The 249,024-nt window shown below is 41.2% G+C and overlaps 6 protein-coding genes and 4 non-coding genes across 13 annotated transcripts; 6 read left to right on the forward strand and 4 right to left on the reverse strand.

Moving 5' to 3' along the window:
* Positions 1–10,367: 10,367 nt before the first annotated feature.
* On the reverse strand, positions 10,368–18,052 carry LOC138589037 (clathrin heavy chain linker domain-containing protein 1-like). The gene is made up of 11 exons (XM_069659312.1): positions 17,849–18,052; positions 16,935–17,122; positions 15,093–15,181; positions 14,517–14,715; positions 14,268–14,383; positions 14,064–14,163; positions 13,874–13,980; positions 11,461–11,632; positions 11,182–11,384; positions 10,777–10,959; positions 10,368–10,564 (listed from the first exon to the last, which is right to left on the reverse strand). Exons 1-11 carry the CDS (start codon positions 18,050–18,052, stop codon positions 10,368–10,370), a joined length of 1,758 nt encoding a protein of 585 aa, XP_069515413.1.
* Positions 18,053–18,354: 302 nt separating this feature from the next.
* rps27a (ribosomal protein S27a) lies at positions 18,355–21,203 on the forward strand. Its single transcript, XM_069659227.1, has 6 exons — positions 18,355–18,401; positions 18,503–18,567; positions 19,002–19,056; positions 19,730–19,815; positions 20,650–20,781; positions 21,002–21,203. The coding sequence occupies exons 2-6, from the start codon at positions 18,520–18,522 to the stop codon at positions 21,149–21,151; spliced, it is 471 nt and encodes a 156-aa protein (XP_069515328.1). The 5' UTR covers positions 18,355–18,401; positions 18,503–18,519; the 3' UTR covers positions 21,152–21,203.
* Positions 21,204–22,836: 1,633 nt separating this feature from the next.
* bmpr1aa (bone morphogenetic protein receptor, type IAa) lies at positions 22,837–75,847 on the reverse strand. Its single transcript, XM_069659226.1, has 13 exons — positions 75,683–75,847; positions 55,100–55,206; positions 40,697–41,092; positions 30,734–30,896; positions 30,353–30,455; positions 30,161–30,260; positions 29,987–30,074; positions 28,824–28,959; positions 28,302–28,494; positions 26,769–27,066; positions 26,347–26,522; positions 25,822–25,952; positions 22,837–24,730 (listed from the first exon to the last, which is right to left on the reverse strand). Exons 3-13 carry the CDS (start codon positions 40,761–40,763, stop codon positions 24,605–24,607), a joined length of 1,581 nt encoding a protein of 526 aa, XP_069515327.1. The 5' UTR covers positions 40,764–41,092; positions 55,100–55,206; positions 75,683–75,847; the 3' UTR covers positions 22,837–24,604.
* Positions 75,848–79,736: 3,889 nt separating this feature from the next.
* On the reverse strand, positions 79,737–128,595 carry LOC138588335 (LIM domain-binding protein 3-like). 4 transcript variants are annotated; one of them, XM_069658396.1, is made up of 12 exons: positions 128,436–128,595; positions 107,580–107,731; positions 103,688–103,757; positions 98,727–98,749; positions 94,595–94,780; positions 86,488–86,544; positions 84,591–84,808; positions 84,122–84,494; positions 83,730–83,910; positions 82,932–83,052; positions 82,704–82,819; positions 79,737–81,551 (listed from the first exon to the last, which is right to left on the reverse strand). In XM_069658396.1, the coding sequence occupies exons 1-12, from the start codon at positions 128,529–128,531 to the stop codon at positions 81,462–81,464; spliced, it is 1,683 nt and encodes a 560-aa protein (XP_069514497.1). In that variant the 5' UTR covers positions 128,532–128,595; the 3' UTR covers positions 79,737–81,461. The 4 variants fall into 4 exon arrangements, with proteins under 4 accessions (XP_069514497.1, XP_069514496.1, XP_069514499.1 ...); XM_069658395.1 differs by lacking the exon at positions 86,488–86,544 and adding an exon at positions 87,380–87,487; XM_069658398.1 differs by lacking the exon at positions 94,595–94,780.
* On the forward strand, positions 113,664–113,737 carry trnat-ugu (transfer RNA threonine (anticodon UGU)). Its single transcript has one exon. It is a non-coding gene; the product is annotated as a tRNA-Thr (tRNA).
* On the forward strand, positions 114,916–114,989 carry trnat-ugu (transfer RNA threonine (anticodon UGU)). Its single transcript has one exon. It is a non-coding gene; the product is annotated as a tRNA-Thr (tRNA).
* On the forward strand, positions 115,287–115,360 carry trnat-cgu (transfer RNA threonine (anticodon CGU)). Its single transcript has one exon. It is a non-coding gene; the product is annotated as a tRNA-Thr (tRNA).
* On the forward strand, positions 116,025–116,098 carry trnat-cgu (transfer RNA threonine (anticodon CGU)). Its single transcript has one exon. It is a non-coding gene; the product is annotated as a tRNA-Thr (tRNA).
* Positions 128,596–143,089: 14,494 nt separating the features above from the next.
* opn4a (opsin 4a (melanopsin)) lies at positions 143,090–195,920 on the reverse strand. Its single transcript, XM_069658390.1, has 11 exons — positions 195,729–195,920; positions 154,789–154,931; positions 152,002–152,135; positions 150,387–150,590; positions 148,562–148,733; positions 148,191–148,367; positions 147,988–148,095; positions 146,078–146,273; positions 145,815–145,979; positions 143,959–144,018; positions 143,090–143,239 (listed from the first exon to the last, which is right to left on the reverse strand). The coding sequence occupies exons 1-11, from the start codon at positions 195,918–195,920 to the stop codon at positions 143,090–143,092; spliced, it is 1,701 nt and encodes a 566-aa protein (XP_069514491.1).
* Positions 195,921–228,652: 32,732 nt separating this feature from the next.
* prorsd1 (prolyl-tRNA synthetase domain containing 1) lies at positions 228,653–231,536 on the forward strand. The gene is made up of 4 exons (XM_069659011.1): positions 228,653–228,799; positions 229,922–230,047; positions 230,161–230,250; positions 230,450–231,536. The coding sequence occupies exons 1-4, from the start codon at positions 228,719–228,721 to the stop codon at positions 230,660–230,662; spliced, it is 510 nt and encodes a 169-aa protein (XP_069515112.1). The 5' UTR covers positions 228,653–228,718; the 3' UTR covers positions 230,663–231,536.
* The last annotated feature ends 17,488 nt before the right edge of the window (positions 231,537–249,024 follow it).

Genomic DNA, 249,024 nt, shown 5'->3' on the forward strand with positions numbered 1-249,024 from the left:
CGACTTGGATAGTTTTTGTTTGTTTTTTTGCCATTCCTCTTAATTTCCTCCTTCATTATCTTGTTTTTTTGTTGATGTTTTTAGCAGTGAGGTGGGTCTTATTCTCCACATTAGGTTTGATATATCTTATTTATGTTTGATAAAAGGATTTTATGTGTTGTGTTAATAAATTGTTGTTATTAATGACACAGGTGGCTTTAAAGGGGGCTAATTTCAAGCTTCATATTTCACTCTGTGATACCTGTGGAGAAGCTAGCTTAATTTTTTTTCTCCCACTGGTGCTCTGTGCAGGCCCTCATACAGCCTCTGCCTGAAACGACTCAGTCAGCTCTGTCCCTTTAAGAAACCTTGCCCTACAAGCCCACTTTCTCCGAAGCCGTGACATCACAAAGTGCAGCATGTAGAAAAAACTGTGTGAAACCAAGCGCCAACCTCCAGTGTTAAAAATGGAGCCAATGCGGAAGTGCAAAAAACTGCATTTCCTCGAGTGGCCACTTGAGGCCCCAGAAAATAAGAAATAACATTACAGCAGGTGGGAAAATAACAGCTGAAATAAACTGAAATGTTTACAACCTGGTACAGAAAGCAGTTTTGTTATCAATAGCTAATTTTATTGTTCAAGATAACTGTACGGGGGGTGAATTGTTTTGTAACACACCCGTTTCATTATATTAAGCCTTAAATCATAGGGGCCGGCTCATTTGACTGACAGGTGGATTCTGCTGGCGGTCTGTTAGACATCAACACAGACATACAGTCACTGAACTTAACTTCACCTGTTTGTGTTGTTGGAGACTTTTGGGGATTTTTTCATTCAAAGTTTGGACAAATTATCTCTCTCTGTGGGATTTATGGAACTTTTTGGCCATACAAGAAGTCTGAGCTCCAGCTTTTCGGTGAGTTAAATGCTAGTATTAGTTTCCCGTTACGTGTCGGCTCGCCGCTCTCTCACGCTACTTCTTTAGTCTGATAAATAAACACCTGCAGTCAGTCACCGTCACAAACAGAATCTCCTCCTGGGAAAGTTAAACTAGCTCATTCATTGTTTATACAGTCTATGGCTAATAACTGCTAGCTACGCTGAGGAGCATATAGCCTAGCTTCGTAGCCGTAGCTTGCTGATTCATGCGGCCCGCCCATAGTCCTCAGCCATAGGCTTCAGCTTGTTCGTGCTCCACCTCTTTGCCTGCCTCTGGATTAGCCAGCTCTTGCATTTCCAATATGGCGACCCCCAGCGCCAGCACAATTCGGGCTTCAAAACACTTCTTCAGAAACCAATGGGTGACGTCATTGGGACTACGTCCATTATTTATACAGTCTATGTGCGAAACCTACCGTTCACAGCAGCCTGCAGACTGAAGTAAGAAGCCTGGGGATTACTCCAACATACTTTTATGTACAGATTTGAAACTACACCCACGTTAAGTATGAACATCCAACATTTTAACATTATGCCTTAAAATGTAAAACAGCATAACACCCCCTCTTTAGGTGAATTGCTGGCAGACACGTGATTAAGCCTGTTGGTCATCTGCCAAAACAGTGACACTACATAGCCTACACAAAGCTGAACTTGATTGACCGGTATCATGTCAACTGAATAGCTTTGCTTTGTATCAGCTACATTTATCATTTGCTAAAATCACATTTGATATTTAAGCAATTTGGTAAACTAGACAACAAACATATATTCAAATAGTATTTTGCTAGTTATTGTAAGCAAGTAAGGACGCAAAACTATGCATGGGTCAAGCATTGGTTGCTTATGTTAAAGCTTATAAAGCAAATGCTTGCTGATTTACTAGCCAGTTCAGCCCTGTCAATCTGGATGTCAGCTGATATGAGCCAGTCAAGACAGTATTTTGCAGTATGTTAGCTAGCTATCAATTTGATCATGTTAGTGAGCAAGCTAACGTTAGCTAACAAAAAAACAAAAACAAAGGGGTTCCTTGTATTGAATGCCCTGTAGGTTTTGTCCTAGTTTTTCTCCTAACATTGGTCACATTCTCGCTATGCAAGACTGGCTTCACTAGTTAAACCATTTGTGATTTCTCTTGGACTGTGTTGTGTTGGGTGCCGGCCATTTGTTGATAGCGATCGTTAGCTAACAAAACCTTCAACAAATCACATTTCCTGCTGATGTTGACCCTGGGTTTCCTCTGATATCATATTTTGTTTGGACAGACGTTTTTTGTTGCCATTTGCATCCTCTGTTTTAAGCTAACATTAGCTAATGTGGCTGTAAGGGAGCTGAAGAGAGAAAGAGCCCAGGAGCACACGTAAACATTACAACCTTCTGAGTTCCCTTCACAACCTCCTTGAAATAGAAAGCACTCCACAGCCATCAAACAGCGATTAATACATGTAAACTACTCCACATAACTTTGAAAAATTAAATAAAAAATGTAAATGTAGTGAAACTGCCTAAATCATCCTCAATAATATTACATTTTAAATGTATGTTGTTGTTTGTTTGTGTGTTTAAAAACCAAGAATTTCCCAGAAACAAAAAATCAGTGTTTGGCCGACACGGTGGATCTGAATCCAACCTTCACATTAACCTGAGTTTAAACCTGGATCCTGAATTTTTCAGCCCTCAAACAGGCCTGTGTAGACATGAGGGCAGACAAAATGTTCCCACTTCAGAGGTCTGACAGGCAAGCTGGTCCTCACTAAGATAGAAGAGCAAGAACACACACACACACACACACACACACACACCTCAGCTTCACTCAGAGGGATTACACAGCATTTTTCACTTTCTCTACTGTCACACACACACACACACACACACACACACACACACCTTGTCAGACTCTATCTCTGTCTGTCTCCTCCCCACTAACCCATGACTGAGCGAATTGCATCAGGAATAGGCATCTGTTGTGTGTCTGTCTCTCTCTCTCTGTCTCTGTGTGTGTGTGTGTGTGTGTGTGTGTGTGTGTTGATACCAGTTGATATTGCATGGATTAAAGGTGTTGTTGCTGTTGGTTTGGTGGAAAATATTCTGCATAGTTGCCACAAGGCTGATGGGGAATATTTTTGAAATGAGGTGATGCTTGGTGATTTGTGTGTGTGTGTGTGTGTGTTATGATTATTACTGGTCCATTTATATGTACTCCAAATTATAGCATACATTTTGTGGGGCTGCTCTGTGGTTATTATCAATTCAATTTTTGAAATTACTTAATAATTCTTTGTATCTTTATTTGTATGTCTGTTGTTGTTTATGTTTTATTGTTTGTTCGTTTTTGTGTTCCGACAGGAGTAAACCGGCAATCGGCATCCATAAGCAGGTCTTAACGCGTCTGAAACACCTGGGGTGGAAAATGGGTAATATTGTCATACCCTCTACCTCTTCTTGGCAAGTAAGCTCTGTGTGTGTGTGTGTGTGTGTGTGTGTGTGTGTGTGTGTGTGTGTGTGTGTGAGTGGGATCAGGTGTGCAGGGGTTTGCCAGCTGAAAACCTATCTATATATCTACAATCAACTCTGCTTCAAATACTGGGCGTCAACTCGACCATGCTGCCAGGTCGTAGACTCTGTTCTCAGTCAGTCCTGTTCAAGCCATTCTTGGAAATCTGATTCCTGTGTTTTTTGAGAGATTAACTCATACCTTTTCTCCTTTGCCTGTAGCTGTGCTCGGCCCATCTCCTGCCTCCACTCCACTCCTGAACCCACTGGATTTCACTTGGATCACGACTCACCTGGACCTCTGGGTTCAAGTTACCTGGCGTTTCCCCCTGCCCTTTCCTCTTGCCCTTGCTCTGCTCCCCTCCCCAGCTCAGGACTCATCCCCTGCATGCCTCTGACCAAAAGACTCGCCCACTCAATCGAAGTATAGTAAATAAATTCTGATTTGCACTATTACCTGCCTCTGTGTCTGTGTTCTGCAACTGGGCTCTCAAAACTGGTCACGTCCAACACTTAGGAGATTGGATATTACCTGTCACCTGTCACCTTCTCTTGGTATCATATCTGCTGAGGTTCCAAGCCAGCTGAGGTGATAATTAAATGTGAGCTGAAACACTGAATGCAACCACCATAGCTGTGACTTTGCAAAGAGTGAGAGATCTGAAAATCCCTTTGAGAATATATATGTTTATTTTACAAAATATACATCAACAAAATTCACTGAGGATGATATAGCAGAATCTCTGCTTCTGTTTAGAAGCAAGAACCAGAAATCTGTTTGTTGTCAAGAAGGTTCTCACGTTTAAGGAACAAGGAAAGAAAAACTGTCCTTTAATGTCCTGGGAGAAAAGGAGAGCTATGGAAATATGTGATAGAAAGTCAAAGAAGCTGTGTCATGCTGGGCCAGCACACACACACACACACACACACACACACACACACACACTGCAGGAGATCAATATGCTGTGACGCAGCAAAGCTGTTGTGAGTCAGCACTGAATCTTCAGCATCTTCATTCTGATCTTAGTAAACTCATTCTCTCCATCTCATCCTCTCCCATCCTCCTCTCTCTCACTCCTCTTCTTTTCCACCTCTCTCAGTCACAACCAGAACTATACTCTGTGTGATTATGAATATATATGTGCCTCCCTGCTATGATAAAGAAAGCTGATACTATTACCTACAGCAGTTTCTATCTGTAGGATGGTAATTTTAGGTTTTGGAAGCGCTCTTGTTTCCGTTAGTAGTCCGAGTATTATCGTCCACTCGTGTTTGATGGGGGCTTTGGCTATGAGAAAAAGTCTGTGTGGTAGAATGAATCGACCTCTGGATTCATCAAAGCTTTAGCTTTTTGTTGATCTTTATGAACAGACGTCTACATGTAAGTGCAGCTAACAGTCCATTCCTAAACGTGAGTAAGTTGTTGGTTGAGATATGTTGTTAGTATCTCAAAATAATGACTTAGCAACCCAATATTACGACTTTGTATAATTCAACTTAGTATCTCAATATTCCACTTAGTATCTCAAAATAAGGACTTAGTATTTCAATATTTCGACTTAGTATTTCAAAATAAGGACTTAGTATCTCAAAATAATGACTTAGTATTTCAATATTTCGACTTAGTATCTCAAAATAAGGACTTAGTATCTCAAAATAAGGACTTAGTATCTCAATATTTCACTTAGTATAATTCGACTTAGTATTTAAATATTTCACTTAGTATCTCAAAATAAGGACTTAATATCTCAAAATAATGACTTAGTATTTCAATATTTCGACTTAATATCTCAAAATAATGACTTAGTATTTCAATATTTCGACTTAGTATCTCAAAATAAGGACTTAGTATCTCAATATTTCACTTAGTATAATTCGACTTAGTATTTAAATATTTCACTTAGTATCTCAAAATAATGACTTAGTATCTCAATATTCCACTTAGAATCTCAAAATAATGACTTAGTATTTAAATATTTCACTTAGAATCTCAAAATAATGACTTAGTATTTCAATATTTCGACTTAGTATCTCAAAATAAGGACTTAGTATTTCAATATTTCGACTTAGTATCTCAAAATAAGGACTTAGTATTTAAATATTTCGACTTAGTATCTCAAAATAAGGACTTAGTATTTAAATATTTCGACTTAGTATCTCAAAATAAGGACTTAGTATTTCAATATTTCGACTTAGTATCTCAAAATAAGGACTTAGTATCTCAAAATAAGGACTTAGTATCTCAATATTTCACTTAGTATAATTCGACTTAGTATTTAAATATTTCACTTAGTATCTCAAAATAAGGACTTAATATCTCAAAATAATGACTTAGTATTTCAATATTTCGACTTAGTATCTCAAAATAAGGACTTAGTATCTCAAAATAATGACTTAGTATTTCAATATTTCGACTTAGTATCTCAAAATAAGGACTTAGTATCTCAAAATAAGGACTTAGTATCTCAATATTTCACTTAGTATAATTCGACTTAGTATTTAAATATTTCACTTAGTATCTCAAAATAAGGACTTAATATCTCAAAATAATGACTTAGTATTTCAATATTTCGACTTAATATCTCAAAATAATGACTTAGTATTTCAATATTTCGACTTAGTATCTCAAAATAAGGACTTAGTATCTCAATATTTCACTTAGTATAATTCGACTTAGTATTTAAATATTTCACTTAGTATCTCAAAATAATGACTTAGTATCTCAATATTCCACTTAGAATCTCAAAATAATGACTTAGTATTTAAATATTTCACTTAGAATCTCAAAATAATGACTTAGTATTTCAATATTTCGACTTAGTATCTCAAAATAAGGACTTAGTATTTCAATATTTCGACTTAGTATCTCAAAATAAGGACTTAGTATTTAAATATTTCGACTTAGTATCTCAAAATAAGGACTTAGTATTTCAATATTTCGACTTAGTATCTCAAAATAAGGACTTAGTATTTCAATATTTCGACTTAGTATCTCAAAATAAGGACTTAGTATCTCAATATTTCACTTAGTATAATTCGACTTAGTATTTAAATATTTCACTTAGTATCTCAAAATAATGACTTAGCATCCCAATATTTCGACTTAGTATAATTCGACTTAGTGTCTCAATATAAGTATAAAATATGTCACCTGCATACTATTACTGTAATGTTAATCTGGACAGTATCATGTGTAACAACACAATAAAAATTTCTCACTACATTTTGTCATTTGTACAAGTAGATTTATGAGTCCTATATGAAACACACCAGAATTTAGCTTTTGTTGAGAGCACAACTAAATACAGGGGAAGCTCGCTCTGCATCCGCCACTACAGGCGCAACTCTTTTCTGATAACAGTGACAGAAAGCAAGCTAGTGCACAACTTCCTCATGGTCGGTTTACGTTGAAATATTGAGAAAGTATCTCATTATTTTTAGATTTGTATACCAGGTGCAGAACTAGAATTTTCCTCTGGGGATCAATAAAGAATTATCTTAAAATATTAATATACTAAGTCGAAATGTTGAGAAAGTTATAATGACATACAGGATAGTTTTTTTTTCCCTGTCCAAGTTACAGAAACACAATGACACGCTTTTCATTGTTGCCTTTTTCCCCTCTTTTTAATTGACTGTGAAAGACTCTGTGACTTATGTCTGTGAAAGGTGCTGTATAAATACAATTTGCTTGCTAGCTTGCTAAACAGTGAACCTCCAGTGTCTGCAGGCTGTTTATGGACGAGTGGGAGTCAGTTTGTTCACTGTGATGTGGATCAGATTAAGGCGTCCAGCGACACAAAGACCCCTCTGTTGAGCTGCTGAGAGTGTGTGTTCTCAGGTTAGAGGGACTTGTGAGGACTCCTGACAGCTACCAGCTTTGTGAGGACATTTTGGAGATCCTTGTACTGCCTGTACGGTGCAGATTAAGTTTCAACTGGGGTTAGATTAGTGCTAGACTAAGGGTTTAAAGTTAGGTTTAACATGATAATCCTCGTGGGAGTCAGTGTTAATTTCATCAATGAAAACTATGTCAAAAACGTCTGTTTTATGGCCTTTTTACATCAGAAACAAGACCTCAAATAAATAAGTTTCTTAAACGGTTTAATATCAACAACTGTTCAAATGATGCAGTATTTATCTTAAAATTACATATTAGGTATACATACTTAAACTTAATGAAACTGAGAATACTTTGATACTTTTACTTTTACTAAATGATTGAAGCTCTGGATACTTGAGCATTTTTAATGTGGTTCTTTATGTACATGAGGCTAATAATACTTCTGTACTTTTACTAACTTAAACTACATAACCTGAGAGTAGTTGTGTGCTTTAACTGTGATTCTGAGAATACTTGTCTAAATAGGATTTTTAATGTTAACTTGTAAAGGAGTTCTTTACAATGTTCTCATGCTCTTCTGAACTTCTTCTACTCTGGTCACAGATTTCAGACTACGTACGCACCCTCAGCAGCAGCGCAGTTTGCTGTTTTACAGGACTGATTCATCATATTTAAACTCTCTGCTGTCAGCCTATGTGGCGCCGAGCTGAGGGAAACCCTCCATTTGACTTGTTAAACAAACTGCAGTGACGGACAGCGACTTCAAGTCGTAAAAGGTGTAAACAACTTTAACTGAAATAAAGAGGATGATGTCAACAGTCAGCAGCGTTACAGGTCTGTCTTTAAACTCAATCAAATGACCGAAACTAATCTGACAACTTCTGTATTCTAACCCTGCTGACAATCATTTTAGTTTCTTTATAACTATGTGACTTTGTTATAAATAATGCTGCATTACCCTTTTTTGACTGATCAATTATTTCATCTATAAATAGCTAATAATAGCTTTGAATACAAATATAGACTAAATTTTTTTTTACCCCTCCAAAAATGTACTTTTTAGTCCTGAGTAGTGTCTGCAGGTATCCGAGGCACTTAGACTGAGGAGGTTAACAGTGATAGTTTGAACCAGGACAAGAGTTAAACTTGTGTTTCAGTCATCTGACACCAACACTCAGATCTTTGGGAAGTCTTCAGGTTTCTTTACTTCTCTCTGCCACATTTGACCTTTCACCTCTCACTCTCTTCCAGCATGGACACAGTTATCTCCTCTCTCTACAAGATCAATATCAAGCAGATCAATAAAGTATTTTAACGTTATTTTTTTGGCCTTTATTAGATAGGACAGCTGAAGAGAAACAGGAAACGTGGGGAGACGAGAGTGGGGAATGACATGCAGCAAAGGGCTAAGGGAGGGAGTCGCTGCTTCCAGGACTGCAGCCTCTGTATATGGGGCACCTTCTCTACCGAGTACCGACTGAGCATGTTATGTAGTCATTTCTCTTTTAACTTTTTGAACAACCCTGCCTGCCCCCCTTCAGTGGTAAGCTAATGTAAGTTAATAGCTAAGCTAACTTTTTGATTATAAAGATGTTCCTCAAAGCACACATTTAGGAATATGTACAAGACAGACAGCTTGCTAACACTGCTAACACTGGCGCTTCACTTTGATGCAGACTAGTACTTTAGGTTACCTGGGAAGGCTGGCCTATTAGCCGCTTAGCTAGGTTGCATGAGCAGCCTGGTTAAATTGAGGTTTGTATTCTGAGTCTCTTTGCAACAGCAGCATTTAGTTTGTACATTCAGAATTACTTTGATATTGTTGTTGCGCTCCTGCTAACAGGTGCTAACTCTTTTAATCTGGTGGCAGTGGTTGAGATGGCTAGTTAAAGAGAGATAGGGCGCAGCTGATTGGTCTAAAGGAGGAGAAGCTGTGGCTCAGACGTAGAGCGGGCCGTCTTCTAATCAGTAAGGCATAACCATTGCTGTGTGTGTGTGTGTGCGTGAATGATTACATTAGTTCCTGACGGGCAGCTTGGCACTTTGCGTAGCAGCTTCTGCCACCAGTGTATTAATGTGTTTATGAAAGGGTGAATGTGACATGTTATGTAAAAGCACTTTGAATGATCGGAGGACTATAATTGCATGTAAGTGCAGTCCATTTAGCAAAGGTTTCATTTGACTTTACCTTCATATCATTACAGTACTTTCAGATTTATATCTGTTCTCCTGCAGCACAGTTGGCATCATAATGTGCTTTAAGTACCAAAAGAAAAGGTGATCATTATAAAGATGGTCTGTCCAGAACAACGTGTATCCTTTCACTTGTTTATAATTATTGATGCATTAATGTACGAGCATCAGCATCTGCTGGGGAGATGTATCTGTAATAATACATCATGTATTAGTCGCTTATATTCAGTTTTATTACTGTGAAGCTGCAAATAAAGTAATTACATAAAAGTAGTACTGTAAAAAGTATGTATTAATATGTTATTTTAAGATAAATGAGGATCTAATAAAAGAGACACCATTTAATTTTAATCACTTATAACCTTATCTAACCTTTGTGTTTACCTTTAAGATGAATAATAATAATAATAATAATATTAATACATTAAGAACTGTTCAACCTCTGTATGAGAGTCACTTTATATTCTCAGCTTCAGTTGATGAATCTCTTTGCCACCTGCTGGCCGTCAGCTGTCACTGTTTCTAATTTTTTTCCTGAGTCATTTCACTGACATCAGCCAAAGCTCAAAGGTCAAAGGTTGTCCTGACAACAAAGGGATCACATCATCGGGCGTGTCTGAAAATGATGATGAAAACGTAGAGAGATTAAAGAAGTTTTAATGTAAAAAAAAGGAAAATAAACAAATTAACAGCTAAAAAAGTGCAAATATTTGTGCTTTTTTTCATTTTGTGTTATACTTCAATGACCAGGCTGAACGAGCCTCATGACACATGTTAATCTTTGAATTAATTTCGTCTTAATCTCAGAAACATAAGACACAGAGATTTGTGTGAGTTTTTTTTCATACATTAGAGGAAGAATCAGAAGTCTTTCTGCAGTGATTATTCTTCCTGCGAGAGGACTGTCAGCATCAGTTATCAAAGGAACACGTGCTCCATGAGCCCCGCTCCCTCCAGGTCCGGGGACAGGACTCTGGTCCCGCTCTGGTCCAGCAGGACGGACAGGATGACCTGGCTCAGATCAGCCCGGTTCAGCTCAGAGCACAGAGACGCCACATCGGTCCAATCATCCACTGAGGACGTGCTGTCCTCCAGGATCACATCCTCCAGAACCCCTGAGAGGACCAGACACAGCAAGGTCAGAGGGGTCAGAGGTCACCTCAGGTCAGGTGTAATTTAAATCTTATTGGCTCCTTCCTATTGATTTATTATAAATCTTTTTTTTTTCCTGCTCTATGGTGTCAAAAGCTACAAAACAAACATCTCAATCACTACATGTTTACTCTGACTGCAGCTGGCCTCGTGCCTGCTGACAGTTTGTGTTTACCTCGTCCTCTGCTGACAAAGCTGTGCAGCAGCTGCAGAGCTAGCTTCTGCTGCTGGGGATCCGCCAGCAGAGAGGAGAGGGCCACGCCCGCTGACAAGATGGCTGCCTGGCCCTGCTGAGGCTCCATTAACAGTTGGAGGAGGGGGAGGCTGGGGGAGCGATGCAGAAGCCACATACAGTCCTCTGGGAGAGAGAGAGAGAGAGAGAGAGAGAGAGAGAGAGAGAGAGATTGTTTCTGTATTATTAAACCTGGGCCCTATTTTTACTCAGCTGTAAACGTTTCAAGGTAATATTTGGGGTAAAATGTGCTGAACAAAGCATGTTCACTAAAGTGCTTAACATATACTGTATGTCCCCACAACATAAGCAATACATGTCCACACACACACACACACACACACACACCAGCTGTATGGTCCTTGCAGTTCTTCATGAACTCAGCAGCGCTGTGGATCAGGCCTCTCTTGCACATGCTCAGTGCAGTCTTCCTGTCCAACCTGCACGTCTCGTAGGCGACGGTGGCCAAAGCCAGACACAAGTCAGCCACACGGGCGTTCTTCTGAGCATGCTCAGTCAGGATGTCGCCCACATCTTCAGAGCAGGTCAGTCTGAGAGGACAGAGTGTGAAGGCCTGAGCAGCAGCAGCAGAGATGATAAAAACAGTTTGATTGTTTGTTTGTTTACTTGTTGTGCGTGACGGTGTGGTTGACGAGCTGTGTGTCCCCGTGCTGCAGAGCACAGCGGACCATCTCCGTGGAGAGAGCAGCCGACAGCTTTTCACCAGCAGGGAGGGTCATCAGGAGGGCGTGGAAGAAGAGCAGGAGAGGGGGGACAGACCCCGGGGAGCTGCTTACACCTGAGAGAGAGACAGGTGATAAATAAATAAAAGATAAACAAACAGTTTTGGCCTGATTTTCATCAGACATCTGAGACACAGTAGAGATCTGACAACATGTGACAGTAAACAAATATGTATATTAATGTTAAGGATGTCTTGTATAACATGAGGGGGCAATTACATGTTCACAATATCATTTTTCAATTTCATTTCTGGATGGAGAGACTGTACCTTCAGTGATTGTATAGAAGTCTACGAGAATGCGAGCCTACTTCTCACTTGATTTATAACCTCAGTCTACATTTTCCTTATCCTTAGACTTTAGTTTCTATAGTTTCAAGTGTTCTTCAATACAGCATTATATTCATTTTGTAAATCATGGTCCCATTTAGAGTAAAATAGACAATAAAGCAGGGTAGGCCTTAGCATAGGGCTACCTTTTGTTTGAAACCACTAAGGTGGCCCAATGGGGCCAACAACTAACAAAATGACCCAAAATTAGCTCCATGAAGCACCTTAAAAGAGTCAAAATCCATGGGATTTATTAATAGACTCACCAAGGACCAAGTCATTAATGAAAGACTAACTACGGACAAAATTATCAAAGCACAACAACACAAAAATCACTGTCAGAGAGGCAACAGGACAGCAGCCCCACATCAAAAGCCCCTCTGAGGTCAACACTTTTTAAGCCCTGTTCCAAGACTGTTGCTGTGTTGGAAATGCCATACTATCCTAGCAGTACGTACTGATTTGGCCAAAATGTAGTCTGGAGTATGCAAACAAAAGCAAAATGTGCAGTACGCCAAAATTACCCGGATGTTGTACTGATTCGAAAAAATCTCCAGTATGCATCGGACCAGTCTACCTCGCCTACTGTATCCCATAATGCAAATCACTGGAACGTCACAGCGGCAGTTGAAATGACGGACAGCAGCAGCATGCAGTATATAGTATGTAGTATATAATGTAGTATGTAGTATAAAGTACGGCATTTCGAACACAGCCCAAAGTGACCTGTAGAGCTACAGACAACAGGAGGGGAAAGGGACAAACTGGTCTCTGGTCCAAATACAGTATACAGTCACTTCTGGCTTAAAGAACCCAAGATGACAGCGGCTAGAATGCTGATATAAGGCCTTTGACCAGCAGTCCACAAACCCCAGGATAGCACGTTGGGGGGCGTCCACTTCCTTTCTACAGCCTAAGATCAGGGTCATTCAACTTTAAGCTTTTTCTTTTTCCCGTTTTAACATTCAGCACACACACAGTTGTTGAAGGCTCATGTTTCTCTGGAACAGAATTCTTGTTGAATGAAAACGAGTGCAAAGCGTCAAACTAGGAATCTGTCAGAGTGAATCAGAGACTTCCTACACCAGCCTTCAATTTTCACTCTCTTTGGTGACACAAGCAGTGATTACGAGTGTTTTTCTGGACCTCGCTGTAACAGAGATCCTCGCTCCTGGTTTGTCTTCATCTGAACATTAACACTTAGACATGCACTTGTCTTTAATCAGTCTTTTCTTTCTAGCTCAGCAGAGACTGGAGAGAACAGTACACTGCTTCCACCTAGTCTCTCTAGCGGACCAATCGCTGCTTGACGATGGACTCAGCTTGTGATTTTAATTCCTGGGAATGTCAGATCCCCACTTCATAATGCCATAGGCTCATTAACCATTGTGTTATCTGATTCGCTATAGACTTAACAAACATTTATTTAACTGAAAATCTTCAGCATTATAACTTTGATGTTGAAATTTCACAGGTGAGGACTCTTTTCTCCTTGGATTAATAGTTTCATACCAACAGTACTAGTGTGTGATTTAACAGTGTGATAACTGTGTGTTATATCTTTAAAGTATTTTTCTATCCATGCCAATATGGTTTGTAAACGTGCTGTATTTTAGGTTCCAGAAACTAAGGAACCGGAGGAACTAAATTAAGAAACTGAAAGTCCCCTTTAGAAAGTTCCTGTTTCTGTGAGGGAAATTAGTTTGATGGGATAAAATTTGGCAGCGACTATTGGGACGTGCATAAAATTCTGTATATACTGTGGTTAAATTTGAATTTTTGAATGACTAAAGGGAGGCTGGATGTCTGTCCTAAAAGTGAGTTTTTAAAAACTGTATTGCATTACAGTGAAACTGCGACGAACCTCGAGCAGAGAGAATAACAAACACAAAAACTACTACACGTACCTCAAATTTGCACTCAATTGCATTACTTTCAGTTCAGTGCAGAGTGAACGTACAGACTCACCTTTAAACACGTCCATGGTGTCGACGTTCCTCAGGACCCCTCGAGGAGACCTGGCAGCGTGCAGGGCTGCTTCCTCGTACTCAGCCGCATCAAGGAGCTCGATGAACCTGTGAGACAGCGACAGAGGAGAGATTCAGAGAGGCTGCAGAGTTCACATGAACTCATCAGAACATGTTTGTGAACGCAGCACCTGTCCAGGTAATCTGTCAGGAGTTTGGACTCGTCCACTCCGCTCGGCTCTTCGTCCTCAAACAGTTCGGCGTCGATGCTGCGCGCCTCATCGTCTGTCACTGCAGCACACACATGGAAGATAAAGAGGTTAAATATTTAGCAGTTATAAGAGAGCTGCTCCTTTGTTTTAAAAGTCTTTTAATATACAGTATTAGTGTCTCACCACCGCCACGTCTGAGGTTCTCCAGTGTGGAAGACAGGAGTTCCTCCAGAGATACCTGCTTCTTCTCGTCGTCCCAGCGGGACAGACGGTCAGACACAAACCTCAGACGCTTGAATCTGCAGACAGACAGAAAGAGGAGCGAAAAGAGGAATGAAACCACATCCTGCTTGATTGTACGGCTCCATAAATGGTATAAGTATCACTGAGATTAGTGTAGATAAAGCCACAGCAGGTAAAGAGTCTTCTTACAAGGCTTTCAGTCTGTCGTTCTCGGTGCTCAGCTGGTCTCTGTGCTGCTCTGCGGTCTGCAGCTTGGCGTCCAGCTCAGCTTTGACCTCCACAGAGACGCAGTGACTCTTCCTGTCCAGGAGAGCGGTTCTCTGCACCTGGAGATGCTTCAGATGTTGATCGAGAGCTTCAGGATCCTCTGACTGAGAGACCGTCACACCTGGGAGACGAGACAGATGTGAGCTTGAAGCATGATTTTAAACTGAGAATATACAGAGGGAACAACTGCCTGCAGACGCTGATTCTTACTGAGGTTATGTCTGCGCTGTCTATCTATTAAGATCGTAACATTGTTTTGCTTGTTCAGCCCTTTTTCTCTTACCTTACACATTAGTATATGAGAAGCTATTTCGACCTCTGGTTAAGTGAAATGGGATCTGTTGCTCTCTTTTTAAATACTGATAATAAATGTGGAATAAAAAAATGTGTGAAAAGAGAAAAAAGAAAAAGACATTCTTGTTAGCTTGTTTCATGGCTGCTGCCAAACAGACAGAGTGGCTTCTAATACTGAAGCTTAGGTATAACTAACAGCAGTACCAGGTATCCACATGCTCTGCTCTCTATGTGATTTCTGTCTCTCGATCTCCTTCTGAAGTTCTGCTGTTTCCCTCTGAAGGACAGAGAGTCTGGAAAGACACAATGATTGATTTTCACACATTAAACATATATCTTAAACTACCTTCAATCCTGCATACTAATTTCATTCTCAAAATTTGCCATCAAATCAGGAAGACACACAATCCCAGCTGTCATCGGGTGAGAGGCGGTGTACACACTGAACAGGTAGCCAGTCAATCACAGGACTGACACAGAGCCAAAGTTGAATTCAACGTTTTCTAAGAATGTCTCCTTAAAGTTAAGACTAGATCCTGGTAAAAAATAAAAGTTATTCACAAAGCATCTCAGCCCTGAAGAGAGCTCCTAAGGTGAGAAACTGTAAGGAGTAGTGAGGAGGACTTTTAAGAGGCTTAAGAGTTTCTTAAGCAGAGGAGAAAATGTCGGAAAGACGGAGAGATAGGAGAAAAGTTCTCAAAACACTGAATAACAGTGAGCTAATTAAACAACAGCCTGCAGAGTGGATCGTGCAGGGATCATGTTTGTGGTAGATCTCATTAGAGATGCGACGCAACAAAGCGATATTGCCAGAAATGAAAGTGATCACAACATTAAAATATTTGGCAAGTGGAAAAATGCAAAGAGCAGCAGTGATGACTTGGGTCTGTCGCAGCCGTCAATCAGCAGAGTGATCACAATTACAGGGAATAGGCATGGGTATAGCGGGCTTGGGTATGGGACGCACATCCGTATTATTGCAAGGGCATATTTTAATTCTGCATTTAAGTGAACTTTGACAGCAGTTACAAGTAAGAGGTAAACTATCTCACCTGTGAGTGCAGACTCCCGTTTGGGTGCTGCAGTCTCCCCTCTTGCTTTAGACTTCAACACATAGCAAAACCACTGCTTTTCACGCTCCTCACTAGTGCGCACAACCAGCGGAAGATGCATTTATCTGCTGCGCTACATTTTCCCATGCCTGCCTCTTGGTTTGAGCTGTAAACCTGGGGCCGAATTTATGTTTTAAAAGGGTTTTTCATTCATCAACTATTTGTGATAAACGTAAACACTGTCCCTCCGTCCAGTTGGGTTTTCTGCTTCGTCTTGTTAAATGCCAGCTAACGAGCTTCTAACAAGCATATAGGCTGGTCAGCATTCACAGAAACGGATGAAAGCTGAGCCATTTCCCCTCTTTAATATAGATTAAGTACTAAAATTAGCAGCATGGTAAATAAATGCGATCAAATAAATATAACTAACAGCATGTGAAGATGAGCATGTTTTTCAAACATTCTGTAGGCTGTATACTTTAAAGTGTGGCTTACAGTTTAATGAACAGAGATGTTCAGTACATAAAATGGTGTTCATAATTACAATGTCTGAGTAAATTCTACGATTGGGCCGATAGATTTCACTGTCCTTCTCTGCCCATCATCACTGACAGAGCTTTTTTTTTGGATCAGCCAATCACAGCTTCTGAAAGAAAGTGTCATACCTAGCAACGTGGTCAACCACGCCTCCTCACTAAGATAAAAGTTTCTGTCTCTTCCTTGCACAGAGTTGCTCTGAGAGTGTTCCTAAATCACCCCTAAGCTAGGACTACTTGATATAAGTTTTTGTTAGCAAAGTTAGGAGCTCTCTGAGAGTATTCTGAGAATGTTTGTGAATACAGGCCCAGGTTTTCAGGGCCTTTAAAGGTAAGAAAATGTCCTCAATATCAGGTCTAAGATACTATTTGATCCTCACAAAGATAGCTTTGTGATTGACATAGTCTAATAACAACAATCCACACACACACACACACACACACACACGCACACACACCTGTCCCTCAGCTGGGCGGCTCGTCTCTGGCAGGTTAACAGTGATTTTGGGTGTGATGTTGAGGCAGCCAGGGTTCGCTGAGTCTCCCTGGCCTCATCCTCCCTCCTCTGCAGCATCCTGATGACATCATCATACTCCAACTTTATAGTCAGCAAAAGTCTCTTGTAGGCTGTCGCTCGTCCAATCACCTGTGGGGGAATGGGCGAGGAGGAGAACAACAGATTGTATAATGGGGTCAAATAGCAGTAACAATAGGTTTTTGACTTGTTAATGTAATTCTCTTTATATTGCTTAAGCTTCTACTTACACAGTTGATAGCTCAAAATTGGTATTATACAATTGTACAAAGGTGTTACTTTGGTCAGATATAATGCACATTATGATATAGTTGTACTAGCAGCAATAAGAGCACAAGAACTGCAGCTGCATTATGATGAAATAAATGATTAAATGTTGGCTGTTTCACTGCAGGGGTTAGGCTTAGATGTGTCTAATATTTATTGGTTCTGTGAGGCACATAACCCAGCATAAAACTGCAAAATGTCACTGTTTCATAATTTCCTGTCTTTACGTTACACTAGGCCAATTGGTTTTAGTGTAAATTGCATTTAAATGAGTGAGGTATCAATAATTTCTTCTCAATCTAAGCAATTCAACAAATACCCTTATCTTGCAAAATGTTTTTCCTTTAATAGAAAGTGACACTTTTAACTGATATCTAAATTTTGCACAAGCTGGCAACTCAAAGCTTGTTTTCTTTAATGGTTTGTAATTCATTTAGCTATAAAAACTGTTTAATTATTTCTTTAAAAAGCTATTAATAAATCCACATGTTACTCCTAATAACCCTTTTAAACAGTCTTACTAGAAAGGTGTACAAGTTGTGCTCTATCATGTTCAGTTGTAGTAGATACCTTATTAAACACAGAGCGGTAGATGATGTAGCGGAGTTCGTCCGGGCCCTCTGCTGGACACTGCAGGTACTGTATCTCGTGTTCAATAAACTCATAAAGAGACTGAAAAAAACTTTCATCGCTCCCCGATATCAAAATGTTGGGTGTTGGATGTCTCTCTCCGCTTTCTGAATATGAACTGCTCGACTTCTGTGGCTCACTCATGTTTGTTTACGTTTTCGCAATGAAACTTTTGCTCCTCTGCTCTGCCAGTAAGCAGTTTGCTCCACCGTTGCTATAGTTACCGTGAAATGGTTTCTGGGAAATGACGTTCTGAAATGATTTAAGTTATAACTTTATTTAACATTATTAATCTGCCGTGATAATATTTGCCACAATTGTGGTGCCGATACGTTTGACAAAAAGACGCTAAACGATCACAAACCGAGTTTTTGTTGATAGTTTCGATCGGGCACTGTGACGGTCACCTAACCCGTGCAGACGCGTGCAGAAAACCCCGTCGCTCGCTCCGAAAGCCCTCTTCTCATGATCCGCCATTAGGAGTGAGCCTGTGGTAAGATCGTGCTCTGTGTTTCAACCGATTATTCTTCAAAATAATGACTTTATGAGCCTGTTTCAAGGAGTTAAAAGTTTTAAATATATTTTCACTTGTAGGTGGGTTGAACGCCAGGATGCAGATTTTCGTCAAAACCCTCACGGGGAAGACCATAACCCTCGAGGTGAGTAAGCCGGGGTGTGATGGAGGGATGCGGTGTTTAGCGGCTGCAGCTAACTCCAGTTTGACTTAATTATCTGCTTAGTTGAGCTAAGAAATCAACATATAAAACTAAAAGTGGCCATACATCAACTGCATTGTTCCATAAGTGTCTTTTATCGCCGTCTGAATGGACGTCATTTCCTGTATTAACTTTTACATTCCACTGTGTCGCTAAGCTAGCTGTTAGCAGCTACACACAGCACTGTAAACACGTGTGGAAAATAGCAGCGGACTAAAGGACTTTTTTCACCACCATAAAGCGCCTATTAACGTTTCGTACTGAATAAAACTTCATGTGGATGTAAAATCATTTAAGCGTTTAATCTTTGTTAATGTAGTGGTGATAGTTTCGACCGGAAGAAAGTGTCCTGTCTGACCTGACTTCTCTTCTCGCAGGTTGAGCCTTCAGATACTATTGAAAATGTCAAAGCCAAAATCCAGGACAAAGAGGGTGAGTACATCTACCTAAATTGCTGCTATGCGTTTTTCCTCCGGTGGCAGATCGCTTGAGTACCTAAAATTAGACTTTACTGATTATTTTTGCTTTGTAGCTGCAACAATCATTGGATCAGATATCCTCACAAACTTCAGTAATCATTGATTAATATATTTTTTCAAAGCACCAATGCCTACAAATATCGATTCTAGATTTACAAACAAGGATTTTTGTCTTGTACAGCTGTAAGCTCAATGTTTAAGTATGAAAAAGACATTTTAAATAAGTCCAATCTTAACCCAGGGATTTTTAAAAAAAAGCAAAATCTGATAAGTCTGATCGTTAAAAAAATAAATATTTATGATTCACCTATGGATGGATTTTAGTTATTATATGTAAATGTAAAAGATAATCCTGTAATTTAGTTCTACAGTCAGTTGTTTTATTCAAAGTAATTCGGTAACATTGAGGTTTACAGCAAAGATTCAGTGATGTGGCGTTTAAGTGTGAAGTGTTTAAGATACCCGGCATAACCAAAAATCTAAATTGATGAATGTACTGCCAAGTTACTCCAGACTCACTTAACAAGATGATGTGTGTTCTCAGCTCATGTTTTTAGTATAAATGCATAGTATGCACCTGTTTTGACCTGCCTGGTTCAGTGTTGATGTTTGAGTCTTGTCTGCAGGTATCCCTCCCGATCAGCAGAGGTTGATCTTCGCTGGAAAGCAGCTCGAGGATGGACGTACGCTGTCTGACTACAACATCCAGAAGGTGAGCCACCGCGACCTGCTAAGGAGCAGAACGACGCTCAGACTAGGGCAGTTTTAAAATTCAAACCTATTTCACAATAAGGGGTTGTATCACACACAAAGTGAAACTTAAGTTATTCTTCCATCTCTAACATGAACGCAGTGTAAGATATGAACATAATGGTGCTTCACTTACGTCTTGTTTGCCTGAGACAGCTACGTACCACCTCAAGTGATCTCATTAGATCACACTGGAAAAAGATTTAAACAAAATTGAGACCAACTACAACTTGCTGTAATTGTTTGCAGTGAGAAACACAGTAGAACAAGTCTGGATAAGAAAGTTGAGCCTGGTTGTCTGTTCTTTAGTGACAACTGGAGGTGAAACTACCCACATTTTTAGATCTATAGTAGCAAGCCAACATTCATTTCAGCGTTATGATTACGTTTGCTTTGGAAAATTGTCAGCAGCTCCCTTTTCTCTCATTTGCTGTTGTGGCTGTCAACATGCTGACTTGATCAAGATTTTAAATGTAAAATATCAAATAAGTTTGAAATAATCAAAGAGTTTCAGATGAGTTTGAAAGATATTTTGAGGTAAAAAGATAAGACTTGCAAACCCTTACATTACCAGATAATCTAAGGGAAACATCAGGACAGACAGAGGGCCCAAACCAGATTCCTGCCCTTGTTGGGAGAAATGAATTTGGTATTCATTCACACAAATATTCCTGTTCTATAAACCAGCTGGTTAACACAGTGAAGCATTTAGCAGCTAAAGAGCCAGATTACCCACAAGCGTTTGTGCACACTAAGACTCCATCTTATTTAAGGTTCTGTTTCTTCTCCTCTTCAGGAGTCCACTCTGCACTTGGTGCTGAGGCTGCGTGGTGGTGCTAAGAAGAGGAAGAAGAAGTCCTACACCACCCCCAAGAAGAACAAGCACAAGAGGAAGAAGGTCAAGCTCGCTGTGCTCAAGTACTACAAGGTAAGAGTACTTCAGTCTGGAACTGCTCTGTGAAGAAAGTCAGTTTACTGTCTGAACTAATTGTGTAGCTTTCAGAGTTGCTTCAGCCATAAAATAAAACTCTGAAGTACAGTTTTTAAAACAAAGATAATCTTTGTACTGATGAACATTTTCCTGCCTTATTCTTTGTATAAACTTAGTTGTTGGATTTTAAAATGTACATTTTTTTCTAACTTTCCAGGTGGACGAGAACGGTAAAATCCACCGACTGAGGCGTGAGTGTCCCGCTGATGAGTGTGGCGCCGGCGTCTTCATGGCGAGCCACTTCGACCGCCACTACTGCGGAAAGTGTTGCCTCACCTACTGCTTCAACAAGCCTGAGGACAAGTAGACAGGGACACTCTGATGGGCGTTAATAATAAAGACGAAAATGTTTGACAAAACTTGAAGAGTCTGTGTTTCTGCTTTGAAAGGATGCACACCAGCTGTCTAGATGGTGTTATTTTATATAGCTCACTTTTTAACAAATGTGACTAAGATGAAAACATTTTTAAAGGTGTAACAGCTGCAGTGACTATATGTAAAACAGGTTATAATTCTAAATAAACTGGGTCTTAATGCATTGACATGGATAAAGCCAAAATCTAAATAAGTTCAGTCCAAGTATTATTATATATATGAAATACCTTATTTCCAGAAATCTTTTATGTTAGAGAATTAGTTACTTTCTTGGAAATAACTAGGATTTTGGGTACATAACTACATTGTGTTAGCAGTAGAAGTCAAATTGTACGTTTTGCTGTTGATAATTCCTCCATCACTGGCGAAGTGTCAAATGGTCTTGGATGTATCGCGTCATTGTGAGCACAAATTGTTTACAGTGGCTCTGATTTCCATCACACTTTTCTAGACTTGTTAAATAATCTAGTTCAGTAACCATGAAATTACTGTATGGAAATAGAATTTCCAGGAATGAGACAGCACTGAAAAATTGAAAGACAAATACTTTTTCATACAAAAATTGTGACTTTCTTGTACAAACTTCCCTAATAAGTGCTTTGATTTGATATATTTTTTTTAGAATTTGAATATATTTGTGTGTCAGACTTTTGGTTGATTAGACACATTTTACTCTGGGGAATAGATATTGATAGACAAAACAATTATTTCTTACTTGAAGCTTTACAAAAAAAAAATCCTCATATTTTTATTAAAAGCTCACAGATTATCTATCTTGGTACTGCTTATGGTGAAGGATTAATTAATTAGGGTATTAATACAGTACATTATTAGTTATTAGTATCTTCATACCTGGTTCTTGTGTTTGTAAGATGCAGTACCAGCACTCGTCCAGCAGGTGGAGCTCTGTACTAAGACATCTTGCAGAACCACCAGAAGTTTCACATTTCATCGGCAGCTCTTTCATCAGTCTGATTTGTTTGGGTAAAAGCCAAACTAAATCTAAAGGTCAGGAATAACGAAAAAGCTTTAAATCAAAATTATTCGATTCCTACATAAATTAAAATGAGGTAAGACACCAAATCATTACTTTTCTAGCAGAAAATTGATTTAGTGAAACTGCTTATACCTGCATGCCTAAATTCTATTAAATTGTAAGGTGGGTCCAAATGTTGTTTTATGTTTATAAAGATGGCTGATCAAAATTACATTTTCAAAATTCTGGACAGAGATGGGCTTCCATACAGAAAGTGAGAATCATCAAACAAACAGCAGGTGAACAGGTGAAAGAAGCAGAGTAGACGCTGTGAGTTTGTGTACTAAAATAAGGTTATTTACTTAAAAATCGTTACATTGGACAGACTGTATACAGAGTTTTTCATTTCCTTGGTAAACTCATAAGGCACCGAACCAGATGCTGTACAAAACAACAACAACACCAAAACAAAAAATATTAAAGATTTACATATTAGAGATTATTCCTATACGGGGTTGTTTTCTTGCATATTTAGTACAGAGAAAAACACTAAGTTACTGCTTTTAAATAGCTATTGTATGAACGGTTAGCTTCATTCACACACGCACACTCTCTCTCTCTCTCTCCCTCTCTCTCACACACACACACACACACACACACACACACACATCCCGCTGCTGAGGAGGAGAAACAACACCAAACAGTTAAAGGAACAGTCCAACATTTCATCTGTATGTTCAGCACAGAGAAGGGATCGGGTTGTTTAGCGTAGCTTAGCACAAAGTAGAAAAGGCAGTCTGCTAGCCTAGCTCGACTGTAGCTAAAATCACTGAATCTCATTTTTACACCTCTTCAAAAAAGAAGATAAAACTTATGGTGGATTCTTTCTTCATTTGATGGTGCTAACACTTTGCCCCTGCTTCCAGTCTTTGAGCTAAGCTAAGCTAACTTCACTCTGGACCACTTTCCCAATTATTATTCCCAAACATTGTTTCAGACAATACCTGAAACAACTTGCTGATTTTAATGCTGTAGGAGGAGAAATAAAGGACATAAAAGAGACGCCCAAACAGGACTCTCAGTTCTAAAGAATGTCAGAAACAGATGATTGGACGAGTTCAAACTTCAGTGGGAGGAGCCAAAGTTCATCTTCATACCATTTTTAGAGAAACTGAGCAACAAAGGCAAGACGTAACAGGAGGAAGGTTAGCATTCTGTTGCTAATGTATCCTCCCAGTTTCCAAGTTTTATCATCTTCTGTTAAAACCAAGCTTCTCAACCGTTTCACAATTATTACGTTGTTTGCATGTTTGTCAGTATATCCAAATATAAAGAGACTTTCAAAATAAAAGCATAATCTTCTTATCCCTTGCCAAAATGAGTTAAAATAGGTCAAAAGTTAAACATGTACAGTAATTTCTGGGCATTAAAGGAAGCAACTTTTTGACTTTCCCTTTTTCCCCATTGGCTCTCAGATCTGCACTTCTTGTTCATGATTGCGCTCTCGTCCTTTGGCTCCACCCACTGAGGTTAAACTCAACCAATCACATTTCTTTACTGACACCAGAGCAGCTCCACCTCATTATAACAGGCGACAGACAGACGTGAACAGGATGTGGACAGACAGACAGACAGGACGGGAGACGTCTCCGTGGCAACCCCATCCTCTCCTGGAGTCGGCTGGACGTCAACACCACTGCAGCATAGTGTTCTGGTCTTTAAATCTTCTCATGAGTAGGCACGGCATCCAATGATAACATTTATTTACACATTAAAATTCACATATTATAATAGTACCTTATTTTTCTTTTATAATTAACTCTACTTTCAGAGTGGAGATATATTTCAATATGGCAGGAGAACTCAGTCCTGAAGAGAAAGTAACAACAAAATAAATTGGCATTTATAACGTTTTGAAACAGGCAGAAGTGGAGGAAGGCGGGGCCAGGCAGCTGGTGACCGGGCCAGGTGGGTCCTTAAAAAAAGAAAAAAATGTTTTTTAAATTTTACTCTGTTCATTCACAACCAGCTTCAGGAACCCCCTCCTCCTCTCCCCTCCACAGGAAGTCATCAAATTATCGTCTTGTTTGGCTTTCACAGAAAGCGTCAAACCAGCTGTCTGGCTTCCTACGAGCCACTTGGCAGAGGAGGAAGAGAAAGAGGAGGAAGGACTCCATGTTTTACTTCCAGGCCACAGACGGAGGGAGGAGGAGGAGGGGGAGGAGGAGACGCACAGTTCAGCCCTCAGATGGGTCCTTTTTATCTCCCAACTTCTCCTCCTCTTCCTCCTCCTGATGAAGAGAGATGTACTGAGGCTGGGGAAGCCGATCAGGTCCAGGTCAGGTTGTCTGGTTCTGGGTTCAGGTGAGTCCGGTGATGGTGGGACGAAGAGGAGGAGGAAGAGGGCGGTCAGATCTTGATGTCCTGGGACTCCACCATCTTGGCGAGCGTCTTCTTCACTCTGAGGATGGTGAGGCGGGAGGCGGGGTTATGAGCCCAGCACTCTGACATCAGCTTCAGCATGGCCCGAAGGCACTGTGGAAACAACACAACACACACTGTTAGAGAGAGATCGTTCAGAGGGAAGGAGGCTGTTTGTGACTGATAAAGCATGACTAAATTGTGGTCTTCTTGTGGAGTTATTTGCATTCAGCAACACTGATAAAAAAAATCATCTCAACGAACCACATTTACACAAGACTCCCCATGAACACTATATTTTGGAGGATGGGGTTTTAAGTCCTGCGTCCCAGCTCTCTGTGATGTTTCGTTGCATTTTGGGTAAGATAGCAAAAACTGTGACCTAAAAGTTGATGATAAAATTCATCTTTGCCTTTATCCCAAGATCAATCCTCCAGGAGGCCTCATGCCTAATTGTGACTTAACACGGAGATTCAATTAGACTTTCAAATGTCTTTTACCTGACTGTTACTCGATTATCACACTGACTATTATAACATTGGGAAATATGTAAAATTACATAGTGCTTAAATAAATAGACAGTAAACTATTATAAGATCAATAGCTGCCCAGCCCGAACAGGCTCAAAAAGCAGACTATCCATTTCCATGTACATACAGTATGTGTGTGAGCGCTTATACATATAATATAGTCTACTTCATTCTTGACTTGGAACAGATTAACTGCTTAGCCACTTTATATTTAATCAAAGTTAAATAAATGATGATCAGGGGTTGTTCTTACACAGAGCAGTGCCTTGAGTTAATGCTAACTGCAATAGTACTAACATGCTGATGTTTAACATGTATAATGTTCCTTCAGTTCACATAAGTTATTAGCTGTAAATACAAAGTACAAAAGAGGCTGGTGTGAATGTCATTAGTCCTCCAGATTTTTTGTAATAAACCCAAGTATTTGAAATTAAAAAAATATTGACCTTATGATGGAGCTAGATGAAAAGTCAGAGGATCACCAAAGGTGTTATAATTCATCCTCAGGGGAGCATAAATGTCTGAACCACAAACTCTCTTTTTGCAAATGTAAGCTTGCTAACAAGTTTAAATGAGGCAGTAAACATGGCGGACATTAAACCTGCTTCCCATCATCACTGTTAGCATGTTAGCATTTAGCTCAGTAGAGCCTCCTGAACCGTTGTCGAGTCTCACCTCGTCACTGTTCCAGCGGTTGGACACTGTGGGCCGCAGTCCTTTAACACACACCACCTCCAGCATGTCTTCATAGGAGGGGTCAGAGGGCACCATCTCATAATACGGCAGCTGGTAGTCCTCCACGATACCTGAGCAGAGAGGGGACAACAAAAACTGAAGTTAACTCGCCTGAAAATACAAGATAGCAGTTTATTCACAGACCCGGAGGACATATGTATCTTCTGTCAAGAAAAAGGGAAATGTCAGAAAGTAAAACTAGAAATTGTTGGGCTGCAGTTTTTTTTTTTGCCCATTAACCTGCAGAGTACACATAATACTTAATCAACTGTTTGTTTGGTCTATAAGATGTGTAAAACATTTAATAGACCAAATTTAATTGACAATGAAAATACTCAAGCAGGTTTATTCCCTTTAAATCAATTCATCCTTTAGTTTGTGTAACTGTTAATATTATGGCTCTCATGTTAAGTTATTATTGATGCCATCATCTAGTTAAAATAATATACGTGTATGCGTTCAAACCTCCAGTGACGCAGCGTCGGGCCATCTCCCAGATGACGAGGCCGTAGCTGTACATGTCGGCCATGATGTAAGCCTGGAAGTGGTTCTTGTTGAGGCTCTCGTCCAGGACCTCGGGGGCCATGTAGCGCCTCGTCCCCACCCGAGTGCTCAGAGGGACGTCCACCTCGTTAGTGTCGCTATGACAACACAAGAAACAACATTAATCAGATGCTTAAGTCACTCTGAGGTCACTCTATTTAACACCATGACATCTTTAAAAACTTTTCCTAATGTTCACAGTCCTTCAAAGAAAGGTGTAATTTATCCATATTTGAAGCTAATTACAGACTTAAAGTGGCTGATAAATTTAAAGAAATGTATCATTATGACTTTAAAATTAAAATAAATTAATAAAATTGTATTAAAGCTTAAAGAGAGCCCACCTGTTGAACTTGACGGCGAGGCCGAGGTCGGCGATGCAGCAGGTGCCGTTCTTCTTGATCAGGATGTTTTTGCTCTTCAGGTCTCGGTGTGCGATGGCCGGTTTGCCCTGCGTGCCGTAGATCTCCGTGTGCAGGTGGCAGAGGCCGCAGGCGGCCGAGTACGCCAGCCGCAGCAGAGACTGCGTGTCCAGCGTGGTCAGCTTCAGGTAGTCGTACAGAGAGCCGTTCTCGTGGTAGTCGGTGATGAGGAAGAGCTGCGTGAAGGCGCCCGTGCCCTTAATGTCGGCTGCGATGAAACCTGCAGGAGGGAGGCGTGATTGACAGGTCAGATCTAAACTGATAAGAATGATAATGATAAAAACTGTAGCATGTACTCTCCACAACTTTATCAAGACAGAGAACTTAGAGATAAAATGACCCGTTTAACTAGAGCAACTCCAAAAAATGTGAAAGATTAAAAGGACCTTACAGATGTTTTATGTTTTAATTACATTTGCAACCGATTATTTTGACTTCACGCCTCCACACCGAGCTCACCGCCTCTCCTTCAAGTCCTCAAACACTGCATGATTACTGTTCAGAAAAAAAGAGTCCACAAAACAGAGTGGAAAGACGGCCCATGTGGTGCGATCATGAGCATTTACTAGAGTACAAACGCAACCGACTGTGTTTCGAGGGACAGCGGCAGCACAGCAGACTGATGCCTGATGGTTTTCCAGAGATGGGCTTGTGATAGAGCAATATGATACTCTAACTAGGCAACAACTCAATACCCACTCAAATAGCTGGATTGGGTAACAGAGACTGTTTTCAGCCGATGTATTTAAATCAATTTTATGATAACGTCTGCATCAATTTAAGTCGATATATTCATGTTTCATTTTTAACGTTTGTATCAAATTGTTTCTACACGATTTATTTCTGTCTGAAAATAAAAGGGATAAGGGATGCTCGCTTCTCAAACACACACACACACACACACACACACACACACACACACACACACACACACACACACACACACACACACACACACACACACCTTGTTCTCTCTCTAAGTGAATTATTGTCTTCAGTAAATCACAGCATCTTCCGCCTCCGTTTAACAGCGTGTCGTCATTGTGTCTCATCAGTCTGACAGACGACATGTGACCCTCTCTGTCATTAGTTTAAATCACCAACCAAATTAAAAATCAATCAGGGTATTGATCGATCCTGGAGTCCTGCAGTGTTCAAGCGTCTGTCACTCTGAGCTAATCATTCACACTTTCACTGACCTGTCAGGAGGAACTGTTACAGCAACTAAAACCTGTTGCAGTGTTCATGTGGATACCTGTTATTTATGGACATTAAGACATCCCTTTATAATCCTAATGTGCTTTCATTAAATAAACTCCAAAGTCTATTTTAAGTTTATGCTGGCTTTTCCAATGCGTAAAAAAATCCTGATTAATCTAGTTTCTACTTCATGTGTCAGCTTTTACAGAGTCTGTTAAAGGTGTGAGTGAGGTGAAGGATGGATGTGATCAGTACCGAGGATGTTTTCGTGTCTCATCAGGACGGTCTGGTAAATCTCGGTCTCTCTGAACCAGCTGGCCTCCTCTCGGGTGAAGAAGACTTTGACGGCCACCTTCTCTCCCCTCCAGCGGCCGAGCCACACCTCGCCGTACCGCCCCTTCCCGATCTGACGCACCATCTGGATCTGCTTGGCGATGGTCCGCTGCACCTGATCACGCAAATGAGAGGGGAGGGCTTATTACATTATATTCTTTTTAAAGTTTTATGAAGTTTATTTCTGTTTCTTGTAGCAAAATGTAAAAGAACAAAAGTATGTAACAATTGAGTTTGGAAAAGAAGGAGATGACTGTTAATGGGTTACATCTTATCTAAGTCTTAATGTTAGACAAACAGGAAACACTGAAAATGAACATATTTTCCTCTCATTTTGAATAGCTCAAAGTTTTCTCGCCCACATTTATTCTCACCACAGTGCATGTATGTATTAATATGTGTATAATTCATAGTATTAGGGTGTGTGCAGTGTGCTGCTCCTACCAGCAGGGGGAGCCCAGAGCCGCTGCCCGAGCTCTGTGATTGGTGGATGAGGTCTTTTAGTGACTCTCCAACAGGGATGAAGACTTCCTCCTCCTGATCCTTGTGATACCGCCGACGCTCAGTCTGCCACTTGTACCTGTTCAACACACACACAGACACACACACACACACGGAATTATATTACTTAATACAGAAAAACAACCACTTTAATCTGCTGTATCAGAACATGCAGTCACAACAGGTTAAAGGTGTTCATTTGGTTGCCTTTTAGTTCCTGTCTGTTTCCTGTTTATAATGACTCTTTACTACAAACCTAAAGCATTAAACGGGATTCATTGTAGTAAGTCGTTAATGGCAGCATGTTAATGGATAAATTAGAGGAATATTAATTTTCATCAGCCAAGTAAACAGCCTAACAGGACAATAATTACAGAGAAACACACTGAATTTAGTATGAAAGTACTAGGGCTAGGTGACATTACGCTAACTTTTATTGCGATTTAAAAAAATACAAGACAGGTGTGTCTTATTGTACATATGTAATTACAATCACACTTTGTAATATTTGGGACTTTTAAGTCTATTTTCCTCTAACAAAACAACCCCCCTCCTACGATTATCACTCTTGGTTCAGCGACTCTGACACCACATGAAAAAAACAGGTGAAGTCAGGTGGAGCGACACATGTCGCTACCATTTCTAACGAGGTTCAAATATATGTTTGATTAGCGTGATCATCCCAAACAAAAGCTCACACAATCTTTAGCTTCATCGCTTTAACAATACATCATGCAGCCCTGTTAAACACCACTTTAACACAGAAGACAACTGTGTGATTACGCTTTTCTCACTGCAGTTCAAAATGTTTTGTTTTTTCTTGTTATTATTGCTAAAATACAACTTTTGCTGAACATTAAGCTGTGGACTTCAAGCTGAACCCATTTTTAAAATGTATTAAATGTATTAAAAGTTTGTCAGACTGTGGCCATGCTACATTAACTGTTATCAGGTCCTGTTTGCAGTTTACCCATAAATGCACAACTATCACTGGATGACTTTGATAGTGAAGAAAACAGGATGATTCTCAGAGAAGCTCTGCGGTGAGGAGAAGCTTCAGATTATGAGAGGGGATGTAAGGTGCTGTGGAAAAGGTGATGTCCTACCTGTAGTAACAGACGACGGTGACACAGATCAGAGTGCAGCAGCAGACCATCATGGAGATGAGGAAGGCGAGCCAGTGGGGGCTTCCCTCTGCAACAGAAGAGAGCACAGTGGTTAACTCAGCTCTACATTCACCTGGTGAACACCTGAAGACTGAGCTTAAGGGTGAGTGTTACCAGAGGGAGCCTGCGGGGGGAGGGTGGGCTGCAGGTCTCTGTTGCAGAAGTCGGTGTCGCAGCACTCGATGGTTCTTCTGGTCTGAGCTTTGGGGGAGTCCTGTCAATCAAACCACATCGATCAGTTGAAGCTGTGTGTGAAAGTTTGATATGCGAGTGTGTTTTATGTGTGAGTGTGTGTTTGTTGTGTACCTTGCACTGGAAGTGTGAGCCTTCATACTTCATGCAGCCGGAGGTGAGGATGGCCTCACCGTGCTCATCCTCCTCAATGATGGCAAAACACTGACCGTTGGTCCTGAGGAGACACACAGAACACACAGATCATTAACATGTATCAATGGCAATGATTGGAAGTCTATGTAGCTGTTCAGATCAAATTCAGACTGGTACCTGAAAAGGTATTCAAACTATTTCATCCCTGAATACACGCAGTTCTTTAAGAGTACAATTAAAGCTTCTTTAAAGCATCCCCGAGAAGAGTGGGGAGATTAATTGATTATATAAATTTATTTAAAATCATGGTTCAGGTTTCTATCGGAGATTCACTGTCCTCCTCTGTGTGTCTCGACTCACTGGCAGGTGTTGTTGGTGGCGTCGTCAGGACAGTGTCCGGAGCAGTAGCAGCTGAGGAAACGAGCGGCATCCTCGGGCGCGATGGTCGAGTCCTCACCAGGTCGCCGTGCCTCAGGTTTCACCCCGGTCCCCTGCAGGACGTGGTCTGGGTTCTGACCTGCAGCTGGATGGAGAAACATGAACGGAGTCAGAACCAGATTTAAAGTTTCATCTGTGGCAGTGCGATTCTCTGCAGCTCAGTTTTATTAAAGGTGTTTTAAATGAACAGACTGAAGTCTTCAGACTTCACTGAATTTAAAGTTTGGTTTTTAGTCCAGGATTCGGGGACAGAGTGGAGCCTGAGGAACAGACTTCAGATTTATCAGAGTGACTCCTGCTGGAGGAGAAACATTCCTCCTCTATCAGCAGACACAGAGGTGGAGGAGGACAGAGCTCCATATAAGGAGCACAGGTTATTTATACTGACAGATAAAGTGTGTCGTCATAATCTTCACATTGTTTATAATTGTTTCATTATTTTATCTTTTACCCTAAATGCTTGGTGTTTTTTTTTTACAATAATTTAAACATTAGATTTATATATTGTCATTTTTATTCATGTTGTCGGCCATTGGTACTTTTTTATGTACATGATACTGTATATATATTCACATTCTTTATTTGTTCAGCTTTGTTATGTCTTTTTCTGTGTCAGTACATTTTGAGCACTGAAAACACTCAGGGTCAAATTATTTGTATATTCACAAACTTTAAATGATGTGATTCATTATGGTCAGAACAACAGACCTCACTGCAAACTAATATTTACTTCACTCTTTCAGATAACAGCTTCTCTGTCTTCTTGTATTCCTGGTTCACAGGGTGTTTCTCTTCTTCTTTTAAACACATCACATCATAAAAAAATATATAAATAGCAGTAAAATAATATAATTATACCAACAAACAGATGCTCCAGTAATCCCCATTGTGAGACAATAAATGATTTAAATCTTTCATTAATCTGCTGTTAGCTTTTTATTCTTTGCACTGTTTGTGTTAGAGCTGGTGTGTTTTTAAAAAATATGTTTTTCTCTTCACCAGGAAAGATTTAAGCAAGAGTGTTGGTGCTGTTACCAAAATGTTACTTTTCTTTTTAAAGACACAGCAAACTAAAGCCGGAACTCTCCATGTCAGAGGTCTGAACAGAGGAAGCTGCACAAAAACCTTCAAAATAAAACGTCTAAATCTTTTTGCAGATTCTTTCTTAAGACATATTCTTCAGGTGTCGGTGAAAAGGTTTTCAAAGGCTCTTCAAGAAGCCTTTTGGGGGTCTTTTATTTTCATTTATTAATAAATTTAATATGACAATTATTTATTTAATTTTAATAATCTTTATGAATTAATAAACCTTTAAAATTAAGGGTTCTACAGTCTCAGAGCAAAGTTGTTTCAACTTTGTCCAACTAGTCGTACAACAAAAACAAGATATTAAATAGAGTAAACAGAAAATCTGGCAATCTTGAGATATAAAAAAGCTGGTACGAGCAGAAGCAACTGATATTTGGTCAGTAAACTCATGAATTCAGCTTCATCAGAGGAGCGGAGAGATAAGAGCACAGAGAGGAGGAGACGTCTTAATCCCTCCCTCCTGCTGTCTTCTCCTGCAGCTCTGTTCACCTCTTATCAGTCCTCTCCTGTTCTGATCCCTCTCTCTTCCCTCCGTCCCTCCTGCAGGAGTAAACTCCCATGTTGTTGTTTACTGAACTCTCTCCTCCGCTCTCACTCCTTCCTTCCTTCTCTATCTCTAACATCTCCTTCTATCTCATCTCTTCTTTTCTTCTCTCTCTATCTTTCGGCAGCTCAGAGTTAAAACACTCAGAGGTGTGTAGACATGCATGCCGTCATGTCTGGACATGATCTACCTGCACACCTACACTTTGAGCTGCCTAGTCGCTGTGGTAACAGCCTGTCTGTCTGTCCTCTGTCAGAGTAGGACGTGGTCCTGTGGTTCAGTGGTTGTGTACAAGAGGATCTAACAGAGATCTGCTGTGACTCTGCAGACTGGAACGCAGACTCTGACTCATGTTTGACACGGAGTGAAAAACAGAAACCAGAAAGTCCTCTGAAGTCTCCTCGCTGTGACGTCGGCCTCACACTGAGCTGAGTCTGCACATTAAATCCTCCCCAACACTCAGAGCACAACCACACAGAGCTGCAGCCTCTCCACTCAGGTCCAGCCTTCACTTAGAACTACAATGCAGTTTCTTTAAACAAACAAGTGTGTAAACCTTAAGACAGGAAGTTATTGTTTCTATGTCTGAAAAGGAAAACTGAGCTCTTGTTGAACATTTGCTGCCGAGGACATTAAACTGTTTCTAAGTATATTACACAGTTTTTATCTCAGGAATTTACAACAGGTCTTGTTCCTTGATGTATGAAGAAAGTTACATTCTCATTTAAAAACCACATATGTATGAATGCCAATTTTCCAACCAGCGCTTGCCGATACATTCAGAGTGTGTGCCTGCAGGAAAAGTACTTTATTTTCAGCAAATTAAATATTGAAGAACTTGGATAGAAAAATGGATAAAAAATGAAAACCGAAATAATATTTGGAATTAGTTTGGTTTCAAACCAGACGCAACGTAAGACAACAGCAGAAGATGACAGACACCTCCGAATGCAGCCTCCAAATAAACTCTACGTCGAGATAATAAATTAAATGTGTACAACTGAACCTACAGTTTTGTCATAGTTCTTAAATGTATTAGTTGACGCTGCCTTTTAGCACTGATCAGACAGCAAACACTAAAGATGGTTAAATTGTAATTTAGTCACTACAAGAAATCATTGGAAATCAATGCAACATAACGTGCAGATTAAGGCCCAACTCCAACGACCAAATCTTATACTTGGACACTTTGTAAATATTAATCTGTAAAATGAAATTCAAAGTTGTATTCTCAATGAGGCAGACTGCTACTAAAGGCAAAATAAAAGTACAAATAAGGACCCCTTGGGGGGATGGATTGATCTATTCGTCCAATCGCACACACCGCCACTCTTCGAAATGGCCAAAAATACCCGGATGTCTTCATGTACTGATTCAGGCAAAATCTCCAGTACGCATTGGACCACTCTGCCTCGCATTCTGTATCCCACATTGCAAAGTGCGGGAACGTCACAACGGCATTTGAAATGGCAGACGGTAGCAGCATCCCTGAAGAGCAGAAGGGGGCGCTATAGTTAAAGAAGCAACTGTTGGCGGGCTATTGTTTTATTCCGCTTTCCAAGACTGGAAACTGGCGCCTGGCGTAGCATACTGCTAAATAAATGTGAACAGCTCCGTACAACATACTACTGCCGACTGTAGTATGTAGTATACAGTAGATAGTATGCCATTTCGAACACAGCCCTAGTATCCACAATGCTGATTATCAGGGACACACTGACCTCTGACCAACACAGGTGTTATTTCACAGCTTTAACCTAATGAAAAACTAAATATAGAAAAACTGATCATTGATCTCATAATCGTCTAGACTTAAGAAACCACACAGACAGTTCCTTGCTGTCCTGCCTCCCTCTCAGGCCGGGTCAGCTCTGATTGGCTGAAAAGTTATGAGCGAGGGAGGAAGCAGCTTAAAGTGTATGTGTGTGTGTGCGCGCTGAGGCTGGAAATGGCTGCTCTGCTTCTGTCTCCATCCACATGTGTGCTTAATTGTGCCAGCAGTCAGAGTGGAGACTGAGGTCTGGCAGAGAGGACGCTGGGTAATCAGACTCTCTCCATGTGCTCTTAAAGTAACAGCGCTGTTTTAGACCGACTGTTTATTTACATCCAGCAGCAGCAGAGCGATGAAACGCTCTGATCTCCTCAGTCACGTAAACATCTGAGCGGCTGGAGGAACGGTGAGCGATGATGACGGTGTGTTTGATGATGAGGCAGCCGGTGTGGTCTGCAGGAACGACGTTAGCTGCTCTGCTCTCATGTAGGGAAACTTTACGACTTTGTGTCCACTGCCACAGCTTTTTGGTGTATTAAATCAGGGGTCTCCAACCCTGCTCCTGGAGGGCTACCATCCTGCATGTTTCAGGTTTCTCCGTACTCTAACACTCCTGATTTGAATGATCTGCTCGTTATCAACCAACTGAAGTGTCTCAGGGGATTAACAATGAGCAGAACATTTGAATCAGGTGTAGCTCTCCAGGAGAAGGGTTGGAGACCCCCGTTTTAAATACTCAGATTTATCGGAAACAATCAGCAGATTAATTGATTAATTATTAATTGTTAGATGTGTCCTAAAAATCCAGCAATGAAGAAAACGCACACTGGATATAGAGACAATAAAGAAAGAACAAACTGGATAAGATAAATAAGAAAGTACATTTATGTGTATAGAGTAAGGAATGTGCGTGAGCTGCCTGTTAAAGCAGACCTACCTAACTAGTTAGCTACGCAGCTCTCATGCAGAGAAACTTTACGACTCAGTTTGTCCAAAATGACTCACTGACTGCAAATATTCAGAGTCATAAACTTGGTATGATAAATACATTGTGTATGCAAAGAGAAATCAAATTAAGGAACTAACAAAGAGCTCATTATCATCACAACATAAGTAGAAAGAAGAAGAATGTCCCCTTCTCTGTTCTTTTATATACTTGATTATAAATACTCAGGGTTTTAAAGTGCGAGTTAATGAGGTGGAGCTCATTTTGAACGATTTGTTTCCATTCTGGGTGAATCTGTTGACTAATCTTCCATAATCTCTCATTAATCGACTGTTTGTTTAGTGAAAATACTGATAAATGCTGCCACAATAAACCAGAGCATGTGTTTCATGCTGTGCGCTGACATAACATCGTTTCCCAGAGAGAATTGCTGAGAGGTGAGCCATCTCGCATCTTTACTATCTCTGCTAAGAGTTGCTGATGCATAACAGCGACCGGGAAGCGACAGGTAAACAAAACATAGCAAAATGGCGGCGGCCGATGCAACACCATCACGTCCTAAAACCGCTAAAGTCCGGGAGCATTTCACCATCAGAAAGCAGACCTTGTTTATCACGAGAGTGGGTAATGTGCGCGCGTAGTGGATTTGATTTATTTTTCTTATCAGCACTTTGTCTGTTTTTAGTTTTGAACAGAAAAAAACTTGGATTTTCTTTTTATATTTTGTATCAGTAGTAGTCAAAGTTTATTTATTGTCTTTATTGTTCGGTAGCACATGCTTAAAAGAACATCAAGCTACATTTAAAAGCTGATACCTGAATAAGAGCTGTTAAGTAATTGTACAATTTATTATCAGATTAGTCGATTAATTGTTTCAATAATCGATGACTCGTTGACGATCAAAATAGTCAGTTGCAGCCCTACTTTACAATGCTTGTTTTTGTCCAAGCTCTGAAAATCGTTTATAGGTATTTACAATAACTTACTTTTGAGAAACTGAAACCATGACATGTTTAACTTGGCTTGAAAAATGACATCATCCAAACACTCACTGATTATCTTTATAAATGACTAATGAACATTGAAAATAATCTACTTATGAGGTAAAGTTTGATATTCTGTGGGGAGGTGTAAACTTTACAATGTATCACATACTTTAAAGTTTATCAAATGTTTTGTTTGTAAAAATATTAGTGTAAAGTTACTAAAGCTGTAAATAAAAACAACAATCTACCCCGGAGGTGGAGCTCAGTAAAAGTAGAAAGACTCAGGTTAGCAAAGTAAGTATATTTAGAGAAACTCGTCCCTACAGTCTGAAGTACTGAGACTAAATGAACATCTCTGTGTGGCTAATGCGTGTTCTGGCTCCGCTGTGATGAAGTCTGAATTCTGCAGGGAATCACCAGCACATCCTGAGTGACGCCTGCTGCTGCAGAAACACTGCTGCTGCTCCTCCGAACAGAGACAAACAACAGAGGAGAGGAGGGAGGAGAGGGAGGTCAGATCAGCTGTCAGCCACAGAGACACCCCCAGAGGACGATCAGTGTCGCCTCCCTCCTCCGACCTTGGAAAGGTGGGATGAAAAGAGGAAAAGAGGGAGTAAACAAAGACAATGAGTGGCAAACTGCCTCTCACGGTGAACAGGTGAGGAGAACGACTCGTACCGCTGCTTTGATCGTAAAAACAGAACATGTGGAGATGTTTGAATAGAAAGAGTTAGGGAAACGTCTAAAAATACACTGGAGTTACCAAGAGTCATCATGCTAAATATGAGCAGATATCTGATTTTGTCCACCACACATGATTCTTATGAGCTCTGACAGTGAGAGCAGGACAGAGAGGAGAGGCTGCTTCTCTCTGGTTACGAGGCGTCATCACTTCTGCAGGTCGACAGGAGAGGACGACACATCCTGAACTCAATCTGCCTCCCGATACAACATCCTGCACGAGTTATGTCACCTCTCTAATGTCCCTCAGCACAGCACTTGCATGACCTGAACTCTGTCAGTTGCAGCACAAATCTCAAACTTTTCTATGGCTGTTAAACACTTCACACCGTTTGTGTGAAAGAGGGAAAAATAATTGTATGATCACATCCACAGCTTTAGAGTGATTTTAGGTTATTTAACAAGACTTTTTCTGAGGTATTAAAAAACAAAAAGCAAAGCAATGATACAAGAATTGGCGGCTATACTGAAGCCATCTTCCTGACGTCATGCTTTTATTTTGAAGGCCTCTTATTTCCTGCCATGCTGCTTAATTTTCCTGCCTCTTGAAAGCACTTGTTAAAAGTTAAATGCTTGACTTTTTTTCAAAGCCTCTACCGATACTAGATATCAAGAATACAAGTATAAAATCAGTTTGTAGGAGCAGAAAGACAAAAGTCTACTTACAGCCAGTTAAGTGAAAACCTTGGGTCTTAAGTGTGACACATTGTTTTATTTGTTACACTCACATGTCTTTAAAGGAGTGTGTAAATGATGTATTTGCATCTTTACAACAGCGAGCTTAGTGCTTTACTGTCTCATATTCCAGTCTTTATAAAAGAAAATTATCTCTAAATAAAAATGTAGGTTAACTATGCAAAATTAAGCTGACAACTTTTATCTCTGCCCTGAGTAGAGTCTGCAGGTATTCCTTCCATTGTGACGTCAAGCAGCCTGTTTTTAGCCTGTGAGGCAAAATACAGGGCGTTTTCTCATCTGGATTTTATCAGTATATGTCAACCTTGAAAAGGACAAATGTTTGGGTGCAGAAACACTTCCGTGCACAAATGTAAAATGTGTTTCTGTCTTGATTCCCTCACACACCTCAGCCCAGTTCTTCTCCTGTTTGTGCTCCACTTTTACAACCGAAACAATCTTTTCTTTAATCAAAGCAGGGCCAACAAAAACGCCGGCTCTCCCAGAGATGTTTATTCGACCGAGCCTGCGTTGCTATAGCGAGGGCAGGTTGTTGAAAACTTCCCGGTGAGGTAATTACCAACCGACGCTTGTTAAAATAGAGCAGAGCTGTGAGGTAAAGCTGCCTCAGGTAACACATGTATATGTATGTGTGAACACATTATTTAACATGTCCCATACTTCCTGTTGAACTGGTTGCACATTAAAAACAACAATATTACAATGTTTCAATTAAATTAACTTAAATCTAACGGTAAGAAAAGAGTGGAGCTTCTACTTTGAACAGCAGAAACAATACAAAGTTTTTAAGCTACATTATCCCTTTGAAGATGAATGTTACATAACTACATGTTTCAGTTTTCAGTCACCGTCTCTGGCTGCAGCGCCTTGCTAAAGAACGTGACAGTCACATTAATTTATTTAGATGTAAAAATAACTGTTCATTCACTTTATGAACATTAATGGCTCCAAAATGAAGCTAAATATATGTATAGATTAAACAGGAGAAATATTTTATACATTACTTAAAAAAGAAAGAAAGATTCAATGTTAATTATTTGTTATTTACAGCCCTCGCACTGACCTGGATTAAAACAAACAAACAAAAAAAGGTAAATGAACCAAGCAGTGAGAGTGCGGTGTGTTCAGGGACCGTCAGTCCTCACAGGCTGTGGCAGAAATAAATCCAGTGAGGGGAAACAAACACTGTATCAAAGGGTGAATAAGTCTCCAGAGGGACTGAAGGATATTTCCGGAGAACAATGGCTGTTTGGAGCTTTTAGCGCCGCTGGCAGCTCGTACGGTGCCATACAGGAAGCGGTTAATGTGCAGAGAGGAAGTAAGAGTGGCAACAATCAGTTCAACAGCTTCCTGCAGGGAGGAGTGACGGACGGGACGGAGAGAGTTTCTGAGGGCTGATACAGCAGCTGATAGTGGAGCGGACTTATATTATGTTGAATGGTCAGGAACTTTTGTGTTTCTTTGGAGGCTGCAGCTTTTTCTTCCTGAAACTCACTATAGAGCTCTGAGAAGCTGAGGGGAGCTGCAGATGATAATTAACTACCAGAGACAAATCATAGATGCATTAATACTTATAATAGGAGAGTCAAGCTACTGTGTGCAGAGAGCAGGGAAAGTAAGGTGATCAGATTTGAGTAGCATCTGAAAAAAACACTAAAAAAAGGTGAAGAGTAAAGCACAATTGATAAAATACAATATAAACTACTTAAAAAATGAATTTTATGCAATATTTTAATAGACAAATCCTCTTAATATTTGTTATACTTTACATCATGTTGTGCCAGTGAGGAATTATTTATATATTGAAAGCAGAACGTGTTTTTATAGTTGTAAATATTTGATAAAAATACAGATAAATGAAATACAGAAGAGCTGAAGCTGAAATCAGACAGAAGTCATGATGTGAATAAAAGAGTGGAACAGTAGTTTGATAAGACGGGAGGAATGAGTCTCGCCTTTCCCTTCCCAGATTACTGTGAGTGTGTGTGTATGTGTGTGTGTGTGTTATCAGAGAGTTTGAGTCAATCACAGTGAGGCTCGCCCTGCTCTTATCAGCCTGTTCTGTGTGTGTTTGTAGGTCAGTGATTGTCAGCTCAGACTGCGACCTCTCTCATGTTCAGAGCTGAAGTTTTATCACTCTGAACACATTTCACACTCTGATAACACCATCTAAAAATATGGATATTCACCTGTTCGCACTGTATGTAAAGATCACGAACACCAGCTTAATGTAAACTATCTGAACGAGTAAGTGGAGTAGAGATGAAGTTTTAACTCCCCTCTCTCCGCCACTCTGTTGAGCTCCCTGTGTGCAAGAGCAGGGCTGATCCCTACCTGTAGTGAAACACGAGGCAAAACAAACAATAACCTCACTCATCATGCAACTGCTGGTTTGTCAGTCCAAAAGTCTAAAACCTGAAGATTTTCAGGGTACAGAAAATCCTCACTATTTAATTACATCACGTCACGATCATGTAGGCTCAAACAGATGATGCTAGAACTCTAGGGTAATTTCTAAAGTCTCTGTCATTATCAGCCAATTGGCACTTAATCAGGGCTCGAACAAAAGGCTGCTGATACACATCTGTGTGTGCAGGGAGGAGGAGCTGATTACACAGGACGGGTATACAGACTTTTTATGTTAATGTCAGTCTGAAAGTTCTGCTTATCTCACTCAAAACAAAGTAAAGGGTTAATGAGTAACTCAGCAGCCCAAGAGCATTGACCAAATGAGTTTGACCAAATAAGGCTTTGGTTGTATGCGAACATCCGAATAAGGAGGAAAAGTGGCAGAACACAGTGACGTGTGACAGAACGGCATCGATCATTTAAACACATCATTCATCCAATAATCATCAATAGGGTGTCAATATCCAGCCAACATGATTATGAAAGGCGGTATGACTTTTAAGCACATTCTTTGTTTTACTATTTCTATTGACAAGCTTCTTATGAGCCAAAGTTGCACGTCAGATGACCCTGGTTGGGGCCCCGAGCCCAAGATTGGTGTAGGATGCTTTTTGTACCCTTTTTAACGAGGATCAAAAGAAGAGACATTTTGAACAGAATATCCGTCAGCTTAGGCGTGAAATAATAAAAAAGGCAGTCTTACCATCGGCTCTGAACGTGAGCAGAAGAGCGGCGGCCATGACAGCCAAACAGAGCGGTAGACCTGCCATCCTGCAGCAGGACTGCTCCAACACTGGACCTGAACTGGGCCCAGACGGGGCCGTGCTCTGGGGAGCCTCTGGGTCAGCTGTGTGTGTTGGACTTAGAGGAGAAACTCAAGCCCTGATAGAAAGCCTTTAATCCACAGCAGCAGCCCCGGAGGTGGAGAAGAAGGGTGGAGCAGGGTAGAGGTAAAGGCCTCAGAGAGAGAATGATCTGTTGGCTGGTTGAGGAGCAGCAGGGATGGAGCGGGGAGTCCACAGACTGGGGTTCAGGTGTGGAGGGTGGTATCACAATAGCAGGTCCTCTTCTGTCTCACGGGCTCTTTGGCTCCAAAACCCTGAAGAAGGAAAAGATACAGAAATAGATTATGATCAGCTGATGAGTGAAGGCTCGAGAGGATGTTGACTTATTCATATTCGTCATGTGCTTCTGGTTCCTGCTTTTTCTTTATATAAAGACATTTCTGGTTTTGTATAAATGCTTTATTACAGATTGTTACAAGAAATGTTACATTCATGGCAACTGGCACGTTAAGCTCTCCTGAAAAACATCTGCCCAAAAGTCACCTTCTTTACTAGCCCACGTCTCCTGTTTTACCTCTATCACACATTTTAAATGAAGTCCTGATTATTTAAAAATGGAAAATAAATGGTGAATCAAGTAGTTAAACATTACAAATCTGTTTCTCTGACGCTCTACAGCAAACACAGAAGTCAGGAGGGGCTGTGAGGCGAGCTGCGGCGAACGTCAGCTCAGCTTGCCTCTAGATACTCAGACTGTTTTGGCTTTGGATGGACGTACAAAGTACACTTCCTGCAGTAAGAAGATACACAACCAAGCTCTTAAAGGGACTGTTACGGGACTTGAAACAGGTAAACTCTGCTGGCTCTCCCTGCACAAGATTTTCATTTAAATAAATGTCTGTTAAGTCACTATCTATGGCAGAATGAGGTAACACAATGGTGATTGAGCCTATGGCCCACTGATGAAAGCCTTTGCATTTGCAGTATTATGGACTGGGTGTTTGGTGCGACTTTGGCGGAAAAAAATCACAATGATGGGTTTTCCATCACCCAGCAGTGGTTGGTCTGCCAAAAAGGGTAGGCGGAGCTAAGTGGCTGCCATCAGTGAGGAAAATCAAGAGTTACAACCGTACCAAAGGGAGCCAACTGTGGATGTCGTTTATTACCACAGGTGCGGCAAAAGAGATCGAAACTGAGATCCTCGAAATGACAACTTAAAAATAAGTACGTTACTGGAACCAGAGTCTTTGTACTCTTTTCTTGCTGCCTGTTTCTGCTCTTATTTTGATATTGTGGATACGTCCAAATAATCGTTGTATTGATGTCATTACAAGAACAGTCACAGTAGTGGATGAGTCCTCCTTGAAATAACGTAAATGAGAACACACTCTGGTTTTAAAACTTAATAATACAGAGGGTTTGGTTTGTTTGGCTCCGGCCCTCCCTCCTTACCCTCGTCTTCAGTGAGCTGTGACCCCGTGACCCCTCCCGGCCCGGCGCTGGCCTCCGACGGTCCGACTAACTACCGAATTATTTGTCCAGGGATGTTCTGCAATTACAGGCGCTGGCCCTGTGCAGCGCTAGCAACGGCATGTCGCAATTAGTGGGCGCCGAAAGGGATGGAGTGGGGAGTATGCTCGTGTGTGTTTGAGTGTGTGTGTATGTATGTGTGCGAGTGAATTAGCGGCAATGCCCGGCCGGTGTCTGTCACTTTTCATTTGCCCGGGGGGGACAAAGAGGTCCGACCTGTGACCCACTTTTCACACATCTCTGACTGAGGAGGTAAAGAACAAAGGCACACACGCACACACAGAACACAGAGCGAGTGTGTGCATGTGAGTGTTACTGCCAGTGTATTAGGGGGAGGGTGTATTATGTGCGATGGACAAAGTGTGTGTAAAAGAGTGCCAAGTTAAAGAATGAGAACTACACGGTGGTCCAGTACACACAGATTGCATTACTCGTCCCCGGCCCCGGCATCATTTTGCTTTTTTAAATAGAGAAATTAAACACATTCACCTCATTTTCATCAAGTAAAAAACTGCACGTTGTAAGATAAGCATCTCATCAATTCTGAGTCAATCCATGATTGTGTTAGTTTGGGTTTAAGAAGAATCACATGGTGCTTCTGTGAATCATAGGTGCACCGTACAGGTCAGGAATGTGCATGAGAAACAGACGGAATGAAAAAGAGGATCAGCGTGTGTATGTGTGTGTTTGCAGGGGCAGTAAGTGAATGAGTGAGATTGAGTGTGTGAGCGCCACATAAACACACACTTGTCTGAGTGTCGGCGTCACTGTGTCGATAACAGTAAGTGGAAATATCTTCACCTCGCTGCCACAACAAATCCTGAAGTTTGTTTGCGCCTCTTTGCTCCATTTAGAGACCGACGACAACAACAGCAGCAGCAGGGTGAGATAACACACACAAAGACACATTCAGACATCCAGACTGAGGGAGGGAGGGCAAGACGAGGCAGGTTCAGGAAGGGCCGTCTGTTGTGAGCCCCCAAGACAGGAAGCTGCCCCCCCATCACTCACACACACACACACCCACCCTAAATCACCCAACACATCCACTTCTCTTTGAAAACACAAGGTATGATGAATGCACGCACACACATAAATATCCAACTGCTGACTGATGTGAAGATTCAGTGTTATCACTCGGCAGCTCAAAAACACAACAAAGTCACACTGGAGGTTGAGACAGCGTAGAGTTCACTCCTGTTCATTCAAGAGGTTTAATACAGAAGAGGTTAAAAATCCTCTAACAGAGCAGGATTCTCCAAACACTCAGGGTGTCAGGTAACTTTCACTCCTCCTCTCCTCCTCCTCCTCCTCCTCCTCATGTTCAGACCCGTCTCTGATGCTTCGCTCTGCTTCACATTCAAACAACAAACTCCTTCTTCTTCCTCCAGCAGAAGCTAACGGAGAGCGATACAGAGATTTCTGTAATGCAGATACCAGCGTCTTGTTTCTGCAGACTCATGTTCTGCAGATATCGACTGCTACATTTACAACATTCATGGCTGGTTAGGCTGTCTGGAACACGTAGATCTGCTAATAATCAGGTGCCATGAGAGTTGAGGATACACTCAATACAGAAGAGTAGCTCATGTTAAGTGTTTCTGTTTTATGCTTTAAATGTCTGAAACTGAAAAAGATTTGTGTATCCTAAATTACCTGAAGACCCACTAGATTTATTTGAAGGTCCTTTTGGTTGGGAACCCAGGGTCTAAACAATCTGCAACTGCTTATAAGGTATCGTAATGGTCCCAATATAAGATGAACTTGATTATAAAATAATCATGGTGTTTTTTAGCCCGCTGAGAACGCGGTTAGCTGCGGGGCTATGTGGCGCTACGGTAGGCCCCTGATCTTTTTAGGCTGGCCGTTATCGGACATTAAACTCTGTGACATCAATTGTCTTAAAATTGACATCATTACTCCTCCTCAGTTGTTGATTAACTTGGCCGACTTTTGAGCCACTTGTTCAGACGATCACCGTGTCGCTCCATCTTTCATCCCCCTGGCACTGCAGTTGTGAGTGACGGCTAAACTCATATATTGGCCTTACAGAGTCCAGACCTCGAATATAAGACGACCCCACTTTTTCAGATGTATTTCAAGGGAAAAAATATATTATATATATATTATATTCAGACCAATACAGTAATCCAAACAACAATAATCTGCTACTCGAACATCAATACATCAGTATTAGCAATCTAATAACATCAGACAAATCAGATATAAGTGGCAGCTGTGGCTCAGTAGAGTCGGTCGTCTTTCAATCGGAAGGTCGGAGGTTCGACCCCAGCTCCCTCAAGCTACATGTCGAAGTGTCCTTGGGCAAGACACTGAACCCCAAATTGCTCTGTCAATCGGCTATGCCACCGGGTATGAATGTGATATCTGATTGACAGTTGGGCACTTTACGTAGCAGCCTCTGCCATCAGTGTGTGAATAGGTGAATGTGACATGTAGTGTAAAAGCAGCTTTGAGTGGTCGCAAAGACTAGAAAAGCGCTTTGTAAGTCCATTTACCATATAAGTCATAGGAGGCATTTTACTAGATAAATAATACTTTAACTGTGATGCTGAAATATTGCTGTACTTTTACTTTAGCTTCTTTTATCTGCTTATAACATTGTTGTTCTGCTCCAGTTGAGGACATGAGTGTCTGCAGGGCAGACAGCAGAGAGCTGACAGGAAATGAAGAGCGAGATCTGGGATGAAAAGCAACAAAGCTCCACAGTCAGACTCAAACTTGAAACAGGTATGTTGTGATTACACGGAGAGCCTCTTAGACCCCCCTAGGCCAAGTGACAACCCCCAACTCTGCATTTTTTAAATTATACTGATCTGCAGACAGTGCTTTCTTCATTTACTACCCTGAGGGATCGGCAACTTCTACTGTTTCAATCTACTTTTTAAAAATTGTGTAAAAGGTAATGTCACTCATGTCAGTCTGACATGCGTTCTGATGTGTACGGGCTTCTGTGCAATTCAAACCTGTGTACTTTTACGACACAGATGCACTACTCTGTCCTCTGCCTCCCTCCCTCCGCTCCTCACCTCCTCAGTTAACAGCGGTTAATGTAGCGTAGCTGCTCTAGCTAGCCTGACGTGACATCAGAGTCTTGGAGGAGGAACATTCAGCGTGACAGGAATGAAAGGAAGTATTGTTAGCGGTCCCACCTGTACAGAATAAACCGCCCTTATAGGGAACCACTGAGCCATAGCTGGCCCCCCCTCAGGGGAAGGAATTTGAGGTCACACCGCTCCGGGGATGCTGGGAAATTTGGTGGGATAGAAACCCAAGCAGTAGGTTAAGACTTGTAGAAGAAAGAGAGCTCTTTAGAGGCTTTTATAGAAGCTCGGGGCTTCTGGGTATAATAACTTTTCATTTGGCTGGAGAGGTAGCCGGCTATAAAATCAGTTATGTCTAATGATATTACTCTGCCGTGGCTGCAGCAGTCTGTATGAGCAGTTTCAGAGAGGAAACACACTGAGATTACTCTTATTATTACTACGATTGGTCTCCTTTCTGACCACAGCCTCAGTTGTTTTAGCTAGTTTTACACAGAGCGAGGCACCAACACAGACCGAGTTGGTTTGCACTTTTAGATCAAACCTTTGGGCGAATGGTGCAAAAGTATTTCCGGAGAATATTAACTTTTAAAAGTCAGTGAGTTTGTTGGGAAAAGGTTTGCTGTAAAATGACACTATGCCTAGAGGTAGTGGGGGTTACCTGCATTAATAATCCATCCCTTTCAACCCCCCACTACAGTTCCTGGACGGACTGCAGCACGAGGGGCCAGACATCAATAATCAAGCCTTAATGCGTCTCCACTTCCTGCTCTGGAAGAATGGCGGCAGACTAAATAAACGACTCAGCGGCCTGATTGGAGGAGCGGCGGACTCCGACAGCTCCTGAGCTCTACAAATAAATGCAGTAATGAGGCAGATCGAGATCTGTGCTGGGGGGTGGAGGAGAATATTAACAGGACAGCCGGGACAGAGCACAGAGAGGTTTGTTTTTATGCATTACTGTTTCATCCGTTATTTGTTGACTAATCTTTTAGTCTGTAAAATGTCAATGAATAAAGTTGACTACAGATCCCAAGTGCTCAGAGTAACGCCTTTGATTGCCTTGTTTTGTGTAAAAACCAAAGATGTTCTGTTTAAGATGATTTAGATTAGATAGAAGCAGTAAACCCTCAGGTTTAAGAGGATGAAAACAAAACTTGTGTAGTTAATGACAAAAAATTGAGATTGAGAGCTCATGACTAAAGAAAACTGAGTAACTTTACTTTTACTTTACTTCCCAGTGCTGTGGTGTTTTTATCTCCTCAGTAAACAAGTGACAGTGGCCCTGTTCACAACTGGTATTAACATGCGTGTAAGTGATTGATCAGGAGTGGACAGCTCTAAATACACATGTGAACACACTGTAGACTTATTGAGGAAGCATTGAGATACGATCACTAATTTGGAGTCAGTCTGGGCTGCATTGGACACAGTATTTTAGCTGTGTGTACTCAAAATAACACCCAGTCAGAATCTGATGACTGTCCTTCTAACCTGATTTAATAATTCTCCTCTGTTCATTGTGAAAGTTTTTTTATTATTTCAAGGACAAGGATGAGAGATGTAATGAAGTAGCAATTCATGATAGTTTATGATGTGCAGCACAGTGAATGTTTTTTCTGTTATGTCAGACAATTAATCGATGTTCATTAAGTGTTTCATGGCTGTGTTTTCAGGTGTGACTCAAAAGAATGATCACGATTTGTGATGCAATTGTAGCAAACCTCTGAGGTAGAGTCATGATAATGTAAGGGAAAAATTCCTTTCATACACGTCACTTGATGCTTCAAGCCAGTGCAGGATGTTCTGCAGCAGTCTATATAGATGATATTGCGTGTTTATAATCTTTATAATGCAGTAATGAACAGTTCCTTCAGCAGTCACTTTTTACTCTACCTCATTAATTTCCTCTTCATCCACTTTGACAGCTACAAAACCACAGAGGACCTCACAAGAAAGAAACCCTGGTACAACAGCTTGTTTTTTTAGTGTTTCTTCCTCTCAACATCACCTTTCCTTCTTAACCCTTTTTTCTCTTCTCCCCTATTCATTTCTGTCTCCTAGGTTCTCTCCCTCTTTCCTCGCTCCCTCCCTCTCTCACTTATTTCCTTCTCTTCTTTCTCATCTTACCTTCTCTCCGTTTGTTGCTTTCCCTTTCTCATTTCTGCCCTTCTCTCTGCCCCCTTCAGTTTTCCATCTCCCTCCCCCTCCCCTCTCGGCTGCTTCTCATTTCTCCTCTCCTCCTCTCTCTCTCTCTCTCTCTCCATCTTGGCCCCGTTCCCCGTCCCCTCCAGGGGCCCCTCCTTGCAGGCGGGCCTCTGGGTGCTGCAGCAGCCTCCCGTTGGTGTCGGCGCCCTGCCCGACATGCCTTTCAGGGCCTGGGAGACTGCAGGCCAGACTTTCTGGCTCCACTGCCATTGTTTGCTTGGCTGCTCTGCGCCTCATCCACAGCGATGGATTAGCATAAGAATACCCAGAATACCCCGAGCCACGGTGAGCAGCACTGCAGGCCTCTTCATCCCTGCATCTTCTGCCTCCTCGTCTTCATCATCATCCTTAATCTAATCCCATACATTTCATCATTAAACATTCCTCTTCATGTTCTAACATGAAGCATGTTAATGACAAAACATTTAAAGAAAGATTTTTAAGCTATCTTTGGGAAACAGAAAAGGAACTCCTTGAGTATTTGGCCACAGTGGGCGTTAAACCCTCATCCCTGACTTCAAATATCCTCTTTAAAATAATAAAATAAAATGCTGTTAACTTTTCTAAATGATTTGGAACTTAATTGTCAACATTTTGATAAACTGCATCATTATCTAAGCCAATTATCACGTCAAAAATACTTTGTCATATGCCCATCACAAGTTACCAACTCACAGGCGATATGTACAAGTGGAATAAATGAGGCAAAATGGCGTCCGTGTAAACAGTATGTATATTTGAAGCACGCGCTGTTTGTTTACACCTCGCACACATTTTGCTTCCGCAACGCCATATAAAAACACACATTGGGGCGGCTTTACAACGGCATTGCTAGGTCCAATGTAAAATGGCAAAGGCTGCTTGACGGCGCAGCTTCGTTACGGCGCTCAGGCCGAACCACAGTGGTAAAAACACTTAATGACGCAATAGCCCTTTTTACAGTTTTAATCATGAGTTCCTTTTGACGAGAAGACCCCGTGCATAATTCTGTCCCCAGTAAAAACCTTGTGAAAGATGAACAGTAAACAGTCACTTTGAGTCACGACATGATTTAAGTTTGCGTGTTTGCGCTGCATTATAATGACGCAGCTAATGAACAGAAGTGCAGATTGGAAAGAGTAAAAGTGACTCTGGGTTGTTCTGACAACTTTTAAGGGGTGGCCCTATTATATTACATATACTGTATATTTACTGTGGATTCATATGGTCAGTTTTCAAGTGAAAATATCAAACAATTGTGTAAATTTGCCATTTTTCTTTGTCATTAATGATATTAAATGAAGGTTTGGGACTAAAGAAGCTGTCATTTTTATTTTTAACATTGTATAGATCAAATCCAAAAGATTTCCATCAGACCAGCAGCAGCAAGTTTTCATGAAATACATATTTGTTGGTTTAAATGGCAGCGTGGCCAACAATCACGTGGATTACTTATGAACTGAGAAATGTGATCATTGTGTGGCATCATTTGCCTTTGGGTATGTTTTCGTAGTAGATTTATGCATGTTTTCACGCAAATGCACATTTAACAAGCAGCATTAATCAGTCGGTTATTTCCTATACAATTGATCAGTTGTTTGGTCTATAAACTGGAATACACATCAGTGATTCTAGGTTAATATGCTAAATGTTTGGTTTTGTCCACAACCCACAAATATTCTGTTTACAGTCACAGGAGGAAAGAAAGCAGGAAATATTCACATTAAGAAGCTGAATTAAGAGAATATTATTGTTAAAACATTTACTGTAACTATATTACTGATACCAAAATAGTAGGCTAATACTTTAAAAGTTAATAACTAATCGATTAATTGTTACAGCTCTAAATGCAGCTGCTATTAGAAGAGTTGAACTAAATAAGCAGTAATTACATGTCTGAGTTTTAGATTTATGACTCATAAAAACAGGATGTGGGTAGTTTAAGTTAAATTTGTCATTTCCCCGGCTTGTAGCACCACATACTGAAGGCTTTGGCTTTTAGTCTTTGTGATCTCAGAGGGAGTGGAACTCTGACGGTGTTTGTCTCTCTCACACAAACAAATAGTCCGACTGAAAACAAGACACAGAGTGGGCAGCAGTGAAGGCTGATTTCATTAGAGGCAAACAGGAGATCTGCACCGCAGCTGCAGATACAAACTGAAGGAGGAGCATTCACTCCATCAGCTTCCCCGCGCTGTTATTGAGTTACAACAACATAAAATTACCCAGCATCCACAGGGGCAAAACAGGTTTGAACAATGTAAACTGAACGCTTTGCCTTCATACAGTATCAGTCTGGTCACCCTATAGACGTTTCATACCTCTGTAGACGCTGAGCCTGCTCTCACAGTAATGAAGTCATAAAGTGGTACAATGAGGTGATTTTAATCACTCTATCGCCATAGAAACAGGTCTATCCATCACTGGCACAGGGTTGCCTTTGTCCCATAGCTGAGTCATAAAACAAACACACTCAGACCATAAAAACAACATTAAGATCATAAATCATATAGATTAGCCGACCAGAGGGCTCCCAGCACAACCCTGCCAGGTAAACCAGTTAGCTGAAGGCTTCCCGCGCTGGTCAGTGTTAACGGTTTTACACAGACAAGCCACATTACTTGCCCACCATTGTTTTGTTTTACTCAGTCGGACATCTAAGACAACAGTTACAAACTGAACGTGTCTTTTAGGCGAAGCAGCAGCAAAAGCCCAGAGCAGAAGGGGGCAGATTTTTATTATAACAAAGAGTCAAAGGAAAGTTGACCCACGGCGATGTATACGGACAGTTGACCGGCAACATGATGGTGGAGGATCTAACGTTAAAGATCAAAGTCATGCTGCTTTCACATGGATTAAGACAGAAGGGACACTGCATACAAATAACGCTGTCTGGGCAATAAAAGGTCTAACAGAATGACGGGACGGCAAACTTATTAGCTTCTAGCTGCCCAGATCGCTTAGTTTCTCCTTGTGTTAGAGACATATGTAAAATTCAATTTGAACTTCCATTGGGAGGACGGCAAAGGTTAGAATATTTGTGCTATTAATAGCAATACTGTCCACCATGACATCTTTGCCCCCTCATCTACTTTGCCTTCCTACTCTGGCGAACATCTTCCTGGCTCATTGTGAATGAGGCACATGCCCTCTAGAGATAATGACACCGATTCATCTGGGAAAAATAGTTTAAAGTAATCGGTAACGATGGTGTTTATCAACCTGTGGGACAATTTCCTCAAGGTGGCTTCCCTTCCTCAGCTGCTGCTTAGGCCAACCTTAAACAGAACTAAGCTTACAATCGTTTATGGGAGTTGAAGAGACATGTCATCCAGTGTATAAATGCGGGGGTTAATAGTGCCTTCCATGTCTCGTCTGCATGACCTTGAGAAGTTTAACAGGGAAAACATAGGCAAAGCCTGATCTTTTGCTGCTTATCAATACCATGCCTCCTCCTACTGCTACTCCATTTCCTCGACTCCCTTTCCTTCGTCCTTCCTACTCGACTGTTGCTGAAATGTGGGAACCAGGTAATGGAAAAAACACCCCAACACACACATGCAGAGAGAACACACACCCCTCCTGCTCTACACTGCAGGAAATAGCCACTCTGATAGTGTCCTCGCTTTCCGTGAGAACAGCTACAATCTGACACTTCTCTCCCACAGACAGGAAGTTTAAGGTTAAGCACCGCCCTCATCACACCCTGCCTTAGTCTGTTGTCAATAATTTTTAACCAGCTGTCATCTTCCCATCGTGTGCGTCAGTGCAGCCTCCACAGCGCCCAGAGCCGAACATGCTCTGCTTTTTCGGCTGATTTTTCTGCTTTCTAAAAGTCATTTTCTGCCTCGTCTGCAGTGGAGCCGCAGCGTTCGCCAGCAGGCTGGACTGGTCTGATCCCAGTATGAAGGAGTGGAAACTGGAAGGACTGGAGCTCAGACAACTTTCCTCAGAGGCATAAAGACATAAAAGTAAAATATATCCGTAATTGTAGCAGACAGAAAATTGGCCCTGTGTGTGTCTGTGTGTCTGTGTGTGTGTGTGTGTGTGTGTGTGTGCGTGAGTGGGTGGTCTGGTCAGAGACCGGACTCCGTGCAGGGAGGCCGGATAGTTTCATCTACCGTGTCGTCTTGGAAACTTCAGCCAGGCCACAGAGTCGAGCTCCGTCCACACAACGATATAGGTGGTCCTGTGTGTTCGGGCTGTGTGTGTATGAGTGTGAGTGTGTGTACGTGTGTGTGTGTGTGCACAGGAGAAGAAACTACATAAAGAAACTGAGAAACACAAACAGTACAACAAACAGGGATGGATACGGAGAGAAAGTTATTGACGAACTAAAAATGGCTATAAAACTACATACGAAATGGAGACAAAGTTAAAGACAGGACTGCAGAAAGGCAAAGGGAGACACATGTAACGTTTCATGCTAAAAATGTTGCTAAAAATAATGGAGGAGTTTGAATGCTGGACAGCTGGAGTGATCAGGTCAGACAGGACAGGAGGAATGGCTACTAATGTGAGACCACAACAAGAAGGGTGTATTTTATTGTGTTTATGTGTTTATGTTAGTCTGCCTGCAGGGACACTTCAGTTTAACCTCCCTGATGTGGACAACAGATAGATTAGACAGCAGCAACATAACTCCTGTAACATAACAGGAAACAGAGAAAAAACTCACTTTTAACCTGTTTCATCGGTCAAACTAAAGTAAAGATCTACTACATTTCCCAGAATGCCATGAGACAGCAGCTCATAAGCAATATTGTTCTCTAAAACCATGGTTCTCAACTGTTGGGTCGGGACCCAAAAGTGGGTTGCGGAGCTGTTTTCAGTGTGTCGTGGATGTTTGCTTTAAAAAATAAATTGTAGCAAAAAGGGCTATGCTGCGCCTTTATTTTGAAGGACATGGGTTTCCTATGATGTGCGTGCAGTAGTGCAGTGTACTTACACTCCATGAATTCACTTATTGGGTAATCCCAGCTACAGTTACATTTACATATTTGAAACTCGATGAGCCCGACAGCAGGTGAATTTAAGTTGCTGTTTTTTCTGTAGAAAAAAAGAGGTTAATTGAATGAATTGTAGAGGGGATATTTTCCTTGCAGTACCTGCTGGTCATTTTGCTTGACTATACTGCTGTTTTGTGAAGTTGACATACTGTGATGTTTCCTTCTATCTCTGGTCCAAACTGCACAGATTTTAATGAAATAAATATGGGTAGCGATTTGTCATTAAGGAGGTGGTGGTGGGTCCTGAGGCGAGACCAGAAGAGAACCACAGCTCTAAAACTAGCTCCTCTGCTGGTCCCATTTCCCCAGTAATGACGGCGTTCTTCCTACTCCCATGTGTTCACACGCTTTTGGTGGTATTGTGGAAACAACATTGATGCTCATATGTATTAAATTGATCAAAGCATGTAAACAAACATTCATAGATATTTGCAGTATGCAAACATGTTGCTGCATCAGCAAATCGCTTAAACAGCTAAAATATTGTTTACCATATTAGGCCATATATGCGTTATTATTGCATCAACTCAACAGGTTGTTGTTTTTCAACCCTCCCAGTTGTGGATCCTCCTTGAGGAGGGGCTCAAGTGAATTTTGTACACAGGCTTTAAAATATTCCACTATAAATTTCAGTGACAGGCTATTAGCTGTGATCAGGCTATTCTCATCTTTGGCATTTTAAAGATGTTGACAGAGGAGAAAACCAGGAGAAAACAGCTGAAACGATAAGTGGATCAGTTGATAGTCTAATCACAAGAAAATCTACATTATAGATAGAAAGTTTAGACGTTGAGCGGCTCATTACAGTTCGATAATGAACTTTTCCCATGTAAATTGTTTAATGCAACAAAGCCCCAATCGTAAAAAGATGAAACTTTAGACTCTAAGAAATACTTTTCATTACAATGAACAACAACATTTCAGTTTCTGAAAGCTAAAAACACAGGGAGGCTGTGACTGAAAGCCACAAGAACTCATAAAGCAGTCAGAGGAGTGTCTGAGGAATTTATGACCCTCCTGCAGAGTTTCTGATAAAAAGCAGAATCCAAACACAGCCGACTACGAGGAGCGTTAAGTAAAGATAAGCCCTCCTCACATGCTCAGTTCTACATAGTAATCACTTCACACGTCATGCCACACACCTCTTTTCAAGCAACACATTAACTGATACTCAAAATTTTATCAAAAGCAGCGAGTCAAGCTTTTTATTAGATCAGATTTATATCACGAGAAGAAAACAAAGAACTTCACTGTGGCAGGAGCGCAACCTGGAATAATCTGTACTGCAAAACTCAGTGTAGTTAAATCCCGTCAGTATACCAGGTTGTACTGTAACACGAGCCGGGCCGATCTGAGCCGTGCTGTGATAGTGTGTGAGAGAAGCACGCAGGGCGGTTTTAGGGGGCCGGCTGAGCTGCTGAGCGACATATGGGAGTGATTTTGCGCTGCAGACTGGCCGGCTCTGTTTGAAACTCAGACACTTGAGTCACGTCGTCCTGAAACAAAAGGCAGCAATCTGCTTCGTTCCTACAGACGCTCACGTTCTTCGAGAAAACTCATCAGAGGCTAATCAGGAAAAACTGATCTCATCAGAGATAGACAGCACCAGGAAAATTAACTTAGAGGATTCAGCTTTAAAGAGATTTAAAAGCAATTAAAATATGAAAAAAATCAGTGGGCCATATGTTCAATCACCATGGAGTTACCTCATTTGGCATAAAGTATTGCTTGCTACTTACTTACTTGCTACGCCGACTTTATATCAATGCCTCCAAGGTTAGCATTTTCAGCTTCTCTATATGATTTAGACCAAATTTCAGAGATTTCAGGACTTTCCAGGATGGACAAACATCAAATACAGCCTAATTCTGACTGTTTGAAATCATCCGTGTCGAGGTTTTAAACCAAAAACATTTTGACAGCTGAGTTTCAAAACTTTCAAACAGTGAGCTTAGAGGAACCTTTTTTGGGTGCCGAAACCAGAACAAGTTTTGTAGTTATAGAACAGAAACACATGCAGCTTTCCCTCACATCAAGGTATGACCTCACCTTTCACACACATACAAAAACACACACACACACACACACACACACACTTTTTCTTGGCAAAGCATGACTTCACCTACATCACACACGGAGAACCAGACGCAGCCTTCAGGCTCGGCGTAATCACCCTCTTCCTGCTCTCCTGCTCTGTGGTTATTAATCAAACCAGATGACAGCTCAAATGACCCAATCAGAGCCTGCAATTAAAAGCCAGGAAGCCTTCTGATTGGTCAGCTCTGCCTTCAGCCCCTGGGTTCAAAGGTTAATCTCCTCAAAGAGCCCAAGTTGGGGAGGAGGGAGGGCTTATCAAGTTTTAAGGAGTAATCACCGGTGCCTGTCCACAGAAAAATGTTTGTTTATGTTTAGCGTGCATGTGCATGCGTGTGTGTGTGTTGCAGACACAGGGTTACTCAAGAGGACCACAATAAACATCCTGCAGACGTCACACACTGACCAAGAGGTGTGTGTGTGTGGGTTCCCGTACCTGACTGGTGGCTCCATGGTAGAACAGTGTGCGTGTCGGTACAAGGCTCCATGGGAAATGTAGTCCTGAAGCAAAGGTCAGATCAGACCAAGATCACAACCACCAACCTATCAGAGAGAGAACAAACCACACAAACACATGTTATACTTCAATAGTCATCACACATTCATCCAACACTTAGTCATGGAAATGTTCTGGTTAATTCCTGCACAGTCATGATGGTGTTTTTCATCTGGAGCAAAAACAGCTTTGAGATCAGGTGACCTACTTTAAAAAGAACAAAATGACACCTGGTAAAGAGGTAAGAACATGGCGTCATTAAAGCAAACAACACCAAGATATTTATTACAACAAGCTACATGCATCTGTAGATTTTAATGGAAATAAAAAACACCTAAAAAGATGTTTAAGTGAAGATAAATAACACTACAGTGAAATTTAAGTTCTTATTTTGCCAATTATTTCCCTGAAACCTAAAGAATCACTTGAACCCTCTTTTTAGACCTACTGGAAACACTCAAGGACCATTATAGCTCCCTTAAAAGATGAATAAAAAAAACAAAAGTGCCTCCTTAAAAATGCAACATAACTTCTTGAACATCAGAGGAGTCATGGGAACATCTTTCAAGTCCACTAGATCCCCTCAAGGACCTTGAACACCCCACGGAAACCATACATCCTCTCACTGAATCCTTGCAGCCTCTGACTGACTCCTTGCAGTCAATACTAAATGAATGCTTATTAAAAATCACAACTCCTTCTCAGTGATTTTTAAAACACTTTTTAAAATTAAAGTTTTTATTTAATTAAAAAGACTTGTTGCATCCTCTGAAGCAGTCCACTAAAGCCCCTTAAAGGGCCAAATGAACGGGCCAGCTGGCCTTGAATCCGCTCGACCATCAGCTCTGTGTTGATGTCAGTGTGTTTGTGGCTTGTTACTGTTTGTAAGGAGATAAGTGGAGCAGTGTGGTGGACAGTCGGAGCCTCCTCCCTCCTCGTCCCCTCAGACACAGAAGCCTTTTTATTTGACAGCACAGAGCTCCTTAAAGGAGGCTTTATTTAGTGAAGGAGGCCGACGACCGGAGAGTGAGTTAATATTCACACCATGAGAGCTTAGAGGAGGGTCAAACACCGACCAGCAGTTTATAGAGTCTGAGCAGAGATACTGAACAGGAAGCTGGCAACACAGCTGCCAAACTTACAAAATAAAAGAGTCAAGTTTGACTGCTGAGGTCAGAATTTAAAGCTGCTACGCATGCGGCGTGAGCTTATTGTTTACAGGCTGAAACCTATGCATTCCATTTGAACTTTACATATTTAACACAGTGAAATATTAATGTCATACTTATACAATATGAGAAAAAATATGGGGTTGAATCCAGGAAACTTCCAAGTTTAAGGCTGTGTAAACAAGCCACCATAACTGCATGGGCAGCTTCTAAACCAGCATAAAACACAGTAATGTAGGGATGCACGATATTGGATTTTTTGCCCATATGGCGATATTTTCCAACCCTTTTTGCCGATTTCGGTAGTGGAATCGATATTATGCCTACTCTTATTGCAGTGGCCAAAAACCATCCCGCAATCATCGTGCACCCTTCTTCACGCTTGACGGAAGAGGCGTTGTACAAAAGCTCACGTCACTGATCACTCACGTTTCTGAGCGCGGCAGTGAGGGAGACATGCCCGGACATGTTTACTGCACCTACTATGGAGACATCAGTGATCGCCGTGTGTGCGTCCATGAATATGTAAGTTAGTTTGCCTTAATGTTTATGTTACACTCTGTTAGCGTAGGCCTTGGCCGCAAGTGTATTTTCGGCGTGTTTGATGTTGTTAAGTCCGGTAAAATGACGAGAAAGTGAGCCAACTGCTGGAAGTCAGATGTAGACCAACTGACTGATCTTGACATAGTGAGTTTAAGAGGAAAAAGATAAAATTGCTCCATTGAGGTCAAAGGTCAAGGTCAAGAGTGAGAAGCAGCTCCTCAGCGAGGTGTGGAGGGTCTGAGGCCGCCTCCTCTGAGCTTTACACAACACCACCCTCCTGCCGCCAAAACCAACACACTCAGCTGGAAAATGTACACAAGACAGTGTGGAAAACTGTGTTGATGAGATGACCAGCAGCTTCAGTGTGTTTGTGTGTATGTGTGTGTGTGTTTGTATGTGTGCGTGGGACAGAGAGAGAGTGTGTTTGGCTCCACCCCATGGGAGGAAAAACGACAGCGGTGGGGATTCAGCCGCTGAGTTATTATAGAACAGACGAGGAGAAAATAGATGTCCGAAGACGGGGGCTGAGAGCGGTCACGAGGTTGGCTAAAAAACAGCTGCTGCCTCTCTGTGCGCGTGTGTGTGTTGGACACACACACCCCTCGTTTATGGATGGACAGGCGTTGCCAAGAAAAAGAGACAGACGGAGGGAAAAACAGATCCTGCTCTCCCACACACGAGGATGAACTGAAGTGAAACACAGCTCGGTTTTCCTTTTTTTATGTGACCTATGATTAATTTTAACAGCTGAGTGGAAACAGAAAAAGACAATTTACCCCCAAATGGAAGGAAAAGTTTTGGTTGTAATATAGATTATGCAAATACTACGCAAACATGAAAGAGCAGCACTGAGAACGATTGAGCACATGTTGCTGCAGCTTTTCATTCCCTCACGTTTAAGTCAGGCAAAAACGTATGATAATTTCTTATCTTTTCAATGAATTAATCAATGTCAAAAATAGATTAAGGCTTCGTATATCAGTCGATTAAGGTAAGGTTTTGTCTATGTGACATTTTTTCTGAACCTTCATTCAACCACTGAAAAGGAGCTGCAGAGGAAAAGCTGATGGGAGGACAGAGAGAGAAGAAATAACAAAAGCTTCACTTTGACCTCACAACAATTTTCCGTCAAACCTTTAAAATGTCAACAATATTAAAACAATTAATATGTTTCCATCAGCTTAGTGGAAATAAATACACTGCTGCTGTGTGTAAAAAAATATCTCATCCAAAGGAGTTATTTAAAGAGGATTTCCAAAAGTCAGTTTGGTCAATCTTGTCTGTAAAAATACGTTATTACAAGGCTGTGTTAAATACTTTGTTCTGATTGGTTAATTATGGCATTCCCAAATCTGTTATTCAGGGTTCCATTTGCATATGGAGCTTAAACTTATTTCATGAACAAGTCAAATAACTGAAAACTCCCTGAACTTTTCCCAAAGCTTAAGGTGAAGTCTTCAACAAGCATTTATAGTCCAACTAAACTTAAAAACACTGAATTTATACGGATAACTGACAGAGTAAAAGCACTAAACTCAAACATAAAAGCAGCTGGACGAGCAAATGTTCTGTATTTTTGCGCAAATTCAACTATCACATCAGCCATCAGTCAACTGTTTAATCACTAACTGGAGTCAATGAAGTGAATAAATCAGCTACCTGTGTGAACACAATAAAAAACAGTTTTGTTTTTAAACTTTTAAAACAAGACGAAGCGTTAAAGTGGCTAAGAAGTGCATTTTTTGCATCCTTTTTTAGTCTTTCCACACTTAAACAAGCAACTAAAAAAATACAATTTTCACACCACTATAACAGAAATAACATTTTGTAACACCCTTTGTAAACGAATGACTTATAATATACGTTCATATACTGCACACATAGAACTGCCTCCATTGTAGTGATATTAAAAAAGTAAATGAACAAGCAGTAAACACTAATCACAGCCACAAATAAACATTGCACAACAATATGAGTGGTAAGAACAACATGAAGCTATTACACAACCCATGCAGCCTCATGCAGCAATATTTTAAATTCTGAGTGAGGACGGCACAAATAGTTTGTAAAATGAATGGAGAATGGGTGCACGGTGGTCTAATAGTGTACAATATACTGTATAAGCTGTTCACTTGGGAAGGGGAACCTTTGTTGCATGTCTTCGTTGACGTGGGCGGAGACTTCTGTCCTGTCCAGATAAATAAGAGGGGATGTTTACGGTGTCATTAGATCTTTTATGAAGGGGGAAACATTTAAATTAGTGTTTTATGGCACAGGTTTAGCTCAGTGGTTAATCAGTGGCCCATGTACAGAGGCTATAGTCCTCAATGCAGCGGCCAAGGCCTCCCACCCATGGCCCTTTGCCGCTTGTCATCCTCCATTCTCTCTTCCCTCGTTTCCCACACTATCCACTGTCCTCTCTATCAATTAAGGCATAAAAGGCCCCAAAATTATCTTCAATCTTGATCATTTCCCAGAGCTCGCTGTGTTCCAGCTTTCGGTAAAACCTCCCTACCATCGCTCTGGGCTGTGTACACTCTGAAACACACCAACCGGCTCTTTAAAGGAAGCAGAAGAAGCATCTGACCTCATCTTTACTACACATTTCTCCTGTGATGATCTTTGAAGATTACAATCAGACACTTTAAAAACAAGACAGTCAACTAGATAACAGTCAAATTCAACATCATTTGATTATCCTGAACTTTTAGCACATACACAGCTGAAAACAATTGTGATAGGACCTGCAGTACAAGTGGAACCAGATTTTCAGTGTCAGCATATAAAAACAAACACACATGGTCTTGTAGTTGACACAAAGACATTTTGTAGTCTTTTTAGTTGTATAACATGTTATCTGGCCTTACAACAGGCATAGCCAATGTAATGCTAATCGGTTACCCTTATTCATAAAGTTTTGGTACTTAACATCCATTAGGTACATTTGGTAGATTTCCAGTTGTTGTATTTGTTCCAAAGTCAAAATCACCCACGCATTATGTAAGCTCAGTAACTGCAGTTGGCAGAGTCCCTGTCTGTTTTTGAAGCTGCTCTGAGGCGGCTGATGGTTAAAATGTGCATTCCTACGTCTGAGCGACGTGTCAGATGAAGGCGTGAAACCACAGTGTGAGGGGAAAGCTGTGAAACCAGTCCTCCTCACGTCAGGCAGGCAGAGGTATGCAGGCTGTGATGGAACATAAACACACAGCAGACACACAGACAGGAGCACAAACACTGGCTCATATTCTGCTGCTCGTTCCCTGGGCTCAAACATGCAGAGTAAAACTGCAATGATTAGTGGATAGGAAGATTATCTATAGATAATCGATCTCTTTCTTTTCAAATCTTTTCAATCATTTTCCAAGGAAATATGTTGAACATTTGCTGCTTCCAGTTTCTTAAATGAAAGGAGCTGCTGCTTTTCATTGTCACTTTAGGCTCTTGAAAATCGTGTTTTGTTAAAATTGTTAAAAATTTTCAATACAAAACCGATGCAGTTCAGCGTCCTAAGTGCTAAAACGCCCTCTGCATCAGCTGTTTCTGTCGTTTCCGCCGTGCTCATCAATGTTACTCCTCCCTCACGACCAACCAAAATCCAGGCAGAGGAGAAGCTAATGCTTTTATTTTTTTGAGGGTACAATTTCCAGGTGTAGAGCGGCTGCTAATGCCAGGACACGATTCCATTACATTTGTTTCCGTTTTCTTTATTAAACTTCCTTGAATAAAAGCTAATATTAAGCATACAGGGTGATTTAGAACAGACTTTAATGTCGATGCAGAAGGGCTGCCAGACAACTTTCATAACCTAGCAATAGTAAGCGCTGCTGAGAAGCACTCACAAAAATGCTGTTAGTGGACACAGGCCTGAATGGAAAAAGTTGTAGTCCTACTGTAGAGACAGAGTAATTGTGGTAGGGTGCAGAGGTAGTGCCAAAAAAAAAAAAAAAAAAGTTAATCAAATAAATGAACAAAGAATTATTTTAATGTTTGTTTGGACGGAACAGGATATTTGCAGATGCACTTTATTTTAGACTTCTCATCTTGCGTGACTTTGCCGCCATGACAACAAGCATCAACTTTTTTATTAGTCAATGACCATAACTCTTTACTCTGATTTGTTATCTTAAAGTCTACAATGACAAAGCTCTTTGAAGTTGATCACACCGTTAAACTTAAGAGGAGAAAGTAAAACCTTCTGGCTTGCTATTGTCCTTAAATATGCCTTTAGTAGGTTTGTTTTAGTCATGAACAGTTTTAGGACATTTCATCTGATTAACTTAGAAAATGTCAAATTAAAGGCTAAAACACAGCTGGGGTCCAAAATGAAACAAACAGTAACCTCACCTGTAGTAAGACAGGTTTAACAATGAGTCTTCAGGCCAAAAACACCAGTTTGTTACCTCCAGTGTTGCCTTTTCACTTCAATAGAAGCATTTTTTTATGAGGAAGCATCACAAGATGTTCTGTATTCTGTCAATCACTTCTTTGTCTATTGCCAGCTACAGCAGGCAATGTAAAGCCTGTTTCTTCAGTGTGTGTGTGTGTATGTGTGTGTGTGGCTGCTGGGTTGCACGGCGGGCTGGACGCTGGCAGGAAGTGGAAGCGAAGCGTTCAGATTCTGATCGCAGCAGTTAAAGCCGACGGCTTTCGCAAAACCAACAGACGAAGACGAGAGCGGAGGGACGAGTGTGGAAGCTGGGAGGAGAGCCTAATGCCATCAAAGTCAACCAGCAGCCAGAGCTAATTGAAATTAAAGACCAGGAACGAGGACGCAGGGAGGGAGGGAACGGCGCTGCCTTTACAGCAGCACAGGCAGAGTGGGAAAACTCAGCGACTGGGCTGATATTTCCTCCTGGCTGCAGCCTGCAGGATGCAAACCACCAACTGTAATGTGCAGTTTGGGCTTAAAACCATCCTGCAGTTAAACAGACACAGCGAATATAGTGATATAATAAAGAAAATGAACTTTCCTTATTACATACACCACCTTTGTAGGGTCAAATAGGTCACAGGCAAATACAGCAATTTTAAAATACAAGTAACGTCTCAAACAGCATACTTATAGACTGTGAGACTGTTGGAAAAATTGTGAAATTCTTCTCTCAAACAGCTAAAATGAAGAGGACTTGTCTTATTTTAATGCTGTTATGCCGTTTTTACTGTTTAGATAATTCCCCTTAGCTATGAAAAGTGTCGTGAATTGAACAACAAAAAATAAACTGTAAATAACAAGTTCTGCCGACACACTGAATATCCTCATCAGCCAGAATGTAAATGTGCATAAAGCCGATCATAAAGACTTTCAGATGAGCTCCTATAAGCACCAGATTACTGACTGTACAAAGTGTGGAGCTTTATGATAAACTCATTTGAACTAAACAGGTTTTTGACCTCAAGCTAACTACCAACAGTCAAATACCTGTTTCAGTTAGTCACTCGTATTTTGTACATTTTGTTAGCTCACATTACAGGTTTTAATCGGCCAAAACTTAGCCTTCAGGTTGTTATAATGTGGCCCTTACACTGAATGTGAACACAAAGGCTGTGTTCAAATGCTTTAATATAAAGTACACACTAAATGCTATATACTGCATACTATAAGCTGTATACTGCATTCAGCGGTAGTATGTAGTATGGAGGAGCTTTTCAAATTAATTTTGCAGTATTTTACGAAAGGCAGAAGTAAACAATAACCGCCGCTTCTTTAGCTATAGCGCCCCTTTCGGCTGGAAGACTGCTGCTGTCCATCATTTCAACTGCCGCTGTGACGTTCCAGCGCTTTGCATTGTGGGCAACAGTAGGCGAGGTAGACTGGTCCGATACTGGAGATTTTTTTCGAATCAGTACGACATCCGTGTATTTTTGGCATAATGCATTTTGCTTTTGTTTGCATACTGCATACTACATTTCAAATCAGTACATACTGCTAGTATAGTATGGCATTTCGAACACAGCAACAGTCTCTCAGTCTGTTTTATCCACCGACGAGTCCAATTAGATTTGAACAGGATGTTTTGGAGCTGCAGTAAGCCATAACATGTAAAACAATACTCTAACAGTCATTTAAATTATGGATTCATCAGTGACTGATTAATTGTTTTGTCGATGACGCGTCTAAAACGGAGAAAAAAATACTCATCACAACTTCAAGTGTTGAAATATTTAACTGTTATGAGACTGAAGGTTTAACTGAAAGAAGAGAACTGATTTTTTTTTTTTTACATTTAAGAACCTGGAAACAAGAGAAGGGATGATGTTTATAAATACAACTGCAGATACTACAGATTAAACAGATTCAAAAATTCTTTTAACCCTGTGTCTACTAAGCTTTTAAATAGTGGCAGATAAAAGCCAGAAAAGGCCAGAGGGATGGTGATTTGCGTGTTTGCACTTGATGTTGCTTATTATGTATTTATCATTAAAGTTGCTATTTGGCACTGATATTTCTTATTTACACCAGGGTCATTTTGATGCCTGTTTTATTGTATCATGTGTATGCTGTTGTGTTGTTCTTTATGGCTGCAGCATGGGTGATTAGCCCAAGACAAATTTCCCACCTGTGGGACAATAAAGTTTATCTTGATCTTGATCTATTTCTACTTCTTGATTAAATCACTGTATAAATGTATCATATCAGGTCTAATTAACAGTTTTTTACAGCAGCCAAGTTTGAAATAAGAGACCTGCCAAAATTCCAACAAGTTGCCTGACGGAGAAAATAATGAATCCCCACTTAAACTGGACACCAAAGAGTCACTCTCTTGTATTCTGTCAGATTATAAAATGAGTCAGAGTGACCACTGCCTTAGTCTGTGCAGTGTCTGTTCTCTCTCATGAGAGCGGACCAGTATGGCATATGGCAAGCCGTTTTAACATTTAATCGAACCACGCTCCTATCTGTAATTACATTTTAGATAGCCATAATAGCATTTCTCCTAGTCAAAATTGTATTCTCACTAGTCAGAATGGTAATTAAAGATACCCGCAATAACATTCTTACTAGTAGAAATTGTATTTCAAGATATCTACAACTTTGATTGTACTAGTCAAAACTAAATTTAAGATATCTATAAATCCTTAAAAAGTATAAGTGGCCGTTTTAACATTTAATAGCTAGACTGGATATGTATTGCAGATATCTGTAATTCAATTCCTCCTAGTCAAAAAGAACATTTCAGATATCCACAATGACATTCTTCCTATCCACAATTGTCATTTCAGATATCCACAACGCCATTCTTCCTAGGACAAATGACGTCACTTTTGCCATTCATGTGTATTGGGCTTTCAATTTCAGATATCCACAATTACATTCTGGATATCTAGAATGAACATTCTGGATATCTGCAATAGAATTCTTACTAGGAAAAACTCCCATTTCAGATATCTTCAATCTAATTGTTACTAGTCATAATTTTCATTTCAGATATCCAAAATGAAAAACTATTCCAGATATCCAGAATGTAATTTTGAATATCCAAAATACATTGTGACTAGTAAAAATGTCATTATGGATATCCACAATTCGTATTATGACTAGTAAAAATGTGATTTCAGATATCTACGATTAGGATTATGACTAGAAACAATACAATTGCAGATATCCAGAAAAGTATTGTTGATATCTGTTGACGGGTAGACAGGACGCCATTTTATGAAATGAAAATTATGACTAGTAACAATTGGATTGAAGATATCTGAAATGGGAGTTTTTCCTAGTAAGAATTCTATTGCAGATATCCAGAATGTTCATTCTAGATATCCAGAATGTAATTGTGGATATCTGAAATTGAAAGCCCAATACACATGAATGGCAAAAGTGACGTCATTTGTCCTAGGAAGAATGGCGTTGTGGATATCTGAAATGACAATTGTGGATAGGAAGAATGTCATTGTGGATATCTGAAATGTTCTTTTTGACTAGGAGGAATTGAATTACAGATATCTGCAATACATATCCAGTCTAGCTATTAAATGTTAAAACGGCCACTTATACTTTTTAAGGATTTATAGATATCTTAAATTTAGTTTTGACTAGTACAATCAAAGTTGTAGATATCTTGAAATACAATTTCTACTGGTAAGAATGTTATTTTTAATTACCATTCTGACTAGTGAGAATACAATTTTGACTAGGAGAAATGCTATTATGGCTATCTAAAATGTAATTACAGATAGGAGCGTGGTTCGATTAAATGTTAAAACGGCTTGCCATAGGACCAGACGCTCTAATCCAGGTGAGGAGGAGACAGCTCTGTTAGTGGCAAGCTGACAGGGGTTCATGTCCCTGAGGTCAGGGGTCAGGGGTCAGGATGGAGGTCAGGGGCCACCGTCACTTCAGAGGGATCACTGCACCTATCAGGCAGCGGGGATTACTGAAGGAGGAAAAGTAAATCCCCCTCAAGAATGAAGAAGGAACTCAATACAACCAGCATGTCTGTGGCAATTACAACCTCAACGGTGGGGTGAAATGTAAAGGCAACAATCTATTTTTTTGATCAGTGATCTTATATTGAACTATGTAAAGTGTGTTGCACTAAGTTCACTTCTTTTCGACATTCATTGGACAATATCCTTGCATACTCTATGTTTTAAAAGTAGATTAAAGCCTTTAGTGTCTCCAGAAACAGCTGTTTAAAGTCTTATAAATGTCCTAGCTTCAGGCTACATAAGTTGACCCAGCAGCCGATGGTCGTGGTGCATTGTGGGGGAACACACACTGGACATGACTATTGCTAAAACACAGCAGAGTTATTTACTACAGTCACAATACGTCAGGTCTTTTGTCCTGTAATGTAGTAAAAGGAGGGAAAGCATTGTTGTGAGTCCTGCGGTTTGGCGAAACCTCCAGTTTTTTGAACTCCTGAGGAATGCAGTCCTGTTCGCTGCTGTCACATGACCACTCAATAATCACACGTGGCCACAAATAATCACATTTTCACAGTGGGTGGGAAAAAAGGCAGGTTTGAGTGGAAATAGAGCCTGGCAGAGCGTGCAGCCCAGACAGACCTCATCACCACTGCCTCCATTAAAACAGGGGATTTTTTTTTCTTCTTCTAGCACAGAGCCACTGTGGTGAGATGATCTGAATTATTCACTGGGATGGGCTGGGTGTATTTAAAGCAGAGATCAATACCATTAAAGGACAACTGGAGCCGCTGGAGACAGTGAACAAGGAGGCTGCGTCGACCTTCAACTGGAGTCAGACCAGAGAAGGAAACATCACAGGGACAACTGCTTGTTCAGCTGCAAAAATACCAATCTGATTTCAAAGTATTTCACTAATAAAATATGTAATAAAATTAAATTAAATTAAAAAGTGTATGTGTAAGTGTACGAACGATGCATAGAATTTTAACACCTTTCTGTCTTGCACAAAACTCTTAAAACACATCAATCAGCGATCAAAATAATTGTAAACAAGTTAAATAGTTCACACAATGTCGATAAGTGGTGGGACAAAATATCGATACCGCAATATATCGTCATCCTGACTCGTGCAATACCGTTTTTTATAGGCTGGGGCCAAATATAGATATTTTAATTGACAAATATATTGCGCTCTAAACAGATTTCCCCTGGATTCTGACACCGCATCATTACTTCATGACTCCTTGCAGTGGCGCTTGTGACATGAGGGTAAATGAGGGTAACGTGAACGGAAATTAAAAGGCCTAAGAATAAGTTCATCAGATATTGTGATGTATCATTATATGATTGTCTTGCAATACATAAATTATCACAGAATGGCTGTATCATGATGTTATCGTTATCGTGGGCCACGAGTCGTGTATCGTATCGTGAGTTTCTCTGCGATTCTCCCACCTAACATCGATAAAGAGTTGCAGCTGTATTACCAAGGGAAAAAAATGTGTATAAAGACATAAAACTCCAAAACAAAGTACACACATACCATTAACCCCAGATTACTACTGCTGCTGCTGCTGCTGCTGCTGCTGCTGCAAGTGTCTTACTACTGCAGTCCCAACACCAGAGGAGCCGCCTGCTGCTTTGGCCTCTCTGCATTTACTTTTACAGACACATTTTACTGATTTCTGAGTCCAGGTTTGATCCTCAGATTCAGTCGTCTCAAGGATCAAAATTCTCCCTGAAGCAGTTTCACCTTTGCCAAACATCCAGGAGAATAAAAACACACGGTGCAGGATATAAAATATCTCTGCAGGGATGGAGGGGGAGGTGGAGGAGGCGAAAGAATCGTCCCTCTGTGTGCCTGACTCCCATTTACTGCCTTTATTTATCTGCTGTGCTGCAGCAAAGAGGCTGGACGTACAGAGGAGGAGGAGGAGAGGGGTGGATTGCATGTTTTCCTCCCCAGCTCAGCCACTCTGTCTCCAGGCTGCCGGGGGGAGAGGAGGAGGAGGGAGGCGAGGCAGACAGAGGAGAGCGCTGGAGATGTGAAACCTGATCTCCTTCCCTACCTCCTCCCTCCATCCCTCCTCCGCCTCCGCCACTGCCACCTAGCCAAAGAGCCTCCGAGACTCCCTGAGTAATCTGATCCTCAGCCTCCAAGACTGGAAACACACTCCAAGAGGGGGAGAGGTGGAGGAGGGAAGAACAGAAGAAATGGAGGAAAGAAAGGGGGAGGGGGAGGTGAGGAGAGGGAGAGAGGGATAGAAATAGAGCAGAGGGAAAGAGAGAGATCCCCGAGCTCAGCCTCCAAGACTGGAAACGCTCCCAGGAGAGAGAAAACTGAGACGACGTAGACCGGGCAGAGGAAGGAGAGGAAGAGAAGAACAGAGGTGGAAAAAGGAGTAGAGTAAAAAATCTGACCTGTGTTTGGGAACTGTTTCTACATGAGATATCCTCATCGGCTTTTAATTAAATCCATACAACATATCTTAAAAGTTTAAACAGAAAATAGGAGCTGTTGCTTTTCGTAAGATATTGGGTGCACTGTTTTGTTAAGTACTAAAGTGAACTGAAATGGGGAAAAAGGAGGGAAAATGTGTTTTAAAATAGGAGAGAGATTAAGAAAATAGATTAAGGAAGACAAAACAAAATGAGGCAGACTACAAGAGGGAAGCTGCAGAAGAAATACGTGTTGATAGCTTACAGTGCTTGGATTCTGTCTGTACAATTTATTTTATGATCAAGTTTTAGCAGCCATGTGAGAATGATACAGCCTGTTGCTTAAATAGAAAAAGACAGACAGACTAGACCAAATAAAATGGGACTGGAAGAGAGCAAAAGGTGAGAGAAGAAATGTTCAAAAACAACAGATGTGAAGCTTATGGTTTGTAACATGGATGTAAGTTGCCATTTAAACTTAAACTTAACTGACCTTAATTTGTATAAACAGGTTGGACAAAATACTACAAACAATTCCTTGTGTAATGCTCAATGCACCACAAACTACAGCCTCTAAAATGATCATACAGATGAATCAACCTCTCTGTAAAAGACCTAGATTACATTTAAACCTTTGTTGAGGGAAGAATTTATTGCTAAACTCTTTAGGCTGTTATGCTGTTATCTCAGTGGACCCAATAAACTGACAACAGGGTGTATTAATCACAAAATGTTACATGTAGGGTTGTCACGATACTAGAATTTTAAAATAACAATAAAATACCAAAAATTGGGTGATCTTGTTTTTTTTCTCTGCACACAGCGCTGGGACAGAAAAAGTCACTGAACACAAAACAAGCTAATTTGACATACAGTTATGAAAGGCTTAAGGAGCTGGATTTGAACATTTAAAGTGTTAAAGAGTTACTATTATTTGATAGGCTATTGTTTAGACACATTTAAATAAAGCCTCCCCTCTCAATAATCGATCATAAACATAAGCAGAAGTGTTTAGTTGTGTCTGTGTCATTTTCTTCTAATTATGCTGTGTTTGTGTTATTTCTGGTTGCAGTGGTGTTCAGCTCACAGCCAAAAGTCTGCAGGTCAGGACTAAATGAAGAGATGAGACCAGGTGACAGTGCTCTCTCTCTGCTCTGGCTAACGTAACTTCTGTATCTTTATTAGACGTCAGAAGGACTTTAGAAAACATCGATATTTGCCGACCTGTGAGTGTGAGCAGTATAAGAGGTGCAGGTGACGGCGGGCGGAGCAGACAGACACAGAAGCCCTTTTTACACTGCGGTTCCGCCTCAGCGTCGTCATGCAGCCTTTGTCATTTTACACTGGACCAAGCAACGCAGGCGTAAATCTGCCTACGTGTGTTTTTCCACGGCGTTCCAGCGTTGTGGAAGCAAAACGTGTGCAAAGTGTAAACAAACAGCGCGTGCTTCAAATACACACTGCGCTGTTCCACCCTGCCGGCTCGGCTGTTTACAGACGCCGTTTCGACTCTGTTACTACCTCCAATGAATTGAATGAACCAGCCTACAAGCAACGGTTTACGTGCTACATAACATGTACATGATACAAACTACAGGATACAGGCTACATGGTACAAGCTACAGAATGCAGGCTACATGGTACAAGCTACAGAATGCAGGCTACATGGTACAAGCTACAGGATAGAGGCTACATGGTACAAGCTACAGAATGCAGGCTACATGGTACAAGCTACAGGATAGAGGCTACATGGTACAAGCTACAGGATAGAGGCTACATGGTACAAGCTACAGGATACAGGCCACATGACACAAACTACGGGATGCAGGCCACATGATACAAACTACAGGATGCAGGCTACATGGTACGAACTACGGGATGCAGGCTACATGGTACAAACTACGGAATGCAGGCTACATGGTACAAGCTATGGGATACAGGCTACATGGTACAAGCTACAAGATACAGGCTACATGGTACAAGCTACAAGATGCAGCCTACATGGTACAAGCTACGGGATACAGGCTACATGGTACTGGATACAGGTTTCAAGCTCCAGGGTCAAAGCTAAAGGGTACACCTACAGGGTTTTTTTCAACTGAAGAGTGTGTTGCCATGGACTTGATTGGCAGATTAGTGTCTGAATACAATTTTACTTTCATATTGTGGATTTTCCCCAAAACAGCCAAGTGCTTCTTTGTCTGCCTCCACCAGTATTAACTGGTCTTTTCGTGGAGCCTAGTTGGGTCCCAGTACAGAGGTCAGGACTGAGCAGGGTCTGGTGTCATTTTATAAGAATAGATCTCAGCTAACACAGACAGAGATTATAGACTGAGTGACACTACAGACTAATCACAGCCTGATACACAATCAGAGGGTGAGAGAGATAACATGGCGTCTGAGTCTTCAGTGAGAGTGATAGATGGATTGGGACAGAAAGAAAGCGTGGGGAGATGTCCCTTAACCTTTGATCGTCCCTGCAGACACTAAAGACTGAAGCTAAAAGAGAGGACAGGGACTCAATGCTGAGGACTGTTTATCATTTCAATGTCAGTGATCAAAGCCATCAAAGAAATATGGTGACTTTTTGTGCCATTGCTGCATCATATCTGTAGAATTGAATTGGAGCTCTGTATCTGTGCCATTTGTAGGCCATAGAAACAATGCACAAATAGGTGAAAAGAGAATGTTCAGCAACAAAACAGATGCTTTGTTCTATAATGGGGGAAAATAAAATGTGATTTTCTTCAGGCTAAACATTGTTTGTCAGGGGTTTGACTTTACAAATCTCTGGTACATCTTTATTAGACTTGAAACGATTAGTCGTAGCTAATCCATTAATCCAGGAAATAATCTACGGCTTACTCATCAATGAAAATAATTGTGACTTGCAGCTTTCAAGTGAGTATTTTTAGGTTTTGAGAAGTTTATCGAACCACGCAAGACATTTGAAGATGCTCTATCTTGAACTTTAGTGGTGTGGCCGGTAATTTTTACAGGCTATTTTTAGACATGCAGTACACCAAACACTAAATTCATTGATCAAACCATGATTGTCAGATTGTCTGATAATAAAGAGAATTTATTTAAAGCCCTATTTGGCAAAACACAACTGAATTTACTGTTCTAAACAGAAAAGATACAAAGTCAACATGTGAAAGAAGCATGATGGGAAAGAAAAGAGGTAAAACACATCTGTTAAACAAGTCTGCTCTGTTCAACAGGAGGCATTGTGTCTATTCATTTTATTTTGTCTTCTTTATAAACAATACCTCCTCAAACCTCTCTCCCCATCTCTCTCTCTCTCTTGTTGTGGCCTAGCTGACTCGCCCACTGTCAGTCACTCTTGTTATTTCAGTAACAGAGATCCTGGGCTTGGCTGAGGAATGTACAGCTGTCTGGCATATGGATAATACTAGAATTTTATTTCTAACACTGCCTCCCTCTCTTATATTCCCCATCTCCCCCTCCCCCTCCCTCCCTCATGGGGAAGGAGGTGGGGAAATGGATGGAGGCATGGAGGGCAGAGTGTCTCTCCTTTTAAAAGGTGCACGACTCATTAAACCCATTTACATTATTCTACATCAAAGGTAGAAAGTAAAACGTTCTATAGATCTATAAGAAATACCGGTGTCTCTCTACAGGAGCATATTTGTTGTTTATCTGAGCCAGTTACCTGATCTGTAATCTGAGCTAATGTGAGGCTTCAGCGGTCTGATTTAATCGGATCAACTGAGTATCTTCCAGCCATTTTAGAACAAATCCCATCTTTGTGTTGCTTTCCACCAGTAGAAGAATTTAGGCCAAAAATACTTTAAATTTGAAAGACACTCTTGATTTCTGTAACTCAGGCTGCCAAAAAACCTAATTTTAGCTTTGAGTAAACGCGGGATCATGTTAGGCTGCTCGATTATGGCAAAAACCACAATCACGATTATTTTGGTCAATAATTAAGATAACGATTATTGAAAACAATTACTCATTGACTTGCAACAGCAACCATTTATTTAACTATTTTCTTTTTTTTTTTAAAAAGAGTCTTTCGCAGTGTCGTCAGTCAAACATTAGTCAATTGAAAACAAATAAACGTCCATAAAGTGTTTCTACTCCGTGCAGTTTGCTCTTGTTTTGTGTCTGAATGCACAGCCACCTAGAGCTGCACTCTCATCCTGACGGAGATCAATTCTGTCAAATAGCCTACAGAAGATGATGAGCTGGATGGGGAGGGGGCACCTCCCACCAGTTTATTGTGAAGTTGAGGCTTGATAGATGTATATGTTTAACCGTTTATAAGAAAGCTTCCTCCCTGGAGTAAACCAGCAAGAGCAGCTCGTCCAGATAACAAACACTCTCGTCCGCATCGTGCGTAACAGCCAGACCCTCTTGCGGTGAAAGTGTGACCGTATGTGACAGGGTTAAGCCTCGGACAGCCGCGTACTGATTTAACCCCTGGTTATAACAAAATTAGTCGCCTAATGTCAAAGTAATATTTACAGACTGTATTAACTTAAACAATCGAATTGTTGTGGATGTTATTGTCTCGTGGCCACGCATTATTATTTTTTCCTCAGATGCCACCAGAGGGGCTCCGTACTTAATTTTAATTAATTTCATCTTAATTAACTTACTTAATTACTTGATTCGCTCCTTTATTGTTTGGTCATAGGCAACTCGGTGATTGAATTTCAGGTGATAAACAAATTGGTCATGTTCCTTTGTGGTGCACCACCGTGAAACAAATCTTGCACAGTATTTGTTGTTGCTCCTCGTCATACTCTTTGAAACCAAAGAGTTTCCAAACAGCGGAATTACTGTTACCTTTCTTGTTGACTTAAGGATCTCTCTCCGTCATCTTGGCTCGGACCGAACTACAGCCTACCAGCCTGGCAAGTGAGTGTGGGCGGGGAAAATGTCACTGCTGAGGGAAAGGGGTGCGCTGAATTTATATCACAGGACAAAACGAGAGCATCATTGCGAAACAGAGTGCGGCAAAATAATCATTTTAACTCGATTATTTATTTATTCTTAAGTCCAAAACCCAAGGGTTCTTCATTTATTGTCACAAATGACACAGAAAATTGGAAAATCCTCAAAATTGAGAAGTTGGAACCAGCTGACATTTTTGCCTGAAAAATGGAAACGATTAACAAAAATTGGCACATTATTTCCTTAAATGTATTAATCTAGCGCAACAACACCACCCTCCTGTGATTTAAACATTTAAACAACAACTGTAGTAACAAAACAGGAACTAATCAAATGTGAAAATAATCTATTTCTTGAAGTGAAGTCACTTACAGGAAGATTCCTTACTGAAAAGGATTTTTAAAAAGAATGCATTTCCCTTTTTCTGAGGTTATATATTCAGGCTGATTACTAACGTTCCTCAAAAGAAGATGTCTTAAACAACCAACTACACCGGAAGCAATATCAAAGATTTGTATATCATGTCTGAATAACTACCATCGATACAGAGATTGTTTAACTTATCTGGTTATAAGAACATGATAAAAAGTAACAAATAAAAGAGGACTAAAACAATAACCAAAAATAAAAGACTAATCAACATGGAAAACAGTAAAAACACTGACAACCGAAACTAAATGACCAAAAACAAAAATGATTGCAGATTAATTAAAGATCCTTTAGCATCAGATAAAGCATAGAGCAGCCAGACGTATTCAGACCACCTCCGAAAACAAGTGCAACAGCATCCAACAGTTCAAGTACAAATACTACTGTGTTTACTATCACTAAACAAACATACCAACTAGACAAACATGTCCCTGTTTAGACTGAGCACCATGACCCAGGAATCACTTAAACATGAATAATAATAGAAACCAGACCTTCAACGTTTCTGCCAGCTGTTCAGTAATGACAGGATTCCTGCTTTATATCAAAGAGAAGCTTCTGTCCTCAGTGATGGACAACACACAGAGACTTACCACAGAGCTGAGGCGATATTTGCTCGTCTGCTTATGAACCTTTAAATGCAGTACACATCTGACATTAAAGAAACAATATGTTGCCCACATATGACACAAGACACCTTGAAACTGTGATTCACACTGTTCTAAACAATACACTTATTCTAAAATGATCAAGAAAAAAATCACCTGTTGCAGCCCTTATTGTAAATGGAAGAGCTAAACAGATAAAGTTAACTTTACAAAACACATCAGTGCTGTGAATAATACCATCAATAACTGGATGGTATAGAAAATCATCTGAATTATGGCTGTTGATATTGAAATTGTGTTAATATGCACATTAACCCTAAAACACCGCAATAAAACAAAGCCGACATGTTAGATGACCTGTTAGTGTTAGACTTTTATGTAAACCAAATTAAAATTTCAGTAGATTGAGATTCATGGCGGCATCAACAACACAAAGGTAACAAGAAAAACCCAATCACCAGGGACTTTAAAAGGTTTGTTCAACTGTGATAAAAGAAATCCAAAAGAGTAAAGCTGGAAAACAGCTGAGTAAGCAAAGTTAGCCTAGGTTGCTAACTAACTTAAAAACATTTAAGTGCTTATCTCCAACATTTCAGTTTTGTACTATTTGGCAGCACCTATGCCGATAAATAGTAATTGCGGGAGCACACTTCCTAGATATCCAGACAGTGTTGCATGTGTAACGTCCATGGTTGGCTCCAGTTTTTACGGTTGTAACTCATGATTTTCCTGGCTGACGGTCGCTTTCCTTTTTAGACTGTTTATCTGAGCGTCGAATTTGTTTCTTTTTCTTTGGATTTTCACTTATTTTTGAAGTTGTATCTGTAGTCTTTGATCTGTTCTTTGTTTGTTTATCCATAGTAGATTACTGTTGCAACACTTGCAGAGACTGGAAAAGCAGCCGCTTAGCTCCGCCAACCCTCTCTGGCAGACCAACCACTGCTGGGTGATGGAAAACGCGTCACTAACTGGGCGCCGCTTGTGATTTTTTCTGCAAAAGTCTCACCAGACACCCAGTACATAATAATACTATATGCTGCAAAAGCAAAGGCTTTCATCAGAGGGCCATAGGTTCAATCACCATTGTGTTACCTCATTCGGCGATAGTGACTTAACAGACAATTATTTACATGCAAATCTTCGAGGTTATTACTTTAACATTTTAATGACAAAACCAACGTTTTTAAACCAAATACAACTGCAGCATTCCTATTACACATTAAAAACAAGTCTTTTAGCCAAACATGCTGTCCTGTGTGGCCACAATAAACTCTCGTGCGGCTCCTCCAGAGCTAACTAACGTTCACTAACAGTTAACTAACGCTCACCAACAGTTAGCACTGAGAACTGACCTGAAGTTAACTTTAACAACACAGCTCGTATCGAATAAATTACGCAGAAAAGGCCATACAACTGATTCAAATTTAAATGTTTTGACTCAGTAGTGTACACTATCTTGCTAGCACACGTTCAATCCTTACTATAATTACAGACGAGCTGTGTGAACTGTGCAGTGCGCTAACTGAGGAATGTGGCTAACAAGCTTTTCAACAGCAAATATATCCTCCAAAACAAACGAGCAGAGATCACAGTGAAAAACAAATACACTGATATTTCAGGTATTTTTTGATCGGTATAGTGTGCTGTGTGGTAAACTGTTATTTTAAACAACAAAGATATTCAACTTCGTCCTATGGCAGAGGTGAAGAAAACTTTTTTCCACGACAGCAGCCAGAAGGATCCGTCTACATCCTGGCGCAAACACACTTACAAAAAATCTGTTCGCCGTATTGTTTTTTAGAGTAGTTTTTCAAAAACCATAATATTTACTAAATTATAAAACACTTAAACGAAGACAAAGTACTTTTAAAATATGGAGAAAGTAAAGTATAAAATAAAAACGCTGTTTTAAACTCGACAATTCGTAAACACGAAGCTTTCCAACGCAGGGACTGTGTTATTCCCAGCAGATAGACGGAGCCCAAAAGTCGGGCTCAGACTCGCAGGCTGGACTGAAGTTCTGGATTATTCTGCCTTACCTTCTTTCTTTAATTCCTCCAGCGGACGTGGCGCTCCTTTCGACGATATTTCATCCTAGTTGTTCAAGTCTAAGTTTCCACCAAAATAGCACAACAGACAGGCGTAATATCCAAGTGTTTTCTTGTAATATTCTCAGCGTCGTACTCCCTCGGCTGCCCGCTCAGTCGGTCTGTGGTTTTGCTGTTTGATGATGGAGGGGAGCAAATACCAGCCGGACAAAGATCGTCTGTGCCTGACACGATGGCTCACTCTGCAGCGCAAAACAATTGGTCGAACTTCCGGTTGGCGAGAGAGTGGGAGTTCACCGACACGCATGCGCTTGATTTTCAGGTAAGCTTTCAGGTATTTTCTAATGGATTTGAGTTTAAAACGTGTAGTTATCTGATAGACTTTATGAGTAGTTAGGCTGCAGCGACCACCGAGGGCTATTATCTCTGGGAATTTCTTGTTTTTCATTTACAAAAATATGTATTTTATAGGCTGTTTTAAACTGCATGTTGGAAAATAGAGTTTTGAAAAAGTAAAGAGTAAATGGGCAAAATATACAAAAAACATAAAAATGAAAGCCCGAGACTCGGGTAAGGGAGTTTGTGAAATTCAAGAGACAAATAAATCAGAGTATTCAAGAGTTTTCATCTGAGATAGAATCATTTTGTCAAAATATTTCTATGATTTCATAATTTAATTACAATACCAGTGTTACATTTTACAAAAGTTGACAGTATTATCTTCTTTCTGGAAAAAGAGCTAAACAAAGCATAAGCTGGAGATTTTCGTCATAAAGATTGATATTTTTTGTTTACCTGTGCACATATCTGTTTAAGTTTAGGACAACCTCCAGCATACGTTTGATTAAGTGTATTGATAAGGTAGAATTAATGATTTATTAAATGATTCATTATTCTAATCTAAACTCAGACAGTATACATATACTCTCCAGTTTTAGTACTGTCTTTTTGGTCCCTTGACACATACGGAGAGTGAGAGCTCTTTATTTTCTCCTCCTCTGTGTTTCAATCAGAGCCGCGCTGTTCAGCCCTGCAGAAAGACCTGTGGGCTTTTATTTTGAAATCAAGGTCTAAAAGCGACCCAGTCGCCCACTGCTGTTGGTTAACAGAACATCAGGCCCAATAACTTTACCTGTACTACAGAAAATCAGTATGGGTTAAATAATTATAGACTACTAATAATGATAATAATACTTAAAACAGATCTGAGTTATTATGTATTGTTTGTGACAGTAAGTTGGTTGTCAGTAGGATACGTGTTGCAACATTTAACATTTAACATTTACTCCTCTGAGGTCATGGCCTGTGTTGCTGATGAAAAGAGCTGCATTAAGAAACAAAAAAGGGAACTTACTGTCAATGTTTCAAAACTGATGGATGATTCAAACTTAAAGAGGAAAGGGAGGTTTCTTGAGGGGAAAATTACAAAGGTCACATGCCTTTATTTTGGACAAAACAGGCATTGGGAAGATGTCACATTGTGCTCTGGGTCATGTGACTGTATTTTCTCACTACTTTTACAAATTTTACAAACCAAAAAAATCAATTGATGGATATTTAATCCAGGATGTAAATAATCATAAGTTGCAGAAATATACAAAAAGTTCAAACTGTGCTCCTCCTTAACCAACTCCAACAGTAAAATCCTACTTGCATGAGTAATAATAATGTTATAATATGTAATAGAACTTACAGGGATGTTGTTCTTCTCTTAATACTTTCAGTTCATTTTCAGTGCAGGACTTAAACTTGTAAGACAGCATTTTTACAGTGTTCTCCATGTCTGAGCTCTGGTCTGTGCTGTGAAATGTTGAAATATGGATTATTTTTCTTGTAAATGTTTCACAAGAGTAAAGTCTTCATTGTTGACCTTTTAATGTAAGATTCAGACCTTTTCTAACGGTGAACCCCTCCTTTAATCTTCAATTTCTAGCCTTAATTACACAATAAAGAACCTGAAATATGTATTCTATCATGTCCCTAATCTTCTTATCAGAGATTTTTAGTTTCAATTTTAAACCAAAAGTCCCATTGTTAACAGAATAACCTGAAACAGACAAACAAAACGTAAGACAAAATGTTGTCAAGTGTTTGAAGTGCTCAATTTATTCAACTTGCAACACATATATTCTTCAAATATTTAAAACCTGTTAAACAAATGTAGTAAAGCAGCAACAACCAGGTGAGTCTTAATGTAACTTTAGCTTTTTTGTGACATTAATGAAGTTTCACTTACAGATCATTATCATCAGTTCAAACTCTTCTAATAATGTTCAACGTCGGGGTTAGCACCTCTCTTTTTCTAACTAATTCTGACTCCATCGACATGCTGTGACAAACAGTGACAAACGTTCTGCATGCACACATTCACTCTTTGAAAAACTGTATAAAATATTCAAAGTAAAAACTGTACACCAGCACACAACTTGCTGAGTCTGTGTGCCAGTCAGACAAACGGATCACATGGAGGCCTAAGGCACAAAGCGCTGCAGGGAGACGTGTGTCAACATTCAACATTTCCCCACAGAAACGTGTGTCAAATTCATTCAAGTTAGTCTGAAAAACAGATTTCTTAAAGCAAAAGTCCTTCTGCTCTAAATCATTACTCTACTGTGTCTTAGGCTCTGTTCACGCTGCAAAATATGTAGTGTTTACACTGCCTGATTAGACTGAACAAGCTGGAAGTTTGTATCTATTCTAAGTTTGTTTTGTTTACTGATCACAAATTATTTCTTGGTTATTTTGTCTGTATTGGATAGAAGCCCCTTGTTTCACTTCTTGAACAAAAATGATTCGACGTACCTTGAGAAAACACAGAAAGGATCTGAAATAAATCAGGCGGTTTGTAAGCTGCAGTACTTCTAATGACCACCAGAGGCTGCTAAAAACACGCTGCCATCATCAAAGTAAACAGGAACAAGTTCCCTAAATTTCTTAGTCACACACAAAGTTCATGTCTTTAAGAAAGGAGTCTAAAGACCTGCAGTGTGAACAGAGCCATTAAGTGTCCTTGATGTGGAAAAACACCACTGAAATAAACATTCAAGCCCCCAAAGTTCAGGAGCATTAACGGAATAATTACAAAAAAGAAATCCATCAACACTCAAAGTACATCCTGTGATGCCAAACATCCACAAAAGAAATTAAACAACTAATAATTTCATGAGCACTGAACGCAGCAGTGATGATATATTAGCTTTTAAATAAATAGCACACAGTCAAATAGTCAATAAATATGACATTCAAGGTTATTAGTTGCAGAGTAGCACATACTGTGTGAGAAGTCACAGAGGGATTATTAGCTACACTCCACATGACAGCATCAGACACCATCAACACTCCGCAGCAGCCTCACCTGAGCAGGTCACCTGGGAAACCTACTCCAAAAACACTGAAACACAGTGTGGGAGCAGGATTAAGTCCTTTGAGCCGTGTCATACCACAAAAGATTTCATGATCTGATCTGTTAGAGTATAAACTGCACAACAAAATAGATACAGCATGATGTGAACGGTACAAAACCTGTTAAATAACCCTTTTGAACTTCTGTCTGTTAGCAACTGACTAGCTGTAATTGTGGCTGGCTAGTGCTGGCTCTCTTTGGAGGTGTCTTGTGTTTTACAACTCTTTGAAGTCAATGTGTGTCTCTTCATAGTTGTTTTGTGTTTGATGTTCCGTTTCTTTTTGTAGCTCTAAATCTCTTAGAAATTATTTACTGTCTATTTGTGGTCATTTTGGGCCGAAGTCAATCTGCATCTCTTCATAGTTCTTTGTGTCTCTGAGGTAATGTCGCACGTATGTGGTGGTTTTGTATCTCTTGGAGTTTTGTATCTCTTCAAAGCCGTTTTGTTTCTTTTTCAAGTTGCTCTGTGCCTCTTCTTACTTGTATAGTGTGTCTTTGAAGTTGAGTGTTGAGTCTATGTGGTCATTATGTTTCACTTGAAAGTTGTTTTGAATCTCATTGTTGTTGTTTTTGTCTCTTTGTGGTTGTTTAGAGTCTTCTATTAGTATTTTGTGTCTAGTTTTTTTGTTGTCTTTTTGTGTGTGTGTGTGTGTGTGTGTGTGTGTGTGTGGCCATTTTGTGTCTGGTTGTAGTTTTTCACTCCTCAAAGTAGTTTTGCATCTCTGTAGTTGTTTTGTGCCTTTGTAGTTGTTTTGTTTTTTGTAGGTATTTTGCATCTTTGTAATGGTTTAATGTCTTTATATAGTTGTTTTGCATCTTTGTAATGGTTTAATGTCTTTATATAGTTGTTTTGCATCTTTGTAATGGTTTAATGTCTTTATATAGTTGTTTTGCATCTTTGTAATGGTTTAATGTCTTTATATAGTTGTTTTGCATCTTTGTAGTGGTTTCATGTTTTTGTACGTTTTTTGTGCCTTTGTTCTTGTTTTGTGTATTTTTGTAGTTTGAATGTCACTTGAAATAGTCAGCTCATCTAGAAGTTTTAGTCCAGGATCTTGTGCCTGTACCTGCCCACTCTGTAATTCATCCATGGTACCAACAATTCAACCACCTTTCACCTTCTGACTGTGGTGTTGGAGGGCTCCACAGACCCCTGGCCTCCCCACTGGCCCCGCCCCCTCTAACTACCCGAATGACCCATGAATGAAAATGACTGTTACTCTGTTGAAATGTATTCTGGTGTGACCAGATACCTTTGCTGTACCATGGTGCACTTGAAATTGTTTTTTACATGTGACCACAAGGATTCACCTGCTGGAATGAGGCTGATGAAAAGTGTCACCTGGTCGTGTTACATTCACTGCCAGTCTCACTTCTAACAACATGTCAGATAAGGCTTCTTCACATGCTTCTCTGCTGTTCAGTTCACCGCCACACAGCTGCAGTCAGACCACATCTGTGTCCAGCAGTCTGAGTGAGGATTAAACACTGATCAGGGACTGAGAGCAGAGACAGTCGCCTTCTCGTCAAAATACAAACAGGAAATGAACCAAACATCATTAAAATATTGTTGTTAGTTTAGTAGAGTGAAAAAAATAAGGTAGCATTCAAAAAACCTAAACAAATATAAATCAACATAGGCACAGTACAGACCAAGATATGATGGGAACAATATTCAGCTGTGAAGTTAAAATGTATGGAGTCTCGAGTGTGCCACTGGAATAATTAAATAATTAATTATTAGTGTTTCATTAAAAATAATGTGTAAATTAACATTTAAAAAGCTATTTAAAGAAAACAAAAACAAAAATTAAATCTGGCTCATTCATTTTTAATGCAAATATAATATTGATTTTTAAATGGGGTTAAAAATTAAACATTTTAAAATTACTTCATTTAAAAACTCAAACTCACTCACAGAGGCCTCAGAGATTATTATTAAAATATTTATTTGACAGACAGAAATCCAAACTACAGTTTATTTAATTATTTCATTTTGGCACACTTTGGACTCCATATAACCTCCTCTGTTTGTGAACGGAACAGCACCGTGGTCACATCAAACACACAGTCGTTTCTGGTAGAAAACATAAGAAAGAAACTCACTACAGTACATAATAGTGGGCGGGATGGATAAAAGAAAACATCAGGACTGTGTTGACGTTTGAATCGTCAGGCAGCGTCGTTATAAATATTATTATAAATGCACAAAGAAATTTGTCTCAAACCAAAGTGTATTTTGCATAAAGAGCGTTTACACACACATGTCTGTAAAAGTTGTTGTTGTCGGCTTGCATTCGTCGTAGTGGGTGGCAGTGTTGCCCCTGGTGATGGCCAGAGCTGTAGATCTGCAGCTGGTTGGTTGTTCTACACGTTGATGGCGTGAGCGTGCTTCTTGCACAGAGGTTTGTCTTTCTTTGAGTAGAAAGGTTGACCCTCCAGGTTCACATGGCAGACCTGCCGTTACAACACAAATGGCAGTGGTTAAATGGGACAAGAGACGAAGTCTGAGTTCTAATAATAAGGACCTGCTGCTGAACTGGACAGTAACTTATAGCTGTTCTGGAAAGTCTTGTTTTAAGTTGTGCAGGTTAAGATATATCTGAGATTTGTGTCTCCACCTCAACACAATGGAGGAGGATGGAGTTTAACTTTTATTTAAAAAACCGCAACATGAGCTGCACGATTGGAAAAAAGTGACATTTCGATAACTTTTTCTTCTGCGATATTTATTGCAATTTAAAAAAATACAGGGAATTATAAACGATAAATGTGGTGTGTTTTCATATCCATATAAACAATTAATTTTTATTTTTTTTATTATGTGGGACTTTTAAGTCTATTTTCTTTTTACAAAACAAAACCCTCTACTACTTTTACTGCACTTGGTTCAGTGACTGACACCTGCGTGGAAAAGTAGAGTTCAGGTGGAGCGCCACGTTTCTTCTTAAATAAATACAAACAGACTAGTGGGCTTTACGGTATATCATCTACTTTTTCTAACGGTGTTCAAATGTATGTTTTAGCAGCGCAACCGGCTTGAAGCAGTACCTTTTATAACAAAAGCTCATGCTGTGTGTGCGCTGCAGGTGTAGCCACTAAAAGTACACAGATTGGTCCCTATATGCGTCCACAGTGTTACCCAGTGCCGAGGTGAGGTGCAGAGGGTTAGAGAATACACGCTCTGAAAAGCCACCTTGCGTAATTGAGTGTCTGCATCAATCATCCCGTCAACACATCTATTATACCAGCTGCATCGAGTCACAGTCATACCTCCATATTACTATGACATCTAAACAAGACATTATAGTAACATCCTTCAGTAACTTTAACACTTGCATTATTTTCAGCCAATCTAATCTATCCCTGAACCTTATTTTAGTGCCTAAACTTTTAGTGTGAACCAAGTGTTAGAGAATCTTTCTTCTTCTCCCAAGCACACTCTCCATTGGTTTTGTTTCCATGATGTGGAAAAGTAATTTTAACCCATTACATGCCACCCCAAGTTAATGCCACATTTAGTGGTTGGTAATCTGTTTCTTTAAAACAAATACTTTAAGACCTGGACAAACACAACTTGTTTGAATGGTGTCAGGTTCGGGTTCTTACCGCACAGACGAAGCAGGTGTCGTGCCAGGTGTGACCCAGAGCCTCAATGAACTTATCTCCAGCTTCAACCGGGAAGTCACATCCATGACACTTGGTGCTAAAGAGTGAGATGTAATCTGACAGAGAGAAGGACAAAGATAGAGACAGTTTGAAATAACAATTTATTGTTTGTATTGCTTATTCTTAACATTTGTCCTTAAAAGGAGGACAGTGTGACCATCGTTGTACCTTTCTCGCAGTACGGCTCTCCGTCCTCCATGTGGAAGAGGCTGTTTCCGAAGGCTTTGCCGCAGGCTGCGCACACGAAGCAGGTGGTGTGCCATGTCTGCCGCAGAGCGTGCATCACTTCCTGCAACACGTCAGGTCATGTCAAGATTATCTGCATCTTTAGTACATTTTAAGGTTCATTCTGCGGTGTCATCATGTGTTAGCCTTTTACCACTAAGCGCTTTTTCTTTCCATTGTTGCTGATCATTTTCCAAAGAAGAGGTGGGACAAATATGCAGACCCTTTTGTTAAGTAAAAGTACACAAACTTCACTGTGTTTGTCCTGATTGCCATGCTGTATTGTATTGCTTCTTTTCAACACACAGACTCTGATTTGCAGATCATTCTGGGGTCATTTCTACTGAAGACTGGATGAAATATTCTCGCAGCTCAAGGGCCACGCTTTTTTCAACTAGTAAACGCTCAATGACTTAACCCGTAACTCTTCTTTTCTTAAAATGACCAAGTCAATTTGCTTCTTTCAACTTGGATGCAACGTCAGGGGGTGCCCTTATATTGAATAAATTATATAAATAAATTGTATTATATTGTACCTAATAAGGGTATTTAATGACATATTTACACAATTTAAGGGGTTTTAAGCAGTAAAAATGACAAAGTTGATATATTTTTTGCAGTGGTCTACTCTCTACAGTCTTTTAAACGTCATTTAAATGATAAATTAATTATTGCTAATGTACACAGGTAGACAATTTTTCAGGTAGGCAGGTAAACAAGTGTGCAGTTGGACCCCCTCACCCCCATGATCTTGGTGTTGCAGCGGGCGCAGGTTGGAGCGAAGAACTCCTCGTAGCAGTTCTCACAGTAGACGTTGTTCTGTTCCTCCACGAAGCTCACGTCAGCCAGAGACATGTGGCAGTAGTGACAGTTGAACTCCTCGGGGTGCCAGGACCGACCGAGGGCCACCAGGAAGGGGCCCCTGGAAACAACAACAGTGTCTCATGTTCAATGTGCTTCAGGTGATGACACTTAAACAGTTTAATAGTTAAAAATGATGGGTTTCATTTTAATCGTGAGAAGTGGTACACCAATAATTTGTATCTTAGAGGACCTTAATAGCACTATTTGGTGTTAATAATGGTTATGTTGATGGAAAAACAGCGGCACAGAAAAGACGTAGGTGTTATTACCTGATGACGCTGTTGCAGGACCCACACAGAGGCGTACGGCTGCTGGCGGCGAACCTTTCCGCCCTTTGGGCCACGCCTCTCGCCACAGGAGAGAAAGGGGCGGGGCTTGGTGTGATGGGGCCGGGGCTGGGTGCTACAGGTGCGGTGTGGGAGGGGTTGGGGATATATGCCGGAGGAGGAGGGGCGCCCTGGGGCAGCGGTTGCACCTTCATGGTGGTGGTGGTCGTCTTACCGGGGTCAAACTTATTGGCGAAGTTGGTGTCAGCCACCCAGGGGGGTCTGTTAGCGGAGGCAGGACCTGCTGGAGCAGGGGCCGGGGCAGCAGCTGGGGGGCGGGCTGGAGGCGGGATCATAACTGGAGCGGGAGCTGGAGCTAATGGGGGGAAAAACGATCCGTGTTAAAGCTTCCGGAGAATCGGGAGGTAAAATCACTTCTTCTACAGCGGTAAATATGTATTCGTATTTTCACCTGGCTGGGAGGGGTAGATGCAGGCGGAGCTGACCACCTTGGGAGGGGCGGAGCCGAGAGGGATCTGAATAGAGCTCTGCTGAGTGGGCGGGGCTTGTTGCATGGGGGGCTGCTGGTACTGCTGTGGCATTTGCTGGTACTGCTGTGGCATTTGCTGGTACTGGTGTGGAGGCGGGGCGTGTTGAGGCTGATGCATGGCAGGAGGCTGAGCGTACATGCTGGAGAGGGATGAACACATGATGATTCATCACTGCTTCACAGCTGCATGCAGAATAACCACCTGTAACACTCCCTGAGGTGTAAATGTAAGAATTTCTACAGCTCTAAAAATGTGAACTGATCCCTGAAAAACACTTCTAGACTTTCTCTGCTGCTGTCAAACTGACAGCCGATCTTGTTAAGGTGTGTTTAGGCCAAAAGCTAAGAAAATATTGGGTTCATGTTACTCGCAACAGTTTGGCCGAGAGATCATTTGGCAGTGTTAAGACCAAAAATGGAGCAAATATTTGCTGCTCCAGATATGACAGCAAAAAACACGCTGTCATTTCTTGGTTCATTAAATCCCGTTATACAGAGGCTGCACTCTGGCGGTACGAACCTGAAAAATAAACAGATTTTCTTCTAATTTACTTTAATTAACGGGCCGTTAAGTTTGCCGAGATATCAACATCATGATGCAGATTAGTAAAAAGTAAAAAAGCTTTGTCAGGTCTGTCCTCCTCAAGAGGAGAAGAAAACTACTTTTAAAATGCTCGTTTGTTGAACAGAGGTTGGATGGATCATTTCTGATGCATTCAAGGAAGTCAGGTAAATCTAAACGCTGATCAGCTTTTGCAAATCTGTCGCTAAAGTTGAAATTTTTGAACTCACGCCAATACATGAATTTCACATGTTCAGGTCGCAGCATTCACACCACCTGTTTCGAATTTGTTATTGAGATTTTATGTAATTTCATTACATGAAAACTGTATTCACTTTTGTTCTGAACACACCTTTATACTTAAAGAGGGGGTATTATGCTGTTTCACATTTTAAGACATATTTATAATGTTACAATGTTGGATGTTCAGACTAAACGACTAAACAAAATTACTCAAAAATTCTGCAAAGGAACACAAAATGAATCTTCCAACCTGCAAAATAATTTCAAAGACAAAAAACAACATAGAGAAATCAAAAAGAGACACAAGCAAACACATTACACAAAGGAAGAGAGTGAAATCAGAGACACACAATGACGACAAAGACACACATAACCACAAAGAAACACTTAACAACGACAAATAGACTTAAGAGTTAATGAAAGTTTTAATGAGGAGAGCAGACCAGTGAAAACCAGCCTGACAAACAGCCTGTAAGAAATGAGTATCAGTATCTCAGGAGAAGAGTAAACGTGTGAAAGCTGGACTTTGATAGTTTAAAGCCAGTTAGAGGAGATTCAGCCTGTGGATGGATGAAGCTGTTACGTCTTGTTACTCAACAGTAACATGGTCCTGGACTGAGCAAAGCTCCAACACTGTGAGAGTTAGGGGCTCAACCTCCACCCGGGTCACCCATTTTAACATAAAGGCCTCAGTATGCTTCAAACAAGTCATCTTTAAAGCTCTTCATATGTTTTGTGTGTAAAAATAGGTAAATGTAGTTCAGCTAAAGTACAATATTTCCCTCTGAGATGTCGTAGACGTAGAGAGACGTACAAGTACCTCAGATTTGCTCCTGAGTCTACTTGCATACTTTTGAAGCGTACTGAGGCCTTAAGTCTGCTCATGACACTACGAGGGGTTTAAGATAAAGAAGCCTCGGTGTGATGGGAGATGGTTTGTTATGTGGCGTAGAAAAGGAGGCAGCCTGAAGCAGCACGTTGGGTCCAGCTCTGGATCCCTGCAGGTGTCGGTACCTGGAGACTGCAGCTTTGTGCTGGAGGCTGTAACCAGCGGCAGTGTGTCGCTTTAGGCTGCGGGTGTAGAGACAACAACAGCAGAGGTAACAATGACGATCTGCAACCTGAGTTCACCTGCACCTGCAGGGTACCTGGGTCACAACGTGGACTTAGGGATCTATAAATCCATCATCAACTCCTTTTCCAGGAAGTTATCAGCTCAGCAGGAAAGAGACCCAGCTGATAAACAAAGGGAGCATTTAGCAGCTACAGAGCTACATATTTCCCTCAGGAGCTGGTGGAGACCAAAAACAGAGCTAAAAGAGAGGCAATATGGGGCTTACATTCTTAAAGTTGACACAAATATGTCACAATCATGTGGAATTATCAACTAGATGTGGAGGCAGGCTGCTGTTTGCTAACACGTTAGCCATGTTGGTACGTTCAGATTTCTCTGTAAAGATAGATTTTATGTCCGTGTGTCTTCCTCAGTGCAATCCATCTTCACCTTCAACAGCTGACAAGGAAGAACAGGAAAACAGTTCAGCAACCTCATCGACTGGATCTCCAGTGAGTCCCAGATATGTGAGACTTTCCCAACATCACATGAACGTAACACATGTCTGACTCCTTTAGAGGAAATCTCTGATCCGGATCACGACCACACTCAAACACACACGCAAAAAACATGGTTGAAAACACAGAACGTTAACATCGTCGCAGCACAAAGGTCAGACAAAGAAGTCTTGGTTTCTGTGAAGAGAAAGTTTTGTTTCAGTCATAATATTAGTTAAAAACAAATTCAATGTAAGAAAACATCGAACCAACAAAAACCCACTTTGAGTTAGGAAGCTGCAGCTTTTCCTGCTCATTATGAACAGCATTAATTTGCCGTGGCAGATCGGGTTACCTTGGAGGCGTGGGGTCAGATGGAGCAGGGGCGAGGTCCTGAGGCTGCATGATGGCGCTAGCAGGCGGTGCAGAGGGGGCGGGGCCTGCTGGAGCATGCCCAATGGGGCTAAAGCACAGGAGGGGGCGTTAGAAGCAGCAGTGTGAGAGAGGCAGAGCCATTATGCGCTGGAATCACAAGTTATACACTATATATAAATATAGTAACACATGCAGTCCTTACCTGTCTGCATGTACACATATATCCTGTATATATATATATACATATATTTGAGATATAGTGTTAACATAGAGGAGATTAGTAAAGGGCAAAGAGAGAAGATCATCAAGCTTGTTATTGGCGTCATGCAAAAATCAAACTGCTCGATATTGCTCGGGTTGATGTGACGATGTCAATAGATTGTGATGTTTTAGTTTTCATACAAACATTGGGTTTCATATGGAGAAAGAAATAACCAGATTTTTTTAAACTGATAACTTAATTACTCAGTTTTGACTCTTGTTTGAGCCCTTAAAGTTATTTACCTTATGACTTTTTTAACCTTGAAAATCAATAATTAAACTGTCTTATCACAATTCAAGTTTTTTTGTAGGTCTTGGCATGATACATACACGTACCAAATTTGGTACCTGTAGGTTAAACCTGCTGCAGCGGCTGAATTTTAAGATATTTGTAGGCGGCGCTATGGAGCCATTTGCCGAACTCGTGCCCAAGGCCTATAATATATCCAATTATTCGTCAGACCTGATGTGTGTGCTGAGTCTCATGGGCTTTGGGCATGTTAAAGCCGCCAAATATGTGATTTTCATTTGAGAATAATAATAATAATGATTCCTTACATTCCAAGAGGGGCGTTCAGTGCTCGGGCCCTAATAATAATAACAATAATTCCTTCAATTTCAATAGGGTCCTTGCACCAGTTGGTGCTCAGGCCCTAATGAATATGGCTTCTAGTTAAATAATCATAATACACATATATATATATATGTAGCCCTCACTTTTTGTATATGGATAAGAAATCGGTGCATAAATTTGTGTGTGATATTAACTCCTATCCAGTTTGTTTGATGATTGTGTGATAGAAAATTCAGCAGCCATCTTGACTGTTAACGAAAAAACCTCAACAATCCTTAATCCCGCCCCATATTTAATACATGATTGTGATTGGTCCGACCTCAGTCAGGGTGGGGGACCCTTGAAAGAAATGCTGTATAAATAAAGTTTGACTGATTGACTTAAAATGCTCATAATAAACCGTATTTAGACCTCATATTGGGGAAACTGTGACAAACAATCACTTTTAAATAAACGACTCAAAATGTCCTTTTTTCATTCTCTAAAGGATCTGTGTGTGGCGACAGTAAAGGGGGGTTTGATCAGTCTACGACCTGCTGAATGTGAGATGAAATGGCACATTAACATGATTCATTTCTTTGTGCTTCCTGTTTGAGTTCCAGCTGAACCCCGTGAGTCACATCTGAGCCGCTTCCTTCAGGATGACTTAAGAGACAAAAAGGAAAAAACCCACAGTCTCTTCACTGGCAGATAAAAGCCTGACCTCTGCTCCTATTGATTCATGTTGAGTCATTGCCTGGCGTATACAGACTGACACGCTTTGAGGGGAGGACGGGGGAGGCAGCAGGGATCAATTTTGCGTAATGGAGGGATGATTAAATAAGTGCACAGAGCAGAGAGAGCTCCATCCATCAGACGGGCGAGATGGAGGAGGGGTGGAGGGTTAAAAGGTTTGTTCGTCCTCTCAGAGACGCAGCACACCTCCACACTCTGATGTACAGTGTGTGATACTCAGTTAGCACGGCTTCTGCTTCAACGTTTCCGAGTGTCTGCTGGAGAAACACAACAGAACCTGAAAGCTACAGGAGCTTTGAGAGCAAACAGACGTCCTTCTTACTATCGGAAAGAGGAGTTAAAAACTCACATTCACTGAATCTGTACTTTTGTACTCAGGTTATAAAAACGGTATCTAAAGAGCTCAGTGACTTTAAACATGGCACTGTCATAGGAAGCTTTACCACCCAACTGCCCAGCTACATGTGACCCGGTCGACTGTAAGGGCTTTTGGGTTGTGCTGGACCGATCCAGTGGAAACACAACACTGAGGGAGATCCAGAAACAGCAGGAGGCAAAAGAAGTACATGTTTAGGTGAGTTGTGGATGACCTGTGCTCCACTTGGAGAGGAAGGTTAAAGTTTGTCACAGTGGAATCTAAGAGAAACAACGGCTCAGTTAGGCCGAGCAGCTGCCCGCAAGCCTGCTGTCGCCTGTTTTAAAGTCCGGTGAGGGAGGGACACTGTCTGGGGCTGTTTTCAAATACAGGGATCAGCCCTTTAGTTCCAGTGAAGGATCTTCTGAATGCTACAGGATATGAAAACATTTTTGCCAAATGGACGATCCAACTTTTTGGCAACAGTTTGGGGAAGGCTCTTTGCTGTTTGTGCCTGACCATAAGGTCCAACAGGTCCATAAAGACATGCTTAGACCATTTGTTGTGGAGGAACTCTATCGGCCTGCAGAGCGCTGAACTCAACCCTGCTGAGCACCTTTGAGTAGGGCTGTCACAGTAACCGCAAGTGAACGCAATACCGCGGTGATGTGACGGCAACCGTGGGGGGGACCCAGTGACGGTCATCACCTCTATTTTATTTTTAAATATAGACCCAGTGATGTTCGGTACACATCCAGTGTTTCTGGCACATTAAAATGATCTCATTTAGAGTGAAAAAGATGATAAATCATGATCTATATTAATGCTCATGCTTTGAAAGGGATGTCCAGCTCAGGTGGGTGTCATGGTCAGGTGTCACTGACTTTTGGAAATATAGTGCATGTTAAGTCTGGAGTCTTCGTACTCACCAGGTGCTACAAACATATGTTAAAATGTGTGAACTATTGTAACATTTCATGGAGTACTTTTGTTATTTTGGATATATATTTATCATAAGGAAGACTCATTGCCAAAAATACATTTGAACCAATTGAACCAGACTGCAGTGAATACAGAAACGACCTAAAAGGCAGAACAGGACTCCATTCATGTGGTCTCAGGACAGATATGAAAACTTCTCATCACTTCATTGTTCAATCTAACTTAAAATTTGACTGGTTGAATAAGTGAAAAAGAAACCTTCACGGACAGGGTCATGAAGGACAAGAGAACAGGAGGAGGGAAAAAATAAGTGTGCAGAATAATGTAGAAATGTGCACATTGTGCAGCGCCTATTAAATACTGTAGGAGCAAGGAATTGTGGGAAAGCAAACAGCTGTTTGGATTTATTTACCTGAGAGGTAGATCTTATTTTCTGTTTTAAGAATATGTAGTATAATTCTATTATTATAGAGTCGAATGTTTTCCCTTACCTGAGTTTTTTTTTTTTTTAACTAACTAGAGAGAAACTATTTTAGGAGTTGAGTCAGCTGGAAACATTTCAACACAGTACCCAGCATGAACCGTCAGTCCTGCTGCGCCCTCTGCTGGTAGAAGCAGCTCTTTACTGTTAATAAGCAGTGAAAAAGCCCTGCTTTCGCTTTGGGACAAAGCATTTCCAGCTCAGTAAGAGGGCTGTTACATAGTTTATTATGAGTGAGAGTTAAGGAGAGTTTTCTCAACACACGAAGGAACACTTCAGTCTTCTCAGCCAACAAACATCTTTGTGTGAAATGTTTCTTTTGTTACCTCGAATGTTGAATCAAAATGGATTCAATAAGTGATTGAATTGTATTTGCTGTGTTTTATAAGGTTTGAAACTGGGTTTGAATTATTACAGTAAATGTTGTAAAACCTGGAAATGAGCTTGGAGTGAGTTCTTTGAGTGGCCTTTTGGTTATGTGCTGTAACTAGGGTCTGTGGTTAACACAAGCTTAAGAGGTTTGTACGTTTTGACCTATGATGTAAAAAACAGTAATTAAATTGTCCTCCCTTCAGCCTCTAAAAGAGGCCAGGGTGAGTTTGTTTACCTGTTAGCTGAGGAACTTTCAGGATCAGGTTAACTGGACTGTGACGTTAGCTTACGGTGACAGGGCTGTGTGATGTGTTCAGGGACGGGGCAGAGTGTACAGGTGAGGAGCCAGGGGGGTCAGCGGCTGTCTAATGGAGCTCTGCTGCCTACCTGCTCCTTCTCAGCGCCTCCTCCTCCACCTCCTCCCCCTCCTCCCCGGGTACTGAAAGAGACAGAAAACACACAGAGAAGGACACATTAGTGAGCATGCTCAGTGTGAACAACTCTCTAAAGAAGTTGACCCGGGGGGCAGGTGTGTCAACTTTAATGTGTGGATGACGAGTATGAATAAGATTAAAAATAAAAAGTAAGGAAATTAGAAAACTAATTCTGCTTTCACACTCTGAGAGACATTTCCTAAATTGCTTCAAGCAAGTGTTTTAGAGAGGAAGTCATTGATTGTAATCATCATGTATCATTTACTCAGGCGATTAATGATAATCAGTAGATTATGTTGTCTGCCAACGGATAGACACCTCCCAAAAAAGCATGAAAAAGTAAATACATTTCTATGTTCTGTAATTATTTGAGTATAACCCCGGTCTTTTTTTCTCAGATGATATTCACCGACCATGAATGAAACTCAAAACTTCCTCTAGAATTTTCACATTAAAAGGCTTTTAATGAGAGAAAACACATTAAATGTTTCAAGTGTTGCTGACAGTTAACATGTATCATTAGTAGAACAGAGAAGAAATGACTGGAGTTCATTTGCATTTATGTGATGTTGGAATAAAATAGAGTTCCTGACATGGAAAACTCACATATACGCCCTCTCTTGTCCAAACAACAACTTAGAAAGTCGGCAAAAAAGTTGGTTCACAGCTCCCAGAGTTTATGTATTACTAGGCAGAAACATGCTCAAGATGCACGTTTATACGTACTACATATTAATGTTTTGTTCACATGTAATTTATAATATGTTCTGAGGTTGTTACAGTAGTTGCTGTCCATGTACAGTGACTTAGATCAGTAGGAAAAGTAACTTATTCGCATAAACCCTGAAAACATGTCAGGTAAAGTGACATTCGAGTGGTTTTAAGGAATGTACCGAAGCAGCAACAAGTCTGGATACTGAAACTCGATATCGGCATGTAGTTTAAACACTGTAAGCTATTAAAGAAAACACATCCTCTTTGTAGCGTCCACATTTCCTCTTAAAGGATGACTAACAGCTTACGGACACACCAAAGGGACATCCCAAGTATTGAAATGGGAGCATACGAGGAGCATGAGAATCCCACATTAAGAGGATGACTCTTGTTGTAGAAATGAACATTACACTGCATTTACTAGTTATTTGAATATTAGTTTTATATAATAATTTCCGGTAAAGTGAAATATGATGAAGGACAGGAGGCTTACAGTTCTCGGTGTTGGTCTTGTGGGCCAGGACCCGGAAGGACTTGGACTGCATGTTGACGCTGCGGCGGCCCCACTCACTCAGGTCCTGGTCCTTCTCTGCGGTCAGGACGGCCTGGTAGACCGGGGAGGCGCTGTCTACAAGGTGATCTTTAACTGGGAGAGAACTGCAACCACAGACAGAGGGCGCCAAACCCCCCCGACACCAGACCAGGTCAACACCAGCACACTAAAGCCAGAGCTTCAGCGGGTCCAAGTGTGGAGTCATTTACTTATTTAGGTTCAAGATGGTGGCGTTTGAGATGCCCTGCTGCCTTTTATCTGAGATGTGGTGCGCTAAAATGTCTTTATGATTCTAAAATGCACTCAAGCAAAATGTTAAAGGGATTTGACATGAGGTGAAAAAGGAAAAGGAAGCGATATTGAGCTGGTTTTGATTGGATTTTGCATGATGTGAAAATGAAAATGAAGCTCAGAGGGTGCTACGGTCTACACAGCTGTTAGTGTAAATGAGAATAAGTTCAATGAAAAGATGGCAGCAAATGTTCACAAAGAGCAAAACATGAGAAATACAACATGTTACACTGTTAGATTAGATATTGGTTTGTTATGAGCAGATATAAACCACCAGAAGAAGGAGTAACAGGCTCAGAACATTCAGTTTAATGTCTCGTTATTTGTACTATCAGGGTAACCCTTTTTTTGGTCTTATATGGTCTTATATTCAGTCGCTGTTTGATGTCCGCAGACGACAGGAGGACCACTGTAACGTGTAATTGGTTTTTCAGTTTGGCTCGATGGTTACGTTCAGGCTGACATTTCGGTCAAAGACACTTTATGAGAGAATAAAAAACAGAGCAGCTGAATGAGGAACGAGTGTGCGGATGATTGGAGCAATATCTTTTTTCCTCTCAGGAGGGAAACCCAGAGATGGAAATGCTGTTATTTTCCAGCAGGAGGAGTATTGATTGTTAGTGTGAGATGAACACAGCAGATTAGTTTAGCATGACTGACACAACAAACAGCGTTCGTCTCAGAAGACGGAAAGAACTGCGGACAACTGGATTAAAGATGAGAGAAAGAAACATTTTGTATGTCTGTCACAGTTTCTCAGTTTATGTGCATTTATATTAAGTCTTTAAATAACTGATGGTCTCTGTGATGCGATGGTCAATGGGCTCAGCATTTAAACGCAGATGCCACTGTACACAATTGGCTGTTATTTACATGCAGACCATGCATCCATAATGCATCAACCACACACTGATATTGTACTCTCAGTACTTTTGACTGAAAATGAAAATGTAAATGAAACAGATGTGAGCTGCATTATAACCCTCATTACTCGGAGCCAGTCGCTCATTCACCACATGAACACAAATCAGCAGCAGGACCACCAACTATAAACCCACAAACCAACAAACAGCTTCCAAACCCTCAGACGCTCATAGAACCCACAACACAGCAACAACCTTTGTACAGTCAACTTTTTCTTCATCCTCTTTCTAACCTTCAGAAAGTTCTGACTTCAAAAATAACACCCGCAGAAGCTCCAAAATGTGCTAACTAATTTGGTGCAGGCTGGTCTTAAAAGAAATGTAATTTAAAGGGATTAATGAGTGTAATATCATCAGTGTGAGCTGAGAAGGAAGGACAAATAAAGGACAAAGGAAGAGGAGGAAGTGAAAGAGGAAGGGGACGTTATACAGTTAATTAGCTGTGCCAATGTATTCTTTCAGAAAAGTGTTTGTATATAAATCAAAGAAGATGAGAGGAGGAGAAGAACTCAATAGAAGGGGAGTGAAAGCAAGATGAGGAGAAGGAGGGGTGTTCTTACCCAGCGTCGTGCCCCTTGGACTGCGTCTGTCCTGCAATGGCGTCCATGATGGCGTCCTGCGAGTACATGCTGATGGGCGTGTTGTACTGCGCGTGGATGATGGTGGCCTTGCCGCCAGGGCCCTTGACCTCTATAGGCTTATGGGTGGAGAGAGCGGAGTCCAGAGCGCCGGGATTGAAGCCGGCGCTGTTGGTAGGAGGAGCGACGTGGTGACAGAGACGGAGTAAGAAAGGAGGTAGAGGAAGGTAGAAGGTGATAGAAGACAGTTGGAGGAAAAGGTAGAGGGAGATGTGTAAGGACGGAGGAAGAATAAAGTGGGCGATGTAGTTGATGCGGTTGTGTTAAAAAGAAGAAACGTCCAGGCAACTCATGCTCACAGCAAACAACCAAGACAGGCAAGGTTGGACGCCAACAGTCAATGGGCTCTTTATGAAGTTCACATTTTGTTTTCATGCAACATTAAAAACCAGAGCTGCACCAATCAACAACAATCTGACAAACTACTAAAATTCTCAAAAAGCCACAAAAACAGCCCAGAGAGCTGCACAGGACTCCGCTCTCAGTTCATTTCTTATTATCGAGGATTGTCATTAACGGGCACAGACCAGCAAGAAAACGTTTGACGTAGCGGAAGGCTGCTAGGATAGGTAGCTTGATCCGACATCCAATGCAAAAGGCTTCCAAATCAAAATAATCTGCATGTCGGTTTAGCAACCAACAATTACGATATTTACCAAATTTGAACTGCAGTCTGGTTTGTTTCATAGTGACGGGAGATAGAGTATTCCATAACAGCGGTGGCCATCTTGGTTGATCACAAAATGCCACCAAACGCCACCTTCCTGTTGCAATTGGCCCGACCTGAATCAGGTCTGAATAGAAATCTGACTGAACAGGAGGGGAACCAGTTCTATCTGCTACAGCAAATAAAACATGCGCTCAGATTGATCTGGTTTTCATGCTACGTTTATATTGGCCATGGTTGGTTGATCTCAGCCGTACCGAACCAAACCATCATGTGATTAGAGATATTCTGGTACAGCGTTTTTTGTGATACGAATCTGACGGCGACTTTGGTATCGGCTGAAATTGGTACCCCTTGGATATAAGTGAGAAAATTTATTTACACATTATCTGTGGAAAAACCCTGATTTCTGACATGTTGCTGGCTTAGAAAACACAACACATTCCTCTATTACTGCACTGTTGTTGGTTATTATCATCACATTATAATTAAGCTGAATTGATTATTTGGTGGGGGCTGATGAATTATGGAATCAGATGGATGCATTGACTGGAAAACCTGCCAATAAGTGATATGGAGGCTGATACAGACAGCGGTACTGGTATCTGTAATCAAAACTCATGATGTCTTTTCACCATGATAGGCGTTTATGGCCACTGAAGGTGATGTTCATAGTTTTTGAGGTTGAAACGGGCCATTCAGAACTTTTCATCTCTCAACTCTAAAAATAAATGTTTCATCAGAGACACCAATACTACGCCCAATCACCTTCTGACTCCTCTACATAGACAATAGTTTCTAAGAGACAGGGTTGACCGCTTGCTCACAGCCCTGATTCTCACCTTGTATTAGCCTTTCTTTAATGTACTGTATATATAGAGGAAGGCTTGAGTCACAGAAAGGCTCCTCACTCTCTCCGCTCTGGACTCAGGTTACGGCTGATCTACACAGCAGACCAGCACCAGCTTGTACAACTCATTCCAAATAAAGCTACCACAGTTCCTCAAACACGATCCAACCCAGATACATTTTTACTTAAAAACACATCTTGTTATTTTCAACAGCTTCACTTTTTTGTTGTTGTTTGAGGGTTCAAATAAAGCTTGAAACCACTACAGAGGAAAAACACACAGTGACCTGAACAGTTGGAGATAATAAGTCGTTCAAATATGATATCGATCAATCCTCATGACTACACGTCAAACTGTGACCTTTACTTCCAGAACAGAAATGCCAAGTACCATAATGTGAATGATTGTATCAGAGCAGAAACAAAGCCTGGAATAAATCCATAACATTAAGCTATTCTTCATATTTTTTTCAAAAGATGTTAGTGTGTCTCAGGATGCATGCAGAGCCAATCAACACACCACAAACACAAGAGGGACAAAAACCCAGAGGGGATTCTGACAGCTAATTAACTCGCTGCGACTTCATTAGCTGGAGACTCGTTTGTCTCTTTAGTGGCAACAGAAGAAGCCATCAGCCTCACGGTGATTAGCTCCACAACAACAACAACAGCTTTTCAGTCTGAAACATACAGCAGACCACAAAGATGCACATTCACTCTGCACTGACTAAACAGGCAAAACTGGCAAAATATCCTAAAAATAGACCTGACTTTGGTGGAGTTTGTTTTAACTAGCTTGGGAGACAAGGTGAGTGGGTCTGAGGCATAGAGACAGATCACAGAGGAACACTACAGAGTTAATGAAACAGATCTTTCTGTATTTGACTGATGGAATTTGAATCGCCCATAAACTCCACCCATCTGGTGCTCCCTGCAAGTTAAAACAAACTCTATGAAGAACAATTAAATATAACTCAAAGAAACAGTGAAAGAGTTACAAAGCTGAAGATTGATGAAAGGATAAGGATACTTAAAATTAAAACGGCAGAGACCCTCAGATGATTCCTTGAGGAACTCCATCCCCGATGGGCTGTGAAAGCTGACCAACATATTGGGCTTCTTTTACAGACACTTTGGGGATATTTGTGAGAAACCCTGAAGACACCATTATGCTTCAGATGAAGTGTTCTTTGGATCATCAAACAGCCTTTTTTTACTTACTCCCCACATCAGAAAGTGCAAAGATATCAATGTCTTCCAGGTCACACTGACACCTCTCCTTGCAGTGTGACCACTGGGGACGATATGTTGTAGTTCTTTTTGAGCATGATTTGATCTTAAGCAGGCATCCAATCTTTTAAGAAAAACTTGCCTTAAACGGAGCTGTGTCAGGTGGGGAGGCCCAGTTTGAGGAACAGATGTGTTGAGGTTTTTAACAGCCAGAGACAGGTTTTAAACTCAGTTGCAACATTCAGCAGGTGAAGAGTAGAAATAAAAGACGCTAAAAGCTTGTTCTCGATCCAGACTCAAGTTAGTCAGCTTGGTCAAAGGTCCATTGCTTTAAAATATGACTAGTAGAGTAGAGTCATTTCTGGAAGTTGTCCTCTACCCTGTTGTTTGATGGGCTGTGAAGTCTGTTGATGTATTCTGAAGTATAAACTCAATTTGAGGTGGTGGTCTGGGGCAATGGACAGGTCAAACAAACACTGGGCTTTAATCCAGGAGACCAGGGTTCGTTTTTTTTATTTATTCTTTTTCTCTTCATCTGGTTTACAGTTGAAGAGTGCTCTTTACTCCGGTTGGTCGATGTCACCAACACTCGTTGGAATTTGTCTTTCATGGCAAAAGAATGCCCAATCTGATCCACTCGTCTTTCTGTCGGGACATTTTGAGGCGACCCAGATAAGCCCTCAGTTGTTCTCTATGATACTTAGCACAGGATTTATCAGTCAATTGTTGCACTGAACACCCATTGTTGTTCCCAAAGCCCCAAATCTGTCCGGGCAGTCTATTTTCAGGCTCATATCGTGCAGTCTGAACACGACATCAGAGTTGTAATCTGCTGACATCATCTACAGAGCTTTAACCTGACTCACTCGCAGGCAACCTCATCTTAAAGGTTATCATCTCTTTTAACATCATTTAACCAGTATCACATGATTTTCATGTCTTTAGTGGGATACCATAAATAAAAAAGAGTTTTGCCTTGAAGCAGGCTTTTATTCTGAAATTTCATCTGCAAATATATGCATGAAACAGGAAGTAATAAAAAAAAAAAGAAGAGGTCTTGCTGGAAACACTTGCATGGACAGAGGGATCCAGCAATTCCCTCCATGGGTTAATTTACTTATGGTAAATTTACCCAGTTATCTATTATTGGACAATGATCTGTTGATGATTAAAAAGGGCAACAGGCAGCACTTTATCCCAACAGGGAACACTCTGACATCCACAGTACCAAACCATGCCTTAAATAGACCAAACAACAGATCAAACACACATCCAAGATGCATTCAGCAGGAGGAGAGGATACTAACTTGGGAACAGCCGGGGAGAAAACCTTATTTGACCAACCGCAAGGAAACAAGAGAGGAGGAGAAAATAGAGACAAGGCAAAGTCATTAGAAAACACATTCACAGTTTGTTTTTAATATTGCAGCTCAGCGAAGAGGAAGAGATTTAACATCAGTACAACAGAGGCTACAGGCAGACAGGGAAGAGATAAAGGTCAGAGGTCAGAGATTGAGGAACCTCCGATATCTCCTGAGGCTGCAGAGGTGTCACATCTGTGCGTGAAGAGAGTCTATAAACATTAAACACTGAGGGAAAATATACGTTTTTTGACTTGCAGAATGTTCACCTGGGCTGCTTCCTTAGAAAATTACCCATAGATCATAACAATATATGATGATGTAAGAGAAAATATTATAGCCACAATGATAGCAAAAGAAAAACAACTGGTGTAGTGAAGTTAATGCTGCAGAAAATGTCTAATTCCAGTCCAGTTAAAACCCTTATTTACACAGGTTTGAGGCTGCAAACTTTTGATAATGTCACATTTCCATATTGGTAAGTGATGGTGTATTTGTGCACTCCAGCGAGTTGCCATTGTGGCATCTTCACTGGGCTTGTGAGCGCCAACTTTTCTCTGTGACCAGTATGTACACTAAGCTTGGCTAAGTGGTCAAGTGCTTACAAGTCACTTAACTTTCAGTTAAAATCCAGTTAACATTAAGTGTAAATCTAGTTAACTTTTACTTTAAATCTAGTTAACTCTCTGTGTATTTTGACTGTAATATTATAATCTTACACTGAAAATTCAGTAAACTTTCAGTTGTAAATCCAGTCAAAGTCCATTCAACTTTCACCATGAGTCCAGTTAAAATCCAGTTAACTTTCACTGTAAATCCTGTCAAAATCCAGTTCTCTTTCACTGTAAGTCCAGTTAAAATTTAGTTAACTTTCACTGTAAGTCCAGTTAACTTTCACTGTAACTTTCAGTTGTAAATCCAGTCAAAGTCCTGTTCACTGTAAATCCAGTCAAAATCCAGTTCACTGTAAGTCCAGTTAAACCCAGTTAACTTTCACTGTTAGTCCAGTTAAAATCCACTTAACTTCCACTGCAAATACAGTTAAACCCAGTTAACTTTCACTGTAAATCAAGTCAAAATCCAGTTCACTGTAAATCCAGTCAAAATCCACTGTAAGTCCAGTTATCCAGTTAAACCCAGTTGACTTTCACTGTAAGTCCAGTTAAAATCCAGTTAACTTTCACTGTAAGTCCAGTTAAAATCCACTTAACTTTCACTGTAAATCCAGTCAAAATCCAGTTCACTGTAAAACCAGTCAAAATCCAGTTCACTGTAAATCCAGTCAAAATCCAGTTCACTATAAATCCAGTTAAAAATCCAGTTAACTTTCACAGTAAGTCCAGTTAAAATCCAGTTAACTTTCACTGTGAATCCAGTCAAAGTCCAGTTCACTGTAAATCCAGTTAAACCCAGTTAACTTTCACTGTAAATCCAGTTAGACCCAGTTAACTTTCACCGTAAGTCCAGTTAAAATCCACTTAACTTTCACCGTAAGTCCAGTTAAAATCCACTTAACTTTCACTGCAAATCCAGTCAAAATCCAGTTAACTTTCACTGTAAGTCCACTTAAAATCCAGTTAACTTTCACTGTAAGTCCAGTTAACTTTCACTGTAAATCCAGTTAAACCCGGTTAACTGTCACTGTAAGTCCAGTTAAAATCCAGTTAGCTTTCACTGTAAATCCAGTCACAATCCAGTTCGCTGTAAATCCAGTTAAAATCCAGTTCACTTTTAATGTAAATCCAGTTAAACCCAGTTAACTTTCACTGTAAATCCAGTTAAACCCAGCTAACTTTCACTGTAAGTCCAGTCAAAATCCAGTACAATGTACATCCAGTTAAAATCCAGTTGGCTTTCACTGTAAATACAGTTAAATTCCTGTGAGCTTTCACTGTAAATCCAGTCAAAACCCAGTTGGCTTTCACTGTAAATCCCGTTAAAATCCAGTTCACTTTCACTGTAAACCCAGTTAAACCCAGTTAACTTTCACCGTAAGTCTAGTTAAAATCCAGTTCACTTTCACTGTATATCCCGTAAACTCTCTCTGTAAAGTCTCTAAAGTAGATCCAGTTTATCTTCAGTTTAATGCTAAGTGTCCAGTTACCTTACATTTAAGTTTCACAACAGTTATATGCTACAATATTTCTTGGCATTGAGAATTACATAAATGTTAATGTTAATCAGAGATCTTAAGAGGTGCAGTTGGGGGATTTTGTTTTCTTTGGTTAGAGTCAGCCTAGCTCTTGTCCCTGTTACCTATATCTATGCTAAGCTAAACTAAGCTAACCTCCATTAGGATGTAGCTTTATGTTTGGCATACCGACACAAGGGTGGTATCAATCTGAACATTTTACTCTCATAAAGAAATGGAATAAAAATATTCAACAAAAACTCTCTATATATAACTCTCTATATATAGAGTCATAAACCAGTTATTATTATAGTCCACACTGATGACTGTCACATAAACCACGGTGGTTCATGTATCCAGGAGACGCCTCTGTTTTTGTGTTTAGGAAAATGCTAACTCTGCTGTGTTAATACTCAGAGGTAAGACAAGGGCAGCCACTGTGCGGGTGTGGGTTTGTGGGTCTGAGTGTATGTGTGTGTGTGTGTGTGTGTGTCCAGAAGGTTCCCTGACCTTTAGCAGCAGCCAGAGAAACCAACAGGTGTTTGGCCTCTTCACTGACACAGTAACCGAATCACACTGTGAACTGAGGAAACCCCACAGGCATGCTGGGTAACAGTGTGTGTGTGTGTGTGTGTGTGTGTGTGTGTGTGTGTGTGTGTTATTGAATGTGTGGCTACGATTATGAATAGTTATGGTAACAGTCACACACTTGCCCCCTATCACTCTGTAATGCTGTGACTGATACAGCGGAAGCTTGTGTTCTGATGTGTGTGTGTGTGCGTGTGTGGGACAGTAGCGTATTTTCTTGATGACCTTTCCTCTTCTCTTTCAGCCCAGGAGAACACCTGATCCTCCCCCTTGCTCCTCATTGACAGCTAGTTATCATCACTCAGAAGAACTATTCAGTGAGTTAAACTAGTAATACCACAGTGTACAAATATTATGTTTCAAGTAAAAGTCCCACATTCAAAATAATCTGATCTTCAATCGATTCAAATGATCTATTAGTTTTTATTTACTGTTGCAATCAGACTCAGCCCATGTTTTGTTTTTGTTTGACTTTAAGACACTGAATGTTCTGATACGCCCAAGTTTCTCCTTCTTTTTGCAGTTAAAATTCTATATTTCATATTGTATTGTACCTTGTATAAGGTTATAATTCCCCGACAGAGAGTCTGCTCTGCTGATGTGTTGGTCAACATGGCAGGATAATGTTGCTAAATCACAGCAGGAGTCTCACAACGCCCTGGGCGTCAGCTGTTTTTTGTCACTGCGCTCACAGTGCTCTCAGTTGAAAATATTTCAACAGCCGAGCTCGTCAATGTCACTTCTCTCTCACTGACCAATCAAAATCAAGAAGAGGCGGGACTTACGATATCAACTTTGTCAACAACAATGGTGGAGGAGAAGCTAATCCTTTTGTTTTCTCAAGGGTGCAATTTCCAGGTCTAGAGCTGCTGCTAATGCTTCCTGATTCCTTTCCAATGTTTTCTTTGTTAAATTCCATTGAATAAAAGCAAATATAAAGCATACAGGGCAATTTAAAACAGCCTGCTTCCAGATAACTTAACCGAGCAACATTAAACCCCAGTAAGAAGAAATTGAGGTTGAGGACACAGGCCCTTACTGTGCATTTCAGATGAACCATGCTAATCAAACTAGAATTCACCTTACGCTAATAACTTTGTGTTTGCTAACACCTGGCTTCTCTCAAGCTCCACCCTCTTGTCCAAATACGGTCACTTCTGGCTCCAGAAAAACAAGAAGGCCTTGGCCGAAATGTAAACTTGAGGCCACAATTTGGCGGTCCATAAACAAATGGGGGATGTCACAGGGGCTACGTCCAATTCTTATATACAGTCAATGAGAAAAACAAGTCGGAACTACAGGAACTGAACTGTGAGCCATAACCAGGTTGGCTAACAGGAGTAGCTCCTCTTAGAGTCTTCTCCTTATCAAGTTGTTTTTTCTCCCTCCTCTATCAGCAGAGGAGCTCTTCCTCTGAGAAACTGTGAGAAACTCCTGCCATGTTTCCTCCTCCATCATTAGAGCATCTCATCTACATACCCCGCAGGCTGACCGGCCTGAATGGCTGCCATCTCCCTCAGAGTCTCCTCTGAGTACAGGCCGATGGGAGAGTTATACTGCTTCCTCTGAGCGGGGCTGACCGCCGCCCTGCTCCCCGGAGAGTCTGCCTCTACAGGCCCGGAGGAGGCACTGCAGGCCGACAGGCGGCCATTCACCTGCACCGACTGAGGCTTCAAGTGGAGCAGGAGGGGGAGAGAGGAGGCGGGATGTTGGAGGGAGTAGAGAGTTTTGAGTAACTATCAATACCGGATCAATACGTTTTATAGGAAAATTGTTCTGTACATGTGCATGTACACTTATGAATATCTTTAATTATTTTCTCTTATCAATAGAATAAAATTTGTCAATATTTCTGCATTTTTTTATTATTTGATTTGAAGTTTAAAAAAATATAAATATTTTAATAATTACAAATAAAATCTTAAATTATTCTGATTTTGTCATTCACTGTATAAAACAAATATGTATTCTTCTCATGGCCACCAGGGGGCGACAACTCATTTTCTTTAGCCAGTGTGAGTGAAGCTTCAAGTGAGAGGATGGAGGCTGCAGGGATTCCACAGTGTGTGTGTGTGTGTGTATGTGTGTGTACAGCCTCTTGCTTCCAGCATCTTGTTTGTTTGTTTATTTTCTACTGGCACAGTTTGAGGAGTCTGCAGCAGTAGAATTGCATGATGGGTGAAGTTACCTGTTGGTGAGGGATCATGGGAATGGCGGCGTCCATCCTTGGTATCGGCATTGGAACGGGACGCTTCGACCTGCAGGAAGAAACACAGAGGTGATTTTTTTTTTTACAGACAATTTACTGAAGTTTTTTTCAAGTGTGTGACCAAATATTACAACATTTTACAGAATTCACAGACAGATTTTGTGCACTGTAAAAACTGTCTTAGAAAAAGCCCTGAGGAGCAGCTGCAGTAAAATAATATGATTCTGCAGTTCAAGATGAAAAAGCAATGTCGAGGAAATACACACTGACATTAAGTAGACTTCACTGGAGTATAATAGTTGGATCATTTTATATAGAAAATGAAATTATTTTAATTTAATATAAATTATTTCTTCAATTAATTGAGTGCTGTAGCCAAAAATCTCTGGAATATACTGAAGTCATAAGTCCAAAGTCACTGCAAGCTAAAAATGTTCATTAAGAAACCACAACCTGACCATACACTGATCAGACATAACATTATGACCTAATATTGTGTAGGTCCCCCTTTTGAAGCCAAATCAGCCCTGACCCATCGAGGCATGGACTCCACTAGACCTCTGAAGGTGTGCTGAGGTATCTGACACCAAGACTTAGCAGCACAAAGCGTTTGTCCAGCACATCCCACAGATGCTCGATTGGATTGAGATCTGGGGAATTTGGAGGCCGAGTCAACACCTTGAACTTGTTCCTTAAACCATTCCTGAACCATGTCTGCAGTGTGGCAGGGAACATTATCCTGCTGAAAGAGGCCACTGCCATTAGGGAATACTGTTTCCATTAAGGGGAGTACTTGGGTCTACACAATGTTCAGGTAGGTGGTACATGTCAAAGTAACATCCACATGAATGGCAGGACCCAAGGTTTCCCAGCAGAACATTGGCCAAAGCATCCCACTGCCTCTGCCAGCTCACCTTCTTCCCATAGTGCATCCTGGTGCCATGTCCTTCCCAGGTAAGCTTCCAACAAATAAACTACGAGTACAAAATGTTCTCTTGCTGCCTAACATATCACAGCCACTGACAGAGGCCATTGTAGTGAGATAATCAATGTTATAACTACACATTGTTTGAATCTCTGAGGAGTGTATGATATAGGTTTGAAATGAGGATGCTCTAAGAAAGCAGGCATTTCATTTTATCAATGGAACCATTCAGTATGTGGGTCATTGTGAGGAAAACACTCATGAACAGGAGACTGTGCTAGAAACAAACTGTGTCAACATCTCTTATATACAAGCACAACCTATAGAACAGGAAGTAATTGAAAAAACATTCAATCTTTCCGATACACAAAATTAGACAATGAGGTCAAGGTCAGATGTCACTGACTATAGAAAATGTTCCTGTGAGCCTCATGGTCAGGAAATAATAGAAAAGGTTCATGTGACCTGGTCATAAAAGGAGACTTGTCCTGTGCACCGGAAGATTCCACTCGATTCAGCTCGATAAAATAACATTAAATGGAAAAAAAGGTTGAATGAAGGCTAAATACTTACTCGCATACCATCATGTATGATTGTTTGATTGAATGAGTTTTATCATGTGAGCGCAGTGATGATAAGAAACCAGCTTCCTGCTTTAGCTCACAGTCGATTGGGTCCAGATCTTTAAATCTGTCCTCTCGTCAGAGATGGTCTGGCTTTGTGAAACAGAGGTTTCTCCGGTCAGATGACCACCAATAATAAACCTCTGGAAAAACCAGTATGTTGGCATGGTGATAAATCAGTTTGGAAACTTGAGACCAAAGTTCTCCATCCCATCTGTACACATGGAGTCTTAAAAGTAAAGACAATGTGAAAAAAATCAGCAAATGGCCAGCAGGGGGTAACTCCATCCATCCTACCGCTTACCCTGTTCAGGGTCGCATCTCTGCTGTCATTGTGTGAGTGGCCAGTCAAACACAGGGCTGACACATAGAGACAGACAACCTTTCACGCTCACATTACATTACGATGAGTAATTTACAGTCACTGATTAACCTAACGAGCGTGTCTTTGGACTGAGGGAGGAAGGCGGAGTACCCGGAGGAAACCCACACAGAAAGGCCCGCTACGTCTGAACTGGGATTCGAACTAGGAACCTTCTAGCTGTAAGGCAATAGCACTAACCACCGTGCAGCCAGGGGGTAACTGTACTGGTTGAAAAAACAAGAGTGATTGTCTTCTATTAGTGTAAGAGAAAATCCTGCTTCTCGCTTGATTTATTACCTCGGCAAAAATTTTCCAAATGAGTTTAACGTCTCAATTGCTACTCAGAATAACTCTTTAACACAGCATCATGTTCATGTAGTAAATAATTGGTCCAGAAGTCAAAGCATACCCTGCTTTATGTCTGTGAATTCTAAGCTTAATCCAAAAGGCAGCTGGACTTGGTTGAAGACGTTTCTGCATTGTGTGTCTTTTTGTGTTTTCTATGCCGCCCATTTCATCAGAGGAGGGAGAGCAGGGTTAACAGCTTTCTATTATATCTCCTGACCTCTGCCTCCTCCAGGCCTCACTCTCCACTTTACGCTCATAAAAAAACATGAGTGACATGAAAAAATGATGAGAATAAGACAAGTTAACTGAGGCTCTCAGTCTTATCTTCACCACCCAGAGGCTCTGGAGTTATGAGACTCTGCACGGAGCTCCCTGTGGACCAACTTTAATTTCCTTACTGAACTTATCAGATCTCGTCTCTCAGATATCTTCAGGGTAAGAAAAGGATGAGCTGACTGGGGACTCTTATTTTAGCCCAAACAGCCCAATGTCAACATCTACAGCAGCCATCTTTTCCCTCCAGCAATTATAACTAATCATGTAAAGTCACTTAAAAAAGGCTGTACAGATTAATCAAAATCCTCCAGAAAGATCTCTAAACTTCCAGTTTTCAGAAATAGAAACAGAATCGGCTTTACTGGCTACATATATGTACACATACAAGGACTTTTTGTTACTCTCAGTGTACATATACAGACATGAACAAACATGTAGCTTCGATAAAGGACAAGACCAAGTGCTACACAAAAGACATTTGTACCCAAGCAATTATATAATTGCGTGGCTTTTATCGTTTTGTAAAAGCCACTGAAGATTTTACGATATACCTCAATGCCAATAATCTTTAAGTTTTGGTCCTATTTGATCTCAGCACTGATTCTTTAAACAGTGGATGACCAAACAGTCCAAATAGATCACAGTGGACATACATTTCTTAGATCTTTTTTGCCTCTGAGTCGTTTGTTTCAGTCGATGACCATTACTAAGAATAGCTTATGGGGTTCCACAGGGATCGATATTAGGGCCACTACTTTTTAGTCTTCATGGTAACATCTCCTTTTATGACTATGCTGTTGACATACACTTTATGTGGCTGCGTCTCCTGATGACACAAGAACTAAATGATGCATTTTTGAGATGTTATGTCAAATATTTATTCCTGGATGCCACAAAAAAAATGTTCAGCTCAACCAGATTTAACCCGACGCATAATGTGGGGCTATGGCCACTTTCTCAAACACAGAAACTGTTACTACTATATATGTTATCTAATTTGAACAATTTGATTAAAACTACCGCATGGCTTTGTTAATCTCTCAATTCTGATTGGTTCTAAATGATGTCAAAGAACGTCAGTTCACTGACATTGTTGCAGAAGGAAAACTTTTGATTCATTGTTGGAGACTGAAATGTCCCAAAACAGAAAATGGAGAGAAAGGAACAAAATAGTGCAGAAAAGCAAGAGGTTTAAAGACACCGAGAGCTGGACAACGACCTACTCAAAATACATTTTAAAACAATAACTTTCAACAACAACAGTGGTTTCTGTTGTTGGAACCACATCTTGCACAGGAAAATAAAAAGGTGATATTCATTAGTTTCTGTCCTTACTTGGTCATGGTGAGTGCCAGGTTGTAGTTGGCCATCTTGATCTTGTTCTGGGCCTCCAGGTGAGTCATCCCATCGGTGCCGACTCCATCGATAGCGACTATGACGTCACCCTGGACCAGGTTACCCTGTGCCGCCTTGCTGCCTGGAGTGATCTATTCAAACACAGAGATAGAAACATTTAGATCTTACTTTCCTACAAGAATCCATAATGGGATTTACATAACAGAAGTTTTGAATTAAAAACATTTTGGCTCTGTTGTTGGATTTTTATTGATAAATACCTAAACTTAACCAAATGTAGGTTTCAAGCATGTGTGATACATTTTTCCAGCTACAAACACACAGTACAGGTCAGTGCACATGCCAATCTGCATCTTTCAATCACTTAGTCATGCAGAGCTGGATAAAAAACCTGCATTCAATGAAGCAATCAATGAAATGGGAAAATAATTTATCAATGAGTTAATGATAATTATGTCCGCGCTCTAAAGTCGCCTTAATCTGAAAATCCACGTCAAGAGTGGATTCTGTCTGTGTTTACAGATCAACACTTTTTAAAGCTTTACCTTCATTCATAAAACAGAAACAAAAAAAGGGCAACAAGTTTGCATTCAGATAAACAGAAATCATCACTATTTTTCATATCATGTCACATATTTATCAACTTAAAGGATCTCATACTGTCAGTTAGACAAATACTTTCACAGGAAATCAGAAGGCAGCTGGCTGCTGCTGGTATTTGAGATAAATGTCATCCTGAGAAAGTCATCAGTTCTGAGGGAATTTGGTTATAAACAAAAGTGTTAGACCGAGTCAGAAGATCGCCAGTTATTACAATTCATCATGATAAATGAATGTCGGAAACAGATTTAATCACAATCCAGCCAATAGTTGTCAATGTGTGAAAACATTTAACGTAACTTAAAAAATAAGACATTTTGTCTTTCTGAGTTGCTTCTAACATCCAATGATGATTTCTAGGTTAAAGATCCAATGTGTGCTGTTTATTTGTTCTCAAGTCTGTGTTCAGCTTCAACAGCGAGCAACACTAGCTAACATCAACCAATGACCTGTACCAACCACAACACAAAGTCCAAAAACCTTTATCTCGTAAAGCCTGCCTTGATGCACAAAGGAATGAGACGGCATAGTGATACACCAGATTTGATATCTGCTTGGCATTACCCCACAAAATACTATCTTGAGTGGATAATGTCATTTAACTCATCCAGACTCTTTGTGCTGATCTGGCTGGTAAATTGTAAGCTTAAATAAATTGTAAAATTCATTTATCAGCTAACGTCATGAAGCAACCACGCAAGATCTGTGTAGTGTAGCTAAATAACAGCTAGCTGGCTAACCTTGCTTCGTAGCAAAATATTGTCTGAGTTGTTCAGTTGATCCATTTCAGACCACTATTTTGGCTAGCTAGCGCCTATGGAGCGCAAGGCATCATTGGTATTAATGATAGTGTCATTCCTCACAGCACATTTAAGAAAACAAATTCAACTTTGTGGTGATGCTAGAGAAAAAAAGTAGGATTGATCCCCTGGGAACCATGACAATATGTGCTATTTCATCATGATCCATCCAACTGAAAAAACACAACCTGGCGATGGTAGAGGAAAAGTCAGATCACCAAAGTCAGGGGGGTTAATCTGCAGTGGAACAAGAACGTCTGAACCAAACTTCATGTATGTCTTTCTGAAAGTTGTTGAGACATTTGGACTGTCAACTTGCCATTTTGACAGACACTGTGGGGACTTTGTGGGGGTTTAAAATGAAAAAATAACGGCCTATATCCGACCTACCACTTTAAGTATGACAATCGAAAAGGCTGTCTTTCAACAGTTGAACCACTTTATGACAGTTAACAACTGCTTTGATGTCTTCCAGTCAGACTTTCGACCACACCACAGCACTGAGACGGCTCTCGCCAAGGTGATTAATGACATCCGCTTAAACACAGACAGTGGCGGAGTTTCAGTCTTAGTACTACTCGAAGTTAGTGCTGCATTCGACACAATTGACCATAAGATATTACTCGACCGTATGGAAAACTGGGTTGGACTTTCTGGCACAGTACTAAACTGGTATGGTTCTTATTTAAAGGACAGGGACTACTTTGTCTCTATAAGTAACTTTACATCTGAGCAGAGAAAGATTACATGTGGAGTTCCCCAAGGCTCCATTCTTGGGCCTCTTCTGTTTAACATCTACATGCTTTCACTGGCTCAGATTATGGAGAAAAACCAAATGAGTTACCATAACTATGCAGACGACACACAGATCTACATCACAATGTCACCAGGGGACCACGGCCCCATACAGAGACAAAACTGAGGTGTTTTTGGAGGTAAAGAGGAGCGATTAAAAGCCAGCACACAGCTTCAGTCATTAGTGTTGAAAACAACTGACCAAGCCAGAAATCTGGGCGTAGTCAAGGACTCAGACCTGAATTTTCAAAGCCACATTAAAACAATTACAAAGGATATATCTACCTATATCTAGGATTAAAGGACTTATGTCTCAGAAAGATCTAGAAAAACTGGTCTATGTATTTATCTTCAGCCGACTCGATTACTGTAACAGTGTCTTTAAAGGTCTCCCTAAAAAATCATAAGACAACTGCAGCTGATTCAGAACGCTGCTGCCAGAGTCCTCACTAAGACTGAGAAAGTAGATCACATCACTCCAGCTCTGAGGATTTTACACTGGCTCCCTGTCTGTCAGAGAATAGACTTTAAAATACTACTGCTGGTTTACAAAGTGCTGAATGGTCAAGGGCTAAAATACATTTGTGACCTACTGACACAGTACGAACCATCCAGACCCCTCAGGTCGTCAGGGACAGGTCTGCTTTCTGTCCCCAGAGTCAGAACCAAACATGGAGAAGCAGCATTCAGTTTTTATGCTCCGTATATCTGGAACAAACTCCCAGAAAAAAGCAGGTTTACTGAAACACTTACTTCTTTTAAAATATAACTGAAGACTCACCTGTTCACAACTGCTTTTTATTAATCTATCAATACATTTATTTTAATAACTATTTTAATTATTTATATCTGCACTGTAGCTTTTACTCTTATTTTTTTATATTTTGGCTTCTTTTTAGCTGTTTTTAGTTTATCTTCACTTTTTAATGTCTTATTTTATTATGTGTTTCTTTGCTTTTGTTGTTATGTGTAAAGCCCCTTGAATTGTGTTGTTGCTGAAATGTGCTATATAAATAAACTTCCCTTGCCTTGCCCACAAATGATCTGAGCACGAGTTTGAACGTGTCATAACCTCTTGACCGCTCACTCACAGGGCCGCTCTGTAACCTCGAGGCCTCTGTGGCGCCTCGATCACAATGCCAGGACACAAATATTCATGCCGGAGTGTTAAACCCTGAACAGCTGTCTACACACCGCTAACCCCCACAGAGCCACATCACTCTGCTCTACTGCTCCATAATCCTTCCATTTTTACCCCAGTCTGGAGGCTGTGACCTTTGACCTGTACAAAGATGGAGCTCGGGGACATTAATGCTTGAGATGTACACCTTTTAGTACACATCTGAGAGAAAAAAGTCAACTTGTCCTTTAACCATGTGTGTGTTGGGAGAAAAACAGACTGTTGGGAAACAGGAAACACACACACACACACTCAGTGATAAAGGTTAAATCAGCTCTGACACTTAACTGCAGCTCACATCTCGCTCTGACTCATCTGGCTGACATTTGCACAGAATGCGGGTTAATGGGCATGGATGACAACATCGCCCCCTGGAGACGAGCTGTTGGCTGCCTCTGACTGTGACAGACAGCAGGGAGCTGGTCCCAGTTAACACTCTGCTCGGCTTACTGGTCCGGATCCAGTTGGAAGACTTCCTGCACCGAGGACAGAAAACATTTAGCAGCGCTCAGAGCTGCTTATGAAAAATATCCAATTATTAGTGTGTAATGAAACAGGCTGGTTTAGGTGACTGCTGTGCTGAAGGAAAGTTTGGAGTATCAGTGTTAAAATATTTACTGGTGCTGTGGCTTAGCTGGTCAAAGCACTTTATAAAAAGTAGATCCTGGGTTCAAATTCCAGCAGTGCCTTTTATCAAAACAGGCTCAAAATGCTCCATTTAACACACCCCTAAGAGATGCAGAGAGGTAGCTTCCACCTTTTCATAAGCTGAACAAAAGATAATTGTACAAAGTGTATGATTTCACCTGATAACTCACTGTGTGCATTCACTCTGTGCTTTTACTTTCACGGAGCCAGATAACCAACTCTGATAGCGTCCAGGCAGCTCGCTCTCTTTTCTGAGCTACTGTTAATACTGGCTCCCCGAGCATGCGTGGGTTCTCTCCAGGTACTCAGGCTTCCTCTCACAGTCCAAAGACATGCTCGTTAGGTTAATTGGTGACTCTATAAATATTGCCCGTAGGTGTGAATGTGAGTGTGAATGTTTCTATGTCTCTGTGATTGACAGGCGATTGGTTAAGGGCAGCGGTCCCCAAACGGATCCGGACCCAACTGCCGTCGTCTCCGGACCCGGACCTATTTATAGTTTTGACAAGCGCATCTATTTTAACTTGCACAGCTTTTTTGTCTTTGAGGTAGTGATTTGGGGGTCCAAGAAACTCGCAGACCAATGAATTCGTTTTAAATCATCACACGTGACGCTACTCAGCCAATCAAATCTGTCACTCGCGACTGTGGGTGTGTGAGAATACAGATACAGACTGAAGAGCCAGCCGCCAAGAGAGTTACAGAGACACAGCGGGAGAGAATAAGTGAGTTAGGGAAAAGTAGACATGGCGTGCTCTAAAATAAGAGCAGTAGAGAAAACCGAGCTTTTAAGACTGGACAGACTCATGTGTTCCGTGACTGTGGCGATTATTGAACGCGGACACTGTCACTCCGTTTGTCTCTGTAAACAGAGACTCCAGGCTGCAGTTTAGTTCAAACACTTCACCCATAAACCTGAGAGTTACACAGAGCTACATCAGGCGTCATTATCATGACTAATGTTCCTCTTATTTCCACAGTTCTGCTCTTATATGTACCGGTATGTGGCCTCTCTCTCTCCCCCTCTCTCTCTCCCCCTCGCTCTCGCTCTCTCCAGCAGTCCGTCAGTGTACAGTGCGTTTAAATATTATTTATTTCATAGTCATTGCCCGTTTTCAAACTCACTATGACTCACCATGAGAAAAAGTCTAATGCAACTGCATTTCGGCAAAACATATAATAAAATTTGGCAAACATGAAATAAAATATAAAGCGAATCCTCCTGTTATGGTCAATTCTTGATAATTCTGTCAGGAGGCAGAGAGATAGCAGCTTCAGTGAAGAGGTGAAGCTGTCTCTCTCTTTCATTTGATTTCTGCATGGACAACATTATACTACCAGTAGTACCAGACATTATATTATTTGTTTTCATTTACAAATAAAGACAAGCATAAAATAAACCAAAAATACAGGAAAACACACACTATATTTCCTTACCAATATTGAAGTATTCATTATTATTATTGTTAAATTATGAGAGCTCTGTGTTAAAGTTATTTGTGCTGTTGTAAAAACTATTTGGCCTAATTGTATTTTCTTTATTTGATTTGACAGACGTTCAAAATGTATAAATGTATGATACTGAGTCATAACGCAGGTCAGACATTACGATGTTCCGGACCTTTGCTTGAGAAAAAAAATCTCTAGCTGGACTTCTTTCAAGTTTAATTGAGTACCCCTGGTTAAGGGTGTACCCCACCTCTCGCCCAATGACATCTGTGACAGGCTCCAGCCCCTCGAGCCTGAAAAGGATAAGTGGTATAGATAATGGATGCATGTTACCACTGGGAATGAGCCATTTAAGAGAGTTGTAAGATAAACTGATCAGATATTTTTTGTATGTAAGTTGTGGTTTGCAGGAACTGTTACCCTCCATTTGTTCATTCACTGCAGCTAGAGCTCCAGAGACTTCTTCCCTCCTGAAGATGAAGACGTCCAAAACATGTGACACAACTTGAGCCAATAATACATATGTGAGTTTTACAAGTTCCAATGCCTTGCTCAAGGATCCTTCAGAGTGTACACATTGTTTAAGTGTGAGGTGCTGTGGCTTAGTTGGTCAAAGTGCCTGTCTTGTAAACAGGAGATCCTGGATTCAAATCCCAGCACTGCCTGAATCAGATTAAGTCTTTTTAAAGGCTTCCTGAAACTATGTGCTGCCATTACTTCTCTTCTTGAGCAACTACAGTATACTACACTGCCTGGCCAAAAAAAGAAAAGTCACCACCTGGATTTAACCAAGCAAATAGGTAAGAGCCTTGTTTCAGCTGCCAACAACTTATTTAACCCAACTAATGCAGTGTCTAGCTTCTTATTTCTTAAACAACCATGTTGGAAGACATATCCTGCGGTCGTGGAAAAGATGTGAACTAGTTGCCACGATTCATTGGGCTCAAGTTGTGACAAGAGCTTGACAAGAGTGGTTCAGGGAGCATGAGACATCATTTTCACACGTGGATAACTCCATTAACCCCATTGAGCATCTTTGTGATGTGCTGGAGGAGACTTTACGCAGCGGCCCGACTCTCCCGTCATCAATACAAGATCTTGGCGAAAAATGTATGCAGCTCTGTAAGGAAACAAATGTTGTGACATTGCATAAGCTTATCAAAACGGTGCCACAGCGAATGCATGACATAATCAAAGCTAAAGGCGGTCCCACTAAATATTAGAGTGTGTGACTTTTTTTTTTCCAGGCAGTGTATAAAGCTGCCATGGACAAAAAGCTGTGTTAGGTAACCCCATGGATTTATCCCACATTGTCACAGTCACAGGAGGAGAGGGGACACTGTGGCTGGGTTACAGCGCAACACACATACGCACAACACACACACTCTCATTAATTCTGGTGCATCAGCTAAAACCTCCCGCAGAGCCTGACAACACAAAGAGCTGCTGAGCTGTTGATCAGACAACGAGTCCACGCTGTACAAAATTTAACTTGTTTTGTCTGCTGTTTCCCACAATGCACCAGGCTGCAGGAGATCATATCAGACAGGTGACATCAGATTCAACTGTATGAACATACTTGAACAACACATTATTTTTGTGATACTTCTTTATCTTTTACCACATTGCAGAGGATCTTTTCTTACTTTCTTCCTGAGAGTTCAACCTGACTTCTTCTGTTTAACTAACTGAAGCTGCAGCTCTGCTTCTCTGCTGTCTTCTAATGTCAGAAACAACCACCATCCACTGACAAAGGGAAGAGTTATAGGACAGTAGGTCTATCACACACTCCAAGCAGGTAAAAAACGCAAGTTTTCCTTGTTTGTGTTCTGTCTTAAACAGAGGCACTGTGGCTTAGCTGGTCAAAGTGCCTGTCTTGTAAACAGGAGATCCTGGGTTCAAATCCCAGCAGCGCCTCATCAGGTCTGCTCATTTAAAAACAGCCACTACTGTTGGCTTTGAGATACTCAAAGTAGAAGGTTTCTATGTGAGGCCTCTTCTAAAGTAGCTCCATTAAAATACTAAGCTTTCTTGTCTTTTTAAAACACAATTTCTGCGTCTTTTTGTCCTCTCAAATCAAACATTTTAATGACAAAAACCCAAATGACTGTTAAGGATGCATTAATGATGATATATTTTATAATATATGTGGAATCAAAAGGATACAAAAAAGGAAAGATGGATAAAAGGAAGGATACGCAGGAAGAAAGAACAGGCGCTGTGGCTTAGCTGGTCAAAGCGCCTGTCTCGTAAACTGGAGATCCTGGGTTCAAATCCCAGCAGTGCCTCATCAGATCAGATCCTCTCTAACACACATCCTTATACCCAGTATGCGAGGCTTCCCTTTAAAGGGCTTTTCACACGGCCAGTTTAAGGCGGGATTATCACGCCTCTGTTACGTTCCGTCTTCTATGTAGAATGCACGGAGGCGGGATGGTGGTGAGACTCAGCCTTGATGCTCTTGAAAAGTACACCTGTAGGCAACTTGTTGTGTTGGAACATTTGCTGAAGGAAAGGTTATCCCTGGTATTTAAATGGTCTAAATCCCTCAAAATAAATCACCATATAACCCATTAAAGACATTAATATAAAAGACATGAGGCCCGCCTTCTTACACAATCCAAATCTTTGTCATAACTGAAGGTTGCTAGCTTGATGGTTGCTGTTTCATGTAAACATTGATTTTTCAAACATTGACATGCAGACAGTCTTGACTTATACACACAGGAAACACTTCAAACTACCGATTTAAGCGACCTTGAGTTGTAGAGTTATATTTTACTGGACAGAATAATGTCTATCAATCAGCTTCCTTTAACAGGCAGAAACGTCCAGATGAACGAGGCTCATTGATTGGCCATCTACTGCAACCAACTTTCATTTGCGTTGACACTGGGAGGAAACAAAATGTTTAAGGTGAAAGAAGGAAAGGAAGAAAAGCATAGACCATCAGGTGCTGTGGCTTAGCTGGATAAAGCGCCTGTCTCGTAAACAGGAGATCCTGGGTTCAAGTCCCAGCAGTGCCTCAGACAGTGTATCAATACAACACTTCCCATCAACTTCTCTGTTACATCTCACTGCGCTCGAACAATGTGAGGCCTGTCCAGGCTGCAGAGTGGCCTACTTTCACTGTGAGCCATTCACACTGACCCACATACACTTTATACACATTATACACCGCACATATACTTCCTGGGGTCACACCATAATGTCCACTATGGGGTCAACTTGTCGTTATATACTTCTGCCTTAAACCCAGATTCCTGTCTATCTGTCCAGCGGAGCTAAAAATGTGAATCTGGAGTTTATCAAACACACACACCCCCCAGCAGTGACTCCACAGGTCTGTAACTATAGATGCTAACGGAGACAGAGAGGTAACTGATAAGACCTCTCTCTCTCTCTCTCTCTCTCTGTGTGTGTGTGTGTGACCTTCAGAAGCTATAAACAGCCTCCTGCCTGTCAGCAGCCACAGCCGCTGGCTGTCACTCTGCAGGCTCCCTGAGCTGCTGCTGCAACAGGCAGCAGAGATGAATGTCAGGCTGCTGTGCGAACACGTTCATTGATCACTGCAAGTTGCGGAGGCTAAAAGTGATGCCTCATGATAATACTACTACTCAGACCCTCTCACTAATACCTTAAACTTGAGAAATACAGGAAATTGAAGACCAATCTGATTCCAGTGCAATAACAAAATGTACATATTATGTAATAGCTTGTCTTGAGGCTTTGTATACTGTTCACAGTCGTTTCACTGTTGGGATTTTCTTCTGTTACATTTTGCTAACTTAGGCGAACATTACCTTGTCTGTGTGCATATCACTGTTGTTGCTCAGTATCGGAGGCCTTTCTAATACTGTTATCAGTATCGGCACAACTCTTACTTCTATATCTGTGATCATTTTAAATATTTGTTGTCATTTTTTAAAGATTATTTTTGAGCATTTATTAGATAGGACAGCCGGAGAGAAACAGGAAATGTGGGAAGTGTAGAGTGGGGGATGATACGCACCAAATGATCAGCCTGCGATCAGTGCGTCGAGGACTGTAGCCTCTGTATATGGGGCGCCTGCTCAACTTAGCTAAACCAGCGTCCCTCTTTGTAGTCATTTAATTCTCTTTTTATGCCTTTCAATGTCTCTCTGTTTACATTCTCAGTCTTTTAGTAAATTCTTGTGGTCATTTTTAGTGCATTTGTGGTTGTTTTGCTCTCCTTTATGGTCAATTTATTATGGTGGCTTTATCATGGTTTGGGTTATTTTCTGAGTGTCTTTGTAGTTGTCATGTATCTATTTGTCGTCGTTATATGTTCCTTTGGGTTGTTTTGTATCTGTGGTCTTTTGAATATTTTTGCAGTCATTTGGTTGACTCTAAGAAACGGTACCAGTCACTTGCAACTTTGCTTTGGCTTAGCTGGTTGAACAGACCCCTTCTTCCCCGCGGTCTGTGCCCTGCAGGCCTGTTCACTGATCCTTCCAAGTCTGCACACATCCCCAAAAAACAGACCTCATTTTTTCAGCAGAGGCAGCACCATGATGTAACCGACCAACTGAAAATGAGGATGTATATGAAGCGTCAGGATGTTGCTGTGCAGCTGTAACAAGATGCAGTGTCATGAGGAGCTCGCTGAGCGCTGAGTCAGCTCGCTGTGCTACAGCAGGAGTCCAGTTACTGCGAGCTCGCCTTTCACACAGGCTGTAAAACTTTAGCAGACGCTCAGCTGGAGCGTAGCAGTCCGACTGACAGAGGGAACATTTAAGGGACATTTAAGCATCGCTGCAGAAGACATCAGTGTTGGGACCAAACCCACAACAATAAGTACGATTTACACCGTTTTTTTCTAATTCAATTTTTACATTTCTTATGTTCCAGCAGAAACACAAAACGATGACAACTAACACGTCTTCTTAAAGGTCTATCTGAGTGAAAATATAGACATTTTTTAAACATGTACAGGTAGAAAATTAATATAAAGGCTGAATTAATCTGTGTTTCTGTCTCTCAGCAGCTGCAAACTTTCTGATTTTTTGTATTAAATCTATTTAGTTATTTATTTTTTAATGATTAATGGGCCACAGATAAAGCAGCACAGTTTCTTTGATGCAGCACTAAACAGTTCTACAGACAGTAAATAAATGTCTAATAATTATAATAAGATGGACTGTACTGTCACATGCATGACTGCATGACTAACTTGTCTTGAGTTAGCCTTGTTTAGTTATGTATTTCATTTGTGTTTCGTTGTTCATATCATCTCATGTTTTAGTTTAATTACTACCCTTGCGATGTTCTACTTCCTGTCTTTGTGTGTTTTCCCGCTTGTCTGATTAGGTGCCATGTCCTTATTGTTTTCACCTGCCCCTTAATTAGTCTCACCTGTGTCTGATTAGCCTCACCTCCCCAGTGTGTTTAGTCTATGTTTAAGACTTTTGCTCTGCCTTTTTGTTTTGACACCAAACGTGACAGGACGAAAAGAAGAACACAAGTTTGTTTCTTCTCTCTCTCGAATATTTTTACTTTTTGCTGAATTCTTTTCTCATCTTTTTTAACTGATTTTAATTTGAAGGGCTCAGAGTTTCCTCCTTAATATAGAGTAACATGTGTGTAAATATACAGCAAATATGTCAGTTAGAAGTGCTTTTATCCATTATCTATATTTGTGGTTAATTTGCATCTGTGTTGTAAAGAATGAAGAGGATAACAGAATATATCAGTGAAGAAAAGTGAAGCTGTAAACTTGCTCTTTGTGTTGCTTCTTTATGTAATAAGTGTTGTACTATCTGATATCCAAACACAGCATCCTCCGTCCTCATCTGCCTGCTGCACACACTCGGAGCCGTTTGTGACATTTCGGTCGCGCCTGCAGCCTCATCTGGCTTTTCACAGAAAATGTCACTCAGCTTTATTGCCGAGATCAGCAATACGGCAAAGAAATGAAAACAGGCTTTACAACATCCAGCAGGTCATTAAAACCTGCCGGGACATGCAGGGGCCGTCCACGTCTCCCTGAGCTGTGATTGAGGGAAGTCATTCTAAAGAGTAAGAAGCAGACAACAAGACTGTGTGCGGAGAATCTAAATGAAAGCACAAGACACCAGAGGGGTGTTCTACGAAGCGGGATTAGAGGGTTAGCCGTGTCTGTTGAGCCTAAACCCGGGGTTTTCGGTGTCACGAAGCTGGCTCTCTTTTAACCTGGTTACCATGGTAACCTAATCTGAAAAGCTAACCTGGTCTGGACCAGGTTATGTTCAGAGTTAAGGCTTAGAATCGGCTGTAAAGCGCCGCCCTATCATTACTAATGTCCTGATGATGGTCTCCGTGGGTAATATAGATCCTCAGCTGGGGTAATGTGTGCGAGGAAACTTCTGGAACATAACGTTATGCATGTAAAGACACAGAATGAAGCAGTGCAGGTACAGTAGCACGTACTGTATGCATCATAGAGCCTAAGGTTTTTCATCACAGATTAAATGAAATAAATTAATTAACTTGAATTCTATTTGGACAATAAGGCCACTTAAATTATTTCCACGCCTTTTTCATGAAGTGAAGTATCCGACCTAACTGTAGTTTCTGACTACACTAATGAAATCATATGTATCATGTTACAGTTTAAGAGTTGTACTATGTGTAGTTGTTACATTAGAAATAGGCACTGAGAGCATCGTGTGCAGCGTTCCTCTCTTGCCTTATTGCAGCAGCAATGTTGGTTTTTACAGTAATAACTTTTAAATATTCATCAGCGCTTCTCAGTTAAACAGTCTGACTGACGCAGACAAACGATAATCGCTCCTTTTTGTGCGGGAGAAGCGTCAAATGACGTGTAAAACACCCCTTTCTCTGTGAGCGCGAACAGAGCCTGAGTTAACAGAGAACGCTCATAACCACCTTTGTGATACCTGTTATCTCTAACTGGTGCTTGAGGCTTTGTCGAGCAAGCTTACGTAAAGAAAGCCTGGGTATGTTGAACTTGCTTCGTAGTACACCCCTCAGACAAGAAGCTGTTTTTCTTGCGCTGCAGCCGTCCCAAAGAGCTGCATTTAATCCAGCCGTGTAATAAACATGTATACACCTTTTCGTTCTCTGCAGATTCATCTCGAACAGAGACACCTTTCACACACAAGCAGTTATGTGGTCCATTGTTAATATAACTACTGGCTATAATAGCAGCTTTAGACAGAGCTTGTTTCCTTGATTGACAGCTGACCGTCCACATCCTTTATTATAAAGATTTTCAACTGCAAGAAACCCAGAGATGAAGCAGTTGGTAAATGCGTCCAACAGATTTTTCCTGCTTTTCTGTGGCAGTAATCTGCAGGCAGCACCTCAGAACAAAAGAGAAAAGTCTTTTGTGTTTTAAAAGCCATTACTCGGTACAGTGCTCATTAATCCACATCTGCAACTGCAAATATGGTACACCAGTCAATCGTTCTAACATTATTTTTCTAGCCTTTTATGCCTTCATTGATAGAGGACAGTAGCTCGTGTTGGAAGCAGGGGGCGAGAGAAAAGGGGATGACCATCGCCCACACTAGTCAATCCTTCTAATAAATATGGAGCTTAATCGCAGATATTGATTATTGTCTTCTTATATCATGCTACACGTGCTGTAAAAACTTACTGGCTTAATGTTTATTGAGTCCAACAGGGGTGCAAATCGGTGGCATTAATTGCCAATGAATTGGTCTCTAATTAGTTAGTTACATCATCCTTCCTTCATCCATCACCGATTTCCGGAGCGGAGTTGTTAAGGGGGTGAGCCATCCCGCATCCTCACTGTCTTTGGTGATAGTTGCTCATGCAAAACAGCAGGCGGGAAGTGACAGGTAAACAAATAGAGAAAAATTGCGGCTAGTCAACTTATCGTTTCAATAATCGATGACTATTCGGACATCAAAATAGTGTCGCAGCCCCAGAGTCCAAAGTTTTTTTTAATCCACGTTTGGTACTCTATGAAGTATTTGGGGTAGCGAGGCGGTGTGAGTGGGATTGATTAAAAATAAATAACAGTGTGAGCATGTTGCTGATTGGATCCCTGCAGATATGTTGACAAGAATAAAAATATAAAACATTACAAGTTATCTGAATTGTTCAACACTAGAACTGTTAATGCTGATCCCCGGGCAGCAGATTAGGCCTGAATCAGCCTCATCTGCCCGTTAATACCACTGTTTAATGTTCTCTCCCCAGACCTGCTGCTCTGAACCTCTGAACATGAGGGAACGATGAACTGCAGAGCCCAGAGGGATGATGGGCAGCGTCCTCTGTCCCCTCGCTTATCCATAAACTCCCTGTGCTGTGATAAAAGCCTTCAGCAGCAGAAAACGCAGCTTAAATCCATCCTGCTGTCACAAAGACAGCAGATTATCTCCACATGGCACCACACAGATTTCAAACAAGGCTCCCGCATGTGTGTGTTTATTTCCATCATGAACATATTTGTAGTGAAAACATGCAGATTTACTGCGTGTGTGTGCATGTGTGTCTAACAGGATTTTCATCTTCCAAACTGACTTACAGTACAACACAGAGCAGGATGGCAGGGCGGAGTATTTCTGGATGATTTAGATTTATGTTACCAAAATAAATGTCTTAAATCTGCTGTTTCTCACATCTTAAGTCGTCACAAACATCTTTAATATTGTGACAAAAGAGTCATTCATTTCAAGAATGCTATAAAAAGGTTCAATGAGCCACTGCAATCTAACGTCTCCTAAATAAACAGGCAGAATGCCAAATGAAATGCACCCGAGTGATGTGTGCAGACCATCGACTGTTTGAGAAGTAGCTACTGTTCCATCAGCCACTGGTTAGTGGACTTCTGTTTTTGAAGCCTCGAGTTTGGCATTTTGGTCGTTGCCAACTTGTTACTTTTTACAAGAAGTGAACACATTTGGGTCGATTTGCATTTAGAGTTACAATACTAGTTAAAAAAAACAATACTCGATACCTGTTTCGATACCACGGCAACAAAAATAGAGGTACTTTTCTTGTTTTTAATTTCCACCTTCACGCAGTGCTGATACAGAAAAAAGTCACTAAACACATACCAGCACATTTGACATACTGTTATTAGTACTGAAAGGCTTAATGAGCAGGATTTTCCATATTAAATATTCCCTCTTAATCATCACTCATAATCCAGTAGAAGTGCGATGTGGTATCTGCAGAGGATCTGCCCTTCATCTGTGTTTCTGTTGTTCTTATTATTCTACTGTGTTTGGGACATTTCTGGACGTCCATCGCTGGGCAGTGGTCTGGAGCTCAGCCAACAGTCCCGCAGGTCGAGTCTACATGAAAACGTAGCACAGAGGTGACATGGCTCTCTCTCTGCTCTGCTCTCTGTCTGTCTGCAACAGGCACTATCATAACATCTTTATGAGACGTGAAAGGGACTTCACAAAACGTCTTCATTTGCCGCTCTGTGAATGACAGCAGTCCGTTGTGTCGTTGTATGAGAGCTTCAGGAGACAGACGCACACACACTGTACCTTCCTGCAGGGTTGTGCGGAGATGTGGGTGTGTGTTAGTTTGTTGTTTGGAGCGTAACACCTGTGAAACAATCAGAAATAGTCTTACTTCTGTGTCTCACTGCGTTTTTTCATTAACGGCGCTTGCTCTCTTCACTTCCTGTCTATGTTGCTTGACCACAGCTGCTCTCTCTTTTTTGCTCACGGCAGCTTTGGGTTGAAAATCAGACTTCTTTTTTAAAAGCTTCAATACGTTCCGGTACTAACGGCGTAAAAATAATAGGGATTGTGTCTTTTAAAACATATCAAAAAGTATCGAAAATGTTGTCAACCCTTTTTGCATTATTACCTAATTGACAGTTATGTCGTCAAGAACAAGGCAGCCTCGCCCTAAAGCATCCCCGGTTATCAAACTCTAAATGGAACCATAAATCAGAACATTATGTATAGATGATGATTGAAACCAGTGAATGAGAAATGAACTCATTACTTTGCTAATAAATCAAGTTAGAAGTTGGCTCAAGTACAGACATCTATACAATTTGTAACCAGTGGTGTTGCCCCCTGCTTGACAGCAAGAATGCACATTAAACATTTACTTATCGATGCTGGTTTAAACACAACTCCTGGTTCAAGAAGGTTCAATCAAATCATGTATCTACATTTGTAAGCCTGGTTCTGTTATTGCTGCACATTTCCTGAAGTATTTAGTTTGTTCTTGATGATAAAGTCCCCAGACTTCCAGCAGATTGTCATTTTTAAACCCTCTAAGACACATTGCCACCAAAATACCAGCAAACAGCTTTGTGTTGCTCATTTGAATGAAGCTCCCAGCTGTGAACTCTGTGCTTGGTACCAAAATACCACACAGACAGGCAGAGCTTAAGGTCAGGAAAATACCAAACTGTTGCAGCGCTGCTTATTGAGCGGCCATGATGATGGAAAGTACACAGACCCAGACTCAAAGGATAAATGATCACGGACATGTGACACATTTTGATGCAGAGCTACTGAATAAAACTTTTACCCCAGTATAAGAAAAGGAGCAGACTTTAACCCTTTTATGAATAACCATTAATGTTTTGTTTTGTTTCTTCCTGTCACTGTGTGACGTGTAAACAGTTGTGTGTTTCTGCCAACATGACATGGCCGTGTGATGGAGTCATGGAATACTATGAACCACAGAGACAGCAGAGGGGAAGCTCCTCGTCAGCTGCTCCTGAATGACTGAGACTGCTGTGTGTGTGTGTGTGTGTGCGTGTGTGTGTGAGAACAGCTGCTGGGTCTCTTTGTGTCAGTTCAGAGTGACGTTTGGCCTAAAGACACCAACTGACGACAGACAGATGATCAGTTAACGACCATCAATCTGCTATGAGCTGATCTAGTTTGATTGATTTGATCTTTATCAAAGAGCTAATCAATACTTGACTGCAATTAATAACTGGAGCAGCAGTTGTACTATCTGCAGTGACAGCATCTGAAGTTGCATTAATAGATAAGCCGTAGAAAGTGGGAAAAAAAAAAATTAGAAGTCACACAAATGCTGTAATTATGACGTCTGCTGTGTTTTTTAGGGAAACTGACAAACCATTATCATTTTACGAATTCCAGATAAATCAGCAATAAATAAAACAATGTACAGTGAAAATCCAGAAGGAAATATGTGCATATTACAAGTTAAAACAACATATTTGATAACCTGTTGGCTGCTGTTAGTCAAAAGCTAACCATAGCAGTTAGCCACATTTACGTTAGCTAAGACATGGCTGATATTACTGTTTGGTTGTGTGATGTGATAAAATAAGAAAAGCGTAAATTCACTTTTTCTAGCTAACTGTTTGTAAGCTAGGAATTTACTTCCTACCAAACCAATAATGTTAGCTAGGACCTGATCGAATGCTTATGCTATCTGTTTATTTAGTAGCTAATGCTTATCAAATGTCTTGTTTTACTTTGAAATTCAGCCTGATGTCCCTCTAGGTTTTTAATATCAATTGTCTTGTTGGTCGGTCATTAATCGAGAAGAGGTGAAATGCCCTACATTACCCTACATTGATATGACCTAGCCTACAAGCTGAGACACTGCTGTATACATTATAACAGCACTTGAGCTTCTCACCCTGATAATGAGGAGAATGGCCGGCATGTGAATGTGCCGAATAAAGCAACAGTGAAAATAAGTGTATTGCAGCCCTAAACATTACAGCCTGCTTGAGCCTACTTTGTTCCAAAGCTATGAGCTTGTTCCTAGCTTGTTCTAAAGCTATGAGTATAAAGCTACATGATGGCTGTGTAGGGTTAGCTAGTGCCGCATTAGTACACTGAACTCCGTCCAGAGACGCTAAACACCTGCCGCAAAAATAGATCATCAACGACCTGCACTAAACTCCTGCAGCCAAAAATAGACAACCACTGTCCACACTCAACACCTGCAGGCGTCAATAATCACTGGCAGACTATGCTAACGCTGGGTGCTAACAGCAGAATCTGCTGTGACTTTGTCCTGCGATTGGTTTGCTGAATTAACTGTGTAACGTTTGTAATAAATATCCAAGCTTCAAACCAAACATTAGAGAGGCTTTCAGACACTTAAATGACAATATTTTGAATTCTGATTGCTTGAATTTTGATGCTAATTATTAAGTAGGCTACATAAGACCCACAATTATATATTAAGAAGGCTGTTGTGGATTTGGGTTTCTTTGGGCATTATATGTTGTGAGGAGTGTGTGAGAATCCATGAACACATCATAAAAACTGCCAGACTAAAAACCAGCTTAGAGTAACTATTAAGTTTATTGATGAGGAAAAAACTAGAGCTGTTTCCACCGATCCAATAAAGAAAAACATCTGCAGCTAACAGGGCAACAACAGCATCTCATGTCTCTGAGAGGATTTTCTTTTCTCTGAATCAAATCTTTTCCAGGAATAAATATCGACGCTCCTCACACCTCGAAACATGTTTCCACCCTGTCAGGTCATCCCCCACCCAGCAGAAGGACGACTGTGAGTGATTCAGAGCACAAATTAAACCCTCAAACCCGTCAAACACAGTGGAGGCTTCAAAACACATTTCAGCACTGTACAATGTACACACAATGTACTTAGCACAAGAGGGGTCAGAGGTCACGGCCAGCCTGAAAAGATTTCAGCCCTGCAAAAGACATTTCGACACAACTGATTAACTGCATTTTTACTGGGAGGATTCAACCTGTGAGCCTGCAGTTACAGGAGACACTTATGTCACGTGTTAAGTTGCCAAATCTCGTATCTCCTAAGTATTTGTTTCCCTACGTTTCCTGTGTGTCTGTCAGCTTCTGTTCTTTCTCCTACAGCATCATGAGATGAACAAACTAAGGCTAAATTTGGCCTTCAAAATAAGAGACTTTAAAATAACGCTTTGCAGTTAGATTATCATGCATCTTATTATTGTTACTTTTAAAAAAATATATAGCTTTTTAAATCTGCATGCTGCTGAAGGAAACTGGGTGCACAAAATTAAAGTTAGCTAAATTGCTGCTGTTGTAATGCTGTTCTGCTTTGTTCTAGTTTCTCAGTTGTATAAATCATTATTATTTTAACAACTGAAAAGACATGAACAGTGAAAATACGGAGGGAAAGTTTCAAGTTTATTTCAAGTTAAAACAACTCATTTGATAACCTATTAGCTATAGTCAGACATCAGTTTACATTAGCATTCAGCTACTTACTAACATTACCGTTAGCAAGGAAGTGGCTAAAAGTCTTTTGGTACTAATACACGATACAATGGGAAAGGCGTAAATTCCTAACAAGAACTGTTTTATCTAGGAATTTACTTCCTAGCTAACGTACCATTAACTAATGAAATGTTAGCTAGGAAGGGACTGAATGCTAGCATAAGCTGTTGTCTAATGTTAGCTAACGGGTTATCAAATATGTTGTATTACTTGGAATATGGCTCAATCTCCCTCCAAATTTTTCACTATCAATTGTTTTTACAATTTCACATTAGTTGATCTTTTCAGTCAATTTAAACCAGACAAAACATTCACTAGATCCTGATCCTCCACTGGGATGATTTGCTCTTTTTCTCTGTTGTTTAATGACTGTTAGAGTTTTGGACTGCTGGTCGGACAAAATTAGCAGTCTGAGGACTTGAAGAATTTCTTTTTTTTTTAATTTTGAAAATCAAACAATTCATCGATTCACTAATTTTCTCTAGGATTTGGTTCTATTTGGCCCCAAAAAGTCAACCAGGAAGTATAAAGAAAAACGAGAGCAGATGAACAGCTGAGCTAATATGTCAGTGGTGTCATATGGTGAGTACAACATCTTCCTAATGTTTCCTCAAAGACAAACTTCTGCACTGCATCACATCCTGCAACTAATTAGGCTTTGTACATTTTTTGCAAAGGCTTTACTGTGCTAACATAAAGATCTTCCCTATCAAAATAAAATGTCTACTTTTTGCACATTACTTATTGATATTTAAATGTTTGACAATCAAACCTAAATCACCGAAAAGCAGCCAAGCAAATATAATGTCAAAGGATCCCAACAGATTCTGCTGTTGCCCAGAGAGAGAGCAGACGATGAAGAACTGCAGAGTGTAGTTGAGATATGAGGCAGAGGAGTGATTTCTGTCCCTGTCTGTGGTCTGTTCATTCCTGCTCCGTCTATTCAGAGAGTCACTGCTGTGAAACCAACACCAGCGCCACTTTTAGGCCTCCGGCTCTGCTTTCGGCCCCACTGACAAATCCTGGCAGCCGCCTCAACCCGCGGGCCAGCTGGGGGGCCACAGATCTCACCCTGACAACTCCACATGTGTTTCTGAATCACCGATGAATCACGGCTTATTATCAAAACCAGCCGTGCGTAACATAAGAGAGGCAACAATCAGCACAAGACATCCAGAGAAACAGCAGTTTCAGGTTCCCAAGGCAGCTTTAAAACCAAAGCAGGCATCATGTTTCCTCTTCTCATAGGCAGCCATTGGCTTTCATTCATTTCAATAAAGTATGAAAACCAACTGGCAGAGACGTAAGAATTCTTTGTATCAATAACTTTTTTCACTGTGAACTAACCTTACTGATAGGGTAATACAAGTTCTCTGTGGTGATGCTGATTTAATTGGCTGATTTAATTAACTAAACATTTGATTCTCAGATGAATCAAATTTAAACAACGGCAGCTGTCAACGTGAAGAATGTGCTTGTCTTCAACCTGAAGTCCTTAAAATCTTTATTTTGTTAAAACAAGTTAACAAATCTGCCAATGTGGTTGGAATATTTTCTCAAATCGAGTACAATTTTTCTCAACTCTAGTGGAGCAACCTGCATCAGTCTTATTTTAACTGATTATACTAACATTTTAATCATCTTTTAAATGTATTTCTGCATCGTAGGTAAAAAGACTTCCTTGTCTCATTCATTATTAAGTGTTATTTTTGAGTTATTTTTAAATTTCGACAGTGGACAGAGGAGTAGAGTACAGCGTGAGAGGGATGACAGAAAACGAGGGCATGCAACCAAGCCCCCCACTAAAGTCCCAACCAGGACGTTAAGATTACATGATCACGTAACAACACGGCCCCCACGCCTCGCTCTTTTTGTCACTCATTTCTAGGAAATTATTGAAATAAGCAATTTTTTTCAGAAACAGCTTCATGTATTTTTATAACAGAAGCAGGTTTTTGTCACTTGTTTTCAAGAAATTAAGACTTTCAGGACAGACATGATTTGATAAGACATAAAAACACTAAGAAGTTAGGTACTTGATGGTATACCTTAACCTGCAGATATCTTGAATTAAAGGATACTTGATTGATCATAAACTGGTTAAACATGCAGAAACATTCCAGTAGGCTCCAAAAACAGGTGTTCTTTAACTCAGTTTATCAGCAGTTTCTTACCCTGGAGATGGTCAGCGGCATGTTGAAGTCCTTCCCTCCCTGCAGCCTGAAGCCCCAGGGGCCAGGGCCGGGCAGCGACACGGTGTAGACGCTCATTCTTCCAAACACTTAAAAAGGTCCTCCGAAATGGACAACGGCGATTAAACCAAACGTTTTAAATGCCCACAGGTGCTGGAGGGATGGGAGGGCGGGCCGGCGGCAAGCAGCCTCTGAAAGGTGACAGAGAAGAGATATCAGACAGGTGAAACGATGGAGAAACAAACCAGACGTGAAAATGAAAAAAGTGTCGAATCACGAACCAGAAAGAGACAGAAAAGAAGAAGCTGAGCGAGGAGAAAGGAGAGGACTTGCCTGCTCAGAAGAGCTGAAGTGACAGCCTAAGAATAGCCAGAGATAGCCCTGTTGCATTGTGGGGGGTGGAGGGGTGAGGCGGGGTGAGGTAGGGTGAGGTAGGGCGGGGGAGAAAGGAGGGGGGGGTGTACTTATATGGCGTGAAAGGGGACACCCGGTATGCCAGGCTCGCCGTGATTCACCGGGGCTAATATAGACCCAGAAGATTCTTCCCTCACCTCCTCAATTCCCCCCTCCTCCTGTAATGTCCCATTACGCCCAGGGTCTCCCTCGGACCCAATCAGGGGCCACGCCAGGAAACATCTCATTATCTTCATGACGATAAAGCCCAATCTGAAAGGCCACGAGTTAAGTGGCTGCGATAGCTGAAAGGTCAGCGGCAGATGGATATTACAGCAAGGTCACAGGTTCAAACAGTAACACTTGTACACAGTTATGCAACTTCAGCTATTTGACTCTTTAAACATTGAGACAGGAGGAAGCATGCATATATCACTGGTATAAATAAAAGACAACATTATCACAATATATTCAATATATTGAACCCCAACACCTGTATCGTGATACATATCGTATCGCCAGATGGCTGCCAACACACAGCTTAAAGGAGACATTCGCCCCTGGAAAAAGCCGCTGTCAGTCAAAGCTGGTGTTCTCTGTAATCAGTAGAAGCAATAATATTTGAAATTGGTGCCATAGCTGTGGAGAAAGATCCCTTTAAAAATAAAATAAGTTTTACAGCTGACAGCAGTGATGACAGCAGTGTCACTAGAAGCGGCCTCAGTCAGTACAGTAACACATGTATGACAGGTTAATGGTCTTTTATTTGGGCAGGTGCTAACACCAACAGGTGACACACACACACACACACACACACACTAACAAACACACTGCTGAGCTGTCAGCTTGTGTGAGGTTTCATGTAATGGCTGTTTTATAACTTTTAACGCAACTCACATAAACTACACAATAGTAATTAGAAGACTGAGTTTATTAAAGAAAAAAGTGGATCTTTTCTACTTTCATTAACCATCTAAGACCCTGTCATGTTTCTGCCTTCTTTTTTACGATGGTTTTCAGCTCCTCTGCAGAGACTGACAGGCTGACCTCAGAGCAGCCTCATCTGCTCAGCCTGTGACATCATCAGCTAAGTTTAGATGCTTTGTCAAAGAGAGGAATGTCAAGTAGACACTGTGCTGATACTGCTGGACAAGAGTTTCCCCCGGGCACGCTGTTTTAAGTATTTAATTTCAGTATGATTAAAATAAATTTTCATCTCAAGTCTCAAACAGTTGCCCAAGGTATACAGCGTTTCTTTCTTTCTTTCTAACACAAAGTTAAAGTGAAACAGTCAGTTTGGTGAGGTTTGGGCAAACTAACTGCCTCGTTTGACCCATCCATGGCCCCCAAGCGCCAGCCAAAGCCGACTGTATCAGTCTTCCTACTACCTTACAAGCAGCTGTTGGTCTGAGCATCTAATATTGCCACTGATGATTTACATTGATGTTAGTTGAAAGCCTGCGTCTCATCCAGACGTTGAAGGGTACCTTGCATGTTTCTATTGGGCGTAAGGGGCAAAGATAAAGCATCAGTATGTGATGATCTGAGAATGACAATATGCTAATTAGTGACTTCCAGGTTTGATAGCTTTGTTCTAACCTCTGTTGGTGCATTACTGCTTGTTATGGAGGCACATTTATACAGGCAGACTCGGGAGGATAATGTCTTCCAGACAACAGAGTGTGAATAACAAAGTCCAGTGAACAACATGGAAAAATTAAACCATTAAAGAATCCAACTAGGCAACATTACATATTCATCAAGTTAAAATGAATGCTCTTTAGGCCTGGAACTGTTTGGTTGGTTGGTCAGTCCAACAAAGAAACACATACAGGTCAGATTTCAACTTACTTTGCTGATAATGTTTCTGCTCTCCAGAGGATAAAACCATTTAGACTTTGATGACACTACTGCAGGTTCAGACACTCGGTGCTGTTTTCAGGTCAAGTTAAGAAGACAAACTGAGTCAATCGGATGGCATGGTGTGAGTCACATTCACAGCGAACAGCTATATGAGTAGGGTGTTAAATAGTGTGAGTGTGCGTGTGTCTCTCGTTGTGTGTGAGAGTATTTGATGAAGGAGGAGGGTAGTGTGATAGTGGATCTCTCTCTCAGCATTAACAACATATCTGACCTCGGAGCAGTTGTGAATAGTTTGTCATTTTAAACAGCTTCTTAATAGAGCTGCCTTGTTAAGTTAAAGGTCAGGTCAGTTAAAGTAATGCTGATGAATAAACTGTAATATACACACTTAAATACACACAAGTGGACTGGTTACAGTGGGACAGACGGTCTGAGTGGACAAGTTACAGTGGGACAGACGGTCTGAGTGGACAGGTTGCAGTGGGACAGACGGTCTGAGTGGACCGGTTACAGTGAGACAGACGGTCTGAGTGGACTGGTTACAGTGGCACAGACGGTCTGAGTGGAGCGTTTGCAGTGGGACAGACGGTCTGAGTGTTGTAGTGGGACAGACGGTCTGAGTGGACCGGTTGCAGTGGGACAGACGGTCTGAGTGGACCGGTTGCAGTGAGACAGACGGTCTGAGTGTTGCAGTGGGACAGACGGTCTGAGTGGACCGGTTGCAGTGGGACAGACAGTCTGAGTGGTCCGGTTGCAGTGGGACAGATGGTCAAAGTGGACAGACGGTCTGAGTGGACTGGTTACAGTGAGACAGACAGTCTGAGTGGTCCGGTTGCAGTGGGACAGATGGTCAAAGTGGACAGATGGTCTGAGTGGACCGGTTGCAGTAGGACAGATGGTCAAAGTGGACAGACGGTCTGAGTGGACTGGTTACAGTGAGACAGACAGTCTGAGTGGAGCGTTTGCAGTGGGACAGACGGTCTGAGTGTTGTAGTGGGACAGACGGTCTGAGTGGACCGGTTGCAGTGGGACAGACGGTCTGAGTGGAGCGTTTGCAGTGGGACAGACGGTCTGAGTGTTGTAGTGGGACAGACGGTCTGAGTGGACCGGTTGCAGTGGGACAGACGGTCTGAGTGGACCGGTTGCAGTGGGACAGACGGTCTGAGTGGACCGGTTGCAGTGAGACAGACGGTCTGAGTGTTGCAGTGGGACAGACGGTCTGAGTGGACCGGTTGCAGTGGGACAGACAGTCTGAGTGGTCCGGTTGCAGTGGGACAGATGGTCAAAGTGGACAGACGGTCTGAGTGGACTGGTTACAGTGAGACAGACAGTCTGAGTGGTCCGGTTGCAGTGGGACAGATGGTCAAAGTGGACAGATGGTCTGAGTGGACCGGTTGCAGTAGGACAGATGGTCAAAGTGGACAGACGGTCTGAGTGGACTGGTTACAGTGAGACAGACGGTCTGAGTGGACCGGTTGCAGTGGGACAGACGGTCTGAGTGGACCGGTTGCAGTGGGACAGACGGTCTGAGTGGATAGACGGTCTGAGTGGACTGGTTGCAGTGAGACAGACGGTCTGAGTGTTGCAGTGGGACAGACGGTCTGAGTGGACCTGTTGCAGTGGGACAGACAGTCTGAGTGGTCCGGTTGCAGTGGGACAGATGGTCTGAGTGGACCGGTTGCAGTAGGACAGATGGTCAAAGTGGACAGATGGTCTGAGTGGACTGGTTACAGTGAGACAGACAGTCTGAGTGGACCGGTTGCAGTGGGACAGACAGTCTGAGTGGACCGGTTGCAGTTGGACAGACTGTCTGAGTGGACCGGTTGCAGTGGGACAGACGGTCTGAGTGGACAGACGGTCTGAGTGGACCGGTTGCAGTGAGACAGACGGTCTGAGTGTTGCAGTGGGACAGACGGTCTGAGTGGACCGGTTGCAGTGGGACAGACGGTCTGAGTGGACAGACGGTCTGAGTGGACCGGTTGCAGTGAGACAGACGGTCTGAGTGTTGCAGTGGGACAGACGGTCTGAGTGGTCCGGTTGCAGTGGGACAGATGGACTGAGTGGACCGGTTGCAGTAGGACAGATGGTCAAAGTGGACAGACGGTCTGAGTGGACTGGTTGCAGTGAGACAGACGGTCTGAGTGGACCGGTTGCAGTGGGACAGACAGTCTGAGTGGACAGACGGTCTGAGTGGACTGGTTGCAGTGAGACAGACGGTCTGAGTGGACCGGTTACAGTAGGACAGACGGTCTTGAGTGGACCGGTTACAGTGAGACAGACGGTCTGAGTGGACCGGTTACAGTGGGACAAACGGTCTGAGTGGACCAGTTGCAGTGAGACAGACGGTCTGAGTGGACTGGTTACAGTGGGACAAACTGTCTGAGTGGACCGGTTGCAGTGAGACAGACGGTCTGAGTGGACCGGTTACAGTGAGACAGACGGTCTGAGTGGACCGGTTACAGTGGGACAAACGGTCTGAGTGGACCGGTTGCAGTGAGACAGACGGTCTGAGTGGACCGGTTGCAGTGGGACAAACGGTCTGAGTGGACCGGTTGCAGTGAGACAGACGGTCTGAGTGGACCAGTTACAGTGGGACAGATGGTCTGAGTGGACCGGTTACAGTGAGACAGGCGATCTGAGTGGACCGGTTACAGTGGGACAGACGGTCTTGAGTGGACCGGTTACAGTGAGACAGGCGGTCTGAGTGGACCGTTTACAGTGGGACAAACGGTCTGAGTGGACCGTTCACAGTGGGACAGACAGTCTGAGTGGAGCGGTTGCTGTGGGACAGACAGTCTTGAGTGGACTGGTTACAGTGAGACAGACGGTCTGAGTGGACCAGTTGCAGAGAGACAGACAGCCTGAGTGGATAGGTTACAGTGGGACAGACGGTCTGAGTGGACTGGTGACAGTGAGACAGACGGTCTTGAGTGGACCGGTTTCAGTGAGACAGACAGCCTGAGTGGACTGGTGACAGTGAGACAGACGGTCTTGAGTGGACTGGTTGTAGTGGGACAGACGGTCTGAGTGGACTGGTGACAGTGAGACAGACGGTCTTGAGTGGACTGGTCACAATGGGACAAACAGTCTGAGTGGACTGGTTACAGTGCGACCTACAGCCTGAGTGGACTGGTGACAGTGGGACAGATGGTCTGAGTGGACCGGTTACAGTGAGACAGGCGATCTGAGTGGACCGGTTACAGTGGGACAGACGGTCTTGAGTGGACTGGTTGTAGTGGGACAGACGGTCTGAGTGGACTGGTGACAGTGAGACAGACGGTCTGAGTGTTGCAGTGGGACAAACGGTCTGAGTGGACCGGTTACAGTGAGACAGACGGTCTGAGTGGACCGGTTACAGTGGGACAGATGGTCTGAGTGGACCGGTTACAGTGAGACAGGCGATCTGAGTGGACCGGTTACAGTGGGACAGACGGTCTTGAGTGGACCGGTTACAGTGAGACAGGCGGTCTGAGTGGACCGTTTACAGTGGGACAAACGGTCTGAGTGGACCGTTCACAGTGGGACAGACAGTCTGAGTGGAGCGGTTGCTGTGGGACAGACAGTCTTGAGTGGACTGGTTACAGTGAGACAGACGGTCTGAGTGGACCAGTTGCAGAGAGACAGACAGCCTGAGTGGATAGGTTACAGTGGGACAGACGGTCTGAGTGGACTGGTGACAGTGAGACAGACGGTCTTGAGTGGACCGGTTTCAGTGAGACAGACAGCCTGAGTGGACTGGTGACAGTGAGACAGACGGTCTTGAGTGGACTGGTCACAATGGGACAAACAGTCTGAGTGGACTGGTTACAGTGCGACCTACAGCCTGAGTGGACTGGTGACAGTGGGACAGACGGCCTGAGTGGACTGGTTGCAGTGGGACCAATGGTCTGAGTGGACTGGTTACAGTGGGATAGATGGTCTGAATCTGACAGAAAGAACTTATTTAAAGCATGTGTACTCTTTCCATCCCTTCGTTCACATTTTTCCTAAAAAAGTTGTGTTGAACTCCCCACAGAAGATCTATTTCTATTCAAGGACAATACCGCTGGTGTCTGGGTCAATAATGAAGCTGTCATGTCATATTTAGTGTGCTTTCTGTTTAAAAGATTTCAGACAAAGTGGGACAATTAACTGTTTGTCAAGCCCAAGTAGACTGATGCTTTAGCCCTCATCTTTAAAGATGACTCGTATAATTTATCCAAAAAAAAGTTATGTCCACACCTGACTCTCTCTTTAGCAGAAATAAGAAATGGTTGGGTCGGGCACTGATCATAGTATTTAAAGTTATCATCCAGCAAGTAAGAAAGTTCTATTAATAACTTTGTCAAAATAACTATTAAAATAGTTTGGAATTATGTTGTTAAATTAAAACTGTTGTGTGGAGCCCTGGTTCCAATGTTACATTTAATTTCTTTAGAAGCAGACAGTGTCCCCGCTGAGCTGCTGATCTTCAGGAGGAAAAATGACTGTGTGAGCTGTGTGAAGTGAAAAGTCTTTTGAACTGGATATTTCAGAGAAATATTGAGGTGCTTAATAGAGTGAATAACCAGAACAGCTGTTTTTTTAATGCCCTTAAGTTTGTCTTTGTCTCAAAAGCATGGAAAGATGGAATTTTTAATTGTATTCATTTAGATTCTATTACTACGTGGTAAATGTTTCTCTCAATGATTAATATATTTTGTTTTGGACAGTTATGGTCTGAGTGTTTAATTGTCAGAGATGCTGCCGTGTTTTCATTTTTCTGTTGGATTTTTTCTGTTAATTGTTAATATCAACGTTGCACTTTTACCCTCACTTATGTATTTACAGTGCTTGTATTTTCATGCAGCCTGGGGACAGTGATATAGATGACACCATGTCAATCATTCATACTATGCATCGGCAGTCAACTTAGCCTGGTTGCAATGATTAACTTAAAACTGCAAAAGTTGAGTTGAATTATTTGAATTAAACAATGGATTAAATGGATTAAAACAATGGAGATAACAAAAATCATTACAAAAGATGAAAAAAAGATAATATAAAAAAATGTGTTACACATATTTAACTACTCTGACCTGTCCATCAAACATTATTTGTTTGGATGAGGGACATGTGATTGTCAATTCATCATAGATTGTCTCTTTTTTATCAAAGATTGTCTCATTTTTATCAACGGTTTATTTATGTTTTACGTGGGGCTCAAAGTCAACAGGTTATTACTATTGTCTAACTAGATTATCTCTGCCTTACAAATAAACAATTAATTTCATGAATCTTAAAATATAGGCCTAAATGATGGAATAACAAAGGCCTATTAGCCTTAAATAAAGATGTAATGAATAAAAACTACTCTGTGATTTGTCTTTTCAATTACTGTTACCAGAGCTCCTCTATGTAAAGTATCAAGATTCATGGCTCTGAAACATGAATGTGGACAGTTCTGTTCACCTCTTATCTCAGGTGATCTGCAGTCAGTCACCGCCCACCTGCTCCTGCTGCTTCCCACACTCTGCTCCGCCCCGCAGGGCCGCTCAGTGCACGGAACTCAACGTACACCCTGCAAATAAACAATAAGTAAACCATAAGAATAAGTGACACTTTAAAGTTGAGTTGAGTTGTTGAGTTCACTTAAGGCCTGAAAAAGCAGCAGCTTCAGCCGCTACAACAGCGGGTTAAAGCTGTCAGTGTGACCCGGCTAACGGAGCTGTGAGCCGGGCGGACGATGCAACCTGTTGCCGGCTGATGATGAAAATGAAGAGGGGATTAGACAGCGGGAAACAGAGTCACGTGCGCAGGACAGGTGGGAAACCGTTAGAAAAGTGACTACCTGCTGCCGGTGTTTGTTTCTCCACAGCTCCGTAAACCGTCACACACCGACCAGGACAGCCTGCGGTGATCCGGGTATCCGGCTCCGTTGCCCGGGCCGGGCAGAGAGCAGGAGGGAGGCCGCAGGGGAGGAGAAGGAGGGGGTGTTAACGGTGGATTTTCATTAGCGGGGTTTTTATTTAAAGAGGCAGGAGTCAGCCTGAAGCAGCTGCAGGGACTCCTGTTTGACAGGTGAAACACTAACAAAGATCCAAGTTACACTGTAAAAATGAATTGGTTATAATTCTCTGATCTATAAATAAAATAAATATTTGTTTAAATGTTTAAGTGTTTGTTTTACAGAAAACTAAACCACAAAAGCGGTGACAAAAAAAAACAAAAAAACATAAAATAACCCAAGTAAGTCCAGAAAGTGAAAATTGGTATAAATGTGTTGTGATATAATTGAAATGTTTCTGACAACAAACATGAAATTATACGGCATTTATGGTTCAGTAAAACAAGTTGACTCGTGCACCCCATTTTGTTTTAGCAATAACCATTCGATGTATGACCTCTGATAACCTCGTTTTATTACACAGCTGTTTTAAATACTTGTTACGTGCCGTAGTTTTGTGTTGTGTTTTCTGTGTGTGTCTCTCTCCTGTTTGCTCCTCAGGTGCTGCTCTCCCTTCACTGCAGGTAATTAAGCTCACCTGTTTCACATTCAGCAATCAGGCAGGAGTATAAAGAGCAGCAGAGAGGACACAGCGAGAGCCAGTGGGCCATTCGGCTGTGTGTGTGACAGACGTCTTCGTGTTCAGGTTTACTCCTTCAGTGGAAGGAGGGCGTTTCTTCGAGGCCTTAGTGTTTATTGTTATTTGCAGTTTTTGGTTTATAGTGTTTTGTCTTATAGAACAGCTTCTCTTTTGTTTAGAAGAACCTCGCTTTGTGTTTCCTTTTTGCTTTAGTTTGTTAATAAACTCCTTCAACTTTGCCTATACTTAGTTCATCCCTTCTTTTTCCTGGGTTTTAATTTATTGTTACTCCTTTCATCCCCTAGCCCATTCAGGGGAACGTAACAATACTTGATTCTGATTGGATAATATGAAGAACAGACCGTTGCTAGGGATGCGGCTCTAATCACACAATCTGGAGGACTAACTGTAATCAATCCGCCGAAAGGAGTCTGGTATATCTGACGTCAATTAAACGATGCAAAAACTGAAGGCTACGACAGAGAGATCTACAGAACTGAAGACGGCACCTGAAGTAAACATTAAATGGAATAAAGTACGAATACGTTGGTGTTTACAGAAGGTGGATGGAAAGAGCTGAGTCCTGCTCATCCTGTTGGGTTCCATTCTGCAATAACAACCTGCTCACTATACAGTATCCCTTACATATAGTTGTTTTCATTCATAGTGGCAGATTCCGCGATCACCACACTGGGTTAAAGTAGCCACCCCAAACCATACCTGACCTATAACCTAGTGTGTATTTGGTTTTATTGTTTGTTTGATTTATTCATAGCTGGTAAGTTAACTGCTCCTACAGCTGTATCACAGCTGGATTCATTAAAGTGATAATCTCAAAGATTTTCATTTAAATAAATGTCTGTTTAGTCACTATCTATCACCGAATGAGGTTACACAATGGTGATTGAGCCTATGGCCCACTGATGAAAGCCTTTGCATTTGCAGTGTTTAGTATTATTACAGACTGGGTGTCTGTGGAGACTTTCGTGGAAAAAATCCCAAGCGGCCCCCAGTTAGTGACACGTTTTCCATCAGCCAGCAGTGGTTGGTCTGCCAGAGAGGGTAGGCGGAGCTAAGCGGCTGCTTTTCTGGTCTCTGCAAGTGTTGCGAGTAAACAGTAATCTACTATGGCTGAACAAACAAAGAAAAGATCGATGACTACAGATACAACTTCAACAATAAGTGAAAATCCAAAGAAAAAGAAACAAATTCGACGTTCAGATGAAGGCAAACAGTCTGAAAAGGAAAGCGACCGTCAGCGAGGAAAATCAAGAGTTACAACCATGACAAAGGGAGCCATTGGTAGATGTCTGGTTAAATTGGGAAGTGTGCTCCTGCATTTCCTTTATATTGCTATGAAGTGACCCCTAATAATATGAAACTGAAATCTGTAATAGGAAAAGAACTTACAGTTAAAAGTGAGAATGTTGTCCCACTGGTGGTGGAATCAGTTACCAAGCTCCATTCGGTCCGCAGAGTCCCTTTCCACCTTGAAGAAGAAGTTAAGGACCCAGCTCTTCATGAACACCTCTGCACTTAATGATATTGAAGCTATTGATGATGATGTCATTGAGAATGTGGTTTATGTTGATTAGGATATTCATGATGATAATGATGACTATACTTACCTTGTTGATGTTGCTGATGATTATTATTAAAAAAAACTAAAACAAAAAAAACCGCCCTGCTCACTGCCTCTCGGCACCAGTGTCCGATTGCACTTGAAGCCGTTTGTTGGCACTTAATAACTTTGTTCCCTCCTGTCTTGATCGTTGCTTGTGTTGTGTTAACTCTCAGACGTACGTGGCGTTGGACAAAAGTGTGTGCTAAATAAAATTGTAACATTGTTACAAGAGCTGATACCCTCATACTGATGCTCTCATGTCTGTAAAGGTTGGCTTAGCTTTTCATAAAGACTGGTAATAGTGGACACAGCTAGCCAGAGTATACATGACATAAAAAAACGTTATCTATCTCTTCAGTGATGAATGCATTAATAAAGGTGTTCCACAATGAATACAGTGAATAATATTTATTTATTTAGAAAAATAAATAAAAGAAACACTGAAGTTACAACTCTACAATAAATCATCTCCCCATTTTCAAACATCAGTCTTTCTGAGCAGACACTTTAAAACACAAGAAATAACACCTGCAATAATATTCAGTATCATCACTGTTTATCCAACACTGTGCAGGGATGTACTGCATCATACTGCTGCCACATTTTACTCCACTTTCTGCAAACAAGTTACCAATAACAGAGGCTTGTGTTACAGGAGACTTCAGAATTCAACTGTAAATGTTTAAAGACTGGACTGAATTCAATTATTTTTTAAAGCATCATAAAAGATGTTTTATGGGATTATTTGACTCTCAGCTAAGCAGCTAAATCACCTTATTAAAGGGCAGCAGAAGGTATTTAGCAGCTTGAACAACTTCAATTTCAGTTTTACATACGGTGATTTTGCAAAGAAAACACTTTGGTTGGATTTGTTATAAGCCTACTCTAGCTCCGATAACATTTTGATAAAGGTTTACGATTTAGCATAGTTCCACTTGGCTAATTGTTCAGTTAACAGCAGACACACTTTTCAGCTGTTCATTTAATGGTTTAATTGAGAAAATAATTTATGTTAATCAGTTAATGCTTTAAGGCATTAAAACAATGTGAATGAGTTTTGCTAACAGCTCAGTTTAACACCTAGAACATATAAGCAAGCATGAACAGCTAGAGACCCAATTTAGCCCCTAGCCACAAGTTAATCATAAAAAAACAACAACAACAAAAAAACTGTTTGTGATGGTCAATTAATCCAGAATTAGTTTGGTCTAGTTTTGTTAAGCTCCTATAACACTGTAATAATTGTTATCTTAAGATTTAGCTTTTTCCCTCTTCGCTGATGGTTCAATAAACAGCTAAACAATTTTGGTGCTGTTTAGTTAAGTTTTAATAAGTAGCCAAATTATCCGAACCAGGCAAATCTTTTAATCAGCCGCTTTAAATTTATTTACCAACAGCCCAGTTTAGCACCTACAGCAAAGCAGGTGAACACCCACTAGCTAGTGACTTGATTTAAACACAAATCTATTACGGGGGGGGGGTTAGCTCTTAACCATTGTTCAACGTAAACTAATGATTTAGCATAGTTCCACTTAGCTAATGGTTCACGTTTTGTCCAGCTAATGGTTTAGGCTAGCTAAACTGCAGTTAAACAGCTTACTTCCACAGCTAATTGGCAGCTTTGTTCAGGTTAGCAGTTGTGCTGTTACAGATTTTTATTGTACTAGTTTGTCTACTAACTCAGTTTTCCAAGTCACCTACAGGTTTGTTTGAATTGATTAAAAACTTCTCCCAACCAAACGTGTCATGAGTTGTTATATCTGCATTATTTCACAGGAACATTCAGGGCTCTCGGGGCATGTACAGAGAACTTCAAACAGGCCAACAGGTCAGATTGGCTAATCTAGTGCTGCTTTACAATCAACAATTTTGTCCCTTTTCATCCCCCGTACAAGCACAAACATCACAATCACATTCTACGATACTGCCTTCAGCAAAATACACAATTTAAATATGCAATCAAGAAAAAAAAGAAAGAAACACAAACAAAAACACAAACTGAACACCTGAAAGCAGGGAAGCTTCTCAAAACATTTAATAATCGTATATGAAAGTGCTTTTGCAGGACGATGGGCTTTAAGGGTTAACTGAGACAAGAGGCATTTGAATTATACAGTATAGTCTGATGTTTCTATGGAAATCATTTGAATCTCTGTGTATCTAGGAGAGCGATACTGTAGGTCCAGGATACATTTGGCCTAGCTTAGCACAAAGACTGTAAACAAGGGGAAACTGCTAGCCAAGCCCTAAAGTGGGAAAATATATTTCAGATGATGGCGAGAGGATTTCCCAAACTACCACACAGTTCGTATCATAATGACTGTAAATCTCAGCACTTAAATCTGGCAGTTGCCCTCCTCTGAAACTAGTGTTAACTGATATCTGGCTTTGATCTGGTTCTTGTTTCATCCTGTTGTATCTTACTGACCTGACCCACCTGGTTACTCTGCTAAGACAGGCAAGATTTTTGTGTTATAGTTTGTATATTCAAACATTTTTTAGCTTTTATAATGAGGACTAACCTATGTAGTGTCAAACTTAACACTATCTTTGATTAGTGTTTGGTTTGGATTAATAAAGTTAAAACATCTCTTATAGCTAATAAAGCAGGACAAAGCCGCTAACGTTACACCAGCACCATGGGAAATTATTACATGCTGGATTTAACATAACCTGTAACAAAACAATGCAGTGCTAAGATAAAATGCACATGGCTTTGGAAGTTATTGGTTGGTTAAAGGGGGGGTATTATGCTAATTTATAGCTTCATATTTCACTCTGGGATTCCTGTGGAGTAGTTTAGCATAATTTACAGTTAAAAAAAACACCTAATTTTTCTCACACTGGTGCTCTGTGCAGGCCCTCATACAGCCTCTGCCTGAAATGACTCAGTCAGCTCTGTTCCTTTAAGAAACCCCACCCCTTCAAGCCCGCTGTCTTCTGATTGGCCAGCTCTCCGAAGCCTGCTGAGGCTACATTTTGCGACATCACAAAGTGCAGCGTGTAGAAAAAACTGTGTGAAACCTGGCGTTTACAGCAGCCTGCAGACTGAGCTGAGAAGCCTGGGCATTAGCCACATTTGAAACACCCATGTTTAGTCTGGACATCCAACATTGTAAGATTATGTATATGTCTTAAAATGTAAAACAGCATAATACCCCCTCTTTAAAGTTACTACATTGGCAGTACGTGAGTTAGCCAGACATGCTAACGTTTGCAGCTTTTGCACAATAAGATAAACACACTTTGATGTACATTTTTGCTCTTGTTTTTGAGAGGGGTTTTAACAAATGGTCCATTGGGCGGCCTTTGATTTCAAAACTGAGAATTAGGTTTCGTATTGTAGTATCTCAGACAGAAAAACTGTCCACCTGTCATGTGACTCTGCAGAGGACTGAGCTGACAATCACAGATAAATAAAACAAAAGCAGCAGACAACAGCACAAACAGAGAACCACAGGGTCTTGTATAAAATCGCATAGTACGCAGCAGAAAATGCTCATCTCAACACAAACAGTCATCACACAAACATGAGAAAACGTTTGCTTTCGGGCGCAGGGACCTTCACCTGTCTCAAAGGGACTCACCTGACATATATAATACAACCATTCCAGGCATCTTTAAGCCTTGTGTCTGTTTGCATCAATCTGAATGAGGGACATGAATCAGGTTCAGGTAAATTCCACGCTTAGATAAGTGTTTGGTGTGGGTACTATAAGGAACATATACAGTTTATGATTCCATGTTAAACGTCCTATGCAGTGATTAAACAGCCACACAGGTGTTTCCACTTAATTTGCCTGATTACACCTCCTCCCTGTGGTTGAAAGACTTCATACTGCTCTAAATTACTTAACTATCTTTACACAAAAGGTCTAAATCAGCCAGGTTAATTATAAACAAATTAAATTTCAAACAAATCTATAAAAACTGCATCTTAAAGACCATTTTTACACAGAGTACTCTTTTTGAGATTGTAATATATATCACTGTACTCTGATGCTGCAAAACAGCATCATTTCATGACCTTTGACCTTTTAGGGCATGTCCATTTTTGCGTATTTATTCATTTAAAATATAATGACTCCCTCTGATGGCCTTGTCTGTTTTTGAGCTTAAGGTGAACTCATTTCTCTTTCTAAATCTACATTTTTAAACATCTGACTGGACGTGAGGTGGTCAAATGACTGCAGGTGGAAGGGGGCGGGGCTCTACCCGGACCCCGTCTTTGTGTTGCTGTGGGCTGTCTTGGAACCTTTTCGACCGTTGGGAAGGAAGGGGCTGGTTTCAGAGGTGACGACGATGCTCGGGATTCGACCAATCGCGCCTCTCATCATATGTCCCTCTGCAAAATCCCCGCTCTGTCAGACAGACAGACAGACAAATAGTTGTTATGTCAAAATTATACATTCATTTATTCTGTAATAAGAGAATTTAGACTTTTTCTTCTTAAATAATCCCTCAACCCAATTAATTACTTATCGACTAATTTAATTAATAAACTTCTTTGTTATTAGCTCGAGATAATACCACTCTATTTGAATTTATTTTGATAGTTTGATGCATCATTTCCATCTGTAATCATAACAACTACTCATCAAGTTAAAGGGATAGTTCAGATTTTTTTGAAGTGGGGTTGTATGAGGTACTTATTAGTGTAAAATGCAAGTAGATAACAGTCAGCACAGCCCTTGTTAGGAGAAACTGGCTAGAGTTTCTACATGGAAGTGAAGCTAAGCACCGCTGCGACGAGGCCACGAGTACTTCAGCCACTTACAAGAGTCCTACATATAAACAAACACTGCGGTTTAAGCGTACACTTTAAAGTGTCCCTCTTAAGTGTAAGGCCAACCTGAAATGTTTCTGTTACGTGGCCTTCACGACAGTGTTAGTAAAACTGTCTTGACTGCAAATCCCTTTGGTCAAATCTGGTGTTCGTTTTTGCTTTTCCTTGTTTCTCTGAAGAGGAAATTGTCCAAACGTCTTCTGAGTTTTCTTTCATAAGTTCAGAACATGTCGAGCTGTACTGTTGACAGCCCAGTGAACAAATAAATAAATCACAAAGCTGTTCTGTACTCACATTAGGGATGCTGCCGCGTTCACTGACTCCTACCATGGAGAAATCTGTGTCATAAGACGTCTGGAAGACAAAAAAACAAATGAATGTAAGTCCATGATCATTAACCGGCATCCTGCAGCGGCAGCCATGATGGAAATCCTCCTCTTCACCACTTCCTGTCAAACTTAGTGCCAAGAAAGGCTTTAATATTCCTGAATTGGATTTTAATCAGCAAGGAAGGAAAGAGGCCAAAGGATCATTCATAAAAACTCATCTGTAATCAGTTACCTAAAATTGTAATTCACCTTTTAAAAGAGAAGTGAGTTATTTGAGTCTATAATTAATATCAAAAGATAAAGAGGATTTTCTGATCGGAGCTGAAAGTTACATTGAGCTGATTGCTGCTGTGATCTGCTGTTTAATCTGTCTCCAGCTGTTTTCACGCTGCCTGAAGGTCGACCAGGACAAACTCACAGAAGGAAATAAAGTCAAATGTATCTGTTTCTTTGTTAAAACATCTGAGGTACAAGAATCCTGCACACTGTATAAACTCTCCCATGATGCATTTCAGTAAGAAACATCAAAACACAGAGTTTCAACTTTTGTTAAAGTTCATTTGAATAGGGGCGTTGCTCTCTACTCCCCACATGTCCTGTCTCCCTTTAGCTGTAATAAAGGCAAAAAGCCCCAAACAAACAAAAATACAGTTTATATGAATAGAAAGCTGAAAGAGCATTCACCCACTGAAATCTCTTTCACAGTGTGATTAAACAGCACTCCTTGCCTGCTGTTTAGGTAAAGTTGGTCTCAGGAACTTCCTTTGTTTTACATTTTTTTTGTTACTTACTAATGCTACTTTGGAAACAACTAAACGTGCAGCATTTGAGTCTACGACAAATGTCCCTACAGGGACGATGAAGTGTACTGTACGGTGAGTACCACCTCTGGCTGCTACTTTGGACATTTTAGACTACTGTTAACAAAATGTATTATGTAGTCTATTGAAACATAACCCAGTGAGCACCAACAGGGATTTCAACACTGAAATTCAGTTGAAAACAGGGTGAAATCAGGTCTGAAAGTCTCAACCATTTTTCAACCTGCTAAAATACGTTTACACCAACGTGTCAGAAACAAAACGTCTTCAAATAGTCCGTGAAAAAATGCTCACCGGGAAGCTGATGCCATACGAACCTTTTAACATAATGTACAGCCTTACTACTAAAAGGATGAATATTAAGGTAATTATTTGTCTGTATATAGTATGTTTATTATTTACAGATTTTAATTTTGTAACTTTTTGGCCATTTTTTATTTTATAGGACAGCTGAAGAGAGACAGGAAATATGGGGAGGAGAGAGTGGGGGATAACATGCAGCAAAGGTCCGACTGCAGGAGTGAATCCTCCGCTGCATTGAGGACTGTAGCCTCTGTATATGAGGCGCTGCTCTCCCGACTGAGCCTAACCAGCGCCCCATTTAATATAGTTTCAAGTTGTTCTTAAAACTGTGATTCACGCAAACAAAAGAATGCTTAGTGTCATGTACAATGTTCATGTTACTATTGTCAGCCTGACACTTCTAAGGTAAAACACTGCAGCGCAATGGCTGATGGGTAATCTTGTGAACTGATTAATTGTCTTTCAGTTTATCCCTAAAAACAGTTCACAGTTCCTAAAAACGGCACAGTTAAAATCAGGCATATTTTAGTCTGTATACTGACAGTATGTGTATGAAGATACTACACACACACACACACACACACACTGAATGAGCATTGCTTGCACAGGGATTGTTGCTCTGATAGTTAAAATCCAAGCTCTGACCAATCATCAACAACAAAATCGATGGTTTGATTGACAGGTAAGGGGCATGTACCTTTTCGAAGATGCCAGAGTCGTGGCTCTTAATCTTGGACTTGAAGCTGGAGGAGGGTTTGAAGTCGGGGAGCTCGGCCGTGTCTCTGCTGATGTCACAGGACACCTGACGGCTGGCAGGCCTGGAGCTCATACTGGACAGATCAGCTTCAGTGTCTGTCATACCCTGCAGAGGAGCACACATACTTTAACTCACACACACACCTGAGTATCTCCCTCTCTTGCTTAAGTCAGAAGTTGTACTTCAAATGGATCCGAGCTTACCGATTCGCTGTCGGAGGCGGAGGAGAGGCGGGACTTGCCGTTGCTCTGCCTCCTGAACTGGCTGCTGATGTCGGAGGTCTGGCTGGTCACAGTTGAGCGACGCGTCGACATGAAGCTGCTGCTGGTAGAGCGGAGCTCACGAGGATGAATGCAGAGCAGGACGCCGAGACACGGGATGTACTTGGCTAACGCTAACCTGGGCAGAGACAGAGAGATGAAGAGTTTGATTCTGGCTGGATGAAACATTATTCTAATTTATGGTTAAGGATGGTGCAATTTGTGCTTCTTTTCAGATAATTATGGAGCAACCAGCACTTCCCTGAGCTCCTGTTGTTCATTATAACGAGAGAGTTCTCCAAACACAAGTAAGATGTCAGCATGGAGGCAACCTCTGGCACTAATAAAAGTACACAGTTTGTTCCTAAAAAGTTTCCTCAGTCGTCTGGAAGTGGTTTGTATGCAGGGTCTGACCTTGAGTAAACCACTGTCTGCTGCAAAGTTTGTTTAAAGTCCGTGTAAACTAAAAGCAGCAGAAGCACGACTAAATTATACCAGCGACTCAAACAGCTGAGTGGGAGAAGGGTGACAGCAGTTCAAATCACAATCATAAATTCAATGTGGTTACAAAAAATGGGACCTTTTATTTTCAGGCCATGTTTCCAGCCTTTAATTCAGACAGAAGGGCTGCCACAGGGAACCCACAGTGAAACCAGAGCTCCCACTGACTGACTGTTGTAAGTGTGTTCGACCATAATCATACTCTGCTTTGCTTTGAGGGGTTCACTCCGGAGGCCTTGATAACAAAAAAAAATCTACAATCAAACTTTATTCATTTTTTTCTTTTTAAGCAGACAACAGTCACAGCAGCCACACCTGGAGACCGAACCACAATCTAGTGCAGTGAAGGACACACTGTTGTTTGCAGCACATAACTCATTCATCAATGATCTTAAGTCTGTGCAAAGCTAGCTTCCCCCTGCTTCCTGCCTCTATGCTAAGCTAGGCTAACCACATCCTATTTTTTAACACAGAGACATGAGACTGACATCCATCTGAATATCTCAAGGGACAAAAAAATACAACTATTTTCCAAAATGACATGATATAAACTCTGTCGGGCTGCACGGTGGTGCAATGGTTAGCTTTGTTGTCTCACAGCTAGAAGGTTCCTGGTTCGAAGGGACTGGGCCTTTCTGTGTGGAGTTTGCATGTTCTCCACGTGCATGTGTGGGTTCTTTCAGGGTACTCCGGCTTCCTCCCACAGTCCAAAGACTCTAAATTGCCCGTAGGTGTGGGTGTGAGCGTGAAAGGTTGTCTGTCTCTATGTTTCAGCCCTGTGATTGACCAGCGTGCACCTTGCCTCTCGCCCAATGACAGCTGGGATTAGCTCCAGCCCCCCACGACCCTGAACAGGATAAGCGGTATAGATAATGGATGGATGCATAAACTCTGTCATTGAATAAAAGGCATCAAACTTATGTCAAGTTATGGTTTTGCTTTTTTTCTAAGCAGAGAATTCAAAGTTGAATCTTGTAAAAGATTAATATGCATTTCCTGGTCTTGTTTTCCTTCCTCAGATGTAAAACAGACATGCTTGGACACGTTTGCTGTTTTCATCCTGCAGCTATAAACTCTCTGAACAATCAGGGTAAAGAGTTCTGCATTAAACCATCACATGTTTGATTGTCTCCGTCCCAGTTAACATTCAGGTTAATTGAGGGGCGGTTGGTTAAACTGATCTGTTAGAGCACTTACAGCGGGGGCGGGGCTTTCTCTGATTGATGATCAATAATCAATTTCTAAAACCATTAAAACTGCACAGTTGGATGTATCCAAGGGAAATTTATGTTGAGGAGGTTTAAATGTTTACGTAGTGATCAAACTTGTTCAATCATGTGTGTGCGTGTTACCTGTATTTTGGGTGTGTGATGGCGTAGATGATGGGGTTGTGGATGGCCGAGGCCTTGGCGATGACGGCGGGAACTGAGTTCATGTAGGGGGTCAACATGTCTGCGTACCTGTAGCAGGAAACACAGTGACACTTCAGCAGTTGCATAGGTGGAAAGGGTCAAGATCCCATCTTCTAAATCAGACACATGTATGCTATATTCACCCGGCGAATGCAGTGAGAGCGACGGTGGAGTACGGCGACCAGGAGATGACGTAGAGCAGGATGACGATCAGAGCGATCTTCGCCATCTTCCACTCGTTCTGCAGCCGGTGGAAATTCTTTACCGAGTCGCGAGTGCTGCCGTGACTGTGAATGCTGCCGTTCATCTTCCCCACAGCCCTGAAAGCACACAACACACCTGTAGTGCTGTACCTGTGGGGACAGTGTATTGACTGTATACAGAACAAAACCTGAGACAGTTTTAACCCTTCCTTTGTTTGACCCAGGAACTTTTGTTTCAGTCAAAGCCCCCAGAAAATACTCTAACCACACCAATAACACACACACACACACACACACACACAGAGACTGACTGGTTGGTGTTGCGGATGGCACGGAAGATGAAGACGTAGCAGTAGACGATGATGAAGAGCGGCAGGAAGAAGACGAAGATGCAGAGCAGCATGGTGTAGGCTCGCACCGACGGGGTGAAGGTCATGTAGTCCCACGTACAGGAAGTCAGCAGGCCCTCTGGGACATAGGCGCCTGAGGGGTGAGAGAAAGACAAACAGAGAGAGAGTGTGTTAATGTCCCATCATGCTTCAACAACACACCTGGAAGACGTTTGGACCCCACTACAAAGCAACTTCTATCATTTGACCTTTTTTTGTCAAATAAGAGACATTCTTTTATGCGCTGCAGGCATTTCTTCCCTATTTTGCACAAGTTTCCTGAACTGTGTGAAACAGCGGCCCTATGTGATGCAACCTTTGTTACATGTTAATCAGTGCATGCGGTTAAATGTAGTATTGCACCTTTACCGACGACTACTGACAAGATAAAAGTGTAGTTGGCATCCTTTGATTTAAAAATAGCAGTGCATGGCGGGGGAAGAATTCAGACATTTTACTGCAGTAAAAGTACTAATATAAGACTGTGAAAATACTCCTTCAGTAAAAGTATGTCAGTATAATCATGAAAATGTAGTTATAGTATTAAAAATAGAAAATTGTTCAGCTATTATACATAATATTATTACAAAGTAATAATACTCATACATTTATGTAAAAGCACGATTTTATTGTTGTTGCTTGAGGTGGAGCTAATTTTTAACTATTTTGCAGAAGTCAACAACTAAGGCTGGAGATATACCTGCTTTTTAACCTTGTGTTCGTGTACACAACCGGCTGCATCATGAACGTAATTGCTCACATACTTGGCTATGCACTACGCATGTTACTGGAGGATACCTCTATAGGACACACCAGAGAGCTCAGGCCGTATGCAACTACCGTACGTGCAGGATGTAAAGAACAGACATGGCGAAACTCGAGGAGGTTTCTGTTATGTTGATTGTTCTGAGATCACGGCTGAAGAAGTGTCAGCTTTTGTGTGTTTGGTGGACAGAGCACACTGTCGGCACCGTCCCCCACTCCGTTTCTCCAACATATTCCTCCGAGCACGGACCTAAACGGTCCCAGACTAGTTTTGCAGGTTTCCATGTCGACTTCTAAAATGAAACTTGTTCTACTTTCTTCTTGAGCTGACTTTCTGTCTCACTTGGCTCAAAAATTAAAGTGAGCCCCTAGTTTCACAGTTAAAATAACATCTGGCCCATCTCATTTCTGTTTGGACAAGATACAAAAATATACAGGGTGAAAATGCTAAATGATCAAATTTAAAGAAACAACACATCAGACTTTTTCCTGCTGTTCAGCAGGTCCACAGACTCTTGAGGGCGATTACTCCCTCACCTCCACCAGACCTGAACCCATAAAGAAATGTTTTCTTTTATTTCATCTCTCCTGGTGAGAACATTCAGTCCTCATGAAGTGCATAAAACGAACTTACACATACATCACATACCACTAACTTTAGCTGCACATTCATGCGTAACGCTTTCCACCTGGAGGGAACCGAGAAGGAAGATTTACGAGGAGATTTATGTTTCCATACATTCTGATTTACATAATAATGTGAGATACAGCCGGCTGAGGAGAATGAAAACCAGGTGAGGAGCACACAGCACATGTGTGTGTGAGGGAGTGTGAACTCAGACTGAACTAATAATAAATGGGATTTGGAGGGTAAAGGAGCAATTAGTTTGAATGATACCAAAAGCTTTGAGGCTGAACCGAGCCAAGATAAAACCTGAGTACGGTACAGTACGGTTTAGTGTGTGTGTGTGTTTGTCCTCACTCCAGCCGAAGAACGGCGGCAGGCTCCAGCCCAGAGAGTAAGCCCAGGCCGCCATGAGGATGAGGAAGGCCCGTTTCCTCGACAACACGCCGATGGAGGTCAGAGGTCGCGTGATGACAAAGTAGCGGTCGATGGCGATCACCGTCAGCGTGATCATGGAGCAGATCCCGAAGAGAGCACCGCAGAATGCGTACAGCTCGCAACCTGAAGACGGAGAGAAGAAGAAGAGTAGAAGTGTTTCATTTAATAATGTTTAATTGTCTCTTTCTATTCATAGATATTCAAAACATTAAGTCCCTTTGGACCAGACAGTCAGGGAAGAACCTAAAGACGTTTTTCAACCAGACTTCATTCACAAACATTTAACTCACAAACATGATAGATGCTGGTCTACCATTTCCTCTATCTGTAGCTGGTTTGTGATTTGGGGTTTTTAAATGGTTAATTTGGATCCAAAACATTATTTATGTAACACACAAAAAGACAACTGATCATGGCAGCGGTAGACAAGCAACTTCTGTGTCCTGCAATTTAAATGACTGTTTTTATCAATGGACAGCTGCTGGCTGTGAAAGTGTATCGTGGCCGTGCATTTAGATCAATTATTATAAATAAAGATGGACTACACGTCTCCATCTCCTCTCCGGAAGTGGTCGCCGCCATCTTGAAGATATTCACGGTTACGGAAACTTGACTGTAGTGATTGTTTTAGTTACGTCTCCTCTCGCTGTTCGTCCTCTACTCTGCTAATACAGATTTGATCGGCTGCAGGAGCCGGATTTGTCAACAGAGCTGTCAATCATCATTTTTACAGCATCAAATAACTAAAAATAAACGTTTGACTCATGTCCCATCTGTTAACATGGAGCAGGGGGGCTTTATGAGCTATACTGCAGCCAGTCAGCAGGGGGCGATAGAGATGTTTTGGCTTCACTTACAGTCTGTGGTTTAGATTGACAAAGTTAGCACTCTGAAATTCACTGTTTTAAGTATTTAAATATCCTGACACAACTGTCACTCATCTTATAACCTCCTTATAGCTTAATCACAGCTAAACTTCCTGGTAGAAGTTGTCTTATTTCAACACTTGAATCAACAAGATTTGAAGCCTCTGAAGCACATCTTGGAGAAAATAAAACCCAAGGGAGACACATGCATGTTTCTCTTTGTGATAAGATGAACCGACCCTTTAAACACAACACAAGTAAGGAAATTATTTAACATGAAATAACAATCTTTGCTTTTTCAGTCTCATTTCAAGCTTTCACACCAGTTTTTCACTTTAAATTCAGTGAATACAAAGCAGTAACTCAACACCTCCTCTGCTTGTCCTTCTCTTTTTCTTTTAGCTTAGGGAATTAAAGACCAACAACGCGCTCGCTTTCGTATTAAAATGACCTCGGAGCGTCTCTTTGGGGAGACGGAGGAGGGTCGACTCTCATTCTCACTGTCAGGGCGGGAAATGGAAACCGATGTGTAGGTCTGAAGGTGGAGGGCGAGAGACCAGACAGTCTTTACTTTCTGCATTGAAAAAGTAAGATAAATAACCACTGCAGACATAACAGTATAATGTTTGTGTGAAGTGTGTGTGTGAAGCGTGTGTGCGGCCTGGTACCTTTCTCTCCAAAGATCCACCTCTTGTGCATGCTGGTGGTGAAGAAGATGGGCGTCTGGGTGACACACATCAGCAGGTCTGTGATCGCAAGGTTAATGATGAACATGTTGGCTGGCGTCCGCAGGCTGCGACTCCTGCAACACACACACACACACACACACACACAGACCACCATGGTTTTTAAAGCACTTGCTGTCATTTATGCAGCTTTTTCATGAACAAACACAGAGAAAGGTCAACAACAGAAAAACGTTTCGTAGTTACTCATTCAGACCGTCATCTTTCAAAATAAAACACATCTCACTGACACTCCTACTATCCAGCACTGCAAATACCTCATTAAACCATGTTTTTTATGATCCATCCCTCCTTCTCTTCCAGGCTTTTAAGTCAAAGATAACAAACTTCAGCACATTAAAATCAAACGGCTGTTCCTCATCAGAAGTCCATATATTTTAGTGTTTCTGTCGAGATATTTCATGCAACATAAACTCTTTTATTATCACTAAAGATTTCACACAGTCAGGTTTCCTCCTTCATTTTTATGATTAACATCAGAGGAAGAGCAGCAGCTTCTCACAGTAAAAGTAGACCTCTTTGGCTCCTGGATACACAAGATATCAAGTGATTCAGAGCCAAACTTCTGTTTGATCTGCACACGTCCTTAATATTAAAGCCATTTTTCTTTAAATATCGACAGAAGCATTTATTTTATAATCCATCTTTAAAGCAGCAGACGTTCAGACTGAGCTGATGATGACGGGTGTTCACCTGTGATACTCAGGAAGTTCCTATCCTCTTTTACTACAGATAATGTGGTCACTTATCAACACCATTCAGCCATAACATTATGACCACCTGCCTAATATTGTGTCAGTCATCCCTTTGCCACGAAAGCAGTCCTGACCCGTCAAGGCATGGACTCCACTAGACCTCTGAAGGTGTGCTGAGGTATCTCAAGACGTTAGCAGCAGATCCTTTAAGTCCTGTAAGTTGCGAGGTGGGGCCTCCATGGATCGGACTTGTTTGTCCAGCACATCCCACAGATGCTCTATTGAATCGAGATCTGGGGAATTTGGAGGCCAAGTCAACACCTTGAACTCGTTGTTGTGTGTGGCTGGCAGGGTTGAAAGAAGCCACTGCCATTAGGGAATACCGTTTCCATGATGGGGTGTACTTGATCTCCAACAATGTTTAGGTACTTGTCAAAGTAACATCCACATTAATCCACATTAAACCCAAGGTTTCCCAGCAGAACGTTGCCCAAAGCATCACACTGCCTTCTTCCCGTAGTGCATCCTGGTGCCATGTCTTCCCCAGGTAAGAGACTCACACGCACCCGGCCATCCACATGATGTGAAAGAGAACGTGATTCATCAGACCAGGCCACCTTCTTCCATTGCTCTGGACCGGTTCTGATGCTCAGCTGCCCATTGTAGGCGTTAACACTTTATGCTAACATTGTATGATGTGAAAGGTCATCTGTAAGTTGGGATGGGGGTCGTGTACTTGGGACGAAGGGGGTCGATGGAAAAGGAAGGAACAGTGAGGTAACAGGGTCGTGAGGAGGCTGTTGTCTGTCAACTCTAAATCCATTCTTGCGACAGGTTCAGAGATTGTGTTGTTACAAACAGCAGCAGCAGCAGGTGTTGAAACTCTCTGACGTTCAGAGTTATTAAGTGTTTCAGAAGACGAGAAGGAGCTGACGTGTAAAAAGCACTTTGTGCTGCTTCAGTTCTAAAATTAACACATAATCAATAAAGGCCCATCATGGAGCATGTCTGAATGTAAGAACTGATCAATACATGTCACTTAAACGGTCCGATCAATGAGGGAGTCGAACACGTCTTAAGTGCTGAAGCTTCAGAAGAGTCGAGAAAACGTCCCTCTGTGTGTTTTCGAGGAAGATGTTTGCTGTGATGGAAGATAAAAGACGAAGTGCGGAGTCGATAAAAGCAACGCACACACGACTGATCAAGGACCCTTTTAACCTGCTGCTCTGAAACAGCAGAGATTAAACCTGAGAGTGAAACCTCTGCGGCTTTAAAAGAAACAGTCCCATTTGTGGATTATCTTTTAAAAACAGGACAGAATAAAACTAAATAGTGCTGGCTGTGGTTATGGTAATGGTTACGTTCAGCCTCTTTCTGCTACAGTATTATCTCTCCCTCAGAATCTGGATCCATCAGGGTTTAGCTCAGTGCTGCTGTGCTCACATGAGGACTCAGAGATTCAGTTTCAACAGAATAATCAAACCCAGCATGTACAGGCAGACAGACTCGTGTCACTTTAAGCTCCCCTTAGGGCTTTTCCAAAAACAAACAAAGGTTTTGTTTGTATTTATTTTCACTCACGAAAACTCACTGTGTGTATCCCTAAGCTCGGACAAATGGATTTCATTTTGATAATGTACAAAAATAAACAATACAGCCACCCAAACAGAAACAGCTCTGTAGTACTACTACAGGTCAAAAACAGCACAAGGAACCTTTAAAGTTCCCCGTCTAAAAAACTCATCTCTGGTTATGAAAATGTCATATTCAGAAAGTTTCAATGAAAAAAAACCACTTCTCACTTTAAAATTGCTTTGATGTAATTAGAGCTTTGCCTTCATTAAGTATTCGCAGATTTATCAAAACCCAAAAAGCTCTAGTCTCTAAACCTTCACTGCTGCACACAAGAGTGGCAGAAAACATTACCAAACATCTGATAGCGTGTTGCTTGTGTTTAGTAGACATTTAGTTTAAAATTTTTACAACTTAATTTGGGCACAGGAAGTTGTCTTACTTGCAGAAAGCGTATATGACCAGGAAGTTGCCGATCATGCCGGTGATGCCGATGACGAGGATGACGGAGCCGATGGTGTAGTGGGCGTGGTCGGGGACGTCCACTGTGGGGAAGGGATTAGGGGCCCCGTGCGCCATCGCCACCTGGAGGACAGAACAGGAAGTGACATGTAAATATGATGCTGCTGGAGGCTCAGTTTTGCAGATCGAAAAGTGGCCGATGGCATGACACGGCATGCGCCACTGTGTGTGCCGGTAATTCAGCGGCATGTGCCATTGGTGATGGCACGCCGCTAGGGGGCCAGCGGCATGTGCTGATTGTTAGACTGGCATGCCGATCCACTCAGTGATTTGCCACTTGTCTTCCAAAGGTCATGCGAAAGTGGAAGTGGATATGAGAATGTACAATGGTCTTGCTGTACGACATTTACTGCCGTAAATATATACATTTTTGTCTTTATTGACAACACATGCAACACGTAAATAAAGGAATGTATACGTTTCCCTCATGCCTCTTTCATGTGTATTGAAGGTAGGGTTGATTACTACCTTCATGATGATACAAAAGTAATTTTATAGCCATATCCTTGGCGATGTAACTAGTAAGCTCGTAGCAAAGCTTAACTCAGCTAACAAGGTCATTGTTAGCCTAGCCACCATAGCCAGTCAGAGTAATCAATAGCAGAAAGAACACGATCCAACATTACATCAAAGAACCTGTTGCTTCAACGTAGCATTAACTGTTTTTTAACCATCAAAGCTGTAGACGTTGGGCTGCATGTATTGATTACACCCGATATCAGGAGTGGCATGTCAGTGGAGAACGGTGGCACGCTGCTGGATCAGGAGCGGCATGCTGTTCCCTGCCGACATACCACTCCTGTTCCAGATCTTACAGTAAAACTATATCAGGTGTAATCAGTACATGCAGCCCAACGTCTATGCCAGTCAGAATTATGCTGGTAAAAAAGGCTAATGCTATGAAATTACTTTTGTCATCACGGAAGTAGTAATCAACCATACTTTCAATACACGTGAAAGACAGATGAGAGAAATGTATACATTCCCTTATTTACGTGTTGCGTTGTCCACTGTACATTTTCATATCCAGTTCCACTTTTGAGCGCCACCTGCCTTTGGAAGACGGACCTTGCCCTGACTCCAGTTTTGGTCTGATTGACACCAAGAGTCTACAGCCCTGTTAGCTCCCCCTAGAGGCTGCAGTATTCATTACAGCCACAACATTACAGAGTTGGAACGAACAAAAAGACAGTCTTTATTCCCAGCCACAGTTTGGGATTTAAACTTTAAACCCGCTGGCACACAAGACTGATGGTCGTTTTAACACATAAGCTGAAGTGACGTTAAAGAATAAGCAGAGATTAAAAAGATCTTCGAATCAATGACATTTTTATTCCACAACGTGATAAACCTTCACACTCACAGACCCCCCTCGTCACCGCCTTAATTCCTTTTGAAAGACTAATATCTCCTCTGGTCCTGCACATCACTGTTTCTAATTAACGCACTCTGAGCTCTGTCTCTCACATCTCTTTATCCTGACTCCCTGTTGCCACGTTAACGGCATAAATTACTCCGGTGGCAGCAGAAATATTGGGCAGGCAGCTCATCAGAGACGGGGGTCAGTCAGAGGAGCCGTCTGATTAAGAGGCAAATTGGAGTTTTAATAAAAAAACGTAAAAATCTATGGAGCTTGGCCTTTACTAATCCCTCCTGCATCTGCTCATCCTGCACGGTATCACGCAGCTGAAGTTTACCTGAAGTTTAGTTTGCTCTCATCCACCACTCAGAGTATTCAGCAGATTAAATTAGATGTTGGATTAAAATGTCAGCAGAGTAGAATCTGTTGTTGCTGTTTGTTGTTACATAATGTTTAAGTGCTCAACCTTTTTACAAACTGTATTACCCATTAAGTGATTCCAGTGTGATATTACATGTAACAAGTCCCCCAACTCATACAAGCAAATAGCTTGTCTGTTTCAAAACTCCTGTATATTATATAATAGGCTTTCCTGAATATGTGACCCTAATGATGGCAGGCAACTGCAGACAAACCGCAGCAGTTAAGTTAAGTTAGGCGTTATAAGCACTTACTTTGGTTGAGAAAAAGATAGTTTTGATTAAAATATGTAGGCGACTATCCCTGAAGTAAAACTTTGGGTTACATTATGTAGCTGAAGTTATCCATTAAACTTTAAAGATACCAACTTCAACTTTTGGTTTCACACAGCACTTGAACCCTGTCTCCTGGGTGTGCCCCTCTACTACTGCCCCTGATGGACCTTCACTTATACCACTCATAGATGTATTATTAAGATCTGAATACAGTGCTTCCATTCAGCACTGCTTCCAACTTTCCCCAGAGACCACTACTTGTTTTGCAGCAAATAACTTCCCTCATGCCCAAAAAGCCAGCCATTATAAAGAGATGTCTGTAAGGGCCTGTGTCCACTAACAGCGTTTTTTTGCACTGGCAGCGCACACAACCTCAATTTCAGAGCGCTTCTCACCGGCGCTTACTGTTGCTAGATTACGAAAGTTGACTGCTGGCACTTCCGCTTCCCCCGGATCAAAAACAGCTGACGCCGAGGACGTTTTAGTGCTGAAAACACTGAACTGCATTGATTTTACATAGAAAATTGGAGCTCCCAGTGCAAAACGCTGTTAGTAGACAAACTGTTAATAGGACAACCAGCTGCAAAAAAGGTCAACTACGTCTATAATGATTTTGAGAATGGTTTTATGTTTGGAAAATTAAAGCGATTTAAAAACTGAGATGTAATCACGATGTAAAGTCAGTCTCCTGCACATATTCAGTGGCTCACACACCAAAGGAAGCCCTGGAGCGAACAGCTTTTTTGTGCATTTGCGCCAGGCGAGTGATTGTTAAGGGACCGAATAGGCGCCGTCTTGTTACTGTGCGTTATCTCTGCAGTTGTCTAACAGGAAGTGACTATGGTTGTTAGTATAACGTCACAGTCATTTAGTCTATACTGTAACTACTTTATTTTTTTTAAAGATCATTTTTTTGGCATTTGACTTTATTGACAGGACAGCTGAAGATAGACAGGAAATGTTGGGAGTAGAGAGTGGGGGATGACATGCACCAAATGATTGGCAGACCGGGAGTCGAGCCTGCGATCAGTGCGACGACGACTGTAGCCTCTGTACACGGGGCATCCGCTCTACCAAGCTAAACCAGCGCCCCACTGTAACTACTTTTAAACTAACTAGTACCTGTTCTGCTATCACTTGTTAAGATGGGGTCATGAGGTCTGTTACATTTTATAAATATTATTCAAAACATTTGCCGAGTGCTTATTGAATAAAAGGTCCATTGTAATAAATCGACTGTTCACCCAACCTACTGTTTTGTCATTTTGCCATGGTTACAGAGTGGGGTTAAATGCTTGTGACAAGTATGATTGAACTCCGACCATTTAAACATTTACCTCACACCTTCCAGCCAATCACAGCTCAGTATCCATGTGGATTTAAGTCCAAACAGTCTTACGTGACGTTGATGCTTCACGTCTCCTGCAGTGACCCGTAAAACAGGAGTCACATCCCGTCTGGTTTTATATGTGCGGTAAGTTCTTAACGCTCAGAGCACCAAACAGTCAGCACAGCGAAACCTGTGAAGGACGCGCTGACAGTGATGGAGCAGACTCTCAGATCACAGCACTGTCACATCATATTCAGATATGATGTGACAGTGCTGTGATCTGGGAGTTGATTCAGCAGGCGACAAACACACAAGCAGCCGGCTCAAGGACACGCGTCCATCTGACCGCAGCCTCACAGCGTGAATCAGCAGGAAGCTGTTGCTGTTTAATAACAAATAAGAGTCACACGTCTCTGTGATTCTGTGTGAATTTATCAAAGCTTTTAGCTTTAGCCATATGCCATTTCCAGATATAAAAAAAACTATGAATATATTTATGAAATCTGAGTCATTGCTTTCCAACTTTTACTCCCTGAACAGCATTCCTGTGCATTCCCATTCTCATGTCTCCCATGGTAAAATCCCAAACAAGAAATATGGGCATTGGCGTAAGCATTGGCCGTGCTACCCGGGGGTCCCATGCACTTAGGTACTGCCACTTTATAATTGGACTTCAACAGGTTTCTGAGTGAGATGGACTTTACATTTCATATTTTAGGAAATGCACACCTACTGTGTGTCTGTGATAACATTTGGCTGCCATGCTGTTAATGATGAAGATGAAGTCTGCATGTAATTGTATCGGGGGCAGTCATCCATCATGTGTACACATATACATGTAAAGCTTCTGTGCTTTTCTTTTGGCTGTGTTTTATGCTCATCAACATACAGTGTATGTCACAAGCTATGTTGGATGTGTTGTAGTTTAAAGGAATCAGGCTGTTTGATTGGCGTAGATATATTGTGTTGCTACAGCTGTTGTCCATGGTTCTGATCATTAGCTGCTTTGGATGAGAGTTGTGCTGTGAGTCTGCGCACGAGTGTGGGCTTATGTTTAGGGCTAGGGCCCAAAAAACCTATTTGCCCTGGGGCCCATTACAGTTATGTTACGCTACTGAATATAGGTAACGTACATGCTGCTTTGTTGTTGCCATTAAGTGCACGAACTTTGTCCGTGGTCTGCTAAATTTGAGGCTGTTTCACCCTCACCATGTTTTACTACAAAGTAAAGGTTTTTTTTAAAGTGAAAGCTGCTCCAAAGCATTGATAGCCACAAGCTAGCTTGGCACCCAGTAAATCATTCCCTATGAAAATAGGCTTCAGTCATTGGTTCCACAATGACATATAAAACATGTGGGGCTCTGCTGAATTTAACTAATTAACTCAAAATAAAATAAATTATTCTCCTTCTCAAATTTGTACCATCTTCTTAGTTTCCCCCCAACACATATTTTTCTTTTTAATCATTGGTCAAAGCTAGTCGCTTACCGGCAGAAGTTCAGTGCTGTGAAGCCGCAGAGCGAAATCTGTGCTGTTCATTTGTGAAGCAACCTCATACCCAAACGTGATGTGATCAAAACTGCCACTTTGCCTTCATTAAAACGACTGGAGACGGCAAATTACCACGCGGGAGTGTTCAAGCCCCGTCAGCCAGAGGGCTAACTTCATTAGCATAGCCACCATTGAATTGTAACGTTTATTACATCAGACACTGTTGTCCCACCGTCAATAATGTTAAGGCTTAGCTACGAGTTCAGACAGTACCTGTAGATAGGGTTTCCCATTCTCTGTAACAGAGAGCATTTTCTTGAAGGTCTTTCTAGTGGACATTAGAGGAACTGCAGCTTCATAATCTTTTAAACTGCTGCTTTACAGGAACAAGTACTCTAAATGTAACTTGTCTGCTCCTCTGAGGTGTGGGTTTCTTTCAGCCTTTACTTCACAAGAAAATACAAATTTAATCCAGCATCTGTTTAGGTACAGACAAAAGTGGGACACAGAGCTGAAGGACGATTATTGAAAAGAGTAAGAAGGCAGTGAAAATGTGCTGCACAGCACCGACACTGACAGGGACAAACATCCTGTTAGTTGAAAACATGTGTAACCATGCTCCGACAGTCTGTGAGAAAACCTTCATTATCAAAATGTTTTCCGTCTCGTCAGCAGCCCTCGCTTTCATGTTTTCCTGTTAGCTCACATATCAGTCAGCAGATGAACTCTGGCCTGTCGGGGGGAGCGTGGCCTGTCACAAAGGATCCCGAGTTTCAGCTTCGCCCACATGGCTGCATTTGACTGGGGGAAGATCAGTGAGATCATTAAAACAGTCCGTCTGCCTCCCCGAGCCTCTGTCCTCACAGCATGAACTGCTCTTTCCTCTTTGACCACATGTAACACATTTAAACAGACATAATGTACAGAAGCCAGGAAAGGCTTTGTTTTCTTTATTTTAATGCAATTATCTTGATAAAAGAGTGTATCTGCACATGAGGAGGTAATCGAGCAGTTATCACGAGAAAACAAAAGACAGTGACGTGCAGCAGATTCTCCAGGCTGGACACTAACACGGGCGGTTAAGGCAGCAGTTAACTCATAATTACACATCATAACTGAGACAGTCCAACAGCCTCTGAAACCCCGTCCTCCCACACCTCCTCAGTGGGAGTAAAGTTCATTTGACCTTTTCTGTAACTTTCCAAACAAAAGATTCAACAGTCACTGATTGTTCAGCTGTGTGAAGGTGAGAAGGGAACCAGAGTTTGATCTGTTTTCTTCGCACCCTCTTCTGTCACTTCTGTGACTCATCTAAAACACAAACACAACATTGAAGAGAGAATGTGGAACATGAGCCTCGTTATCTCCAAGAAACGACTGTGGAAAAATTGTTGTGAGAAAAACTGGAATAATGACCCAGAGCCTACAATGCCTTTTTTTTTTTTAAACCAACAGTCCAAATCTCTAAATTATTAAATTAGATTTATTAAGATTCACCATTTGAATAACTTCCTGTATCTTTTAGCATTTTAATCAAGATGTCTGTCAAGATTTCTGTCTGTACATTGAAGGGATCGCCTCATTGGTTAAGAAAGAAAGAAAAGCAGAAAATCACATCTGACATTGAAGCGTGAATTGGGTAATTAATTAAAGCCCCCCTCCAGTGAAAAGTGTTTAACCACCCTGAATTATGTGTAACTCCAACATGCAACCTTAACCTGATGGACAACATCAGCAGTCATCTCCATGGCTGGGCCTGTCTGCTTTTAAACTGCAGTGTACCAAGGACAGGCTGAACAACACATTTTCAGATTGGCAGGTTTGAGACGTCACAAACCTAAGGAGCCAATCCCGTTAATGGACGGGGTGATGCTGTGCATATCATTATGTGTAACCTATGGCAACCACTCCGGCGATGCGCGAGGCAGCTGTAACCGTCATCGTAATTTTTGCAGACTCACTACTGACTGCTAACGTTTATTCAAGCTAGCTAAGTTTCAACAAGCTGCCACTAAACGATGGCAGAGACGTGTTTCGTTTTTGTAACGGAGGGGGCGGGTGGACATTTGCATGATTTTTAATGAGGGAGACGGAGGAGATGCCTTGGGAGGATTTTTACAAGGTAATTAAACATATTTTGCAGAAAAAACATGTAAGACAATTTATTATTTCAAGCAGAGCATTTCATGTCTTAAAACATGACTGGAGCTGCTCTTTAACTAATGAATGCTTGGACCAAACAATGTTTTAACATGAGAAATAACGACCTTTATCATATAAGTTTCTGATTTTCTGTCAATGAACATCTTGATCAACAAATTGTTTCAGCTAAACTTTCATCTATAACAAAATATCCTATATTGTAAAACTCTTTGGGGTAAAAAAATTAATTTTATAGTAAATATAGTTGAAAAAAGAAAAAAATGTAGTACAGTTAAAAGTACAATTTTTGCCCTCTGAGATGTAGTGGAGGTAAAATCAATAGATGGTCAGCGTGAGGACGACCCTGCTGACCTCTTGTGATGTGTTCTGTCTTGTAACGAGGACTCAGTGGTGGTGGTGACGCAGCTCCATGTTCCATCATGCTCAAGGTCGCTTCAGCACTAAAGGAAACACTGATGCCGGAAAGATGCTGACAGACGCACGTCGGCTGTCACTGGGACCTAATAGTCACTTCAGTCCATCATGTGCGTCCTGGAGGACGCTTGGGCAAGCTGATGACATGAAGGATCATGTGACCTCAGAGCCACAGACGCCTGATGGGTGACGATGTAATGTGCCCGCCTTACTTTAACATTTTAGGTTTCATGTATTGATTGAAATGGCCTTAAACACCAAACTGTACAGACTCAGCTCTTAAGCTGCAGACACTACTGAGCAGTGTTCATTTCATAACTGCAAATTATGACGATAAATGTTTGCCAACGACCTTTCTTCCACGACAAAGTGAGACGTTGATGAGCTAAAAATAGATCTTAGATAATAAAAACTCTGACGACACGTATGTTTTGTTTCATTAACAAGACGAGAGTATAAAGTTAGTGGTGGGCTTTCAGACATTTAAAATCCATATTTTCCCCCACAAGCAATGCATTCCTGTAACTGGTTGAGTTGGTTGAGGGGCGTGCAGATCTCCCTGAATCAGACCCAGCCATACAGGTGATGACGTCCCAATGCGGCAGCTTGACAACAACATGACGGCATCCAAACAGAGGGCTATACAACGAAGCACGATCAACATACCCAGATTTCTTTAGGTAAGCTGGCTCAACAGAGCCTCAAGCACCAGTTAGAGATAACAGGTTATGAACTCTCTCTGTGAACTCAGGCTTTCTGCTTCAGACTCTGTGCGCGCTCGCAGTACAAGGGGCGTTTTACGCGTCATTTGATGCTTCTTCCACACTAAAAGGAGCGATCACCAGCTATCTGCTTTAGTCAGACTGTTGAGAAGCGATGATGAATAAAGTTATACGGTAAAAACCAACACTGCTGCTGTAAACAAGGCAAGAGAGGAATGTGCAGCATGAGCTACTGTAGCTGCACGGAAATAATGACTGAAAGGACGGTGCTTTACAGCAGACTGAACCTGTATCAGGCAAATTGAATTACTTTAAAGAGAGAAAACATAATGACTAAAATGTGATGACTTTTTCTGTGAAATGTTTAGAGTTGTTGTCGACTAAAACTAAAAATGGTAAAAAAGACTAAAACATGAATAAAACTAAGAGGCATTTTATTCTAATGACAAAATCCAAAATAGCTGCCAGAATTAACACTGCTACTCACTGCAAACTCATCAGTATGTTTTGTTTTTTTAGCTTAAAACAAAACAATCTAATATATTTAATACTCAACATTCTCCTAAACCTTTGCTGGAATCAAACATATTTAAATATTAATTTATATTAGACTACCCCTTATGTGGAAGTATTATATGAGATTATTAATATAATATTTTAACATATGAGACAATATTGTGCTATTGCTTTACAATTTCTGGAAAAAAGTATTTATCATCCACACATTTTTATTATTTTCCTGACTTTTACGTCTTCACTATTCCAGTCAGTCCTGAGAAGGATGTGAAAGTATTTGACGTCTTAATAAAAACAGTTTCTGGGCTGCTGAAGTTAATCTAAACGTCTGAGAGCTAATTACAGATGAACGAGAGGAGAAGCTGCTCGGCTTCATGTGTAAATTATCTCTGTGACTTTACCGAAAGGTCATTTTTTCTCATTAGCAGCATTTTCATCGCTTCAAACAGTCCCATGTGCTGATTTAATGAGTGCCTGTCTGTAGGAACATGGCCACGGAGCGGTTGTGTATTATGTGCTCATCATTAAAATGTCACATTATGAGGACTTTGCCACAATTAAGTAATGAGTGAAACTACATGCAGAAAAAAATTCTCTATGAACTTTCCTGACAAAAAGAGGCTGTGATGTGCCGCGACGTGGACATTCTGCAACACATCAGTCATTCATGAAGACAACTGGCTGAGGTCCACAAAAAGACAACAAGGAACAGCAAATTACCTCACCTCTCCGTAGACAGAAAAATAACCGCAGAAAAGTAACGCTCACAAAAAAGAAAAAGCTGCACCTTGTTGTGACATACCAAAATCATTTTTTGCCTCTGTGAGCGGTACAGGAATAGTACATCTGTAAGATATGTCAGTTTCCTCTTTAAAGTGCTCTGAATACTCAAATGTCAAGCTTGCAGCAGCAGAGTTTTGACAGATTCTAGATTTAGCAGGCTTTAAACTCATGGTGAGATCAGCAAAAATGGAGCAGGAGATACGGTGACGCTCCAACTTTCAAAAGAGGGCAGAGGAGGACCTTCCCAAACAAGACTTCCACCACACCGCCGTAACGAAGCTTGCTGTTACGCCGCTTTTGCCATTTTACATTGAACCAAGCAACAGTGTCATAAGGCGTTGCAGAAGCACATGTGCGCAAGGTGTAAACAAACAGCGTGTGCTTCATATACACACGCACAGCGGCGTTCCTCCCTGCTGGCTACACCGATTACACTGACGCCGTTACACCTCTGTTACTATCTCTGATGCTGGCTCATAGGCGGAAAGAGTTCGCCCCACCATTCTGCTTCTGTGCGTTTTACGTAAAAGACAAGATACACCCGAGGCGTTATAATCCTGCCTTACCTTTGCAGCATGTCATCCCCACTCTCTTCCCCTGTTTCCAACACTATCCAATGTCCTCTTTCAATAAAGGCATGAGAGGCCCACAAAGTAATCTTAAATAAGTGCAGTATGCGGAAAAGGAAGTCTTGACGGGAAGTTGTTTATTGTTTACCGCCAGGCACGTTCACCGGTGTCCCCAGAGGCTGTATCGTCTCAGACTAAAGCCGATGGGATCCGAGATTGGAAGAACCCCAACGTTGGTGTTCATACTTGAACTTGGTGGGTTAGCCTCTCAACCGAGGAAGGGGGTCCCCTGTTGTTTGTCCTTTTTAAGGTTTCTTCCCATTTCTTTACCTTAAACATAAGATTTCAGGTGTTTGTCCTTGCCTACTCGAGGTGTGATGACATAATTGGGGTGTCAAGATTTGATTATAGCTTTGGTACAAGTGCACGTGAGCCGTGGTTCAGTGAGCAACCTACTATATTTACTCAGTTACGAATAAAATCAGTGCAAGTTGGTGGTAACCATCTTACTGCATGTTGGTGTCGGTCTTCAGCTCTGTCTCACACATAATTAAAATACATTTACACAGCTAACTCTAGATGAAATTCAGGAATCATGACCCTTCAGGTTCTGATAAAGAGATGTGACATAAAGTAGAGAGATGCGTAGTTTAGTGAGCAAAATAAATCTATAATAATCTGGCTTGTATGTTGCTGATTAACGTGATAACCTGAGCTATAAACTGGCTGCGTCGGTCTTGTTTTGATGGGGTTAACCACCCTGAATTATGTGTAACTCCAACATGCAGCATTATTAACGGCATGTGTTTGAAACAGAAATAGCAAATCTTCCCTGAATTGGATCTAAACTGGATCAGCGTTGGCTCACAGCAGGCAGGAATCCATTTCTACTTTAATTATGTAACACAATTACACCGTGTACCTTTCCTGCATGCAGCTGACCCACATTATGGCTCTCACGCTGTAATTACAGTCGTGTGCGGATCGCTCTGGATGTAATTAATGTGTCCGCAGCTGTATATTATCATTCCTCATCTCCTCTCCTCTCTAAGCCCCCCCCCCGCTGGTGAAGTGATCAGAAAGATATGAAACCAGCTCAAACTGAAGCTGTGGTTGTCAAAGACGAGGCTCGAGGCCTAGTGTTTGGACAGGAGAGGATTTAATGGAGGACGATGAACGTTCTTGTATTCTGCTGTTTGATTTAACTAACAGATTATTACAAACAAATGGAGAATCTGTTCATCGAAAGTAAACGATTAGCCTGTCCCTCTATAAATAATGTGATGTGACCTAATCACAAAACAATGTGTTGAACCAAACATTGGCACTGTAAAAAAAAACACTGTTTAAACAAATCCAGCAGCTCTGCAGAGGTCTCGCAATCTTAGTGGTGTTTGACTCGCAGACAAGCTGCTGGATTTTGGGTGTTTTCAGACCAAAAGTACTTTTATTTATTTATTTATTTTTACCAATTACATTCAAAGATATTCAGGGTCTGTGTCCACTAACAGCGTTGTCAATTGCACTGACAGTGCCCACAACATCTATTTCAGAGCGCTTCTCACTGGTGCTTACTCTTGCTATGTTGACAAAGTTGTCTGGCTGGATTATTTGTTGGGGCTTTTTGCCTTTAATTGATAGGACAGCTGTAGATAGACAGGACATGTTGGGAGTAGAGAGTGGGGGATGACATGCACCAAATGATCGGCTGACCGGGAGTCAAACCTGCTATCAGTGCAACGAGGACTGTAGCCTCTGTACACGGGCGCCTGCTCTACCAACTGAGCCCAAAAAAAGCTCACTTTTGATGCCAGAGCTGCACACCCCCATCTGGTGTTATCAGCCCATTACATATCAATTTTGAAAAGCAATTAATTTAAATTACCCCAACACCATTCCCTGGTCCCTGTGTCTCTTACTTTCTGCTGTCTGCAACATTTTCTCTGGTTAATATTTTTGTAACTTCATATTTTGGTCTGACTGTTGGCTGGATAAAAGGAGGTATTTGAGACGTCTGGTGGACTATTTTTCAAGCAGGTGGAGGGATGTGCATGACCAGGAGGTAAAATGTGGAGTAAAGTAGTTGGATGGATCAGAGTAAGACAACACAAACAAGAAGAAAAGAGAAACATGCAACGCTAATCAAGACAGCAAGTCAAATCAAATCATATTTATTTATAGAGCCCAAATAAAAGATGTGCCTCAGAGTGTTTTTAAAGCTCAGGTTCACTGTCAGCCTGAAGTTGTTTGTGTTTAAAAAGCTCTGCAGTCTGGATAAAGTTTCATTTATATTTGCACAACAGACACACATGTAAGAAAATATAACATTATGTAATAAGTGTAAAAAGAAAGATTGTGTTGTGCACAAATGCAATAAAATAACATTAAACTCAACTTAAGGCTTCCACAGAGGTTTTCAGTTAGTAATTACCAGCAGCCCTGAAAGTCACATTTTTCAAGCTAAATATTTTCCTGTCCTCTGCTGGTCTGTAGGTACAACAATACTGTGTCTTCATTCACACTGCAGCTACCTTAACTAGTACTATCTGTAGTACTAGTGAAGGTACTGCCACTGCTTCTTTTGTGTACATATTTATAAATTTTGTACCATTGAGTTTTGTGTCGCTGGTTGTTAGTGTTGCCACTTGGGCCCAGGGGTTACACTGTTGGTGGCTTGTGTTGCCAAAGGTTTATTGTTGCTGATGGTGGTTTGTTTTTCACCCTACATGTGGTTTGTGTTTTCTGTGTTATGTCTGGCGGGTTTTTTTGTTGGTAGCGGCTGGTGGGTTGTGTTGCTTGTGGTTTGTGTTGCAGGTAGTTTGTGTATCTGGTAGTTTGTGTTGCTGGTTGTTTGTGCACCTGGTGGTTTGTGTTGCTGGTTGTTTGTGTATCTGGTAGTTTGTGTTGCTGGTTGTTTGTGCACCTGGTGGTTTGTGTTGCTGGTTGTTTGTGCACCTGGTAGTTTGTGTTGCTGGTTGTTTGTGCACCTGGTGGTTTGTGTTGCTGGTGGTTTTATGTTGCTGATAGTTTGTGTAGATGGTGGTTTATGTTGCTATTTGTGGGTGTTAGTGGTTTGTGTTGCAGATGGTTTGTGTTGCTGGTGGTTTTATGTTGCTAATAGTTTGTGTTGCTAGTGGTTTGTGTTGTTGGTAGTTTGTGTAGATGGTGGTTTGTGTTGCTATTTGTGGTTGTTGGTGGTTTGTGTTGCTATTTGTGGGTGTTAGTGGTTTGTGTTGCAGATGGTTTGTGTTGCTGGTGGTTTTATGTTGCTGATAGTTTGTGTTGCTAGTGGTTTGTGTTGTTGGTAGTTTGTGTAGATGGTGGTTTGTGTTGTTGGTAGTTTGTGTAGATGGTGGTTTGTGTTGTTGGTAGTTTGTGTAGATGGTGCTTTGTGTTGTTGGTAGTTTGTGTAGATGGTGCTTTGTGTTGTTGGTGGTTTGTGTTGCAATTTGTTGGTGTTAGTGGCTTGTGTTGCTGTTGGTTTTTGACGCTGTTGGTTTGTGTTGCTAGTAGTTACTATGACTGGTAGTTGACAATGCTGCTGTTTTGTGTTGCTGTTGGTGAGTGTTTGTTTGTGTTGGTGCACTGAGCAGCTCTGCTGTTCTGTGACTTTGGGTCAACAACCATCAGCAGATCTAAAAGGACTGAGGCGACAGGGATGATGGGAGAAATCACAGTATGGCAAAAAAAAAATCAGCGTGATGTGTCTATTCCAGTTCCCATCAGCCCTCAGTGAGATGCAGCGAGGAGGAGGTCAGAGGAGAGGACGTTTTACTGTCATACTATTTCCACAGTAAAACCCTAACAGCTTCTGTCACATCTGTCACAACTCTATTATCTGTTATTATTAAGCCTGGAAACACCTTGAAATGGACTGCAGAACGCTGCTGAGCAGAGGGACCCCTGGACTTATTATTCTGCTTCCATGCAGGGTTTCTGTTATCTGGTGATTAATTAAAATCCGCCTGTCATAACGTCCGGTGAAAATAATATTTTGAACACAAAAAAATATCACTGATTCATTATAACTCCGTCCCCTCAGTGCTTCAGGAATTATTCTTTCAGAACTGGTGGTCAGGGACGGAGGGCTGAGGTGATTTACAACAAGGTAGGCAGGTCAGAAGCAAACCGCGTCGGCAACTGTACTGGAGAGTCTTGCATGAAGGCATCGTTAATGGTGAACTATCAACTGAAAAGCAGTGTAATATATATTTGCCTGCATTTAATTGATATAACTACTACTATCATACAGTAACACATGTTCTGCATGAAAATGTTTACAAGAAATGTCACACTAAGGTGGGCGTGGCCAGCAGGCAGGCAGAGCGGAGCAGAGGAGGGCTGAGTGGAAAATTACTGGGAGAGGGCAGGTGAGCAATGAGGCAGAACTGAGACAGTCTCTAAATTCATTGACATAATCTTAAACAGCATTTGTCTCTGTCTTGAGTTGTATTTGTACATTGTGATACAGTATGATGTTAGTTTTGATGTTGTTACCCAGCATTGCGTTTACATTAGTACAGGGACTTAGCAGGAACTGTGTCCCCTCTGCTGGAGCATCACTAAACAAAACACATCTATCCATCCATTCATGCACCGATAAAACACATTTGTCAGGCACACAGGCGATGCATCGAGCTGAACAGTAAAGGTTGAGTCACAATCAACACACACACACACACACACACACACACACACACACACACACACACAGCTGCTGCGTTCACAGACGTTACCCACAGTTCACCACAATGATACTGAAGGCCTGGAGGTCTGAACGCCACGCAGTCCTCAAAAAGATATGCAAAGAATTAGTGGCTATCTGTCATGTACCACAAACACACCTGTACGTCCACATACAAACACTCATAAACAAACAACAGCTGATGTATTTAGCAGGATCAGGCGAAGTCAAACTGGGAACACATTCAAATCACATGCTTCAGTGGTGTGTGTTTGTGTGTTTCACTGCAGAGCGAGGACATTTTGTCTGATGTTGTTCAAAGAGTGTGCGAGGGCTCATGTTTGGCTTCTGGGTTATGACTACAGCATGTTCAGGACAAACAAACAAACAGTCTGCTTTGTTGAGTCTGAAGACTTCAAGTATCTCTGCAGCTTAATCCTCTTTATCAACAGAGATAGTAAGCCAACATGTTATTATTTCTCATACACCAGTGGGGTGTTTTCTGTGCAGCTTTTTAAACATGATGAAGTAAGGTACCCATTGAGGGTTGGACCCACATGGTAGGGTCTACGTGCTATGTAGATTTACCCTGTACAACATAAGGAAGATCAGACCCTATCTGTCAGAACATGCAACACAACTGCTGATAAAAGCTCTTGTAATATCACACATTGACAGAGGCGTACTCGAGCTGTTTGACGGACAGGGCAACTGTATGCCATGGGGCACCAGTGTGCAGGAAGTTGTGATCCTCGGGCATTTTTAGCTATAGAGGCATACCATGAGGGCACATTGTCTCACACATAGGAGTGTGCGGAGGCCAACTAATCTTCCAACATGTATCTTTTATCCAGTGGAAAGGCACCAAGAGGGCACGTCATCTTTTTTTATCAACGCATTGACTACTGCAACTCCCTGCTGGTAGGTGTGCCTGCATAAGCCTCTGCAGATGATCAAAAACGCAGCAGCGCGACTGGTCTTCAATCAACCAAATACAACACACGTCACTCCAAATCTACCTACAGGTTTAAATACAGTAACCTACCTACCTACCTACTGCTCCACTGCTCATACCCCTCCACTGTCTCCCAGTTGCCGTCTCCTGCCTACCTGAGTGCCCTCATCCAGATCTAAACTCCCTCCCGCCCACTACGCTCTGCCAATGAAAGGCGCCTGGTACTCCCATCACAACAGGGCCCTAAGTTGCTAACTAGACTCTTCTCCTCTGTGGTACCCAGGTGGTGGAATGAGTTACCAAACTCCATTTGGTCAGCATAAGATAAAGACCCAGCTCTTTCATGAACACCTCTGACCTTAATGATACTGATGCTATTGATGATAACATTGAGGATGTTGAGCTTGTTGACAGCTGTGTCCGGTCGCAGTTGAAGCTGTTTGTTGACATTTACTGACTTTGTTCCCTCCTGTCTTGATCGTTGCTTGTGTTGTATTAAATCTTAGATGTGCGTTGCTTTTGGACAAAAGCGTCAAAATTGTAACACCCACATTATGGCGTTATTATATAACTTTTTTACCCACGAAAACATTTTGATTGAACATTAACTTTTAAAGGGAGAATACTTTTCCAATCGGCTGTGGTTCAGTGGTAGAGTCGGTCGTCTTTTAATCGGAAGGTTGGTGGTTCGATCCCCAGCTCCCTCAGTCTGTCGGAGTCTCCTTGGGTGAGACACGGAACCCCAAATTGCTCCCGGTGGCATAGCCATCAGTGTGTGAATGTGATGACTGATTGATAGTTGGACACTTTAGGCAGCAGCCTCTGCCATCAGTGTGTAGATGTGTGTGTGAATGGGTGAATGTGACATGTAGTGTAAAAGCAGCTTTGAGTGGTTACAAGACTAGAAAAGGGCTATATACTGTAAGTACATCAGCCCCCTGAGCTCCTTTACTTGCAATATGTTTTTCTGTCTGAGTGTGTACATCTCCTGCGTAACAGTTAACAGCAATGCTTTTGGGCAGAAAGCCCTAATGGGAAGCATCTTGTTGCCGTCTTAGTTCGATGTTCTTAGTGAGGACATTACGGCAGAGGCGAAGAGACCAAGAGGACGTTGGCGAGAGTAAATCTTTGTTGGACTTTCAGTGGTGACAGACTTAATTGTAGTCCAAAAGCTTATAGATGCCAAATCACTAAAAATACCAACTCCTTGCATAATGTCTCTTTGACTGTATTTAAACACAATATTATAAGACTCTGAGAGCAGGAGGAGACTGAATGAAGCGGTGAGTCATCAGTCGGACAACAAAGGAAACATACTCTGAGATCCCTCATTTTAAAGTCCATAAACCCAGTGACACAGCTGCTGTCCTTTAACTGTACTAATGCAAATATTTTCAGACGACCATTAAATAACAATATTCCTCTCCCCCACAGTTTCTTATCTGCTCCTTATACATCTCGTTTACCTCATTGAACTCCCTTTTCTCCCTTCCTTGTTCTGTCTAACCCTTTTCATGTCTTTACTACATTCTGTTTTTACCGTTTGTCATATATATCTTTTACCTTTTATATCACTCCAAAAACTACAATGACCTGAAAATGCAAAAGCAACACCAGACTCCCTAGAGGAGTATCAATTATCTGTGAACACTAATCCTCCCTGAAAGTGTACAATGTTCAGGATATGAACCATCACACAAAATACCTGCAGAGACATGAAACCCAAATTAACACACAGAGAGCTGCAGCAAATGAAATGATGGTTTCGAAATAAAAACTTTGATTGCAAATAATCAGTCAATTGCCGGGGAAAATAATTATAAGTTGCATTGCTACTTCGAGGTAACACTGCTTTTATCAGTTTAAGAGGGAAAGAAAGTGTGTGTGTGTTCATGCGCCAATATATATGTGTGTGTCCTCTTTTCATCAGTCAACCTTGAAAGCTTCCCACGCCACAACCGACTGAACTGCTGCATCACATGACAACCATCGACTTTATGGGTGTGTGCGTGTGTGTGTGTGTGTGTGTGTGTGTGTGTGTTCACGGTCTCTTGCACAACAGGCAGAACAGAACTGATTCAGGTCAGTGTTTGATCCTCAAACAGATCCATAAGTTCAGCAGCTCTGATTGGAAAGAAAGAACTCGCTGACGCCTGCTGCCTTTTACTGACGGCTTCATAAAAGAGAACAAAGGAGATATTTGTTTACTGTTATTTAATCTTCAACACAATCGTTCACCAAGCAGATTTCATTACACTGAAATCAAGTTGGAAATTTAACTGCCTCCTTTACAGTCTAAAATGCAGGGTGGGCAGAGATGTGGACTTGGTGACTTGGACTTGAGTCGACTTGAGTCCCTGTTTTGATGACTTGCGACTTGACAAAAAATAAATGACTTGAGACTCGACTGGACTTGAGGCCTGATGACTCGGATGACTTGAGTGTGTTCATAAGTTTGAATGTTAGCTGTTAAATATAAAATGATAAAATTATCAAGTTTCTGTCTAACTATCAAATTCGCTGCAGCACAAACTGGGAATCATGATTGGACGTCTCAAAAAGCCCCTTGTATGTGGTTGTCATGATTAAATGACTGGCCGTCAGTCAAACTCCTCGCTATGGCAACACGTAACATCAAAGCCCCCAGTTACCTGATGTTTTTACCCCAAAAAGTGACTTGAGACTTGCTTGAGACTTGGACCAAATGACTTAAAACTTAATCAGGACTTGAGCAAAGATGACTTGGTCACAACACTGAGGTCAGGTGTTGACTGCCCCGACCATTACCATAATTTATCTTAAAAAAATTGTAGTTTTCAGCTGTTTTTTATAGTGCTTGTATTGGATTGGACAAGGTATCCGCCAATACACAAATTCAGATATTTGTATCCAAATTTAAATATCACTTCAACTCTCCTAAAGACTTTATTAACCAAAACTACAAACCAAATCCTACACATGTACTCTCTCCCCTCTGGTATCTATGCACAGTAAGTCAAACTTTTTGGTGGACTGCACAGTGATTTTACTCCTTAACTAGTGTCCCCTGTAATGAAACCATGTCTCAAGTTTCGTGATGGCTTTACTTTTCAAAATCAAACCATTCTTTAAATGATGCTTTTCTGCAATCTACACAGAAAACAGGTAAGGCTGTCATCATGGATGTGTCCACTGCAGGTTAACATGGCTAAAATTGTCTTTGCTGCCTTCACTCTGTCAAACCAGGAACCTTCTAGCTATGAGGTGACAGCCCCAATGACTGCATTAACATGCTGCACCAGTTTGCTTTATTTGTGCATATTTGGTGATATCTTTTTCCGGTATACAAATAATTTTCCGTCAATCCCTTTAACCCGAGGACAACATTTTCAAAATATGCTCCTAACCTTTAACAACTTAAAGAGATGCTTCTACTGAAGGTGAATACATTGAGTGCTAAATAAAAGTCCTTTGTTGTTCAAGGGTCCTTTAAATGACTTCACTGTAAAATCCACACTCTGTCTCTTTTCATACATGAGTCAGTTCTATGCCTTGTATGAATTCACTGACGGTGAGGTCAGGGTTATTGGTTTTGTTTGCAGAAAGCTGACAGATCTCACAGCAGAGACGCAGCAGAAAAAAGACTTTATCTAAACACGGCTTCTGCTTCAGATGTATGATCTGGATCTCTGCATTCTCAACCTACGGAGCCGTGTAAATACTTTAAATTACTTCATCTACAAGTCAAACAAGATTACACATCTGCAGCCATGCCAGAGCTGTGACTCTCATTATGCACTCACAAGATAAACAGCTGAATGAATGAGTTTTTCTATTCTTAGACCATCAGCAGAAGTCTGGTTACAGTCCTCTGAATTACCTCCCACAGGTCCCATTTGCTCTGCCATTTGAACGTTTCCCGTGTCGATGAGCTCAGTTTCTGATGATTGGAGAGACAAAGAGTCACTATAAGCCTTCAAGGTGTGAATGACAGGTTTGAACGTTGCTGTAAGTCGACCTCACAGAATGTAAATGGACGTATTTCTTTGATCAACGCATCAAACGTTTACTGCCAACAGCAGAATGACAGACAGATGCGTCAGTCACTGCTGACTGAGGAAATCCAAGCCTACACAGAAATCAGCTGACATGACAAACTGTCACACCGCGGTCACTTGCCCTTCCTCATATGTCACCGGTCTGATTGTCTCCCCTGATCCCTGATTGTTTCCACCTGTTCCCCATTTCCCTCATGTGCTTATAGTCTGCGTCTCCCCTTTGTCTTTTGCCAAAGTGTTTCGTCCTTGTCCGTGCACCCAAGCCCTTATCCACAGTCATAGTCGATTTTGCCAAGAGTTTTTTGCTACGCCACGTAAGTTGTTTTCTGTTTCCTCCTTTGAGAGTGATTTTTTGTTTGTTAAAGTTTTCTAGTTAGCGTCGATTTTGTGTTATTTTGTAAACTGTTTTCTTTCCTCCCTTTTGGAGCGATTTTGTGTTTAATAAGTATTAGATAGTTGTAGAGCCTCCTGTTTAGGTGAGCCTTTTCTTTTGTCCCGTTGATCAGTAGTTTTGGTTTTCCTCCTTCGGGAGCGTTTTGATTTTTAGTCTAGCTTTTGTTTTCCTCCTTCGGGAGCGATTTATGTTTTAGGATCTCCCCTGTTTCTAGTGTGTTTTTTGTCTCTCCTTTTATTGGAGATTTTCCTTATTAGGAAGTTTATCTTCCGTGAGTTATCTTGCCAGGACTTAGTTTATTTTAGTGAGTTTTTCATAGCCAATTGTTTGTCACTCTTCAAAGAGGATCTGAAATCAATAAAGTGTGCTTGTACGTGATATCCTCTGCATCTGAGTCCTCATTTTAGTCCAGGCCTGACACAAACACTATTTCAGTCAGATAATCAGACTGGTTCCAAACGATATTAAACAGTCCCTCCAGGATTTCACAGGCTTCTTCTGAGATTGTTGACTTGTCTGATTGTTGTTTGAACATTTTTAAGACTGATACAAACGCTAGAAAAAAAGCTGTTTATTGGCTGAGCGAGCCGTTTGTCTTCTGACATTCATCACGTAAACATGGAACAGTAATCACAAGAAGACATCGAGTATTGGATTTATAATCATGGATTCACTGTATAAAGACTCTGTTGTTCGAGGCCATGTTATGTAGCTCATGACAGAGACGATCACACCGGAGCCTCATTAGAATGGCTCAGCTGTCTGTTTCACTGTAAAAATAAAGTACATCTCTAGCTTGTAGCGTTCCAAAGACAGTAAACAATTACCCTCCAATGTTTATAGGACATTACAGACCTAAGGGGATCAATACATTTGAAAATCAGAGTGAGTTTGGTGATGTACATGATGATGCAGGCGGGGAAAATAGGATGAAGCGATGGAAATGCTCATTATGAAAGGTACTAAGAACATAGAACAACCTCAGGCAGCTAGCATGACTGATCACTAGTATGTCTCAAGCTAGCCAGTTTGTTAACGTTTAGCACAAAGACTGCAGATAAACCTCTCTGTGCCACTTACTGGCCTGACCCGACATTTATCATCATGTGCAGTACACCCATCAACCATACCATTAACCACCTGCCTAATATTGTTTAGGTCCCCCTTTTGCAGCCAAAGCAGCCCTGACTGGTCGAGGCATGGACTCCACCAGACCTCTGAAGGTGTGATGAGGCATCTGGCACCAAGACGTTAGCAGCAGATCCTTTAAGTCCTGTAAGGTGCGAGGTGGGGCCTCCAAGCATCACACTGCCTCCACTGGCTTGCCTTCTTCCCATAGTGCATCCTGGTGCCATGTCTTCCCCAGGTAAGTGACGCACCTGACCATCCATATGATGTAAAAGAAAACTTGATTCATCAGACCAGGCCACCTTCTTCCATTGCTCTGTGGTCCAGTTCTGATGCTCACGTGCCCGTTGTAGACACCTTCGGTGGCGGACAGGGGTCAGCTTGGGCACCCTGACAGGTCTGTGTCTCCGCAGCCCCATACGCAACAAACTGTGATGCACTGTGTGTTCTGACACCTTTCTATCAGAACCAGCATTTATTTTTCAGCCATTTGAGCTACAGTAGCCACATGGGCCAGCCTTGGCCACCCATTACCCTTTCAATGGTTAACCGCTTTTCCTTCCTTGGACCGCTTTCAGTGGGTACTGACCGCTGCAGACCAGGAACACCCCACAAGAGCTGCAGCTTTGGAGATGCTCTGACCCAGCCGTCTGGCCATCACAATTTGGCCCCTGTCAAAACCGCTCACATCCTTACTCAAGCACGTTTCTCCTGCTTCCAACACATCAACTTCAAGCACAAAATTTTACTTGCTGCCTAACATATCCCACCCACCGACAGGTGCCATTGTAATGAGATCATCAAAGTGTTTCAGTTGTCACAATGTTATGGCCGATCTGTTCTTTTTAGTACAAGCTTTCTAAACTCACCCTGTTTGTCTCTAGTCTGGGAACCTGACCAACTTCTTAGCTTTTATTATTTGCTCTGTCACGTGTCTTGTTCCCTCTCCCGTTCAGACAGATTTCCCTCTGACCTGAATCAAGTTGGGCCAATCACACCGTTAATCTATCATGGGTTAGGTTTCAGCAACATAGGGAAATTTTAAGCAAGCAGGATGGCTGCCACTAATGTGGATTGTTCTGAATTTTGACATACATCAGTATTAAACTGGACTGGACGTGCTGGCTAATAAATGTTGTGTGCACCACAGTACACAAAAGTACTAAAAGTGAACCGACTACACTTCTGCTTTGCTCAGCTTTGAGTCAGATGCTAACATTAGCATACTAACATGAACAACTTAACTGTTTTTACATAACAGCTACTTATTTGAGCTTGAGGAAAGGGCACCCGAGTTGAACCAGTAATCCACAGAAGCTGGATACTGGTTTGAGAAATATGTTGAACATCACTGTCAGCTGATTCAAAGACTTCCTCCCTCTGAAGATCAAACCTGCTAAAAGCCCAGGTTTGCAGTTTCCTGGATTATGAGCAGGCCTTTTGAACCTGACCCATCTGTGAACTTCATTCCTCAGAGAAGAGTCAGGAATTTATTATAATTACAAAAGCTTTATGACACCAGGATCCTTTGGTGTTTGAATGACACACGTTTTAGGGCCAGAGGGGGATTATTTACAGATTACTAGTGTGAAAAGAGGTTTAAAATGTAGTTTTGACTTGTTCCCACGTACTCCACGGACCAGTGGCTCCACGGTCCAAACAAACCACAGACTCTGGCTTAAACAAAGGCAACACGAGCCGTTTTGTGCCTCATTATTTAAAGAAATAAAAGTATTAACATTGTCATAAAACTGTAACAGGTTTGTTCGTGTCTGGTTCTCATCTCCAGAACACATCTCTGGACCCACATTGTCTCTGTCATGTTGAAACTTTGGCTGCTCAGATTTCAGAAACAACCTTAGTGAACTCACATCACCGTGTTCACCGTGTCTTTGTTTGCTTATCGTGTGTCGTCTCGGTTTGATTTTCTGATTAACGAGCCTGACACAGAAATGCTTTCTGAAAGCCAACTCGTGTTCTTGAGCGTATCAACATGGCCGCTTATAAAAACAGTCTCTTTTCATAACTGCATCACAACATGACATTGACAGGAAACTAAAACACACAAAGATGGATACATAGATTATTTTGGACTGGACTAAACTGGATCTACGTTAACCTACTTCATATACAGCTAGCTTGTTCAGTCCAGTGGTTCCCATCACAGAGGTCAGGCCTCTCCAAAGGGTCACCAGATAAACCTGAGGGTCGTCAGAGGACAAAAGGACAATCTTCATTCTGACACTAAAAACTCTTAATTCTGGACTTTTGTTGCTTTTCACTTCCTTTTTGGAAACATTTAATAGATGTTACATAAATGGAGCAACACCTATGAGCTAGTTTCACACTTGACATCCGTCATTCTCCACGATCACCTGACAAACACTTCATCTTAATTTGGCAGTCTATTTAAGCTGCAAGATCTCAGCTCTGCTTTGTCATTGCCTCCGCTGCCCTGCACCAGTACTGCGCTCACACTTTCAGCCCCACCACCACCACCTCAGCACCCACCTGCAGGCTAGAGGTGTTAAAGGTATTTTCTCCTCATGTAACATAAATCAGCGAGGAGTGATGAGGTCGGAGCCTAGACGCCAAACACAAGCTGTTCTGCTGCTGCAATAAACACTTTAAACTATTGCAAATGTGAGTTGTCTGACTGAACACAGTGTGTAGTTGCGGCGTTACAGTATGCCGTCATTCAGTGATTGTTTACACAGCAGGGTCCACTAATAGCTGTCAACAGGAGAGGGAGGGACAGAAAGACCTCATAAAGACCTTATCTCTGTAACAGCTTCATTAACATGTATTACGGCTGATTCACACTGGAAGGGTGGCGTGTGCGTGACTGCTGCGGGATGTGTTCATTCTCATTTTAAGTGCATGAAAACAGATGAGCGTCTTCACACTGCCGGCGTGACTCTCGCCGAAAATGTAGAGAATAGGAGGCTCGCCTATTTTTACCGCGAGTGGTTCTCGGCCAAAATACACGGTGAAAATGAATTGTGATGAGTCCTATTGATCTATGACAGCGATATTAACATCTCTTTCTTTTAACTTTAATTGTAACTTGTAAGTGATTTGGTCGATAAAGTCACTCACAGGCTCCTTATTGCGGTTCCTGCTTAATTTTCTTTTAAATAAAAATGTAGTCATAAGTCTCCCATAGAAATAAATAAATAACATCATTTAACAAACATAACTTGGCTGCGATCTCTCCCTCTCTCCCCCTCGCTCGCTCTCCGTCTCGGCTCATAAGGTTGTTTTTCGCTGTGTGTTAATAAAGGTCCGTTACTAATGTAAATAAAATGGTTCAGGCCAACCCACGGAAACCTTTAAACAAAGACCTGAAACTACCCCTGCATATGGCGAACAGCCAGGTAAAGTGAAGAGTGATTAATATACACTACCAGTCAAAAGTTTGGACACACTTTCCCATTCACTTGTATGAGAAAATTTTTGACTGGTAGTGTATATTTCTGTCAGCCTAATTATTATTTACAGTTGCACAGATGCCTCTTCATTCATTCCTGTATATAATAAATCTAAATGACATTTATAAAGCGAACGTACACAAATTGTTTATGGCCTTTATTAAGGTAAAACCCGTGTAGAAAGACGGGGCTGGCAGGATCAGCCCAGTTGAAGCCGCAGCCGACACGCAGCCCGTGTGAAGACTTTGATGGTGCGAGCTGGAGCCGTCACGGCACGCAGCTGTCACGCACACGCCACGCACACGCCACGCACACGCCTCGCTTCTATTTAGTTAGACAGCGAGGAAACACCTTCTGGATGGCAGTAAGAAAATCTGACTCAGAATTGCAGGACGGCAAAGTTATAAGTGTCTCTTTGTCCACATCGCCAGTGTTTTCTCCTTGTATGAGAGCCTCACCTAACATCATGGCCTTGGCCTTGGCTGCAAGTTTGCCCCCTTCTCCTGTGTTTCTCCTGTGTTCCCTTCACTTGTGTTTCTTTTGTCTCTCTCTCTTTCTGTTTGTCTCTGGACGTTGCCATCCTCAGTGCTCCTCACCTGCTCCACTAACCTCCTGCTGCTTCAGCCTGCTCACCTGTAACTCATCAAGTCATCGGCCTGCAGTGTATAAAGTCCCTGGTTCTTCAGTCATTCATCGCCAGATCGTTCAGTCTACCTCTGTGGTGTAATGCTTAGGAAGGCCAGAACATTCCTGTGCTTCATATGATTGTTTCTCCTGTGCTCCAGGATCTACCTCAGAAACCTGTCTGCCCTCTTCAGCTCTCGAGACAACGGTTCATCTACTCAGCCACTCACCGCCTGCCCACTTCTCATCCCCTCCTCAGCAACCATCTCATTACCCGATTACCCGTTTCTATAAGCGTCATTAAACCTCTTAAACTGATATACTGCATTTTTGTTCTGCTATTTGGGTCAAAGAAAGCTGTCAATCCCACAACACCACAGTGCTTTTGTCCACTATAAAGATACCCTGCTGATGTGCCTGTGAAGACAACCGATCGAGCCGCAGTCGGTCAGAAGTCGAGACGTTTGGTCCCAAAAGAGTTAAACTGCAAATCCTCCAACTCCATAAATCCAGACCTCAGCTTCACCTCCAGGGAGTTTTCTAATGACACAGAGTTTACGTCTGTTTCATGTACCTCATGGTCTCAAATCCCTCCTGTGTGTGCGGGTTATGTGATATATATTAGCTGCACATATTTCCTGCTATCATTTCATCTGTTCATCCCCGCAGTCTGTTTGCATTCCCCAGACCTTATATAGCTTTCTGTTGTTGTTACTCAAAGATGATTTCCTTTGCACCGTGAATCTTTTTCAGCCTCCAAACCGAATAACAAAATGTTACAATGGTTTGTGACCCGCATGAGCACGTTCTGGTTTGATCTCTGTATCAGCAGCAGCATTATTTGACAGAAGCTTTCTTAAACTGTCAAGAAAGACTGTTACAAAACGGATTCATGTGACAGCCTTCTGAGCTTCTCTTGGTTCACTTCCTCCTGGCTCTCGGCCCACCAAAGTAAAATGTCCTAGAAGATTTCTCTCTTTATTAAAATGTTCTGAAAAGGCCCAGACACATTTGTGCTTTTCACTTTGTCCTTACAGCATTCGGGCGTCCATCCATTGTGTTGCTAGTCGTTAGTTTGATAACAGCTCATTTAACGAAGAGCCTCCGACTCCAACTGCGATCATTCTTATATTATCATTATGATGGTTATTTTTGCAAATCTTGGCATTGGCACACTGGCATTGAAACTATACTGTTAGTCTGTGTTTTATGTTGTTTCCCAGGTCCCCCTGTCCCCCTGTCTGTCTCCATACATCTCTCTCTCTCTCTCTCTCTCTCTCTCTCTCTCTCTCTCTGTTGAAACCGAAGTTACCACTGTTGCCAAGTTTGCTCACGGTGGATTAATGTTGCATCTTTGTAAACAATAGATCTGCTCCATTTGTAAAGTGTAATGAGGTGACTTCTGTTATGATTTGGCGCTTTATAATCTCTATTTACAGATTTTACACAAAAATGCAGAATGCGTAAACATAGGATTTTAGTACGGTAAGTGTTCTGGTTTCCGTTTGTAGTACGCTTGTAGTCCGAGTACTGAACAATCACGTGTCGGCAGTCTTTGGTGTATGCAGTCTCTGTGGAGAACAATAACAGATGGAACGCAATCCTCCGTAATGACATTCCTGCTCCCTTTGGCGATCATGTGATGGCGATTTATTTATCTCTATGGACAGATATCTGCATGCATTGCATCTAATAATAATCCGATCTAGATCAAAAATATAAACTAGAGCAACAAATCTGCTTGACGCTGTGTTGCGAGAGCTGAACAGCATTTCGAATTTCCCGACTTCCTGCAATGCTTTAGAAATGATCGATCCGACCTCGGTTCAACAAACATTTAAGTTTTACAAGCATTGAAAAAGTTTTCCTCTCCTCCTGAGGACAGACCTTTTTACTAATCTGCATTATGATTTTGTAATGTCGGCAAACTTAAGACCCAATATTTAAAGTAAATCCCAAGAAAAACAGTTCATGTTCCAGGTTCATACAGCTGTAGTGAGACAGAGTGCAGCGTATGTGTAACTTACTATTTACAGTGAAACTGAGACTCACCAGAAACAGAAGAACAGGCGCTCCTCCGGGGGATTTAATGAACCAAGAAATGACGCAGTTTTTTGCTGGTGAATTTAGCTTCGCTTTTGACCTGAACACAAGGTCGCTTCTCAAGTCGCTAATTGGACAGTAAACAATGCAGCGCACAGAAAAGGAAATCCTGGCTGGAGGTCGTTTTTTGCTAACTGCTGGCTACACCGGAAGTACAGAGAAGTTGGCCATCATTTCCAGAGGCTATATTGTCATCAGACAATAGCCAATTAGCTGGGTTCAGAGACTGGGCGCTATATAAATAAAAAAATATTGATTGACAAATGTCAGGTCGAAACAACGCAGCGTGCAGTTCTGAGACAGTAGTGGACAGTTAGGACACTCCAACAGAAAACAGTGCAATCAAACAGATTGGTTGCATCATGCATCAAAGTGAAAACTGATAATTGTCAATGATACTCATCAGTCTTGGATTCTGTAACAACATGGTGTGAAAGTATATTTTCTGCAAATACTGGTTGTACTTTAGTGAATAAAATTGGGGTCATCAGGACGTCAAAATCCTTCAGACTCTGCTAAGCAACGGCATCATTGCATCCATTTTGGCATCAGAGGAAACAGAGTTAGGATTAAACACCAGCTGCACCCCTGGTCGTCTGGATTTTAGCCGCAAGCATTTTGCTAACCTTCAAGTTTGGGTTGATGGAAGGTAAGCCTCCGCACCTGCATAAGTCTGCAGCGGCACTTTAGGATCTGTGATGTTAAAGGTAAGTGGCACTTAAACACAACATGTCTCATTAACCTTTTCACACATGTTTATTCTAATTTAGCTCCATTAAGGCCACTAACTGAGGCAGGTGGCTGTTCAACGTGAGCCTGGTTCTGCTCAATGTTTGTCTGTTAAAGGGAAGTCTTTCCTTGCCACTGTGCCAAAGGTTGCCAAGTGCTGCTCATGGTGGATTCATGTTGGGTCTCTCTCTAGATAATATAAAAAAGAGTACAGTCTAGAGCTGTTCTTTTTTGTAAAGTGTCTTGAGATAACTGACTAAATACACTTTCATACACATTCACACACTTATGTCACCAAAGCAATGTGGGGTTCAGCATCTTGCACAAGGATACTTCAACATATAGACTGAAGGAGCTGGGGATCGAACTTTCTGATTGGAGGGTGACCCACTTTACCTCTGAGCCACAGCCGCCCCTAAAAACAAACGATTGGTTGGGGACAAACACGTCATCTGTCTTGTCTCTCAGCTAAGTCCAACGAAGAACAATATATTTAAAGTTTTCACCACAGCATAACAAGTAGCAGTAGCAGTAATAGGAGCAGCACATGAAGTAACACCAGTAAATCGTATCTCAGATCAAACTTGGACACTCTGCTGACTCCCTGGTCTTTGATATTCTGCCTCAGGACTTACATGTGAACTGTAGAAACTATTTAAATCCCCTGTCACATTAAATTTAGGAAATTGACATCAAATGTTTTCGACCGTGCAGCGCTGCTAGGGTTATTCAAGTGGTTTCCATGTAAAATAAAAACATTAACCACAACACGAGCTGAATGTGTGACGCAAGGCCAGACTGCGGTCTGCAGAATCAGTCGTGTGTCTCACTTAATGACAAAGAGCTGAAATACTGAACATCTGCAAGGAATTTAAAACCTGCTGCCGGATCAGTTATGATCATAAGTATGGTCTCCAGAAACGTCAGGGTCCTTTATCAGGAAGGAACAGATTAACTTTATTACAGTTCAATTAAATACTATAAAGTCTTACCACAAAGTTTAGTACCTGTAGCTGTTCATGAAAGGTAGCCTAATAACCAGGTACAGGTGGTTGTCTTTGAGCTCCCCCAAAAAAGTATCTTTCTTTTTCTTATTGTTTAATGTGAAGAATTCTTAGAGGCCAGAAGAGGTGAAAGTATCCAGTTATTCATTATGGGGGTGGGATACACGGGGTAACTTGCAATACAATACGCGATACGTGGCCCATAATTACGATTATATCACGATACGATTCTGCAATAATTTATGTAAAAGGCCCTTAAAAAGGTAAAGTGCAGGACTAATGCATTTATTCACTCAGTTTGGTGTCACTTATACAGAATTGGACATAAACTAAGATGAAACAATAAACATGTTTTCAGTCTGTAAATTAAATTTACAGAACTGTAGAACAACCATAAAAACAAATTAGGACTGTGGATTTGAAAGTGGCTGACGCATCTCTGAACTACTTTTAACCGCTGTCCAATAGGGCTGCAACTAACGACTATTTTAATAGTCGACTAAGTAAAAGGAGGAAGAAAAAGAGATGAGAAGGAGAGAAAATGGTTTTAAGGTGAGGGACTGAAAACATGAAAGAGAGAAAAATCACCTAGTGCGGCTGTAACTTTGGACTATTAAGTTGAATGTCACAGTTGATGTTTAAAAGAGAGATGCGTCAGGTTCAGAAGCTAATTATATCATCTGGCCAACTCTGCATCATCCACAAGTCCAGCGTGCCTTCTCTTCAAATGCTCGTGCATTACCGACATGCTCCCGTGATAAGCATTACATTACATGACATCCGCTTTACAAATCTTGCAGGCAATCATTTTCTGCAGCTTTGAGGGTGAAATGCTCCCAGGCGTTAGAAGTTTTTGTACACACTGGTGTTGCATCGGCCGCACCTGTTTTGCCATGTACCTGTCCCTTCACTGTCGCTGTTTTGCATGCGTAACTCCCAGCAGAGAAAGTACCCAGTGAGCACCAACCAGGATTTCAATGTTGAACGTCTAAGACCTCATTTCAACCATTTTTCAAACGGCTAAAATATGGTTACGACATCAACGTGTCAGAAACACATTTTTGTTTTATAATAATGATAACTTGTTCACCTTACGGTTGAAAGGTGGATGTAAATTATTACTGTGAAGCATTTCTCCAAAGTTGTTTTCGAGCAGTGGGTTAAATCCGGTCTACGCAAAGACGTAATTTCGATGTATTTTATTTTTCATATAAAATTAATACGGCACTTTATGGGCTGTGCTGTCATCTAGAAGGTCTCGAGACATTTTAATCAAAGCAGTTCATCTGAAAAAAGAAGCTGTGAACCGCGCATGCGCAAATATTTTGACTCGATGCAGAATGTGTATCCTGGCCCACACTCAGTCCAGTAGCTGGTGCTGATGCATCTAAGCCACTTTGCCAGCCGCCCTTCATCCACGTAAAAAGCAGTAAGAAGACGAGTACAATTGAGGCTCTACGCAAACACAATACATTGTAAGTAATTTCAATGCTGTATATTAATCAAGTAAACCAGAATCTGCCACCATTACTTTATAGTCATGTCACAAACATGGGCTAGTCTTGTCAACAAGCAAGCTAGCTAATAGCGTTAGCATGCTGGCGTATAGCGTGGTACAGTGTGGAATAAAATTAATCACAGACATGCTGCTAGACCCTATACACGTGTGTTATTTAGTCTAATACCCTTGGCTGCGTGGTCTTTACAACATTTAAGTTTTAGGCTGTTGAGCGTTTAAATTAAACAACAGAAAGCACAGGGAGCTAACCACAGATTGGATGGGGGAGGGGGCATACAACAGAGTGTGATGTGAAAGCATGACAGCTGAAACTTTGCTGTTGGACGTACAGCAGCAAAGCAGCCGTTTAGAATACAATATTGGGTAAAGCTATTGCAGGACGAAAAATGTAATCATTGCAATTGTTGTTGAAATCTGGTCTAAACATGAATATTTAATTCAACGTCTTTAAATAGTTGGTGAAAAAAACTTTCACTTTTGAACCAGTTTTGAACGTCTTTTCAACGGGGATCATAGTTGTCTTTTGCTCGCTGGGTAGCGGCATTTCTCCAAAATCAATTCACAGCGGTTGGTGAAATCCAGTCTACACAAAGATGGAATTTCACTTATTTTATTTTTCATACAAAAATCATAAACACAGTGCTTTATGGGCTGTCTGATGTTAACAAGAAGGTTCATAGACATCGTAAAGGGAGCAGTTTTGAACATCCTCCATAGAAGAAGAAAAAAAGAGGACTGCGCATGCTGTGGCCCGGGCTGTGCAGCTCTGACCATGAAGGCAGGATGACCCCTGGATGCTGACCTAGTTCATTTATCGGGACGGAAACGTGTTTCAGAACAGAACTTGGTAGCCTTAGCCTGAGCCTTAATCCAGCTCAAAAGCCCATAGCGCAAAATATTTTACATTGGTGACTGAGATGCACTGCTCACTTATAGAATCATTTTAGCCGCTATGAGACTTGAAAATTGCCGTTAATATGTGTGAGAATGTTTGTGAATGTGTGATAAATCTTGTGACTGAAGCAGGTCTAAACATGAACGTTTAATCAACGTCTTCAAATAGTCGTGAAAAAACGTTTTGAACCAGTGTTGAACGTACGGGGGCCATTGTCACCATTTAAACGTCCGTCAGCGGAATAATGCTCACTGGGTAAGGATGCAAGATGGCTCAGCCCTCAGCAAACTCCACTCCGGAAAATGTTATGTGCGTGCACAGCATGAAAAACATTTGCAATGACGTAACCAACTAATTATCAACAATGTAATTTGTTTTTTTGTTTTTGTCAACAATTTTTGTCGACGATGTCGACTGATTGTTGCACGGAACTGTCCAACATTATTGTCTTCTTCTTCTTCTATCCTGCTGTCAACTTCTTCTTTGGCCAACTTCAAATTTCCGTTCACATTATGTCATAAGCACCACCACGAGGACTCATGAAGTAGTGACGCAGTGAGTTAAAATCGCAGGGAAATCTGTTTAAAGCGCCCTATATTTGTAAATTAAAGTATCGATATTTGTATTAATAATTGTATCGCACAAGTCAGGACGAAGATATATTGCCATATTGAAGCCATCCACTAGTAATGGTTCTTTAGCATAGTGCAATACGCTGTGGTTGTGTTTTCACTGTGTGGACTGTACAGTGCTTTTTCAAACAAAATGAAACTATAGCTAAAATTAAGCTAAGTATAAAACACTTTCGTTTAATTCGAGTAACACTGGCTAGTTAAAGGCACCATACACCACACTGTAGTTTTACATCACGTACAACTGACCCGCTAAGCCCCCTCCCTTAAAAGGCCACTGGCAATCCTACGTTGGCAACCTTAATTGGGCACGGGAGGCCTGTCAAGCTTTCATAGCAACGAGAAATGCTGAAACAGTGTACATGTGGAATCTGCAAGTCCGACAGCAGATATCTTGAGAGTTTAGAGGTGGGTGTCATAATTTTCGCTACCACCACCGATGATATCAGCTGAGCTTCTATTTTACCACCCCTTTGGTTTGTGCCATTGTTGTGGCAAACTTAACAGGACTTTTCTGGGCTTTCCTGTTGTGCCTTTAGAAGATCCAGTGTATGGATCAAGCCCGCGGTATGTGAGCAATATCCTGACACGCTTTAAACAAAAGGAAAAAGTGGGATAATTTAGTTTTGCTAGCAGTGGGCTAAAACATATTAGATAATGAGAGTTATAGGGAGTCATAACTAAACATTAGCTTACAATAAAACAATATATTGACTCACCCTTCTGTGCAAGTACACTGCTGTTCCTGTATATGATCCTTAACATGAATCACTGATTTTTATGTCCTCTTCATTCTCAACAGTCCGCTAACAATTTGTATTCTGCATGTAGCTTTTAAATGCGTCTTTTCGGCCTTTTCGTCTGCTTCTCTCTAATATTTGGGAACTATTTTTCCAGAAGTTTGCTATTGTTTCCCTCTGAACATCTCTCACTGTTACAGTTGAAAATACTATATTCATGCCGGTGCGAAAGCTTGACAGGTGTAGCAACAGTAACCAAGGGGGGCGGGACTCAGCGAAGGGTCAATTCTGTCCACGTTATTTTATTTTTTGCACATAAATAAATGAGGGAAAATGCAAATTCAGGGGGAAAGCTGGGAAAAATGCGAGGAAGTGAAATGGAAACAATCAATGACATACGCAAAGTGTGCGTCTTCAATGTCACTTCTCACTTCCAAGCTGAAAACATAAAGTGTGTGTGGATCGATGACCCTGTCAACTCCCTCACACTAACACAAACAGTATGTTTTTATTGTATTTTACATGTGCTTTTCCATCCTTTGAGCTTTTACTGGAGCTCTTTTTATGACGTCGTCTCACTGCGTCTTCTTCTGCATGTTTTAATGGCACCGACTGGAGAATTAGCTCCACCTGCTGTTTACCTCTTTATATTAACATGATATACAGTAAATGGATGGATAGGCACATAAATCCTCTTTTTCTTCTGCCAATTCCTTCAGAATCGTGTCAAACTTCTGTGTTATATTTGGATGGAAACCAGGCCAGGGCTTTGGATTTTATGAGCCAGGAAGCTGCAGCAGGTCGACTCCCCCTGACTCGCAGTAGAGAGCCGCTCTGAAGATGATGATCTGGTGATCTTCCCTTAACCTGTCCTGTGACAACAGTAGCATGTAAACACTGATTTAAATTGTTTAAATAGAAATCAACTAAATCATATGTAAATTTGCCTCAGACTTACATCACTTGTGTCACTTTCTGACACACAAATATCAAGCTATTTACATAACTTGAGACTTCCTGTTCCAGTACAAGACGTAAAGACAGCAGAAAATGTCATTTAAATGCCATCACTGTACAGTTCACTGTGAAATTAACCCATCACATTAACCTACATTTGTCTGACTGCTGCTTAAAGGAAACAGTGTTTAGATGAGAGTTGTCTGCTGACATACATGTCATGTGTTCACAGCCATCAACCCCCTGCAGGCGCCTCAGCCTCCTCGTTTAAATTTAGCCTACAAAAAGTTACAATTAATCTGTTGCATTATTTCAAACTGATCCTGAACCTGGTTTCTTTCTTCCTCTGACAGTAAACTGAACATCTTGTAAATTCATCACTAACTGCCATGTTGTAACTGTATAATTTCACATTATTATCATCAGTTTGTTCAGTTGCATCACCTCTACGCAGAGATGAGTTGACCAAACTGCAATCTCATTGGCTATAGTCTGACGACGATATAGCCTCTGGGGACAACGGGGACAACATGTCGGGCATTCCTGTTGGGCATTTAGTGATAAGGACTTTCAGCCAAGACTTCCGTCAAGGCATTGTTTACAGTCCTGGCAGCTTGGGAAGCAACCGTGTGTTCAGATCAAAAGTGAAGTGAAATTTGCCCTCCCCCCAGACATGTCAAAATAAAAAGCGTAAGTTCTTGGTTCATTAAATCCCCCAGTGCAGCGCCCGTTCATCTGTTTCTGGTCTCAGTTTCACTATAAATACTAAGCTACACAGAGGCTTCACTCTGGCTTACTTCAGCGGTATGAACCCGAAAAAGAAACTTGTGATTTACTTTTAATTAACGGGTCTTAAATTTGCCGAAATAACAACATCATGACGCAGATTAGTAAAAAGTAAAAATGAGGCTTTGTCTGGTCTGTCCTCAGGGGGAGAAGAAAACTACTTTTAAAGCTCATTTGTTCAATGGAGATCGGATCCATCATTTCTGATGCATTCGAGGAAGTTGGGAAATCTAAACGCTGAACCACTTTCGTGGCACAGAGTCAAGGGAATTACCTAAAAAATTTAATCTAGACGGCGGATTACGTTGTCTTGTGTCACCCTTGTGTCAGTTACTTTCACTTCCTGTCCGTGTGTCTTTCTCGCCTGTGTGACTGTCTGCTGTGCCCTCATTAGTCTCTCCCATCCCTCGTAGCCTTCACTATCTGGTGCATTTAGTCTGTGAGTCTTCCTGCTCCAGTTGTGCAGAAGTAAACAACAACACTGTTAGTTTCTGATACAAGAGACCAGGTGTGGACAGCAGAATTTCCCATATTAAATACAAACAGTAAAATACTTAATTACTCATAAAACACGCACTTAACTGCTTGTAAATTGAGATTTCCAACAGTGATGGAGCGTTTCCCTGAACAAGCAGCTATTAAAACTAGACACGGAAATGAGACGGTAAAAAAAGACCTTATGGTTAAAAGTCTGGGCAGCAGAAAGATTTTTTTTTTTCAATAGAGATTGTTGAGTTGAGAGTTTGCCATGCTAATGCTACAAAATTCAATAGTAAATCAGTCTACATTATCACATGAAAATGGGGTGGGGCTTATCGACTGGTCATTTCCACAGTGGTGGAGACAGAAACACTATCTGTATGGATGCCATTAGAGGGAATGGATGACATGGGTTAAATGTGACCCTTTAATCCTGAACTGTGTCTGGCAGGAGAAACAGAGAGGTGGAGGGAAAGGAGCAGCTGGATGGACACAAAGAGGAAGGTGACTCCCTCCATCTCTGAACTGAGCCTCTTATCTGCGTCTGTCTGTGTGACAGATGGAAGCAACCGAGTCGTGACTTTGAACCACGAGCGTCTGAGTAAATACCAACCTGCCAGCAGAATACCAACACAGCTTTAATGTCGCAGCAGCACGGGCCCAGAGGCTTCCAGAGGGTGTAGCAGAGGCTGCTGGTTGTTTATTTGTGGAGGAAAGCCTTTTTTATCAATAGAATCATTTAAATGATCCCCGTGGATAGCGTGAATTTTCCAGCTGTTGGTCAATAAAAGTGAACAAATCAACTGAAACACTCGTCTGCCACAATACATCTTCCAAATAAATGTGTGCACCTGCTCAGATAACTAAAACACTGAAGGAGCAGAAAAACAACAAACAGAGTAAGTGGGGTTTGAAGGTGAAACACAGATCCAAATAACAACCAAATATAAGGGTAGGGCTGCACAATTAAGCGAATATTAATCCTGATCACGATTTTGACTTCCCACGATTAAATAAACATGAGTGACAGCGATATTGACGATTGTAATGCGTGCTCTGCCCACAGAAAACTCTGCTGCATATCAAAACAAGCGCTCCCCAACAGCCACTCTCCCCAGGGGGCGATGGAGAGGTTTTGGATTCACTTTTGGGGGAGCTGGCACGTCATGTCATGAGCACTTACCTCTCAGCGGCGGTTTATAATGGAAGACAGAGACGTCAGGAGAAACAAAAGTCAAATGTCTGGAACAGAAGACAGAAGAGCTGGTCCCCCAAAACGGCTCGTCATCGGTTGTTTGGTGGTATTTCGGATTCAGGGTAAGTGATGTTGAGCAAGAAAAAGTCATATGCAAAGAGTGCATGAAACCTGAGTGTAGGAAGGCCAAGAGGAATAACGTCGCTACTCCCCGTCCTTGTCCAGCGTCAAGTCAGACATCCATAACAGCGACGATGTACAGCAGGACACCCTGTCCACCCAACTCCCAAAGACACAGTGAAATGACCAAAGCAATTCGAATTGCATTCTGCCTCTAGAAGATGCACCAAATTCAGGTAAAGAACCCAGTTAAGTCTTAGTTTGATGCAAAATTTGAGCCAGAATGCAGCACAAAATGGAACTGCAAGGGTTGTTCTGTTAGCTCTGTTGGCCTAAACAACATAGAAACTCTTCATGTGATGTAAGGGATAATGCCCAACAACGTGTCCATAAATTCCTCATTATGGACAGAGCAAAGGGCATTATGCAATTAAATACCAAGACAACTTAACTTAACCAAAACATGAAGTCTTTAACAAACTGTAACCCTGTTTCCCTGGTTACACCTGCAATACAAACATTATCACTCCAGTAATACTACTGCTTCAACTCAGCTATTAGCCAGGAAGCTAAGGGGCGAGTGCACCATTATCTATACCGCTTTTCCTGTTCAGGGTCGCGGGGGGCTGGAGCCTATTCCAGCTGTCACTGGGCGAAGGGTGGGGTACACCCTGGACTGATCGCCAGTCAAGCACAGGGCTGACACATAGAGACAGACAACCTTTCGCACTCACACCCACACCTATGGGCAATTTAGAGTCACCAATAAACCTTACAAGCATGTCTTTGGACTGTGGGAGGAAGCCGGAGACCCCGGAGGGAACCCACGTATGCACGAGGAGAACATGCAAACTCCGCACAGAAAGGCCCACCTTGCCCAGACCGGGGTTTGAACCAGTGACCTTCTAGCTGCTTCTAGCAAGCTTCTAGCAATAGCGCTAACCGCTGCACGGTGGTGCAGCGGTTAGCACTGTGCACCAGCTGGGCGTAAAAAAAATAGGTCTTATCTTTTACGTCCGACTTAGCTATAACCGACTTGTTGATTGTTGAATGTCTTGTTGAATTTATACCGAGTGCAGCAAGTCTAACTGACACCGGTCGTAGCTGCGCCTGGTCTCGTGACACACTTCTTCTGTCATGATCGACAGAAGATATGGATAACAAAAAGTAAAGTAAAATACATTTTACAGATAGTGAAATGTGGAAATATGATAAGTGTACATCTGACAACGGTATGCTTGATTATTTATGTCTTCCTCTGTCTGTTCTGAAAGGCCCCACTGGCACAAAATCTGAGCTCAATCAGCACCTGCAAGGTGGGGACAGCGCTGCCTTTCTGTCACATACATGCTGCAGCTGAGGGGAGAGCTCTTCAATTAATTCAAACTTGTCTGTCAAAACAAAACCTGTCGATCAACTTACTGTCCGATCACAGATGATGCTCTCTTGTTTTTAATGCCCTTTAATTTAAGTCTAATCTAAGTCTAACTAGTGCACAGGGCGAGCGAGCAGCGAGTCCACTACTTCTTTAGTCTGATAACTAAACACCTGCAGTCAGTCACCGTCACAAAAAGAATCTCCTCCTGGGAAAGTTAAACTAGCTCATTCATTATTTATGGTAAATGGACTGTACTCATATAGCGCTTTTCTAGTCTTTGCAACCACTCAAAGCTGCTTTTACACTACATGTCACATTCACCCATTCACACACATTTATACACTGATGGCAGAGGCTGCTACGTAAAGTGCCCAACTGTCAATCAGATATCACATTCATACCCGGAGCAATTTGGGGTTCAGTGTCTTGCCCAAGGACACTTCGACATGTAGCCTGAGGCAGCTGGGGATCGAACCTCCAACCTTCAAATTGCAAGACAACCGACTCTACCACGGCCATTTATACAGTCTATGGCTAATAACTGCTAGCTACGCTGAGGACCATGTAGCCTAGCTTCATAGCCATAGCTGGCTGATAAATGCAGCCCGCCCATAGTCCTCAGCCATAGGCTTCAGCTCGTTTGCGCTCTGCCTCTTTGCCTGCCTCTGAATTTGCTTTACAATTTAATTTTTTTTTTTCTGTATCTGGTAAAAAATCAACAAGAAGTGGAATCATACTGTATTACATATTGTTAATTAACTTCTTGGTAGTTTAATCTCTAATAATTCATAATCATTCATTGGATGGTTTTTCATAACTGACATCAATCTGCAAAGTAGCCCTGGCTTTGAAATAAAGTAGAATTTACAGTTATATAGAAGAGAGTAGAGTTGAAGTAGAATTTAATGGCAAAATATATGTAGTGTAATGTTGTGGAGTTAAATAGCAGAAAATGGAAATATTAAAGTACCTCAAAATTGTACTTCAGTGCAGACCTTGTATTAATGTAGAGTATTGAGTAGCGCATGTTCAACACATTTCACACTGTCCTCACAAAAATAGGGTTGTCTGTGCAAGCAACTTATTACAATCAATATGTTTATTGTTAGCTGGCTACCTCTAGTGGCGGCAGTAGTTATGGCTGAAGCAAAGGAGGGAGTGTAGGGAGGGAGTTAGGGTAGATGAACTAAAGGTGAGACTTCACCAAAAGTCTACATTGAGTTGTTTTTGATTTATACTGAAGTTACGGACAAAGCATACTTTTGGCAAGTACGTATTTTAACCCAAAACGATCGCAAATGTGACCATTTTACATTAACCACGTGTTCCTGTATAAGTCAGTGATTTACTTCATTTTTACTTTCATTGAATTAGCTCAAAGAGTAGTCAAAGACAAAGCTCCGGCCATGCATTAAAACCAGTTGATATCAAAGTTCAAAGAAGCTGCATGAAGTCTGATGTGACTGATGGAGGTTTCTGTCTGTCGTTTAACATGCAGTGGAAGCTAGAACATCTTTATGCAACCACACAAATACCAGAGACAGATCGATACAACATTTGCAGATGCATGGATGGACGCTCTGTATACAGACGCCAATACATGTTTGTTCAACAACAGGCAGCAACAATCGATACCAGACACACATTGTGATCATGAGGAAAGCAGGAAATGTGGAGACAGCTGTGTTATCAGTCCTCCACCGATCATCTGAACATCCTGCGGGCTTGTTCGGCCGCCTCACCACTGGAGGGGAAAATAAAGTCGACCTTTTAGGTGTGAAGCGTGACGTCTGTGCTGCTCCGAGGTGTCAGTGGAGCACAGCGATAACGCAGGACACATTTCTGCACTGACTCCTGCACTCCTTTATCTGTGTGTGTTTGTGTGTGCATGTATGTGTGTGTGTTTTAATACCACACAACAGCAGTAGCTGCAGACACATTTTTTTTCATGTGCAGCTGAGGGTAAGAGTCATATGTAAGTGTTTCCATGTGGCGCAGGCAGCTTGTGCAGTTTGTCAGATAAACCAAGTGAAGCCCTCAGAGCAGAAAAGTTGCATTCATGCATTCATTCATGCTGATGTGTCCAAGAGACACACTGTGCTGTTAGCACATCCCTCTGGAGCTCCCTTATGCTCCTTCTGTCTCTCTATGTCTATCCTTACATCTCTCATCTTCTCTGTCAAAGTACATCAGATACATAATTACGCAAAATACCACCGCAATAACACCAGAGCACAACCACAGCTCATGAGTAAAAGTATTCTGTTTATATATTTTCACAAATAAAATCACAGGCTGGGAAAAAAAACATATTGTGAAGTGTCTCTTCATCATTTATCTGTCTGGTTTACAAACTGATGATATCCTTGCCAAAGTTAATTAGGTCAGTCAAGATTCATTTCGTCTGATCAATATGGAACCTATAGCCTATGACCTAATGGCCTTGATTTAATCAATAATATCATGTGTCAATGATACTGTACATGTCATATGATGTATAGTATGGCCCCGTGGCAAATCTAATAAGAAATTATCACATGCTTTTGTTGGAGAGCACACCAAATTCCATGTTAAAAAGAGCGAATTTAATATTTATTTGCTTACTGGCAATTATAGGTGATGTATCCAACATGAAAACAGATTGTTTCCTGGTCAGAATGACTAATTGTGCAATTCGGTATGATTTAAATACCACATAAGCTTTTTAAGTCATTCGAATTATGTTATCACAATCGTTGCTGCTGCATCTACAGTGTGTTTGACTTAAATAACTCGGCTGGAGAAACATGACAATCAATTATATTAAGCTAAACATAAAAAAAATCGTCACTACATAATGTTTGCGGGATTATATAAACACGTCTCTTAATGTATTTCCAGTATTAGTCTTCGTACTACATTTACATTTCTTGCCAAACAAGAAGGCAAATATTAAATTGGTTGATTTTCCATATGGAGTTCGTTTTCAAACTATTTTCAAAAGTGAGCATTTTCCACACATTTTTAAAAGCAACAGCGTGACTCACCGTTGGGGCAGCCGAGGCGGGAAGCTGGAGCTCCGCGAGCCGGTACGCATCCACCGCCGAGCCGTTGGCGCTCCACGCGGATGCTGCTGATAGCGCCAGGGTGTCCGTGCCTCGCGCCGTGCAGTTCGGCTCGCTGCACGAGATGATGCTCTGCCGCGCGGACCGCAGCAGCGCGCTGTTCCCGCCGTTCATCCTCCTCCTCCTCTTCCTCGCTCCTCCTCAGGCGCTCTGACTGAAGGAGAGTAAGAGAGACGACATGACAGACTGATTATGGATTAGCCACAGGTGTTTCAGCAAAATATAATGGGAACTTAAATGAAACACAACTGAATTAAACTGAACCCGAGCATAAACTGATCCCGTGACACATTTTCAAAATCCGAATGCTGATAAACAACTAATTAGCCTACATTTATTGAAGCATTACCTACTTAAAGGTAAACTGTATTCAAAGGAGTTTACATGTATTTTGTCCTATGCCTGTATGAATCAAAGCATAACTGAATAAAATCAAAAGGCTGTGATGTTTATGTGTGCTTCCAAGCATTTCTTCATCTGCCCTCAACTGCTCACAGTAAGCTCCACTAGCTAATGTCCACTTTGAATAAGGAGTCCACTCATGCTTACAATCCATTTTCACCCACCACAACCACAAGAGTCAAGCAAGCAAGAAATAAAAAAAACACCCATGGGTTTATTGACTCCCTTTTCAAAGTCTTGAATTTGGCATTTTGCCTACTGCCTTGTTTGTATGTTTGTTTTTGCAGCCAGAAGTGACCATATTTGGATAAGAGGAAGGCCAGGAGAGGAGCGAACAACAAGTTAAACAGTCTGTCACGTTAGCTAGTTTGTAGGCTGGCTAATGGACAAGTTTACCATCATATTTTCCACAGAATGAGGTTCTGTGGTGGTAGCTGGTTGGAGTCGTTTTCTTAGAGTAAACAAGAGAGAACAATCCAGACTCTTCTGCAAGTCGAACAACGAACAAGCTAACAAGCCAGGTAAACTAAGCACTGACACGATACCTACTAATTAGTGCTAACATATAAATAATATATGATTTTCACTCACCGAAAAAGGTGCAGCACTTATTCTTTGATATTTGCAAGAAGAAATCGCCAAAGGCACTAACAACACAAACATTTGCAGCATTTTAACTAAAGCTTACCCAGCTCCGTGTGTATTTCTGAGTGATTTGTGTTACTGCATGCATTTACCATGACATGTTGCACAATGTATTTTTTTCCCCTTTATTGTATAAATGTATATGTATCTTGTAATGTTTCAGATTTTTGTTTGACCAGTGTTGGGACTACAGATGTGAATTAGCATTCTTGCTACCTTTGCATGTTTACATCAGTATCGTTATACTGAGACATTACAAATGAACAAACATTAAGTTGTAGACCATAGTTTCTCCAGAGTTAGCTGTATGAAGGCTGATAAATGTCCTCAAGTGATGTCACTTGAGTCAGGGTCAGAAATAAATAATAAATAAATCTTTGGGTGGAGTTAAAAAAAAACTTATGTAGCCTGCAGGCTAGTGGGTCCAGGCTACATTTGCAGCTTACAAGCAAAACACATTTTTACACACAATTTCACAAACAACTATCAAAGAACATCTTGCATTGTGGGCAATGTAGGAGTCAGGTTTTGAAAAGAAAGAACAATATGTTGAATAAAAAAAATATCTCTGGTTCTGCTGCATTGATTTTCATGCTTTTTTAAAAATAGAACATTATAAATTCAGCAATGTTAAAGGCAGCGTAATAACAAATCAATGGAGGACTGTTTTAATTGACAGATGACCTTACAATACAATATAAACAATATATAATACAATACTACATACATTTTTATGAATCCCTCTCAAGACAATTAATTTGGATTAGTTTGTGCAGAAAACACAGTTCATGCAACAAATAGATAAAATATGGAAGAGTTAAGTGGAAAACTAAGTGGGAAAAAACAAACTTGAAAACTACATAAAAGATCAGGCCAGTCCAGAAAGAGAAAATCTATTGAGCTTGTAGTCAGACTGCATTTACAACATGATGAACTGATGGAAACGGAGAAAATTCACGTCCAGATGAAAACAAAACATAAAGAACAAATGCTTTATAAAGGATTTGTTCGTGGCAAAAATGAATCAAATCTCTATGTTTCACTTCTGTGACCTTAGAATATGTTTTAACAATACTGTTCAGACTGTAACAGGAAACTCTTACTCAAAGAGACTTTATGACGTTTCATATAATGGAGCCAGATTTACCTCCTCATGAGTCTTTCACGGGTCATTTTACACAGCCAACTAAACACTATTCTTTGTTACTGTGCCCCTAAATTAAGACAAATCTTGCTCAAATGTTATTTGATGAACTAAAACCACCGCTGTCAATTTGTATTCTTCCATAGTTACAACTTTTACTCATATCGGACAAACTGTAAGAAGAAAAGAAATTACAGAACTTTAACTTTTATTCATATTAATGAAACTGAATTGAAGTTAGCAAACAAGTGTGCAGATGTTTTTGCCGACTGTCGCTCACTTTCAGTTGGTTCAAAATTGCAGCATTTGATTTGAGAAAACATTAACTTTTAGTGTCAATTTTGGCAGCTATTTTAGATTTAGATTTAAGTCAAAAATGTTTATTAGTTTAGTCACATTTTAGTTATTTTTTCCCTTTACAGTTTTAGTCCAGTTTTAGTTGACGACAACTCAAAACAATTTAGTCCAGTTTTAGTCAAAATGTTTTCTCTTTTTAAACTAATTCAAGTAACCTAATACAGGTTCAATCTGCTGTCAAGTCCTTTCATCCATTCTTTCATTAATTGCGTCCTTACGATGTTCTGCATAGGTAATATAGATCCTCAGATGAGGATATGTGGAAACTTCTGGAAAGTAACGTTGCGCATGTAAAGCCACAGAGCAAAGCAGTTACAGTAGCACATACTGCACGTTCCTCTTCACTCATCTGCAGCAGCAGTTTACTGTTCTAACTTTTTATACATTCATAATCGCTTCTCATTTAAACAGTCTGACTGAAGCAGACGGCCGGTGATCGCTCCTTTTTGTGCAGAAAGCCTCAAATGCGTAAAACGCCCCTTGACATCTTGTCTCCTTCATGAACAAAAGATTGTTGAACAACATTTTTCATCATTATTTTCGTGAACAAAATTCATTCATGTACACAGTGTACTATGAGGCAGTGTGCAAGTTGAAACAGAAAATAAGTTGCTCAACAACCTTTTTTTCCCACGCAAACTGTGAGAATATCAACATGCAATATTGTTGAAAAAAATATTGCTAAAGACTTTACTGTAGTTTAAAAACAAAAAAATCTTTATATGTGTTAAGAAAAAAGAGGAGACCAAATGCTATATTATGGTATATTTAATGCAGCAGTTCAATTTCCTGTTCTGCATGTGCCTTTGAAACATTTAATAGTCTGTGCAAGTTTTAAAGAGGGAATTTGGCTTGTTGTTCAATCTTTTTGGTTAAAAAAAATGCAAATCTGAAGATGTTTCGTATTAGGTTTGTGACTTAAATTGATCCCATCAGACCACTGGACCTGACACTTTCTGCAATGCTCATTCAACATGTGTTTTCTGATCAGACAATAGGATCAAATGTAAAATGATATGTTTGAATAAAGTGACAAAAAGTCTAAAAAATGTGATAACTAATATATTTTTTACTTAACCTAAACTTCAATTTTCCATTATTGTGGTACTCTACAACTAAATCCAATAAAAACAAACAAACGTTAAATGATAGCTGATAAATCAACTCTGCATCCATTAGGAATAAGTTAAGTTAAGTTACAATCTTAACACACAAGAATGAAGTCATCTTTACTAGACAATTTAGCAATCAGGAGGAGGAGAAGCTTTTATTTAATATTTGTATGATGAGCTATTATTGAGCAGAAAAGGCGGTGTAATGAAGCAGCCTGTGTAGGTGGATAAAATAAACCCTGCGGGGCTTCAGAATGAGGACAATAATGAGGCTGACAGACAAACGCTGCTCATGAAGCTGCTGTTACTGATAACACACAAATCAGTGACAAACGGTTTGATTCAATTTAAATGTAGAAAGTTTGTGCAGTAAAACAACTTTAAGAAAGTATCCATTCACTTTAATCTGACTCTTTCCGTACAAAACGGCGTAAAACACATCAAAAGGATGTTCAACAACTGAAATAGGTTTTATATTCCATAATTAATTATTTTGCCACCGGCTCAAACATTTTAATTAAACTTTTGTAGTAAGATCCTAACAATTATGACCAGAACATTTCATGTTGTCATGAATCACATGAAAGAGTGAGAGCAGGACTTTCTCTGTACCTGAATGAGCCTTGAGAAGACAAAAGTTTAACTCCAGGACCTGGACCAGGGCACAATCAGGTGTCAACAAAGCTGGAACCAGGAACAGAAACCTGCTGCCAAAGTCTGGTGACCCTTTGTGGGCTGATGGGTAATTCAGCTTCTGACTTTCGTCTTCAAATGTTCTGATCGACAGAAGGAAACAGCTGTAGTCTGACACTTTAACGACAGGAAAACCTGAAAAGTTCACGCTGGAAAAAATAAGGCAAATCGCAGCTCCAAACTTTGTCCTGATTGAGGGTAAGAAATATTTTGATTTATCAATCCATAAAATCAGAAATATTCATCTTTTGTCTCTGCTGCAGAGATAAAAGCTGCAGACAGAGCAGATCAGAGGGTGAGAGGACGGATTAACACAGGTAGACATGTTTATAAGGGAGACAGAAACACACACACATACACACACACACACACCTCACCCTAAGCATTTCTATGTGGGTCTTTGGGTCAGCACTCTGATGAAAAGTCATTATGTTGATTATCTGCTGACCTGCTGCAGCTTTGACTTCACTCACATCAGAGGAAACGATGAGCCTCTAACTGATGAGCAGACGATGACATTTTGCTACACTGTGAACTCCAGACTCTTCACTCTGATCACTTTAATGGACGGCTGCAGAGATCAAGCTGAAGGCCCTCAGATGTGTTTGGAGGCCCAAATCTCTGGGCAGAAATATGTGTCCAGAAACTGAATTTGAATTATTTATATTTGAATAATTGAATTAAAAACTTGAGAGAAGCATGCCCGCTGAGAATTGCATGTACCTTGCAGGAGCGCCCACCGCTCATTGTAATGTGATCTACAGCAATGTACAGTTTAAAAACCATATAACTCTTCTCTGTGGGGGTTGATCAGTGATGAGACATGATCTATAGTCTATAGTTTATAAGCGCTTTGAGTCATTAATAGTTCACAGACTCAGTACAAGAAGCTTTTTCTTAAATGATTGACTGCAACGTGTTTTGTGTTTAGGAAAAAAAAACAAAACTCTGAATTTAATTTGGCTACTAGGTGTCTGATGGTATTTCAGCCAAGGTTTTAAACGTCCTGCCATCATCTCCGGACACGGACCTATTTACAGTTTTGATTAGCGCATGTTTTTTATCCTACGCAGCTTTTTTTGTCTTTGTGGTAGTGATTTGTGGGTCCAGGAAACTCGCAGACCAATGCATTCGTTGTAAATCATCACACGTGACTCTACTCAGCCAATGAAATCTGTTACTCAGATAATCATCGCGACTGACCCAGAGGGTGTGTGAGAATACAGATACACACGAAAGAGGCAGCCGACAGGAGAGTTACAGAGACACAGTGGGAGAAAATAAGTGAGTTAGGGAAAAGTAGACATGGCGTGCTCTAACATGAGAGAAGTAGAGAAAACCGAGCTTTTAAGACTGAACAGACTCGTACATGCTCCGTGACCGTGGTGATTATCAAACGTGGACAATGTCTGACACTGTCACTCCGTTTGTCTCCGTGTGAAATGGCCACACATCCCTGCATAAATCCTCGCACATTTGGGGGAAACTTCTTGCTGTCACTCTAATGAGTGACAGATGCATTGCTGAACTGTTATTGTGGGTTTCTTTGAAAGGGTAAAATTATCGTACATTTGGCCTTTTTTTGGCATTATTGATCGTACATCATACAGAAGGCAAAATTATCATATGATAGTCATCATACATTTGGCAACACTGTCTTATACATTCAGCTTCCCTTGTGTGTTTTTGTGTGCAATGCCTCGCTTGCAATGAGATTTGTAGTCAGCAATGGCTAAGAAAGAAACAAAAAAAAAAACAATCCAAGAGAGAATCAGAAAAACAACCATGTCTCAACACAGAGCATTTTATGCTACATAGAAAGAGTAACAGGAAGTCTATTGTCGCTGTTGGAGGGGGAAACTTTTGAAATAAATCTAAATAGGCTGGGGTAAGATGGATCATAACATTACTTATAAAAATAAGTAACTAAACAAGTGTATCCTTAAAAATATGTACCGAGCTAATAAGATAATACGGAACAGACCAAATTAAAAACTAAGTCAGCAAGTGTACGGCATGAATGAATGAACAACTGGACCACCTGATATAATAATATAAGAGAAGTATTGCACATGTTGAGAATTGAGAAAGTGATATTGCACATATTGCCATTTTGTGTAAATGTGCGCTGTGTTTAATCAATTTTGGAAAATCCACGACTTCTACAATGCCGCAGATCTGGCAGTGGCTGAATCAGCTCGTTTTCACTGCTGGGTTGTTCCAGAGAGTCTGACCTGCAACGTTAGCAACTACATACACATGCTCTCAAAATATTGATAACTCTCTATTTAGTTAAATCTTACCTTAAACCCACCTTTGAATAATGCTCATAATTTGTTTAATATTTGGGTTAGCTTTTATTGCCAGTGGAAATAAAAGCCAACAGAGCTTATGCTGGATGCTGTGTACGGAGAAAGTTATCATATTTCATATCTCATACTTACAGCGCTCCGACTCCTCTACTGTGTTAGCCGCCTCTCTGGCCGCCCTTGCAGGTATCGCTGGGGGCGATACCTGCAAGGGCACACAGACTATGGAAGCCCTTTTTACACTGCCAGTTGAAGCCGGGAGTATTACGCCTCTGTTACGTTCCGTCCTCTTTGTAGAACGCACAGAGGCAGAATGGTGGGTCGTTCCGCCTCTGAGTCGGCATCGGAGGTAGTAACAGAGGCAAAACGGCGTCTGCGTAAACAGCGTAGCCGGCAGGGCGTAACAATGCCGTATGTGTGTATTTGAAGCACGCTCTGTTTGTTAGCACCTCACACATGTTTTGCTTCAGAACACTATGTAAAAACACAGCCTGGGGTGGCTTTACGCCGGCGTTGCTTGGTCCAACGTAAAACGACAAAGGCTGCATAACAGCACACTGAGGCAGAACCGCAGTGTAAAAAGAGCTATAGTGACAATAGGTCAGAGTCTCTGAGCCACAGTAATCCACAGGAAAGCAGACAGGAACACTCACACAGTAGTGTTGTCTCAGGGAAACACTACACAGCCAAGGGGAGAGGCAGACAGAAACTGGGAAATCTAAGGCAGAACTCGTGGTCAGGGACAGAGGGCTGAGGCAATTTCTGGAATTCCAATAAGGTAGGCAGGTCAGAGGCAGGCAGGGCCGGCAACAGGGAATCAGTCCAAAAGGAGACACTTACTGGCTCAAATACTGATGAGGAGCAGCTGTGCGGTGTGCCAAGATTTTAAGATAGACCCCTTAAGATACAAAATGAAAGTGGGAATTGTTAATGAGGACCCCAACTGGTTGTTAATGGAGATCACATGCGGTCTTTTTTTGTCAGTATTTGGAAGGCCATGAGAGAGGTCTTATCAGTAGTAGTTTGCAGTTAACCACACAGAAGAGTCACATATGCACACACTTGGCAACATTTTAAATGTTAAATCATCCACAAGCCTACTGTCTTTGGTTGGAATGTTTCATTGTCTATATTTATTAACCTGCACCCTGAAATATCATTCCTTTCAAAAATATGACATTGTCATGTCATTTATCTGCAAAAAAGGAAGTGCCCTGAAGTGATGTTGAGCATCCTTTAACAATGATATCAACAGCTGTGTGGTCGTCAGTTAATAAGGATGACCTTTTTCGTCCACTCATGCCCCCAAAGAAGGGCAGCGATGATGATAGGGTAAGACTCAAGGAGAACAAAAGCAGAAAAAAGACATGAAAATGTCAGCATTAGATAACTAGGCGCTGTGTCCAGCGAGACGGATCAGGTTGATGGTGGTGTAATACACGGAAAAATAGGTATTGGGAATGAGGCTGTTGATGTGGGTCTGGAAGTGCCATGGGGTAATGAGAGATATATGAACTAGTATTTCCTGTTGGCAATGCCCACAGGACTGGTGCAATAGATTGGGAAGGGCGGTGTGGTGAATGGGCCAATCATGAAGCCATCCTCTACTTCTTTGGCAAGGACCCTGTCTACTGTATCGGGTTCAGAGGGCAGATTGGAGATTATTGCAAATGAAGGGTGATTCTGGGATGATCTCAAAACCAGGATGGAAAGCGAAGCTGAAACCATGGATGATGAAGTGGACGAACTGGCGGTCAGGATGTTGCTTACGAGCAGACCTGAGAAGTTTTACTGTTGATTTGTGTTTAAGGTGCCTGCCTTGTCAGTTATCGTGTTTGGTGGAGTTATGAGGACAGCAAGACCTGGCACGTGCACCACCACAGAAAGAACAGGAGTGCAGGAAGCGGCAACTTGAAACATTGCAACCCAGATTGTTAAAGTTATTGCAGGCCATTCTGCATCCTTGGTAAAGGAAAGGCCTTCCCCTTTTGTCTACGCCTTGGAGAAGTGGGCTGTTGGTAGCATGTGGGCTGGGGTGGAGGTGGATGGCTTTGGAGATATTGGAGGTGGAGGTGCAGCAGGACTTAGTTGTGAGAATACAAGAGGGGTGCGTACTGAAGGGGCATAGGTTTGGGGTAATGGGGCAGCACTCACACATTTGGTAGCTGGATGTGAAAGGGCCCTGCACGACTCTAGCACACAGCAGTAGAGCTCTGAGTTGAGTGCCCTGGTTGAACTGCTGGAGGCACCTGCAGCCTGGATTGCGAAAGGAACATGGTATGAGTAAAAAGTGGTGCACTAGAACCACAGGCCAAAGTCCAAGATGGTGGACAGATAGTCATCCAGTTTTGCCCTACAGTCAGGGAAGGACAGGGCAGATGGTGCCGCAGTAGAGGGAAAAGGCAAAGGCAAACTGTACTGGTGTGAGTTCCCTGGAATGGGAAGGGGAGGAGTGTCTGAGCTGGGTCGTGCCGAGGGATGTGGAAAGCTCTCTAACACTGGTGAAAGAGCTAGTAGATGGTTGAAGGAGCTGAGCAAGATCTGTGTAATTACCTGAGAGGATTTGCTGCCTGACGGAATAGAAATTGCTAGAGATTGTGGGATTAATGAGCGGACCAGAGGTGGATGTAACTGTAGGGTGGGGAAGAAATGCAATGGGATGTTTGGTAAGGGATGGGGGGGAGACAAGAATAGAACGGGAGTAAATTGATTGTAAGCAGAAGATGGAGCACCTTGGCTGGAACAGATGTGGCAGTAGGAACGGCAGCATTAGCGGTGGTTGCTGTGAGCGTAAGAAGCTGTTGAAGCAGGCGGAGCCAAAGAGGCTACGTTAGCCACGGCTAAAGGGAGGGAGAAAGAAAGGATGCTAGGATGGATGGATGTATGAGCAGGGATGGGATGTGTAGGTTGCTGACTAATGGAAGAGAGTAAAGATGTAAAGACACGATAATAATCAGACACAGAGGAAGCATGCACAAGAGGAGATACGACCTGGCCCTCTGGATGGGCTGAAGCAGTCTGCTGTGCCTCTGAGGTGGGCTGCATCCCGACATCATTGGTGTGCTGCGTGCAGGTGGAACTGGGTAGAGGACCCAGAAGCAGAAGTGGACCGGAGTGGTGGTGGAAACGGAGGCTGTGTAGAGAAGAGTCTGGCTTTGTTATCGTTGTGATGGAATTAAATATTCCTGTCTTTGAAGGTGTGCTGGAGGCGGGTGACTGTCCTGTCGGAGATGGATGTATGGAGGGGAATCCGCAGAGTTTGTGTTTACTGCTGTCAGCTGTGTATTGAGCGTTGGGTGCTGGGTCATTCAGAGATGTTTTGCTGGGACACGTGGATAACTGAGCGCAGAATGAGGTTGGCTGTCTGACTGCGTTGGAGGGGGAGCGTCGATGGACAGTGTAGTGTTCAAAGACTGTTCAAAGAGGTCGCTGTCAGAGGACCAGCTCACAAGCCATAGCCAAGACTAATTTTAACGAGTCAAATGACTAAACTCGAGTAACACGTTTCGTGTTGGTTGTCGGTGTGAGTGCAAACAAAACGTTGTGAAGACTGAGAGAAACGGGAGAGAAAGGTTTAGGTACACTTATATATGTACAAATAGGTAATTGCATTAGGGAGCGAGAGCTAACAAGACACAGGTGATGGAATTAGTGAGGGAGGCATGGTCATGTTCTGAATCTACATTATTATAACTTCATAAGAGGATGCAGGATGCACTACCTGAAGGTAAAATAACCTCTGCAGAATACAGTTACCACACACTGTCCTTATCTGGTTACATAGGAGTTTACAGCACAAACAATATTTACCCTATGATGTCTAAAAAAGAAAAACAAAGCATTTTTTTGATTATTTGTTTGATTTTAGTTATAATGGAGAAATCTATCTGAGTCTTCCTGACTGAATAACAGGTGGATGCATAATTTGGCAGATATAAAATCTATGCTACCAGATAATGCATTAACCCATTAAGTCCTTTTAGAGACTTTTTCTGGTCAAAAACTGTTACCAGCTCATGTCCTGGGCTGTATTTAGTGAACATTAAGAATTTCCACATCTAAAATCTGGTCTGAAAGAGGTAATTTCGAGTTTGCTGTTTTTCCGCATTTAAAAAACACAACACACGTTCAGTCAGTCATTTAAGAAAAAGCTTCTTCTACCAAGTCTATAAATCATAAATGACTCAAAGCGCTTATAAACTATAGACTTCAGATCATTTCTCATCGCTGATCAACCCCCACAGAGAAGAGTTAAATCACTGTGTACATTGCCATAGGTGGCAGTAGAATGAGCGGTGGGCGCTCCTGCAAGGTGCATGCAGTTCTCGGCAGTGTTGGGTAACGTTACTTTTAAAAGTAACTTGTTACGCTACTGCGTTCCCTCATGAGAAAAGTAACTAATTAATTAGATTCCTTTTGCGTTACGAATATTTAAAAATGACCCCTTTACGACTCTTTACACATGTGGGTTATATAAGGACGGCGTGTAGCCTACTGTATGTACTGTATTGACGTAGTTTAATCTATACTCAGCTCTTTATTATGCTAACAATCTGACAGTGAACTGGGCAAAGGCAGACAGTATTAGGCACAGCTGTTTCAAAGACAACACTACAACACAGGCTCTTGTTGCTGAGCTGCAGATAGTAGCTGCAGATGCTACTTCAGAAGTAGAGCTCTTCACAGCTGGCAGGCACTTATCCTCCAGACACAACTTAGATTTTACTGCAATGTTGTTCTTGTCCGTTTCACTCAAATATTCAAAATAATGCAAATATTTCCACAAAGTAAATGCTGTCCTCTCTGCCATCTTGCTAGTTGAGCTAGCTATCAATCCAAGCGCACTGACACAACTGTGTTTACCTTCCGCTGGCACACAGTGTTGTGTAAGAAAAAGTCTCAGGCCTAGGGCCAGATGAGGCCTGGGTCCTCTCTAAACACTGACAAATAATACTTCTATAAGTCTTAAAAATCACTTCAAGTCAAGGAGAGAAAACAGCAAGATCTGATGCAACAGGTTTTATTGAGTCCAAAAACAGAACTACAATACAACCAGAATCTAAACCCGGGCAATAGAGACTGAACTAACATTCACAGAGCATGTTCTTATATTCTCTTGTCAGATGTATAGAAACTCCCATTTTTTAATATTACGTGTTGACTTGGGGTGTTTTTAATGGTGTGGGTCCAAACTGACCTTTCATCTATTAACTGACTGGTTTCGGCGTCATCTGGTTTCTACTTGTCTAAAAATCCCCTGCTACTGTCTGCTATGGTCTGAAAAAACGTTAACTTGTGATACAGTTTTTTCGGCCCAAAGGTCAGTTGGTATTTTTTAGTCAGCAAAAACACTGAATGTAGTCTTTTTGTCATGCGTTTCAGTACCTACATTTCAATCTTTATACTTATATAATCAACCCGATACATGTTTCCAACACTTTCCTTGATTAGGTCAATTTGATATATGTTTTTCACACAGATTATACTTTCTTCATTCTGATAATATGATTTCCTGTCACCTTCAGGATAGTTATACAGGTTTTAATAATTTTTCCAACAACAGGAACCAGCCAAGAAGTAGGAGAGAAACAGAAACAGTGCCAGAAGTAACACTATGGGCCCTATTGTCCACCTGGGGCAAAGCGCCAAAGCGTGCAGCGCAAGTGTCATTGCTGTCTTCCACCCGGTGCAGTCGCCATTTTCACGCCCAGCGCCAGCGTTGTGTGAATAGCAAGTGATCTTACGCGGCCGTTAGCGCCTGTGGGTGGGTTGAAATTAGGTGTGGCCAGGCAAACGGGTGGTGCGTTGCTATCTAGAGGACACAGAGAGCGACTGCGCCTTAGACCAACAAAAAACTGGTCTAAAGTCTACAGCGCAATGTGCTCCTGCTATCTAGAGGGCGCAACGTTAAGATTAACGCATTCGCTGTCACAGGCAGGTTCACAATGTGCGCTCCTCCTTCTTGGTTAAATAGGCGAGCTGCTTCATTGTTAAGATGCACAAAGATGGAGTTATTAATGGCTCAGCAAATTTGGAAACGGCGAAGAGAGAGGGTCTACCGTCCGAGGACATCATACCTGGGGCTCAGCGAGGAGGAATGCAGTTCTAAACTTCTGTTATCCCGGTAGGTGATAACCGAATAAGGCCATCTCCTCGCACCCAATCTGGAGAGCAATGCCAGCTGTCCCTTTGCCCTCCCGGTAAAAGTTACTGCTGCACTGTATTTTTTTGCGAGAGGGTCATTCCAACATCCCCTAAGCTCTATTGGAGGTATGTCTCAATCTACGTTAAGTTCGGTCATACATGCAGTTACAGCAAGCCTGGTCCAACATGCAAATGACTACATGCGCTCCCCATGACACCTACCAGTCAACTTAGGTTAAAGCTGGAGTGCACCCTCAAATAACGCCCTGGTTTACATAAACCACAAGGGAACCCGCCACATCAATGTTCAGGTGATGCATCGTGTAAGGTTACACATGCATGCGCAAATTATCCTGGATCAAGCCATGACTCATTTAGCCAGCTCTGTCATTCCGGCAGTCTTCCAGGGGGAACCCCTTCTGGAGGGGTGGCTGTTTGGGTACAATGGCTATCCATTAAAGGCATGGCTTACAACACCGTCAATCATGACAACAACAGTGCATGACATTTTGTTCAATCGAAAACACTCGAAAGCTCATGCTGTCATAGAAAGAACATTTGGACTGCTGAAAATGCGTTTTAGATGTTTGGATCGGTCAGGTGGAACATTACAGTACAGCCCTCAGAAGGTTGCAGCATTCTTTGTGGCATGCTGGGTGTTGCACAACATTGGCATCCGTCATGGATGTCTCTGTGAAATAAATGAGGACACATTACAGGACTTTAGAAGGCGTGATGCTGAACTGCATGTGCCGATGCCACTTAACCCTGATTAACCCAGCAGCAGCACGGGCAATAAGGGATCAGCTGAGGAGCTGCGTCATCTCTAACATGGTAAGCAAACTGACTGGATTTGTGCCGGGATCATTGCATTTAATTCAGACATTTTCTAGTCACTTGCAGAAAAAAAAAAAAACAGTTCACGGAAATAAAAAATACCCAAATTTATTTATTGTAGTTTGTGTTATATTGGAAGAGAAGGGCACAATAACATCAAGAAGTATTGTGTTGCAAGTAAAACGGTATATTCATTTTTTTGTTTTCAATAAAAACAACAAACTTCATACACCTGTATGCTTTATCAATAAATTAAAATATACAATTAAAAACTCAAATCGAAATATTGTATTTTTCATCATATATATGTGTGTGTGTGTGTGTGTGTGTATGTGTGTGTGTGTGTGTGTGTGTGTGTGTGTGTGTGTGTGTGTGTGTGTGTGTGTGTGTATGATACACAGACAAATATAGTGCCCAGGTAAGAGATGTGAGAAGAAAGATGTGAGACTTCAAATTTAGGGGTGCGTGCTGGTAGTTTGATTCCCAGTATAAACCTTGGTCTTAAAAATGTTTCATTTAAGATGCATACTAAATAAAGCATTTTAATTATTAACATGAACAAAACAGGCTTTCGATTAATTCTATTTCCACACAAATTATTGAGGCCTGCAAAGACACATAGGCCTACATTAAAAAACAGGAAAAAATAAGTACTTAAATGATGACAGTAAATAAGACAAAAAAAATGCAAATATCACTTTATAAGTTAATTCAAATTTCTCTTATACACGGATTCAAATTGTGCAAATTGAGTGGCGCTGGTGGTTGTAGGAGCAGCACCAGGCACTCAACTGCTTCGGAGAGCTGTGCCAGGGGCCGGAGCATGCGGCTCAGGCCGTTGTTCACCCAGCACACACTCCGCCTGATTCCACCTGCCACGACAGCTCTGGCAGCTCTGCAGCATGCTACCGCTACCACAATTAAGATTGCTCTTGCTGTAAGTCCATGGATCCATGTAGTGAAGGAAATAGTAAAAAACATAGGTGCTGATTGGCCAAAAAGAAGTGCTGTGAATCTGTACTTGATTGCTCTTCCTCATCAACCAGCGTGAGGAAGTATGTGTCTGAATGTTTGAGGTTTCTCGAAGGACAACACATGTTGAGCATTAATTTGCAGAGAGCAGCAGATGTTTCCCTGCAGGAGACTCGTTTCATCTCCTGCAAACGAGTTTCACACCTCCAACACAGAAATAGAAGCCGTGTAAACGAGAACTCACATTTGGTTTTTACACACAGCAGACCTCATATTACATAAAACACAGAGGAGGAATGGGAAGCATGTGGGAATCATTTGTTTACATCATTTTTACGTAATAGCAACACTTTTTGGTGCTGTCACGTACTGTAACTCCATATACTATGACTGCATGTGAAGCCTGTAAAGCTAACGCCTCGCTTGGGATAGTGTTTGCTCACTTACTTCATGGGTCCCAGCTCAGCCAGAGAACAACTCTGTCTCAATTTATACCTTAGTTTACCTGAGATTAGACAAGAACCTCCCAAAACATCTTTTTCTAAAGGAATTGATGCAACGGTTCGCTTAGAAGGCAGCATTTATACTCATAGAATTGAAAGTTATATATACAACAACCAGGCCATGATCCCTAAATCAGCCACAGTGCAAAATGATATTACAGTTATCAAATGTGTGCACAGCGTGGCTGAATACCTGATATTCTGTATGAGATAATGAAACCCCAACTACATAAAACCATAAGCTCCATGAGAGGCAAAGGTTACACAGTGTAAAAAAACAGAAGAGAGCAGAACAAGAGAGAAAACAGCTCCATGCACCAATCAGTCATAACATCATGACCACTGACATGTCGACGGCAGAGGAAGTGTGATGTTTTGGGCAATGTTCTGCTGGGAAACCTTGGTTCCTGCCATTCACGTGTTACTTTGACACGTACGACCTACCTAAACATTGTTACAGACCAAGTACACCCCTTCATGGAAACAGTATTCCCTAATGGCAGTGGCCTCTTTCAGCAGAATAATGCGCCCTGCCACACTGCAAACATGGTTCAGGAATGGTTTGAGGAACATGATGAGTTCAAGGTGTTGACTTGGCCTCCAAATTCCCCAGATCTCAATCCAATCGAGCATCTGCGGGGTGTGCTGGAGAAACAAGTCCGATCCTTGCAATGTACAGGACTCTAAAGGTATAATAAGTAGGATTTTTCCTTGCATTTAGTCAACAACACATTCAAACTGGGCCCCTCCTGCTGGGCTCTTCGTCACCAGAAGCTCACTCTCACTTTCTCGTGAGAGAACACGCCCACCCCACCGAGCTAACACCAACAGCATCATGGTTACCTTTGTGCTAGCATGCTAACTGCTGGTTAGCTTGTTCTACCCGGTTTTAGGTACCTACCTGTACCAACAGAAAGAAGGTCAACTCTGCATCTGCATCGCTCTTTTGTTATGTTCGCCGGTCTGAATGGGGCCCAGTTGCTAATTTGAACCACTCCCACACTCACCTGTACGCTGTGATTGGCTCAGGGAACCACAACAGCGCCCCTCCTGAAAACGTCCCGTGCAAAGCAAAACAACAGAATAGATGCAGAGGGAAGGGTCTCACAAGGGTCTGCACACACACTCACCAACACACATGTATAGAGGCCCGTAAATAATGACTTATATTATATTATATTTGTAAAAGTCTATATTTTATTTTGCTAGGAAAATCCTACGTATTATAACTTTAAGGATCTGCTGCTAAAGTCACGGTGCCAGATACCTCAGCCCACCTTCAGAGGTCAGTGGAGTTCATGCCTCCATGGGTCAAGGCTATTTTGACGGCAAAAGGGGGGACCTACACAATATCAGGCAGGAGGTCATAAGCGCAGTTAAAGCATCCTAAACATACTATATACAGTAAAGTCACAAAACAATCAACAGTGTGTTGAGTATCAGACATTAAGATAATGGCAAAAGTTTGTTTTGAATTTTAATGCACAGTTGCTTCATGCATTTATTAATTGGTCACTGTTCCCAGTCTGAAAGCAGATCAGGACCTGTTCTCATGTGAGGTTCCCTTATGACGCAAGCATCTACAGTTTGTTGCTGCAGGACACAACAATCTTTTCGAAACACGCAGTGTAACACAAGTGTGTTATGATCATTATATGCAACAGTACTGTTTAAAAACAACTCTTTTGTGTTCAAAAAATGAATTTGAGCCAAAAATGTGCGTGTCTGGTGAGAGAGTGGGGCTGGAGAATAGCGAGGGAGGGGTTAGCAAATGCTAATTCATCAAATATACACAGACTCTGCCCAGGGCTAATTAGCTACTTAATGAGCTAAGTTTATTCCTGCTGTGAAGTTGGACATTTTAGCAAGGGGCTCTGAAAGGGATTGACTCGCTTTTGGAGCCAGCCTCAAGTGGCCACTCGGGGAACTGCAGGTTTGGCTTCATTGACTGCTGCTGCGTCATCGTTTTCTTTGATGATGAGGGGGTGTCACAGACTTTAAATCATGCTGTTAAATACCTTCTCTTTCATCAAACCTCCCAGCAGGTGGAGCTCAGTTTGACTCCTTAATGAGGAGTTACGAGGTGTGAGCAGAGACCTGCTGCCCTGTAATTCAGTGTAACGTAGAAACATTTTTCTGCAAAGCTCCAAAGTCTGGAAACAGATCACAGTGATGTGAAAGGCGTCTGCAGACATACTCTAAGCTTCAATCACATTATCTCTGCATCCTTCTTTGTTTTTTGTGTTTAATTCCCAGTATACAGTATATATTCCCGCTTTTATGCACAAATTCAGAAGAGCTTTCTGCACAAACACAGTGTTCCAGTTTTTACAATAAAGGTTTAGAAAAAAATGATCAAATTAACAAGCTGAATCTGTGGGCGAAGCGTATGCTATAGCTGCTGCTTATAATGTCGAGGAACGATCACAATCAAATGTGTGTGTTTGTGTGTGTGTGTGTTGGTATGTGTATGGTTGCTGTTGACAACCACACGCAGAGGGTCATGAAAGAAACCCAGCATCCATTTAATCACCAGTTAAAATGATGGAAGCTGAGAGTAATGTAGGACACTGAATGATTGACAGGTAGGAAAACAACACACACGCACACACACACACACACACACACACACACACACAGTGTACAGGAATGAGGACACTCTTGAAGGTCTCAGCTTGAATAGAAAGCTGTTGTTCTGATATGAAAGTAATCTGAGTTTGCGCCAGCTCAATACGTTCAGATGTCTGTACCCTTGAGACACGATAGAGACGCTGCAGGTTTATCACTGTATTTTAGTCCTTCAGACTGCTGCAGGTCACATAAAGAGTATATGTAATATAATCCTGGTCCAGCCTGTGTATCTCACTTTTTGAAACAGAGGAATTGATGGATTTAAACAGTACTGATGTGGATCTTTTGGTGTATGGATCATTGCGTCCCGGGGCTGACACCTCTGTAACCGTGCTGTCTTCATTGCCTTGTAATCAGAGTCCTGGTTGGAGTCCCAGTAAACAACCTCAGTAATGTATTTCCTGTCATCAACAGGCCTCCGTCAGTCCTGGTTTGTTTGTGTTCACTGCTCATTATGTGGCCATCACTCTTCTCGCGCTGGCCCTGAAAATGTACTACGCTAACAGTCCGTACACTTACTGAGCTGATAAATGTTAGCTCACCTAACATGCAACAAGTAATCAACCTGCCTATCAGGAAACTGTGAATTTGATCAAAATGTTGACTTGCTGCCAACATATCCCACCCACTGACAGGTGCCATTGTAACGAGATAATCAATGGTATGTCAGTGGTCATGATGTTATGACTGATTGGTGCATGGAGCTGTTTTCTCTCTTGTTCTGCTCTCTTCTGTTTTTTTTACACTGTGTAACCTTTGCCTCTCATGGAGCTTATGGTTTATAGAGTATAAATGCTGCCTTCTAAGCGATGGTTCCATTAATTCCTTTAGAAAAAGATGTTTTGGGAGGTTCTTGTCTGATCTCAGATAAACTAAGGTATAAATTGAGACAGAGGTGTTCTCTGGCTGAGCTGGGGCCCATGAAGTAAGTGAGCAAACACTATCCCAAGCGCGGTGTTAGCTTTACAGGTTTAAATATATAAAAAAAATAAAAAATATAGGAACACCATGATGCTATTGTACAATCCACAGTCCATATGACCTCAGGAAGCATTTAGAATTTTGATCGACGTGGGCACAAACACATTTTTAAAATGATTCCTACATTTCTAACGTTGATGAAACAGCTCACTGAGAAAACACGGGAGACTAGATAACAGTTTTTTTAAAAGGTTTCATGAGGGATGGATGAACGAAAGCCAAAAGTTCCACACAGACAGACAAAGATAAATGGGCACAGAGGCTGCTCCTCGATCCTCGCTCGAACTGGAAGTAGTTCCGGACCCGCCATATTGAGGACAATTGTCAGACATTGGCTGCTTCCCAAGTCTCTTATTTGATAGCTCCTCGCCCGAACCGGAAGTAGTTCCGGAGCCGCCATATTGAGGATCGTCTCAAAGCTCTTATCGCTGCTCGGAGGAGCGAGGAGAGAGGAGGGAAGAGGGAGTTCCGAGGAGCGGTAAGCGAGGATACACGAGAGCAGCCTCCACGGAAGTATTTTACTGGCCGACACGCCTTGAAACCGACTTTAAACAACGTCGGTATAATGAGTTGGTATGAGGTGTGATTGTTTAGAACGAAATATTGATCATAACTTGTCGTAAAATATATAAAATGCAGTGAATAACTGCAGATTTGATTTGTTTTCTGAGTCAACATCTGAGTAAAAATAAGTTGTCTAAAAGTCAAAAGTGGCAAAAACAGATTCATTTCTATTAAATTTAATCTAAAGAAATACTTCTTGTCATGATCAGTTATTTCCCTGCTAACTTTTATTACAGATGAATGAATGAATTCAGAGGGAGCAGGAGAGTCTCTCTGTCAGCAGGTAACACTACGTGTGAGAGTGATCATCAGGTCAGGTTTGATCAGCGTGACATGATTTCTATTTATCCTGAAACTTTGAGCCTAATAAATCATTTTCATAGTTCATGAGCAGACAGTATTTGGGCTTATTAAATAATGAATTCAGATCAGATTATCAGTGATCGAAAATGTAAATAATGAACAAATAATATAAAGGCACAGTGCTGTAGGAAATGTCCGTATGGCTCTGCAGCAGGAACACAGACTGCAGCCTGTTCTTCATGTGCAGGTGTTTGTTAAACAGGTAACAGGTTACAGAGAGGAAACACTGTTACTGTGTGTTTCATTAGAATTAATACAGTGCACATGTGTGCAGACAGAAACAGCTGTTAAAGCAGACTGACAGCTGATCCAGCTGTGATCAGCTGACGCGATCATCACAAATGGACGTCGCAGCACGTGACACTTTATTGGAAAGGACGTCTCATGTCTCTTAAAAAACATTCCGTTGTTTCCTCTCTCCTCTCCTGGTTTCCTCGCGTCTCTCCAGCATCTCTGGTGGGAGGGACTAAGACACAAGTGAAAGACGTAAGTGAGGGATGCATGGATGCAATTTAAGAGACTTGATAAGCAGCCAGAGACCAAGGAAGGCATTTTCCACCCTGAACATTGCATTATCCAGCTGCTGAATGGGTCATTCTAACAAAAAGCTAGAGCCGATTTTAAGGTTCTTGTTTTAACTTATAAGACCTTGCATGGACTTGCAACACCTTAACTCTTTGAGCTGATTAAACCATGTACCATATGTACCACCACGCCCTCTTCACTCTCACAATGCTGGTCTCCTAGTCATTCCCAGAGTTAACAAAAAATCAGCTGGCTTCAGAACATTTGCCTACCGTGCCCCTTACCTTTGGAATGGCCTTCCATTAAATGTTAGAAGAATGCTCAAATCTTTAAATCATGACTAAAAACCTACCTCTACTCACTCAATTACAGCCAACCATAGAATTTATTCAGATCCACCATCTGTTTAACATGCCTATTACATAAAGGTTTTTAATATGGTTGTTTATTTAGTTTGCCTGCTGTATGTTGTCCTATGTATTACCCTTTAACAGCAATGCTTTTAATATGGTTGATTTTTTTTTTCTTGCTGTATGTTTTATCCTATATTGAGACCATGTTGCATGTTGATTTTGCACTTTAAATAAAATTGATTGAAAATGTATTGATTGAATTGCATTTTACTGCACAGAGAGCGGCCATCGCCATAACGTGCAGCTTCAGAAAACACCGGAAAACATCAGTGGCAGCGAAGTGACGCCTGCACAGTAAGCATTATAAAGTTTATCCAATATGCCTATCGGACGTTTATGGACTTAATGAATGAACAAATCAATGAATCATTTACAGTTTCTTCTTTCTCTTCAGATCACCATCTAATTGACATATTTTTTCAGTCACATCGCCATTGTCATTGGAAAAAGAAAGGAAAATGTCAAAGCACTATATTTTGTTTGCATGAATAAATGCTGCTGCATGAAATCACATACAAAACATTTTTCAGGTTTTTTTTCATATCGTCATGAATATCAATAGTGCAGAATTTTGTGTAATATTGTTATATAATTCTTAGGCCATATCGCCCACCGTTAAACCAGTGTAAAAAAACAAAAAAAAATTGCAAAATCCGTTGAGTATGGATCGACTTACAGTGGATTTTATTGAGAAAATGAGGATCTCTCAATGCATTTGTTACTAGCGGATCTTGACCGCTCCAATATAGCGGCTGCACAGACACAGAGCGGCGACATACAGCAGTGGCCAATGCGGTATCTATGTTTCTATATCTATGGTTTGGCCCGCCTTGTATTCCAATATTAATCGGACTACAAGCGTACTACAATCAGAAACAGAAATGCTTTACGTACTAAAATCAATTCGCGTTTCAACAGATTAGAGGAAAGGATCCTCTAAATCAGCTACAGACCAACACAAGAGGCTGTTTTGCTGTTTGTAAAAATAAATTGATGTCTTTAATTACAAAATATTTTTTTCCAGGCAGTTTTATTATAAAAATATAGAGAAGCTAAATAAGTAGCGTATACAATAAGGAATCACTCAGTATAGCATTGCATTTGGATAGACTTCAAAATAAAGGACTCCCTTCTCCACGGAGCAGCAATGGTTTACTTCATTCTACATATAACACAGTACATCTAAAGGTGGAAGGAGAAGCAAACCTGATGAAGCTGAATGTAGAATGTTTTAACTCCATTCAATGTGTTCATCTCAATAAAGAATTATTTCCACACATGTGTCGTCTCTGTGTGTCAGGACTTCTGCCTGATCGGCGGCTGACGCAGGAAGCAGCAGGACGTAGAGGCTCTCTGATAAAGAATGAATGAACAGTGACTGGAGTGTAGTTAATTAATTTAGGAAACTGACTTCATCCAGAAACACAAATAATCCTGAATCCCAATCCTGAATATTAAACTCATCTGTTTCTCTTCATCACATCTTCATTCAGACCAATGTCTGATACAAAAACTGATTTAACCCTTAAGTTGTATTCAAGGTCAGAGGTCATGACTTTTTTCTGTTTTAAATACTTATAAATCTGATTTGAACCCAACTACAGAAACTTCAGTTCTCCAAGAGACGAGCTTTTAGGCCTTAATGTCACGTTTTCTCCTCTTAATGGATGCAGTATTTGTACTTCCTGTACGTATATTTTTGTAACTTTATGGTGCTTTCACACCTGACAGCTTTGGTCCGGACTTTCAGACTTTACTCCAAATGTCCGGTTCGTTTGGACAGGTGAGAGCACACATCCGAACTCTGGTGCGGACCAAACAGAAAAGACGGGACTCGGTTTGTTTCCAAATTCACCACGGTCCGGTTCGATTCTGGTGTTTAACGCACTTAAAGTGAAACCAGATACAGAAAGCAAACCAGAAAACATTGCATTTTGGGTTGTTAACGGGTGCTGACACTTGCAGGGACAGCCACGCAGACAGACAGCAAGATGAGTAGAGCACAAACGTGGATGAGCGATGAGGTGAGGGCTCTGATAAAAATATGGCCTGACCAAACAATTTCACAGATGCTTGTTGAAACGCACAAGAACACGGAGGTATTCAAACTGTTCAGTGAAAAACTAAAGGAGAGTGGAGCTGATCGAACTGTGGAACAATGTTGGTTAAAAGTAAAAAACAACAAACAACAAAGCATTAAAGCATGGTTGTAACTCATATTAGGTAGGGGGCCGGATTTGTTCCGATGAGACTTCAAAGGGGCTGGACTATTTTTGCCAACATCATGATGTCTTAACACACATATATATATATGTCGGCTACTACAGTTTTATTATTTGAAATCATGCAATTAGAGCCAACAGATACTTGTAGAAATCAGTGAGCATTTCATGTTGTTGCATAAACAACAAAAAATGTAAGAAAGCATCTTGCAGTCCTTGCAACATATTAACAAAGATTCATTTCAAATGTGAATGTCTTTGTCATTCACTAAAGATACATTTGAAAGAATGTAGGTTAATAATAATAGAACATAATACTGTATAACAGTACAGCAGAAGGAAAGTGCTTTGTCCTATTTACACTACTCTAAACAACAATACATTTAGTGTTTACATCTCATTGTGATTAATTAATTATTCATTTTAAATATTACTGGTTAAGGCTATAAAACAGCCACCCATTGTCCAGAAAGTCCGACCTGATATCGGTGTTAAACCAGCTGCCCTGGGATCAGGGCACGTGGAATCCAGTGTGTAGTGACGAGAGAGAGAGGGAGAGATTTTTACCAGTCAGGTTTGTGGCTGGCAGTATATGTGAAACTGAAACTGAGGAAAAGGAACACTCGCACATTTGCACTTGCTGGTCGGCACCTGACACTTTTTGACTTCTACCAGCCTGTCGACATCAGGAACTAGTTTCTGAGCGGTGGCGATTTTCATTATGTCCCTCAGATGTCCGTGCGTCAGCCGACTGTGCAGTTTGGATTTAATACCTGCTCGCATAAATATGTTGTCCCGAACATGACTGTCTTTGATGCAAATGATGTCTTTGATAAAGTAATGTCAAACGATCAGATGTAGATTCGTACTTGAACGGTGCGCTACACTGCAGTTTGATCAGCTCCATTCGGAGTTCCTCTCTCACGTGCGAAATCCCTCTCCAGCTGAGTGAAGACAGTAAATCGACTTTTAAACTTGCCTATGAGCCTAGTACTCTGTGACGAGTTTGTTGCGGCTCTGCATGTTAACATTCATCACATTCAAATGTTCTGTAATGTCCACTGAAAAAGCAAGACCTGTACCCCTGTCTGGCTTATCTTACTCTGCCGCTTGTTTTCCTCTCTGTGCCATGAATTGAGTGATCTCTGTGCGTAATTGAAAGAAGCGTTAGAGCACCGCTCCTCAGCTCGACCAGCGGACATCAGTGGGAGGGCAGCCCGTGGGTAATATCGTGATCAGATAAAAGAGCATCAAATTGCCGGTCTCTCTCTCTCTCTCTATATATATATATATATCTATACAAATCTCATATACATAGGTCTATATATATATTTTTTGTTTTGTTTGTTTGTTTGTTTTTCCTTCCTGTCCCCCCAAAATGTCTTGCGGGCCTGATGAGACCTCCTGGCGGGCCGCATCTGGCCCAGGGGCCGTATCTTTGACAGCCCTGCATTAAAGTCTGCAATCATGTTGAGTGTGCTCTCTCTCTCTTTATTACTTTAGGGAGTTTACCCACCAGGAAATTCTGACAAATCAGAGAGCAGTTTCCCGAGCTAGCAGGGAACGTTCCCATAACATCAGCTAACATTAGCTACAAGTTCTAATTACGTTTGAAAGAAAATATTTTAATCTAATATCAAAAGAACATTTTACAGATGTTTATCATTTCAAATAAAGTTCTTGTAACGTTAAAACTTAAAATAAGACATAAAGTTTTAACTGCAACATTCTGACATTGCTTTCTGGTGTTGCCTGTGATTTCTCCCTTTGCAAAGTTAAAGCTCCTGTGAGGAACTTTCTGTTTGTGTAGATTTTGGCGCCCCCTGTGGACAAAGGGGTACCTCTTATCTCTTTGCTGATTTTGTCCTGTGCATGCTGAAGTGGTACTTTCTAACAAAAATCTCATCCTGCTTTCTTTAACAGTCATATGTAGCACTCCCTTTACATTTCTGCCCTGGGAAATGTAAACAAAAGCAGCATGCGGTTAATCGCTTCATTTGACACTCTTGTCACTGATGGTCTGGTTTGCTTTTGTAGATCATATTGAGTATTCAGAATTAATTTCTGTTTCATAACCAGTGAAAAACTCCTCACAGGAGCTTTAAGTGCGCAAAACTGAAACCAGGGCTAGGGGGGAAAAAGTGACTCTTTGCTCTGCCTGTTTGACACACAAAATCTTGATAATTGCTCTCTCAAATATTCAAGTGTCCAGTGACTAATCAATATCAGAGGTCTAACAGGGAGTTTCTCTTTGGGAAAGAAAGTGTACATTTATCTTGTGTAACGTTACTTTGAAAGTACTGACAAAAGTAACACGTTAGAGTACTCCTGCGTTACCAACAATGAAAGCCCCTTTGCGACTCGTTACACGTCTGTAGCCTACTGTACGTCTGCCTTTGAATGTATTGACTCTACCGTCATTGCACAGCCTCTTTTACGGCCCATCATCTGTAACTCTGCGGCCTAATAACAGGAATGACAGACGCAATATAACCTTTACAGCTCTTTATTATGCTGACAATGTGACAGCGAACTGGACAAAAGGGAAAGAGAAATATGGCATTCTTTCCCCCAGTAACAGATTACTTGAATTGCAGAAGTGACGAGTCATGTTACTCGTTACAACAAAAAAGTAATCCGAGTACTCTAACAGATTACACTGTTTATAACCACACGGACCACATAACATATTATTCCTTATTTGTAGTAAACATTAAGCTCTCAAAATTATAGATCTTTGTCACATTCATTAAATGTACAAGCTTTGTGTGAAAAGAAAGAGCTACCACTTTAATGGTTTTACACAACTGACTAAAAGCATGTCACGGTGAAATGCATTGATTTTGCAGTAACTCAGAGGAAGAACAAAAGAGTCAACCTCAACAAAACACCAAAGTTAAATCAAAGGTTAAAGCTCACATTTTTATTCACTGATCTGCAGACAGCAGACTGTGTTTGTATTTTTTTGACCTGAGACGAGGTGATCACGCGACCTGAGATGTACCTGCTGAGTTTGGCTCAGTGTCACGTCTGCTGTCAATCAGGCTGAAGTCCTGGGTTTACTCTGTGCGTACTCTGTGCGTACTCTGTGTGTGTGTGTGTGTGTGTGTGTGTGTGTGTATCAAACAGCTGGTCCTCAGAGGGTGGAAATTCATGAGTTTCATGAAATCAAACCCTGAACCGGTGAATTGCATTAGTGCTAATGCTAATGCTAACACAATATTTCCTGCTGCTTCACATTAAAAGATGTGTGCCTTGTCCTTATTTTGGCTGATCCAGATTGAATCCAGAATGACTTGAGAAAGTCTGGACATCTAAAGAACTTAAGAATTCAGTTTCTGTAAAGGAGATAATTGGAGTTTGTTTAAAGGGCAATTCCATCGTTTCTGGTCTGTCAACGGCGCAAGCGCTCGCCCACAGGAAGCACACCGGCCTGAACGCGTATCTATAGCGGAGCTGAGCGGAGACGGACCGCCTGCTGTGGAATCCCTATCATTGACTTGAATGGGCGCGATCGACTCTGTAGGTCGTGGCGGCACATGGAACGCGCCGGAGACAGATCCTGTGGAATCAAAGAGTTATGGTCTGCTCACCCAAATAAGACTTCAAAGAGTCTTTTATGTCGCTCGCAATGCAACACACAATGACTATTAAATCCAGAGTGACTGAAATTCTTCATTTATCATCCTGAGGGTGAATATGACTTGGGTAAAGTGCTGCTGTCTTTTGCTTCACATAAAAACCCAAACCAAAAGAGAAGCACAATGACCCAGAGAGAACACAGTGAGCAACGGTCCGTGTCTGGTGTGAAGTGTTACTTGACAGCGCGACATCTCCATTTCTCACGCTTCATTTTCGCATGTTAAAGAAGGGACTGTTATGCCTCACCGTTTGTGGATTTTTAGTCATTGCCCTGTTTTAAATGATATTGTAAACTTATGCAGTTTTATTGCCTGTTAAAAATATTTTGTTAATGATTTCAGTAAGTTAAACAAAAGGTTACTTTTGGACCCTGATTACAACACAAGACAACAGTAATTTTGGTCATTATTTTACAGCTTCTAATCATGTCAACTCGTCAGCAACATAACCAACTCTTTCTGTGTGTGTAAAACTGCGTGCAGCTTTATAAAAAGTTTGTTTGACTGCCCTGAACACAGAGTGAGATTATTGTTACCACTGTGGGATACAAAATGCTTCAGTGCAGCCCAAAGTGTGCTGTGGATTAGGTAAAAGTAAAAGCTCCCCTCTGTTAGTTTCTCTGTTTTTTCTTGTCCTTTCCTCTCCTCTGCAGTGGTCTGTCTGTCTGTTACTCTGTCCGTCTGTCTTTCCCTCCGAAGGTTGTTCCTCATTGTTTTCTGTTCTTTACGTCGCTACAGCTTCTGTTCACCTTTTGTTCGGCTGAGGAGGATAGCACTAAGTGCTAATGGGAGCTTATTCAACAGCACAGAGACAATGCAATCAATGGAGAGCATGTACACACAAATACACACCAGCAAACATATACAAAGAGGTGTCATCTCCTTGAGAAGTGAATGAATTGCTGTTATGAGACAAACATTGCAACAAAACACAAACACATGAATGTGATGTTTGTTTGGGAGCAGTATTCACATCCTTTATGCAAGTAAAACTACCACTACACTGTAAGAACATGCTAACACGCTGATGTAAAGCTGATATTATTATTGCCATGGAAATAGTTCAGCTAGTTAGCATGCTAACATATAAAGACAAAGTGCTGCTGAGGCTGGTGGGGATGTCATTAGCTAGAACGACACTGTTTATGTTCATGTGTCCCTCAGTGCACAGACTCCTGAATTCATAGATTATGCAGACAATCAAACTTTATTTATATAGCACCTTTAGACAAATCACCGCTAGCAAAGTGCTATGGCTCTGACGGCAGATTTGGAGCTTTACCTGCACTAGCTACAGTGCATATCGTTTTGAATGCTGTTTCTCATAAATCCCTAACTTTATGAAAGTGCACTTTGACAGTAAATCAGAGTAGGTCTGTAGAAGCAACATCAAATACACCAACCAGCCAAACACACCATAACACAACTAAAAACAGTCAGATGTGATGGGAAGTTCATACTCTGCTTTTAAGAAGCTGCAAAAACAAAATCAAAGTGAAACTATGGCCAAAAACTGAAGCCCCAAACAATGGACTGAAACTGAAAAAAATAGGTGGGCAATATGTTCAGGTTTTGCCAAAATGTTCCAAAAAGACGAACAAAAAACTAACTTAGTTCAGTTTGTCTGAAGGGGGTTGTATGAGATACTTATCAATAGTAAGTGTTCTACACACAGTGGTTACCGGTCAGCCTGACCCCGGTGTTTAGAACCCGGGCACACTTGGCACTACTTTATGTGGACTGCAACATATACATGTGACTACGCCTGCAGCGTACGGTGTTGGATCAGCGGTTTGTAGAAGAGACAACAAATAAAGGAAAATACAATATTATGGAAACAACAAAGTGCTGTTCACGGTGGGGACCAGAGGACATTTGCTGTGTTGGAAATGCCATACTGTACTAGCAGTACGTACTGATTTGACCAAAATGTTTTATGTAGTATGCAAACAAAAGCAAAATGTACAGTATGCCAAAAATACCAGGATGTTGTACAGATTCTGAGAAAATCTCCAGTATGCATCAGACCAGTCTACCTCGCCTACTGTATACCACAATGTAAAACGCTGGAACATCACAGCGGCAGTTGAAATGATGGACAGCAGCAGCATATCAGAAGGGGGGGCTTCAACTTCAACTTCAACTTTATTTATTTGTCCCCAAGGGGCAATTTGTTTTGCAGCAAAACAAAAACAACAATACATAACAACACATACCCGAGTACAATGATACGAGAGGTCCACCACACCGGGAGATACAACCGCAATCGACAAAAGAGAAAAATAAATACAATAAATATTTGAGGAGGATAAAATACATAGTGCTAAAAGGACCATATGCCTATTACATAAGTTAAAACTGTGGCCACAGAAAAAAGAACTATAACACTGTCAGGTAAAAGCCTGCTCAGGTAAAAGCCTGCAGGTAAAAGCCTGCTGACTTCTCCTCTGTCCTGAATTTAAAATGGAGATGGCTGTGGGGATAAAAGAATGTTTGTACCTGTTGCTCTTAACAGGGGGGAACCTCAACCTGGAGCCAGAGGGCAGTGTCTGAAATTCTGTAAACAGGGGGTGGCTAACATCTGACCTGATGCTATTAGCCTTCCTCACCACCTGTCTGTCAAACAGAACAGAGTGTGCTCTGCTGCACACCTAGAATCCTGCTGCTCATCTTCACTATTTTAGCGAGGGATCTAGCGAAAGAATAGGCCAAAACTGGCACCTGGCAACATACTGCAAAATGAATTTGAAATTCTCCTCCATACTATATACCACTGCCGAACGCAGTATGCAGTAGTTAGTATGTAAATATAGTATGTAGTACGTACTATGTACTATATAGTATGCATTATGTAGTATTGTATGTAGTATATAGTATGCAGTATGTAGTATTGTATGTACTATATAGTATGCATTATGTAGTATGTAGTATATAGTATGCAGTATGTAGTATTGTATGTAGTATATAGTATGTAGTGGTATCCGATTTCGAACACAGCAATAGTTTTCCTTCATGTGTGAAGTGTTTTATACCGTATGTCAGCTGCTTGTGTCAGAAAGTGCAGCAGCTAGCACTGACTGAAGTCAAACTTCACTTTTCTGAAGATATCACAGGTGGTGCTTGATTGTCTTTTTTCCCAGACTGTTGAAGCAAAGAGTGTCCTGATTACCTTAAAGATTACACCAAGTTCTGCCAAGTGATAATGGTGTTTTAGGCAAAACCAACGAATGATCCAGCTCGACTCTTGCTTGCTCTTCACGTTGGAGACTAAAGGGTTTTTTATGAACCAGAGATAACAGAGGAGGTACAGATGAGGCTGGCCGACAGCGAGACGGGGGGAAACTACTGCGGTTGTTTAGTGAGTTGTTTCATTCATTAGAGAGAGATCAAGCTCTAACACAGTAAAGTGTTTCTTTCCAGAAAGTTAAGTTAAAGTAAACTAAACTTAAGCTGGTATTACCTGGTATTTTAAAGTAAATCCTGAAGAAAGCCCAGGGGCTTCCCTCCTTTGAATATTACATTTATGTTGGCTGTGCTGCCTATAGCGATATCTGTTAGCTGTTGGCTAATTATTATGAGGACATAAACTTGCCAGGGCATCTTATTAACTTCATCAACAAAGTAATTTTTACTAAAGCAAATAACATGTATAGTACATGTTATGTGTAGGCTACACAAGGTGAGTGGATGAGCATTACTTAAAGTATAGAAAGTTTCATCATTGTCTTACTACAGTAATTCATCTTGCTCTAAATAGATACATTACCTCATCACCACGCATGCTGCATCCTGCAAACCGCTGTGTGAAAAGAAAAACTAAGTTTCCCAAAGTAAAAGTCTCCCAAAGAAGTGAAGAATATTTCTTCCTCTCCCTCACAAAACAGCTGCACACACTACCCACATTAAGATCTTTATAACTCCATGCGCTCGGCTTTTGTCCACAAGGGCCGCAAAAAAACGTTTCCAGAGCTATAAAATCAGGCATCAAACATTTTTAATCTTAATTTATTGTTGCACTCAGAGTTCCACCAAGATGAACCTCAAACTTCACCTGCAGAGCGTACACTTAGAAACTTTGCAGCAATCAAACCTGGGACTCGTAGTTTAAAATTTATTCACACGGTTTTGTACCTGTGACTCTGCTGCTGATAAAATCTGGTGAATTTCACGTCCATCACAGTGCTGCACCGCTCCACCATCCGGCAGGACACTTTGTGTCTGATATAATCTGAGGATTAGGATTTGTTGATGGTGTCACGCTGCACTTTTGGCCCGCTGATGCTGCTTCGACCCAAATCTCGCACAGTTTTGTAATGTTCATTTACTAAAAGAGCGACAGGTTCAGCAGTGCCTTCGACCTTATGTTCTGTATCAAACTGGGTCATTGTATTGAATTAATATCTCGTCCATTATGAACGGCTGTGTTTTATAACTGCAGTCATTCAGGAGAAAGTGGGGCGCTGAAGAGATGTCTCGTCTAAGCTTTGTGACAGACATCATCACCTCCTGAACAAGAGGAAAATGTAACCGATATAAAGAGGCTGTGTGGGTTTCTGTGTCATCGTGTCGTGATGGGAAACCAATGAATGTTTCAATCTGTTATTTCAAAGAACACCGTCTACCATTAACTAGTACACACAGGACTAACAGACACAAAGTCTAAACAAAGACTCTCTTTGGCCAACCTGTCACGAAGAGACACCTGCAGAATGACTCTCAAAGATCCTCACAGTAAACAGAGCACACACTCATAACACAAACACAGCCCCTCAAAAACAAGAGAACTACACACAGGCCAAATTTATTGCCAGGGTTGTAACAAACAGACAAACATTTCCCCCAGTTAGTGAAGCCCTCAACCCAAAGAATACTTTTTGGTGCTAAGCACTCTGCACCGAAGACATTGAATGGGGGGTTAATATGTTAATTTCAAGCTTCATTCTGTTAACTCTGTGGTACCTGTGGAGTAGTTTGAAATAATTTACAGTAAAAAAAAACCTCCTAATTTTTCTCACACCGGTGCTCTGTGCTGACCCTCATACAGCCTCTGCCTGAAAGGACTCAGCTCTGTCCCTTTAAGAAATCCCGCCCCTACAAGCCCGCTTTCTTCTGATTGGCCAGCTCTCTGAAGCCTGCTGAGGCTGCACTTTGTGACGTCACAAAGTGCAGTGTGTGGTAAAAAATCTGTGAAACCTGGTGTTCACAGCAGACTGAGCTGAGAAGCCTGGCGATTACTCCATCATACTTTTACCTAAAGATTTGAAACTTTACCCACGTTTAGAATGAACATCCAACATTATAATATTATATGTCTTAAAATGTGAAACAGTATAATACCCCCTCTTTAAACAAATATCATCAAACTCATCAAACCTCTTGTACACAGCTTGGACCATCGAGGTGGCTGCAATGGTGCAAACCCCGGGGCAAAGATCTTTTCTGAAGGATCCAAATGCAGATAAGGTAAGGAGCTTTTTTTCCCTTCTCTGGTTTCCCCAGGAACATCAGAGCAGTTTCCACCACCTGTGTAAGCAGGAGTGCAGCTTTGTTCTCAAGCTCTGTGATTTCTGCAGGTTTTGCATCCACTGCAGACAGAGGACTGCAAGATGTCTCAACGCCAGCAAAAACTTTCAGCAGCCACCCGAACATGGTTGTGAGGAGGTGCTCCACATCTTTTTCTGCGTCTGGACGGATCAGTGAGATAAACAATTAAAGGCGCTCTCCTGTGACCTTCAGGGACAGAGAGTGAAGAAGAGGAGTGAATGACTATCCGTACTACAGCAGTAGGACTTTATAACAGCATGTGAGTGAGAATTTTACATTTTACGAAGTACATTTGTTTGTGTCTGTAAACAAGATATGTGTTGTGCATATTTTTGGCTCTCTACTTTTAAATCTGTTATGTAACACACAAAAGGAAATGTTTTTAAATTATTTATATTGCAGGCATAACATTAAATAAGAATCTTGATAGTAAAACAAATATTTGGAGAAAATAAATAAATAAATAGAAAAATATTAATAAATCATATAAACCAAAGCTTTTAAGAGTCTTGATTTTCACATATTTCTCAATTTCCCTCTGTAAAATAACAAGTAAGAGTTTTATAGATAAATGTATATTTTTGAATGAGAACAAAAACACCATTCAAGAATTTGCCAACCAAAATAAGTTTCTTTTCACGGAGAGAGCTTTGATGTCTCTCTTAAATGTGCATGTTGGTGGGTTAATATTTATGAATTATTTTGAAGGACACCTGCTTTTTTTTATTCACAATTCCAATTCCAATCAGTCCAGCAGGTGGCAGTAATGCAGCAGTGAAGATACACGCTGCTGTAAAAGTAGGTGAAGAAGAATAATTATCTTCTTCTACGTGCAGCTGTTTGTGTCCGTCCGCGTCCGGCCCACCTCTGTTTCTGTTCATAGAGTTTTAATATAACACATTTATTAAAGATGTCGGCTGATCTGCGGTCAGAGCTGGAGAAATTCCTGGAGACGTTAAACATCCAGACGACCTGCGTGGAGCACCCGCCGGTAAAACACCAACAGACTGCTGCGGTTATCAGCAGTACACAGTCCAAACTGTTTAATGAGAAACATCGTTGATTACGATTTTATTGAATGAAAAAAAGAACATTTAGAAAATTAGTAAGTGTATTTGTGAGAGGAATTCCATGCTGGATAATTCGTCACTGTATTTTATATCGAGAACTAAACCCCTTTGAATCCCCTTAGGAAAGAAGTATTTTTTTAAATTCCCTTACTTCCTGTAAAGAGTAAAAACTAATTAAAACAAATGTGAATACATCAAATGAACCGTTAGGGTTCACACTACTATTCGGCGTCATCAAATAACAAGATCGCCTTTTACAGATCGATAGTTTTACAGTTAAGAAATGGTGTGAACTCTATGCAACCTATACTGTAAATGGACACGTGGACGCATTGAATGGTTGTCATTTGCATTACCGAATATTTACAGTCAGATCAATGTAAGCTGAAAAGGCTTCAAGATTTCTTTTTTAAGTCATGTACCTGTGCATATGATTTTATCATTCTCAAAAGTAGCATGTTTTTAAAATGAGTCTTGGTTGAGACTTTCACTTTCTCAGGTGACACTTTCACTTTCAAGTGTTTTAAAATGCTCCTATCTCTAGCAGCTACAGATTATATGTGACAGCGTATGACATAGGAACATTCCCTATAGTTAAGGAGGGTATTTTTTTGCCGGAGTTTAGAAAAGTATTTCTTGCTTCATACAGCGGTATGTACAGAATGTTTTCACCTACCTGCTTTGACCTGCAGATGGCGTCGAAAGACAGGTTATGTCCTGCGTCAAGCCCACACATGAAGCTCAGATTATTGGACTGATGTGTTCCTCTTTTTTAATTTCCGTTTGTCTCTATGATTGCAGACTTTAAATAAATCCTTCATTATAAGAAAAGTAAACAAATTGTAGATTACACCTTTAAATTTTCTCATCAAATATGTAATTTGATTTCCCTTTTGGCGGTTTTATTTTGTAAAATGACTCGAACATTTACCAGAACTAGAACTAGATTAAAGAACTGTGTAACATTATGCTAATGAAGTAAAGGGAACATCGTGTGTTATCTTAACAACATCTTAACATCTCTTTAATTGTAAACCCCGCAGGTGTTCACGGTGGAGGAGATGATGCCTCACCTGCAGGAAGTGAGCGGAGCCGTCACTAAGAACCTCTTCCTGAAAGACAAGAAGAAGAAAGGCCTGTGGCTGGTGTCTGCTCGCCACGACCGCCAGGTCTGCTCACTGTAACACTCCCACAATCACAGGAATGTTACACCCATCTGACGTCAGCACACTCATGCTCCTCTGCATCGCTTCGTCCCATAATCCTCTCTGTTCTGCTGCAGGTGAACCTCAACGACCTCGCCAAAAAGCTTGGTGTTGGCAGTGGCAACCTGCGATTCGCAGACGAGGCGGCCATGTTGGAGAAACTCAAGGTGCAAACTGGTTTATTTTACCGCACAAAGCTTCCCTGTACACATCTTATCTTCTAGAATATTCCTTTGTAAATCATCAGTAGTAGATCCTCAGGTGTGAAGCAGAATACTAGTAGCTGCTAATTTATGTTTCAGACTGCAGATGTTTCTTTTTGTTAAGTTCTGGTTGTATTCAGATCGTTTCCTTCACTCATCTCAGGTGGGTCAGGGCTGTGCCACGGCTCTCGCTCTGCTCTTCGATAAGGACCAGAGCGTGAAGTTCGTCCTGGACCGGGACCTGGTGGAGGGAGGCCACGAGATGGTCTACTTCCACCCTATGACCAATGCTGCCACCATGGGGCTGCGACCAGACGACCTGCTGCGCTTCCTCAAGGAGACGGGACACGACCCCGTCCTGGAGAGCTTCGAGTAGGAGGAGACAAGAACCTGGACCTGGAGACTTGAGTAGCCTGCAGAGACTAAACCAGGACATGAAAACAACCTGCAGAGCCGCAGCACAGCAGAGGATCGACTCCTTCTGCTTCAGAGGTTTAGAAAATGATCATCTATTGAGACATGAATCCATATGCTGATTTAAAACAGGGAACATTTTATTGCTCTACTTTGCCCTCTGGCAGAAATCATTTTTATTTTAACAGAACTTTCAGATTTAAACACACGTCAGCCTCACAGACGGTTTTATATTTGTTTCTTTGTTACTTTATGAAGATAAACTCTCATTACAGGAGTAGACTGTTGGTTTAACATTTAAATAACTCACTGCGCTGTATAGTTTGTAGGTTTGTTTCCTTCCTGGCCAACATAGATGCCATGTAATCTCTTCTTTAAGTAGAAATACTTAAATGAGGCATGGCATCGATTTTCAGAGTTATGAGCAGAAATGGAATCAAATCTTGTGTCTTGTAGGATCAACAAGCGGCAACCTGAAACCTGCTACAGTCACTGATTAGTCTTGCTGATAATGTTTCATAACTTGTTACACTTTTTTATGCAATAAATTTAAAATATAAACACTAACCCTCCAGGAAGTTGCGAAGTTGCAATTCAACAAAGCCACGCAAATTCAGCCAATCTCTTAACCTAACCTGTTTCCCCCATGGCGTCGACGTGAACATCACCAAATACTGTACTTCATACGTCTGCAGTGTTGCATAAACATTGTAAAGTATCGTTTACTGTGCCTTTAATGACTCCAGAACCCTCCATGCTAGAGACAGACAGCTGCACCGGTCTAATGAGGCTCCAGTGCCATCGATTCATGAGCTACCTCAATCCATAATAATAAATCCAATACTCAATGTCTTCTTGTGATTATTTATCTTTGAAAACTGTTAGCCGTTCACTGAGCCACTTCTTGGTGCCTTTAACTTTCCACCCACCAGCGGCTCTGTGTGAGTCAGTGTTGATCTCAGAGAGTGTTTGTACAGTGAGATTGTAATCACTGTCTCTTATCAGTGGTTTTATACAAGCGTAGCACCTGAAATAACAAGTAGAACAGCTTAAATGTAATAAATAATTTGTAGATTTTTCTTTAGGCATATTCATAGCATTAAAACACGTTTTATTTGGCATCTTGACACGGAAAGTGGAAGTGATGTCAGAAGACAAACAGCTGGCTCAGCCAATAGACAGCTTTATTGGAGCGTTTGTAGCTCGGTGGATGTGTGATTTGTTACTCGTAAAAAGCCTGAAAAACAAATCACAACTTGCATTGCAACTTTTTTTTTAAAATTTGCCATGAAAATTGGGCATTTTAGGCTGCAACAATCACAAAAGAAGCCAGCAAAATCCTGAGGGGACTAACAGCCTCTTCATTAGGGACAGTTTTACAATCTAATTTGTGCCTTTACAAACATTATAACGTTGAATTTGAATGACACAGTCAGAGAGGTGCTTATTTATATTATATTGAGAGATGTTACCAACATTTTCTCCAACCCTTTACAGACATAGAGGGAGACATTAGAATTTAAGAAACACTAATCTGTTCATGAACTCCAGCACAACAACGCCAACAACTACCAGCTCAATATTAAACAGGAAGTAGAATTATTATCCTTCCGATAGTGTCAGTAAAAAGTAAAAGAATGATTAGTTTCCTAAATGTAGTATTAGCAGCAGAGCAGTTGTGGTGGATCACATGAATGTATACAGGTTTGAGCTAATGAAGTGGCCGGTCAGTGTGTGTTTTTACCATGTATAAACTGCAGTAAAGGTATGTTGGAGATGAGAAAGATGGTGGTAAAGGATATTTGGTTCCACTCTCCCTTTCTGGCATTACTTATGTTATTAAATAAGTTAATAAATAATCATAATATGCTTTAGAGAGCAGTTATAAGCAATTAATACAAACTTCTAGGTGGCCATGTGATGAACATTTCCTACAGCTGCTCTTTGTTCTTCTCAAATGACTTAACTGCTTCAGCACCTCCAATGTATCAAAAATTCATCAATATTTACAACTATGTATGTTTAAAAGCACAATACCTCTTTTATAATGATTAAATATAGATTTATTCTTCTTCTGTTAACTAACTAGAAAGGGACAATCCTTTAAAACTACAGACTTGGTTTTAAAAAACATTTGTTCACGATTGGAGGGCTGAATATCCGTTTTATTTTCCCAATAATCCTTTTGTTATTGTGTCTATAAAGTGGCGAAAAATGTTGATCAGTGTTTCCCAAAGCCCATTTTGCAAATACAAATAGTTGAGGATATATTTCACAGTTCACCACTAAATAATAAACAACTTATTGTTGCCGCTCTAAAAGAATTAATAAATAACTGGTTATCAAGTGGTTATTGCTTTTTAATAAGCAAACATTCTTCAGAGAGTTAATCATTTCTAATTAAAGTTTCTCTCTTTCTGTAGAGCTTAAGCTCTAGTAACCATTAATAAAACCACGAGTTACAGCTTAAAAGGAGGATTTATTACAGAGTGGCACCACATTTTTTACTTCCTCTCTTAATGGAAAAGGGAGAAACAAATCCATCTTCGAAATGATGCCTTCACTGTTTCTGTGGAAAGATGACTGTGTCCATTTTCCAGGGGGAGCTTCCTGTTCAGTCCACATGGTAATTCAACATTGGTGTGAGCTCACTTCCTGCAGACTTCAGGGTGTGATATCAAAGTAACAAAGGAGCGATGGAGCAGGAACAACAGGAACTTCTGTGGAGAGAGAGAGAGGCTATATCCTGGAATAACCTGCAAAATCACTGCACACACAAACAATTAAGTGTTGTTGTACTCAACTGCATTATTTGGAGAGGTTCTTTTTACTTGTTTGTCCTCTCTATTATTGAGGAGAGTAGCAGATCATTAGAAACAACTCTGCAGCGATGAAAGAAGTATTTAGTAGTTCAACTGAAGTAAACCTGGTAATATCACACTATGAAAATACTCCACTACAAGTTAAAGTCCTGTATTAAAAATTGAACTATAGTCCTTATTAATACTCTGTGTATTTTTCTTTTTGGCAGGATTGGGCTTCCGTAGTTGTTGGTTGTGGTTCCCTGCTGTATAGAGGCTAACGTTTCAAACTCTGTCTCTTAATGGCATCAATTAAATTTTTTTTTTAACAAAACAGCAAAGCACCAGCAGAGACATGTTTCCCCACAACACCTTTAAATCAGACAGCAACTACAGTCATCCTGAGCCAAGGTCATCACAAGTCTTGATCATTTTGTTTTGTTTTGCATCTTAGCCAAAAAACATTTAATCCTTCACTTTATCAGAAATTTTCAGGTCAGCAGATTTTAAGATAACATTGTTTTCACTGGACAAGAAGGGGGTCATTTAACTGTAAACTGTGAAGTCACTAAAACCGTTCAGACATGTGTTGTGCAGTAAAGTAAAATTGTTACCTCTGAGATGTAGTGGAGTGCATGTAGAATAAAGTGCAAGTACCTTTGTTTTTGTGCATAATTAATCATACTCCACCATTACTATAAGCTCAGTGCTCACACGTTTGTCCTGAGGGTGGCGCTAGAGGAAATATCAAAGGCTTATTAAAATGGACCAAAGTGTCCAAAGAGGTCTTAGAAGTCGCTCGTGCTTTTATTGCGAAAGACAGACCGGAAATGCTTGCAGCCTTTGGCTCCACCATCTATCGGTTCGGCCCGGCTCAGCATGAAGGTAAGCAGCTGACTCCTGAAGTGACGCAGCGTTTATCTAAGTTTTCACTGTCTAAACTGTGACTGCTCTGGGTTTTCTACGTGGGTTTGTGAGCGTGTGTGAGTGTTGCTCTGCGCGTGCACTGTGACGCTGCACGTGCTTGTCACGTCCATACATCCAGCTGCTGGGACACGGATGCTGATGGCCTTTAAAGCTGCAGACACACAGGATTTGTGTGTGTGTGTGTGTGTGTGTGTGTGTGTGTGTGTGTGTGTGTGTGTGTGTCGCAGTGTTTCCTGTCAGGTTGACGCTGTTTGTCTGGTGACAAGTGACTTCAGTTATAAGTGCTAAAGCTAACTAAATTAAAGGATCATACTGCAGTTTCTGAAAGTTTTTCACTCCTCGCTGTTCTTCTGTAAAACATCTTCAGCTGTATTTATTTGTCTAAAAATTGAAACATTATAAAAGGTAAAAACAATAAAAAAGGGTCAACAAATGTTAATTATCTGAAACTAAACTTTTTTATGAATCTTCCATATCACATTTTATTATGTAGCCTAGTATTACAATTAAATGTATAACATGTTAATATAGTTAAGTTTTATGTATATTATACATTTTCAGGTTTACTCATAGGGTTTCCAACAGTATTGAAAGCTTTCAGAACTCCATAGACATTTATACTTCGACACTACTTTGGCCTTTGTGATGTTTGCAGTGTCGCCACTATGTTGGACTGGCCTGTGAACAGATTAGCTGTCCTGTTAATTCTGGATTTAAAGTACGAAATGTTTTAAATTCTTAATCTATTTCTATGTGTTTTAAATTCTATTTTATTTTAATCTAACTGAAGTAGGGCAAAAAAGTAGAAATACATTTCTGTTGAAAGAATTATACATTTTTTAATTTGTAGATGAAAAACACATTGGCAGGAAAATTAAAGAACAGAAATGACTCAAAATCCCAAACACTGCCCTTCTCTCTCTCTTTCTCCCCCCTCTCTCTCCCTCTGTCTCTCTGTCTGTGAAGCTCTCTCACTCTTTCTCTCTCTCTGCATTCTTAATGAGAGTGTGTATTGTTGCATTGTTGTGTAAAATTAGCAAATGAATAAACGTTACATACTGACACTCAGTTCCCAGGCATCCTTTCACACGCTGTGTGCGTGTGTGTGTGTGTGTGTGTGTGTGTGTGTGTGTGTCCTTGTGTTGTAGATATTTTTTGGGAAAGTTTCTGTGTGGGAAAGTTAATTAAACTAACACACACATCTGCTGCCAATGTGACGCTAAGCAAGGTGCTGAGTCAGTTTTAATGTTTATATTTTATATTTTTTCATACCTGTAAACAATGATAAATGAATTCTGTTGAATTGCATAATGAGAGAGCAGACATCACATGTTCAATCCCCTCTGCAGCCTGCAGCGCACACTCACTTTTCAGGCTCGACAGGCCTGAATGGTTTGTCTTGCTAACTCATCTGGTTCATGCATGATCGACAGCAGGAAACATGCAGCAAGCTACATAATGATTATAATAACTATAGAAACAAACTTTGTTTGAATGGCATCTTTCATGCAGCTCAAAGTGCTTTACATGAGAAATAATACAAAATAATATAATAAAGGAAAGATTAAAGTAGAATCTATAACATGAGATACAAAATTAAAACACTCTTGTAATAGATATGATGAATGTGAAATAAAATAGCAAATGCATAACCTAAGGAAAATAAAATAGTCTACAAGATTAAAATAATAAAGTTTAGATTTCGAGTAAAATAAAGTCAAGCATAGCTAGAGAAGAAAGGCCAGGTTGTACAACAAAAGTTTGTCTTTTCATTTTTTTTTTTTTTTTACTGTTTATCCATGAATTGAATTTTATATTCTTACTTTACTTTTAGTCAAATTCATTCTGTAAAATCACTACAGGTGCTTGTAATAACTGTAGTGGAGTCGGGGGATAAATTAGCATGAATTTAAAGAACTATAGTGAAGTAATGATGAATTTTAAGGATTTGAAGAAAGAAAAGTGGAAGAAAGAGACACACCTAAAGAGCAGCCTTCAACCTTTCACCTTACCAAACTTCTGAGTGACCTCTGACCTGTCTATGGTGATTTTGAAAGAGAGACACAGAGAGTGAGAGCTTCTCTCTCAAACTCCTTCTCCTTTCTGTGTCTCTCGCTCTCTCTCTCGCTCTAGTTTCTGTCTGTTCTGTCTGGTTTCCATCAATTGTGGTCCCGAGCTGCAGCTTTATTGCCGTGGCAACAGAGACAGGCCAGGAATAAGCTGTTATTAAACGTTTCTATGTGCTACTCCCTCATATAATAATAATGATACAGAGCACCAAGTTACAGAGCTGAACACTTTACTGTGTGTGTGTGTGTGTGTGTGTGTGTGTGTGTGTGTTTGATGATGTCATTGTTGTTTTTCAGCTGTTTTAGTTTTCCTGTTGAAGCTTCTGTAGTTTGTAGTACTTTAGTATTTTTAGTACTGTAGCAATATATATAGTGTTACTATGGTGTTAAGTAGTCCAACAGATGAGAAAAGCACACCATGATTTCTGCAACATTACAGACAGTATACAGATGAAGGTAAATACACTAAAGTTCTGTGCAATTTTGAGGTACTCTACTTGAGTATTTTCACTTCCTGTCTACCTAACTATGTTTCAGAGAAACACATATCTTCACTAAAATTGTCTATTATTTGTGGAAATGCGCCTGCTTGCGTTCTGGCAGAGTCATACATTCATATTGTCCCACTCTTATGTTAGCTTAAGCCAGTTAGCTTAGCTGAGTATAAAGACTGGAAATGGGGAAACAGCTTGCCTTGCCAGCTAACCGGTGCCGTGGAAGAAACTAAAGCGTGTTACTGGGGGTTATGTGTCAGACTGCTTTTAACGCTCTTGTGAGGAACTTTCTGTTTGTGTTGATTTTGGCGCCCCCTGTGGACAAAGCCGTACCTCTTATCTCTTTCCTGATTTTGTCCTGTACATGCTTAAGTGGTGTTTATTAACAACAAATCTCATCCTGCTTTCTTTAACAGTCACATGTATCACTCACTTCAAAATGTAAACAAAGGCAGCATGGAGTTAATCGTTTTGTCTGACACCTACCCCCCCCGCCAGCAGCTTCAGGCATTAAAAATAACTATATAGAAATAATCAGTTTTGTCACTGATGGTCTGCTTTGCTTTTGTAGGCCATATAGAGTCATCAGGATTAATTTAAGTCTGTTTCATAACCATCAAAAACTCCTCACAGGAGCTTTAAGCAAACCTCATTATATTAATCAGCAAGCTTTGGGGGTGTAGGTGGGACAAAAGCTGTGCTATGTTACCTCAATAGCAAATCTAGTTGAATGTGTGTTGCTAGATTTATTAATTGCTTGTTAAAGTGTATCTTCCTTGGTTTTTACTTGTTTGGATTGGTAGTTACACACATTTAAATGTGCTTTGTTAAGCTATTTACACTTGCACTTTACACTTAAAGTACTGCCATTAACCTGTTTCAATCTTCTGCTTTTGTTTTTAACCACAATCCAACATGAACACCAGCACCACCACCTACAGACCCAAAATATCTTTCAGTAGTCTCAGTTGTTGTCGTGTATCATTGACAGTTAGCTAGCTAACTATCTAGCTAACTGGATAGCCAACATGAGTAGTATTTACTGTAAATATTTCTTTAGAGAGTTCCTGGACAGTGAAACATTTCCACAGTTGGAAGACAGGCTTTGCAATGTACCGATGTTCACTCTTGCTGCTTTAAAGACAAAATAATGTTGAAGTTTTTACACAGTGAAAGCATTTTTGTCCACTACAGCCATGGCAGCTGTAAGATTAGGGGTAGTTTAACTCGAGAACATGAAGTGTTGTAATGTGTGCGCACTGCACAGGCGCATGGTAGTTTATCTCACTTTAAATTGTATTTTCACCCTGCTACATTCCTCAGTTTTACTCAACTTTAACTATATACAGTTCCTTTTTTTGGTATCCTAATTACGTAACCCTGCTCTATGTTTTGTGCTACAATCCGAGCCTCAGATGATGAACACACCACCCTCAGGACAATAATTTCATTTTTAGCTCCTCTGCTGGTTCAGACTCTCTGAAACACAGATAAATCCTCAGGCTGTGGATTGTTTATATTGTGCTGTAATGAACTCAGCAGCCTGTAGGGGACGCTCACTGTTTGTTCCTCTCCCTGCAGGCGTTTCGTCTCCAGAATACAATTAACAAGAATAAAACCCTTATCTGCTGTCTGCATTTGCATATTTCAGTAATTGGTGGTGTACGTGTCTGTGTGTGTGAGTGAGTGTGTGTCTGTGTGTCTGTGTGTGAGTGTGTCTGTGTGTGTTTTTTTGTGTGCGCATGAGTGTTTACAGCCCCAGCAGGGTTTCTATAATAATAACTTGGTTCACATTCAGCTGCCTGCAGGAGACTCTCAGCCTCATTAGACACAGATAACTCTGCAAAAGAAAATAAAGTTTTACCTTCATGTGAAGCAGCAGGGTGACAGCCCAGGTCAGAGGTCAAAGTTCAGAGGTCAAACCAGCAAACAAATTAAACACTACCTGTTGCTGTGAACCTCTTAATGACAGTCTACTCATTCATTGTAGGATGAATACAGAGCTGTGTGTGCAGAGACCAGAACACAGACTGTATATAAGAAGTGAACGCAGGCTACAGGGTTCTAATGGCCAGCAGGGGGTGACTCCACTAATGGCAAACATAGACTGTATAAATAATGGATGTAGTCTCCGTGACGTCACCCATTTGTTTCTTGACTTCATAAATGAAGTCGAAATATGGCCGCCACCATGTTTGTTTACCGGAGCCTGAAGTTACCAATTTTGGTTAAGAGGTTGGAGCTGAGGAGCAAGTTATCAAAGCTAAACAGTGTGTGTCTGTGGCTGATCCATTAGCTTGTCAATGAGCTAGTTTAACTTCTTATTTCCCACAGAGGAGATTCTGTTTGTGGTGGTGACTGACTGCAGTCGTTTATTTATCAGACTAAAGAAGTAGCGGACTCGCCGCTCGCTCGCCCGGTGAGAAAACGGCAGGTAAATGACACGTACCGGGAAACTTAAAATAACCGATCGAAAAGCCAACAACTTCTGACTCCTATTTACTTGCAGATGATTAAATAAATGTTTGATAAACACTGAACAGTCTAACAAGCCAGCTATCGCGAGCACAGTATGCCTGCTACTTAGTGCTAAAATATATCAATACAATAACACTAGCATTTAACTCACAGAGAAGCTGGAGCTCAGACTTCTTGACGGCCATAAAGTTCCATAAATCCCACAGATTATTTGAGATTATTTGTCCAAACTTTGAATGAAAAAATCCCCAAAAGTCTCCACCAACACAAACAGGCGAAGTTAAGCTCAGTCTCTGTGTGTCTGTGTTGACGTCTAGCAGACAGCCAGCAGGATCCACCTGTCAATCAAGTGATCCGGCCCCTATGATTTAAGGCTTAATATTATTAAAACAAGTGTGTTACAAAACAATTCACCCCCCGTACAGTTATCTTGAACCATAAAATTAGCTATTTATAACAAAACCGTTTTTTGTACCAGGCTGTAAACATGTTTAATTCTGCTGTAAAAACAGGCTTTTTCCCACCTGCTGTAATGTTATTTCTTGTTTTCTGGAGCCTCAAGTGGCCACTCGAGGAACTGCAGTTTTTTGCACTTCCACATTGGCTCCATCTTCAAGATCGGAGGTTGCCGCTTGGTTGCAACAAGAAGCATTCTTCTTACTTGATTTATTACCTTAGTAAACATTTTCCAAACTTTCAGTATTATTTAAATATATATCGTGATAAATAGTAATATTGATGATTATCCCCATCAGATGGTGTTTCCTGTCACAAGCAAGCTTTTTGTCAAAAATAGAAACTAAGGTGAACATACTTTTGAACAGACAGGGAAGAACCAAACAGACCATTAGTGATGTTAAAAGGTCATTTATTATCAGGAAATGTTGCAGGTAATGTAGCTGTGACCCTTCCTGCTGTGATTTGACAGGAAAAGTAGAAATAGGTCGTTTACATCGCTGTGCTTCATATGGAACCTGCTGCTGTTACAATCAGACAGTGTGTGACCAATGATCCATGACACACGCACACACACACACACACACACACACACACACACACACACACACACACACACGCACACGCTCAGTAAATGACGTGGGAGCCTCCTGTGGTGAAGTGTCTGATGTGTTTTAATGGGACTCTTTGAGGAATGTCGGCTGCTGGTGATGTTTTTGGAGCAAATAGCTGCAGACCTTTGATTCCCTGAACGGTCTGAGCTCATATACAGACTCTACTTTAGAGATTAACTCCAGAAATAGTTATTTTACATTGAATGCATTTACATGGCTACTAGTATTCTGGTTATGTTTGGGGTTTTGTAGCACCCTGGTTTTGTGTTGTTCTTGTAAACATATCCTGGTTGTAAAAACCTATTCGCGACCTGAAGTACATCAATAGGACCCAGAATACTGTTGTATGTAAACACCTGATCCAGGTTTCTGAATATTTTTTGTTGGTGGTAAAGTAGTTGTGAGTAATTAATAATAGTGTTTGTGCCAAGCAAATTTAACGTACTCATGGTTATCTGGCTTCAGTAACCCAAACAAAAGTGATAATCAAGCCCATTCCTCCTCCCGACAGTCGTAAGCAGAGTCCTGATTTTTTTGACAGTTATAAAGATTATCTTGCCGGATGTTCCCGGGTGTGAGAGATGTTAAGAGTGATTTTACTTTCTCCTATCTGCTTGGAAGAACGTCAGGGTTTCCGATTTCATATCGTAAATATTAAACATGTTCAATATCTACGTTCCGTTATCCTGTTGTGTGGGGGGAACCCTTAGGACAGCCGAGCACGCACTGTGGATTGTCACGTGGAATAAAACGATAGCCGACTGAGAATCAAGCTGACTGAAGAAGGAAGCATAACAATGACAGAAGCCATATTCAAGCTGTCTGCACAACTTCATCCATTCCTTTGGGAATTTTTAGTGAAAAGTCCAAAAACTATCATCGCCAATGCTGCCTGCCTGTCGTCTGCCATGTTTGTTTACTAGTCTAAAGTCACGTTGGTTGCAAGAGATTCAGCGAGATTTACAGTTGTGTGAGTTGGGACTCAGGTTGTTGGTGAATTAATCTGTTAGTGTGTGGTGTGCTGTTTTGGTCATATCGTTGCTCTCCAAACACTACAGGAACAAAACTGTTAAATTATCATTATTTGTCGTCCTGTGTGAGGTCTCTCACATCTGTTAAGGTTTTTAAAAGTCTTTTAGTGTGGGCCAGCCTTTAGCGACACTGTTTTACCAACTTGGTAAATTAACCCTGCGAGCTTGTTTACATAAAAGGGGCGGAATTAGATGCATATGAATCGCAAAGAAAAACAAGTCTACTGACTGCAAAGCATTTTACAAAGTTTCATAGTATAAGAAAACAAGAAAACTATAAGAAAAACGTCAATATAAGACTGATCTGTTGAAGTTATATATGATCCAGACTAGGATCAACACATCTGCAGCTGCCAGATGCTGAAAGGACAGCTGGCAAAAATGTGAATGCACAAACTAAGGTGTTTAATATCACTGCTCTATCATTAGGGCGTGATAGATCATGCTGTGCATTGCACGATTCTGACCTCCAAATGATCGATAAATTCCTTATAATGGACACCACATGGGGCATTATCCCGGGGTCGTTTATTCCTGTTTCTTGGCCCCCATTATTTACACCCATTAATTCTAGTATCTTAAGCTTGTGTCTTGAACTTTTGTCCTTCTCATGTTCTCCCCTGTTCCTCAATCAAAGACAGTAAGAATCATCCCAGAGACAAAGAAATATTACAGATCATCACATTGATTATCATCCTTACCATAAATCTTTAATCCTCAGTCATAGCTTTACTCTTGGAAACAAGATCACCTGTTGTTTCTGCCCTGCAGCAATAAATGACACTTCCCCTTTAAGAGATCCAGGAAGTGCATGGGAGCGAGGGGGTGGTGGTGGGGGCGGGGCTTTCTGGTTCAGGGGTGGTGCTTTGTGAGGAAACAGGTGTGTGTGCTGACAGGGATGATGTCATTCTTTGGCTGAGTCACCTGGGAGACGGCTGCTGAGCGGACCGGGGACAGAGAGAGAGAGATAAGAGGAGGAGGAGGAGGAGGGAACGAGCTGCCATCATCACTCCTGTGCTTTTTTCCTGAGGAGGCGTCGGTGTAAGGAAGGAGTCCCAGCAGAGGAGCAGGAGGAGGAAGAGGAGGAGGAGGAGGCTATTTGAATACTGCTGCTTGTCAAGGTGAGAGAGAGACAGAGGGAATGAATGAGAGAGAGAGAGTGAGATAACGTGTAGTCAAATAGTAGCTCACAATTATCTGCCACCACACCAAACTCCATTCAAAAATCTGCTCATTTTATCACCTATCTTACCTGTAGAATTTAAATTAAAACCTCCACTCTTTAAAGGACCATGCTGCTGTTTTTGCATGTGTCAGCTCTATAAGTGCATATGTGTTCACACTTCAAGGCCATACGTATGTGGACATGCCCACACTAATCTTAACACTTAAGGATTTGTCTTTATTTCATGTTGAGTTGTTCTTGAACTGTCTGCGATAACGCTCTGTAGAGAACACACAGCAGAAGTTTCACCTCAAACTGCGTGTAACAGGATGATATTTGGTGTGAGTTGAAGTTGGTGTCTGTGGAAACATAAAGTGGGTTGGCAGATGTGTGGAGGAGTGCTCGACAGTTTAACTGAAGACTGTAATTTATCCAGCTGCAGTTTGGTTAAGTGGTCGGTTTGGCTATGGTTCTACGTCACTCCCTGTTTCTGGTCGCCCCACTCACGCTGACTCTTTAGATGTACCTTCTCACTCTTTTCTTGCTCTAAAGGCTTTTCTGTCTATCTTTTCTGCGATAATTCATTGCTCCTTCATTTCCTCGATCCTTTCCTCTTGTTCATCTGACCTTCACCTCATCCACCTGTTGAGTGGCAGCCAAACTGGAAGCAAGAGGAACCTGCTAGCTTAAACCGTCTATCTGATATAGGCTATTAGCTCATGTTAGCTAACAAGCTAGTCAGTGGGTTATCCTGTATAATTAGCGAGAATTAGCTTCAGACTGGAGCCACAATTACCAAAAATAAAAGTATACAAGTATTCTCAGCTTCATGTAGCTGAAGTATCACTTTAAATACATTAAGTAAAAGAAATAGCCGACTCATGTAGAGTACGGGTTCCTGAAAGTTGTACTTTGGTACACTGGTTAAGTACATGTACTTGGTTACTTTAAACCACTGCTTTCTGTTCATTCAGCCTACATTACACTTGTTACACCTGTTTAAGCTGTTTGTCTTGATATTAATCTTACTTTCACTTAAACTAGTTTGAAGGCAGAAAAACTACAACTTTCTTCCTCTTCCCTCTCACAGTCACAGTTTGAGCTCTTCTTTGGCTGCAATTATTCCCAGAAACCTCCTTCCTGTGTTTGATCAAATTCTTCTTTAACATATTTATACTTTAACCATGTGTCCCCTATCAAACTTCTTTTGCAGTCAGAGTTACAAATCTTAATTTCAAACTAATTTCAGTTAGCCTGTCTATGTAGGTTTCCATTATCTGTTAGCATCAAGCTATGGTACCACTAACGTATTGCAAGCTTTGTGGTTATGATATGTTTTCGTGTTGATTATTGTCAGTTTTACAATTTTATTAATGAGAGGATTCTCTTGTTTGGAGGACTCTTAGCTGCTAAACTAAGCAGGTACATTTAGTGAAGTTATAGTGGAAAACGACCCCATAAAAGATGTCAATGAGTACAGAAAATAAGCAAGTAAGCAGGTTCAAAGAGGTGTTATATGTGTGCTAAAAGTGCAAACGGGTGACCAACACTGTCTCTCCAGACACACACACACACACAGCCTGGGGCAACTGTGTGTGCGTTACCATCATATGACTGGGAGAGTAAACAGTGCAGGTGTAATACGGGAGAACGGTGAGGGTGATGTCATGCAGGAAGTGGATTGTCATAGTGAAATGAAAGCACACTCACACAAACACACACACACACACACACGTGGTAACTGTATCGTGGTGTCATATGATAGTTTGCTTAGCTGCTTCTGTCTTCTATCAAGCTTTTTTTGCTAGATTTGTGTCTTTGTGTGTATATTTCTGTCGCACACTTCACTTGTTCATCACATTTGCAGTATAATAGTGTCAGATTAAAGGCAAATGTAACTGCAGGTATTTGTGCCAGAGCTTGTATATCACATTTGAAATGTGATTTGAAATGTTTAATGGACACTTGTATACATACATCACAGTTTAAGTATACAATACAAACGTCTTAAGACTAAAAAAAAGTCTTAGACTAATAATTTACTTTATGAGTATTTGTAGCCGTCTTTATTTGTTGGAGTAGTGCACTGCTGTAGCCACAACAACTGATAAATTGGGCGACAGTATGAAGTATCTTCTGATGAAACTTCAGCCTCACCACTGAAGAGCCAGTTGTATCAATGATATTAGATATAATGTTACTATTGTTCACGCAGTTTAATACAGTTAAGTGCAGGTGAGATGACGAGGAAGAGATTAAACAAAACAGGTGAGTGACGTACGCTCACAGTTAAACGTTGTTTGCTGAGGTTACTTGACAGTTTCACTGATACTGTTTTTATTTATACAGTCTGCACAGCATCGTGTGAAGATCACTCACAGACACAGTTATAAACCTCCATTTTGATTCATTTATGAGTGATGAATTTGAATTTGTGTAAGTTTTTGATTTTTTTCACGTGATCCTGAGTTGTGAAGTTTTGTAAGACTGTTTTACAAGACAAGCTGGAAATCGTGCATCACATGAGGCAGGTGCCGGGTGAGGTGGTAACATCGTAAGGCAAAGAATGTCCTTTCTGCCACTAAGGGTCAGTCATTAAAAACACAACAAAAGACATAGTTTGATGAAATTATGTGTTACATTGGGATCATGGGAGGTTTTGTCTTCTTCGTGATTGTTATTATTATTGTTTTGATAAAGTTAGCTAAATGGCTGCTTAGCTGTCCATTTAAACACATGGAATCTGTGTTTCTCTGTAAAGGCCATCACGGGTCAAACCTCACATAGGACCCACACTGGTTTAGGTTCCTGTTTGTTTCAGGTCTGGGTCGGGTCCCAGGCCGGTACTTCAGGTAACGAGTCTGAAACGCACACTGTGTTTGTAACCTTACATTATGATTAGGCTGACTGTTTCATACAATAGTTGAGTCCAACAGGGTTCTGGCCAAGAGGCTCTCTACATGTTGGTAACGCCACACTGATAGTTACCCTTTTTAACCTCTTGTTCCATAATGATCTTTGGTCATTGGTTCAAACGTACATTTGCACTTTATAGGGACAGCTTCTGCGACAGAAGATGGAAGAGAATAATCAAGCTCCGTCGTGAGTGAGCCACACAAATGGTAGAGAAAGTCTGCCTGCTTTCTTCTTGTCTCTGATGTATCATGTGATATTTCCTGTGTTTCCTTGGAAGATGGGTGATGAAAAGCGCCTTTACATTGGAGGAAATTGGATCTTAAGTATGTAATTCCCCAAAATATATAAAATGTAAGGCGGCTGTGGCTCAGAGATACAGTGGTTAGCCCTCCAATCGGAAGGTTGGTGGTTTGATCCCAAGCTCCTCCTGTCTACATGTTGAAGTATCGTTGGGTAAAATACTGACCTATAGTTGCTCCCGTGGTATAGCCTATGGTGTATAACTGTGTGTGAATGTATAAAAATGCCTTGCATGGCACAGTCATCAGCGTATGAATGTGTGTGAGAGGGTGAATGTGACATGTAGTGTAAAGTGCTTTGAGTGGTTGGAAGACTACAAAGGCGTTATATAAGTGCAGGCCATTTGTTTTTAGCAGGTTTTTGCATTATGTCACATGGACTTCTGATTAATGGAACTTCTGATACTTGTACCAGGAATGACTAACAAAGTACTTTTTGTGCAACGACTTCCTGAAGGTTGTCAAAAGTAATGTAATATAAATATCATCATAGTATTGTTTATTTTTTGAAAAATAAGTGAGTAAACGGATTCAAACAGGGTGGCCATTAAACACACACACACACACACACACACACAGTGTCAGTAATGAGCAGGAAGTGGCAGCAGGTCAGCACCGTTTTGGCTGCAGACTCTTTGTATTCTAATGACAGCGGCGTTTTGTCTGCGAGCTGAATGAGAGCGGAGTCTTCGCTCGCACTTCACTGAGCTCTTTGTTCTTCATCACAAACTCTTCATCGCAGCCATCAGGAGCGAGAGGGACAGTGACCATCAAACACACTGCCAGGACATGGAAGTGACTCACTGTTGTGTTTGAAAACACGATCTGACAGCACAAACTGTTCTTCACAGGCCGTTACTCAACCACAGCCTCTCATCGGAAAAACAATATCACACAGTCATCAGAGGGTGTTAGTACACTGCAATGAAACTGAAATAAAGGGATTGAAATAACATCAAGATTAAACGTTTTTTTAGTTTATGTGCATGTTCATATTTATGTCATATAGCTCAATGAGACTAACATACAGTATTTAATTTTGTTTTTGGCATAAAAAGAGTCAAAGGTAAAGTTAAATTAAGGTAAATTACTAAATTACTGAGGGGAAACAGCAGCAATTTTACAAGATACCATGATATTTAAATAATTAATTGATAACGTGGTGAAAATAAAGTGGTGAATTTGTAAGAATAAAGTCATATGTTGAGAATCAAGTGGTAATATTAACACATGTAGTGTCAAATAACTCTTATGATATTCCCTACAGTATTACAAGTGACAGCAGTTATGTCCAGTCCTGTCATGTATGACATCTCGCCTATAGTATTACTTTATTGTCATAATATCAGAACTTAATCTCATTGAAATTCCAACCTTAGTTATTTTATCAAAGTTTTTCAATTTTGCCATGGAAATCTTCAATTTTCACAATTTTTGTCTGTGCCAATATGGAACATAAAGAACATACAGCAAAATTATTAACTATTAAAAATAAAAAGCTTTTATATTAAGTTGCACAATAATTTAGATGGTAAAAAGTTGTAGTGATGTGCTAATAATGAAGTCATAATACATTAATGAAATATCTGTTCTTTCACTTTGTACATTTGGTAACGATACCCAACGGGTACTTTAATGTTTTTTAGCAGTGTTTTACCACCAAAACTTGTAATTAAAGGGGCTATATGTAAGATTTTACATATATTCATCAATCAAATATCATTTTTATTGCAAATGAGGGATAGTAGAGGAACTGATTAATTGAGACCTTCCTTAACTTCCTCCACTGGCCCGAACAACCTGTGGGCTGATTTTTATGTAAAGCACTCAGGACGTTTTTTCTGGCAAACAAGAGGATGTGACTTATCTGCGCGTTCACACCTCTGCCGAGAGCTCATTCTACGCCACTACAGTCAACAGTGTGCAACACGAGACAACGCAAGCCGTGAAATGAAGACGGATAATACCATCAAACGACCAGCACCCACAACGACACCAACACAAACTACACACAAGAATAAAAAACAAAAAAAAGTTTGATCTAGTGAAGCCTGTCTGACCAAACAGGAGTGTGATCGACGTCAGGGGGAAAACTAGAGTCAACATCGGCAGGGCATGCGAATCATGGAGACCTTTGATTGCTTTTGGGGATTAAAACAGACCCACAACTTATTGTTGTCATAGAAACAAAACCAGTGTGCAGCGTTCTCTCACCGGGTGCAGCATTTTTTCTCTCACGGCACAAGTGCTTCATTCCAGCTCTGTCCAGCCACCCTGCCCTGCCTGGCTAATGTTCGCTAATGCTTGTGATGATTTTCTGGTTTGCCGGCGTAATTTGCCGTTTTGGTTATGAACCACAATACTGGCAGCTTGACAAGTAACTTTGCAAATGGTGTTGATTTTGTAAATTATGTAGCAGAACAAAGCAAATGTGTATAACTACCGATTGTTTTCTATTAGCCAATATCATTCCATTACCTGCCTAGGCTAAGGTTAGCTAGCCGGCTGTAATTGGCAACAACCTACCGTTAGCTTGTCTGCTGTCGCAGACGATTTGCCAGATAGGCAACGTAGCAAAACACCATCCAGTGGATAACATCAGCTAACTCAAGCAAACTTCAGGGGAGGATCTGGCTGGTAATTGAGTAATTTGTCGTTTGGTTACGAAGCACAATGCCAAATCCATGCAGTGTAGTAATGTTAGAGCTAGTTGGCTAACCTTAACGTACAAGAAGGTTGACTGCACAGCCGACCGTGTCACTAGGGATGAGGATTTTCTGAAAGTTACATATCGCACCTTTAAGTACTTTAACATAAAAGTATTGCTGCTTTTAGTCAAAAGTTCAGTAAAACTCTGAGTCAGAAAAAAAACGTTATAGTTGTTTTTGAAAGTGGCTACAATAGTTAAAGCAGCTTTCCTTTTAATCCCCCTTCAAAATAAGAGCATGACATATTTATCATCACTCGTATCTTTAGTGGAAAAAAAGGACCCCAATCTGCTTTAATTTGCTGTTCTGGCAGTTTTCTTGCTCCGACGTCCCAGTAATAACTGTTGTCTGTGTGCCGTGACCTCT

The sequence above is a fragment of the Semicossyphus pulcher genome, unplaced genomic scaffold, assembly GCF_022749685.1.
Source record: "Semicossyphus pulcher isolate SPU_LCO1_2020_fin unplaced genomic scaffold, fSemPul1.0.p SCAF_12, whole genome shotgun sequence".
NCBI classification, from domain to species: Eukaryota; Metazoa; Chordata; class Actinopteri; order Labriformes; family Labridae; genus Semicossyphus; species Semicossyphus pulcher.

Coding starts and splice junctions, on each gene's coding strand:
- LOC138589037 (XM_069659312.1), bottom strand. CDS start 18,052: ATGAGTGAGCCACAGAAGTCGAGCAGTTCATATTCAGAAAGCGGAGAG. Junction 11,633..13,873: donor CACCATGGACGTGTTTAAAG/GTGAGTCTGTAC, acceptor TCTCTCTCTCAG/GTGTAAGCAGCTCCCCGGGG. Junction 11,385..11,460: donor CACACCGTCACGCACAACAA/GTAAACAAACAA, acceptor CTGTCCTCTCAG/ACTGACCTGCTCTGAAGATG.
- rps27a (XM_069659227.1), top strand. CDS start 18,520: ATGCAGATTTTCGTCAAAACCCTCACGGGGAAGACCATAACCCTCGAG. Junction 19,057..19,729: donor CAAAATCCAGGACAAAGAGG/GTGAGTACATCT, acceptor TCTTGTCTGCAG/GTATCCCTCCCGATCAGCAG. Junction 19,816..20,649: donor CTGACTACAACATCCAGAAG/GTGAGCCACCGC, acceptor TCTCCTCTTCAG/GAGTCCACTCTGCACTTGGT.
- bmpr1aa (XM_069659226.1), bottom strand. CDS start 40,763: ATGGCAGGTCTACCGCTCTGTTTGGCTGTCATGGCCGCCGCTCTTCTG. Junction 30,897..40,696: donor GCTCACGTTCAGAGCCGATG/GTAAGACTGCCT, acceptor TTCTCCATCCAG/CTGCAGGTCAGAACCCAGAC. Junction 25,953..26,346: donor CCGACGCTGCGTCACTGGAG/GTTTGAACGCAT, acceptor CTCTCTGCTCAG/GTATCGTGGAGGACTACCAG.
- LOC138588335 (XM_069658395.1), bottom strand. CDS start 128,531: ATGAGCGTCTACACCGTGTCGCTGCCCGGCCCTGGCCCCTGGGGCTTC. Junction 103,758..107,579: donor CTGGCACTCACCATGACCAA/GTAAGGACAGAA, acceptor TTCTTCCTGCAG/GTCGAAGCGTCCCGTTCCAA. Junction 83,911..84,121: donor TCCTGCAACAGCGTCATCAG/GTAATAACACCT, acceptor TGTTGTTTCCAG/GGGCCCCTTCCTGGTGGCCC.
- opn4a (XM_069658390.1), bottom strand. CDS start 195,920: ATGAACGGCGGGAACAGCGCGCTGCTGCGGTCCGCGCGGCAGAGCATC. Junction 145,980..146,077: donor CCGCCTCCGACAGCGAATCG/GTAAGCTCGGAT, acceptor GCTCCTCTGCAG/GGTATGACAGACACTGAAGC. Junction 144,019..145,814: donor ACTCTGGCATCTTCGAAAAG/GTACATGCCCCT, acceptor TTTGTCTTCCAG/ACGTCTTATGACACAGATTT.
- prorsd1 (XM_069659011.1), top strand. CDS start 228,719: ATGTCGGCTGATCTGCGGTCAGAGCTGGAGAAATTCCTGGAGACGTTA. Junction 228,800..229,921: donor CCTGCGTGGAGCACCCGCCG/GTAAAACACCAA, acceptor TAAACCCCGCAG/GTGTTCACGGTGGAGGAGAT. Junction 230,251..230,449: donor CCATGTTGGAGAAACTCAAG/GTGCAAACTGGT, acceptor CACTCATCTCAG/GTGGGTCAGGGCTGTGCCAC.